Source organism: Ascochyta rabiei, chromosome 1 (genome assembly GCF_004011695.2).
Source record: "Ascochyta rabiei chromosome 1, complete sequence".
Classification (NCBI taxonomy): Eukaryota; Fungi; Ascomycota; class Dothideomycetes; order Pleosporales; family Didymellaceae; genus Ascochyta; species Ascochyta rabiei.
Genome location: NC_082405.1, coordinates 161466 through 424514, shown reverse-complemented (window position 1 = coordinate 424514; position 263049 = coordinate 161466). Strand labels below are relative to the sequence as shown.

The 263049-nt window shown below is 50.5% G+C and overlaps 88 protein-coding genes across 89 annotated transcripts, besides 180 other annotated features; 45 read left to right on the top strand and 43 right to left on the bottom strand.

Moving 5' to 3' along the window:
* Window positions 1-37: 37 nt before the first annotated feature.
* Window positions 38-89: a tandem repeat.
* A 13-nt stretch (window positions 90-102) lies between these two features.
* Window positions 103-199: a tandem repeat.
* Window positions 200-2065: a mobile genetic element.
* Window positions 991-1229: a mobile genetic element.
* Window positions 997-1229: a mobile genetic element.
* Window positions 2066-2068: 3 nt separating the features above from the next.
* Window positions 2069-2122: a tandem repeat.
* A 112-nt stretch (window positions 2123-2234) lies between these two features.
* Window positions 2235-2242: a tandem repeat.
* Window positions 2243-2275: a tandem repeat.
* Window positions 2276-2329: 54 nt separating this feature from the next.
* Window positions 2330-2395: a tandem repeat.
* Window positions 2396-2460: a tandem repeat.
* Window positions 2461-2479: 19 nt separating this feature from the next.
* On the bottom strand, window positions 2480-2710 carry EKO05_0000110 (uncharacterized protein; the record flags this gene model as incomplete). The annotated part of the gene is made up of 1 exon (XM_038944619.1): window positions 2480-2710. One exon carries the CDS (start codon window positions 2708-2710, stop codon window positions 2480-2482), a length of 231 nt encoding a protein of 76 aa, XP_038802646.1.
* Window positions 2711-3167: 457 nt separating this feature from the next.
* Window positions 3168-3250: a tandem repeat.
* Window positions 3251-3295: 45 nt separating this feature from the next.
* Window positions 3296-5071: a dispersed repeat.
* Window positions 3399-4120: a mobile genetic element.
* Window positions 3408-4120: a mobile genetic element.
* Window positions 3426-4120: a mobile genetic element.
* Window positions 3429-3781: a mobile genetic element.
* Window positions 3546-4072: a mobile genetic element.
* Window positions 4146-4567: a mobile genetic element.
* Window positions 4146-4612: a mobile genetic element.
* Window positions 4146-4861: a mobile genetic element.
* Window positions 4149-4513: a mobile genetic element.
* Window positions 4149-4537: a mobile genetic element.
* Window positions 4176-4603: a mobile genetic element.
* Window positions 4191-4324: a mobile genetic element.
* Window positions 4203-4438: a mobile genetic element.
* Window positions 4920-4939: a tandem repeat.
* A 31-nt stretch (window positions 5072-5102) lies between the features above and the next one.
* Window positions 5103-5224: a tandem repeat.
* Window positions 5225-5432: 208 nt separating this feature from the next.
* On the top strand, window positions 5433-7941 carry EKO05_0000109 (Two-component response regulator SSK1p; the record flags this gene model as incomplete). The annotated part of the gene is made up of 2 exons (XM_038937048.1): window positions 5433-7535; window positions 7588-7941. The coding sequence occupies 2 exons, from the start codon at window positions 5433-5435 to the stop codon at window positions 7939-7941; spliced, it is 2457 nt and encodes an 818-aa protein (XP_038802643.1).
* Window positions 5693-5725: a tandem repeat.
* Window positions 5733-5776: a tandem repeat.
* Window positions 5779-5892: a tandem repeat.
* Window positions 6136-6257: a tandem repeat.
* Window positions 7942-9368: 1427 nt separating the features above from the next.
* On the top strand, window positions 9369-10835 carry EKO05_0000108 (uncharacterized protein; the record flags this gene model as incomplete). The annotated part of the gene is made up of 1 exon (XM_038944618.1): window positions 9369-10835. The coding sequence occupies one exon, from the start codon at window positions 9369-9371 to the stop codon at window positions 10833-10835; it is 1467 nt and encodes a 488-aa protein (XP_038802642.1).
* Window positions 10836-10892: 57 nt separating this feature from the next.
* EKO05_0000107 (Mannan endo-1,4-beta-mannosidase) lies at window positions 10893-12139 on the bottom strand (the record flags this gene model as incomplete). Its single annotated transcript, XM_038936654.1, has 2 exons — window positions 10893-11930; window positions 11981-12139. The coding sequence occupies 2 exons, from the start codon at window positions 12137-12139 to the stop codon at window positions 10893-10895; spliced, it is 1197 nt and encodes a 398-aa protein (XP_038802641.1).
* A 1804-nt stretch (window positions 12140-13943) lies between these two features.
* Window positions 13944-13964: a tandem repeat.
* Window positions 13965-14150: 186 nt separating this feature from the next.
* Window positions 14151-16138, top strand: EKO05_0000106 (uncharacterized protein; the record flags this gene model as incomplete). Its single annotated transcript, XM_038936972.1, has 5 exons — window positions 14151-14366; window positions 14421-14721; window positions 14782-14891; window positions 14953-15365; window positions 15418-16138. The coding sequence occupies 5 exons, from the start codon at window positions 14151-14153 to the stop codon at window positions 16136-16138; spliced, it is 1761 nt and encodes a 586-aa protein (XP_038802640.1).
* A 313-nt stretch (window positions 16139-16451) lies between these two features.
* Window positions 16452-17733: a mobile genetic element.
* Window positions 16569-16590: a tandem repeat.
* Window positions 17622-17658: a tandem repeat.
* Window positions 17734-17739: 6 nt separating the features above from the next.
* Window positions 17740-17743: a direct repeat.
* Window positions 17742-17798: a dispersed repeat.
* Window positions 17744-17862: a long terminal repeat.
* Window positions 17744-22892: a mobile genetic element.
* Window positions 17799-22894: a mobile genetic element.
* Window positions 21992-22101: a mobile genetic element.
* Window positions 22395-22449: a tandem repeat.
* Window positions 22765-22892: a long terminal repeat.
* Window positions 22890-24759: a mobile genetic element.
* Window positions 22893-22896: a direct repeat.
* Window positions 23861-24027: a mobile genetic element.
* Window positions 23864-24030: a mobile genetic element.
* Window positions 24197-24390: a mobile genetic element.
* Window positions 24760-24761: 2 nt separating the features above from the next.
* Window positions 24762-24797: a mobile genetic element.
* Window positions 24797-25269: a mobile genetic element.
* Window positions 24798-24812: a dispersed repeat.
* Window positions 25270-25312: 43 nt separating the features above from the next.
* Window positions 25313-25414: a dispersed repeat.
* Window positions 25415-25569: 155 nt separating this feature from the next.
* Window positions 25570-25768: a mobile genetic element.
* An 8-nt stretch (window positions 25769-25776) lies between these two features.
* Window positions 25777-25838: a dispersed repeat.
* Window positions 25839-27706: a mobile genetic element.
* Window positions 26617-26912: a mobile genetic element.
* Window positions 26641-26912: a mobile genetic element.
* Window positions 26644-26906: a mobile genetic element.
* Window positions 27705-27895: a dispersed repeat.
* Window positions 27784-27813: a tandem repeat.
* Window positions 27895-28534: a mobile genetic element.
* Window positions 28061-28101: a tandem repeat.
* A 4-nt stretch (window positions 28535-28538) lies between the features above and the next one.
* Window positions 28539-28682: a dispersed repeat.
* A 16-nt stretch (window positions 28683-28698) lies between these two features.
* Window positions 28699-28780: a mobile genetic element.
* Window positions 28780-28934: a dispersed repeat.
* Window positions 28935-28954: 20 nt separating this feature from the next.
* Window positions 28955-28958: a direct repeat.
* Window positions 28959-29219: a long terminal repeat.
* Window positions 28959-40330: a mobile genetic element.
* Window positions 28963-29217: a mobile genetic element.
* Window positions 29219-31205: a dispersed repeat.
* Window positions 31217-40335: a mobile genetic element.
* Window positions 36116-36153: a tandem repeat.
* Window positions 38258-38296: a tandem repeat.
* Window positions 40081-40330: a long terminal repeat.
* Window positions 40331-40334: a direct repeat.
* Window positions 40336-45585: a mobile genetic element.
* Window positions 40434-40468: a tandem repeat.
* A 13-nt stretch (window positions 45586-45598) lies between the features above and the next one.
* Window positions 45599-46288: a mobile genetic element.
* Window positions 46106-46143: a tandem repeat.
* A 462-nt stretch (window positions 46289-46750) lies between the features above and the next one.
* Window positions 46751-47035: a dispersed repeat.
* Window positions 47036-47221: 186 nt separating this feature from the next.
* Window positions 47222-47414: a dispersed repeat.
* Window positions 47415-47756: 342 nt separating this feature from the next.
* Window positions 47757-47839: a dispersed repeat.
* Window positions 47767-47980: a dispersed repeat.
* A 1097-nt stretch (window positions 47981-49077) lies between these two features.
* Window positions 49078-49789: a mobile genetic element.
* Window positions 49773-50871: a mobile genetic element.
* Window positions 49860-50008: a mobile genetic element.
* A 291-nt stretch (window positions 50872-51162) lies between the features above and the next one.
* EKO05_0000105 (uncharacterized protein) lies at window positions 51163-52216 on the top strand (the record flags this gene model as incomplete). Its single annotated transcript, XM_059635380.1, has 3 exons — window positions 51163-51198; window positions 51251-51661; window positions 51713-52216. The coding sequence occupies 3 exons, from the start codon at window positions 51163-51165 to the stop codon at window positions 52214-52216; spliced, it is 951 nt and encodes a 316-aa protein (XP_059491363.1).
* A 1272-nt stretch (window positions 52217-53488) lies between these two features.
* Window positions 53489-56242, top strand: EKO05_0000104 (uncharacterized protein; the record flags this gene model as incomplete). Its single annotated transcript, XM_038936673.2, has 8 exons — window positions 53489-53567; window positions 53625-54587; window positions 54636-54736; window positions 54792-54941; window positions 55002-55084; window positions 55143-55831; window positions 55915-56109; window positions 56160-56242. 8 exons carry the CDS (start codon window positions 53489-53491, stop codon window positions 56240-56242), a joined length of 2343 nt encoding a protein of 780 aa, XP_038802638.2.
* A 336-nt stretch (window positions 56243-56578) lies between these two features.
* Window positions 56579-57721, top strand: EKO05_0000103 (uncharacterized protein; the record flags this gene model as incomplete). The annotated part of the gene is made up of 1 exon (XM_038944617.1): window positions 56579-57721. One exon carries the CDS (start codon window positions 56579-56581, stop codon window positions 57719-57721), a length of 1143 nt encoding a protein of 380 aa, XP_038802637.1.
* Window positions 57722-58010: 289 nt separating this feature from the next.
* Window positions 58011-58996, top strand: EKO05_0000102 (uncharacterized protein; the record flags this gene model as incomplete). Its single annotated transcript, XM_038936827.1, has 3 exons — window positions 58011-58254; window positions 58325-58409; window positions 58486-58996. 3 exons carry the CDS (start codon window positions 58011-58013, stop codon window positions 58994-58996), a joined length of 840 nt encoding a protein of 279 aa, XP_038802636.1.
* Window positions 58997-59239: 243 nt separating this feature from the next.
* Window positions 59240-59974: a mobile genetic element.
* Window positions 59732-59973: a mobile genetic element.
* Window positions 59973-60195: a mobile genetic element.
* Window positions 60179-60508: a mobile genetic element.
* A 453-nt stretch (window positions 60509-60961) lies between these two features.
* On the bottom strand, window positions 60962-62886 carry EKO05_0000101 (uncharacterized protein; the record flags this gene model as incomplete). The annotated part of the gene is made up of 4 exons (XM_059635379.1): window positions 60962-61072; window positions 61127-62215; window positions 62277-62577; window positions 62642-62886. The coding sequence occupies 4 exons, from the start codon at window positions 62884-62886 to the stop codon at window positions 60962-60964; spliced, it is 1746 nt and encodes a 581-aa protein (XP_059491362.1).
* A 343-nt stretch (window positions 62887-63229) lies between these two features.
* On the top strand, window positions 63230-64741 carry EKO05_0000100 (uncharacterized protein; the record flags this gene model as incomplete). The annotated part of the gene is made up of 1 exon (XM_038944616.1): window positions 63230-64741. The coding sequence occupies one exon, from the start codon at window positions 63230-63232 to the stop codon at window positions 64739-64741; it is 1512 nt and encodes a 503-aa protein (XP_038802634.1).
* Window positions 64742-65309: 568 nt separating this feature from the next.
* On the bottom strand, window positions 65310-67055 carry EKO05_0000099 (uncharacterized protein; the record flags this gene model as incomplete). Its single annotated transcript, XM_038936838.1, has 5 exons — window positions 65310-65530; window positions 65594-65802; window positions 65855-66196; window positions 66248-66784; window positions 66838-67055. The coding sequence occupies 5 exons, from the start codon at window positions 67053-67055 to the stop codon at window positions 65310-65312; spliced, it is 1527 nt and encodes a 508-aa protein (XP_038802633.1).
* A 598-nt stretch (window positions 67056-67653) lies between these two features.
* On the top strand, window positions 67654-68442 carry EKO05_0000098 (uncharacterized protein; the record flags this gene model as incomplete). Its single annotated transcript, XM_038944615.1, has 1 exon — window positions 67654-68442. One exon carries the CDS (start codon window positions 67654-67656, stop codon window positions 68440-68442), a length of 789 nt encoding a protein of 262 aa, XP_038802632.1.
* Window positions 68443-69148: 706 nt separating this feature from the next.
* Window positions 69149-70872, bottom strand: EKO05_0000097 (uncharacterized protein; the record flags this gene model as incomplete). Its single annotated transcript, XM_059635378.1, has 5 exons — window positions 69149-69334; window positions 69386-69520; window positions 69577-70182; window positions 70231-70586; window positions 70644-70872. The coding sequence occupies 5 exons, from the start codon at window positions 70870-70872 to the stop codon at window positions 69149-69151; spliced, it is 1512 nt and encodes a 503-aa protein (XP_059491361.1).
* Window positions 70873-71303: 431 nt separating this feature from the next.
* Window positions 71304-71343: a tandem repeat.
* A 22-nt stretch (window positions 71344-71365) lies between these two features.
* Window positions 71366-71375: an inverted repeat.
* Window positions 71366-71473: a mobile genetic element.
* Window positions 71464-71473: an inverted repeat.
* A 258-nt stretch (window positions 71474-71731) lies between these two features.
* Window positions 71732-71987: a dispersed repeat.
* Window positions 71988-72319: 332 nt separating this feature from the next.
* Window positions 72320-72458: a dispersed repeat.
* Window positions 72459-72732: 274 nt separating this feature from the next.
* EKO05_0000096 (Salicylate 1-monooxygenase) lies at window positions 72733-74409 on the bottom strand (the record flags this gene model as incomplete). The annotated part of the gene is made up of 8 exons (XM_059635377.1): window positions 72733-72807; window positions 72872-72923; window positions 72972-73072; window positions 73126-73364; window positions 73423-73478; window positions 73524-73830; window positions 73880-74237; window positions 74287-74409. The coding sequence occupies 8 exons, from the start codon at window positions 74407-74409 to the stop codon at window positions 72733-72735; spliced, it is 1311 nt and encodes a 436-aa protein (XP_059491360.1).
* A 193-nt stretch (window positions 74410-74602) lies between these two features.
* On the top strand, window positions 74603-75667 carry EKO05_0000095 (uncharacterized protein; the record flags this gene model as incomplete). Its single annotated transcript, XM_038936924.1, has 3 exons — window positions 74603-75243; window positions 75297-75345; window positions 75398-75667. 3 exons carry the CDS (start codon window positions 74603-74605, stop codon window positions 75665-75667), a joined length of 960 nt encoding a protein of 319 aa, XP_038802629.1.
* Window positions 75668-76893: 1226 nt separating this feature from the next.
* On the top strand, window positions 76894-77889 carry EKO05_0000094 (uncharacterized protein; the record flags this gene model as incomplete). The annotated part of the gene is made up of 1 exon (XM_038944614.1): window positions 76894-77889. One exon carries the CDS (start codon window positions 76894-76896, stop codon window positions 77887-77889), a length of 996 nt encoding a protein of 331 aa, XP_038802628.1.
* Window positions 77890-78290: 401 nt separating this feature from the next.
* EKO05_0000093 (uncharacterized protein) lies at window positions 78291-79412 on the top strand (the record flags this gene model as incomplete). Its single annotated transcript, XM_038944613.1, has 1 exon — window positions 78291-79412. The coding sequence occupies one exon, from the start codon at window positions 78291-78293 to the stop codon at window positions 79410-79412; it is 1122 nt and encodes a 373-aa protein (XP_038802627.1).
* Window positions 79413-81361: 1949 nt separating this feature from the next.
* Window positions 81362-82161, bottom strand: EKO05_0000092 (uncharacterized protein; the record flags this gene model as incomplete). Its single annotated transcript, XM_038936731.1, has 2 exons — window positions 81362-81811; window positions 81868-82161. The coding sequence occupies 2 exons, from the start codon at window positions 82159-82161 to the stop codon at window positions 81362-81364; spliced, it is 744 nt and encodes a 247-aa protein (XP_038802626.1).
* Window positions 82162-85510: 3349 nt separating this feature from the next.
* EKO05_0000091 (uncharacterized protein) lies at window positions 85511-86087 on the bottom strand (the record flags this gene model as incomplete). Its single annotated transcript, XM_038936881.1, has 2 exons — window positions 85511-85689; window positions 85733-86087. The coding sequence occupies 2 exons, from the start codon at window positions 86085-86087 to the stop codon at window positions 85511-85513; spliced, it is 534 nt and encodes a 177-aa protein (XP_038802625.1).
* A 506-nt stretch (window positions 86088-86593) lies between these two features.
* On the bottom strand, window positions 86594-88471 carry EKO05_0000090 (uncharacterized protein; the record flags this gene model as incomplete). Its single annotated transcript, XM_038936732.2, has 2 exons — window positions 86594-87626; window positions 87678-88471. The coding sequence occupies 2 exons, from the start codon at window positions 88469-88471 to the stop codon at window positions 86594-86596; spliced, it is 1827 nt and encodes a 608-aa protein (XP_038802624.2).
* Window positions 88472-89172: 701 nt separating this feature from the next.
* On the top strand, window positions 89173-90932 carry EKO05_0000089 (Triacylglycerol lipase; the record flags this gene model as incomplete). The annotated part of the gene is made up of 2 exons (XM_059635376.1): window positions 89173-90687; window positions 90738-90932. The coding sequence occupies 2 exons, from the start codon at window positions 89173-89175 to the stop codon at window positions 90930-90932; spliced, it is 1710 nt and encodes a 569-aa protein (XP_059491359.1).
* A 356-nt stretch (window positions 90933-91288) lies between these two features.
* EKO05_0000088 (uncharacterized protein) lies at window positions 91289-91809 on the top strand (the record flags this gene model as incomplete). Its single annotated transcript, XM_059635375.1, has 2 exons — window positions 91289-91713; window positions 91767-91809. The coding sequence occupies 2 exons, from the start codon at window positions 91289-91291 to the stop codon at window positions 91807-91809; spliced, it is 468 nt and encodes a 155-aa protein (XP_059491358.1).
* Window positions 91810-92228: 419 nt separating this feature from the next.
* Window positions 92229-92485, bottom strand: EKO05_0000087 (uncharacterized protein; the record flags this gene model as incomplete). Its single annotated transcript, XM_038936514.1, has 2 exons — window positions 92229-92273; window positions 92330-92485. The coding sequence occupies 2 exons, from the start codon at window positions 92483-92485 to the stop codon at window positions 92229-92231; spliced, it is 201 nt and encodes a 66-aa protein (XP_038802621.1).
* Window positions 92486-92837: 352 nt separating this feature from the next.
* EKO05_0000086 (uncharacterized protein) lies at window positions 92838-93977 on the bottom strand (the record flags this gene model as incomplete). The annotated part of the gene is made up of 3 exons (XM_038936856.1): window positions 92838-92999; window positions 93050-93717; window positions 93779-93977. 3 exons carry the CDS (start codon window positions 93975-93977, stop codon window positions 92838-92840), a joined length of 1029 nt encoding a protein of 342 aa, XP_038802620.1.
* A 436-nt stretch (window positions 93978-94413) lies between these two features.
* EKO05_0000085 (40s ribosomal protein L44e) lies at window positions 94414-95355 on the bottom strand (the record flags this gene model as incomplete). Its single annotated transcript, XM_038936577.2, has 4 exons — window positions 94414-94488; window positions 94537-94703; window positions 94755-94830; window positions 95353-95355. The coding sequence occupies 4 exons, from the start codon at window positions 95353-95355 to the stop codon at window positions 94414-94416; spliced, it is 321 nt and encodes a 106-aa protein (XP_038802619.2).
* A 344-nt stretch (window positions 95356-95699) lies between these two features.
* Window positions 95700-96110, bottom strand: EKO05_0000084 (inner nuclear membrane protein enriched at telomere/subtelomere region; the record flags this gene model as incomplete). The annotated part of the gene is made up of 1 exon (XM_059635374.1): window positions 95700-96110. The coding sequence occupies one exon, from the start codon at window positions 96108-96110 to the stop codon at window positions 95700-95702; it is 411 nt and encodes a 136-aa protein (XP_059491357.1).
* A 62-nt stretch (window positions 96111-96172) lies between these two features.
* EKO05_0000083 (inner nuclear membrane protein enriched at telomere/subtelomere region) lies at window positions 96173-97826 on the bottom strand (the record flags this gene model as incomplete). Its single annotated transcript, XM_059635373.1, has 2 exons — window positions 96173-96305; window positions 96373-97826. The coding sequence occupies 2 exons, from the start codon at window positions 97824-97826 to the stop codon at window positions 96173-96175; spliced, it is 1587 nt and encodes a 528-aa protein (XP_059491356.1).
* An 848-nt stretch (window positions 97827-98674) lies between these two features.
* On the bottom strand, window positions 98675-100329 carry EKO05_0000082 (3-oxoacid CoA-transferase; the record flags this gene model as incomplete). Its single annotated transcript, XM_038936952.1, has 3 exons — window positions 98675-98806; window positions 98859-100220; window positions 100270-100329. 3 exons carry the CDS (start codon window positions 100327-100329, stop codon window positions 98675-98677), a joined length of 1554 nt encoding a protein of 517 aa, XP_038802618.1.
* Window positions 100330-103976: 3647 nt separating this feature from the next.
* EKO05_0000081 (uncharacterized protein) lies at window positions 103977-105905 on the bottom strand (the record flags this gene model as incomplete). Its single annotated transcript, XM_038944610.1, has 1 exon — window positions 103977-105905. The coding sequence occupies one exon, from the start codon at window positions 105903-105905 to the stop codon at window positions 103977-103979; it is 1929 nt and encodes a 642-aa protein (XP_038802617.1).
* A 579-nt stretch (window positions 105906-106484) lies between these two features.
* Window positions 106485-106535: a tandem repeat.
* Window positions 106536-106546: 11 nt separating this feature from the next.
* Window positions 106547-106565: a tandem repeat.
* Window positions 106566-106808: 243 nt separating this feature from the next.
* Window positions 106809-106860: a tandem repeat.
* Window positions 106861-107062: 202 nt separating this feature from the next.
* Window positions 107063-107131: a tandem repeat.
* A 2271-nt stretch (window positions 107132-109402) lies between these two features.
* On the top strand, window positions 109403-110752 carry EKO05_0000080 (uncharacterized protein; the record flags this gene model as incomplete). The annotated part of the gene is made up of 1 exon (XM_038944609.2): window positions 109403-110752. One exon carries the CDS (start codon window positions 109403-109405, stop codon window positions 110750-110752), a length of 1350 nt encoding a protein of 449 aa, XP_038802615.2.
* An 814-nt stretch (window positions 110753-111566) lies between these two features.
* Window positions 111567-112503, top strand: EKO05_0000079 (uncharacterized protein; the record flags this gene model as incomplete). Its single annotated transcript, XM_038936618.1, has 3 exons — window positions 111567-111618; window positions 111674-112176; window positions 112273-112503. 3 exons carry the CDS (start codon window positions 111567-111569, stop codon window positions 112501-112503), a joined length of 786 nt encoding a protein of 261 aa, XP_038802614.1.
* A 53-nt stretch (window positions 112504-112556) lies between these two features.
* Window positions 112557-112583: a tandem repeat.
* A 113-nt stretch (window positions 112584-112696) lies between these two features.
* Window positions 112697-112996, bottom strand: EKO05_0000078 (uncharacterized protein; the record flags this gene model as incomplete). Its single annotated transcript, XM_038944608.1, has 1 exon — window positions 112697-112996. The coding sequence occupies one exon, from the start codon at window positions 112994-112996 to the stop codon at window positions 112697-112699; it is 300 nt and encodes a 99-aa protein (XP_038802613.1).
* Window positions 112997-113262: 266 nt separating this feature from the next.
* On the bottom strand, window positions 113263-114179 carry EKO05_0000077 (uncharacterized protein; the record flags this gene model as incomplete). Its single annotated transcript, XM_038937039.1, has 4 exons — window positions 113263-113793; window positions 113845-113907; window positions 113963-113997; window positions 114047-114179. 4 exons carry the CDS (start codon window positions 114177-114179, stop codon window positions 113263-113265), a joined length of 762 nt encoding a protein of 253 aa, XP_038802612.1.
* Window positions 114180-114965: 786 nt separating this feature from the next.
* EKO05_0000076 (RNA polymerase I enhancer binding protein) lies at window positions 114966-117875 on the top strand (the record flags this gene model as incomplete). The annotated part of the gene is made up of 2 exons (XM_038936745.1): window positions 114966-115077; window positions 115177-117875. The coding sequence occupies 2 exons, from the start codon at window positions 114966-114968 to the stop codon at window positions 117873-117875; spliced, it is 2811 nt and encodes a 936-aa protein (XP_038802611.1).
* Window positions 117876-118139: 264 nt separating this feature from the next.
* Window positions 118140-118174: a tandem repeat.
* A 36-nt stretch (window positions 118175-118210) lies between these two features.
* Window positions 118211-118450: a dispersed repeat.
* On the bottom strand, window positions 118358-118858 carry EKO05_0000075 (uncharacterized protein; the record flags this gene model as incomplete). Its single annotated transcript, XM_059635372.1, has 1 exon — window positions 118358-118858. One exon carries the CDS (start codon window positions 118856-118858, stop codon window positions 118358-118360), a length of 501 nt encoding a protein of 166 aa, XP_059491355.1.
* A 671-nt stretch (window positions 118859-119529) lies between these two features.
* Window positions 119530-119596: a tandem repeat.
* Window positions 119597-119696: 100 nt separating this feature from the next.
* Window positions 119697-119718: a tandem repeat.
* A 142-nt stretch (window positions 119719-119860) lies between these two features.
* Window positions 119861-119897: a tandem repeat.
* Window positions 119898-120061: 164 nt separating this feature from the next.
* On the top strand, window positions 120062-121522 carry EKO05_0000074 (uncharacterized protein; the record flags this gene model as incomplete). Its single annotated transcript, XM_038936823.1, has 3 exons — window positions 120062-120091; window positions 120167-120785; window positions 120837-121522. 3 exons carry the CDS (start codon window positions 120062-120064, stop codon window positions 121520-121522), a joined length of 1335 nt encoding a protein of 444 aa, XP_038802610.1.
* A 476-nt stretch (window positions 121523-121998) lies between these two features.
* Window positions 121999-122028: a tandem repeat.
* Window positions 122029-122434: 406 nt separating this feature from the next.
* Window positions 122435-122480: a tandem repeat.
* A 122-nt stretch (window positions 122481-122602) lies between these two features.
* Window positions 122603-122627: a tandem repeat.
* Window positions 122628-123550: 923 nt separating this feature from the next.
* EKO05_0000073 (uncharacterized protein) lies at window positions 123551-124611 on the bottom strand (the record flags this gene model as incomplete). The annotated part of the gene is made up of 2 exons (XM_038937089.1): window positions 123551-124378; window positions 124426-124611. The coding sequence occupies 2 exons, from the start codon at window positions 124609-124611 to the stop codon at window positions 123551-123553; spliced, it is 1014 nt and encodes a 337-aa protein (XP_038802609.1).
* Window positions 124612-127652: 3041 nt separating this feature from the next.
* Window positions 127653-128585, bottom strand: EKO05_0000072 (uncharacterized protein; the record flags this gene model as incomplete). Its single annotated transcript, XM_038944607.2, has 1 exon — window positions 127653-128585. One exon carries the CDS (start codon window positions 128583-128585, stop codon window positions 127653-127655), a length of 933 nt encoding a protein of 310 aa, XP_038802608.2.
* Window positions 128586-128904: 319 nt separating this feature from the next.
* On the top strand, window positions 128905-130041 carry EKO05_0000071 (uncharacterized protein; the record flags this gene model as incomplete). Its single annotated transcript, XM_038944606.1, has 1 exon — window positions 128905-130041. The coding sequence occupies one exon, from the start codon at window positions 128905-128907 to the stop codon at window positions 130039-130041; it is 1137 nt and encodes a 378-aa protein (XP_038802607.1).
* Window positions 129810-129849: a tandem repeat.
* An 899-nt stretch (window positions 130042-130940) lies between the features above and the next one.
* EKO05_0000070 (uncharacterized protein) lies at window positions 130941-132917 on the bottom strand (the record flags this gene model as incomplete). The annotated part of the gene is made up of 1 exon (XM_038936631.2): window positions 130941-132917. The coding sequence occupies one exon, from the start codon at window positions 132915-132917 to the stop codon at window positions 130941-130943; it is 1977 nt and encodes a 658-aa protein (XP_038802606.2).
* Window positions 132456-132487: a tandem repeat.
* Window positions 132918-133098: 181 nt separating the features above from the next.
* Window positions 133099-133129: a tandem repeat.
* A 547-nt stretch (window positions 133130-133676) lies between these two features.
* Window positions 133677-133767: a tandem repeat.
* Window positions 133768-134406: 639 nt separating this feature from the next.
* Window positions 134407-134522: a tandem repeat.
* Window positions 134523-135147: 625 nt separating this feature from the next.
* EKO05_0000069 (Bacterial ABC-type protein transporter) lies at window positions 135148-137550 on the top strand (the record flags this gene model as incomplete). The annotated part of the gene is made up of 2 exons (XM_038937000.1): window positions 135148-137034; window positions 137083-137550. 2 exons carry the CDS (start codon window positions 135148-135150, stop codon window positions 137548-137550), a joined length of 2355 nt encoding a protein of 784 aa, XP_038802605.1.
* An 881-nt stretch (window positions 137551-138431) lies between these two features.
* Window positions 138432-139147, top strand: EKO05_0000068 (Bacterial ABC-type protein transporter; the record flags this gene model as incomplete). Its single annotated transcript, XM_038936634.2, has 2 exons — window positions 138432-138755; window positions 138824-139147. 2 exons carry the CDS (start codon window positions 138432-138434, stop codon window positions 139145-139147), a joined length of 648 nt encoding a protein of 215 aa, XP_038802604.2.
* Window positions 139148-139999: 852 nt separating this feature from the next.
* Window positions 140000-141005, top strand: EKO05_0000067 (uncharacterized protein; the record flags this gene model as incomplete). The annotated part of the gene is made up of 2 exons (XM_038936682.1): window positions 140000-140256; window positions 140306-141005. The coding sequence occupies 2 exons, from the start codon at window positions 140000-140002 to the stop codon at window positions 141003-141005; spliced, it is 957 nt and encodes a 318-aa protein (XP_038802603.1).
* Window positions 141006-141568: 563 nt separating this feature from the next.
* EKO05_0000066 (uncharacterized protein) lies at window positions 141569-143147 on the top strand (the record flags this gene model as incomplete). The annotated part of the gene is made up of 2 exons (XM_038936460.1): window positions 141569-141763; window positions 141816-143147. The coding sequence occupies 2 exons, from the start codon at window positions 141569-141571 to the stop codon at window positions 143145-143147; spliced, it is 1527 nt and encodes a 508-aa protein (XP_038802602.1).
* Window positions 143148-143600: 453 nt separating this feature from the next.
* On the bottom strand, window positions 143601-144530 carry EKO05_0000065 (Clathrin light chain; the record flags this gene model as incomplete). Its single annotated transcript, XM_038936917.1, has 3 exons — window positions 143601-144065; window positions 144177-144433; window positions 144491-144530. The coding sequence occupies 3 exons, from the start codon at window positions 144528-144530 to the stop codon at window positions 143601-143603; spliced, it is 762 nt and encodes a 253-aa protein (XP_038802601.1).
* Window positions 144531-144909: 379 nt separating this feature from the next.
* Window positions 144910-146421, top strand: EKO05_0000064 (uncharacterized protein; the record flags this gene model as incomplete). The annotated part of the gene is made up of 3 exons (XM_038936630.1): window positions 144910-145007; window positions 145148-145239; window positions 145298-146421. 3 exons carry the CDS (start codon window positions 144910-144912, stop codon window positions 146419-146421), a joined length of 1314 nt encoding a protein of 437 aa, XP_038802600.1.
* A 246-nt stretch (window positions 146422-146667) lies between these two features.
* On the bottom strand, window positions 146668-148234 carry EKO05_0000063 (hsp90 co-chaperone Cdc37; the record flags this gene model as incomplete). Its single annotated transcript, XM_038936781.1, has 2 exons — window positions 146668-148158; window positions 148211-148234. The coding sequence occupies 2 exons, from the start codon at window positions 148232-148234 to the stop codon at window positions 146668-146670; spliced, it is 1515 nt and encodes a 504-aa protein (XP_038802599.1).
* Window positions 147398-147428: a tandem repeat.
* Window positions 148235-149451: 1217 nt separating the features above from the next.
* EKO05_0000062 (uncharacterized protein) lies at window positions 149452-149586 on the bottom strand (the record flags this gene model as incomplete). Its single annotated transcript, XM_059635371.1, has 1 exon — window positions 149452-149586. One exon carries the CDS (start codon window positions 149584-149586, stop codon window positions 149452-149454), a length of 135 nt encoding a protein of 44 aa, XP_059491354.1.
* A 256-nt stretch (window positions 149587-149842) lies between these two features.
* EKO05_0000061 (uncharacterized protein) lies at window positions 149843-150635 on the top strand (the record flags this gene model as incomplete). The annotated part of the gene is made up of 2 exons (XM_038937050.1): window positions 149843-150228; window positions 150281-150635. 2 exons carry the CDS (start codon window positions 149843-149845, stop codon window positions 150633-150635), a joined length of 741 nt encoding a protein of 246 aa, XP_038802598.1.
* A 607-nt stretch (window positions 150636-151242) lies between these two features.
* On the bottom strand, window positions 151243-152301 carry EKO05_0000060 (uncharacterized protein; the record flags this gene model as incomplete). The annotated part of the gene is made up of 1 exon (XM_038944605.1): window positions 151243-152301. One exon carries the CDS (start codon window positions 152299-152301, stop codon window positions 151243-151245), a length of 1059 nt encoding a protein of 352 aa, XP_038802597.1.
* Window positions 152302-153315: 1014 nt separating this feature from the next.
* Window positions 153316-154836, bottom strand: EKO05_0000059 (Non-reducing end alpha-L-arabinofuranosidase; the record flags this gene model as incomplete). The annotated part of the gene is made up of 1 exon (XM_038944604.1): window positions 153316-154836. One exon carries the CDS (start codon window positions 154834-154836, stop codon window positions 153316-153318), a length of 1521 nt encoding a protein of 506 aa, XP_038802596.1.
* Window positions 154837-155643: 807 nt separating this feature from the next.
* Window positions 155644-155680: a tandem repeat.
* Window positions 155674-156919, bottom strand: EKO05_0000058 (uncharacterized protein; the record flags this gene model as incomplete). Its single annotated transcript, XM_038936501.1, has 2 exons — window positions 155674-156776; window positions 156829-156919. 2 exons carry the CDS (start codon window positions 156917-156919, stop codon window positions 155674-155676), a joined length of 1194 nt encoding a protein of 397 aa, XP_038802595.1.
* A 759-nt stretch (window positions 156920-157678) lies between these two features.
* Window positions 157679-158030: a mobile genetic element.
* Window positions 157808-157890: a tandem repeat.
* Window positions 158031-158440: 410 nt separating the features above from the next.
* Window positions 158441-160084, top strand: EKO05_0000057 (uncharacterized protein; the record flags this gene model as incomplete). The annotated part of the gene is made up of 1 exon (XM_038944603.1): window positions 158441-160084. One exon carries the CDS (start codon window positions 158441-158443, stop codon window positions 160082-160084), a length of 1644 nt encoding a protein of 547 aa, XP_038802594.1.
* An 85-nt stretch (window positions 160085-160169) lies between these two features.
* Window positions 160170-160401: a mobile genetic element.
* Window positions 160386-160410: a tandem repeat.
* Window positions 160411-161755: 1345 nt separating this feature from the next.
* On the top strand, window positions 161756-162106 carry EKO05_0000056 (uncharacterized protein; the record flags this gene model as incomplete). Its single annotated transcript, XM_059635370.1, has 2 exons — window positions 161756-161939; window positions 161994-162106. The coding sequence occupies 2 exons, from the start codon at window positions 161756-161758 to the stop codon at window positions 162104-162106; spliced, it is 297 nt and encodes a 98-aa protein (XP_059491353.1).
* Window positions 162107-162918: 812 nt separating this feature from the next.
* On the top strand, window positions 162919-164553 carry EKO05_0000055 (Non-specific serine/threonine protein kinase; the record flags this gene model as incomplete). Its single annotated transcript, XM_038944601.1, has 1 exon — window positions 162919-164553. The coding sequence occupies one exon, from the start codon at window positions 162919-162921 to the stop codon at window positions 164551-164553; it is 1635 nt and encodes a 544-aa protein (XP_038802592.1).
* Window positions 163005-163055: a tandem repeat.
* A 12-nt stretch (window positions 164554-164565) lies between the features above and the next one.
* Window positions 164566-164666: a tandem repeat.
* A 730-nt stretch (window positions 164667-165396) lies between these two features.
* On the bottom strand, window positions 165397-166341 carry EKO05_0000054 (NuA4 histone H4 acetyltransferase complex and the SWR1 complex subunit; the record flags this gene model as incomplete). Its single annotated transcript, XM_038936858.2, has 3 exons — window positions 165397-166175; window positions 166223-166247; window positions 166309-166341. The coding sequence occupies 3 exons, from the start codon at window positions 166339-166341 to the stop codon at window positions 165397-165399; spliced, it is 837 nt and encodes a 278-aa protein (XP_038802591.2).
* Window positions 166342-166690: 349 nt separating this feature from the next.
* On the top strand, window positions 166691-167735 carry EKO05_0000053 (uncharacterized protein; the record flags this gene model as incomplete). Its single annotated transcript, XM_038936556.1, has 2 exons — window positions 166691-166745; window positions 166915-167735. The coding sequence occupies 2 exons, from the start codon at window positions 166691-166693 to the stop codon at window positions 167733-167735; spliced, it is 876 nt and encodes a 291-aa protein (XP_038802590.1).
* Window positions 166784-166879: a tandem repeat.
* Window positions 167736-168038: 303 nt separating the features above from the next.
* Window positions 168039-168078: a tandem repeat.
* Window positions 168079-168333: 255 nt separating this feature from the next.
* On the bottom strand, window positions 168334-169880 carry EKO05_0000052 (uncharacterized protein; the record flags this gene model as incomplete). Its single annotated transcript, XM_038936462.1, has 2 exons — window positions 168334-169409; window positions 169466-169880. The coding sequence occupies 2 exons, from the start codon at window positions 169878-169880 to the stop codon at window positions 168334-168336; spliced, it is 1491 nt and encodes a 496-aa protein (XP_038802589.1).
* Window positions 169881-170822: 942 nt separating this feature from the next.
* Window positions 170823-171098, top strand: EKO05_0000051 (uncharacterized protein; the record flags this gene model as incomplete). Its single annotated transcript, XM_059635369.1, has 1 exon — window positions 170823-171098. One exon carries the CDS (start codon window positions 170823-170825, stop codon window positions 171096-171098), a length of 276 nt encoding a protein of 91 aa, XP_059491352.1.
* A 1572-nt stretch (window positions 171099-172670) lies between these two features.
* On the top strand, window positions 172671-173911 carry EKO05_0000050 (uncharacterized protein; the record flags this gene model as incomplete). The annotated part of the gene is made up of 2 exons (XM_038936727.1): window positions 172671-173077; window positions 173128-173911. 2 exons carry the CDS (start codon window positions 172671-172673, stop codon window positions 173909-173911), a joined length of 1191 nt encoding a protein of 396 aa, XP_038802588.1.
* A 637-nt stretch (window positions 173912-174548) lies between these two features.
* Window positions 174549-174570: a tandem repeat.
* Window positions 174571-174590: 20 nt separating this feature from the next.
* EKO05_0000049 (1-acylglycerol-3-phosphate O-acyltransferase) lies at window positions 174591-175607 on the top strand (the record flags this gene model as incomplete). Its single annotated transcript, XM_038936859.1, has 2 exons — window positions 174591-174955; window positions 175028-175607. 2 exons carry the CDS (start codon window positions 174591-174593, stop codon window positions 175605-175607), a joined length of 945 nt encoding a protein of 314 aa, XP_038802587.1.
* Window positions 175608-177676: 2069 nt separating this feature from the next.
* EKO05_0000048 (uncharacterized protein) lies at window positions 177677-178579 on the top strand (the record flags this gene model as incomplete). The annotated part of the gene is made up of 1 exon (XM_038936874.2): window positions 177677-178579. One exon carries the CDS (start codon window positions 177677-177679, stop codon window positions 178577-178579), a length of 903 nt encoding a protein of 300 aa, XP_038802586.2.
* Window positions 178580-179677: 1098 nt separating this feature from the next.
* Window positions 179678-179718: a tandem repeat.
* A 5-nt stretch (window positions 179719-179723) lies between these two features.
* Window positions 179724-179776: a tandem repeat.
* A 6-nt stretch (window positions 179777-179782) lies between these two features.
* On the top strand, window positions 179783-180943 carry EKO05_0000047 (Transaldolase; the record flags this gene model as incomplete). The annotated part of the gene is made up of 4 exons (XM_038936474.1): window positions 179783-179821; window positions 179906-180220; window positions 180274-180657; window positions 180707-180943. 4 exons carry the CDS (start codon window positions 179783-179785, stop codon window positions 180941-180943), a joined length of 975 nt encoding a protein of 324 aa, XP_038802585.1.
* A 727-nt stretch (window positions 180944-181670) lies between these two features.
* EKO05_0000046 (Superoxide dismutase) lies at window positions 181671-182642 on the top strand (the record flags this gene model as incomplete). The annotated part of the gene is made up of 4 exons (XM_038936646.1): window positions 181671-181683; window positions 182021-182200; window positions 182280-182431; window positions 182523-182642. The coding sequence occupies 4 exons, from the start codon at window positions 181671-181673 to the stop codon at window positions 182640-182642; spliced, it is 465 nt and encodes a 154-aa protein (XP_038802584.1).
* Window positions 182643-183198: 556 nt separating this feature from the next.
* Window positions 183199-183232: a tandem repeat.
* Window positions 183233-183267: a tandem repeat.
* Window positions 183268-183395: 128 nt separating this feature from the next.
* Window positions 183396-183453: a tandem repeat.
* Window positions 183454-183518: a tandem repeat.
* Window positions 183519-183676: 158 nt separating this feature from the next.
* Window positions 183677-183705: a tandem repeat.
* A 34-nt stretch (window positions 183706-183739) lies between these two features.
* Window positions 183740-183768: a tandem repeat.
* A 60-nt stretch (window positions 183769-183828) lies between these two features.
* Window positions 183829-183934: a tandem repeat.
* A 21-nt stretch (window positions 183935-183955) lies between these two features.
* Window positions 183956-191881, bottom strand: EKO05_0000045 (class II myosin; the record flags this gene model as incomplete). Its single annotated transcript, XM_038936439.1, has 5 exons — window positions 183956-184409; window positions 184472-184968; window positions 185022-191007; window positions 191057-191241; window positions 191291-191881. The coding sequence occupies 5 exons, from the start codon at window positions 191879-191881 to the stop codon at window positions 183956-183958; spliced, it is 7713 nt and encodes a 2570-aa protein (XP_038802583.1).
* Window positions 191882-191907: 26 nt separating this feature from the next.
* Window positions 191908-191944: a tandem repeat.
* Window positions 191945-192521: 577 nt separating this feature from the next.
* Window positions 192522-192621: a tandem repeat.
* Window positions 192622-192697: 76 nt separating this feature from the next.
* On the top strand, window positions 192698-196590 carry EKO05_0000044 (uncharacterized protein; the record flags this gene model as incomplete). Of its 2 annotated transcripts, XM_038936789.1 has the most annotated exons (4): window positions 192698-192962; window positions 193018-196028; window positions 196072-196315; window positions 196391-196590. In XM_038936789.1, the coding sequence occupies 4 exons, from the start codon at window positions 192698-192700 to the stop codon at window positions 196588-196590; spliced, it is 3720 nt and encodes a 1239-aa protein (XP_038802582.1). The 2 variants fall into 2 exon arrangements, with proteins under 2 accessions (XP_038802582.1, XP_059491351.1); XM_059635368.1 differs by having other exon boundaries at window positions 196072-196590.
* An 849-nt stretch (window positions 196591-197439) lies between these two features.
* Window positions 197440-197492: a tandem repeat.
* Window positions 197493-197606: 114 nt separating this feature from the next.
* Window positions 197607-197632: a tandem repeat.
* Window positions 197633-199421: 1789 nt separating this feature from the next.
* Window positions 199422-200961, top strand: EKO05_0000043 (Aquaporin-1; the record flags this gene model as incomplete). The annotated part of the gene is made up of 3 exons (XM_038936527.1): window positions 199422-199433; window positions 199540-200161; window positions 200213-200961. The coding sequence occupies 3 exons, from the start codon at window positions 199422-199424 to the stop codon at window positions 200959-200961; spliced, it is 1383 nt and encodes a 460-aa protein (XP_038802581.1).
* Window positions 200962-202136: 1175 nt separating this feature from the next.
* On the bottom strand, window positions 202137-202870 carry EKO05_0000042 (uncharacterized protein; the record flags this gene model as incomplete). The annotated part of the gene is made up of 2 exons (XM_038936991.1): window positions 202137-202172; window positions 202235-202870. The coding sequence occupies 2 exons, from the start codon at window positions 202868-202870 to the stop codon at window positions 202137-202139; spliced, it is 672 nt and encodes a 223-aa protein (XP_038802580.1).
* Window positions 202871-203562: 692 nt separating this feature from the next.
* On the top strand, window positions 203563-205619 carry EKO05_0000041 (U3 snoRNP protein; the record flags this gene model as incomplete). The annotated part of the gene is made up of 2 exons (XM_038936560.1): window positions 203563-204537; window positions 204591-205619. The coding sequence occupies 2 exons, from the start codon at window positions 203563-203565 to the stop codon at window positions 205617-205619; spliced, it is 2004 nt and encodes a 667-aa protein (XP_038802579.1).
* Window positions 204370-204393: a tandem repeat.
* Window positions 205620-206055: 436 nt separating the features above from the next.
* Window positions 206056-207164, top strand: EKO05_0000040 (uncharacterized protein; the record flags this gene model as incomplete). The annotated part of the gene is made up of 2 exons (XM_059635367.1): window positions 206056-207005; window positions 207077-207164. 2 exons carry the CDS (start codon window positions 206056-206058, stop codon window positions 207162-207164), a joined length of 1038 nt encoding a protein of 345 aa, XP_059491350.1.
* Window positions 207165-208451: 1287 nt separating this feature from the next.
* EKO05_0000039 (uncharacterized protein) lies at window positions 208452-209066 on the bottom strand (the record flags this gene model as incomplete). Its single annotated transcript, XM_038944600.1, has 1 exon — window positions 208452-209066. The coding sequence occupies one exon, from the start codon at window positions 209064-209066 to the stop codon at window positions 208452-208454; it is 615 nt and encodes a 204-aa protein (XP_038802577.1).
* A 160-nt stretch (window positions 209067-209226) lies between these two features.
* Window positions 209227-210186, top strand: EKO05_0000038 (uncharacterized protein; the record flags this gene model as incomplete). Its single annotated transcript, XM_038944599.1, has 1 exon — window positions 209227-210186. The coding sequence occupies one exon, from the start codon at window positions 209227-209229 to the stop codon at window positions 210184-210186; it is 960 nt and encodes a 319-aa protein (XP_038802576.1).
* A 363-nt stretch (window positions 210187-210549) lies between these two features.
* Window positions 210550-210553: a direct repeat.
* Window positions 210551-215830: a mobile genetic element.
* Window positions 210554-210722: a long terminal repeat.
* Window positions 210554-215827: a mobile genetic element.
* Window positions 212036-212087: a tandem repeat.
* Window positions 215656-215706: a tandem repeat.
* Window positions 215664-215827: a long terminal repeat.
* Window positions 215828-215831: a direct repeat.
* Window positions 215832-216087: 256 nt separating this feature from the next.
* Window positions 216088-217966: a mobile genetic element.
* Window positions 216892-217004: a mobile genetic element.
* Window positions 217483-217514: a tandem repeat.
* Window positions 217967-217987: a mobile genetic element.
* A 56-nt stretch (window positions 217988-218043) lies between these two features.
* Window positions 218044-218529, bottom strand: EKO05_0000037 (uncharacterized protein; the record flags this gene model as incomplete). Its single annotated transcript, XM_059635366.1, has 1 exon — window positions 218044-218529. The coding sequence occupies one exon, from the start codon at window positions 218527-218529 to the stop codon at window positions 218044-218046; it is 486 nt and encodes a 161-aa protein (XP_059491349.1).
* Window positions 218197-218262: a tandem repeat.
* A 271-nt stretch (window positions 218530-218800) lies between the features above and the next one.
* Window positions 218801-218838: a tandem repeat.
* Window positions 218839-218915: 77 nt separating this feature from the next.
* Window positions 218916-218978: a tandem repeat.
* Window positions 218979-219011: a tandem repeat.
* Window positions 219012-219139: 128 nt separating this feature from the next.
* EKO05_0000036 (uncharacterized protein) lies at window positions 219140-221287 on the top strand (the record flags this gene model as incomplete). The annotated part of the gene is made up of 3 exons (XM_038936959.2): window positions 219140-219323; window positions 219398-219519; window positions 219746-221287. The coding sequence occupies 3 exons, from the start codon at window positions 219140-219142 to the stop codon at window positions 221285-221287; spliced, it is 1848 nt and encodes a 615-aa protein (XP_038802575.2).
* Window positions 219223-219260: a tandem repeat.
* Window positions 219344-219378: a tandem repeat.
* Window positions 219379-219402: a tandem repeat.
* Window positions 220900-220955: a tandem repeat.
* Window positions 221288-221722: 435 nt separating the features above from the next.
* Window positions 221723-221789: a tandem repeat.
* A 309-nt stretch (window positions 221790-222098) lies between these two features.
* Window positions 222099-222142: a tandem repeat.
* Window positions 222143-223264: 1122 nt separating this feature from the next.
* EKO05_0000035 (uncharacterized protein) lies at window positions 223265-224734 on the top strand (the record flags this gene model as incomplete). Its single annotated transcript, XM_038944598.1, has 1 exon — window positions 223265-224734. One exon carries the CDS (start codon window positions 223265-223267, stop codon window positions 224732-224734), a length of 1470 nt encoding a protein of 489 aa, XP_038802574.1.
* A 183-nt stretch (window positions 224735-224917) lies between these two features.
* On the bottom strand, window positions 224918-225721 carry EKO05_0000034 (uncharacterized protein; the record flags this gene model as incomplete). Its single annotated transcript, XM_038944597.1, has 1 exon — window positions 224918-225721. The coding sequence occupies one exon, from the start codon at window positions 225719-225721 to the stop codon at window positions 224918-224920; it is 804 nt and encodes a 267-aa protein (XP_038802573.1).
* Window positions 225722-225893: 172 nt separating this feature from the next.
* Window positions 225894-227137: a mobile genetic element.
* A 33-nt stretch (window positions 227138-227170) lies between these two features.
* Window positions 227171-227725: a mobile genetic element.
* Window positions 227726-229031: 1306 nt separating this feature from the next.
* Window positions 229032-230205, bottom strand: EKO05_0000033 (uncharacterized protein; the record flags this gene model as incomplete). Its single annotated transcript, XM_059635365.1, has 2 exons — window positions 229032-229143; window positions 229205-230205. The coding sequence occupies 2 exons, from the start codon at window positions 230203-230205 to the stop codon at window positions 229032-229034; spliced, it is 1113 nt and encodes a 370-aa protein (XP_059491348.1).
* Window positions 230206-231829: 1624 nt separating this feature from the next.
* On the top strand, window positions 231830-233290 carry EKO05_0000032 (uncharacterized protein; the record flags this gene model as incomplete). The annotated part of the gene is made up of 2 exons (XM_059635364.1): window positions 231830-233216; window positions 233277-233290. The coding sequence occupies 2 exons, from the start codon at window positions 231830-231832 to the stop codon at window positions 233288-233290; spliced, it is 1401 nt and encodes a 466-aa protein (XP_059491347.1).
* Window positions 233291-233675: 385 nt separating this feature from the next.
* Window positions 233676-233697: a tandem repeat.
* Window positions 233698-234429: 732 nt separating this feature from the next.
* Window positions 234430-234572: a dispersed repeat.
* A 332-nt stretch (window positions 234573-234904) lies between these two features.
* Window positions 234905-236845: a mobile genetic element.
* Window positions 235271-235280: an inverted repeat.
* Window positions 235271-235320: a mobile genetic element.
* Window positions 235311-235320: an inverted repeat.
* A 194-nt stretch (window positions 236846-237039) lies between the features above and the next one.
* EKO05_0000031 (Sedoheptulose-bisphosphatase) lies at window positions 237040-238020 on the bottom strand (the record flags this gene model as incomplete). Its single annotated transcript, XM_038944595.1, has 1 exon — window positions 237040-238020. The coding sequence occupies one exon, from the start codon at window positions 238018-238020 to the stop codon at window positions 237040-237042; it is 981 nt and encodes a 326-aa protein (XP_038802570.1).
* Window positions 238021-238833: 813 nt separating this feature from the next.
* Window positions 238834-243470, bottom strand: EKO05_0000030 (uncharacterized protein; the record flags this gene model as incomplete). Its single annotated transcript, XM_038936755.1, has 2 exons — window positions 238834-243327; window positions 243435-243470. The coding sequence occupies 2 exons, from the start codon at window positions 243468-243470 to the stop codon at window positions 238834-238836; spliced, it is 4530 nt and encodes a 1509-aa protein (XP_038802569.1).
* Window positions 242870-242936: a tandem repeat.
* Window positions 243214-243232: a tandem repeat.
* Window positions 243470-243491: a tandem repeat.
* A 61-nt stretch (window positions 243492-243552) lies between these two features.
* Window positions 243553-243598: a tandem repeat.
* Window positions 243599-244888: 1290 nt separating this feature from the next.
* On the top strand, window positions 244889-246130 carry EKO05_0000029 (Microsomal epoxide hydrolase; the record flags this gene model as incomplete). Its single annotated transcript, XM_038944594.1, has 1 exon — window positions 244889-246130. The coding sequence occupies one exon, from the start codon at window positions 244889-244891 to the stop codon at window positions 246128-246130; it is 1242 nt and encodes a 413-aa protein (XP_038802568.1).
* Window positions 246131-249347: 3217 nt separating this feature from the next.
* Window positions 249348-250117, bottom strand: EKO05_0000028 (uncharacterized protein; the record flags this gene model as incomplete). The annotated part of the gene is made up of 2 exons (XM_038936367.1): window positions 249348-249966; window positions 250065-250117. The coding sequence occupies 2 exons, from the start codon at window positions 250115-250117 to the stop codon at window positions 249348-249350; spliced, it is 672 nt and encodes a 223-aa protein (XP_038802567.1).
* Window positions 249490-249588: a tandem repeat.
* A 1038-nt stretch (window positions 250118-251155) lies between the features above and the next one.
* On the top strand, window positions 251156-252037 carry EKO05_0000027 (uncharacterized protein; the record flags this gene model as incomplete). Its single annotated transcript, XM_038944593.1, has 1 exon — window positions 251156-252037. One exon carries the CDS (start codon window positions 251156-251158, stop codon window positions 252035-252037), a length of 882 nt encoding a protein of 293 aa, XP_038802566.1.
* A 45-nt stretch (window positions 252038-252082) lies between these two features.
* Window positions 252083-252108: a tandem repeat.
* Window positions 252109-253152: 1044 nt separating this feature from the next.
* EKO05_0000026 (Glucan 1,3-beta-glucosidase) lies at window positions 253153-255847 on the bottom strand (the record flags this gene model as incomplete). The annotated part of the gene is made up of 2 exons (XM_059635363.1): window positions 253153-253306; window positions 253359-255847. 2 exons carry the CDS (start codon window positions 255845-255847, stop codon window positions 253153-253155), a joined length of 2643 nt encoding a protein of 880 aa, XP_059491346.1.
* Window positions 254469-254542: a tandem repeat.
* Window positions 255255-255279: a tandem repeat.
* Window positions 255447-255490: a tandem repeat.
* Window positions 255545-255590: a tandem repeat.
* Window positions 255702-255736: a tandem repeat.
* A 1367-nt stretch (window positions 255848-257214) lies between the features above and the next one.
* Window positions 257215-259104, bottom strand: EKO05_0000025 (L-ascorbate oxidase; the record flags this gene model as incomplete). The annotated part of the gene is made up of 3 exons (XM_059635362.1): window positions 257215-257421; window positions 257475-258776; window positions 258829-259104. The coding sequence occupies 3 exons, from the start codon at window positions 259102-259104 to the stop codon at window positions 257215-257217; spliced, it is 1785 nt and encodes a 594-aa protein (XP_059491345.1).
* Window positions 259105-259882: 778 nt separating this feature from the next.
* On the bottom strand, window positions 259883-260818 carry EKO05_0000024 (uncharacterized protein; the record flags this gene model as incomplete). Its single annotated transcript, XM_038944592.1, has 1 exon — window positions 259883-260818. One exon carries the CDS (start codon window positions 260816-260818, stop codon window positions 259883-259885), a length of 936 nt encoding a protein of 311 aa, XP_038802565.1.
* A 433-nt stretch (window positions 260819-261251) lies between these two features.
* On the bottom strand, window positions 261252-262373 carry EKO05_0000023 (Tannase; the record flags this gene model as incomplete). Its single annotated transcript, XM_038936965.2, has 1 exon — window positions 261252-262373. One exon carries the CDS (start codon window positions 262371-262373, stop codon window positions 261252-261254), a length of 1122 nt encoding a protein of 373 aa, XP_038802564.2.
* Window positions 262374-263049: the final 676 nt, after the last annotated feature.

Here is a 263049-nt window from a genome sequence, read left to right as displayed (position 1 = left end):
TCACGCCCAGAACTGGGTTCAAGGGGTTTCTAACATGTAGAATTTAGAGTTTAGCATTTGTAGTTTAGAGTTTAGAGTTTAGCATTTAGCGAGAATTTTGGATTAGGATTTAGGATTTAGGATTTAGAATTAGGATTTAGCGTTTAGAGTTTAGCATTTAGCATTTAGCATTTAGGATTAGGATTAGGATTAGGATTTAACGTACCCCACGGGCGAGCCGCTCAACGGGCGAGCCGCTCACTTTTGCCAAGCCCCCACCAAACTCCACCCTATTATGGCCCAAAATAACCCAGTTTGGTGCTGTAAAGTGCAGTATGGCCTGTAATACTATTTAGAAACTACTTCTACCTCTTTCTGACACGTTTGCGCGTTGTGTCCTGTCTGATTGCACTGTCTACAGCGTCTTTAGGAGGGCTTACCTCCTTTAGCGCGTACCTGCTTCTTTGCCTTCTTCCTATTACTACGCGCCCTAAACTCCTTTAGAGTTGTTAATTACAGGCTATCCTTAACTATTAGGGTCCCTTCTGCCTAAACTTACTTTCTTTTGTGTAATTTTTGTTATATAGCTGCCTTATTAGCAGCTTAAAGCTAAGTAATCTCCTGTTGCGCCAACACTAGCTTACGCGCAATTATTGCTGCCCCTTTTGCTACCTTCTTAAACGCCTTAACTATAGAGGTAGGCGAACTATCTATATACCTCTAAATCCTTGTCTTTACAAGTATTAATTGCAACCTAAGTTTAAGGGTGTTACTTAGGGTTTGCGACTGCCAGAGCTTGTTGTTAACAGGTAGTAGTGGTGATAGAGTGCGCAACTTCACATTAAGGGCCATTATAACCTGGTCTAGGTTAAATAGGACTAATCTAGCACCTCAGAACCCTCCCTAGATGTTCTTAGAAGTAATTGCAGCATTATAGGCGCGTATAAAGCATAGCAGGAACTCTATCTTTATAATATAGTTAATCTAGTTATATATAAGTATTTTAGCTTAGCGCCTATACGCCTTCTTTAAAGCAGTAAAATAACCTATATTAAGGGGCTGTGTAAGGTGTGATAAGTAAGAAGGCAAACAGAGAGCAATAATCTTGTTATTCTTACAGTATTGCTGGAATTTAAGAGAGTTGTGGCTCTTATAACTATTAATAATAAGCAAATAGTAGGTGCTAATAGTACGCTCCTTTGTATGCCTGTTAAAGTGCTTTAACCAGTTAAGACCAAGCTTGTTAGTAGTCTAGCCGTTATTAGAGACTCTAATAACCCAGTTGTAAGGCAGATCCTCTTCTTTGTACTAGGCAGAGAGGTAGTGGTAGGCTTTAAAGATAAGGAAGGCCAGAATAGCCTATCCTTTAGCATTAATGCTTACTATAGCTGTAGCCTACTCTTAGTTGCCTGGCTGGATAGCCTTTGGCCGACCCTGTTGTTCTAAAGCTGTAACAACTGCTCCTAGGGAGATCTGGCCTATTATAAAGCCTGTCTTGTTAAAGTTGTACATGTCTTTATCCTAGATACTATACTTAGCTTTAATATTAGCTACTAGGCTAAACTAGCCCTATAGAACCTCAGAATCCTTATAGAGGGCTCTCTTATAGTTGTACTTGCAATTAAACTTGACTTTAAGCTCTAGGTGTTGCTTAACAAACGTACTAGGCCAGTTTACGCTAATAGGGCCTAGATTGCGCTTAGCGTGCAAAGAATTAGCTATAGTAGCTACATCTAAGAGCTAAGAGGAAAATCCTTGCGCATCTAGCTTAAGAACATGCTTAATAATTACCTCCTCCTTATTGTTGTTTAGCTTCTGTAAGTTAGCTATAGAATCTGCGCGTAAAGGTTGTCCTGTGTGTTAGTTGCTTAGTGTCTTTTAAGGGACCCTGTAGATAGCTGCAGCGCGTTACTAAGAGAGATTCGCGTCTTGTTTAAGAGCCTGGAGCGTAAGCTGTATCTAAGCTTCCTTTAACGCATCTAAATGGTGTTGTTAAGAAGACATTGGTGTAGGAGGAGAAGTTTGGTAGGGGCTTGGCAAAAGTGAGCGGCTCGCCTGTTGAGCGGCTCGCCTGTGGGGTACGTTAGTGTTTAGAATTTAGAATTTAGAATTTAGTGTTTGGAATTTAGCATTTAGAATTTAGCGTTTAGCGTTTGGAGCTTAGCGTTTGGAGTTTAGCGTTTGGAGTTTAGCGATTGGAGTTTAGCGATTAAAGTGTAGCGTTTAGCGATTTAAGTGTAGAGAAGCAGAAGGTGTGTTTTGCTGTCGTCGTCGTCGTCGTTGTCGTTGTTGTTGTTGGCGTGGGGTGCACTGTTTTCGGTTCGTGTGGGGGTTGCAGGTAGCTGCATGCGGTGGATCGTGGGTGGATTGTGGTGGGTGGATTATGGTAAGTCGTGGTAAGTTGTGGTAAGTCGTGGTAAATCATGTAAATCATGTAAATCATGTAAATCATGATACATTATGTAAATCATGCAAATCATGGTGGGGAGTTGATGCAGTTTCACAAGTGCAATTGGACGTAGGCGTGGACAAAGCCAAGAGCGGTGATGAGGTTGCCTTTGACAGACGTGAAGGAGATGCGGACGACGTCTTCGTTGGCACGCGCTTGGCCGTGCCCAAAGAAGGACGGTGGGTCAGACGCTGCCCCGGTCGGCGAGCCGCATACCGTTGATTTGGTGGTCGTCGAGAGGCATGGCGGTCGTCGAGAGGCATGGCGGTCGTCGAGAGGCATGGCGGTAGGGTGTGCCGCAGGTTGGGTTGATATGCTTTCAGGTTTCGACCAAGGTGCAGCAAGCAGCCTGTGCAGTGTGGCCGTGTCAAGGACCAGGCAGCACGACGGCGTGGGGAGCGGAAGGAAAGGGGCCGTCCGCACCAGACACTCCAACGTGAGCAGGCGGCATGGTGGACACGAGCGCAGGGAACGTGCAAAGGCGCGTGAGCTGTCCGGTCCGGTGGCAGGGTTAGCCTTGGGTGGAAAGCAGCTGGCGGAGAGTGCAACGCGTTTGCTGCAGGCTGTCTTGGGCTGCAGTGTCGCAGAGCGTAGGTGCGTCTGCCGTGGGCGTGGCCATAGGCGGTAGTGAGAGCAGTGAAGCGCTGCCGGTGGGCTGCAAGTGGTGCAGCGAATGCGAGCGTGAACAGGGCAGGCCAGGCTCGTTAGAGGGACTCAGTGGCCGCACGGCCAAGCTTGGGGACATGGACATGGACGTGGACGTGGACTTGGACGTGGACGTGGACGTGGACGTAGACATGGACATGGACATGGACATGGACGACAATAACAACCAGTACGATAGCGCGCTCCTTTCCTGCGTGCTGTAAGATCGGCCCCCTAGTGTTCGGCCACCCCTAGTGTTCGGCCACCCAACACAACGCGTTACTCTGTTTTTGACGCTCTATACTCTCAACGCCACGCCATCAAAATGGATCCCCGTGAAGTGGCTATACAATCTGCTATCGCTGATCTTAATTCTGGTGTTTTTACAAGCCAACGGCAGGCTGCCAAGGCCTATGGCGTCCCCCGATCAACGATCCAAGAGCGCCTCAGCGGTCGCCAACCCAACGCGATAGCTCATCATCAACAGCAGCGATTGACTCCAGAACAAGAGCAATTTCTAGTAAATTGGATACTTGAAGAGGACTCACGCGCACAGCCACCCTCCCATCCACGCGTACGAGAAATGGCTACCCTTATCCTCCACATGAACGGCGACTACGAGCCACTCGGGCATAAATGGGTAACCCATTTCATCACGCGTAACCCACGCGTCGCCTCTATAGTTGGCCGAAAGATTGAGAGCGCAAGGACTACAGCAGCCAACTATGAGACTATACGCGCGTTTCTAGAGTTGTTTGAGCGTACGCGGATTGAGCTGGGTATACAATATGAGGACATATGGAACATGGATGAGACTGGGGTAGGCCTTGGGGTATGTAGCAACTCCCGTGTGGTTGCTAGCTTGTCAAAGAAGAAGGCTTACGTCAAATCCCCAGAGGATCGTGAGTGGGTGTCTATTATTGAGTCCATCTCAGCCGTTGGCAAGAAGCTTCAATGCCTAGTCATCTTTAAAGGCAAGCATCTACAATCCACGTGGTTCCTAGCACAAGGGGTACCTGATTGGCTCTATACAACGTCAGAGAATGGATAGACGTTAAATGCTATTAGATCTGAGTGGCTGAAGCGGATTTTTCTGCCTCAAACTACACCTCAACCCGGTCGCTGGCGGTTACTTATACTGGATGGCCACGGCTCTTATATCCCGATAGACTTCATGTGGCTCTGTAAGCAGAGCAAGGTCTATCTCCTATACCTCCCGCCTCACGCGTCACACGTCCTCCAGCCGCTAGATCTGGCTCCATTCTTAGTACTCAAATCTCGTTACCGTAGCGGGATCCGAGCCCTCTCAGCACTTGATGACGCAGCACCTATCAAGAAGGAGCGCTTTGTCACATCATACAATAAGGCGAGAGATGAGGGACTATCTGAGAGAGTCATACGAGCCGGGTGGAAGGCTGCTGGCCTCTGCCCATACAACCCAGACCTTGTACTGCTCTCATCTCAAGTATCAGGCCGGCCTATCACTCCTCCACCATCTACTCAAGCCTTAGATGACGTGTTTGCTACGCCTCAGAGCTCACAGGCCTTGTACAAGGCTCAGCAGCTTATTCTATCAGAATCTCATTCACGGAGCACACGCCTGATGCTTGGCAAGGCAGGCAAGGCTATTGCCAGAGCCAACACCCGCGCAGCTCGGCTAGAATTTGAAAATCAACGCCTCAAGTATCAATTAGATAGTGCTACTATTACTTACTCAAGAAAGCGAGTTCAAGTTAATCCAAATGAGCGCTATAGCAACGTTGAGGCGATTAAGGCTGCTATAGATCGGGCAGCAGCATTACAAGCTGAGCAGGCATCACGGCAAGGAGAAGACGAAGCTAAAAAGGCGGCAGCAGCAGCAGCAGCTCTTACGCTTCAGTCTATGTGTACAGAGTGGCAATTGTAATCGTTGTTGTTGAAAAATCACAACTCAAAATAGTGAAGCTTACTTGGGTGAGGTGGCCGAACACTAGGGGTGGCCGAACACTAGGGGGCCGATCTTACTGCTGTTGACCCAGCCTGCACACCGTCTTCTGCTCCTTCTCTTCTTCCTCTTCTTCTTCTTCTTCTTCTTCTTCTTCTTCTTCTTCTTCTTCTTCTTCTTCTTCTTCGTCATCTTCGTCTTCGTCCTCTTCGGCTTCTTTTTGCTTCAGCAGCGTCCCTGCTGGAGGTTGCAGGCGTTGTTGTGGCGGCTTCAGGCAGATGCCACCACGGTCTGCCAACTGAGGGCAGACAGCATAGCTCGGCGCTCGAGCTGCGCGGCTGGTGTTGGCCTCACAACAGACACGTCAGCCTCACCACGGCGTTTGAAGCCCACTTCCCACAACTGCATGCCCGCGGCCACGGCTTCTTTGCTGGCATGAGCAGCGTCAAGTCACGGCGGTTCCTGCCGCGCTTCCTGCGGCGGAGCAGCGCAACCAGCACGGCGACGCGGTCCAACGCCTCGGGCGGCAACGACGCCTCGCCCCGGACGCCCAGCACGCTGCGCAAGAGTCTGTCGCTGTCCAAGCTGGCGGCGCACTCGGCGACGGAGCTGCGAGGCGAGGCGCTGCACGCAGACGCAGAGCGCGACCCCCGGCTGGCCAGGTCGGAGGTGCAGAAGCCGGAGGGGCGCGCCGAGCACTTGCACTCGCACCCGCACCCGCGCTCGCAGCCCTCGCACCACACCAACACCAACACCAACACCACCACCAACACCAACACGGCCACGAACACGGCCACGGCCACAACCACGATCACAACCGCGACCACGACCGCGACCAGCTCCAGCAGCCCCTCGCCCGCCCGCACGCGCACCTCGACCACGGCCTCGACCGACGCCGCCCTGCCCACGGCCTGTCCGCAGGTGACGCTCGAGGCGCCCACGCCCATCCACCCGCCGCCCGTCGCTGCTGCTGTCGTGGCCGACGACGCGTCTGCTCTGTCTGCATTGGCAAGCAACGCCGCGCCCACGGCCTGTCCGCAGGTGACGCTCGAGGCGCCCACGCCCACCCACCCGCCGCCCGTCGCTGCTGCTGCTCCCGTGGCCGACGACGCGTCTGCTCTGTCTGCATCGGCGAGCACCGCCGCGCCGCCTCCCGCCAGCCCTCTGCGCCGCCAGTCTCTCGTCGCACCCCCGCCGCCCGCCGACCACGCTGCCGCCGCCCAGCCCGCCCTCCCCGCCCTCTCCGCCCTCTCCGCCGCCATGCTGCACCGCAAGATCTGGGTCAAGCGCCCCAACGCCTCGGCCACGCTGGTGCAGATCGGCGAGGACGACCTGGTCGACGACGTGCGCGACATGATCCTCCGCAAGTACGCAAACTCGCTCGGCCGCAGCTTCGACTCGCCAGACGTCACCCTCGGCATCGTCCCGCGCGACGCCGGCCCGGGCCACGAGCGCACCCTGGGCCCCGAGGAGCACATGTGCCGCACCCTGGACGCCTACTTCCCCGGCGGCCAGAGCGTCGCCGAGGCCCTCATCATCGACGTCCCCGTACGCCGCACCCCCAAGCCTTCACCGCGAGTGCCCCTCTACTACGCACACCACGACGACGCTCAACATGCCCAGACCGAGTACTTCCCGCCCATGCCCGCCGTCCAGCCCTCGCCCGCCGCCGCCGCATACGGCCCACCTCAGCCTCCCCACTCGATAGCCGTCCTCACCAACGGCGGCCAGCTGCCGCCCCTGCCCTCGCCCGGCGCCGCCGCAGCACGCCGCACCCACCTCGCCCGCCCCAAGTATGGCCCGCGCCAGAACACGGCCTCGCCCACCACCCTGGCCGGCGGCATCCCCTCCGCCGCCACCCTCGCCCGCCCTCTCAACCGCGATCGCCACAACTCCTCGGCCTCCAACGACAAGCACTCGCAGGCCTCCAACGCCCCCATACCCACCCCGCCCGCCCCCATCGACCCCCCCGCCCGCACACAACACGACACCCCGCCCACCCTGCGCGTCGCCTCGCCTCGCCCAGAGAAGAAGAGGCGGAGAAAGCCAGCGCCCGCCGAGACGCCCAGTCTGCCAGCAGGCCTGCTCGATGGCTCCGTCCCACCCATCAACGTCTTGATCGTCGAAGACAACATCATCAACCTGCGCGTCCTGGGCGCCTTTATGCAAAGACTCAAGGTCCGATGGGAGCGAGCCATGAACGGCAGAGAAGCCGTAACCAAGTGGAAGGCGGGCGGCTTCCACCTGGTCCTCATGGACATCCAGCTGCCCGTCATGAACGGTCTGGAGGCCACAAAGGAAATCAGGAGACTAGAGCGTGTCAACAGCATCGGCGTCTTCAGCAGTGGGAGCAGCGAAACACCCCACAACGGCTTAGACAAGCAGGGTGCTTCCCACACCGAACTGGCAGAAGACGACAAGCTGGGCGATAGGAGCCTCTTCAAGAGCCCCGTCATCATTGTCGCGCTTACAGCCAGTTCCCTGCAGAGCGACAGGCATGAGGCCCTGGCTGCTGGCTGCAACGACTTCCTGACCAAGGTAAGCAATTCACACGCAAACAACGTCCTTGCACGCTAACGCATTCATTCAGCCCGTCAACTTTGTCTGGCTGGAGCGAAAAGTCAAGGAGTGGGGCTGCATGCAAGCCCTCATCGACTTCGACGGGTGGCGAAAATGGAAGGACTTTGCAAAGGACTCGGACAGTACCAACAACAAGGATACGTCCAAGATGTCCACCAGCATGGCAACCATTGCCCCGACGAAGAAGTCCACCAACGCCAAGTCCGCAGCTCCGGCACCGGCAGCGAACACACCAGAGACGAACGGATCCTCATCAGCAGAGAAGGAGGACAAGAAGGGCAAGCGGAGAAGTCTTGTTCAGGCTCCACCCACCCTGCCGGAGGACGAGAGCGAGACACCGACGCCAGACGCTGACGACACATGATGATCGAAACTTTGAACACCATCGACAACCACCACCCCACGCCCATCTGTCCTGCGTCCCGGATTCCTGACATCCAGGAGCTGCACAACCTACCAAAAGTACCGCGGTTCTAGACTGTACAAACCCTTCTGCCTTTTGTTTGCTTCTGCGGTTGATTCGCATGACGCGACGTCGGTTTCCTATGTCAGTGCTCTGCTTTAGCGTTTTATTCCTTTCAAGGCGGCTTGGTTTGAACACTTCGCGCACTGTGTGCGTGTTGGGGGAGTTTTGACTGTTGTTGAGCACGTGGTGCTTGTGTAAGAGTCGGTGGTTTGAGCTGGAGAAGGTGATGAGGGAGACATCACAGTGCTTTTTGGAGGTTCTGGGGAGAGAGGCAACACCCGAGACGATGGTACATATGAGGGTGCACGTAATTGTAATCAAAGCGCGAGACAACCAAGCTCTACCACTCGTCATCTGTCCTCGGTCGCTCGACCTTCTCTGCCGAGTCTTCTCGCCGGCAGGTGTCGTGATTCGGAGCTTTGACGCCTCCCCCGCACTTCTCCACACACCGATTCTCCACTACCCCACATTCGTAGTCGCCTTCGACCGGAGCGACGTCGGTCCTTTGCAATTCATGCACCGTGGCCCAGACGCATCACGCGGGTACAAGCAAGTAAGTAAATCACACCACTAGATCGTGATACCAGCAAAGTTACGAACAAGCGAGAGAATCGCAGCAAATAACGAAACTTCGCCATAGCATCCACGGGCTAGGATTGACTCTAATGACCTGGACGCTGGATCGCTGTACCTAAACATATGAGTTTCCGGACCTGTCCTCACCACGTCTACAGACTAGTAGGCCGTCGCAAACTAGAACACAGATCAGCACCTGGTGGACTGAATTTATGCCATACCAGCTTCGATTTTAGATCCTGCTCGGAATTCGCCTTGCCTGCTCACTTCCGTCGTGAGACGTTCAAAGTGTAGACTTGGGAAGACAGTGTGTTGAGAAGCTCTAGCGATGGCTGTTTATTGGGGTCGATGCATGGAGACGGGATAGGATATCACTATTTGAGAGAGCCAGCTACTCCCATTCGATCACTCTCCAGACACGTCTTCTCTTGAATTGCTTGTCTATTAATCACTCCTCGCTCGGCCTGATCAAACTTCGAGAGCATAGTGTTGCATGGCATCAAGCTTTGTTGGCACTCAAACAATAGGTTTGCTTTGTCTCTTGCCAACAACGTTGTGCACAGCGGGCGGTCTCGCATTGTGCGCATCAAGTTGTGTTTTCAACAAGCTTGTCTCTGCATCCATTGATGCTGACTATATCAACCCCCTCCACCGCACACACTACTCGCGAGTTCAGTGACACCAAAAGCCATCCACGTTGAACTCTGATCAGAATCCGCTACATCCAAGCTGGCTCGAAAGCACCAACAATGTGCCGATACACACGCATCGTCTGGAACAGCTGCGATCACTCTGTACTTTCTTCCTCGCCCGAGCACACTCTCCTCTGTCCCCAAGCCACACAGTTCAAGCTGAAACAGGGTGTCCACCGCGCACCCGCATCGTGCTTTCCACTCGGCGACGACCTTGAGAACCTCACTGGGGGGGATTGCAACGGTGCGGTCGTGCACACGAACGCAGTCTTTGACTTTTGCGACACTTGCAAGGAAAATCTCGACTTGGATGCTGCACTGCCCGACTCCACCGCCTCTCTTGTAGAGGAAGTTGGGGAGTACGCAGAAGACGACTTGCAGCAACTCGCCATCCAACGTGACTGCCTCCTAGCATGCGAGCAAGAATCCCTAACCGCAATGGCAGCATTCGACACTCTATCTACACATCGATCATCGCACCTCAAGAGCGCCCTGGGCGCGATTCGCAACTCGTACATTCGCACCCTCCTCCTCAGCCACGGCACCACCAAATACTCCACCTTCTTCATCCGCGCCTTCAGCGCCTGCGCACAGCTCCTGCACACGCTAGATCTATACATCGCCCTCCGCGTCCCAACACCACTCTTCTCGGAGCTGTTCGGCCTGGTGGGAACCAAGCTCCAACAGGCAGCCAAACGCCTACGTACCTTTACCAAACTCACCAATTGTCTAGATAAATACGAACCCGCGACAAACGCATACGAAGCAGCTGTTAACAAGTACGCGGATAAGCTCGCCGTGAGATTGGGACAGCCTGCCGTACCGGATGTGTGCGCTTTCGCGCATCTGGTGCGTGATGTGCCGGTGTATGTGCAGCGGGCGCTGCAGACGAGGGAATGTGTCGGGAGACACGTCATCCGGGAGCTTGAGGCCAGGGCTGATCGCGTGTGTACGCCCAAGGCTTTTTCTGCCAGGGAGAGGAATACGAAAGGGCTTCGCGTGAATATTGAGATCGCGGAGAATCCTCAGCCGGACACGAAGGATGTGCCGCGTCTTAGGAACGCGGGGGATACGCTGGAGGTAATGTATATGCCGGGGCTGGAGACGCGGGGGAGGCTGAGTCCGCTGGGTGTCGGGCGGGGGCCTTGGTGGGTTCGAGGTGTGCTCGAGCAGCACGGAGATGGAGAGATTGCGCGTGAGGAAGTAACTGTTTTGTCCCGCGGACAGACAGCGCAAGAGCCACACATTTCCAAGCTCGGTGGCCAGTCCAATCTGGCTACTAGGAAGGTTAGTGTCGGTCCGTTCGAGAAGCTGGGTCCCATGCTGCCGGAGGATACGGCGTTCTTCGGACAGACGTTGTCTGGTTCCGATGGTGAGGTCAGTGGCTACATCGCTGATGATGCGGGGGTGATATCTAATGCAAATGAAGACCAGGGGAAAGACTCGGCTCTAACAACTAAGGAGAAAAAAGGTTGGAAACGGGATGGTGATGGTAGAATGGTGAAGAGGAAGTGCTCTGCATGAGAGCGTTAAAGAGGCGAAGTCTATATTCGCACCAGCAATCCATAAGCTCCAGGTCTACTAGTTCAGCGCGTTGACCTTCTTCGCATGCTCATAGACCAACGACGTAGCCTCCGCATCCTCGAGGAATATCGTAAACCCGTCGTCGTGGTTCCGTCCGTAGGAGAACCCGCTATATCCAAACTGCCAGTACATATCGCTCATCTTCTCCTTCAAGCTCGTCTTCTGCCAGAGACCGAGGACGTCTGCGCGCGTCTGGTTATCGCTCTTGCCGAGGTACTCCAGCCTCTTGTCGTCGGTCAGCCAGCCGTACTCTTCGTGCACGACGGGCTTCTTCGCCCTGCGGCCCGCGGCCGCGTGGTCCTTGATCCACTGCACCGTCCAGGGGACCGTCTTGCTCCACCAGTCCGGGTAGCTGTGGAAGACGCCGAAGTCGATGTTGCCAAGCGCGAGTTCGCGGTCGAAGTCGCCGCCGTCGGCGCCGTTGTACGCCCAGTCGTCACTCGCGACGTGGAAGCCCCCCTCGCCGCCCCATGTCACGAGGTGCTCTCTGTCCACGCTCTTGATGTACGTGCTCATCTCGTCGATCCACGCTGTGATGGTCGCGGGCGTGCAGCTCTCAGACCGCGGGAGGTTGCGCACGCCGTCGGCGCCGCAGCGGGGCTCGTTGGCGAGTTCCCATGCCATGATGGCGTTGGAGCTCTTGAAGCGCTGCACAATGGCTTTGACGTACTTTTTGAACGCGGCCTTGATCTTGGGATCCCGGTAGAAGTCGTCGTGGTACCTGCCGCCCAGGTTGGTCGTGTAGACGTCCATGCCGCCGTAATCGGCCCAGTTGTTTGTGAGGGCGATGATGAGTTTCATTCCTGTCTTCTCCGCAGCGGTGATGACTTTGTCAAAGGGAGCAAGGTTGATCTCTGCGGTGCCGTTGTTCCACCACTGGAGCACGTTGGGCGAAGGGCCAGCGCCCTCGCCACCGTACTGGGGGAGACCACCGGCAACGGTCGTACGGTTACGGTCGTTGAAGCCCCAGGTGCGGAATACGTTCAGACCAGCCTTCTTGCCTGCTGCCATGCCCTTCTCGACATCGGCGGCGAGCTGGATACTGTTAGAACGAGAGGATTGGGACTTGTGCGCAGAAGACTCACGTCGTTGAAAGGGAAATAGTAGGCATTTGCTCCAGCGAAGTAGAAGTCCTTGCCATCAAGCTTGAAGGCAGTACCCTTGGTAGTAACAAATCCTTTCTTCACAGCTGCGGCAGTGGCGCCGGAAGCCAGAAACGCCGTAATGGCAACGTCGCAGCGCATCTTATTCCTTGGATCTGACGTCAAGATCTGAGAGAGCGAGCAGCCTCGATACAGTCCAAGTGCATTTGGTCGACTTTACATATATACTTTGTGAAATCGTAGGCCAAGACGACGCTTGCCCGTATTGAGCGCGGAGCACTATACAGCTAGATCGCTCCTTTCCAAGGCTCCATTTACCCCAGTATTTTATATTAGGCCCCCATGAGCTAGGAAACAGTACTGCAAGACCATTGGCGCGTTCTGCCCGATAGTGATCCCCGGGACTTGGTATGATGGACGGCGGGAAGAAACCCGTTCAGCGAACCTGGCGGCACCAACTGTCGAGCCAGTTGTGGTGGGTCCTGGAACTGCGGACCTGCATCCACTGAGAAATGCGTGTGTCGATTCCTGAAGGCGACACTACGGGAGCCGCGACTAGACTGAGCGAAAGACGGATCCCATGCTGCTTTGAGTCCGGAGAGCGCTTGGCCAAATTCAACCCCGTGTCGCTGAGGGTAACCGGCTTGGCCTTGGTACTCGCCCTTCGTACGAGCTAATGCGTGATACCACGTGGCTGATATCGTGAGGGATATGGGATTGCTGGGTTGGTATAGTGAAAGATTTGTTCGACGAAGTAGGAGCTTGAGATGCGATGGCCAGATTCTGGAAACCAAGATCAAGAAAATCGGATGACTTGACTAACAAAGCCCTCATGGATACTAAAACCTTACATGAGGTGAGTGTCAGCTCTCCATGATCTGGCAAGACTGGCCAGTAAAGAACGAACCTGTTCTTCGACGAATCCAGGTACCGTCCACAATGAGATCTTTGATCGCTTGCAAGTGCCGCATACTCCTGCTCTTCTAGAGTCACTTCGTCGTCATGACAACAGAGTGTTGTCCCCATTTTGTAAAGACTGCATGTGCCAGAAGTCTGCTTGGTGAACAGGCAAAGTATGTCTGAATCGAACCTATAGGTAGATAGCTGCGGCAGGTTCAAGTTTCACTAGAGACTGTCGATTGAAATGGGACAGAAGGTGTGAATCTTATGCCTCGCCAGATACTTGAACGTTAGGGTACACATGTTTGAATAGTGTAACAACTAACCTGTAGAGACTTACACCAAATTAAGAATACGATAGTAAATTGTCTGATTGGTGCATGGCGATATGCACGCACCCACCCCAGATTCGTGTCAGGACAATTGGAAACATGTCCTACTCAAGCGAAAGCTTCCAACTGGCTACTTGCGGCTGGTTGACAGCTAACTAACAGCTAACTAACAGCTCGTTGACAGCTTATGTGACAGTTTAGATGATAGAATGCAGGCCAATACATGAGAACCATACCTGTGGTAGTTGCTGACCAATCACCTGCTTGTCGGCACATCTAATACATCATTGTCCCGGGTGTTATTAGGTAAAAAAACCCTATGCGAACTCTTGGGTGGGTACGCACATGTCGCCTGGCATTATAAATTTTTATTAGTATATCAGTTACACGCCTAGGATTTCCTGCCAATACCGGTATGAGGACCTTCTTCACTGTTGATAAGGTTAATGCCAGGCCCCCTGGGAATTTCAGGGTGGCAACGAACTGGTGGGTCAGTAGGGTGGCACATTCGTACCCCGCGTACTTACCTAAGTGCTCGGACGTGGAAGCGAGCCGGTCTGTTTCTGTACAGACTCATCTTCGTATGCTTGTCATTTCTGAGCCAACACCCATACAAGCGGCCATTTCTTTGGTCCCAGATTCTACATGTCTCACCCCTAAGCTCTCGCTTCTCATGATGTTTGTCTGTCTGGCAAGTAGTACCCTTTTGTGGAGCCGCCGCCGCCGCCGCCGCCATCCGAATACCCGATGAAATGCCTATCACAATATCGATTCGTGTGTCCCCACCCTGTTGTATGATATATAGCCACGAAATCATTATATAAGATCGTACAAATGTCCATCACACCACCAGGAGATGAGAATCGGAGCACAATATCAATCGTAATAGATTTTGGCTAATCGAATGCTGTCTAGTGATCATGTCGTCCCATTCAGTTGTCCAGGCTATCTCCCCCTCTGAAGAGAACAAAAAGGGTATGACAGACCACAACGAGTGCGATACCAGCTCTCATGAGCACGGATATGAGGACGCAGAACTCGAACCCGAAATTCATTGGCGGACCTATGTTGCGCTCTTGGCCATGGGCCTCATCAACTATGTTGCTGTCGTTTCTCTCCAAGCCCCTCCAGCAGTGGTGAGTTCACTTCTCCTCGACGCTGAACACAAGCTAATGCCATACAACAACTAGTTAAGTTTTATTGGGAACTCTCTGAACGCACCAGACACCCAGACATGGATTCCCAATGCTCCCAACCTGGTATGTGGTGCCATAGGCCCTATCCTGTCATCCGCCTCGGACATATTCCAGGCTCGAAAGAACATACTGCTCATTGGCTGTATGATGGGTGTCATCGGATGCGCTATCGTTCCTGGTTCATCCAGTATCTCGAGGGTCATCGTCGGCCAGACGATCAAGGGATTTGGCTATGCCACTACGCCGTTGTTGTACGCCATCCCAAGTGAAATACTGCCGAATAAGTGGAGGCCCAGTAAGTTTCGCATCGGGGTTCTGACCCCCACGATTGTGTCACACTAACGTACAGTAATAGTGGCTCAAGGTATCGTCAACATGGCTGCATCATGCGCCTCTGTATCTGGCCCGCTTATCATAGGTGCTTTGGTCGAGGCTGACCCGGTGCGTGGGTGGCGCAAGTACTGGGTAAGCAACGAGGTCAATCAACGTACAGCAAGATTTTCAGAGCTGACATAGCACCATGTAGTGGATCGAAATGGCCTTATGGGCAGCCAGTCTTATCAGCATCTTTTTCGGCTACAACCCGCCCAAACGGAAGACGCAAGACGACTCATTAAGCTGGGTGCAAAAATTAAGAAAACTCGACATTTTAGGCAGCTTGTTATTGACTGCTGCCGTTACACTTATCCTTGTTGGACTTAATCTGGGCGGTGGCCAGTACAGCTGGGATAATTCAAGAGTCATTGCTACCATAGTCGTTGGCGGGGTGCTCGTTATTGCTTTCGGCGTATATGAGTGGAAGGGCACAAACAGCGGCATTCTTCATCACGACTTGTTCCTACCCGGAAAGCCCAACGGTCGCACTTTCGCTATTTGTACAGGTCTGTTTGCTGTTGAAGCCATTATTTTCATCTCGTTCACCATCTTTTATCCCATTCTGTAAGTGCTTTGCCCTCGGGCGATTCTGATGTACGTGCTAAGAAGCTCTCAGGACCCAAGCATTGTATGAATCGGACCCTCTCAAAATAGTTGCACGAGGCACGCCATATTGGGTCGCTATGGTTATATGTACACCGATCTGGGCTGCTTTGTCCTCCTACTACCGAGATGTACGGTGGCCTATGTTTGGCGGCTTCATGATATGGACCGCAGGCGTTGTTGGATTCGCAACATTACAACCCAGCACAGACTTCAATGCCGTGGCGTTCGCGGGTCTGTCGGGAATTGGGTTCGCATCACCTGTGGTCATGATCATGACCGGCGTGCAACTATCCGTGCCGCACAGTCTGATCGCCACTGCAACTTCTGTTGCAACATCTTCTCGAGCACTTACCAACTCGATCACAACCTCCATCTATACCGCAATCTATAAAGCGCGCTTGAGCTCGGCTATTCCAGCCAGGATCCCGAAAGCAGTCATCGCTGCTGGACTTCCTGTGTCCTCGCTACCAGAATTCATCCAGGCATTAACTTCCAATAATCCTTCCGCCTTGTCGGCAGTGGCTGGAGCGACGCCCAGCATCATTGCTATCGGTGCGGCAACTTATAAACAAGCACTGGCAGATTCCATCCGCCTCATCTTTATCATCAGCGCAGTGATTGGCACGCTTGGCACAATCTGTGTCTTGCTCATCGACAACATGAAACAGCGGATGAACGGCCAGATCGATGCGCCAGTAGAGAAGCTACATGAGAAAGGCATCAAAGAATGAGATGGATTCTGTCATCTTTATGTACCCAAACCCTACATTGCGCAGGTCAATGGCCAGTTCACGATCTCATGGCACTTTCAACGTGCGTCGATGCGCAAGGTAAATGACGGGTATAACAATCGATAGTATTTAGGACGCTTAAATACTACTAAGTTGATCATTACGGTTGTTATACACTTGGTTTTTAAACATAGTTCTAACTCTAGAGATTGATTCTCTATACGCATACGTAATAGTAAGAAAAGTCTTTAACAGTAGAAATACAGATTTAAAGGACAAGGAGCTCCTTTATTTTAAGCTAGTCCATATACTTTTCAGCCACATATAGTTTTTAGCCACCTAACTAAAGTAAGCCTTACTATTTAGAGTTGTAATTGTTTAATAATAACGCTTATAATTGCTACTCTGTACACATAGACTAAAGCGTAAGTACTACTACTACTACTACTACTTTTTAAGCTTCTTATTTAGTTAAACATAATACCTGCTTAGCTTTTAATGCTGCTGCCTAATTAATAGCAGCCTTAATAGCTTTAACGTTACTATAGCGCTTATTTAGGTTAACTTAAACACGCTTTCTTAAGCAGGTAACCCTAGTACTATCTAGTTAATATTTAAGTTATTAATTCTTAGATTTAAACTAAGCTGCATAAGTGTTAGCGCTAGCAATAGCCTTACCTACCTTGCTAAAGCACCACACAGGTGCTTTAAGAGAGAGATTCTAATAAAAGAAGCTGTTAATAAGCCCTATAAAGGGCCTGTAAGCTCTAAGGCATAGTAAATATGTTATCTATAGGTTAAGTAGATAGAGGAGGCGTAACAGGTTAGCCTAATATCTAAGATAAGAGTAGTACTAGGTCTAGGTTGTATAGGCATAAGCTAGCAGCCTTCTACCTAGCTTATATAACCTTTTTAGATAGTCCTTCCTCTCTTACTTTATTATATAAGGTAACAAACCTCTCCTTCTTAATAAGTACTGCGTTATTAAGTGCTAAGAGTGCTTAGATTTAACTACAGTAGTAGGTTTTAACAATAGAGAATAGAGCTAGATCTAGCGGCTGGAGGATGTGTAAGGCGTAAGGTAGAAGGTACAGAAGATAGATCTAATACTGCTAGCAAGTCTATATAAAGTTAATAGGAGTGTAGGAGCTATAGCTATCTAATAGTAGTAGCCGCTACCTACCTTATAAAGGTGTAGTATTTAGTATAAATATCTATTATAGCCACTTAAATCTAATTAAATTTAACGTCTATCTATTCTCTAACGTTATGTAGAGCTAATTAGGTACCCCTTATACTAGAAACCACGTAGTTTGTAGATGCTTGCCTTTAAAGATAAGTAGGCATTAGAGCTTAGTGCTAGTAGCAGAGATAGTCTCTAGGATTAATACCTACTTACAATTCTCTAGTAATTTAATATAAGCCTTCTTCTTTAATAAATTAGCAATTACTCTAGTATTAGTGTATACCCTAAGACTAATACTAGTCTTATCTATATTCTATATGTCTTTATACTATATACCTAGCTTAATCTAAGTATGCTTAAATAACTCTAGAAACGCACAAATTGTCTTATAGTTAGCTGCTGTAGTCCTGTTAGATAACCGACCTTGCCGAGCCAAGTTAGGGTTTTAGGGTTAACCTCGGTTAACTTAGGGGCTAGCGGCACACACACATAAAATGAGCCATTAAGACAGATAATTATTAATTAATTACCTTTATTATTATCTTTGCACATTAAGCATATTATCTAACAATTAAGAGTCTTACTAACACTACTAAAAATACCCTTTTAATATGTTGCTATTAACTATGCGCAATTTAACAATAATTCTTATAGATTACACAACCTACACACCTTAGTTGCATTAACTACAGACCTGCTGCGCCTCTCTCGACGTATAGGAGAAGATAGACCTAAATCAGACTATTCCTCTAAGGACTAAGCTATAAGTGCCTAACGCCCTAGACATTACTAACTATAAGAGGAGGCCAGCCCTTAGCAATAATAAACAAGGAAACCCTTAGCTTCCTAAAATCCTATCTAAACTATTAGCTAACAGCCTAAAGGCATAGAAGGAAGATAATAACTATTAGAAGAGCTGCCTTAAATCCTACAAGATAGCGGATAGAGACTACTACAAGGAACAAGCTAACCTAGACAAGGTGGTCATGTTTATCTAAAGCTTAGTATTACCTTACCTTATAAAGAACTGCTGCTAACTAGGTAAATTAATTTAAATATAGCTTATTAGCCTTAAATATATAGTTAGCATTAATACTAAAGAAGAACAATTACGCGTACGCCACTAATACCTAGCAGCCCTTAAACTAATAAGACAACCTAGGAGCTGGGATACCTAGCTCCTTAAGTATAATTATGCTGCAACTAACGCTAAAATAGAGGGTGTTGCTAAAATATATAATATACAAGACACTGTCTAAGACTTCTTAGATTTAGTAATAAAGATAGCGCTAACCTAGGCAATAACATTCTAGGACTATAGCAGATAAGAACAAAATATAACTTATAAAGAAATAATAAAACGCTTCTAAGAGCATATAAGCAAGTACTACCCTAAGGGGAGATAGTAAAGGGGCGCCTTTGCTGCAGGGAACAACTTAACTCTTGCTGCTAGTAGTGAATCCACCCTAGACACTGACAGGGACGCCTCTTATGTTGTTAAAGACGCATTATCTACTCCTACTACACAGGGGAGTTAGGGAAGACCTTGTTAAAAACAGAACTTTGGTTAAATAACTATATCTAAGCAGTCCCTAAGAGGGGATACAGCAGCAGCTAGAGGAGCAAAATGCCCTGCTTATAGACAACGCTATAGACTAGAAGATTGCTACTATGTCTACAAAGATAAAGCACTAGAATAGTTTACCCTACGTAATAGAATTGCTAAGATGGTACAATTCAGGATGGAACAAAATGCTGACCTTTAAGATTAGGTTAGATCTGCAAAACGAGCTTGCACTAAGACACTAGCTATTAAAACATCCTAAACACTAGAGGCACCTCTAGGATAACTATAGGGACAGAAGATATTAATAATTAATATAAGTCTAGTTAAAGAATTATACAATATAGAGCTACTAAGCTACCCTCTTAGAAACTCCTTTATCCTTAACTTAGGATTAACTATCTATATTATAAACAACAAGGACTGGATATAAGACCTTACTCTACCTGCATTAAACAACTACCTATAGGTAGGAAACTCCTAGGTATAGATACAGGGATATGGCACCCTCTATCTCTATCTATTAAACACAAACTAACTAACCACTCTTAAACTACACAACGTAGCATGGTGCCTAGACATACTTTGCAATCTTGTCTCTTTCTAACAACTACGTTAACAGGGCATCTGGTGGGACACAAAAGGAGATCTAACTCAGCTTAGACGAGTAGACAACATAGCTATCACATCCTTAGATAAACAACATAGACAATAGGTACTTAGGGAACAGCTACAGACAGCATTTGCAATAAAATTAACATAAAGCTAAACACCTAAGACTGCTACTGCTCTGCTATAGCACAAGCGAATAGGGCACCCTAGAGCTGCTACTATCAAGCACCTTATCTAACAATCTTAGGGGGTAAGAGTTAGGGGTATTACTACAGTCTAATATAATGCTTACAGACAAGCTAAGACTAAGAGGCAAATTAGTTAAATACCACAAACAAGCAATAAAGGACTAGGAGAATGCATAGCAATTAACTTCCACTTATATAAAGAGGGAAGCTTTACTAAGGAAAAGAGCTAATTACTTGCTGTTAACAGGCAATCTAGCTTCCTCTAGGACTTCTATTTTAAAGATAATTGACTAGGAAAGATAATTATCTACTTCCTAGACACTCTTACACAATTCCTGCTAAAACAATATAAGATCTAGGTTAAGGTAATTAAGTGTGATAGTGAAATTACTACAACAAAACTAGAAGTATTAAGATAGTGCGCTGCATAATTAATTAGGCTTAAGCCTTCTGCACTAGATACCTAAGTACAGAACAGAGGTGCTAAACGCTTAGGGGGTGTAATAAAAGATAAGGCACGCACTATAAGATTAGACGCAAACCTACTATAGGAAATGTAGCTAGAGATTGTAAGGGCAGCAGTGTACCTACACAACTAAACACTAAGGTTATTAAATAACTAGAAAACACCCTATAATGTGTTCTTCACCTATACAGCTTAACTAGCTAGCCTAAACATATAAAGTAGGAAACTAAACTAGGTAAATCTAAAAGTATATAGATGTAAAGCCTTTGCTCTTACAAGTAACACCCTTTAAGGAAAGTCACAACTCTAGCAACTAGACCTAAGAGCATAGGTAGGATACCTAGTAGGATACTAATCCTTAAACATATATTAGATATAGATTCTAACCTTAGTAAAAGTTATTAGCATAAGAGATGTGATCTTTAATAAGGATACTGTCTTTAGTGGCTAGACTTAGGACCTAATAGACAATCTTATGCACAGCACTCTTAAAGAAATAGCAATATAGACAAGAAGCGTAGAGCTTCTACCTCTACCCTAAAATAAGGCTAAAATCTAGTTATTCTATAAGGACAACACTATTACACACTTAACTACTACAGAAGATTAACTAGGTTATAATAATAGACAGAAAGCTGGACATATATATCTAACCCCTCCTCTAACTCTACTACTAGTTACGTTATTAATAAACACGCTGTTGTTATTCTAGTTAGCAAGAGGTGACAGCCAATCAGGAGTTGGCAGGTGGCACTGGTTAACTGCTGATTAGTTGGAATTAACGCTAGCGCAATCTTAAGGAACTTTACAAACTATCTAGTAGAAGGCTGCATTTATAGCTAGCACATAAGGCAGATACATAGGCACATACTAGGGCAACAATATTAATAAGGCTAGGTTAAAACAAATGCTAATAAAAGGGCTTAAGCCTTATTAAAGCCAACTTCTACCAGAGCTAACGGCACAATTAAACCTAGAGGACTACCTGCTTCACTAATGGTTTAAAGAAGCTAAGCAAGAGCACCTTAGCAGCTATTAGACTATAAAGTTATAGTCTAAAGTACCCCTAATAAAGACTAAGGCAGTAGGATACTAGATACTTAACTGTATGTAGGTATACACGTATAAGCTTAATAAGAACTACTACCTACTTAAATATAAGGCGCGACTAGTAGTCTAAGGTAACTAGCAATAAAACATTACTTCTAAAGATACCTACGCAGCGACACTAGCTAGCAGGTCCTTTAGAATGCTTATAGCAATTTCGGCAGCACATAACCTAGAACTTAAGTAGTTTAATGTTGTAAACGCCTTTATTTATGTATTAATTAACAGAGAGGTCTATATAAGGATGCCACGTAGGCATTAGAAACTAGGCATAGTCCTACAGCTACACAAGGCACTATATAGACTAAGAATCTCTCTACTCCTCTAGTAGAAGGAATTTACATCTACTCTAACAAGCTATAGATTCGCAGTTATTCCCTATAAACCCTGCTGCTTACTTAAGAATAGAGTTACTATCTTCTTCTATATAGACGATATTATTATAGCTTATTACCTAACTAGAAGACATAAGGCAGAGAAGGCCCTTAGCTATATTACTAACAAATACTCTGTTATAGGGGGAAACGATCTGCAATAGTTCCTAGGAGTGGAGATAACCTAAGATTAAGACAACCTAAGGATCCTTCTCTTACAGGCGTTATATATTAATAAAATTGTCTCCCTAGCAGATAAGACAGACATACGACACAACACACTAATATTAAGCGTTAAGCTTCTACTAAATAAAGGGGAAGCTGCAGCATTAGAAATTAACAAATACTAGAGAAAGATTAGATCTCTCCTCTTTACTGCGGTTACTACTAGGCCTAACATTGCCTTTGCTACATCTAGGCTAGCACAATTTCTAACTAACCCTAGACAGCAGCACTATAACGCAGTAGATTAAGTACTATTATACCTACAAGGGACACAAGACCTATCCCTTACCTTTAGACGTAACAAGCACCTAGTAGTTGCTAGTAATGCATTATTTGCTGATAATACTCTTAATAGGAAGAGCTTCTAAGGATATACTATTAAACTATATAGAGGACTTATTACCTAGAGAGCTAATAAACAAGACACAGTTACTATATTAACAACTAAAGCAGAGCTACTTGCCCTAGCACAGGTAGCTAAGGAAGCTATCTTTATCTTACAACTATTGTTAGAACTTAGCATACACCTCTTACAATTAACAATTACTATTTAATATAATAATACCTAGACTATCTAATTAATTAATAAGGAAGTCTTAAAACTCTAAACTAAACTACGATATGTGGACATTTATAACCACTAGCTGTAACAAGAGGCAAATAAAGGTACTATAACAGTAACATATATCCTATCTACTAAGATGTTAGCTAACAGACTTATAAAGGCTCTGCCTGTAAGCAAGTAGTTAACCTTTCTAAGGCAGCTAGGACTAAAGAAACATACTGAACAAAGAAAGCCAGCTAACACCTAGATAGAATTACTTAACTAAAAGCTCGCTGACCTAGAGGTATAATAAGAGCTAATTGTGTCTAGCTTTAATAAGGCCTTAAAGCTAAGGGGGTGTGTTAGATAACTAACCTTGCCGAGCCAAGTTGGGGTTTTAAGGTTAACCTTGGTTAACTTAGGGGCTAGCGGCACACACACATAAAATGAGCCATTAAGACAGATAATTATCAATTAATCACCTTTATTAACGTACTCCACGGGTGAGCGGATCAAACGGGTGAGCGGATCACTCTGCCAAGACCACACCAAATCTCTACCCTATTATAGCTTGCATTAGCCCACTTTGGCCTTATATACAGTAGTGCAGTACATAATATTATTTAGAAACATCTTCTACAGCCTTCTTACATGTACGTAAGTTATGTCTAACGTTATAGCACTTTATACAGCGTCTTTAGGTTACTTCCCCTCCTTTAGCGCGCACTTGCTTCTTTGCCTTCTTACTATTACTACACGCCCCAAACTCAGTTAGAGTAGTTAATTAAAGGCCTTCCTTAGCTGTTAGGACTCCCTCCTGCTGTAATTGCTTTCTTTTATGCGATTTACGTCGCGTAGCAGCCTTATTTGCTGCTTAAAGCCTAGTAATCTCCCTTTAAGCCAACACTAGCTTATGCGCTACTATAGCTGCGCCTTTAGCAAGCTTTTTAAAGGCCTTAACTATTAAAGTTAGTAAGCTGCTTGCATGCCTTTAAATCCTCTCTTAAACCAGCGTTAATTGCGACCCTAATTGCAGGGTAGTGCTTAGGGTTTGGGACTGCTAGGGCTCATCTTCTATAGTAGGTAGCGGTAGGGTACGTAGGCGGACATTAAGACCTATTATGACCCGTTCTGGGTCAAGGGGGACTATTCCAGCGCCTTAGAAGCCTCCTTAGATATTGCTAGAAGTAAATGTCTCCTTATAGGCGTCTATAAAGCATAGTAGGAACTTAGTTTTAGTAATATAAGTAATATAGTTGCGTATAAGATTCTTAGCTTAGCGCCTATATACCTTCTTTAGAGGGGCAAAATAACCCACATTTAGTGGTTGTAAGAGGTAAGATAAGTATAGAGGCATACATAGTGTAACAATCTTTGCTTCCTTACAGTATTGTTAGAAGTTGAGGGAGTTGTGGCTCTTGTGGCTGTTAATAAGGAGCAGCTAGTGCACTCCTTAGGTGCGCGTCTTTGTATAGGCATCAAAGTGCTTTAACCAGTCTAGACCAAGCTTGTTAGTAGTCCATCCGTTCTTAGAGACTCTAATAACCCAGTCATGGGGCAGATTGTCCTCTTTGTACCAGGCAGAGAGGTGGTTGCAGCCTTTAAAGATGATAAAGGGTAGAATAGCCTACCCTGTGCCATTAATGCCCTGTATAACCGTTGTCCACTCTTAATTGCCCTGCTGCACTGCCTTTAGCCGTCCTTGACGCTCTAAGCCTGTAACAACTGCTCCTGTTAATATCTGGCCTATTATAAAGCCTGTCTTATTAAAGTTGTACGTGTTATTGTCCTAGATACTATACTTAGCTTTAACATTCGCTACAAGCCTAAACCAGCCCCTAATAATCTCTAGATCCTTACAGAGGGCTCTCTTGTAGTCGTACTTGCGATTAAACCTTACTTTAAGGTCAGGGCGGCGCTTAATAAACGTGTTAGGCCAGTTTATGCTAACATGGCCTATATTACGCTTAGCACGCAAAGAATTAGCTATATCAGCTACAGCAGCCAGCTAAGGGGCAAATCCTTGTGCATCTAGCTTAAGGATGTACTTAGTAATCATGTCCTCCTTAGTCTGGTCTATAATCCGTTAAACTGGCGTATAATCAGCTTATGCAGGTTGTCCTGTGTATTAAGCGTGTAGTGTGCTGTAAGGCGCGTTATATATAGCTGCAGCGCGTTACAGGGTAAGCGTTGCGTCTTGTTTAATTACCTGGAGCGCAAGCTGTATTGCAGCTTCTCTTAAGGGCGTAGATTGATGTTGTTGTTGAGGCATTGCGTGGTAAGGTGGAGGTTTGGTGTGGTCTTGGCAGAGTGATCCGCTCACCCGTTTGATCCGCTCACCCGTGGAGTACGTTACGTTATTATCTTTGCACATTAAGCATATTATCTGACAAGTCCTTACACTCTTAATTATTTAGCTAATAATAGAGGTAATATATAGGTTTTATATAATAAAATTAGGTACCTATAGATGCCTAAGTAGCTTACAGTTACTATTTATATAGAGGATTTAGCTAGCTATCTCTTATATATATAGATAAGATAGTAGCTATACATATAAGTTCTCTTTAAGTATCTACTCTACTAAAAACTTCTCTTACTCTAGCGTTAAATGTTGTTAATTTAAGTAAGCTATTGCGTGTGGTTAATAGCCTTAAAGACAGCTCTAGAGAGACAACCTTAGGATCCTGTACGCGCGCGCAGCCTGTTGCTAGCTCTTAAAAACACTAGCGTTAAGATCAGCAATAGCAGATTGTATAGCAACCTTACAGGTATCTATTTTAAGTAGGTAGTGCTAGTAATAGAATGTGTTAAATGGTAGGTAACGCGTTGTGGTGGGGTGGCTAAAAACTATATGTGGCTGAAAAGTATATGGACTAGCTTACTAAAACTAAATCTAACTTTTTGTCACGGGTATCTACTGTATGAATCCCAGTGCCTCCATCTGTTGAAGCACTGTACCTTTTTGGTCAGTGTGGCTGAGGTAGATTTCCAGTTCGAGCCGAGCCCTTTCACTTTTCTAAGATGCTCTGTAGAAAATCGCCCTGCCTCGCGCTGATTGACCTGCTCAATAGTGGAGCGTCCGAAAATGAAATAACCGCCTGAAGCGTGTCGTTATCTGCGGCAACTGATGTTAATTGCCAAATTTCCGAGATGCTTCCTTTTTACGGAGGAGCATTTCAAAAGTCTTTCCCCCCCCCCTGGTCAACGCACGGGGCAGTCAGGGGTAGTGTCAGGGGTAGTAGGCCCGATAGATTTAATATACTGTGTACAGATAATAAGTTAATTAGTCCTATGTATATCTCTGCCCTCCTTATACTTATTACCTTTATCTAACTTAATAATCTTCTAGACATAGATTAGGTGTAACTTTAAGGCAGACTTCACAAGCATAAAAGTAGCGATCTGGTAAACTGATAGATTCGAAAGAGGAGTAACGTACCCCACGGGCGAGCCGCTCAACGGGCGAGCCGCTCACTTTTGCCAAGCCCCCACCAAACTTCTCCTCCTACACCAATGTCTTCTTAACAACACCATTTAGATGCGTTAAAGGAAGCTCAGATACAGCTTGCGCTCCAGGCTCTTAAACAAGACGCGAATCTCTCTCAGCGACGCGCTGCAGCTATCTACAGGGTCCCTTAAAAGACACTAAGCAACTAACACACAGGACAACCTTCACGCGCAGATTCTATAGCTAACTTACAGAAGCTAGACAATAATAAGAAGGAGGTAATTATTAAGTATGTTCTTGAGCTAGATGCGCGAGGATTTTCCCCTTAGCTCTTAGATGTAGCTACTATAGCCAATTCTTTGCGCACTAAGCACAATCTAGGCCCTATTAGCGTAAACTGGCCTAGTACGTTTGTTAAGCAACACCTAGAGCTTAAAGTCAAGTTTAATTGCAAGTACGACTACAAGAGAGCCCTCTGTAAGGATTCTAAGGTTCTACAGGGCTGGTTTAGCCTAGTAGCTAATATTAAAGCTAAGTATAGCATCTAGGATGAAGACACGTACAACTTCGACAAGACAGGCTTTATAATAGGCCAGATCTCCCCAGGAGCAGTTGTTACAGCTTTAGAACGACGGGGTCGGCCAAAGGCTATCCAGCCAGGCAACTAAGAGTGGGCTACGGCTATAGTGAGCATCAATGCCAAAGGATAGGCTATTCCAGCCTTCCTTATCTTTAAAGCCTACCACTACCTCTCTGCCTAGTACAAAGAAGAGGATCTGCCTTATAACTGGGTTATTAGAGTCTCTAATAACGGCTGGACTACTAACAAGCTTGGTCTTGACTGGTTAAAGCACTTTGACAGGCATACAAAGGAGCGTACTATTAGCACCTACTATTTGCTTATTATTAATAGTTATAAGAGCTACAACTCTCTTAAATTCCAGCAATACTGTAAGGATAACAAGATTATTACTCTCTGTTTGCCTTCTTACTTATCACACCTTACACAGCCCCTTAATGTAGGTTATTTTGCTACTTTAAAGAAGGCGTATAGGCGCTAAGCTAAAATACTTATATATAACTAGATTAACTATATTATAAAGACAGAGTTCCTGCCATGCTTTATACGCGCCTATAATGCTGCAATTACTTCTAAGAATATCTAGGGAGGGTTCTAAGGTGCTGGATTAGTCCTATTTGACCCAGACTGGGTTATAATAGCCCTTAATGTGAAGTTGCGCACTCTATCACCACCACTACCTGTTAACAACAAGCTCTGGCAGTCGCAAACCCTAAGCAACACCCTTAAACTTAGGTTGCAATTAACGCTTGTAAAGACAAGGATTCAGAGGCATATAGATAGTTCGCCTACCTCTATAGTTAAGGCGTTTAAGAAGGTAGCAAAAGGGGCAGCAATAATTGCGCATAAGCTAGTGTTGGCGCAACAGGAGATTACTTAGCTTTAAGCTACTAATAAGGCAGCCATACAACAAAAATCATATAAAAGAAAGCAAGTTTAGGCAGAAGGGACCCTAATAGTTAAGGATAGCCTGCAATTAACAACTTTAAAGGAGTTTAGGGCGCGTAGTGATAGGAAGAAGGCAAAGAAGCAGGTGCGCGCTGAAGGAGGTAAGCCCTCCCAAAGACGCTGTGGACAGTGCAATTAGACAGGACACAACGCGCAAATATGTCAGAAAGAGGTAGAAGTAGTTTCTAAATAGTATTACAGGCCATACTGCACTTTGCAGCACTAAACTAGGTTGTTTTGGGCCATAATAGGGTGGAGTTTGGTGGGGGCTTGGCAAAAGTGAGCGGCTCGCCCGTTGAGCGGCTCGCCCGTGGGGTACGTTAAACAAAATAGCAGACCGCGAGCTACAAGAGGGCAGAGAGAGAGACCTACTTATAGTAGTAAGGCCTGTGCTCTCTATAAGTAAAAGTAAAGGCAAGTAAAGGAAGGTTCTACTAAGGTTGATAGAATCTACTAGTAGGTTGTAACACATACTAGTAGGTTACCATCTTACCTTAGCAGAAGTCCTAACATTAGGATACGCTTAATCTAGCTCTTAATCTTCTCTTAATGTAGCTTATCCTAACACTGTTTCTATGCCTAAATAGACTAAGCTCTACTCTTTAGTGCTCCTTTCTTTATTATATATCTCTTTACCTAGAACTAATAAGGCTTAATAGCATTTAGATCTAGTAAATTACTATACTAAAGTAGCTATACTATATACTTCTAGCTATACACTATACGTTGTATATAGTAGTTATAAGTAGGTGCTTTATCCTCCTAAACTAGTGTACTAGGTCTCTCTTTTATACACTTCTTTATAAAAGGAATTAGCTTTAGCCTTATAATAGTTAACTAGTAGCGCTACTAGTCTATACCTAAGTCTTTGCCTTATAATAGCTTACTATTCTTTTAATTCTATCTCTATTAAGGTTTCTTGCTAGGCTTTATATGTAGACTAAGCCTCTCTAGACCTGTTATAAGCTCCTACTTCTCTTTTATTAAAGGCTCTATCTCTTAGTTTAACTTATTAATCTTCCTTATAGCCTCTTTCTTCTCTTGTTCTATCTTAGGTGTCTAGTAGTAATAAGGACCTTTCTTCTTATATGTAAAGCAACCCTAGAACATAAAATTAGAGTATCCTTTCTATCTCTCCTAAATACAGCTCTGTCAAGGCCACGGCTCTGCCCACCGTGCTAAGCATGCCAAAAAGGTAACAATGCTCACTTTGATAGTGAGACAGCGGCCAGAACAGTACTTATTTGCTATTACAGGTCAGAGGTGGACGCATCCACATGCCTGAGGCTGAGAGTCTGAGGCTAAGAGCCTAAAAAGCTCTTAATAACAGCCTTATCTACCTTTCTCTAGACTCTGTATCCTCTACGTCGATGAAGCAGTACTACAGCAGTCTTATTGTGGTGGAGCAAAGCATGGAGTTGAGTGACAAGGGCTCAGAGGGCCATTGGGGATTGGATGCATGTGATTATTGGGGGGTATATCAGATAATCTTAGCGAGCCATTAGGGCTTCGTATCTAATACAACCACCTTCTTGCATTAAGCAATACTCTTGTCAAATGAAAGGTATTAGAGAAATGGTGTGCCGGTGCACACGGTGACTTCCTTAGTAAGAACCAGGATGCTTAGCTAGTGTACGTAATCTGGCCGGCAGAGGGGTATAAGAGACCTTAACAGGAACTGTTAAGGAGAGACAACCTACAACAACAACTAGTAACACTTACTTATAGAATTTAACTACTGTATCACTTGTCTCTTTAACCCTTAACAATAATAATAATAAGTATCCTTCCTAATGTGCCTACTAACAAGATGCTTTAATACTTATACTAGAACAAAATAGTAACCTAACTAGGGGGCACAGTATAGCAGGCAACATTGAAATTCTGCTACTCTAAAGGCTAGGGTATGGTTTAGGAATTATCCTGTTAACTCTAGACTAGGACGTTATTATCTGAATATCTGCCACTCTGAAGGCTGGGGCACGGCCTAGGAATTATCCTGTTAATTCTGGACCAGGACGTTACTATCAGACCTATTATTTAGAAAATGAGAAAAACAAGTTTAAAACAATGCGGGCATCTAGTTAACCTAGAAAGGCCTTAGCTAAGGGACTATCTTAGTCTAATTTCTAATACTTATTATATACATTATCTGCACAGTTCTGCTTAGCCCTATTCCTTAGGATCTGCTTGGCCCTATTCCTTAGGACTTAGGACAAGAGGAACATAAAAGATAGGGACTAAGCTGCTCTAACAGACAGAGCAATTAAGATTACTTTATTTATAAGCAAACTATTATCTTCTTAATATAATAGACTACTAAGGATTAATGTACACTACTATAGACAACCCTTTAGACTCTATAGAGACACTGTCTTCCCTAACAGGAAACAGCTGTTAGGTTGTTGTTCTAATAAAGGGAAGGTCTATCTAACTATCCTTTAATAGAAAGGAGGTTACAGAGTTCCTTAATAACTATAACTACATAGCAGAAAACAGAGGGCTAAGTAACAAGCCGAAGGTTAGGGTCCTCCCTAACTACTGCTATAATTACTGTAGGAGGTTTATTAAACGCCTTAAACTATACGCTTTAGACAATTAGGTTAAGCTTTAGATTGCTATAAAGGATTACTAGAAAGGCTAGGACACTGCTTAAAGTATAGGCAATTAAGCGTTCTTTAAAGCCTATATTAAAGAAACCTCTTAAGCCTTCCCTAGACTATTATATTACTATACTAACTTTATAGTGTATAGTAATACATGTTAGAAGAATAATTAAATTCTAACCTTAGAGGAAGGATACTACTTCTTCTTAGGACTGCTAAAGGTTAACAAGGACCTTGTCCTCTTTAACATGCAAAACAGACTAGACATAAAGGATTAATCTTTATTTATACTTAATAACATCTATAATTTTATAAAAAGGGTGCATAAGCAGCGCTAAGGCTTAGAGGAATTAGCACTTAGAAGGAATAATACACATACTAAGGAAACCCAGCACCTTATAAACAGCACTAAGGAGCTAATTAACGCTAAGTCTATTGTTACCTAGGCTAAGGATTAACTAGCTGGTTAGGGTAGTAAGAGCAAAACACCTCTACCTCCTAGTGTTAATAAAGACGTTAAAGAGCTTGTCTAGGCAATAGGCGGATAGAAGCTATCCCTAGTAGAGGTTAGTACCCTTATAAACTCTAACAATTAGATAAGAGAGATCCTTTAGTCTCCCACTAATTACGCTTACTTTATTTCCTAAGCAACTAGAGCTAGTGCTACCTAGGAAAGGAACGATAGCTCTTACATCACTAACGCACCTAGAAACGTTAACCTAAGATAAGGGGTAAACTACTCCTAAGGAAGAGAGTACAGTAACTCCTGCAACATATGTAGAGAGCTAAACTACTAAGCCTGTAAGTATAAATTGTACAGAGCACTTACCCGTATAGAGTAGTGTAGTTTTTAACTTAACTAAGACAGTTAACGCAGATACTACTTTAGTCCTACTTACTATTAAATTAAACCTATCTAAGGATCTGTCCTACCTACTTATTAACTTAATTAGTTAAAACAGAAGATTTAAGAGTACTTTGAAGTTTTACAGGATGTCCTAGACTAGCCAGCCTCTGCAGTTAAGCCTAATCTATTTAAAGGTGTAGACTCTAGGCCTAGAGGGGTAATGTATAGATCTAGGCCAGGCCTAGACGTACAGAGAAAGGTTATTAGGAGTGTTAGCGCACTAACTACAATAGATAATTATAAGCCAGACTATAAGTTATTACACTCTTTTTAGAACTTCTAAATCCTTAATAAGGACTATTACGAAGTTTATAGTCTTAATTATATTAATAACAGGGACATTGTACTAGGGGCATATAACGTTAAAGATAGCTCCTCCTTAAACGCAGCAACTAGGTCAGACAAGGCACGCGACCGCCAAGTTAATACTGTCCTAGAAAGAGCTTAGAGAGCTGTAGTTAGGAAAGAAAGACCTTTAATATTTTAATAAGCTACAGTTAAGCAAGTATACAATAATGCTAGAGATAGGTTAGCAGTAGATATTAAAGACTTGTTAGGGTTAAGCCCTTTGCTAATAGAGAGCAAGTAAATAATACCTTTTACTAGTTAGCCTTACAGTTAGCTGTATGCTATCATTAAACTACTATTATAAGAGAGGGTATTAGAAACTATTCTACTATTAAATTAGTAAAAGAGGAAGCATTTAATAACTAGCTCGGACAATAGAATAGCAGACTTACTTAAACCATCTAAAAACAAGATTCTAACTGCAATTCTTTGTTAAGAAGTACAAGGGATTACTATTAGAGACTTAGTCTCCTAGGGTTATATCTAAGCAATGTTCCAGAAGCTTATAAAGGAGTTAGACTCTAACCTAGTAGTCAGCAGGAGCGTTAACGTGGCGATCCTAGGGGCTAGGGGTTCAAGCCAATCAGGAGTTAACAGGTCTTACTAGTTAACTGCTAATTAGCCAGAAATTATAAGGGTCTGCACTAGAGCCAAGTTTAGCGAAAATTACCCCACAATTAAGAACAGCAGGGCTTAATACTTTAACGTTGGATTAGAGAGGAATGCTTACAGGAGCTACTAAGTAGAAGCACACGGCGATACATAGGACAATAAAGATCCTCTAAATAAGCTAGCTAAAACTATAGAAACTACCAGGTTAGAGAAGCTAGTGCACTAAGATTTACTAATATATTAGGCTTGCATTAGGTTACATACAGTTAGCTGCTTAATTAACACTAAAGCTTAGATAAATTTAATAAGGTTTAGTGCCTCTTAAGCGCTAGGAATAGTGTACAAAGAAATGACACACCTAATAGGAAAAGAGCAGGGCGTTATTACGGCTAATAGTAGCATAGATCTATTTGTCAGAACGTTGTGGAATGTCCTAGTCCAGATTAGAGAAGTTACAACCTTAACGCACTTCAGACTTGTAAGGAACCTAATAAGATTAGTTATCCTTAGAACGCTATAGTGCTTGTTAGCAAGACTAGCTATACAGTACAACGTTTTTAGAAGGGCTACGTGCCGCATTATATCTAATAACAGAAGGAGGAACACTACTTTCATCGCATCAGACCTATCTCCTCACCACTCCACCCTAGTTAAGCATAACCAGGATAAGGGAAAAGTTAGGGGAACTCCTTAATTAGGCTGGGATGTTCTAATACTAGTAAAGACCTAACAACACTAAAGTTCTGTTACTTAGCAGAAGTAAACTACTACTTCCTACGTACGACTATAGATTTAGGAATCTTAAAAGGCCTAAGTGGTTTTATCTTCACACAGAATGATGCCAGCAGTCTCTAGTAGATCTTTAAGGGAGGGGACCCTAGGCAAGTACATGCGGATAAGGACTTCCTTATCTTACTGTCCTAAATAAACTTACAATTATTAAGGGTAAGAGGTTAGCATAACATAGTTAAAAATTAAGAAGTTAACACACTCTATAAATAAGTAGGGGTAAAGGTTTAACCTGTTAATAATCTACAACCTAATAAACCTATAGAACTTAGTTAGGAAGATTAGAAAAGAGTTGCATATAAACAACAGCAGCTAATACTTAGTTTAAGGCTATACAATATTAGGCCTTTTAATTACTTATTTAAAAGGCAATATGCCCTGTTCCTAAGAGGGAAAAGGCTTACTCCCTAGAGAATAAAAGATTAGAAGTTTAGTAATACTCTGTTCCTAGCAGATATAGCACTCTTTAAGGAAATAATCCTAAACAGAGAAGTAGCTATAGCTTTTACTTTTTCTAAATCTAGGTGGATTTAGAAGGAGGTTTCTCCTCTATACTAGATTAGGACAATCCTACACAAAGCCTAGTAGGTTAAGCCCTTCCCTGTTATAAGAAGTCTAAAAGGGAAACTTATTAAGATGTTAAACGAAAGATTAGAACAAGGAACACTTAAGCAATGCGACAGCTAATACAGGAACCTATAGCATTTAGTGTCTAAGAAAGATAGTAGATTTTAGTTTATTAACAACGCTTAACACATAAACAAGGTCTCTGTTTAAGATGCAGAAACCCCTCTAACTACAGACAAGTTCTCTAAGAGGTTTGTAAGCTGTAAGAATATGTTACTTATAGACTTCTTCTCTAGTTAAAACTAGATAATACTGCATAAAGACAGCAGAGATATAACAGCAGTTATAACGCTAATTAGCCTTTTATAATTATGTACCCTAGTTTAAGGGGCTACTAACTTAGTAGCTGTCTTCTAAAGAATTATAACACTGATTCTTAAGGATCACTAGCTAGATACACTTCCTTTCCTTAACAATGTTACTAGTAGTAGCCTAAAGACAGATTATAATAGCAAGGAGGCTTTACCTAGTGTTAGGCAATATGTACTTAAGCACATCTAGCAACTAGACAGGGTCCTTACAGACGTAGAAAGAGCTAGGGGCACAGTATTAGGACTTAAATGCTACTAGGGACACAATTAATTAGGGGTAGTTAGCTATAAAGTTTTAGTAGAAGGACAATATCTAGCACAAAAGAAAGTTAACAAAATTGCAAATTGGCTAGAGTGTCAGAACCTAAAAGAGGTCTAGATGTTTGTAGGAATTGTAGTTTACTACTACATCTAGATACCCTTGTTCGCCTTAAAAGCAAAGCCACTATTCTAGTTATTAAAGAATGACGCAGTATAGCAATAGGGCGACGCAGAACAGAGCTTAATGTTACTCCTAAAGGAGCACATTATTAACGCACCTGCGCTTATAACAATATCTTACAAAAATCCTAGTTTAGTGTTCCTCTTAGTTAATGCAAGCAATAAAAGCGCAGGAGCATGCCTTAAACAAATAGGCCTAGACAGAAAACAACACCTATGCAGATTTAAAAGCACTATCTAGTCTAAGGCAGAAAGTAGGTAGCACTTAACAAAGCTTAAATGCAAGGCAGTTGTTTAGGCACTTAAGAAGTTTAGGATGTAGCTATATAGTATACACTTTATTATTAAGACTAATACTTAAACATTAATTACCTAGCTAAACAGGTTGTTGTTAGACCTTCTAGGCTTAGTTATAAATAGGTAGCTTGCTGCAATTCTACTCTAGGACTTTAAAATACGCTATGTACTAGGAAAGAAGAATATGGTTACAGACGCACTATTAAGATACCTAAAGCCAGAGAGGTAGGAGAACCTAGACAAACCTAAATCTGACGTTAAAGAGTTTGTTAAAAACCTAATAGCAAACGTGGAGTTAGGTAACCAGGTTAACACAGGGACTACCCAGATTCTAAGACAGGAATACTCCTAGGAATTAGAGGACATTGCTGTTTTTCTACACTCCCTAAAGACCCTAGTTAGGTTAAGCAGGAAAGAGTGTAGGGCTTAGAAGAAGAGAGCTATAAACTTCTTTAAGAGGGACAGCTACTTATTCTAAAAAACATTAAGGAATATTGCTATTAGGCGTGTAGTTAATAATGTAGATATCTAAACTGTAGTTATATAGGACATCTACTGAACCATTAGTTATAGGGGTATAAACGCAGTGTTCTCTATAGTCTCTTAATAATACTACTAGCTTAACATGTATAGGAGTGTTAAGAGAAAAATCTCCACGTATAAGGAGTGCTAACTTAGAGTAACTAAGATTATAAAGGATATGCTAACTAGCACCTACTCCTATATACTGTAAGAGTTAGTTACTGTTAACGTTGTGCATATGCTAATAAGCAGAGGCTTCTAGTACCTAGTTGCAGCTAGAGAATACTTAATTAGGTGGATAGAGGCAAGGGCGCTTTACAATAACAAGTTATTAACAGTAGTAAAGTTCCTATACAAAGACATTGTCTGTAGGTAGAGTACTATAAGAAGACTTATAGTTAACAGCAGACTAGACTTTACTAAAGTGGTTAAGAGGCTTACTTTAATCTATAGGATTAAGAGGGTACAGGCATCTGCACACAACCCTTAAGTAATAGGAAAAGTAGAGGGTAGACATAAACCTATTATTAACGCACTTACAAAGCTTAAGGGGTTATAGGTAGACAACCTCCTAACAGTGCTCTTAGCTAACAGGATCTCTATACAATCTATAGGATACTTAGCATATTAACTTATTACTAGCTAGAACCTAGTTCTTCTAATTGAACTGTTACTACTAACATGGCAAACACTACTATTCCAGAAGGTTAAGAACAGGGCTTAACTACTCGCAATTAGGGCTATGTAGTTAGATCTCTAGGATTAGTTCCTAAAAGATGCGGTTAGTACAACTAATTAACTAAGAGCGTTAAAAAAGGAATATTAGGACGATAACAACGAAGTTTAGCATAAGCAGATTAACCCTAGAGACCTAGTTCTACTGTAGGACTTAGTAGGACAAATTAACATGTCTAGAGATAAGAAGTTAAGAAAGAAGTGGCTTAGGCTATACTAAGTGTTACTTAACAGAATGCAGCTAGACAGGGGCACCTATTTGCTTAAAGACCTTAACAGGACCAGCATGCTACATACAGTACTAGGGTAGAGAATAAAGAAGTTCTGTAAGCGTTTACTAGAGGATATTTAGTTAAAAGAGAGGGGATTTATAAAGGTATAGAGAGAAGATACCTAGAATTAAAACTATAAGGACATGTTTCTACAGAGCAGACAAAACAAGGCTGCTAAGAGTTTAAGCACCCCTAATCCAGCAGGCAAGGGCAGAATACCTACTGGTTGCAATTTACTAAGCATTAAAATCTACCCTTAACCTCTTATACAGTACAAAAGACAGTAATATAAAATATATAATAACTTATCTAATTTAGACCCTAATAATAAGGAATAGCAGTGTAGTCTATAGGACGGACTGCTAAAGATAGGGGGGTAACGTCCTAACTGCCGAAGCTACAAGCTAATCAGCAGTTGCTAGGTCTTACTAGTTAACTCCTAATTAGCTAAAACTTAACGCTAGTAAAAGTAACTTAGCCTAGGCACTTACTAAGTATAGAGAAGGGTGCAAGCTAACAGCTTACAACTAAAACAACTGTTTACAAACAATTAACAATTATAGCAAGTAAAAGTAAGTAAGTAAAACTACAAATAGTAAGTAAAAAAAATAAACAGTAAGTGAAAGCGCAGAAGAGAAGCGGGCCTACAGCTGCCTGGGACACTCTTAAAGCAGAGCTACCCTATTACTTCTAACTCTCTCCCTTACAACATTAGCTTATAACTTCTTTACATCTACTTAACTACATACAAAGTTTACAATATTACAGTAAAGGGTAATTGCATAGAAAGAGCTAGAACTAGGAGAAGGGGTAGTGCGGTAGTTATTAGTCTTAAAGGCTATTAAGAGTAAGAACATTACTAAGGTTGCTAATATCCTAATGCTATACATAGAGGGATCTACAGTTAGCTAGTTTGTAATAGAGATTACTTAAGGAGAGCTACAGGCGCAAAGGGAAAGGCTTAACTTCTAGATAAGTACAGCAGTTACTAAGTTTAACAAATTAGCAGCTATAATACACTTAATATTAGATATTATCTAGTAAACCCTAAACCTGGTTGCACAATACAGAGGCATAAGCAACTTTTATAGTTAATACCTAGTAATCTAATCAGCAACAGACTATAACTAGAGGAAGATAATAGAAATAGCACAAGCTATAAAGTACATCTACAAAAATAAGAATAGTAAAAACATTCTAGTAAACGTAGTAACACTATACTGTCTACAGTCTGCTATAGAGCATACAATACCTAACTTACTTACATACTATATCTGCTAAGTTAACGCTAACAACCTTACTAAGTTTATTAACTTAGCAATTTACTAACGCCTATCTATGCTACAAAAGAGGAGGGATAAGTTCTATAACTTAAGTAACTAGAATACGGTCTACTAAGCCCTTACTATACTCTAGCAGGAAACAATAAACTTTGTTACACACCTAAACAACAAGACCTACCTACTTATAGTAAAAGCAAAAGCACTAGGCAAAGGCGTACCTAAGCTAAAAGCAACAGAGTAGGACGTATGCCTAACTAGGGACCTAACTTTAAAAACATACTAATAGTAGATGCAAGCACTTACACTGTAGAAGACCTTACTACTAGTACTAATCTTTAACCTAAAAGGTGTTAGGACACCCTACTTGCTAAAAGAAAAGATTACTTAGGAGTAGGCAGCATTAAATGCTATAAGGTTTAGCTCTAAGAACTTCCTTACACTAATACAAGCGGCGCTAGAGTACATTCTTAACAGAGTTTAGACACTAGCCCCTTTAGCATCACTATCTAGGTTATAGTTACTTACTAAGCCAGCAACAAGCATAAGGACCGCAGGCCAATTAAGTGTTTCCCCAGGAGGATTATCCCTTACTCTAACGAGGCCATAGACTAATACAAAGCTATTCCTAACAGGTAACAAATTCCCTAAGGATGTTATTAAAAGTATTAAACAAGAACACTAAAGGGACCTGTTGTCTGCTACACCTAACAACCTTAACTAGATAGCCTTTAAGTTAGGTGTTAATAAAACAGGAAAGCAGCGCCGCATAATAGATGCAATTTAGAAGTACTAACAGTCTAGGGGAACGCAATTCAGCTCCGTTACTTTAGTGCCAGAGGACTATTAGACTAGGGAACAATCGTTAATCAGGCTATTAGAATTTAGATTATTTTAAGACGTTACAAGCCCTAAAGTTAACTACCTATTAACATTAGACGTTTAGTCTATGCAGGAAGACGCAGAGATTAGTAAAGACGTAATAAACAATATCTAGGATAGCGCTAAGTGCAAATACACTAACAGCTAATCTGCCTTTATTCTCCTCTGCACAAAGATTAGTTAGAAGCTCCTTAAGGATCTAGAGCGTGTAAAGCTCCTAGATGCATAGGTCTAAGAACGCTGTAAGAAAGGAGAAACTTAAAAGGAGGAAGGTGCTAGTAGAAGAACAATTACCTACTACACAGTTAACCTATTACAAGTTTACTTTCCCTATTCCTAGTACACTGCTAGTAAACTTAGCTTACTAGTCTGCACTCTTAACACTACTATAATATCTAACCTGCTTATGCTAATGTATAAGAATAAGACTAGCTAGGGAAAGTAGAGGAGTAACCTAAAAACTAGGATCCTGTTTTAAGAACAGCTCTGTGCACTAAACACAATGGATAGTCTACAGTCCTATTAATTCTGTCCAGTTCCTACAGTACTTAACCTTAACTAGAGTGACTTTATCTCTAAGCACCTATCTTAACATTTTTAAGCTAAGGCGGACAGTCTAAACCAGAAGGGCACTATTATAGTCTCTGTGTTTGCCTCTATGTTTTAAAACAATCTAGAACTCTAGAAAATAGTAGATAAATACTTTAATATATATAACTATTATACTTATAACGTTATAAAGTATAGTAAAAGCAACCTAGGGTAGTATAGGATTATGTACCACTCTATTATCTAACAGCTAGTAAGGGGCGATCGGCAGTACTGGCTTCACTATGCATTACTCTGTTAACAAACCAACTTAATCTCCTACCTATACTACACTAAATACACTAAGCCTAGGGATTAGACGTTCTTTAAGCACGTAGATTGCAACCTCTACAACGCTATAGAGTTAGGTAAAGGAATAGACATAATACAGGGCTTAGTATCCTTTAACAATAAAGATACAGACAACTACACTATTACTCTAGAAGGCTTCTACAATTTAGTTCTAGAATACTTAGCTTAGAGGAAAGATAATAGAATTAAACAACGTAATAGTTACATTAAGGGGTAGGTAGATACAGTTAACTACCCTAAGTTAGCACAAGACACAGTAGGTGCTAAGTAGAAGAAGTATCCTTGCAAGTATAGGGACGTTAGGATCTCCTACCCAGCACTGCCACATAGGTCCACTAGACCATCTACAATAAGGCGCTAAACCATACTCCCTTAGTACGTGTTAGTTACAGAGGATAGAGAAACTATAGAGATTCTAGAGATGGGATTATATAAGGACATTGCTAGCTTTTATTAGATGCTTATGCTAGGACCCTTAATACTGTTAGGTTATTTAAATAAGTATAGTAGTGCTCCTTATGCTTTCCTAGCAGACATAGCGCCAACTTTCTCTTCCTAGATTTCTAAAGCCATCTATTGCTAGGCTTAGTACAACTCTTACCTAGTCCAGCAAGAGATACTCCGCATTTTCAGTCTTAATAACAAGGAGCTTGTAAAGTTTCTTTAGAAGAGCAGGGATAACAACGTTGCTATAGTAAAGAGGCATTAGCAGTAGGTAAAGATGTCTAAGAAGCATTGCTTTAGGGCTGATAAAGAGTTAGGTATCTCTAATTAATCCTTCTTTACTAATAAAGGAGTGGTACTAGAACATAAGAAAGAATAGGAGTTATAGGACAGACAGCATACATAGAGGGGTGCTCTTAATAAGTTGTTTAACAGTCTAACTGTTAAAGCAACAGAGGCTACTACCTAGATAACATACGAATTAGGCAGTGCCTTAGACCAGGGTTTATTAAGACACGTACTAGACTCTTCTACCCCTAAGCTATTAGGAGACTCAAGTCAACAACCCACTCAGGAAACTAGGGCCTCGACAAGATTGCAGAAACAGGGAGGTAGCAAGGGAAAGGAACAAGCGGAGTAATAAGGGGGGTTAGTAATTAGTTTAGAGTTTAGTTTTAACTTAATTTATTTGCTTAATAGGGCTAAGCTCTTAGGGGGGGAGGTTTGTGCCAGTGCACACAGTAACTTCCTTAGTAAGAACTAGGATGCTTAGCTAGTGTACGTAATCTGGCCGGCAGAGGGGTATAAGAGACCTTAACAGGAACTGTTAAGAAGAGACAACCTACAACAACAACTAGTAACACTTACTTATAGAATTCAACTACCGTATTACTCGTCTCTTTAACCCTTAACAATAATAATGATAAGTATCCTTCCTAATGTGCCTGCTAACGAGATGCTTCGATACTTATACTAGAACAATAGGTTAGGCAATATACCTGCTAAGAAACCGTGCAGGGGCCCCTACTAGAACCTAGATAAGACAAAAATCACCCTTACATAGAACAAGAACAGAACATTAATATATTATTATTAACTTATTACTATTACTACCTAATCTAACAATTAAGAGTCTTACTGCTGCTATAATAAGCGCTAACAACAAGCAAAATAGCAACTAGCTAAAACTAGAGGGACGCAACAGTTATTCTCACTAACTTAAGCAACTAGGTCTCCTAGTACTACTAACTTAAGATTAAGTGCTAGTTGTAAGATATATAGCTGCTAGCAGACCCTAAAGGGGTGCAACTCTAACGCATATAACTAGAGGCGCTACTACCTTTAGAAATTACGTAATATAAACTAGTAATAAGCATAAGCAACACCTTAACTATGTTATTACAGACTATCTAAGCAGGTTAAAGCAGAACACGCAGAATAACATATAAAGTAATAGATATATTAATAACTATGCTGTAAACACCTATAATCCTAATACAGGTATTAGACCTCTTAGAAAAGGGATAAGAGGTATATAAAGAAGATTATAAAGACTATAAGCTTTACCTTAGTTATATAAGATACTTAAGAAAGACTATTAAGATAAGAAAAGTAAAATATTAAGAACAGTTAAGTATATTCTTATAATAGTAATACTATATCTGCAGCTAAGCTGCTGTATAGAAAATAGAACGCTACGCAAATAAATAACTGCCCTCTAAGACACTATTAGAGTAGATGTAGATAAAGAACAGGCATAAGTATAAGAAAGATACTACGCTGCACTTAGACTAATATAAATAACTGCAAATTAGAAGATATAGCTAAGTAAATACAATTAGGTAGCAACTTAAGCTAAGGCCCTTAAGGTAGCTAAGGTTATGCAAACACAAGCTGTTATTAATAATTTTCTAGGCTCTATATCTAAGATAGCATTAACCTAGACTGCAGCGTTCTAAGGGCTAGGATACAATAAGAAAGCTATAAATAGGAAAAGGATAATAAAACTCTTCTATAATTATATAAGCTTTTAACATCTACTAAGAGGGAGGCCTAAGAGTGCCTTTATAGTAGGAGAGGCATTATATATAGTAAGTAGTAAATTCAACTTAAACCTATAAAGAGACGCCTTTAGTAGAGAACTAAGAGCGCTATCTAACAACAATTATTAAGGCTAGAGAAACCCTAAGCAAAGCAAAAGAAAGATAGATAGCTAAAGTGCCAGAACTAAGCAGTTCCTAGAGAGGAATACAGCAAGAGCTAAAGACATATGTTCTGCCTGTAAACAGCATTATAATATATCTAACTGCTACTACATAAATACAGCTAAGGCACCTAAGTAGTTTAAGCTAAATAGAGGTGTTGTAAAACTAGTATAGTATAAGCTTAAACATAATAGTAACTTATAAAAGAGAATATAGGTAATGTCTTAAGGGACTAAGTAACTGCAAATAATAACAGCGTCTTAATTAATTACTCTATATATTAAGACGTCTTAAACACTAGACAAGATTATTAAGTAACTAGATAGCTAAAAAATTATATAGGTTAATAAAGGTAGTATAAAAGCAGTATATAGCGTAAGTAATTAAGGATATCTATTAAAGGAGGTATTTCTCCTAGATTCTGGCTTAACTACGAATATCTATAATAACCTCTTAAGACTTAGAGACGTATGCCAGCTAGTAATAGGAGATTATATCTAGACTAGGAACTCTAAGGTCTAGATATAAGGATATAGTACTGTTAATATATTAGCAGAGGGATCTTAAGGCAAATAAGTACTACGCTTAGATAATATTGCGTAGTGCCTAGATTTCCTCTATAACCTAGTATTATTTAGGTTACTCTAAAGACAAGGAATATAGTAGGATAACTAAGAAGATCTAACAACGCTATATTAAAGAAACAGCAACATTATAGCTATCCTAACAGAAAGCTTTAGATAGTAGGTTATTAAATAACTAAATATAGCTATAGTAGCACTCTATATGCGTATAAATTATAATAGAAGATTACTATAGAGAGTAACAGCTATAATATAGCATAAGAGGCTTAGATATCTAGGACTATCTGTAATTAAGCACCTTATATATTAATCTAAGGGGGTAAAGATTAAATGTATTATAATAGTGTAATGTAACGCATCTAGATAATTAAAATTAAAGCATTAAATATAAAGCACCCCATAATTAAACAATAAAGGCCTAGGTAAATAAATAGCTATAGACTTCTATAAATATAAAGCAGAAAGCTTTAATAAGGAAAAGAGTTAAATGCTTATTACCTGCTAACACTCTTAGTACATGTGGGACTTCTACTTTAAGGACAACAGGCCTGTAAGATCTATTATCTGTCTACTTAGGATCTTTATCTAGTTCTTAAAGAAACAGCTTAATATTATAGTTAAGGTAATTAAGATAGATAATAAAATTATTATAGTTAAATAAGAGGTTAAGAGATAGTGCACGTCCCTCTTAATAAGACTTAAGCCTTCTGCTCTAGACACATAAGCTTAAAATAGAAGAGCTAAACGCTTAGGGGGTGTAATAAAAGAGAAGGTACACGCGATTTAACTAGACGCAAATCTACTATAGGAACTCTAGCTAGAAATTACTAGAGCAGTAGTATACCTATACAATTAGACACTAAATTATCTAAATAAGTAGAGATTACTATATAAAATATTCTTTACGCGCATAGCTGCTATAAATAGCATAGTTACTAGACCTTAAAAACTAAACTAGGCTTACTTAAGAGTATACAGATGCAAAGCAATTACTATAACTAATAATACTTATTAGAGAAAATTAAGGCTATAAAGACTAGACCTAAAGGTATAGATTAGATACTTAGTAGGATACTAGTCTACTAATATATACTAAATCTAGGTCCTATTAATAGCTAAAGTAATTAGCACCTATAATATAGTGTTTAATAAAGAAATAATATTTAATAGTAAAATAGAGGATATTATAGATTACCTTATGCATAACACGTTAGAAGAAATTACAACTTAGATTAGCATAGTTAAACTCCTAGCTACACAGAGCTATACATCTAAAACTAAAATGTTCTATAAGAATAAGACAACGCAGGAGAACACTCTGCGTGCTAAACAACCCTAATATTACTAAGGCAGGAAGATTGTAGAGGTATACCTAACGCCTCTGCTAACTCCTCTGCTAGCAGTATTCCTAACTAAATAGATAAGCTATAATAAGACAACAGACTAATTTAAATAAGACTAAGGAACGTCTATAATAACGCTGTAGGCAGCTATATTTATAGCAGGCACTAAGGCAGGACACCTTAGTTAATATAAAGGAAAACCTTTTAAAAAAGCTTAATTAAAAAGGATTATAGTAAAGGGAATTAAGCTGTATTAGAATAAACTTCTACTATTACCTACAGTATACTTAAAGCTAGAGAAGCACCCTCTCTATAAGATGTTTAAATAAGCAGAAAATAAACACCTATAAAGCTAAAAACAAATAGAGTTATAGACTAAAGTTCTAGCAGCTCTAGTTTAGAAGTCTAGATAATAAATACTTAACTATATGTAGGTCTATACATATAAGTTTAATAAATACTACTACCTTAATAAGTATAAAGTAAGGCTTATAGTTAGAGGAGACTAATAATATAATATTATGTTATAAGACATATATACAGCAACACTTACAGGCTAATTACTTAGAATACTAATAGTAATTACTGCAAAATATAATCTTAAACTAAAATAATAGGATGTTATAAATATGTTTATTTATATAGCTATTAACTACAAAATATACATAAGGATACTAAGAGGATACTAGAAGACAGGCACCTTACTAAAGGTACAGAAAGCCTTATACAGACTCTGCATCTCCCCTTTACTATAGCAGAAGGAATTTACAGCAATATTAGCTAGAATTAGATTTAAATAAGTACTATAAGAACTATGCTATATAATTAAGGATAGAATAATTATCTTCTTCTATGTAGACAATATTATAATTGCGTACCACCTAAAGCACAAATAAGAGGCAGATAATACTATTAAACAGATATAGGAGTAATACCTATATACTAGAGGAGATAACCTTTAATAGTTCTTTAGTGTAGAAGTCTAACGTAATAGACAGTAATAGACAATTTAATTGTTACAAGCTGTATACGTTAATAAGATTAGTTAATTAGTAACTAGATAGGACGTAAGGCATAATACGCTAATATCTAGAATTAAACTTAAGCCTAGGAACAGTCTAGCTAAACTGCTAGAGATTAATTAATATTAGCAAAAGATTAGATCCCTGTTATTTGTAGTAGTAACTACTTAACCTAATATAGTGTTTGCTACGTCGCAACTTACATGCTTTTTAGTTAACCTAAGTAATAAACACTAAGACGCTGCTAACTAAGTGCTCCTATACCTACAGAAGACAAGGAATCTGTTACTTAACTTTAGATAGGGTAAAGGACTTAAAGTTGCAAGTAACGTATTATTTGCTAACAACACTATAGACTAGAAGAGTTCCTAAGGATACGCTATTAAGCTATTTAGAGGACTTATTGCCTAGAGAGCAAATAAACAAGATACTGTTACAACGTTAACTACTAAGGCTAAGCTCCTAGCACTGTCCTATGTAGCTAAGGAAGCGATATTTACTTCTTAACTATTAAAAGAGCTTTAGGTAACCCTAAGCAATCTAACAATAACAATTAAATGTAACAATTTGCAGACAATACGTCTAGTTACTATAGATATTACTTAGATATAAACTAGATTTTAGTATATTAATATACACAACTACTAGTTGTAATAAGAAGTTAACCACAAAGTAATTAAAGTAGAATATATCCTATCTTACAATATAATTATAGATAGATTTACAAAGTTATTCCTAATTAGCAAATAGGCTAGCTTTCTTAATTAGTTAGGACTTATTAAGGGCTAGAAGGGTATATTAAGAGATATCCTGCTTAAGAAGATGTAAGAGCAACTAGAGGGCCTTATGTTAAAGAGTTAATTAACTAGTTTACGCAGCTTGTAATAGGATTCTAAGCTAAGGGGGTGTGTTAAATAAAAGGTATTAGAGAAATAGGTTAGGCGATATACCTGCTAAGAAACTGTGCAGGGGCCCCTACCAGAACCTAGATAAGATAAAAATCACCCTTATATAGAACAAGAACAGAACATTAATACATCATTATTAACTTATTACTATTACCATCCAATCTGACAACTCTCACCCACATTATTAGTCCAGATAACATTCTTCTAATCCTTAATAGTCCAATCCTTATGCTTAAGATACTAAGCTAAATTCTCCTTCCTTATCTGTTTTGTTAACCTAGGTTTCCTTGTAAGTTTTGTCTTCTTATAGCCTGCTTTTCTGAGTATTCTCCACACTATAGAGGCTAAGATATCTAGGCTATCTTAACTAAGATCACTAGCAATATTAGCACAGGTCTTCTCTCTGCTGTAACAATCCTGTCTTACAAGGTTTACAACCTTCTTAAAGGCCTCTTGCTGTTTTAAAGGCCTCCTAGATCGCACTCTATCTTTAACATGCTTGTTTTCTAGTTAAATAGGTCTAACAGCAGGATTAAAGCCTTTCTTAATTGCTTATGCGTAGATTAAGTTAATTATACGCTTCTTAACACTAGTTAATAGAGTTATCTTTTAATTTGTCTTCCTATTAGCCTTATAGGCTACAATTAGAGCATAAGTTGCAAGATTAGAGACTGGCATAATAAACTGTAGGTACAGAGTAGAGGTAGATAGAGAAGGTAGAGGAGATACAGAGTACAGTCCTAGAGGAAAATAGACTAAGAGAAAGCGGAGAGGACACGTTATAACCCGGGCCGATTCACCCCTGACCCTACCCCTGACTGCCCCGTGCCTTGACAAGGGGGGGGGGAAGACTTTTGAAATGCTCCTCCGTATGAGGCCAGAATTAATGGGGATGCAGCCAATGAACGATATATATCGAAGTACCATCTTACCTAGCGAAAGTGGTGTGGGTGGGGAACAGTTTTCAGGGGTACGGACCGAAAATGCAAGAACTCCCACCACCTATCGAGGCTGATAATTAGTAGCAGTTTCATTTGCTGACTGCTGGTGCTGTCAACCTGTGTGAAGATGGAACAGTTTCAACACGCGAGGCTTTATCATCAGCCACTCCGGATCCACCCACACTACTCTCGCTAAGTACCATAGTATGTCGATCGTTGCTTTGCGAGCCACCGTGCCTATCTCATCGCTGACGATCTTGGCCACCGGCCCCACCGGGTGGAGCGGCTACTGGTCCCCACCCGCTGCAGATCTGACCAAAACGGCCTAGCGCTTTGGCTTGCGTGTCGGATGGAGCAGCTTTTCGTCCGGGCGCTTATGTTGTGGTCGTTTACTGTGGTATCCGGCGAAAGTAGTGTAGGTGGGGACGTTTGACAGGGGTGCTCGGCTGTATTTTTTGGGTGAATTGAATTGATTACTCAGTGCTTTGTGTACCCACCACGGGCATCTATGACTGCCTGGCATCTATCCTTTATGCTCAAGACAGGTCTACAATGTATTATATACAGAAATAGGGGGGATTCAGTGTTATCTGGTCAAAAAGGCCATTTCGGGTGACTCGGATAGTACCCTGGTGATGCCAGACCCACCTACACTACTTTCGCCGGATACCACAGTAGACCTTTCGGCCTTCTACCCCTGGATCGCAGTTGGCGGTTTCGTTTGGTTGTACGTGCGCAAAAGCAAAGCGCTTTTTGTATGACGTATTGCAGTGCATGTCACCCCGGGCAATGAATTCGCGGCTCAACTTTGAGCCTCAGGAGGATCAATCAGTCTAGTGAGATACCATTCCAGCGAGTGTATACTACGGTCTTCGGCGAAAGTAGAGACCCATGGCCAGTGCAATGTGGAGGAAATGCAGAGGTTAGGCATGTCCAACTTCCGAGGGTTTCTTGGCTTTTCACCAGTCAGCGCACATCTTTTCTCTTCGTGATCTGTTTCTGCACAAGACCCACCGCACCAGCCATGGGACTTTACTTTCGCTGGAAACCACAGTATACCGCACTCTTTGGAGAACAAGGACTATGCTAGGCTGTTTTGGGGCAAGCCTCCGAGCCAGCTGGGTAACGATTAGATATTGGTGCGGGGCTCTGCATATGCCAAGATATCAGAATCTTATTAGGGTGCGTTTCTCTAGTAAATTAGTACTATAGTAACATTAATATGCCCTAATATAGCTTAATTTTAATACCTAATAATGTCTAGAGCCCTCTATTAGCTAATGCATAACCTACTAGCAGCCTATAACCTACTAGTATTAGTTAGTTATTAATCCCTTATCTGCCACTGTTACCTAGTACACTATTAAGCTAGCAGCAGGTTAATTATAAACTACTTACTGTGGTAGAGTAAAAGTACAGGGTTGACTGGCAAGGGCTCAGAAGGCCATTGGGGTTTGGGTGCACGTGATTATTAGGGGTGTTAACTGGCGAGGGCTTAAAGGGCCATTAGGGATTAGAGGCACGTGATTGTTGGGAGGGTATATCAGATGATCTCAGCGAGCTATTGGGGCTTGCTATCAAAGACAACCACCTTCTTGCATCGAGCAATATTCTCACCCACATTACGCCTATCTTACTTAATAAGACTTTATAATTGATGTTGCTGTTACTTGTAATAACACCACTACAAAGTCAGCAGCTAGGGAGTACTTAGGGGAGCTAGGGGTTGTTTATAAGCGTTGCGTTTCCTTAATTTAACTAAGAGAATTAATAGAGAATGTTGTTTAAAGACCTATAGGCTTCCTAATTAGGTAATTAAGATATATTAAAACCTACTAGTTATCCTAAACGCTCTTACACAGATAATAACCTTACTACTAAAGCCCCCCTAAGATAACTAAAGATTAGATAGAAAGAGAATAATCTATTAGGTAAGTGCTAATCTCGGCCTCTACTAAAGACTAGTCAGCGTTGTTAGACCTCTAGTAGAGAGTTTAAAATTTACGTTTTAGAGTAGATAATTAATAAGGCAAACTAGCTGCTGGTAACGTCTGAGTGTAACTGCATTTAAGAGGATTAGGAGGTAGAGATTATTAATAGGTTGTTGTAGCAACTACCTAGCAATAGTAAGGTTAGTAAACAATTTTACGTACCTTATAATACAGTTAGCTACTAGTAGAGTAATAGATATACTATTATTACATTACTAAAAGGCAGTAGAAGAGTACTACCCTAAAGGAACCTAGCGTACTAGCTAAAGCTTAAAGAAACTATTAATTGTTAATTTTTAGAGTAGTGTGCTAGCAACATGCTAGTATCTACTAGCTAATCTAAGCGTATAGCAGTAGAGGTGTTTTAGCAGCTCTGTTAATGTTAGTATAATTCCTGTTTACAGTTAGATAGTATTAGGAGTTCCTTAAGAGGTAGGGGATAGTTAGGAGACAGCTTACCAATCAAGCTTAATTAAAGCCTAAGCAGCAGCTAGGCGTAATAAACAGCTTTCTCTGCTTTATCTAGAAGAACTCCTAGGTACTAACAGGTGGTACAAAGTACACCCTATGCGTTATTATTAACCTAGACAAGACTCCTGTCCTATTTTAGTTTCTAGATAGCAACACATATAACGTTGTTAGCAGCTACATAGTAGCTAGCTGTAGCATTAAAAGTAGCTAAGGAAAGTGTTAGGCAACATTAATACTGTACATATTTAATAATAGTAAAGGGCGTACTTTCTTATTGCGGTGTTTAGCCTTATAGTAGGAGGGGCCAGTGCTGCCTCTACCTCTTAGGGTATTATAGGTAAGGTTTAGAAGGTGCCTAAGATTTTCCTAAGTGCTAGGTTCTGTAGTCCTTGTAGTTGTTTTGCTATTCTAGTTTGTTGCTTCTAGAAGACCTAGCATCTATAGTCTGCTATGCTAGTAATATAGGCTAGGTATATTTATTAGAGGGCAGTAGGTGTAAGGCCTTTGCTGCTGTTTGCTAGTCTATATATTTTATAGAAGGTGTTTTTTACTTAGCTAATCCTTATAGCAGTATGCTCCTTAAAAGAGAGCCTGTTGTTAAAGTAGATTCCTAGCTATTTAACAATCTTTTTTAGAGTTATTATAGACATGTCTAGCAGAGTAAGAGCATAGGTTTCTGCTTTTTAGCTTATAGTGAAGTAGATAAATTTAGTTTTTAGCGCATTAAACTAAATTGCACAGCTAGATCCTTTTGCAAATAGGCTAGCTATATCTCTTTCTAGTAGGTAGATGTTTTTCTTTAGGCTAGTAGATAATACTGTAATAGCTAGGTTGTCTAGGTAGGATAGCAAGTAGTTTATAATTAACTAGAATAGAGGTCTAATATATATTAGGAACAGAATAGGTAAGATAGGGCTTCCTTATAGGATTCTAGCGTTTATGTTACTAAACTCTTTAATTTCCTTTATTCTTATATATAGTTTAGTAGCAGTATAGAAGCATCTATAGCTGATTTTTATACTCTTCTACCTAGTTATAAAGGGTAGAGTAGGGTAGTTATTTCTGCTAGTATACTAAGCCGTTTAGCTACTAGTCTTTCTGCTACTTTACTTAGGTAGCTTAGAAGAGCAATTACCCTATAGGCTTTAGGGGCTGCGTAGTCTAGTTTATTTAGCTTTTTTAGGATAATCCCTGTTACTCTTTTCTAGATTTAAGGGTAGTACTTATAGTTAAATAGGGTAGAGAACATATAGAAGAATATGTCTATTTCTGCTTTATATACTGTAGTAATAATCTTCTAGTTTATTATATCTAGTCCTAGGGAGCTACTATAGATTCGTAAGGAGCAGGCGTGTTCTAGCTCTTCTTTAGTAAGAGGTAGCTATTTCTAGCTACCTTCCTGGTAGGTTCTCTACTCTATAGGCTGAGAGGTAGGTAGGCTAGAGAAGAGAGTGTCTCTTAGTGCTAAGCATTTGCCTTAAAAGGAGTTCTCTATTCCCCTAGGGCCTTATATAGTAGGTATGCTTTAGTTACCTATAGACCTAGTATAAGATATTACTTTAAAGATTAATTTTATATCCTCCTTTTCTAGGAATTAATTCTAGTAGTTATACTTTACTGCTTTTACTATTTACAGGCAGCTATTTCTAGTAATTAGGTAGTTCCTTTTCTATATGTAGGTGTTTATAGAGCTAGTTACTTATTCTCTCTATAGGTAGTGTTATTTGCTTAGCATATTTATCCTAAGTATTTTTTGGTCTAGGTTCTACTAAGGCTTGCTTCTTATACTAGTAGAGCTTTGTAGGATTATAGTTTTAGCTGCGTTTATTATTGCTATAGTAAGCTCCTTCCCTATTGCTTTAAGCTACTTCTCTAGCTTTCTGTCCTCTCCTTAGATAAGAAGTAGGGTTTTGCTAGTAGAGTGTCTAAGGCATATAGTATTAAGAGCAGGGCTTTTTACTAACTCCTTTGCTAGCTCCTTCTAAAATAGGTCCTAGTCTGCCTTCTTAGTGTTAAATCAAGGAGTAGGGTTATTTAGAAGCTGTGTTCTAATCTACTCCACCTTGGCCCTACTAAACTACCCGCTGTTAGCTTGCGGCCAGAGAATTGAGTTTCTACAGTAGGTATCCACCTTACCGAGGAGTAGTCATGAGCTATTTGTCTGAGTGTACTCGCGTGCCGCCCCTTGTAGATGCTGCCAGTTGTCAAGCCCATAAGTCCCTAGGTGTTGGCAGTATATATTCTGCATCAAATCGCTGCTTGAACAGCAGCGATTCGTCTCTACCAACAGTGCAACAACAATTCACCTACAATCCCGATACACTCCCACTCTCTGATTCAACATGTCGAATCCGGTACGCAACGTGATCCTAATTGGTGTAAGTATTGCTTGCTTCTGAAGATGCTGATATGTGCACTAAATATGTTTAGGCAAGTGGCAACATTGGTGTGTGGGTTTTGAAGCAGCTGCTCGCTCATCCGAACCACCCAGAAGTGACGGTACTGACCCGGGAGAATTCCACTGCGGAATTTCCAGAGGGGGTGAAAGTGTTTCGGTCAGATTATAGTCCAGCCTCTCTGGAACAGGGTTTCAAAGGTCAGGATGTGGCGCTGTCCTTCCTCAATTACGACATTCCCTTCGAACAGATCAAGGTTATCATCGACGCAGCCGTCAAGGCAGGCGTAGATCGATTCATTCCATCAGATTATGGAATCAGGACATACCACAAGCGGTACGAGGTCAGCATATCTGCCTACAAACGGGGTATCGTACAGTATCTGGAGGCGAAGTGCGGCTTGATCAGCTGGACCTCTATTATCTGTAACCCTTGGATCGAATATGTATGTCCAACATCCCACGAACTAAATTGCAAGTCGCTTACTTCATACAAGTGCCTGCTTGACGGGCTTCTTGGTTTCGATCTTGGCAAACATGAAGCCACTATCGTTGATGATGGGAACAGCCCTATATCTGGAAGCACTAGATCCTACGTGGCGCAGGGCGTTGCTGCGCTTCTCTCGGACCCGGCAGCATATCACGACTCAAAGAACCAATACGTCCATATTGCGGGTCATAGCTATACGCCGAACAAGATCCTATCTATCTTGGAGAAGCTGTCTGGCGAGCAATGGAAGACTGAGTATGTCAAAGCAGAGGATATGAAGGCCGAAGGACGCAAGCTAATAGCCGCTGGAAATCCTTGGGGCATGGCTTTGTTTGTGCGGGCTGTGACCTGTAGCCGCTCACCCGACGGCGAAATAGTGGGGGATCTCCGATCGCTGAGCCCTTGGGACGAGCGGCTGGGCTTGAAGCTCCATGATCTGGAAGATGATATAAAGGGTACTCTCGCGGGACAATTTCCGATGATTCACCAGCCGCCGGTCATCATCCCTTGAGGTGTATCAAAGTAATTAGTAGCAGGTCCATATTTACCATGCTTTCGAATTTGCCTCTACCCATATGTCTGTGCAGCCATTACACTTCGTGGCGTCCTTGTGAGACGCGCCGTTTAAGGGGCGTGACTGACAATCGGGTCCGTGTCACTGAATGGGTGGCTCTCTCAAGCAAGCTGATGGGTAGCTGTGCTCTACTCGCATAAGGTGGCAGTCGATGGCTACATGCATTACTTTGACATATCCGGTTTGCAGACGCACTTATCTTCTTCTGCCACCCTCATTACCCAAAGTTTTACTTCAAATACTGATCAGCTGAGCAGTTCTCGCTGTATTTTCATGTCATCCACTGGCGAATGGCTCACACCTAATTTGAGAGACTATGAAGAAGTACGGTTCCGAATCTTTAATACTCGCCTCCTGGCCTTGAACCTGCTGTAACCTACCAGCCCACCACAACAGCTCAAGTCGCCGCAATCACAAGAGCTGCAAGTACTGCAGATTTCAAAATCAGAGTTCGATCTGGTGGACTTCTCTTCGTTTGCGCCTCGCTCGTCGAGGACGGTTTACCTATCATTACTAGCAGACTGAACAAAAGCGTTGTCTATGACTCGGCCACCAATGTTGTAGCTCTCAGCCCAGGCTACAGGATACAAGATCTTGCAACGCTGCTCAGGTGCCTAGAGCGTTTTCTCTCTTGGGGCCACAATCAAGACGTAGGCGCCGGAGCCTTTTTGCTCGCCGGGGGACCAGGAGTGAGGTCGTCACGGCAAGGGGCTGAGGTGTCATGTGACGACCTCGTTGATACCATCGCCCCAGCTCTATACGAGCTGCCTACGCGGCTAACGACAGGGAATATCCGCCCCCTCGACTGCTATCCGGGCGAAGCCGACCAGGCTCTGGGCCTTCCACAGAAGTGCTATGTGTCGGTAACGAAGTGGTGGGAAGGCCCGAAGCATGACGCGAGAAACGTCGCATGGATGCGGCGTATCTTTGGTAGAGCTGCAAGGTTTAGTTGCGGTGTATGAAGAACGGATGTGGAAGAGAAAGCGCGTGAGGCTGCGGTTATGACGCCTTCGACGTTCGAGAAATGGCCAGCTGAAGGACGTCCAAGCGCATTAGGCACCTGACTGGAACAGTGCCAAGCATTTCCCCGCATTTGCCACACTAGCGCCGCCGCATCCGCAATTGCTACTTGCTTGTGCCGTCTCCAGATCGTGTCGTGCCTCGCTCATTCTCTGACCCAGTAAGTCACTTTATTAGCAAAAACTGCTCATGCCAGCTTTGCTTTCTTGTTCTCAGTGTGAGGCAACTTTTAGCCGCTCCGCACACCTACGCCGACACCAGAAGACCCGTAAGTGTTGCTAGCATCGATGAGACAAGGGTGTAGCTGACTAAAGCCCCGGTTCAGATCGCGCTGAGAAGCCGTTTGTTTGTCAATTTTGCCCTGTTGTATCATCCCGCAGAGACGTTATTGTACGCCATACAAGAAACTTTCACCCAGATGCCGTTCCCAATGCGCGTCGGCAGACTCGCACAGCGGCGAAGACAGACGATACGCATCGCCCATCTGCCGCGTCGAGTCTTTCTAGCGAGAGGTCTGTAGGATCTGTCCCGGCTAGACAGCCTATGCACCAGTCTCAAGGCCACACTTTGCGACAAAGCTACAGCCCGGAGCGATCGCCTGCTCGAAGTCAAGCCGAGCTGCGGACAACAGACGTACATGAGCAGCTGACCATTGCCTTGAGTCAAAGCGAGACTGCTGTACTAGATCAGATTGAAGGTCCACCTCAGGAAGTAAGCCTACACATAGAACCGGAGCAGTGTGAGTTGCTAGTCCAGGATCAAGCCGCCGACCCAGATCGAAGTCAGCACGACGGGCTAGAGTGTCACCAAGAGCAGCCCGAGAAACTCCCTTCAATACCCTACGAGATGCTGCAGGCTTCGCTCGATTATGCTTTCGATTTTGATCTTTTGGAATTTCCGGCCACGAACTATACGGAATCGGCTCTAGCTCCACTCGCAGACTTCCCAGCTCTATCACCTAGCGATATGTCGAATCACCTCGCACCAAGTCCAGGTATAAATTCGCAAATACCCCTTGATGCTCTGTATCTGGAGGCTCAGAATTGTTCCCCACCAATTGCTAATTCTGCTCAAACATCTTGCCCAAGCGCGGCTGATCATTCAGAGGATGCTTCTTATGCAGGCGCGCTTGCCAATCTAGGTATCTATGATCTAGATCATGCCAAAACAACCTTCAGTTTCCCGTCTAAACGCGTCGTCTACCGATTCGTGGATGCTTACTTTAGGCATATGGCACCGCACATGCCACTACTACACCAGCCTACTTTCACCATCGCATCCACTCCCTGTACGTACACATTTTCGGCTATGATAAGAATTACTAATCCTTTGATAGCGCCCTTACTTATCGAAATTATGGCCTGTGGAGCGTTGTATCTGTGCGAGCGCACCACTGCAGTAGAACTGCATGCTGTAGCGCGAAGATTTATGTGTAATGTAATCGAAGCGCTGTCTCTATGCGGCTGTAATCATATGCTTACTTTGTACCTAGTTGGAACGCCAGAACGATGTACAGGAAAGCGATGGGAAGTTCGAAGTGTGGACGTTGCAAACCTATCTGCTGATGAGCCATTTCGGCGCCTACGTTGGAACATTTGCTATGCACGAGCGAGCGACAAGCATGTTCCCACAAACAATCAAGGTAATGGTCCTGGAAGTCGTTGTTTTGAGATGTAATCATGCTAACCCGTCATCTCACAAGCTGGCACAAGATGCATTACAAGAACTGAACTCATGTCAGACGCTCTCCTATATGGATTGGGTCTATCAAGAAACACTCATACGGTGATACGACACTATTTACGTCTGTCCCCATGACATCTTTTGGTCTAACACGATCCAGATGCATTGTGCACACCATTGAACTTGGCGCCGCACTGGCTTCTACGACAAAGGAACAGTGTTTCACTGCGCCATTCTTCGATACGCCTTTCCCGCTCCCATCTTCCAATACAATTTGGCAACAAACCGAAAAAGAGTGGCAAGGCTTTTTTCAACAACCTGACAGTGGGCACGTGCAGGATTGCATCTTCGCTGGGCAGAACCCAGCCTCGCCAATCAGCGATCTAGGTCTCGTAACACTTATATCTCTAATACTGTGGCGAACATGTTCTTTCGAGGCTTTCGCCGGCTCCTATCGCCTGGATTTGAGCGCCGATCTCGTGAACAGAACTGGTAGAGCGGTCCGTGTTTTGGACACCCTTTTCGAAGAGCGTGTTAAGAGGGATGAGGCCAGCCAAACCAATCCACTGTTGAGAATAGCAAGGGCATTGCTGAACTCCGTTTTCTACCACCTCTACGCAAGCGAAACGTTGACCGGGATGAAGAGATTGCTGGATTATCCCAGGAAACGAAAGCTTTCGGACACAAGTGCGCGTATGATCGATTTAGAGCATTCATCTCACCTGAGTATCGCGCTGTGTCGTGCTGCAGAATCGCTGCAGTATGATTGCCAAATGGGCATTCACTATGTACAACGAATGGCACCTCATCGGTTTGGACCGGTCATAAGTACCGCTTGCTACGAAGGAGGTGCGTACCTGCCTAAAATTGTCCAACCTATTCGCCAAGCGTAGGGATACTTTGCAATGTAGTACACTGACTGAGTCATATAGGTTTGCTTCTTAGCTGGTATCTTAAGAATAGGTCAACGCTTTTTTCGAACCCCGAAATTACGGCGAAGCTGGATCAAGTCATTCATGAGCTGTCTACCGAGCTGACGACCTTGCGCGAGACAAGCAATGACCGGTTGCTAGACTTGCCTCTTATGGTTGTAGCGGAACTCCTATCGGATCGTTCTGTCTGGCAGTGTATGAGTATAAATCTCTCTGTTACAAACCCCGCTGACGTTGTGGCGCAGTTCCAAGTGATGTGTCCGAGAAATTGAAGGTCTTGACCCAGTTTTCACATGGTGTCTCTTTTCATACTATGTTGCCAGCTTGAAGATGATGTTTGAAGATGAGACATCCATCGGAATACATGGCAGTTGTGTCGTTGATTTTCATCATCTACCTCTTTCCACATTGTTTTCGAAATGTCCACCTGTGTATTGAGATAAATGAGGCCAATGAAGCTTCGGCTCGTTATCCCCGGCTCGGTAACCCCGGATTGGTAACCCCGGCTTGGTACCCACCTGGGCGGGTGGCTAAAATAAGGTGGATAACGGCGCGTTTTGAGATAAATGTTCCTGCCAGGACCCCAAGCTGGTTGACTTTGGAGCAAAGCGATCCATTCCAAAGCTGTCCTCAACTACTCATCAGGATTACGCCAAAAGTCATAATGACTGACCGAACACCCACGACGAATCGCGCGCTCTGGCTACATTCTTTCTCATCACCTCTGAAGATGGTAGACCTACCTGTTCCCCACGCAACAGCCGGATCGGCGGTGATCAAGGTCCTCAACACTGTGATTGTACCATACACCGAAGAGATCCACAGTGGCCGTCTGCCCATTTTCAATCTTTCGCTACCTCTCGTCCCGCATCCGAGTCACATTGGCCGTGTGCATGCGGTTGGACCCGATGCTGTCTCGCTCCGACCAGGCGATCTGGTCTATTTCTCTCCATTCATCACTGCACGAGACGACGAAGATCTTTTTGTGATACAAGGGCACCACGGGGGAGAAGACCCGATGGCAAAACAACTTATGGACGGCGAGTGGAGGAATGGATCCTTGCAACAGTTCCAGAAGATTCCACTGGAGAATGCATTTGTGCTGAACACAGAACGATTATGCGACTTCTTGGGCTACACGCCTGCGGACCTCCACGAGATCTCGTTCTACGCTATGGGTGTAGGCGCAATCTCCGAAGCTGCACGCGTTTGTGCCAGCGAGACGGTGCTCATTGGCCCTGCTACTGGAACGTTTGGAGGTGTATCGAGTGAGGTTGCGCTCGCTCTGGGCGCCAATGTCATCGCCATTGGCCGCAGCGAAAGCAAGCTCGAGCGTTTGCGCAATCAGCTTGGGAACCATGAACGACTTCGAACCATCGTTATGACAGGCAATGCTGAAGCCGATACAGCAGCGATACGTGCCGCTACACCTGGAGGTCGAGGCGTGGACGTATATAACGATTGGGCGAGCGGCGGGTTAGAGGGAAGTCCATTCTTTGCCGCTGCGATTCGTGCAGTGAAGCGCAGAGGCAGAGTGGTCTTGAGTGGCGGTCCCGCCGGAACAATCAACGTACCGTATGCATTTGTCATGCATCAGGACATTTCCATCTCTGGGAAGTTGGGTGTCGGTCGGATCGGGATCAAATTGACAATATCGATGGTCGAGTCAAAATTGCTACTATTGGGTACACGAGGTGGTGCAACGCATAATCTATATAGTCTCGACGACCACAAAGCAGCAATCCATGCAGCGAAGGAGTCGGGCGGTTTCAAGGTCTACCACGATGTTATGCCAAACTCTTGGTAGATCGTATATGATCTACTCTATGCACTTTGACTGCTCCCCAACACTTCTACCGTATCATCTTTTGACATGCTTGTGCAGAGGACGCCATACTGTGGGTTCTAATGCAAGTGCGGGGTATGTGATGGCCAGACTGGGTGGGTTCGGATGTCCGGTAAACACGTAGCCACCTGAGTACCTCTTCCAGGGACCACCTTGTTCAGCTCTGCAATTCTGCATCTATATTAGTTTCCTAATTTCCAGACTTCTACGTTTCAAACATTTCATTTCCTAAGCCAACACATCTACCACAATGTCGTGTTCAGCCTGTTACAGTGGGCACGATCATGCAGGACCAACTACTGGGTCCGAGGCCACTATGTTCGAACTCGATGTTTATATCACAGAACCACCTGAATCCTCAGCCGAACGTTCTCAGAATGTTATCGTCCTGTTCTCCGACGCATTCGGCTGGAGCACGACCAACTTGCGACGACTTGCAGATTCGTACGCACGTCGAACCGGCTGCCGTGTTTACCTGCCCGACTTCATGTATGGTGAGTACGTATGCCAGTCAGTCTATGGAACGCACCTTTTTGAGAACAAACAATAACGAGCGATCCTCAGGTGGTGCGCTTCCTGCTTGGGTCAAATCCCACATGGATCGCATCACCGGTAAGAGTTCAGGTATCCGGGACTACATGATGAAGCCGTACGTTTGAAGAATCGGTCTTCGGTGCAAGACACTGTCGCAGATTTAGACTGATTCAGTGCTGATTGACACATAGTATACTCATGATACAAGCTGCTTACTACATTATTCCCTTCTTCATCCGCAATCCGGCCCATAAGAGGTACGGCCTCGCGGTGGATTTCGTGTCCAGATTACGGGCTCAGTTGCCCACAGGGGCAAAGATCGGTGCTGCTGGGTTCTGCTGGGGTGCTTATGCGACGACGCACTTGGCCAGATGCGATAATATCTCGAATGGCAATCTGCCGCTCATTGACGCAGCATTCACAGCTCACCCAAGCGAAGTTAAGGTTGATGACTTTTCTGGCATCAAGGTTCCTTATAGCTTGATCATCGGAGATATCGATTTCGCGATGAAAATCGAGGATGTGAAGAAGGTGTCGGAAATTCTGGCTTCGGACACGACCTTAGCGAGTGAGGTCGTGGTGTTGCCCGGTGCACGACATGGGTTCGCTGTAAGGGGCAATCCGAATGATGCAAGTGAGAGGGAGATGGCCGATCAGGCAGAAGATCAACTGGTCAGGTGGTTTAGCAAACATTTACATTGATCGTGGGTCTACTGTGGTATGTCCCATAAGTTTTGTTAGTACGACAGGGGTTGTTCCAAAGGTTGCCAAATGGCTCTGTTATCTATATAACATTGAATCCCACCTAATTTTGTATATAACACAATGCTGATTAATTATCCCACGTAACGTATCTTTATTAAAATGTCATCTTAGCTATCTACCCCTCCCTACTATAGTGAGCACCTTACTCGTAACGTACTTGCTAGGCATAACTACTTAGAGATTGCTATCCTACTTAGAATTACTAAGAGACAGGTTACCCATGCAGTTACTAGTTAACAAGTTACACCTTAACAGCGTACAGGTCAGCCGACTCTCCTTACTGATGCCTAAGTAGACGAGCTTGAGGCCTACGTCTGATTACTACAACCTTCACGTTAGATGAGTTACTAAGAGCTTGCCTCTGGCCCCTTTGAGGCCTAGGGTGTATCACACAAGGTTATCTAACGAGCTCTACAACGTTGTGGTTTCTTACGCCGAGTAGCCCTACGTGAACCAGCTCTCTTAGCAGATATAAGAGATCTTCGCCTTAAATAGGCTAAGATCTATGTTAACTGGGAGCCTTAGTAGCAGTGGATGATACTGTGGAGTAAAGAGACCTAGGTAACTGGAGAGAGACACCGCAGGAAGTGGATTACTCAACGGGTTAGAGAGGAGCTAGATCCTACCTGTGTAGTAGATAAGGTATTAAAGAAGCCTAGGTAGATGTTCTAGGCCTGCTTTTCTGGTGAAACAAAAGGTCCTTGTCTCTTCTGGGAGAAGGAGTGGAAACTTATTAATAAGGAGAGGTACTGTAAAAGGATAGTCCCACTTGTTTATAGGTGGTTAACCCTTTACACTAAACTTAAGTTTATGCAGGATTCTGCCCTAGGTTACTTAGCAGAACTTACTCTTAGTAAGTTCCAGGAGCGTGGGATAACACCTATCTACTGGCCTCTGTACTTACTGGACCTAAATTGTCAGGCGCTGGGCCCGGAGGTACCTCTGCCAGTCTTGGCGAGCTACCATGGGGCTAGTCGGCCCGGACTATATAAAGGTGTCGAAGGTTATCGCTGATACACCAGCGATTAGTCTCGTTACTATATACTACGTACCTCAATACACCTGCTATCCTCTTCAACCCTATCCTCCCTCGTGACCGCCTTGTACACCCTTTACATAAATCCTATTAAGTATATTTAGAATTAGATTAAAAACTATGTAGAGGAGCACCATCTAGACCTACCTAGTAGCAGGCAGTGATAGTATAACTATAATAATCTTAGGGGTATAGTTTGTAAGGTGTAGCACTTAATTACTCCTAAGTTGCTTGCTAAGGTAGTAGGTACAAATTACAATAAAGGATTTTGCTAGGCAGTAGTTGACGCTTAGGGTGGTTATATAAAGTACTGGAATTTGTACGTAAAGTATAACAATATTAAGCTTAATAATACAGCCAAACATCCCTGTTCTAGCGCTATACTAATAAAACTTATGGGACATACCACAGTATGCGTTCAATCTGGAGGACACTCAGCAGTTTGATAGCCAAGATGAAGTATTAGAAAAAGTGTCAAGCGTCTTCTACATTCACACATTACCATTAGCTTAGGAAAAATTGGTATGGAATAAAGGCTCTGCAATCCAAGTGCACTTATTGGACATATTTGAGTAAAATTTTTGTGAACTTCACAGGAACGTCACTTTGAATCAGACCTTAACTGAGCTACAGCGTGCAATGGTGATAGTCTAGAGTATATTTTCACTCGATACTGTTGACAATGATTGGATCAAACCATAAGATTCAACTCTGTAAAGCTAGCATTTTAGAATAAGTTGCTTGAGCAACAAGAGATACCACTACATCTGTCTCAGTACATGCACGAAGCGACCATACAGCGATCACTGCAGCAAGCAAGACAGCCGTATCCCGATTCGATAGAGAAACCAACACACGATCTACACTCACGGAGTGCTGGGTTTCTCGGGCTCTCCTCTGGCCGCCTTCCCGAGAGTCCGTTGTGGCCAGATACCTTGCTTGCCCGGAGCGACTATACCCTTTGGATCGATTGCTTGCTGTGAGATAGTCTTAGTCTAGTCACAGCGTTAAGAGCAAATGTAGTAACTTACTTTCAAAGTCTCGACAAAGCGACGATATGCATGGTCATTGTAACTATATAAGTCTTGTATGCCATCTGGTAGCGTCAGCACAAAGCTTACAATAACAGCACCATCGTACTGACCCATATTCTGAACGTGTGATCTGTAATTGGCAAACCCAGCTGCTTTTGCAGCAGAAAGAAGGGATTTGACAACTCTAAGGCCTCGCTCACGGTGAGTGGCTTGTGTCTTGTCAAAGACATACTCCTGCACAAACAGAATATAGTGACGGAAGACATGGCAGCCGATGAACGGATCAACGCCCTCGTCCTCCATAATCTTCTTCGCCTGGGCAAACCAATCAACTACAGTCTTACCGTCGGCTGGCAAGATCAAGGTTGTGTCGATATGACCACCAGCACCAGAGTTATCAGCAGGCAGGTTGTAGTCGGCTAATTTCACCGGCACCATTGTCGGCACACCAGCACTGAGAGTGCCAACGTCCAAAGCATCGACAGGACCTCCATCTTTACCTTCGAAGAAAGTAGTTTCAAGGTCTAGGTCCGGGGTATGGGTGGCAAATACGGCCTTGACTCTTGCAAGCCGAGCATTGATTATTTCTGGTGTACCGTAGAGATCGAAGGAAGCCCTCCAGTAGCCGGTGCGATATTTCTCCTTCAGTTTGGTAATGGTATCTGGCAACAAGGGACCCTCCTCTTTCTGGTGCGCATGTTTTGGCAAGTCGTGCGATGCGAAATGGTTGATGTTCGTGATCATACCATGGTTTTGTAAAACGCCCTCGAGCCACAGCTGCTGCATAGAGTCGACGATAGGACCCAGATCCTCGACTTGGGGTCCATGTAATTTGATATTCATGAAGGCTGGTGGGGCAAGATCTACGCCGACGGCCAACTTTGTAACGATGCCGAGATTTGTTTGTAGGAAAAGGCCATCGATTTGGGGTCCGAAATTGTTATTGCAGACGTGTGCGCTTGGTGAATTATTCACCGCCCACTGCCCGGTGCGCAGTATCTCGCCCGAAGGAAGTACAGCCTCGAGGCTGCGAATATCACGATGGCGGTCTCCTGATATGGTATACCCAATTCCACGGTCGACGGTCTTTAAGAACAAATAATATCAGCATATTTGCATTCTGGGTATACAACGAGGGGTGCCATACGTTACCAAGTACACTACCCCAACCAAGAGCAGGTGCACCAACCCATAATGGAATCTTTCGGGCTTTCAAATAACCGTGAAGCTCGAAGAAGGTCACCCCAGGCTCTACGAGCACATAGGCAAACTTTTCATTGACCTCGAGGATGCGATTCATGCGATGCAGCGATACCACGAGCGAGCCTGACTGCCTGGGCGCTGGGCCACCATACCCGAAATTCTTACCTTGTGAACACACCCATATCGGAACACTAAAATCATTTGCAATCCGAAGAATGCCTTGAATTTGCTCGACAGATATCGGGCTGTTGTTCTGGTGAATTAGGATAGGTGCAAAGGATATGCTTTTGACAAGTGTGGGAGGCTTACCACGCGGCTGCCGAGGGCTGATTTTCGTCAACCTGCAGGGGATACGGGTCGCGAAAGTCGCGCAGCCCCTCACCCACTGCCACATTGTCATCGCCTACAACCTCGCGCAACTTCACGAGGACTCGCTCAAATGTTTTCGTGTCCAGTCCTGGGGGAAGAACAGTATCCTGGTTAGTTATCGGTACTGTCTGGAAGGCATGATTGTGGTGCTTCTGCAATGTGGAATCGGCGTAAAACTGAACCATGATTCGCAAGGAGCCTTCGTGATGCTCTCGATAAAGATTACATGGTATGGTGGCACGACTAAATATCTTTCTGTATTTGCTGATTAATTCGAAGACCCCACCTGTCTTGGAAGTCTTTCTCTCCGCATTGTGCGATACCCACCTGACCCACTGAGCGCCACCCGGAAACCGCGGCGTCCTCAAAGCTTACACAGTGCTTCCGCATTAAGCCGAAGTCATGAGCTGCGAAATGAAGTCCACATATTAGTTGGTCTTCAGTACTACAGTCAACCCCAATCTTGACGGCTTCTTCACACTTCATCCATCCCGTGCTCACCACTTTACCATTACTTCAATCTTCATTATGCATATCACTCCCAGTACTTTGTTCCCTAGGAACTACCAAATGAGTGCCTGGAACTACGACCACACTCGTTTCGAAGCTGAAGTGTTCGAGCTTGAGGTCTTGGGTCAGGTGCCAGCTGACCTCCACGGCGCGTACTACCGTGTGCAACCAGACCACGCCTTCCCACCTATGTTCGGCGAAGACGAGGTCCCACTGAATGGCGATGGTAACGTCTGTGTATTCAATTTCCAAAATGGCCACGTCGACTTCAAAAACCGTTACGTGCGGACTCCAAAATTCGAGGCTGAGCGCGCTGCTCGGCGAGCTCTCTTTGGCCGTTACCGCAATAAATACACAGACGACCCGCGTGTCCGCGACGTCCTTACCCGCACCACCGCCAATACTCATGTGATCTACCACGCAAATAAGATCATGGCACTTAAAGAGGATGCTCCGCCTTTTGAGATCGATGCCGCTACACTCGAGACCATTGGCATGGTCAACTACAATGGGACCTTCAAGTGCCCTACGCATACTGCCCATCCCAAGGCAGACTCCACAACCGGCGAGTTGGTTGGATTCGGTTACGAGGCTAAGGGTGATGCCTCGCCAGATATCTGCTCTTTCACAGTGGACAAGTCCGGCTATCTGACAGAAGAGGTCTGGTTCAAGGCACCATGGGCCTGCATGATCCATGACTTCTGGGTGACAGAAAACTACGTAGTATTCCCTATCAATGGTCTGAAAGCCAGCCTTGAACAGATGCAACAAGGTGGCGAGCATTTCTTCTGGGACGAGAATCTTGATCACCAGCTCTTGGGCGTACTACCTCGTCGAGGTGCAAAACCCGAGGATGTAAAATGGTTCAAGACCGCTAAAGGTTGCTATTCGCACACTATCAATAGCTACGAGGAAGATGGCAAGCTTGTATTGGATGCCAACGTGTGGACCGACTGCGTTTTCCCTTTTTTCCCAAACAGTAAGGGTAAAAAGTTCCACTACGATCCGAGAAACGTTCGGTCTCCGATATTGCGATATCGCTTTGATCCAAAGGGAAGCAGCGAGGAAATGGTCCATCCAGAGAACGTGATAGTTGAGGGCGTCAACGAGTTTGGACGCGTCGACGACCGCCTGCTCGGAAAGAAGTACAATCGCTACTGGATTCTAACCATCGATCCCACCAAGCAGGTGTATACGAATGGTACAGCTGCGCAGGCTGGTTTCAATACCCTTGTCTGCCATAATTTTGAGACCGGTAAAAGTCAGTCTTATTATCATGGTGATAATATCACATTCCAAGAGCCTTGCTTTGTGCCTCGCTCTGAGAATGCTGCCCCAGAGGACGGATACATTGTCCTGCTTGCGGATCTTTACAGCGAGAGTCGTAGCCACCTCCTCCTTTTCGATGCGCAAGAAATTGAGAAGGGTCCATTAGCCGAAATAAAGCTCCCATTGAAGCTGCTGGATGGCCTACACGGCAGTTGGGTAGATGGCAAGGACATAGAGTTGGCCACCCGAGGCAAGCGCTGAGCTGGCTAGACTTCAAACCACCGCATTATCTCTCTATACTGTTGTGAATTTTTCAACAATCACGATAGGCTTATGTAGATTTATGTTTTGATGTTGAATGCGACGTTTAGCCTGAAATTCAAATAATTATATGATTCTAAATGCGTCACAGGCATAGAATGTGAAGACAGTGCTCTTGAAAATGGCACCCGTTTGATCAAACGCAATATTTTAAGCCTTATTTTATTTGCAGACAGCATCTATGCCTCTATTGGCTATTAGCGCAAGCCACGCATATATATCGATGTGGAGTTTTAGTAGAGCTACAGAAACACTTACATTAGTGAATTAGCTATCATACCAAAGCAATGCCCCAGCAATAAGTGTTCATTCTATGATGGGGCTACGAACCAAATACATTGACTACACGCCTTATGATAGACGAACAACTAATACATGACAACAAGTATAGTAACCAAGACTCTTGTTTCAGTACAACGCTGCTAACTTATACTTGAGTCAGAGCTACCAACACAAAGGAGTGATCTGCTTTTTGGGCGGCACTAGTTGAACCTAGTGTTAAACCTTGCTAAACTGCCGAGGCACATTCCCTTTTGATCAACTCAGCATGCGCTGGGCTCCTGACTACGACCTTGACCTGGTATGGTTTACTCATCCCTATGGAGAACGGCTTCCCAACAGGAATAGGCTCTCCTGGAACGGTCTGAAAGTCGAAACAATACACAATGCGTGCAATACCAAGGAAAAGGCTATTACTAGCCACGTGCCATCCAGGACACACTCGGCGGCCTGTGCAGCCAGTTATTATTAATCAACGAAATTTAACGGAAAGACCAGGCAAGGATAACATACCTGTGCCAAAACCTAAATGACCTTTAATTGGCTTATCAATGTCTTTGTTGAGGAATCGGTCCGGCCAAAATCTTTCGGGCTCTGGATATTCACTGGGGTCATTGTGGATCCCCCAATGATTCCACGAGAATGTTGTGCCTGCGGGGAATCGATAGCCTTCGAACTCATCATCTTTGGTTAGTGAGTGCGCGATTTCACCGAACGATGGACTTCATTGCTGTCAGTCATGTAGCATCAAAATAGAGATCGTCAAATACTCACTTCCACCGTACAGTTTCCTTGGCTGCTGCTTTGATATACGGTAAGTCGGGGGCGTCATCAGCATTAGGCAGCCGCTCGGCATTCGAGCCGCAAATCTTGTCCAAGTCCTCTCGCGCGCGCGCGACCCAGTCCGGGAATAGTGCTGCGGCAGCAGCAAGCTGATTTAATGACACGCGTGTTGTATCCGAGCCGGCTTCTATCAGAGAGCCAAAGAGGAATACCATGTCTTCATGGCTGACGTTTTTGTCTCTACCCAGCCTCAAAAACTCGGAAGCGAAACACTTTGGAACTTTTCCGCTCTTCTGTCGCTCCACAAGGTGGTCAAATTCACTGTTGAAATTTCTATAGTAGGCTGTCAGCATTTGGTCGAAGAATGTTTGCGCAAATGATTACCTCAAAGCCGTTTTGTATAAGTTATCGCCCCACCACCTCCACGGCTGCAAGCTTTTTGCAAATGGTATTTGCCCGAGTATTGGAAAGGCGTCAATGAGGTTAGATCCAGGTTCGAAAGCCTTTGTTAACTCATCGTTAACGGCGACGATTCTACTCGTAGTCTCATCGTTCAGAGTAGTCCGCCGGCCAAAAACCATGCTCATGATGACGGAACTGCTGTATTGTGCATTGCTGAGATGCCAGTCGTCGGGCTGGGTAAGATACCCATGAAGAAGTGCCCGAGATTCGACGTCTTGGAACGGACCATATACGGATTTCTCTGCAGGGCCCAATATCTCATGAATGACTTTTCTTTGCCATTTCCAGGTCTCACCGTATGGTAGGAAGACCACTCGTTTGCCGCCGGAAGCGACATCCCCAACCATTGGCAAACTTGGCCGTGAAACATAAAGGGCGCCTCGCTTGTCGAGAAGCTCTCCTACAACTCGGTGCGAGTTGAGGAAAACCCAGTACTGAGATCCCAGTTTAAGCGTAAACCTCAAAGCGCTATTAGCAATCGGTGTGCGCGCACATTGCCCGTGGATACTCACATCTCTCCATACTTCCTTGCCAAACTAGCAAAATAAGGACGTTGGTCAGAGGGATGTTTAGGTATCTGTAGCATGTTACCAAGGAGTGGGAGCCGACCGGATACATGGTTTGGAAAGCGATATTTTGAGTGGAACTGAATGTAACAGAAGATGCGATAGAGTGTGTAGAGTAAAATAGCACCAAACGCGAATGGTAACGATAGTATTTCTGAAGCCATCTTGTTAATGAAATGGTGGAGAAAGACTTGGAGTTGATATGCAGGCGTGCTGAGTATGTGAACGGAGATGGTGAGAGGGTGATGAGCACGGGCCGCGTGTCGCGTCGGGTGGGGTGAGGTGGTACGCCCCCGAGATAGAGAATACTCCGGCTTGATCCCAGTTTCCAAATATTCTGCGGACGATTCTCGGAGCGGTCTATGAGTGAAAACTGGGTGGCTCTTTGTCCACCAAGGCGTGTTTCGCTGAAGCGGGGTAGGGTGGCGCCACTGTGGAGGTGGCAATGCGCGGCAGCTTGAGGGAAAAGCGCCACTGAGGGAGCAGATCACGAAAATAACCACAGCACTGTCAAAGAGAGATGTTCGTGTGAGCACGGTCACATATGCTGTTCAAAACTGTCCTGTGGATCACCGGTAGCTAATCGCATAGAAGTTGAAATTCGTAGTGCATGGTCCGCTTTGATAAAGGCTATCTCAGTAACCACTCGAAATCTCATCAACAACAGGACTCAGTTTCACTCATCTGTAGGTTTTAGTTGGAAAGATTTTGTTTTATACAAACTGATTGTAACATAGAGAATTGCCCCCTCTTCTTCACGACATGACCACACCCAGCAAAAGCCTGACAGGCAAGGTTGCAGTAGTCAGTGGATCCTCAGCTGGATTGGGAGCAGCCATTGTTCATGAACTGGCTCAGCGCGGAGCATCTGTTGCTATCAACTACCCTTATCCAAGCGAGAAGACAAATGCCGAAAATGTCGCCAAACGACTTGGCCGGGATACCAAAGCCATCATAGTCGAGGCAGATATGTCAACCATGGAGGGGCCACGTATCTTAGCCGATAAAACAGCAGAAGCGTTCGGGAAAATCGACATACTGATAAACTGTGCTGGTATTAATCGACCGATGAGCTTAGATCATCCTGACGAGGCGAGCATCGAAGCATCCTGGCACGAGGTTGTGCATACGAATGGGAGAGGAACCTTTTTATTGACGAGGGCTGCTCTAAAACACCTTTCTTATGGCGAGTCCCGTATCATCAATATTGGAAGCGGTGTGTCGAGAGCGCCAGGATCCGATAGCAGCATTTACGCCGGTTCAAAAGGTATGACGGAAAGTTATACTCAATGCTGGGCTGTAGAACTACCCAGGAAATATGGATGCACTGTAAACGGTGTCGCTCCAGGTATTGTTGGAACGGACGCCTTTTATGCTGCGCCACAGTCCTTGAGAGACTTTTTGCAGCCAATTATTGATGCAACACCGGTCGCTCCGCGCATAGCTACACCTGCTGAAGTCGCGTGGACGGTGGCAATGCTTTGCGAGAAGGAGGCAGCTTGGCTGAATGGTCTTTATATTCCTGTTGCTGGTGGAGCTTTGATTTTTTAGATTGAACAACGCGCATCATAACGAATGAGAAACAAGGTCATGTCACGTCCGATAGTCCTGCTTCTGCTCTGAAATCGATACGTTCAAACTGTCAAACATACGACTGGGCAGTTTGAAGTCTATCATCTACTCTGCCAGGATGTAATAAATTGTATGTCACCCACTTACATGTCCGGCAATGACAGGTTGCCACCTGGGCAGTAAATTGGGAGGCCACCGCTCTACACTGTTGCTAGTTTCCTGATCTGTCTAGACCTGATTTGCTTGAAAGTTCATAACGCAGCTTGTTCATAAGCAAGCATAGGGCTATACTTGTAGCATAATGCTACATGCCTGAGGGTTGGTAGCATGAATGAAGATTTCAAACCAACTCAACCTTCCGTGGCTTTTGCTTGAGGGTCAGACACCTCATCACCACTATAGTACCAAGATCTGAGACATGAATTGCTTGGGTTTCACAGGAGCAAGATTGCAGGCTTTGGGTTTGTGGAGATAACCAAGTAGCTCTCTTTTCTGCCCTGTCATTGCTGAAAGCTATGGAAGAGAGTATTTCTACTTGTACATGGCTTGGTAAGGAGAAAAATGACATGAGCTGCGAACGGTTTACGCATACTCCGCAGTATACTCGAGAATGCTAGATCTGTTCAGACACACCGTAGTGTATGTTCTTATTCTCTTCCACTTGTTGAGGGCTCTCTCGAGTTCTTTAGGATATTGCCCTAACCTTGACCTGCACATTGTATTTCAGGTATACAAACCAGGCGCAATACGTTTCAGGAGGACTGGAATTGTCGAAAACAAAATCGAATTTGCGAACAATCTGAGGCAGAAGCTTTGTCATCTCCAAGAGGCTTATGTTCTTCCCGATACATGCTCGTGATCCTGCACCGAACTAGAAATTGAGTCAGCAGTAGACGTTTCCGTTTGAACCGTTTAAACTCACTGCGAACATCATGGTTTCACGTAAATCATTGGTTCCCTTAGGTTCCAGCCATCTCTCAGGCTTGTAACTCGCAGCATCATCGCCATAGATGTCCTTGCTGTAGTGCAGCACCCATGCATTTGCTCCAACGTCGGTCTACATCAAGCTTGTCAGTACAAAACAAGTCCTTAAAACTTTTGGGTTCGACGTACCCCTTCTGGGAAAAAGGTTCCAGCTAGTGTTGCACCTCCTTCAGGAACTTTGCGAGGGAGTATAGTTCCAACAGCTGGATGGAGACGGAGACTCTCTTTGATAACCGCTTGTAGATACGGCATCGATTGAGCTTCCTGGAAGGTTATTGGATCCGATATGAGTCCTTGCTGCGCCATTTTATCGATCTCCTCTCTAAGCTTGGCTAATACATCGGCATTGTTGTAAAGGTAGTAGATGATCGAGCTAAGGCCGATTGCAGTGGTATCTGAACCGGCCCCGATGTTACTGCCACAAGCGTCCAGGATATTAGACATACTCACCTTGCCCTCTTTCTGTAAGTAGATGAGCTTTCCAAGGAAACTATCAGATCCGACCGTTACTGTGTCCTTTGTATTCGATGCACGGTACTTGTTGATCTGGCGAAACGTAAAATCGAGGAACATCGCGGCTCCTTTGTTTCCAATCAAACTCTGAAGGCGCATGACCCATGGATGCACGTCAGGGATGATTCCAGCATGAGCCAGGTAATTGTTGGCCATATGTACACCGCTGATCATTCCGGTAACATCCCCTTCGTTTTCCATCATTCGAAACGACTCATTGAACTGATCTGGTAAGTCTTGTAGATAAGCAGCGTGAATATCGGAACCTACCGTAATATCACCAATCACATCAAATGCATACCACTGCAAAAAGTCGGGCAGAGAAAGCTCGCGGTCTTCAATCGCATACTTCTTGAGTTTGTCCATGCAGATTTTGTTCATCCGGTCGACCGCGCCCTCGTAAGAAACGATCGTGGACATGCTGTACAAATTGGCAATTTTCCTGCGCCGCATTTTATGGAAAGCTGGATCTCTTATTGCGAAGATGTTTTGATCGTCTGGGTTGGGCGCCAGTAATGGATGGTAATACTCTGTCTTGGTGAATTTGGAACCCAGCTCGTATATAATCTTCACATCACTGGGATCGCTGAAGCTATAGCGATTTGGACCAATGCGTAACACAGCTCCTGTGACATTCTGTTTAGCCGGACTTCGTCAAGCGGCAAGCTGAAGGGCTTACGTACCAAATTTGTCGTGTAACTGCATGTATTCGACATGGGATTTCCCGCGTAAGAGGGCAAAATATTCGTACCATCGCGTGAATCTGGCCAGAAACGGTCCAGGAACATTCCTTGTAGAAGAAATCGTAAGACCGTGGAGGAAGGGAATAATCCAGTATGAGGTCAAACAAATACCGAGGAATGCAGCTCCTTGACCGAAGCCCAGAAGTCCTGATGGGAGAAGATGAAGCATGATGTGTGTTGGTGAGTTGTGCCTCTATTTGCAGATAAGATAATTGTCTTGCATATGATAGCAGACATGCCGGGAATTATACAAGAGTTTCTGGGGTAGCCACCGAGGCTTGCAGTGTGCCACCTTGAGGGCGGATCTTGGCACCCCAGCCTCTTGTAGGTCCCCATCCAAAGAACAATGGCAGAGAGGCCCGAACGCTCTCAAAACAAACCAAAATCTCCCTTACTACGTTCGTGACAAATGGCCTGCTACAAGTGGTGTAAGCTTCCAAGCGCATTACAGAATTGTCACAAATGACACCATATACAAACTTTGAGGATGTGCTTGACTACCATACCCTGAGGAGATTGGCCGGTGTCCAGAGCCAAGCACAAATTACCTATTCCAGATCAATTTGGGGTAAATGCGGGGTAAATGCGGGGCCACCCCTGCCTCATTCCTGCTCTATCCCTACCTCATCCTCTTCCTCATGGATGGGGGAAATAGTAAAATAGTAATTACTATATAGTAAAAATAAATGGTAAAGTAACACTTTAGAAATAGTAATTATTATTTAGTAATTACTATTTCTTGGCAAAATAGTGATTACTTAGTGATTACTTAGTAAAATAAAGAAAGTTATATTCTTATATAGAGATTAAAAGGTTTATTAATATACTATAGCTACTATTTCTAATAAATAAAGAAAAGTTAATAATTCCTTCTTATAAAAATAGTAATTACTTAGTAAACCTCCATCCATGCTCTTCCTCACCCTCTGCACGCCCTCCACTACATAGCAGAATTATCTATGCGTGGGTAAATTATGGCTCAATTGCGTGAATCTAGTATAGTTAAGGCTGTAGTGTAGGTAGTCAGAGTGTCAGGACTTCTGCTAAGGTAAGATGGTAACCTACTAGTATGTGTTACAACCTACTAGCAGATTCTATCAACCCTAGTAGAACCTTCCTTCACTTGCCTTCACTTTCACTTGCAGAGAGCACAGGCCTTACTACTATAAGTAGGTCTCTCTCTCCGCCCTCCTGTAGCTCGCGGTCTGCTATTTTGTTCACTCTACTTTCGAATCTATCAGTTCACCAGATCGCTACTTTTATGCTTGTGAAGTCTGCCTTACACAGAGGTTGAAAGGGTACCTGTTAAGTGCCAAGAGTGAAGGAGTATTCTCTAGGTGGCTAGCACACTATAATTACATCTTATAAGCAGATAGAAGCAGAAAAATCCAGTCTTAAGCTGTACTGAACATGTTCGGTGTCTAGAGCACCAAAAAATGCCTGTCTAGTATCCTGGAAACCACAGGGATAGGCAATCGCTTGATTTGATGATGACTAATTTGGGTGGCTACTTACATGCATACAATTGCGAAAAAGGATGCAAGTCCGGATATAAAGCGCATGGCGATAGGTCTAAAGTAGCATACGTATTTAGGTTTCTGTCAGGCTCTGGCAATGACTCTCAGTCATCGGCATGTGGCAGTGTCCACCTCTGACCTGGTATGGCAATAAGTACTGTTCTGGCCATGTGCTTACCATCTAAGTGAGCATTGATACTTTTTTTCATACTTGGCACGGGGGGCAGAGCCGTGTCCTGACAGTTTCTAGGTAGGTATGAATGTGCGACACTGATATCGTGCTGTTGTATTTGCATGCTGAGACACACAAGAGCACGTAAATTGACAGATCTCATCAGTCAATGCATGCTTTGCTTTCTGATTCATTTATTGTGTTTTCGCAAAGTGTCTACGATATTACGATGTCTTTGCTAAAACTATACGGCAATATGGCTGAATCTTCGTGCCCCATCCTTCGTACACATTCGAAGCTGTTTGAGTACTTTGCTGCAAGAAACAAACAGAAAGTCTATCTATACCTTGGAGTGCTTTCGCGTAGCTCTATCATTGTGATTGTGGCTAGTAGCAGCGATTTTCAACTTGTCAAGCTATCGTAGGTTAGCAATGCCATTCTCTACCGCATCGTGAATCAAGCATGCAGGTGAGGTTTACTTCTTCATACACATCATATCCATACACGATACTCTGCTGTGTGGGATCTAGCCTTGGATGAATTAGCCGACTGTTTTTTATTCTTCACAATGATCCTCACCAATAAAATGGGTAACCGGGCAAGGGCTCCTCTAGCTGTTGATTCAGTAAATCGTCCCTTGCTCGTTGTTCAGGCCCGTCAGGCAGGTGATTGATGTGCCTCTTCTCTCTATTAGTGGACGGACGGCACATCGTAACGGACAAAAGCTGAATACCTGGATCATACTCCGTTTCTGAAGTGCAGAGCTGCGGGGCTTCCTCAACTGTTCATACAGTTTAAGAATCTCAGGCAGGTCTTGACGATGATCGGCCCTTGACAACAATACACCCAGCGCTGCCCCATCTTCCAATGATGAACCAGCACCTTGGGCAAGGTATGGCAACATTGGATGACAAGCATCGCCGAGGAATGCTATAGTCGCTTCTGCGTTGGACCAATGCTGCAATTCGTCGACTAAGGTTCACAGTATCAGTAAACAAAACGCTTTGTTGTTGGGTTTCCAGAGTCTCACGGTGCATTAGTTTCCACTTTTCAACTTTAGGAACCATGGTGAGTAAGGATTTGAGCCTGGCCATGTTAGTAATCTAGATATCTGAAGTTGGCATGTCATACCGTGGATCCCAGTCTTGGAAGATTTCAAGCATTTCGTCGAGGCCGCCTGCTGCCCTGGCCACACCTTCTGGAAGGGTATCGGGAACCAGGAGTACAATGTTGATTAGCGAGCCCCCCTTCAGTGGATAGCAGATGGCATGACAATCCGGCCCAGCCCATAACACGACTCTTGGTGTCTCAAAGTAACGACGCAGTTCGTCATTTTCAATTTCCTCTACACGGAGGATGACGCGGTATGCGAGGTCTCCAGTGGGAATAGGAGGCGAAGGGCACCCTAAAAAGGCACTGCGACACTGCGACCAGAGGCATGTTTAAATCAGCGCAAAGTCCATCTACGACCATGGATACTAGCTTACCATCAGCTGCAATAATTATATCACCCTCGACGCAGTCTCCGTTTGAAAGCGTAACAGAAGGAGTCTCCAACTCGGTTGATTTAACCAGTGCGCCAAATCTGAACTCCACCCCAAGCTCTCTTGCACGTTCGTACATTCCGATCTGGAGATCTGCTCGATGCATATCCCAGAATGGACTTTTATATTTTGCCAGCATTTCTTCGCCGAAGTTGTCTCGTTTTCCAATCAGAGCACCATCGCTGTAGCGGTGTATGGTGAATTCTTGTGGACTCGAAGCCAGCTTCTCCAGGCTACGCATAAGGCCCCATCTTTTCAGCAATCTAGTAGCATTCGGGGTGACCTGAAGACCCGCTCCAACCTGGGAAATGAATCAGCATCTATTTTTGCGCCCTATTGGGTAAAATTACCTCCGCTAATGCTGGTGCAGACTCTATAACCTGCACCCGGTGGTCAGGCTTTTCCTGCTTCACGGAAATTGCGGCGGCCAAGCCACCCAGCCCTGCGCCAACAATTATAATGTTTAAGGGCATTTTATCAAGTTCAAAACGTAGGTTGTATAGACCCCAGGAAGACAGCTAAGAGCTTGTTATACGTACTTGCTTAGTCATCGCATGATGAGCCACCGTGAAAGAGATGGGGCAAGGGCTGCAGCATAGGGATTGTTGTCAGCCCCACCCACACTAAGCCCGTTTAGTACACCAGGAATAATGGCGAGCGTTTATCATGTGGAATGCTACGTACGCTGAGTCGCATCAATACTACACCTTGCCTGAGCTTGTTCCCATTGTTCTCAAGGTCTTGTCCCTCCAGCATACTTCAAAGGTTTCTCTCGCAAAAGAGTCGACAAACTCCTCTGCGGCGTTCGACGGGAAGTCCACTATACCTATCTGGCTGGACGGTAAAGAGGTTGTCACAGCTGACACTTTTGACGTTTACTCTCCACTTAACCAATCGAAGTTATACTCATGTTCTTCCGCAAACGAGGACGATGTCTCTCTTGAAATACAGTCGGCGCAGAAGGCCTTTTTGACATGGTCGCAAACTAAGCCGCATATCAGAAGAGACATATTCCTGAGAGCTGCCGATGAGTACAAGAGAAGGAAGGACGAATTGCGGAATTACAGCCTTACCGAGACAAGAGCATCAGACGCCATGTTCAACGTTGAACATGAAGCAGCGTATCAAGCGTGTAAAGATGTAGCAGGTCTGATCCAGATTGCTAGCACAGGCAAAATGCCCATAGTTTCGGCTGAGGGAGGCAGTAGTGCAGTCTTGAACGAGCCATTCGGCGTCGTTCTAGGCATAGCACCATGGAACACACCAAATATACTGGGCATCCGCGCCTGTTTGCAGCCACTTGCAATGTAAATTCATGTCCTGTTTAAAGTCTTCTGTCCATGGATCTAACACAAAACAGGGGCAACACACTCATCCTAAAAGGACCCGAAGCTGCACCGGCGACCTATGTAAGCTCACGCGTTGTTCAACTCTGGAGGAAAGCTAACAGGAATCTGCAAGTGGGGTATTGCCTCACTACTTCATGCTGCTGGCTTGCCTGCCGGCTGTCTGAATACGCTTTATCATCGTACGCAAGATGCTTCCAAAATCACCAATGCTCTGATCTCAAACCCAATGATTAAGAAGATCAACTTCACAGGATTAACAGCTGTTGGCTCAATCATCGCTTCACTTGCGGGAAAGCATCTCAAACCATTGGTTCTGGAACTCGGCGGCAAAGCATCGGCAATTATTTGTGAAGATGCAGACCTTGGTCTTGCTGCAGTTTAATGCTGTCTCGGCGCATTTCTGCATGCAGGCCAGGTGTGTATGGTCACGGAGCGTAGCTTAGTGCACGCTTCCGTCATCGACGATTTTCGTGTAGCTTTGCGAGCTGCTGTGAACAGAATCTTCGGTGAGAGCAACATACCGCAACTGTTCAACCAGGCCGCTGTTGAGAAATATCGCAAGCTTGTTGATGATGCATTGTCGAAGGGCGCGCGACTAGTGCTTGGGGACAACAATGGGGAAGTACTCTCGAAAACAAAAATGCGTCCTGTGGTTGTCGAAAATGTCCAGCGCGGGATGGAAGTGTTTTTGACGGAATTGTTTGGTCCTACAGCAGCGCTTTACTCGGTGGATTCTGACGATGCGGCAATCGAGCTTTCGAACGACACAGGGTATGGGCTGACTAGTGCAGTGTTCACTCGAGATCTTCGCAGGGCGTTCAAGATAGCCAAGCGTATCGAAGCTGGAGCTGTCCACATCAATGCCATGACGATTCATGACCAAAAACAGCTTTGCCACACGGAGGCTTCAAGAGTAGCGGTTTCGGTCGTTTCAACGGATTGCCAGGGCTGCAAGAGTGGGCCAGGACCAAGACAATCACATGGCAAGATTAGAGGCCTATGTGTTCGATAGTCCGACAGTAGTGCAGCAATATACTTTTGTTTCCATGGCATCATACTCAAATTTTGATGGTCGTCGGTCGGCCTGTTTGCGCATGTCCTCTTTCTAGGTATGATGGTGCAAGGGAGTATCTAGGTACCTAGGTAATCTACGTAGGTATTTGGCGGATTCCTGCAAAATCACCATGGTACCTAAGCGCACCAGCATTCAGATGCATCTCAGGTCTGCCAGAAAGTTTTCATATCATGTTCACATGATGGTGGACATACGTCAGTGGCGATTAATCTGATCTGGTGTATTGAGGTGGCATACTAGTCGATAGGTGTGTACCCACCCATGCCTTATTCGCGCCGGTGGGGCGGAGTGGGTAACTTTAGCCAACCATATCGTCTGCTAGTGTAAACTGCTTCAGAAGGTACTTTGTTGTGGCTCCAGAGAAGAGTGTGGGGACTCGGCCGCACAAATGATGACATGCGAAGTGTAGTGAAGAGAACCTTGTGCCATCATGTAACAAGCACAAATCGTAAGAGCCTCATTCTCTGACTGCTCGCTACAATTGAACACTGCCTGCTCGAACAAATCTGCCATCTGCTACCCGACCATCCACAATGGGTTCGAAAAACCCAGCGACCAGTGTGCCCCAGCCATCACTCAAGGATCTGAACACAGACAATATCACGGCGAATGTCAATCTGGTGAATTCATCAAATCCTTCCCCACGATTCAGGTTCCTTTTGGAACGCCTTGTTGTTCACCTTCACGATTTCGCCCGCGAAACACGCTTATCACAAGACGAATGGCTCAAAGCGATACAGTTCCTTACAGCCACTGGACAAATATGCTCTGATGTGCGGCAAGAATTCGTCTTATTGAGCGACATCCTCGGACTAAGCCTGCTGGTAGACAGTATCGACCATCCCAAACCAGCAGGTTCGACTGAAGGAACGGTACTGGGACCTTTCCACACACACGATGCCGAGCATATGGAGCACGGTGATAATATGTCGCATGACCAAAACGGCGAGCCTCTGCTGGTGGTGTGTACAGTGAAGGACAAGGAGGGCAATCCAATCTCTGATGTCAAGATTGACATATGGGAGACAGATTCGAGTGGCATGTACGATGTGCAGCATGCGGGACGAGATCGCCCAGATGGTCGGTGCATCATTACAAGTGACCAGGATGGAGAATTTTGGTTCAAAGGCATTGTTCCCGTCCCCTATCCCATTCCACACGACGGGCCGGTGGGAAAGTTACTTGATGTACTGAAGAGGCACCCGATGAGGCCAAGCCACATGCACTTCATGTTCGAGAAGCCAGGGTGGGACAAGCTCATCACCGCTTTGTATCTCAGGGGCGATCCTTACGAAACATCGGATGCGGTCTTTGGTGTTAAAGAATCTCTCGTGGTTGATCTGGGAGAGGTAGATGAGACTACTGCACAGCACTATTCGGGGACCCACAAAGGCATGAAGATGCTGACGTATCATTTTGTGCTTGTCACTGAAGAAGAGGCTGCACAACTTCGATTGGAAAAGACTCGCGAAGCGACTCATAAGTTGAACCCAACGGCTGAAGTAGAAAACGGATTCATTGGTTTTTGAAGCCTTTTAGGATATTACAAACAGCTTGTCTGGAAAACCATTCTTTCTGATGCTCATGCAAGTATGAGAGATGTTTATCTACTTTGCTCTCAAAAGTTTCGATTTTCAGTGAAAAACTTTTATGCTATGCTGACATTTCCATCACGTCTCCACAGTGAATTCAAGAGTTAGAAAAAAGGACTGCCCACTAAATTGTGATTTTCAGGATGATGCAATTATCTACCATATGAGGTGCAGCCCTAGTGACTAACGTACATTTTCTTGATCGTCTCTCGGGTCAAACTCTGCCTGGGTGGGATTCCTGCGGACCCCACCCTTGCGCCAAGGCAGTGTGGTAGTAGCCGCCAGCTTACGAAGCTACCCAGGTACCTAGGTATATAAGACATCAGTCGCGTCCGTACATGGATAAGCTGGATATCTCACACTCAAATCTCGCTTGGACACCAGACATGTTTTCTTTTATTTATAATTCGAATCCAGGCCGTGTCGTCTTCAAACCTGGCGCTCTTTCGGATATCTCAGCGGAACTTGACCGCCTGGGTTGCAAAGCCGCACTCATTCTATCTACACCTCAACAAGTGAATGCAGCCGAACAAGTTACGACTCTCCTAGGTTCGTCCGCTGTCGGTATCTTCTCAAATGCTACAATGCACACGCCCATCGCGATCACGCTCCAAGCTCTCGCGCAAGCCGAAGACAAGCACGCTGACTGCGTCATTTCTGTTGGTGGAGGAAGTACCACAGGCTTAGGGAAAGCTATTAGTGTCCGCACTGGTCTTCCACACATCAGTGTCCCAACGACGTACGCAGGCAGCGAAATGACACCCGTCCTTGGCGAAACAGTCGACGGCGTGAAAACCACGCGAACCGATCCGAAAATTCTCCCAAATACCGTCATATATGATGTGAACCTCACACTTAGCTTGCCGCAGAATTTGAGCGCAACCAGCGGCATTAATGCTATCGCGCATGCAGTAGAAGCGCTGTACGCACCCGACACCAATCCAGTTATTCGCCTACTAGCTAAAGAAGGCATCCATGCGTTAGCAAAATCTTTACCTGTCATTGTCGCTGATGGTGCCAATCTATCCGCCCGAAGCACAGCACTCTACGGCGCATGGTTGTGCGGCCAGTGCCTGGGAAGCACAACCATGTCTCTACATCACAAGCTCTGTCATGTCCTCGGTGGATTATTCAATCTTCCACATGCAGAGACGCATACTATCATGCTGCCTCACACTGTAGCATATAATGCCCCAGCTATTCCAGAAGCCAGCAGGGATATGATTGATGTACTGCCAGGTGCGGATGGAGACTGTGTTCGGGGACTTAATAAGCTTATTGATGGACTTGGTATGGGCAAGGCTTTGAGGGACTATGGTATGAAGGAGGAAGACGTTGAAAAGGCGGCAGACTATGCATTACGGAACCCGTACGCAAACCCAAGACCAATCGTGCTAGAGAAAATTCGGGAATTGATACGGAGGGCCTGGGCAGGTGAGGAAGCAAGGTCGGATCTGTAATGGAGCTTCAGCGCCCATCTATATAAGCATTGAAAAACATCTATCATATACTCCTGATAACCCGTTTTTCGATTAAAGCTGCAAACCCTTCAGGAGCAGAGCGACTCCGTGTTCTGTGACAGTGTGCTACTCCATAGACTGTTCTTGCAGGCAGTATAACTATTGTGTATATAATGCACGGCGATATGTATGCACTCTCCACAGATTTGGACGAGTACAATCATAAATACGTCATAAAAATTCAAGAGGTCCTGACTGGCTAACTACATCTGGTTGACAGTGAAAGTGACAGATTGGGTGACAGCATGCAGGGCAAAACGTGACAACCACAAAAACATAGCCAATCATTCATCTGCCTGTATTCATAGTTTTTGTTGATGCGTTCATAGTTTGTGTTAATGAGTTAACGTTCCAAATATGGGGGGGGGGGGGTGCGTACATATCGCCGTGCACCAGATAGATTATAAGACTAAGCGAGTGGGGCTGGCCCTATTTTGGTGGCTAGTGCAAGCGGAGGTCAGATTCGACAGTCGATCCTGTGTAAGAGAGCAAGCGACATTAATCTTTAATAATACAACGTTACGTACATTCGTCTAATCGTTGAGGTTCCCAGGAATGCGGTGCAGAATGCCTCTGGTGCCAGTGCCAGTGCCATAGCCTGCCGAGTTACCATGGACAGAACTCCTGGTCTGCACGCGAATAGCCTATCATACCCCAGCTCAAATGAGATTCATAAAACGCTGGCTATGAACCTCAAGACGGAGTGGAAAGAACAAACGTGGTTCCTTCATTTGAGGACTTCTTGACCCTGGAGACAGGTTGAGATCGCTACGAAGGTAAGTCACAACCGCACTAATCAGAAAATGTGAAAAGCACTCAGATCCTGTCGAAAATTGTACTCCCATCATAGGCGAGACAACCCGCTCTCTTTTCCTCGAACTTCCAGCAGAACTTCGCCTGTGCATCCATCGCTGCTTCTTAGACTCCCTGGCAATGCCATTCTGTATGCCTCGTGAAAAATGCTCAGATTTGCTCGTACTGCACGTCTGGGTTTTTGGTCTGAAAGATAAATTGCTACATATAAATTCTGCGAAGACGAGAGCTTTGCCAAATGAAAGAAGCCTTTCGATCTGCTGTGGTTTTGTCCTCTTATGTAATCAGGTATACGCCGAAATGGAGCATGAGCTTCTCCAGCTACACTCAAAGTTGTTCGACGAGCCTACGCGGAGCGTGCGACTTGACTCTCAAATTCTCGCCTTTGTCGAGTCTGAAAGACACAAACGAGATTATGATTGGCGTGCCATGCTCGCGTGTTGTATGTAATTTGGACAGCTTAAGCGGCGCCATGTAGGTTGCCATGCACCAGATTTCACTCGGAGATCTAGCAGTAATGCCCGATTTTGGAATCGATCCCGCCTTCGAGGATCTTATTACCCGCCTGTTTAACACCTCTCCCTCCTTCAGCTTGTATCTTACCAGCACAGGAACAGAAATATGCGGGTTCGAAACAGAGCACAATCTTCACCAACTCATGTTTGCTAATTCTGTCGAGCGCCTGACCGGACGAGGCCAAACATACTTGGGCGACCCTATCGTTAATGGGCAATAAGTTACACCTAAGGGCACCGGCTTCCAAACTGGCCCTAACTGCTTGAATATGAGTATAGGGTCTCAGAATGTCGAACGGGCTTCATTGCACGAGACGATTTGTCACCATTCAACCAGCTACCCTGAGTGATACCAAAACAGACTGGCCTCAGCACTTTGGAAAAAGGTCCCGAATGCTGGAGCGGAAAGCCCTTGATATGCAGAGAAATGGGCTTACAGCATCTTCTGAGACCGTTCCAGTATTGCAGTGCTCAATATATTGTACGAGATTGGCAATTAACACTGGGTACCTTAAAGCTTTCGAAGGCGGGTCTATCTCTGTTACCCAGAATGTAGGATAGCTATGCAACTGTACCCGCAGCGATCAACGCAGTCAATGTCTCGTTCTTCTTTGTCACACTTTCGAACTCTTCTGGGTACTTTCCAACCAACAGATCGCTCATGATTCGTGCAAAGACAACTCCTCCCCACTCGTTGACATGTGTGCGGTCCCCTGAAGCCAAGTTGTATTTGTCTGCCGCCGCCGACCCGATTGCATTGACATACTTGGTGGAGGCCTCGTTCAGATTGATCCAGTGCAAGGAATTCGCTTCAGCGACCTCGATGACGGCTGCTGTCTCGTTGACGAGATTCTCGACGACTTTTCCACCGCTGAATGTGCGGCGAGTCAAAGGAGTGACGAGGATAGGCGTTGCACCTGCTGAGCTGGCTTCGGAGGCGAATGTGGCCAGATTAGTCTTGTAATCGGTAATAGTGACGCCACTTGTAGGCTTTTGATCATTATGCCCCCACTTTAGATGTAAGCATGATGTATACGTAGGCAGCATCGAGCTAGTAGAGCACGTACCTGCAAAGTCACATAGACGCGGTAGTCTTCCTTGTTCGAGCCAATTTCGTTAATGACCTTGTCCCAGTCGCCACCAGCGCGGAAAGACTTCGTGGTTGAGCCGCTGTGTCCATAGTTTACACCAGATGAACCTTCTGCGACAGTAGTAGCGAGGAAAGCATCACCCCAGCCTCCATTTGTCGCTGTAGTAGAGTCACCAGCGAGTAGCCAGTAAACAGGCTCGTCAGCACGAGACTGAAGGATTGCCGGCAACGCAAGAGTGGCTGGAAGGAAGCTCAAAAGAGTCAAACGCATAATGGTTGACCGTAAAATGGGTGTGTTGAGCTGGTTCCGAATGACTCAAGCTTAGCTCGAGATCACGACGCAGAAACATTTATACTTAGTTGTGAACAGGAAAATCATTGCTACATCTCAAAATTACACGTGGTCGTACGGCGGACGGGATCCCAAGATCCTCCATGGCGCAGTTGTAATACCCCGTGAAGGCAAAGACGCAATGAGTATTTGACGCACGTCATTGGCTTCGATTTTTCATCTTCCCAGAACTTGGTACCGGCCCGACAGACAGTGGACGGTTCACTCCCAGATCGGGGAATACTTGCCGTGTTCATTTCGGGACGTGCATAGTTTGTGGGGTGACACATGCGGGGTGGACGACGATCGACAACTATTCGCGACATCTCAACCCGAGACGTGATAGTGTGTAACGCGAACACTATTACAGTCTTTTCTAAATTTTCTCAACTGCGCCGGACAGATGGAGAGTTAAATGGAGAAATGGAGGTATTAATTTCCAGAAGCACATGCTTCCACCGCCAAAGCTCATTCATCACCCCATAATCACATATCGAGAAACTGTTCCACATCAAGATTTGCAGACTTCATAGAAGCAAAAGGGTCATTTTCTTCCCCTTGGCCTGCCTCTAAACCTGCTTCCGCATTGCTAATGTCCATATTTGCAAGATCAGCGAATTGGTTCCGCGTACGACCGTCCGGAGGCGTTGGCAATGCCAGGAAATGATTTGCGGTGTTTTCGCATGATGTGGCTTGATTAGAGGCATGTGTTCGCCTTTGTGGATTGATCTTTCGAACGTACCAATCTCGCGTCAAATAGGTCACATATCGCATAGCCCGCCAGAAGTTATAATGCGGCTGCCTGACCTTGTCATATGTCGTCTGATTCTGGAACCGATAGCACAGAGCTTCGAGGGAGGTCTCCAGGCGCACAAACTCTCCTGCTGGCTTGACGTCCCAGCCCGCTGCAAAAAAACGCATTGGTAGGAATGCATAGTTTAGTTACAATCATCATGGCGGATGGTAGTCGTGTCCACTCTGAAAAGGAGATGAGATGATATTTGGAACCTGGGAACGACAGTAAAGCATCGAAGAATCGCTTGTCTGCCTTCAACGCCGAGAACAAAGTTTTGAGATGAGTATCATCTGTCATGACTGGCTGCGCAGATTTAGGCAGCGGACAGAAGGCGATTGTATGAAGTGATATATCGGTGTAATGATACGAGAGCGAAAGCACTGTCAACAAGTTAGATGTAGTTCACCCGAGCTGAACGTTAGCTTACTTTATTGACACTCCACTTCTTCGCAATCTCGTTACTAAGTATCAAGTTGAGACTCCATAAACCTTACATGCATGGCCACGCAGGCGTCAGCAAGTGATGCGTCTGCCGCAGCACCAGCGAATAGAGTATCCTGGATCTGGTCATCCAGTTGACGTAAAGAAATAAGAGATCCTATGGTTCTATCAGTGTCAAATTCTCCGTAGCGTTTCAAGTCCCATGCCCATTCAATCATCTCAGAACTATGTTTTAGTAGATTGGGCTTTTGCAATGCTGTCGAGATCCTAGTTATAGTCAGTGTCATCAACCATCATGATCCGATTCTACGTACATCGAGGCGAGATAGTAACAGTCAAGAAATGTTCGTTGACGCTCACGCTTCTCTTGTGGACAGATCTGTTGAATGGTCTGGCGATTGATGAAACTTGCGGGTTGGAAATAGCGGTGAAGTCCAATGTCGAGGGCAAGTTCAACGACAAGGTGGTGAAGGAAGAATATTTGTTGCGATTTGTGTGAAAGAACAAACTGGTACGTGGTGAGGGGTAAGCATGGCAGGGTTGAGTAAAAAAAAGGCAAATGCACTAGGAAAGATACACGAGTACGCTTTGTACAAGACTCGGATTCTTTGGGGGCCGTACGATGGTACGATTTGCGAGCTCTTGTCTATAGATGATGTCTAGCACAAGCTGGCGTTGATGCTCTTTCTAAGATGCGGCAGTAATCATCGCAAGGAATAACATGGGTGCGTTCCGATAAAGCTGTCGAACAGAGAGATGGACGAAAGGGAACTAGTTTGATAACTTCTGGTATCCATTCAATAAAGAGTCCGCCTCGCGTATTGTCAGATGATTCTGGATGACAGGATCCTCGATAAGATCCTCGCGTCGCTTTGAAGGTTTGAAGAGACCATCTGCATTCTGATCAAGACAACTGCGATTAGCAAAGCTACATATCCTACGGGTCTGCTCGACATGTTGGCGGTCGGTCACATCTTCATCCTCAACTACATGCTCTGAATGCTTCTCTGGAGATTGTGGACGCTGCTCGAACGATAATGTGAACGGTAACCAGTTACCAGGCACTACTGGTCTACTTCCTTGGTCTGTCTGGGGTGCAAAGCCCCTGCCTAAGACCTAGGGCTGTTCATGTTATGCAGCCGCTCGCATTGTGCTCGCTATCAGAACTGGGCTGACAAGGCTCGCAACAAGTCCATCTATCTTTTGCTCCACTTGCGCAATACTTCCGCGGTATGTCCGTATCTGGTTCATGAATTTGAAGGGGTTATGCTCACGATGGTGCTCGCAGCTTCCTGGCCCTTCAAGGAGCCTCAGCCCATGCACACTCACGTCCAGCAGCGAAGCACCTGCGCATTTGATCAGCTCACTCTTGTATCAAGAACAAATGTTAAAGGGCGTACAGTGCTGACACATCACACGTACCGCTGACACGTCCCTGGTTGGCTGCTTGGCAAACAGCGGGTCTTAAGGCTTCTGCAACGTTGACATGCTTGCGACGTGCGCGAGATAGCCGCTCTTGTCGCAACGAACTGCTGGTCTTCACTCATCCGACGATCGGCTGCAAATTATAAACAGCCGTGCCGTGCTCACCACAGGGCGCCTAAAATTTTGGCGTCATATATTGAATAGCAGAAGGTCATGAGTAGCTTACGATCCTATCTAACAGAGCTGCTGAAAGTGCCCCAAGCAAGGTTGTCAACAATCAAATTGTTTCAATGATATTGATTTGATTTTGTTTAGTTATTCTAAATTAAATAACCAAAACTGCAGGAGGTCTCAGAATCAAACAAAATCTAATGTTATAATAGAGAACATTGAATCTGGTTGATATTGTTTGAGTAGAGAGAGGAGGCCTTCTGACCGCCCCAGCCACCTCCCAGGTTTTTTTTCAATGTACAATCAAATAATCAAACAAAACAGGCCAGTCGCAGCTTAATAATCAATCAAACAATAGTCTGTGGCTGAAAATCTTCCAACGACTCAAATAAAGGCTCAAAATATTGTTTGTTCTGCTTTGTCTGTTGACAAGTCTGGCTACTACCCGGTTTGTCTTCAAGCGGCCTCAAAGCTCAGTTTCGAAGACAGTCGCCAACCATAACACAACGTCGCGATAATGGAAATTAGATTCAAGTGGATGCTCATGGCATGTGCTTTGGAGAACAAGCGATTGAGTCGCTTCATCTCAACGCTGATTTCCTTCGAATCTGTCAAAGGCTTTGAATCGCGGGTTGCTGGATTACGTCAGTCGAGGTGGTATGCAAGATTGAAACGTACTTTGATGAACCCTCTCAACCATGAATCTTAGAGTCCTCGGCCCATAAACAGATAAATTCAAAGCGGCGGTACCTCCAGCTATGACAAGTGGAACCCAGTCGCTCTTATTGTGGACCACAGATGCTGGCCCGTATGGCGGTAGGGTCAGGGCGACCAAAATCAGAAGCAGACTCTGACTCTTAAAATATATGGGGAAAACACGCTTTTGTAAGCTTGTGAAAGCTGAGCGTGGCAAAGCTTGGAAGGCGACCTTTGTCATGATGAAGCTTTGATACAGCTCAGTTCCGAGCAATGCAGAATAAGTGAGAAGATGTATTGGTGCCATGACCATGGCGACGACTGGTGTGGTAGGCATCTTGATGGCGACAGAATGAGTAGCGAACTTCAAGGAATTGTTTTGGCAAGCAAAGACAACTACAGTGATCATGCCCAGACCGATACCTTATTTGTCTGAAGCTGCAGCCTAGCACGTCGGATAGAACCGGATGTCGTCGAAAGTTCTCGAAACTTGTCTTCCGGGCCGATACCAGGGACAATGATCAGAGAGACGAATCTATACCACAATAATAACTTGTGGCGGGAGAGTAAGAGTACTACAGAGTGGTTACGAGATGCTCCAGATGGGAGCATCTGACCGGTGCGGGAGCACATGACGAGTATCTGGCACGCGCAGCCGGAGCAGGATAAACCTGTCTCCGGAGCTCCGAGTATATAGAGTGGTTTTCGGTTTTCTATCCCATCTAATACAAGACAGTGGTCCATCATCGATCACCTGAACATACTCTCAAACGCTCCTCATTTCCTCCACATAACTCAAAACTCATATATTGAGGGCTTGAACCCTAAAACTATGCTATTTCTTCATCGTTCATGTGCTTTCCTAATTCTCAGCCTCGCCCAGGTAACCGCTACAGGGCCAGCGTTCGATAGGGAGATCAAGCCAGCAGTTGCACCGCAAACAACTGTGATGATGTGACTAGTCTTGCATCCGTCTAGGTAACTTCCTAGTACCTGTTCGAGTTCTCTACCCCCGAACAAACTTCTGATCTGCGTCGCACCAGCGTCCAGTACGTTCTTTGAATCAACATCTGGAAGGTTGCGCGCTAGGCTTGATAGCAGTCCGTTCGTGAAAGCTGCTTCGCTCGACGCAACGAAGAGTGCTGTTCCACAGTTCTCCATGAACAACGTGAGCGATGTAACAGCCGCCATATTGTCTGCTGGGACCAGGGCTTGGTTGGATATCATCGGGATCTGAAGTGCGATGCCAATACCGATAGCCGAGAGGATCTCGTAGCCCACCCACTCGCTCGTGAGTGTGCTCGCATTGGATGTGTAAATCCTTGCATTACCAGCGATGGCAAAGATAGCGCCGACTAAAAGGAAGGGTTTGTAGTGACGCCAGAACGTGAGAAGGCCGTTTGCGATCATCGTAAAAGCAGAAATGCCAAGTACAAGTGGAATCAACCGAACACCGCTTTGTGAGGCAGTGACGTTGTTGACCGACTGAAACTGGATAGGCAATGTATACAGTAGTGGGAAGTAAGCCCCTGCCAAGAAGAAAATGTAGCAGGCGTTCGCAAGCACCATCTTGTTCTTTAGAAGATGGGACTGGATCATGGCTTTATCACCCATCATCCACTCGTTGATGACAAAGCAGACGAGGAGCGAAGCAAATCCAATGAAGCTGCCTATGACACGCGGGCTGTTGGACGAGTGTATCCCTAGCCAATGCATGGCGAGTACAAAACACGAGAGAGAGGTTGATACAAGCACACCACCGTTGAGGTCGAGTTGGACAAGTTTCTCTCGCAGTGAGGCTTCTCTGGGGCGGAGAGGAGATGTGAAGCAGATGAACATAGTTGAAGCTGCTGCAAATCCGATTGGCAAGCTGATCCTTCACACCTTTTAGCTCGACTGGAGTATCTGTCCGTGGAGCTCAACTTACCAGAAGCAAAACCTCCAGCCTGGGCCATCAGTCAGTGCCCCTCCCATGAGCGGCCCTACAACGCTTGCACAACCGAACGTTACGCCCAGAACACCCATGTACGCAGCACGATACTCTGGTCCAGCTGTGAGTGCAATGATAATGAAGGCTCCAGTCATGATCCCGCCACCGCCACAGCCAGCGATAACACGACCAAAGATTAGTACTACGCTGCTGGGTGCCAGCGCACAGATGACGTTGCCAGCTTCAAAGACCAAGATGGACAGCAGGAAAGTGGTCTTAAGAGGGAAGTAGTTGTAGGCCTTCCCCCAACACGACTGAAGCGCTGCATTGGTGATGATGTACGCACTACCATACCATGCGATGTTGCTGATGCTTCCAAATTCCGTCGTAATGCTGGGAATGGCCGTTGCGATGATAGTCGAATCAAGCGCTGAGAGGAAAATGCTAAGCACAAGACCCACAGTGATCAGAATTAATCGAATCCCACGAGGATATTGTGATGTTGGCGTTTCGCTTTCAGGCTGCAGCGTAGACGCCCTGTCTGGCGCGTCGTTGGGACTAAAGACGTCAAGCTCTGTAGAGCGACGACCACCAGAGTGATATCCTGCATGCCTTGTTGCCGACATGCTGCGAGAAGAAGGCGGAGACGAAAGGTTGGTCGCTAGATTATGGAAATTTTCCTCTTCTAATCCTGGCATCCTCGGGATCACGTGATGAAGGCCCTGTTGAGCGTTGTCAAGAACGAGGTGAGTGAACAGATGATGAGTTTTAAGTTGGGAGGCTCTAGCCATTAGCGAGCCATGAAAGACACAGCGCGAGGGATCCCTGCTTTCGTTAATCTTCCATGTCTATTAGCCAACAATATGCAGTCGACTTAATCATCACTAGAAAACAGCATAACAAACAAAGAACCCAAGGGCGCTGATGAGGTCTTCTCCCAACGTGCAATAGAACTGACAGACAGTAGCTGCCATTTCCTAGTCTTAATTCACGCTCGCTGGAAGTTTTCAGTAAATGTGGGTTAGGTTGTCTAACGTACGTAAATCATGTTGTGCCCTTGTCGGCCTAGAAACCAACAGGGCTATTGCCGACCTGTTGCGGACACCTCCTAAAAACATGGGAACTGCGTGCTTGTGTTTCGCATTCTAGGAACATGAGAGATCATCTAGCATCCAGAAGTGTCACTAGAGTCTTGCTATCGACTCTCAAAGGGTTGAGAACGGATTGGTGAGCGGGCGGCGAATCTTGTCCCCATATCCAGCATGCAAAACGCGTGCTGACTATTTGTTTCATGCGTCGACCTAATATGTGAAACCTCTGCATGACCAGAAAAGAAGGGGGCGTGACGGAGATGATGGTTGTGAATGTGACTGGGTGACGTAACCCGAAGCGGGCTAGGTGGCTCACGTGCGCATGCCCGGCGCTCGTCCGGCTCGCCTTATCTACCAAGCCAGCCTCCTCTCCTTCGACATTACTACAATGCCTACATAACATGCGCTCGCCTGAAGGATCTCGCCAAACTTGGGCTGCAATCTGGAAATCTCTCTTTGCCGTTGGTATCTTCGCGCAGGTCACGATACTTCTGGCGTTTTTAGGCTCCTATTTGGGTTTCTACACTCATGAGACCTTGCCATCCTCGATCCGTGCCTTTACCAGCACTTCCAACAACGATGGTTTGACCTTGCGACACATTATTCATCATGGTGCGGGCCAGCCGGGACCGCGTGCGAGGAGGTTGGACGTGACGTCCGATAGGATGGTCCAAGCTGAAGCTGTCGGCGAATTCGGACCCTTTGTTGTCAAAAAGGCCTCGATCACCATCGAGAAGCCCTCAAAGATTTACAAGTATGATGGCCAGAGGCCAATGTGGTCCACGATGTCGCCATTGTGGGTCGCCGAAGATGTTGCTGGTCCGGATGTTGAAGATAAGGATACAGTAATCAGTCTGGCTTCGATGTCAGAGGACGCCTATAAGCCTGGCCCAGAGGATCCGGAATGGATGGACGTCGACGAGAACTACAACTCGTCTGTGCCGTTCGGCTGGGATGACAGCGGCATTAGAGGCCATGTCTTCACCGACGACACGAACTCCACCATCATTCTATCGGTTAAGGGTACCACGGTCGCCATGTTCGAGGGAAACGGAACCTCTGGTCATGACAAAGAAAACGATAACTTGTTCGGCTCCTGCTGCTGTGGTCAGGGTGGCTCGTATTGGTGGAAACAGAGTTGTGACTGCATGACCGGCACTTATTCTTGTGATGACAAGTGCGTTAGGGAAGAGCTGAGGAAACCGAATAGGTATTACCTCGCGACAGTCGAACTGTATGAAGAGGTACTGCGCATATATCCCGATGCGAACATCATCACGACCGGACACAGCTTGGGTGGCGTGCTGGCCTCGCTGATTGGATTGCAGCATGGCATCCCGGCAGTCTCGTTTGAAGCATATCCACAAGCCATGGCAGCAAAGCGACTTGGACTACCTGTAGCTGGGGATGTCGCTCCACTTCGGAAGAACACGGGAGGCTTCCACTTCGGACATACAGCTGACCCAGTCTACATGGGTACCTGCAACGGCTTCTCAAGCTTCTGCTCCATCGGCGGCTATGCGTTCGAAACGATATGTCACACTGGAAAGCGCTGTGCCTACGACGTTGTGAAAGACTGGGGGTGGAGGCAAAGCACGACAACGCACCGCCTCAGGTACGCAATTGACAACGTGTATAAGAAGTATGACAAGGCAGCAACGTGTGTCGATGAAGACGTCACATGCGTAGACTGTTTCCTCTGGAAATTTGAAGATGGGACGCACACCAAGCCTGCAACAACATCGACAGCTACGCCCACATCGCGTACCAGAACGAGGACCGAGACCTGCAAAACGCCCGGTTGGTGGGGATGCCGTGATGAGACCTCGACAATCGCAACCGCAACCGCAACCGCGACGTTGACAAATCCTGTTATAACATCGCCCCCGGAATCAAGCATCAGCACATGCAAGACGGTAGGTGATTGGCATTTTGAGCATTGGTATGCAGTGACTGACGACAGTAGCCTGGCTGGTTTGGCTGTAAAGACAAAACCACCTCCATAACGCCCAGCTCTTCAGCAGAAACAACGACTACAACATGTACGAGCAAGGGCTGGTTTGGTCGATGTGCTGACGAAACGCCCGTTACGACGACACCAGCAGTAGAAGGACATGCCTACTATCGCACAGCACCAACAGTGACTCAGACAGCACCATAGTGACATTCTCAAGATAATAGATACCACATAGTGCAACCTCTCTAGTAAACCGTGAGTAGGTTCTGCGTGAAGTATCTGACTCTGGCGGATTATATAGCACTATACCGCTCATAATAGCTTCCATAACTCAGAAGAATGTGCTACTATTCAGCTTACAGTTTCACATTCCTGTTTTCCTCTAGTGCTTACACCTCAATCAAGCGATAAGAAGCATGTGTATCCCGCACGCATGAGTCACCATAGGGATCGAGGTATACAAGCACCAACAAGCAACAACAAGCAAAGAACCCAAGACATTCAACACCCTAGCACAACAACCACCTTCCAAGTACCCAAACACAGATTTGCAACTCAACATGCTCGACCCCACCTTCCACATCACGACCCCACGCCTCCACCTCTCCTACCTCGACCCCTCCAACGACGCGCACATGGAGTACATAGCGCGACTAAAAAACAGCCCCGAAATGCGCGCCATGGAAGCGCAAACCCCCGCACGCTTCAATCCACAACCACTAACCCTGTCCACCGCGCGCGCGGCCCAAGCCGCCGGCGCCGAACGCCTCGAGCGAACAGGGACCGGCCGCTACATCATCTCGCTCCGCGACCCGGACCGCGCCTTCACGGAGCAGCAAGAGCGCGAGTACGTTGGCACCGTGTCCATGCAGCTCCAGCGCTTCCCTGATGCTGTTTGTCCCGCTGTTCCAGACGTGGGGTTCGCGCTCCTCGCCGCGTACCAGGGAAGGGGGTTTGCTCGTGAGGCTTGTACGGCGCTCATGCGGTATTTTAGTGAGGTGAAGGGACATGTGCGGTTTGCGGGGTTTACGCATCCAGAGAACTTGGCGAGCCAGAAGCTTTTTACGAGGTTGGGGTTTGAGAATCGAGGGGTTAGGCTTGTCGATGGTGTTGTGGTGAGTGATGGGGTGGGAGTGGAGGTAGCGGTTTGGGTCAAGGGGGTGCCTGAGGACGTGGATCTGGCGAGTTTAAATATTGGGTCGCGGCGTGCTGTGGGCTTGGTGGCAGGTTGTAGGGGTGAGGAAGCTGACGATCTAGCTGTTGCTGGTCTATAATGCTTGGGTGACCTCTACTCTTCTGTTACCCTGTTGCGGATACGGCCACTGGGACAAAAAAATGTTTGCTGGTGGTAGCCAGGTACAAACGAGCTCAAATAGATATAATAATTACACCACACACTGCTGTTCAACTGACACACGCACATCCACCCAGACCCCGCACAACCAGGAAGCAAACACACAGCCAGCCTGCATGCAATCGTCTCCAACAACACACCCCATTCTACTTTTTACAGCACGACCAACATTTGCCCTGCTGCTTGGTGTACTACGAATCGTCAGTAGCCACCCATTTTCCACAATCCCGAACTCAACTCCACTTACCCCTCCACGCCCGCAGTCCTGAATCGGACGGAAAGCACAGATCTTGGTACACATCTCAACTCGCTCAGTAGGCGTCGACACTGGGGCTTTGGAAGTGCAGGGCTCGGCTACTGCGGCGGCGGCGAAGACCGTGATGAGGAAGGTGGAGAGCTTCATAATGATGGGTCGATTGATGAGTGATAGATCGGAGGAAGATTCGTGGTAGCGAGATGCTGTGTTGTGCTGTGGAGGGAAGTATCGTGAACTTAAGTACCGGTGTTCGTATCCCTCGGAACGATGGCAAGAGGTTTGTGTGACCTGAGAGCTGAGGTATGTAATGCACGGGACAGCTTTTACTCGAAATACTCGAGCCTAGCTGGAAGTAGTAGTCACTCTGCGCGTGTATGTGACCTATTTTTGGTAGTAGGACTGGGCGGTTGAGCCAAGACTCTTGAGTAAGATACTGTGGCCATCCAACGACATCTCAACTTAGCTTTACTTCCGAGATATCTTATTGACGGGTTACAGTCTACTGGCCTGGTAGTTTTACAAGTCCTTTCCTCTCTTTTGTGCGCCACTGAATCGCTCTCGCAACTTGATATAGCACCTCAAGCGTCGGCATCGGCACACCGGCTTTCTTGCCCTCGCGCAGGGGCTCACCAAGCAGGTTTTCGAGTTCAATGAAGTTGCCCTGCATAGCGTCAGCACTTCTACAGCAGCTCCTGAGGTCGCTACACATACCTTCTCAAGATCCTGCTGCATACTCGGCTTCGCCCAGCTCTCCATAGGATCCGTATCGATCACCTTGTCAATCACGTCCTCTTCCAACTCAACATTTGCTACAGCCTTGGCAGCAGCGACAATCTCTCCCATTGCGGGTCTGACTAATCCTTCCAGTCCCCCGTCTGCCAACCTGATTCTCCCCGAATCCACTCCTGTAATCGCACATATGGGATTGAGGCAAGCATTGTAGACTAGCTTGCGCCAGCGATCATGCAACACATCTGGTGAATACTTGCAATCCGTCTTTCCTCCTGCAGAATACATAGCGACAAATCCCTGCGCTTTCTTCGATGCGTTATCAATGCAGATGGATGGGTGCGGGAAAGCGCCGATGAGGAGCCGGTCGGGTTCATTCTGTACTATGTGGCCAGAGGTTGGTTCGGCGCTGCCGATGAGAGACACGCCGGAAATTACAATGGTCTTGGGGTGCGATTCCAAGAATGGCTTTTCGATGTTGAGGCCGTTCTGCAGGAGGATAAGCGCCGTGTGTGTATTGTTCCTTAGCAGTGCAGGAGCGATCAGGTCCACGGAGGTTGGCCCGACATCTGGCACGCTCTTGGTGCAGAGGACAATATAATCGTATGGTGGAAGGTTTTCGGCGACGATATCTGGGATGGTGTTGCGAACTACAAGTGGTGGTCAGAGGTCTCCATTGATTTACTACTTAGAATGCTTGGATTAGCACACCAACACTCGGTTTGAATCCCTTCAGTGACCCATGATCACAACTCTCGATGGTGTACCCTTGCTCTTTCACCGCGTTGTAGTTCGATCTGAGGGCTACTGTAACCAAGGCAAGGCCGCCGACCTGGAGGTTTAGTGCGGCGATGGCACCAACAGAGCCTGCGCCGACAACAAGGACGCTTTTCTTCTTGGTGTCAGTCATCAAGTTGTAGGTGGAAGGTAAGAGCAAGCCAGACTCACACGTCAGAGGTGTTTTCGAGGTTTAATAATGCACGCGTTAGACGCGTTGGTGGGGGTAGAGGGGCAGCTGAACAGGAATGAGCCCGGTTTCCGATGGAAAGAGCATCCTTGTAAGAGCGCCGTGCCATGAATTTTACAATGCATCACACTAGAAAACACTCATTTGCACGTACACGCACGGGAACCATGTCCTTTCAATCGAGCTCGATTTGATGCAAATGTTGGTTACAATCCGTTGAATTCGTGGGTAGCAACCTGTTCATCCTCAGATGCTCCCTATCACTCCGCTTTCATTTCGTTGCATTGATGCATAGCATGAGTCGATTGGGAAAGCCGTCCATCCTGTCCGCCTGAAGACTACGCCGAGGGCCCAGCAAAAGAGAGAGAAAGAGACACGCTTAGAAGACAAGGGCGGCACCCTTGGTCTTCTTGTCACCACCGAGCTCGAAGTGCTTGCATCGCTTGAGGGCGAGCTGTCGTGCGGTTAGCGATTTTCGTTTCGTTGAATCGAAGAACCGTACCTGTGCCTTGGTCTTGCAGGCAGTGCACTCTAATCGGAGCACGACCTTCTTGGTGGTCTTGGCCCTCTTGTGGAAGACGGGCTTGGTCTGACCTCCGTAACCGGACTGCTTACGGTCGTAACGACGCTTACCCTGAGCGAACAGAGAAGCCTTTCCAGCCTTGTACTCTGCGCGGATTCAGCATGTGCGTAATGTGGCCTCGATTGCGGGTTACTAACGGGTGACCTTGTGCTGGGTGTGCTTCTTGCAGTCCTTGCCCTTGCAGTAGGTACGGCGGGTCTTGGGAACGTTGACCTGAGCAGTGCTTGTCAGCGCATGTCCGTTGCCATTGTTTGTCCGGAACACAATCCATCAGAGAAGCCTCGATTCGCAACAAGAGTGAACGGGGCGCGGTGGCGAACAGGGCGGCCTGCGTTCGGTAATGCGCGTTGTGCGATATGCGTAGGCTCGAGTTCGCGACGTCCGAAGTAGCTTGGTTATGTGCTCGCTGGCCTCGATATTGGTGGCCGAAGAAGTTGTGGTGCGCGTTGGGAGCATCGAAGTTGTGTGCGGACAGCAGCTGTCACTCAGAGACCTGCTGGCTGGACTGACTGTCCCACTATCCAATCCTACTCCCAGCCATGCATGCGACATTCCTCTCCCCAACGTCGCACCGTCTGTTCTTCGAGGCCGCGTTATGCCTGGCGGGATGGTTCTCTCCCTCTCGAGATGCGCTTCGGTCGTGCTCGTCATCGAAAAGTCGTTCGTGGCGTCGTCGTTCACTCATTGTCCAACCGCGGCTTCTTTGGATGATAATTTGGGCATGGCTGCACTCACCATCTTGACTGATTTTGTCTGTCGGTTAGTGAGGACGACGGGTTGGCGGTTGTGTTGATGTTTCCTCGCTCCTTCCTTCGCAATGTGCGGTGCGAGGCGCTAGTTCGCTTAGCGAAAATGGACCGTGCGTCGCACACGGGCCATCTATGTTGCTCTGGAGCATCATCATCGGCATCAAGTTTGGGTGTTGCACAATCAAGCGTCCAGCATGTTATGGATGCAGCATCTGCTATGTGATTCAAAAGTCCATTACGAGGTGGTATCATGCGAAGCAAAAGCGCATCTCCTTAGCGCCCATTAACTGCAATCTACAGCCCTGGCACGTCTGATGGACAGTGCGACTACATTTAGTAGACAGGAAGTCCTTCGTTCCACGTCCTCTTCTCCGTCATCTCCTTTGATGCAGTTGGTGGTGTGTTCTCGATGTTGAAGCGGCCGCTCTCGCGCTTGCCACTGCTTCGGCCATCCTCGATCAGGTGCATTGGACCAATCCACTCCCACATGCGCGCAACATCGCCACTGTTTGCAGTCCTGACTGCTGCACGTACATTCGAGTTGAATTCAACCTTCTTCTGTACCCGCTCCCACAGCTTCTGTCGGCGCGACGACGAGAACTCGTTACGAAGAACGTCATCTCGTAGCTGCGCCATACTCACTCCACGCTCGGGGTAAGCACCGGGCTCTTGATAGCTGAGCGCAGCGTGGTTGGCGAGCCTGTCAAAGACGTCGCTGGCGAGTTGCTTGGCGCGAGCCTCCATAGCTCGACTCCTTGTGAATGAGTACCTCCCGTAAGTGCCCGAGGCGACAAGCAGGAAGAAGATTACAATTTGGAGAAGATGTCGTTCAAAGGATTGTACAACGGATCTTCGGACGCTACAGGTGAGGGAGAGCTTTGCGAGCGAGGTTGAGGTGAGATGTCGTTTACCGGTAGTTCTGTATCCACAGGAAGGTAACTGATTAGTACAGTCCTACGTCAGAAAGGTTGCACGACTGGTTTGGGCTGGGAAGGAGGGTACTTACGCATTTTTGGTCTCGACGACCTCATCTCGCAGTACTGTCTCGGGGAAGGCTCGATCGAACAGTTCGCTGAACTCCTTGTCTGACATGCCCTTTTGTGTATGGGCGGCTAGCTCTTGCTTCAGCTCCTCTTCAGCGACCTCCGGCGTCTCAACTAGTTTGCCTTCTGCATCGGGCTCGCCGCACTCGTACTGTGCCCTCTTCTCTCGCAGGATCTCGACTGCTTTGTTGGCAACTGCTGTGACTTTGCGCGTTTTGACACTGTCAGGTTCGCAGGTTGGTGGCAAAGGTATCAGACCACCCAGAGACAGGGGGTGATCTTTGCGAATAAAGTCACGATCGCACGTGAGTTCCAGAGCTCTGTAGCACTGTGCATGTGGTGGGCAAGGCTCGCACTGGGGGAGGATATCGCTGGCCCATTCTGGCACCTCCACGCCCGCCAGGCTTGTAGCTTCCCTTCCGATACCGCAGAAGCCCACCTCGACCTTCTCTTGCCTCCAAACACCACCAAAGACGGCAGCAGTCGTGAGAAGCAGTGTTGCTGAGAACGCCTTGAGGGTGCCCGTTGCCTTCGAGGGTTGCTTACGCCTTCGAGGAGGCAGTATGTCGACCTGTCCGCTCTTCGCGCGATCTCGTACAAGTTCTAGCTGCTCCTCTGGTGTAAACTCCTCGCCGGCATCCGTGCTCTCGTGTTCCTCCTCTTTCGCGTGTGGGGCGGCTACGTCGAACGTCTTGCGGGAGGGCACGACGATACCTTCATCGTACTGGTCTGCGCTGGGCTCGACCGTGCGTCTACGATGTGCATCGCTCTTGCGTCTCGTCTTTAGCTCAGACCCCAGCGTTCTCCTCCTGCTCTTGTCGCGTGATGTAGCATCCGGGACTGCTGGCGAGCTGCCGCTTTGAAATGGATTCTCTTGTGTAAAGGGACTCTCAGGGCCTGAGCGATGCCATGCTTCTGGGTCAGGTGTGGGCTCTTTGTAGGCCGGAGTGATGCTCTTGCGAGTGCGTCTAGCTGCCGGGCGCTCGTCGACCTCCGGTTCGAGTGCTCTGCTGTGCTTTGCAGGTACGGCGCGAGATGGCGTCTTTGCGCGCGATGCGGGTGCAGCGTCTTCGGCGTCCTCGGTTGCCCCACGGGTGGTACGGCGCGCGGTTCGCCTCGTCGCAGGCGTTGGGGCCACCAACGTGTCGTCCTCGGCGTCATCGACGGTGCTATTGGAGCTTGATGGCACGTCTACAATGCCCCGCGTAGTGCGCTTCGTGCGCGCATGTGTCCTTTGTACTTGCGCAGCCTGTGGGGCGACAGACTCGTTGAAGAGCGCTACCAGCTGCGGCTTCTTCGCAGACGACGGGTAACCAACGCCGTGTTTGAGCAGGATGCTGCGCAGCTCAGGCACCGTTATCTTCGACGAGTCGACACCAGGCTCAAAGTACCAGTATTCCCCGCGTGCGTCGGCCATGTCTGGTGAGCGGTGTTCGCAATGTGCAGGGTAGAGGGTAATAGGAAGCGACGAATATATGCGCCAGAAGAAAGTCGCTGCAGTGCGACAAGGATCAGGTGGCGATTGGTAAGAGCAGGCAGACGTCGGTGGGAGGGATCGCAGCCAGCTAAGTGTTTGTGACGTAGTTGCACGGGGCAACAACAAAACGCCCACAGCACTGACACAGACCCATACAGGAGGATTTCTTTATTCGCCCTTCACACGACCAACATAGACCGTTACAGCTTTTGTACAATGTCGACAGGGAAAGCATCACAGTCTGAGCAGTCCTGAGTCTACGAGATCCTCGACGTCCACACTTCGCAGCTGCATGACCCCCACACTTCCACTAGCATCAGTAAAGCACCTAAGGCTCTGCAAAAGGTGCTGAAGTACAGCCACATGGGAACAGTGTTGACTGTAAAAACGTGCTCAAGAGCTGTCTTTCCAAAGGTGGTCATAATTTCCCAATATGTCCACACCGCCTTGCTGGCCTCCACCATGATAGCACCACAAGCACCAAGGTCGTGACAGTGATTGAGTAGATGGGCTTACAGTGGCCGTCATAGCTACTGCTGTTCTCACAGTATCGACTTGCGTACACGTGTATCACTCGTATAAGAGCAAGCTGATGTATGGGCGAAAGGAACCATTGGAATCTGAAAGACGGACTGCTGTGTTGGAAGGGACTTGAGGCTTGAGTGACGTGCAGCACAAAGAACAGAAGAACGAGATATTTCCATTTTGAACTCCAGGCCAGTTATCAACATGATGCGACGGAAGCGCATATATACAAGCGAAATGACTCGACGCAAAACGAGTACGCCTCACAGCATCGGCTTGATCTCGGCGGCCTCCTTGAAGTCTGCGCCGGTCTTGGCGCGTACTTCGTCGACTGTGACGCCGTCGGCAAGCTCGATGAGGGTGAGACCTTCTGTGAAGTCGACGTCGAACACGCACTGTACTGCTGTCAGCTTTGTCGCCCCAAGAGCGTGCATTGTTTGAACCTACAAGGTCTGTGATGATCCGGCTCACGCAGGCCTTGCCGGTGAGCGGGAACTCGCACTGCTTCAGAATCTTCGGTCTGCCCTTCTTATCTGTGTGCTCCATTGTGACTACGACCTTTGTCATGCTTGGGTTTGATACCAGATCCATTGCGCCACCGAATCCCTTGACCTTGCCTGGCAACATCCAGTTCGCCAGATCGCCTCTCGCAGACACTTGCATGGCACCGAGGATGGTCAGGTTGATCTTGCCCGCGCGAATCATGCCGAATGACTCTTCAGAGCCGAAGCACGACGCGCCGGGGAGAAGCGTGACGGTTTCCTTGCCCGCGTTGATCAGGTCAGGGTCTTCGAGACCCTTCTTTGGGTAGGGCCCAAGACCGAGGATACCGTTCTCGGACTGCAGTTGTACCTCCACGCTGGCGTCGACGAAGGAGGGAGCCAGCATAGGCATGCCAATTCCCAAGTTCGCGTACATTCCATTCTTGAACTCCTTCGCTGCTCTGCGGACAATGCGCTCACGCTTGTTCGCAGCGTCACCGGAGCCGAGTGCGTTGACGGCGTCGGCGGGATCCTTGGCGTTGACCGTCTTTTCGATCTTCTTCTCGGCGGTCGACTGGATAACGCGGTCGACATAGATGCCGGGGACGTGGACAGCGTTGGGCTCGATGTCGCCAACCTCAACGATGTGCTCCGCTTCGACGATTGTGACTTTGGCGTTGCGTGCCATTGCGCCGTTGAAGTTCTGTGCGCTGAAGCGGAACTGGACGTTGCCTAGGCGGTCGGCCTTGTAGGCTTTGATGAAGGCGTAGTCACCCTTGATAGCTTCCTCCATGACAAACGATTTGCCATCAAAGACCTTGACATCGCGCGGTGTCGAGTATTGGGCGACGGAACCGTCGCTGTTGTGACGGAGAGCGAGTTCACCAGTCTGGACAACGGTACCAAAGGCCGCGGGCGTGTAGAAAGCGGGAATGCCAGCACCGCCGGCGCGACACCTTTCAGCAAGAGTGCCTTGAGGTGTGAGCTCGAGCTCGAGTTCGCCATTCAGGTACATCTGCTCAAGAACCTTGTTCTCGCCGACGTATGAAGCAATCATTTTCTGGACCTGCTTGCTCTCGAGCAAGAGTCCGAGACCTCCGCCTACAACACCAGCATTGTTGGACACGGCGGTGAGACCGGTGATTGAAGAGTTCGACTTGACTGCTTCGATGAGAGTATCAGGCACACCGGACAGACCGAAGCCGCCACACAGGAGAGTGCTGTCAGACTTCATATCCTCGATTGCAGCTTGCGCAGATGGGAAGACCTTGTTGATTTCATTGCGGCGGAGGGAGGAGCTGAAGTTGCGTGCAAGATTCAGGTATGTCTAGAGAAGTCAGTATGAAGTATCCAGAGACTCCAGTGGGAGCGACTACCTTGGTGCTGCTCCGCGAGAAGGTGCGCGCAGTGCGGAGTGTGAGGGCTATCGACGGCATTGTGCAGGAAGCTTGAGAGAAGCTTGAAAGTTCAATTGTGCAGCGGACCAGTATTATCACTCAGTCAAGAGGATGTCTATGCAAACTAACAACGATAGCGAAAGGTGAGGCTGGCCACGAACAAAGTGTAAGCTCGAACACGTTGCGGCTCCTCGGTTGTTCTTGAGCGCGTTGCGTCGGCCGGCATCTAGCCACGGAACGGAACCGCAGGAGGCGGCGGAATGTGGAGGTGGAAAGTCGCGGAGAAGCCAGCCTTGCTCGACGTGCTAACGCCGGCACTGAGCCTCCATTGGCCGTGTATGCCTCGCTCTGGAAAGAAGCGGAAATGATGGTCTCCAGCTTCACTTCATCGTGGGAGTCAATGAAGAAGTGGTATTTGAGCTCATGCTCATTTGCCGATTGAAGCACGGTGAAGTTATCACTAGACGCCTTGATGATGAGGGAACGCTCAGGTGGACTGCGGCTGATGAAGCGATACCAGTGACTCAAGAGAGTAGATACGGTCACAAAAGGGACTCTATTCAGGAATTCTCTTTCATCCTATATGAAGCTTAGAATTGCTGCTTTTCGTAGTCCCCTGGGAACACATCAGGCGTCCAAAGACACCGGAAGCCTACTCCCAGCATGCCGCTTCGCCAAGGAAAGCGAGTAGATCTGCCACCCAGCATCGATGTACAACAGCACACATGTGTCCATGTGAGCTCGGACGAGAGGTCAGCTCCGAATCGAAGGGCATGGATGAAAGCAGAGCAGCTCCGTGATGTAAGCCGTCGTCTCGCAGCGTCCACACAGGACACAGCTACTGCAGTTGGCCAGCGACTGTAGATATGCGCTCTTAGAGGCCTAGGTAGCATTGAAGTCAAATCACGATCACATACACCACACCAAGGACATGCAGCACAGACTCTAGTCATAGCACTAGGCTGTAATGTCATGCAGAATGCGTCCTCCATGCAAACCCAGGTCGAGCAACAGCGAAGCACGACAGCACACAGTACGTATAGCAGTATAGACAGACCGCCCAAGTATCGAGGCTGCATGGAGCAAGGAGCAAGATGCCTCGAAACGTCCAGCAATGTGAGAGCCTCCGCCCTATGCTTCATGGACTCTGCACTTTACAAGCCCTATCGTGATGCCACGGCTCGTCGTTCCAACTGCCATGGATTGTATGACGGCTTATATGTCCCAGTGGTCGAGCGTGTGTCCTGCCGCAGCTTGCTACTAGCGTAATGTACGGGGCGTTCGGTCGAAGGACCACAACGTGCGGTGCTGTCTCGAGAGCAAGTAGTGAAGCCTGGAACTCTGCTCGTTGTGAGGGACGCCGTAAACGCGTAGCCCAAGGATGCTGATACGATACTCCCTTAATCTTGGCCATGGTGTCGATGGCGCCACGTTCGTGTTGCATGTTTCGACAACAGGCAAGCGGCAGCCGTCCTGTCACCCGAGGTGTGACCGCTAGGATAGCGCGGTTCAGCCGTGGATATTGCTGGAATGTGGCATCATCTTATCAACCGACGGTGAGGTGCATGCGGTGTCGGTGTGCACAAGGCAACTCTCGCGTCGATACCGCAGGCGTGTGGCAGGAATTACCTGGGAACCGTCGACCGATATCGATGTCGATATCGACCGACCTTCCTTGCTCGTACGGCGGGCTCCACTTCCCCTCATTCTCAAACAAAAGCGTAAGCTCTATGATGCATGGCGTGTCGTCGAGAAGCGATGGCTTCGGTTTGGGCGGAAGTGCAGAGATAAATGGCGTGAGAAGGCGTAGAAAAGAAACTTGAGCGTGGCATAGTCGCGTTGGCCTGCCCGTCCGAAACAGGCTGAAGGCAAAAAGAGAGCACACAATACGGTTGCAACGACGGTTGCGAAAGGGCAGCCCCCAGCGAACGAAGATGGCAATCTCGCCGCTGCATGTCAGCTCGACGGTCCGCTCTTCAACAAAGAAAGAGGAAGCAGTCGTCGCATGCTTCGATGCATGCACGAACGCGTAACGCCGAGTCGTTGCTCCGGTCCAGAATGCCTATTCCACACGGTAGTCTTAGCAACCCTCCCATATCGCTGCACCGACTCCGTAGCCCGTCGTCCGCACGCAGTGGCTCCGCATAAGCCGCTCGCACGACTCGGCTGTTTGCAGGAGGGGAAGGGCAGCCAAGGAGCAGCCCAGGCCGTATCGAGTCCAACTGTCAGCTCCACCCGGCACGGCGCGACGCGTCTCACGCGTTCGCGCTCCCACATGACTTGCCTGACGCGTCGCCAACTTGCTAGGTCCGGGCCCCGCGGCGGCCAAGTGGAGGCCTGGACGCTGCGTACAACGCTGTGAGTGGCTGGGGAGCTTGGGAGCACCAGTGAGATGCGGTAATGCGGGACGTGCGATCCTCCATCTGAGCAACCATGTAGGTGGGCTGGGCACCCACCACGGCTGCCGCAATTTTCTCCCCTTCTGCATGCAGAGGCTTACGAGTCTGGGGTTGAGGAGGCTGCCCAATGCCCATGTTGGACAGAGGGTTGGGCAAGGGTGGTCACACCGGGCAGGATCCTGTCTTTGATGATTCAGTTGGCCTGGCTCTAACTCGCTACTGGAATGCAGTGATAGTGCCATTGGTACGGCTCAAGAACTATCGATTACCGCCAAACGTCCACGCGTTGCCTGTGGCATCCAGCACGGACACGAATGACGATCGTGCTTACCTCGTTACGAAACAGTTACGGCACGGGGGCGGAGTCAACCGAGCTTAGGGACGCACTTTGTTCATCTGGCTTTTCATTGATAGCTACCAGACCTGCTCGAGTACGCCATTTCATCGTCCATGTACCTTTGCATGTCCCGGCTAACCTGTCAAGTGTGTACGCCTTTTTCGATGCATCATCATCAACGAAGATAAGGGCATCTCGTCCCGCCGGTCGTCCCGTCGGTCGTTCCGCCGGTCGTCCCTCCGGTCGTCCCCCTCAGAACGAAATCCACCAAAGCTACTCGAGCAGACCCACGCACGAGACCAGTGATGAGGTAGTCGTCGACCAAGAGCTGGAGCTGATGGCAACGTTCATTCGGACGCCCAACTCCTGTCAACATGCAAAGCATCCATCGTCCCACCAGAAAAAGAGAAAGCATGAGTAGACGAAGCAGAGAAGGCCTCCCCAAACGGGCGGCTGATTGAATAAAGCACGTATGTGCAACGTGTATCGAATGTACAAAGGAGCAGGCAGGCACAAGACAGCTCCGTCGCCAAAGCTCTCTCCAGACGACAGACCCCGCCGCCGCCGAATTACGGAAGAAGATCGATGATGAACCAAGCCTGTTCATGTATGCATATCGTCATGACCCGTCGTGAGTACCAAGGATCAGACAAAGAAAAGGAAACATAACAAAAAGCAAGGCCATCAACTCCAACATGCAGCCTATCATAAGACACACCATCCAACCCAGGCTATCCACAACGGATAGTATGAGGCGTGTGTGAACATGAACAAACATAAGAGATGCTTTCAGAGGAAGCAAATGGTAGCTCAAATGGCACGCGAGTATCGGCTCGTTGACAGGACAAAGATGGCGGTCGCTGCAAATGCTAAACGCCCATGATGATACGGACCCAGACGCCGTCGCACCCGCTGTGCTTGGTATAGAGGTAAGGCATCTAAAAACGCGACTAATGTTCAGATGGAGCGGGAGCCGCAGCGAACCGTTGCTCAAACGACGCCGGAGGCTCGAAGCCACCATAAGAGGTGGATGCTCGGGGAAACGTGTTACTCGGCCGACCGCCGAACGGTGTTCCTAGGCGAAACGTCCCTTGCCTGTGGGCCTCAGTCATGATAGCAGGCGAGGTGTGGACAGGACTGGGCAGCTGAGGACGAAGGTTGGCAAAGGGGTTGAGCTCGGGTGGTCCACTGGACGACAGAGGCAACCGTCGACTGCCGGCGCCCTCCATCATGTCACCCAAGCTGAAGCCTCGACTCCTCACGCGACGATGACTCGACTCCGCTGGGGCACCAAAGATATCGTCCACGGTGCTGTTGCCCCGGTTCCGCGTCTTGTCTTCAAAGCTGTTGGCAAGGGCCCGTCGCTTGAACACTCGTGACTTGGGGCGTGGGGCGTGCAACTGGAAAGGTGAGCCAAGTCGTGGTGTCGGAAGGCCGGTGTGTGCGTGCCACGTCTGAGCGTTGTGTGAGCTGGAGCCAGCATCGGCCATCTCCACTGTCGATGAGGACTGGAAAGGGGAGCCAAGAACGTTGCTCAGGCCGAGTCCCAACCCAACATGGAGCGACTGCGACTTCTGATGCGCTGACGATCGCGCTCTTGACCAGCTCTTTTGCTCTGGCCGGGGAGTCAGGTCATTGGCTAGCTGTGACAGAGGATTGCCCATTTGCATCGATGCAGCTGTACTCGTGGCCAAGGATACATTCATGTCCCGTGTCGAGAAGGTAAAGGAAGATGTGTCTTGCCCAAACGGAGATGAAAGTGGCTTCTGATGTGGCTGCGGCTGCGGCTCGCAAGGTTCTTCTGACTTGTCCGATGGTGGCGACGATTGCAGTGGTGAGGGCGATCGATGGAGCAGACGCTGATAGTATGCAGATAGGGTTGGCCTTTGCCTGGCCAAATCGCGAAGTCGCTTTCGACACTGCTTCTCAGTCGGGTATCGCAAGTAAGACTTATTTGGTCTTGCAATTGGCGTAGTGCTGCCACTCTTCAAGGCCTTGACAGTGTCTGGAGTCCCGGAATGTGAGCCGAAGTGGACAGCTGCGCGAACACCAGCAGTACGAGACACACTCGGTGCCTTCCACGTCTTGCGAGCCATCCTGGCAACGCGGTGGCAAACCCCGTTCGGTGGTGTTGTAAGGGGTACAGCCTTGAACGGCGTTACTGTAGGATCCTGAAGGTAATTCATGTACGTCCTCCACAGATGAAAGTCCATTTCTTCCGTGAAGGTGGCCCTCAACTTCAGCTTTTTAGCTGATCGAGGTTGCTGGTGTGCTGCTAGCGGAGAGCTGGGTTGATTGTACTTCATCTCCAGAGAATCGAAAGAGAAGGGATCGCACATTTCCTCTTCTGGGCTTGTGCAGCTGCCACCTCGCGACAGGTACGAGTACATACTACCACGAGACGAGATGGATGAGTCGGAGAAGCCAGAAGACGAAGTAGGTCTGCTGGACGTTTCACTTCGGTTTGTTTCCAGGTCATCCCAGTGTTGTGGGCCATCAAAGATGTCAATGGTTCTTACTTGGTGAGCCGGAGTCTTTGGCGGTGACACGAGACGACCGAAACTCGTTGGGGGTGAAAGGTAGGCGTTGTCTAGAGCGGAGGGGGGAGATGGAAGGGCGTTTGATGAACAGAAATGGAAGTCGGTTGCCTCGATGGTGGGGATTGGCTTCTCTTGCATGGACAAATCCAATTCAACCTGATGCTGGACGAGGGTAGCGCGGCGACGGCGTACCTTCAACGTCTGTCGTGGGGGAGGCGGTGGTTGAAGGTCAGCAACCTGTGGCTCTGGCTCTGGCGTTTGAGGAGCCGCCCCATCGCGAAAGTGGAACATGAAGTTCCTGGGGAGGGTGATGGAGAGATGAGGGCGTTCGGAATCCATAGTTTTTGTGGTTGTTGCAAATTGCGCAAAGAACAATGTGGGTTATGTTATTGTGTTGATGTATTCCAAGGCCTGAATATTGGAATCTGCAAGGACGTTGATACGAGGTCACGATATGCCAAAGGGTCAGCGACAAGGCGCGAGACGATCCCGGTCCAATGGGGATGGCAGTGAGATGGCGAGTACGCAGGTTGGTAGATTTGATGGTAAGGGTCGGGTACCAGCAAGCGTCCGGGACGATGCGAACGCGACTGTGCGGCCTGCACAAGCGGTTACACGGGTGGCTAGGGAGATGTGCGCCCTTGGTGAGGCAATTCCAAAGAGGCGCAAAACGTCGCGCACGCTTTGCAGCTGTGTGGATCGCAAGCGAGTCGCAGGCAAGGAGGCTTGTTAGAGATGCTCGTTCAGACGGCGGCGCGTAGCTACCAGGTGCGAGTGGTGACAGCGGCGCACAGCGCGATAGACGCGCAAAGAAAATTGCAGATGGGCGGAGCGAACGGAGTGCGCGGTGCTGGACACGTGAGAGGTGTTGGCAGAGCGCGGCGGGTGTTGTTGGGCGATCTGTGGAGGTTGCTGGTCGCGGCGAGCGGTCCGCGGGCAGAGGCGGCGGCGGGCAGGAGCGAGGCGGCGAGTGGGCTCACGCAGCAGCAGCAGCAGTAGTTGCGTGTAGGGGGGCGTGGGGGCGATTGTATAGGAAAGTCGTGAGAATGCGCAAAGAAACAGTGGTCGTGGTCGCGATCAGGGCATGGCAGCAGTGCGACAAGGAAGCGGGCGCGCCTCGGAGGATTATCGTGAAGCCGTGAGGGCGAGGGATCACGGTGAGGGTGAACAGGTATCGCCTGATGACAAGCGGCTCAGGCGGTGGTCACAGCGGCCTCCCGTCGACTGCCCCAGCCTAGCGCGCTGCGACTCCTGGGACTACTGCGACTACTGCGACTACTGCGACTACTGCGACCAGGCACTGACTAGACTGCACGCGAATCCAAACCACAGGCGCCGCATCCCAATCATCAAGGAAGGCCCTCTGGACCAGCCCTCCGTCAGCGCGCTGCCAGCACTTGGCCGGCGCACTGCCTGTTGTGCGTGCAGTGGCCAGCACATTCTTCTGCGTGGGGCGCCGCCTCGAATCACGTGAGGCTGCACCGCTGCTCTGCTCGGTTGCGGTTGCTGTTGCGTTGCGGTTGCTGTTGCTGTTGCTGTTGCTGTTGCTGTTGCTGTTGTTGTTGTCACTGACGCGTCCACGACGCGAAAGGCGGGCCTAGGCTTCTTTGGAACCACTACCTGGTCCGTGTCCACCCCCTGCAGTGAAAACGCAGTTGACAAGTGTTTGTGCATCTGCTCCAGTGCTCCTCTTTCGCTCCGGCTGCCACCGCCCGCCGTCGAGCGTCGAGCATCGAGCCTCGTTGCTGCCAGGGCCCAGCGCTCTGCATGCTGCATGCTGTAGTCTGTCTAGAGACCTGTCTAGAGACCTGTCTAGAGACCTGTCATGAGACCTGTCATGCGCAAGGGTGCTCACAGCTGCTCCTCTTACACTCCCAGCTCGTCCATCGACCTGCTTGCTGTCTCGATGCCGCGCTTGACCCCGCCTGCGCGGCGAGATCGAGCGGCAGCCCACTATGGAGACACCTGCGCATCGCATTCCGTGAGGGAGCCCAGCGAGCACCTTGATTCGCTGCGCCCCTCAACATGATGGCTCTGCTTGTGGGACGTGCCCTCTCCACTACGGCCCCATTGGACCTGGTCTGCCTTTGTTTACGGCTGTCAACACGCTGCCCGAGCACCGTGAACCCATCACTTGGACCTCTGGTGGGGAGCATCTCGATTCCATGTCGTCACAACCTCATCGATCGAGCCTTTCGAGACCCTGCCATCCACACACCAGCCGTATTTGCTTTTCCCGAACCGCTGCCGTTGCGCCCAATTCGGTCATAGGTACTGTAACACGCCCACCCCACACCTGTTACTGATTGGGCCACTCTCCCACTCCCTTGAGCCCCGCGTCGTATCAGTGTGGTCACTGGTGGCCTCGACTTCGAATGCGATACAGCACGAAGCCTGTAGAAAACAACTCTAGCTGCTATTGGCTTAGTCTCTCGCCCTCGACAGCCTCCGAGAGACGGTTCTTTTTTTTTTCTGATATCCTCACTAGGACAAGCTGAGCTCTGACAACAGTGACATCACCCATCTCACCTTGCCCATAGATGCTGCAAAAGTCCTCAATTGGCCGACGCACAACACATATCTCACCACCTGTCTCAGTACCAGCAGTGAAGTGTCACCACAAGAGCTGCCAGCTTTGAGTTGCGGGTGCCGTGGAGGGCTGGAACTGCCCTCATACTTCTCTCCATTCCATGTATCGCTCTATTGATGCGAGTCACGCTACTGAGCTCCCGTACCATGGTAGCGTGGTATCTCTAGGGCCGATACACAACAACACCTTCGGCAGGGTACTTGATCCCCCGTCACCACTTTCTATATCGGAAACCTCAGCAACGACAACGATACCAATGACAAGTCCCATCCATACAGCCCTTTGCCCTCGAGATCGTACTTGTCGTTGAACTCATCACTTGACCTCAGGGCCATCGGCTTCACAATGACTGGAGCCTTGAGGTTCATCTGTAGAATAGTGATACCAGGACCGAACATCACCTGTACCTATCTATACCTTGAATCTGTCCACAGGCCATGTCCTCCACCACATTGGCCGATAAGCGTTGCATCCTTTGCTCATGCCATGAGCCTTCTGAGGTTTGAGCCTTGATGCCTGACAGCCACTCTAACAACATGCAGCCATAGCGGCAGTGGGCCTGGAGCACGTAGGTACGAGCCTCATCGATCAGGGGACAGTTCATGCAATGCCTTACCAACATGGAGTCGTTCACGAGCTTCGCTCAGGGCGCGGCGTACGCTGTGATTGGCCAAAAGTCACTAGCGCAGTTCACGAGAGGTGAGACGCGCCGGGAATCTCAGAGACGTCTTCTGCTTCATCACGACTTCTGACATCACCGCGACACGGACGTGAAGAAATAGGCTTCTAGTCGCTGCCTGTAAGTGCAGTCATCGTTAACTGTAGGCGCACACCTCCTTGAGCTGGAGGCGGTTACACAGAGGACGGGCAACTGCCTCTCCCGTTTCGCGACATCTACCAAAAAATACTACAGCACCTCCATTATCGCTAATCAAACATGCCACTGTCTGATTTTTTCCACGTTCTGGTGACCGTAGACGTGGTTTGTCGAGGGCTGTCGATCTGTCGGTCTGTCGTGGACTGTCTTTTCAGAGAGGCTGACCGTGGCAACCCTGCTGTGGACACAATCCTGCGAGACAAAGATTTTAAAAGCAGTCGACCACTTGACCCAATGTGGAGGTTCAGTTGAAAGACTGCGACGGGCGCGACTTGCTCGTGGGTAGCCTTGCAGTAATCCGGGGCATCCTACTCGCAATACCCAATCTGATCAACACCGAAGTCCGATTCTGTCCCCGCGAAAGCTGCAATGACCGGGCTGAGGCCACTACATCTATGCTTCTGTTCCCGTTATGCTTTGATCGTCTGGTTCCGAGATATTGACTTTCAGGTTGTTATTGTTATCGTTGCTTTGCTTTCAGTACAGCTGTTCGCTTCCAAACCCAACGTGTCTCAGACAAGCCGACCCAAGACACGTAAATTTTTCACAAACGTTCGGCCACACGGTGAGCTTCAGGTGATGCGCGAGCATTTGTATTGCACATCTCATGCCCCTTGTCCTGACGTACGCAGCGGTGAAAGTCAAGCTGGCCTTGATAGATACTCCGATCGCTGCCGAGTTGTTCACGTACCGTACAGACAAGTACTCATCAAGCCCTATCTTACAACTCAGAAGACGCACTCACAAAACCTTTCATTTCCTTTGAAACATACGATCCAACGGGTCTGCGTCGCCCAACAACCCGGCTATAACGTACAGCTCGCAATGCCTATTTTTGGTTCCCACTCGTGTGCCGTGACTCAGCCAAAGTCAAGGCTGATTTCAGGTCCCATGCACGCTCGCCATGTCGGAGGTGTCAGTATTACTGGCGGCACTGGTGGCAACACATTACTAGATAGCTACTTCGCCCCGTCTTCACTTGAACCCGACGAACTGCCATCACACACATACGCAGCCAGTGGAAGAATCGAGGTACCGCGAAGATCTAACACCTTCACGGATGCAGTGCGGAGGCCCAGTCTATCATTGAAGAGGAGCATATCACGTTTGCGCACTGGATCACATACACGCAGTTCTGAGGGGCATAAGAGAAGCCAGAGCGACCATCACGCAACTACGGCGACGACAAGATCAGACCCGACATCAACACAACTCGTACAACGAAAGCCAAGTCCAATACCCGCACGGCCAAACTTGAGCTTGGACTGGGGCATACAGGACTCTGCATCAAGTTCAGAAAGTCCGGAATTGTTTGTCGCACCCGAGCCACCTCCAAAAGATATTCCTCGCGTCAACCCCAAGATATCAATGTACAGCATGTCAGCAAACTCGGTCGTCACAGACTACGAAACCCCTCCCAGGAAAGAGGTACCGCCACCACTCCCGGGCCGACCTAGACGTGCGGACTCGGTCACAACGATCGGGTTTGACAAAGTACCTGCGGAAGAGCGACCGATGGGGTTCAAAGAAATCGCTGCCGTACAGAACTACAAGGACAGAATGGTGCTGTACGAGAAAACCAGGGACTACTGGGCGAATGCTGAGCATGGGTTGGCGGAGTGGACAGGGAGGACTGGTGGGCCGAGAACTACGCAGTTGAGAAGAGAAGAGAAGCGAACTGGCTATGATTGTTTTCCTATCGTGGAAACTCGTCGTTGAGAGCGCGCGGTTATTGTAGGCGCTGGCCGCTTTGGTTATTGTTTCTGTCATCACGGCTTCTCTGCATTAGATACCCTTCCGTTTTGCATTTCAAACAATCAAGCTCTTCAGCCTAAGAAACAAGAGTCCTTTTCGGCTGTAAGCATCGTGCCTTTGGGCTTCATTGGGCAATAAGCGGGCGCTTTACCCGGCCTATGTTCAGAGTTGTCAAAAAATTGATCGACGTTTTGATTCGTGAACAGACCAAGGGCTGGGACTTGCACAGCTCCACGGACAGCGGTATGCAACGTGCACGCCCAAAATGGTATCAAACAGGCGACCAATTTTGTTTGTTGACAACATAGGCTATGTTGCTTAATCTTGAAAACCTTATTGTACCGATGCATCCCAATCATGGTAAACATGTTCTGTCGACACGTTAGATTCCCTTGTGCAATTACCACTGTCCTTGCATATAATGTGTTTTGTTGTATCTCCCCGCGGCGTTCGGCATCGCTCCCGGACCGCTTCGCCGCCACTACAAGGTCATTCGACTCAAGATGCCGGCGGCTGCATGTATATTGATTGAGGGTCCCTGCGCGCAATCCCGCCGTACTACCTGTACATTGGGTTTTTTCATTAATGGTTTGTTTCGAGTTATTGCGGGTGATGAGGCGTTCTATGGACCTTGACTCCGGCGCCGTAACAGCAGTATTTAATCTCGAAAAGCGCTGTATATAGGAGCTTGACAGCCTCTCCGCTACAAAAGTCACTTGTGGCACTCCATCTCATTCTATTACCCCTTCACATACGGGACATCAAACCACTTCTCAAGATGTTTGGCAAAGCAGCCATTCTCAACGCGCTCGTCAGCGCTGTATCCGCTGGTAAACTCCGTCTCTTCACGATTGAATATCAGGAAAACAAGCTAATAGAACCCAGGAACCATCCTCTGGGACGGTCGCTTCAATGACTTCACCAGCTCGTCCGACCTCAACAAATGGTCGTGGGCAAACCAGGTTGGGCCCTACCAGTACTACATCCACGGCTCCGGGCCAGTGACTTCCTACGTGAATCTATCGCCGTCCTACAAGAACGCGGGCGACACCAACTCCAAGCAAGGCGCGAAAATCACAATCGACAGCACCGCAAAGTGGAACTCGGACATGTGGCGCACCGAGCTGATCCCGCAGACCAAAGCAGCCATCAATTCGGGCACCGTGTATTACCACTTCAGCATCAAGAGGGGCAGCACAAACGTGCCGAGCGCAACCAACGAGCACCAGATCTGCTTCTTCGAGAGCCACTTCACGGAGCTCAAGTACGGCTGGATCAGCGGCGAACAGGGCACGTCAAACACCAACCTGCAGTGGATGGTGGGTGGGCAGAGCAAGTGGAAGGTGGAGCTCAAGGCAGACGAGTGGCACAACGTCGTCTATGAAATTGTAAGCCACACTCTTCCTTCTCCCATCTCTTTCTCTCTCTCTCTCTCTCTCTCTTCTGCGTAGCTGGTGTGTTCCTCCGCACTAACGCGACCCCAGAACTTCTCCTCCCAACAAGTCACCTTCTGGCACTCGACCGGCAACAACACGCTCGTCAAGACCGCTGGACCGTTTTCTGCGAGCACGTCGAGCAACGGCGCGGACTGGCATCTGGGCGTGCTCCGTCTGCCGCGACAGGGCAATGACGGAACCGGGGCCGAGGACTGGTACTTCAGCGGCGTGTACGTCGAGAGCGGATCGCTGACGACTTCAATCGTGAGCCCGAAGTAAACGGCCACGCAGCACGCTGGAAAATCGAACGGTAGCTAGTCTCGAACGATGTGTATATATATATATATATATATATATATTTTATATTTTTTTTTATATCTGGTGGACGTGGATATCCTGCACATGACGTGTATGTTCCCCCCCCCCCCCCCACACACACACATGATCACTCACCGTCCACCATCTTCCCCACCTACATGGGCCGGCAATTTGTTTCTGGCCATTCGCATCGCTCCCTGTCCTTGTGGGCTGCACGTTTCGACTTCTTTTCCTCGCCCATGGCGTGCACGGGACACTTCTCCGCTCTCGTCAGCGTCGCGTGCACGTGGTCGTCGTCCTTGCACATGCCTGATTCGCACCGGAAGTGGTCGGTGTGCTTGCAGTTTCGCTTGACTTCGCGCTGGCAGCGGAGGTAGTTGAATTCGTACGACGTGCACATGTTCGATGGTCGTTGGCTGGGGTTGGGGGTGGGGTTGTGAGTGTAGGTTCGCATGGAGGTCGTTGTAAGGGTTATAGGGATCCAGAGTGTGAATACTGGGGAGTGACTTGAAAAGGGTTGTTGCAAATTGGTCTTGGTATACAAACAGTCAATTTCCAAATTCAAATGCGCCAATGGAATCTGACAAAACGTGGTGACACCTTCAACACCCAGGATATGCAGCGTCATGTGTGATCCTGAGCTTCGAGCATTTCGAATACAAGTTCCTCCATCATCCAATCGTGTAGCGCTTCTCCTTTCTCTTCGCAAAGCCGTGCCGGCTACGACTGCAGCCTGATCTGCCCCTCGTCCTTCTTCAGGCCGAACTTGCTCAACCTGATCCTCGGCACAGTGCCGGCCAGCACGAGCACACTTGCAACAATGACTGCCCAATGCTGCATGTGCGCCAAATTCAGATTGTACGTTGTCCATGTCGCTGCACATATAGTCGCAAGACCTAGCGTCGCAATCACGTAGCCGCTAATCCTGTGATACTTGTAGATGCTCTTCGCCTTGTCGACACCGCCATACAGGCTCGGAGTGTAGTACTGCGTGAACCCAACGATGGCCTGGATGTACACCAGGATGTAAAACGTGAGGCCGAGGATTGCGTGAGGCGACTTGAAATGCTCGTGCCCCGGGCCCGCTTTGTTCAACTCGATGATGACAAGACCGGCGGTCAAGGCGGATGCGCCACCAACGTGGAAGAGGACGTGGGCGAGTGTGCCGGAGCGCTTTTGTTCAGGGGTGTGTGTCGGCTGGAGGACGAGTGCGGCTTGAATGGCCAGGAGGAAGCCGGCCGAATTGAGAAGCTGGAGAATGTGGTCAGTGATGGCCTAGTGAGAAGGTTCGATGGAGCTTACCGGATGAGCAGAGAAGAAGATGAGCTTTTGAGATAGGATACTCCCCCAGACGATGGCTGCGAGCTGTCGTGGTTTAGTAAGACTCAAACTTGATTATGTTGTTCTAGGCAGAACTCACGATCCATATGCCTCCTTGTGCAATAGCTGCAGTGCCTATAGGATGTCAACCAGTTGTCTGAACCACTGAAATTAGTGCACGTACCTGTCCAAAGATTTTGATACAGAGGCTGTCCATCAGGTTGACTCGCATCGCCTCTCCGGCCCAGAAGCGGCTCCTCTTCACTCTGTCCCCGCGCCGCAGCTGCGTTTGGAGGTATCCCAGTCGCTGATGCCATCGTATATCACTCTGCTTCTCGGTATGTTCGCGATGGATAAGAATGATTTCCCCGCGAAAATCGATATGGAAGAACTTATCTCTAGCAACAAGAGGGGTTACACGGACTTAAAACTGTCAGTCGTAGAATGATGTTGCATCCCACCGCAATGACGTTTGAAAACCCCGTACACTACAGCCAATCAGCAGCGAGCAAACGGTAAGCGGGCACCGTGTAGCTTCCTTAACGCGTCTCAAGCGTGTATCTGGCTGACAAACTGGGCGGAAAGTGGAGAGTCGTGATGTCGAGCATCGTCCAAAGTGGTGTGAAGAGCCGCTGTCTGTGGGGTAACGAACATGGGTCAGCTGGAGAGCGGTCTCACACAATAAGGTGTCAATTTGCGGTTTTGGTCGCAGTGCAACGTGGACGGACCAGTCACTGGTGTGTACAGCGTCAGTCCAGTTCTACGGTCGACATGTCCCTTTGAAATGGAACCAGGGTACAGCTCGCAGTAGCACAGTCTTCCTCCTGTACATGCCTGGCGCTCAGCCTAAACAGAGAACTTCATCTACTTTGCATACGACAGTATTAAGCAGGCAGACTCCATAGTTGACGCGCCATCCATCTATTGTGTCTCTGCCTGAGCCATCCCATCATCAGCGTTGGACGCTAGCTTAGCGCGTCATCGTATTCGCGTCTGTGCTCACAAAGTTGAGCTTCACGGTGAATTCAGCATTTGCGCGCGCAAACAACATTTGGCCCACGCAGGAGCACCTCACCACCCGCAATGCTCCCTCCCCGCTAGTGATGGGCGTTTCCTCTTCTCAGCCTTTCCCCAGCTCGCAAGATCCTGTCCTCAGCTCGAACACGGCCAAAAACGTCACAACTCCCAGCCTCGCCGAACGCGTGCCCCGCTGTAGTAAGTGTTAGCGTGTCGACAAGCTGCATGGATGCTTTTGCGCCCAGCTCGGACTGACACTGGCTCTGCGACGCGCTGGCTGACACATTGGACTCTTAGCTCCTACCATGGACGACGAGGCAGCTTCGCAACAGCTCATGAGCGAAGCTCGCGCTCTTCACACGACGGACCACGACGGACCCGCAATCCCACTGTTGCTCGACGGAGCTTCACAAGACACAATCACAAAAACACCTGGGTCCAGCGCAAAAAAAGCCAAGAAGCCAAGGAGGAAGCCACCTACAGCCTCGCATAACAATCTTCAGGACGCTTTTCCTGGCTCGTCGCTCCCGTCCTACTCTCTCAAAGAATTGCAAGCCTTTGTGGGTCCTTCGCCTTCGAAGAAAAAGACCTCCGCGTCCACTATACCTTCTACTCAGATCGAAGTGCCCGCCACACAAACCGAGTCGCAGCTGAACACTGCGCCTTCCACAACTCCTTTGACAACAAGCCAAGCAGCTACTACCAGCTCATCGAAGAAGAAGAAATCGGGGAAAGGCAAGGAGAACACGCAAGCTCAGACCAACCTACACAACGATATGCAGGAGGAGAAAACACAGCCAGACGTAGGCTCGCCGTCCGCAGGCGTGAAGGCGCGAAATCCACGCAGGAAGAGGCAGGCTTTGAATAGCCAGGCTGAGCTTGCAGACACACTGATCGAGCAAGACACCATACCAGCCACTCCGTACGAAAAGACGACCGAAGAACCCATCGCTCCGCCATCAAACCCAATCGAAGGTCAAACGAGCCAGAAGCGGCGCAGAAAAAACAAGCCGCACAGCTCGGTGAACAGTCCTGATTTCGACAGCAATAAAATCGTCGAAACGTCCATAGCCGAACAGGAAGAGGCGCCAGGTGCGACAGCGGAAGGTAGTCGCGACCATGTCGGCGCTTCAAACGCTGAAGAACAACCGTTGATTCCTATGGCATTACTCGACAATTTGAAAGCCGAAAGATTGCAGTCTTCGCCAGCGGGTTCGGCGTTGAGGAAAACTCAAAAGCTACCTGAAAACAAATCAGATGCAGAGGCAGAGGCAGATCTCCCAGATGCTGTGGAAACAACTACTCCAATCAAAACTCCCGGTACCGCACAGAGCACAAAAAAGAGAAAAAGGTCGAGAAAAGACAAGCAGGCTCCTAAAACGCCATTGCTTGACTGGGACCCTCCAGTTCGGAGCCTTGATGACCCCCCCACACAGCCTTTCAATTACGAGGACATGGACGAGCTCGAGCTGCTCCCAGAAAACGACAACCAGAGTGACAGCAAGACGGCATCATGCGGCTCACGCCGCAAGAGGAAGTCGACAAATAGCAAGAAAGCCTCTCGACCCAGTGTTGGGGGTCTTGCTAGGACGCCCAGTCACAGGAGCTCAAGGAGCAGAGCTGACCCCAACCGCAATTACCAGCGTGATCACGATGACGATGGACGAACAGCCGCCGAGATAGCTCTTGATAGCTCGCATGAGCTAGGACAACCGCCTGACAAACGCACGAGCGGAGAGTACACGGCTGACGAGAAGGAGCTTCTCCGCAGAGCCATCAGGGACTACCAAGAGCGAAATGGCCTTGAAGTTGCGGACCTCGTCGAGATTATTCAGTGGACTCATGTCCGTAGGAAGGAGATGGGGTCCAACACGACGGATCAAACCGAGGAGCAATACAAACGGGACAGCTCTGTATTCTGGGATGACGTCGGTAGCGCTGGACTGATGCGCCAAAGTTCAGACATCAAGAGGCATGTTCGTGCGCGGTACCACACTTGTCGACGCGGGCACTGGTCACAGGAGGAGGACGAGATTTTGAGAGAACTTGCCGACAGCCACCCTGGCCAGTGGAAACTCGTCGCAACACAGCTTAATCGGCTCGAGTTGGATGTCTACAATCGCTGGAAGGACTATGTGCGGCACGGTGAGAGCAGGATGACGAAACGTTGGAGCAAGGATGAAGAGGAGAAGTTTGTCAAGGTTCTGTCCACTGTGTGTCAAAGAGTCGAGGATCACCTGGCAGAAACCGGAAAGCCGCCTCTCGACGACTACACGCCCGTCATCAACTGGCACGAAGTCTGTAGGGAGATGGGTGACACTCGCAGTCGCTTGCAATGCCAATCGAAATGGAAGCAGATGAGAGCTCGAGAGCCGCCAGCTACTGTAGGTGTCGAGATCAAGCCGAGAAAGACGCCGGAACCAGGCCAGGTGGGGGTGGAGGAACCGCAGAAGAAGCGTGACAAATCAAGGGCAAAGAAAGAAGGCGAGTCAGCCGGCGCAATTGCAGAAGCAAGTCCACTCGGACCGGAAGACATGCTTTGGGGCGACAAGTTCGATCTCGTGGGCCATGTTGTCGAGCAGGTGGTTGCGGATGGATGCGAAACGGAGAGTCAGATTGTCTGGCAGGATATCGCCGAGCAGATGAAGCAGACATGGTCTGTACGCACCTTGCAAAAGGCTTACAAGGAACTGCGGGAGCTTGTTGACGAACAAGAAGATCTGACGGCATCTCTTGGCGCTCTCCTTGCCTACATGAATGAGAACCACAAGTCTGAGATGGACGACCGATACATCCCTCTGCCCGAGCTAGACGCAGGTGGAGAGGATGCGCCCGTCTCCCACTCTAGCCAGAAGAGAAAGAGAATGAGTGGCGTGGGTTCTGGCAAATCTACAGCGAAGCGGAACAAGAAGGGTACACCGAGTACTACGAAGGCGTACAAGTCGAAGGAGTTGATTACTGACAGTGACAACGCGGAGAGCGAGGTAGAGGGGTGATGCCGCTTCACGCTTCGTTCTGGACGAACGGTGGTCGGTACGGTGTTGTTTCGAAAGGATGGTGCATTGGCGCTGTTTATTATAGAGCAGGTGCGTGCGTGCCATGACCGATGTTGGGGTTGGACGGGTGGGCGTCGGATCGTAGCCGTATTATACCCATAGCAGCATACTGTACACTGACAGCTCTACCTCAACGCCGAGCAAGACGAGGCTTCTCGTAACTGATTCCTCGCATTCACATTGTCTCGTGGACCAGGAAATAGCATGGATGGATGGATGGATGCATGGATGCATGGATGTTGCTGACGTTATCCAAGTCAAGCTTCGTCACCATGTACTGTGGTATCTGGCGAAAGTAGAGTCCCATGGCCAGTGCGGTGGGTCTTGTGCAGAAACGCCTATTCATGTTTATAACGAGCGCGCACGGACACGGACGCTGTTGCAGATGACGAAGAGAAAAGATGTCCGCTAATTGGTGGAAGTCAAGAAAAGCTCGGAAGTCGGACTTGCCAAGCCTCTGCTTTTCCTTCACATTGCACTGGCCATGGGACTCTACTTTCGCCTAGATACCATAGTACAATAATGCTGGGACGCGAGCTTGACCGCTTAACGTGTTCCTGGGGAAGTGGGACGCCCGTCCGAGCGACCTCTTTGTCGATCCTGCGGCCGTGCGAAACGAGGGGAGTGCGTGGCAGATACAGATCTGCTGGTGTCAGATCAACGTGAAACGGCTGTATATGTGAGGCACGGAAGTTGAGATGGCAAGCGGGAGGTGTAGACTTGCACTGGATTGGTGCAGCTTCTTCGGACAATGAATGCACAGTTGTACACGACACCGTTCCAGCAGAGGACCGGACTTTGGTACGGTGCTGACGGTGAGAGGCCTGAAGAAGCGAACGGCGTCCTCTGCACGACTTGCGTCCTTCCACGACGACTGGCCCGCAGTGCCTGCAATGAAGATCAAACACGGCAAACGCGTGCATGGGAGAGCCCGCACTCTAGGCGAAACACTTGTTTGGACAAATGATCAACTTGGATCGGACGTGTCTGTGTCGCAGAGGGCCGGCGACACCCCTGACGCCAGTAGTCGGGATGACAGGGATTAGCCGTCAAGTCAACGTCAGCGCCAAGACGGCGCCGCCAAAATGTGGCCCCAAGGGGAGGTTTAGCAGGCTAACGCGAGCGCTACAGCGCCGTCGAGATGCCATGTCCCGGTGCAGCTGGCCCGAATGCGACAGAGAGTGAAGCTTTGGGGAGAGTTTCTCATTGTTGTCGACGGCAGCACGCTGAGGACAGCAAGACGGCAGTCAGGCGTTACAGTTGCTTCGAGCGGAATTTCTTGGCTGCGTCCACTGCATGGTATTGGTGCCACATGCCAGAGCAGTGAGGAGAGGCATCCGCTGTGACGCGCTCGACGAGAGGGACGCAGTGGACTCGTTGGAAAAGGGTGCTTTTCTCCAGCAGGCACGCGACAGGCTGCGTAGCGCCGTCTTGGATGCGTTGCCGCCTCTCTCGCAGCAGCACCATGCATTCCCCATCGGCGTGGTGGGTGACTCTAGCGGGCACAGGAGACGCCAGGAGCGCCAGGAGTCGCCCGCTGCCGCTGAAGGGAGGTCGAGCTAAGCTCCTGCTTTCTTGGCACCCGGGGCGTCCAGCCCTGCCTGCCCTGCCCTGCCTGCCCTGCCCTGCCTGCCCTGCCCTGCCTGCCCTGCCTGCCCTGCAACTCGCCAGCCGCGTCGCAAGCCTGCGTGTTCCTAAAAAATGCCGGTGGGGACATTTCCTTAAGTGCTCCTGCAAAGACCAAACGCATATCTGGCGCCATCCTCCTCCTGCTCCTCCTCCTGCGTTGACTTTTATTTCCTTCTCTGTTGACTCTTGCACCTGCTTGCCTGTCTTGTCGCACTTTCTTTGTCCCGCCCAGGCCTATCCACAGCAGCGCCTTGTCGCACTTCCTTTGTCCCGCCCGCGCCCTATCTATAGCAGCGCCTCGTACCGCGTTCCGCGTGCCCAGTACTGCGTACCCAGACTCGCACCTAGCGGCCACAGCCACCAGAGACCCTGCAGGAACGGCGATGCAGACAGCTTGAATCGAACTGCTGCTCTCCTCTTGCTCGCTGGACACTCCCTCCCAACCACTACGCTCCTTGTCACCCAACACCCGCATTGCGCGCTCGCACACTGGCACAATGCCTCCCCGCGACGCCAACTGGATAGATGTGCGTAGCCCTGCGTCGCACGCGCGTCCCCATGAACCCCGCCCGTGTCACTGTGGCTAACTCGATCATGTCCAGGGCCTGCGCGGCATCGCATCCTTCATGGTCGTGTGCGGCCACCTGTGCACCGCTCTCGTGCCCTGGCTGCACTCGCCCGCCCCCGACGCAAAGACGGCGCCGCACCTCTTCCAGCTGCCCTTCTTCCGCCTCGCAGTCGGCGGCCGCAGCGCCGTAGCCATCTTCTTCCTCGTCACCGGATACGTCAACTCGATCGGCCCCATCAGCAAGTCGCGTGCCGGCAACCACGATGCCGCCTTCACCGGCATCGCCCGCTCTGCCCTCGCCCGCTCTGGCCGCCTGGTCCTGCCCACCATGGCTGCCACCTTCGTCACCTGGTTCATGGCCAACACGAACGCGTACCACATGACCAAGCATGTCGACTCGACCTGGATTCGCCAGGGCTGGCACAGGCAGGAGCCGACGCTGTGGGCCGCCTTCACGTCGCTGGTCAAGGTCGAGACGGAAACATGGACCGTTGGCTGGAACGAGTACGACGGCACACAGTGGACCCTGCATCTTTTCCTGGAGGGCAGCATGCTGGTCTACACGACCATGTTTGCGACCGTCATGGTCAAGCCCAAGGCCCGCATGCTGATCTACGCCGTCCTGTACATCTACTTTTGGCAGATGGGCGAGGGTGAGCAGAATGTATAAACGAGCCGAGCGACCAACCAGCTAACATGACCAGGTCTCGCAATTGGAGCGCTCAAGGGCCTCAACATTGTCACAGGCATGTTCGTCGCCGAACTCCACAACCACTACAAGGACTCCGCGACCTCTGTCCTGCCCGCACCCATCCCCGCCATGATGATTGTCTTTGGCATGTTCCTGGCCGGCTACCCTCAGGACAGCCCCCAGAACGCGCACTGGTCTCACATCATGCAGAAGATCATGCACAGCATCACGTGCGACAAGGCCGACGTCCGTCGCTACTGGGACCATCTCGGCGCGTCCACCGTGCTTCTCGGCATCTTCTTCTCGGCGCGAGCCCGCAAGGTCCTCACATCTCCAGTTTTCAACTTTCTCGGCCGCGTCAGTTTTCCCGTCTACCTGCTGCACAATACGTTCATCAAGTCGGTCCTCACGTGGATGATCTACCTCCCGTCCGCCATGAACCCACCGCGCAACGAGAAGGGCGAGCAGCTGGACCTCCAGCGCGGATCCACAACGCACATCTTCATCGCCGTGGTCGTCTTCTTCTACCTCCTATACCGATGCGCAGCGTTGTGGATCAAGCACGTCGACCCCATATGCGCCAACATTGTCAACGCCGCAACCAAGTGGGCATACGGCGAGCCCCAGCAACGAGAGCCCCGGCCGATTCTTTCCAACGGGAGCGCATCTCCCAAGCAGACATCCGTGCTACCCTCATGAGACCCATTGGCCATGTCGGCAGTCGCGGTCAAACTCCATTCTTGTGCATCATCAGCGGAGCGAGTTCTCTGCGCTTTCCCAACAGCGTATCACATTTAGTACCACCCATCTCCTATCTTGTATAACGACACTATCATCAGCGAGCGCATAAGCACGCTACAGTAAGCGACCAGCAAGCGACCAGCAAGCGGTCAGCATGCGATTTATTTCCTACCATGTCAAGCGTAAAATTTCAGAGTTGAGGAGCATCTGCAGCAGCCTTTGGTTGGACTGATTTGCATATCGCGCACGCAGCGTCGTTGAACATCTTGTTATCATCTTGGCCAATATGTTGGAGAAAAAGGGCAGATGTAAGATCAGCACGAGGTTGCACGAGAAGAAACAGTAGAGCATCAGTAGATGATTGCGATACACAGATACCACAAAAAAAAAAGAGAAATCCAGATACCATTCACACAACCTGCCACGGTCATCCCTCACTGCACTTCGTATTCGCTTCGCTTCGCCCATGTCCACCCGCGCCAAGCAACCCGCTCCTCCAACCACCCGCTAGCGCATTGTATGTGGGTCGCAATAAAGACTAACCATTACCAATCTGCGTAATCTCGTATACAATGAGTAGCTTTGTGACCTAAGAGCCCTTGCTTCCGAGATCCGAAATACTTTCTTTGTATGGTGGTGTGGGTTGCCTGGCGCGGGTTGCCTGACGCCGGCGCATAACATGATGATGTGGTTTCGTCTTGTCTTGTCTTGTCTTGTTGCTATATATAATGCAGAGTCATGGTACAGCACACTAGGTACGTTGCATGAGACTGCATTACGATACACGCACGTCACGTGCAGTATATCCACCACACTCTACAGAGTCCATGATATGGTTACAAGCGCGCTGAGTGTGTTGCAGTAAGTGTTGATGGATGAGATGAGATGAGATGAGATGAGATGAGATGAGATGAGAGGCGGAAAGTCTGTCGATTAAGTGATCGACTACTATCAGAGAAGAAGAATTCTATCGTTGCCCAGAGTCACATGACAAACAGGGAGGGAGAATCGGATTCCTCGCTTTTGCGCTTCTTTGTTTCTCTCTCTCTCTCTCTCTCTCTCTTTATTTCTTTCTTGCTGGTCGACTGCGTTGGAGAGTGGGACTCGGGTTGTGCATCCTGATCGCGTACTGAAATGTTCAAAGGCCTCGCTGCGGAGTTTGGTGGATGGCTCTCGAGTGCCTGCAAATCTACATCTTGGAACGTTGGTGACTAGTGCGATGACACCTTTTTTTTTCCTCCTCTGTCTTTGTTTCAAAATGGAACTGTAGGCCCATGGTTTGTATGCTTCTTGCGGACTGGACTCCGTATCTATGTCGTGCGAGCTGGATAGTAGGAAGTGTGCGATGTACAATACCAACTCGTGTTGTGCTTTTAGCGACTGCGAATTCATCTGACGCGGCGTGATCGAGAACATTGACCAAAGAGAAAGTATGAACTGAAGCAAACATGCAAGGTTCCGTTTGAATGACAGCTGTCTGTAGCCCCTACTCTTACTATAAGATGTAGACAGTTGGGCCGAACTGTCTTGCCAGCCTCCTGGAATTGTAATATTGGTAAATGGCGCCTTCATCGATGTCGAAGATTGGATATTTGATCTCTATCCAATGTCAACATACAAAGGAGAAATCGAGGAGCAACACAGAAATGTAAGAGAGTCCATCTCTAACGTCATTATTATTAGAACTATACGCATAGCGAGTGACCAATATCGTAGAAGCCAGTAGGGTATCAAGAAAAGCCGATCCGAAGCGCATCGTCCCGGCATCAACACAGCAAACCATAAAGCCACAGAACAAGGACCATGAGCAGCCAGCAGTCCTCCTATTACTCATGCTCCTGAGGCCATTACGGTTCTTGGGCATACGAAAGAGCTCGTTTTGGTTGAGTACTGGGTCAGCGTGCGTGTGAGGTGCGCACGGACCTGAAACCAAAAAGAACCAAAACCCAACCTCTTCACAATTGCCAAATGTCGACATTTTCCTGTCTACATCTCCTCCAAGACACGCGCGTTGACTGTGTGCTGAATTGGATCGGTCTGCTGGCCAGATGGCCCCGCCGCATCCATTGCAGTGGCTAGATCGCCTACACTGGCTGGGCCAGGCATAAAAATCACTTTCGAATTTGCAGATTTTGCCATCGACTGCATCGTTTCGAGGTAACGTATCTGCATTGCCGGTGCTGACGAAAGGACATCAGCTGCTAACCTCATGAGCTTCGCGGCCTCGACCTCAGCGCGGGCGGCAATGACTTTGGCTTCGCCGGTCCTCTTCGACTGGGCGGCCATGGAGAGCGAATCTTGGAGGTCTTGGTTGAAGATCAGATCCTTGATGAGCATGGACTCGACCTCAACACCCCAGCCTGCAGTTGTCTCTTCGATAATTTCGCGGATCGACTGTGCAATCTCCTCACGGCGCTCGATGACATCCTGAAGCACGCGCGCACCGACGACGTGGCGGAGCGTAGTCTGTGTGCGCTCGATGAGTGCTTGGCGGATGTTGGAGATACTGAAGGCGGCCTTGTGAGGTGAGGTGATGCGGTAGTAGATGACCGAGGTAAGCTGCAAAGAGACGTTGTCCTTGGTCATGCAGACCTGCTTGGGGACCTCGACAATCTGGATCTTGACATCGACCTGGAGAAGCTTCTCGGACAGAGGATTGATGTAGACAAGACCTGGATCGACTGCGCGGGCAAATCGACCGAACTTGGTGACCAGACCGACGTTTCCTTGGCTTACGGGCTGGTAAGGGTTGGGGCAGCAGAAGCAGCATGGGATGGCGCCAAGGGTACCAACAATGCCACCAAGAGCGTTGACCTGGGTGGCGTGAGAGGCGTTCGGAAATAGTCAGGTGCTCAACTTACCATTCCACCATACCAGCCGTGGTTATCGGCATCAGCATCATCTGGCTCAATGACTCTTGCGTAGCTAGGCTGCAAGTCCTCACGTCGTGGAGGCTGGACCTTTACGATGGGCTCGTCAACAGCGCGGCGTACGCCGGCACCGTTGGTGCCGATTACGGGCATTGGAGCTTTGCCGTTGTCTTCCATTGTGCCTGCGGTTGTAGAGATACTTTGGCTGTCTAATATAGGCCGCGATGAGGAGGTGGTTGATTCAGCGCTGGTATGTGAATCGTTCATATGAGGTGGCACCATGCTGGGTGATTGCTACTTTATACATCTGACACTTCGATAACAAGCAGCTGCGGGGAAGCTAGTAGCACATGTTGAACCCCTGCACATGCATCTGCAGAGCGCTAAAGCTTGGCCTCTTCTTGAGGCTGTGCTGCAACACCAACGTGGAACGATTTGGCAATCACCACAGGAACGAAAGTCGCACAGCATCTCGCCTAGCATCTCGGATGCTAGATTGAAGACTGGAAATTCACGACTCTCATGGTCCTTACCGCGACCGCCTTCTGCTGCTGAACGCACATCTCAAACTCCCAACGCTTCGACACCGACTTCAATCGATCACACGTCCGAGCGCCACGTGAGATTGGCACAGCACCCTCAAGGCCTCCCATCCGCAGCCCCAAGCAGCCCAAAGTCGGTTAACACGGGTGCTTCATTCCGACCAGACCCAATGTGCGTGGACCGGTGTGCTCGTGACGTAACCAATTCTACCAGAGTCTGCCTTACTGGTTCGAGAAGAATTGCATCTTCCATACAGGACTCGTCTAGCAAACGTTCGCAGCATCTCCGACATCGATACGTCAATAGTCGCGTTTTCGGCATATCGCGCAGCATCACGCGCTGCAGTAGCGCCACCACTCTAGCACCATATTTGACGCGGCTCAGCCTTACTGGTGGCGTCGCGGAAGTTTGGAAGCGTCGAAGAAGTTTGTGAGGCTCATGTCCGTTCGCAGGTCACCAGGCAGGAAATGTTTCTCGGTGGATCACTCCAGGGCTGCGGGGTCGGAAATGGTAAGGACCGAGCACAGTGGGAATAATGGCGCAGTCGTGCTGGAGATCTTCCAACCTTGTTGGCGCGCCTAATATGGAAAGATCCGAGGCTGTACAACGGTGTTGTTCAGGGTCTACCTCGTTATTCCCATGCCGTCTATTCACGCGCAGAACAACTCCATGATCTTTGGAATCTGCCTGGCGAACGCCACGCAGATGTTGCGTGCATATCTCGGAGACGCCCGAGTTCGCAATCTTCGTATTGACCCTTGACCGGTGAGCGTCGACCTACGCATACGAGCATTGTTTAACACAGTTACACTGCCTCTTTGAGGCCTTTTTTCACAATACAGACTTGGCTGCTCACCGAACAGCTTATCCAGGCCACCTTTCGCTCCAAGACCTGCATCTGACAGAGCGGCGTTGTAGCATAGCCTGTGGTATTATGCCCGACACATGTCCAGTCCTCGCCGCACCGCAGTCGCAGGCGCCTAGGCGCGCCGCACGACTTAATTAGAAACCAACTGAAGCCATTCTTCTCGCGCCTCATCTAAGCCTCTGAGTCAAAGAATAGTACCTCTCGCACTCTCAAAGGAGCTGACGCCGGAATTTCAGTGCGGTGCAACATTCGTTCAACAAGGGAGAAGCGTGTTCTCAGACTGGCAAGAGAGAATCGCTGTTCTAACTCATATGGCTTCCTTTGCGCCTGCTGTAGTTTTCGGTTTGCGACCTGTCCAAAGGGGCAGTACAGTTGAAGAGTGTGCGGATCGTGCTATGGCAGGCTCTCCAACCCACAACCTCCTAAACTCTTGCTCTCTTCAACCCTTGTGCGCGCGTACGATGCAGCAACGCCGTAATGGTAATGTTTGAAGCAGGCTATAACATGTCTAGCTATATGGAGGTGTAGGTTAGGATAGGTTGTGTTTCGTCCTCACGTATGAGGTATTGAATCTCATCGAGTTTAACATTTAACATCCAATATTAACATTTGATTAGGGATGATGACATTGGCTAAGGGTGAGGTGGGCAAATTTGCACTTCAAGAAACATCGTCTTCGTCTTGGAAATAACCATGGAAATATCCAGGATAACTGCTGATAACCTTGGCCGATATGCGTACTATGCAGCATTCGAGTGATATGACAGACTTGTGATGATGGGCCCTCAAATCAATGATGCTGGTACGTCGATTGAATTCATGGGGTTGACCAGGGTATCGAATTCTGTTGCTCATTGTACCGACGTAGGATATAGGTGGGCATAGCTTGTCGTCCAGCTTGCGACCTAGCTGGATGTTGTATCGACCTAGCTGGGCCTGAAATGACTCCAATACTGCGCTATCTGGCACTCCAACGGTGAACTCCACTTGTTCATGACAGCCTGAAGGCTCTAGGGACGGAGACGGCAGGTACGCCAATCGAATCCAAAGTTCCTGGGCGTTGTGTAGGGCACAGGCTGAGAAGAAGATAACAGGAAATCCAAATCGAAGGAGAATATGCTGTATCGAGCACACGAGTGACAGTCGAACCAGTTCCCTCGAGTGCCTTCAGCCACTAATCCCAACTATCAAAAGAGCACCCGGCAAGTTGAAGGGGCTTCCGTAAACGATGGCCAGACGAAGAGTAGACGTAGATGCGGTACGCACAACGGCTAATCTTCTCTTATCCTGTGTGTACAGTCAATACCAAATCTATGACGCGGGATCGCCTCACTCACCACTTGTTGAAGCGCACAGCGTACTCCCCTTTCTCAGCCTTATTCTGTCGCGCTCTGCGAACTGTACCCATACACGCTCCCCACGTGAGCACGACCGCGACGTTGCAACCAATAAAGAGTGCTGGGTTCTTTGGGGCGCGTTTGAGGAGGTTGTCCACCATTGTGATATCCAAACGATGACTTGCAGAGGTACTGGCGATGATAGTAACTTGATTGAAACGTGTATAGCGAGGGAAGAGGGTGGATAGAGTGCAGGAGGCGTGGATGTAACGATGTAGCTAGGGCGCGCTAATGCAGGGTCGCTGACCTCATTGTATCCCGTGGACACGGTTCAAGACATTTTCATTTCATCAAGTCTGCGATAATGATTTCAGTCACCAGTCGTTAGGTATGGAAGCTCGAAGCGCTCTGCTTTCATCCAGTCAACAGTCCATGACGTCGGCCAACATCTCAAAACCACATCTGCCTTCTCAAATACCCTCCTCATACCATCTCTTTATCCTGCTACGAAGCTCAGGCCTACTTTTATTAGTCGGCCAGTCATCGCACTGAAACTGCCCGACAGGAAAGAGCCTCAAATTCTCCGGCAGAGGCGGCTTGTCCTTTGCATACCCGCCCCAGACGCTACTCATCCTCTCCACAGCATCCTCCACCGCCCTCGCCTCCCCAGAAGTACAGCCGTAAGCAGCGCAGCAATCTTCCTTCCGCACGGCCATGGACACAATGTAGCCGATGAGCGACCTCCTGCAAAACCCCTTCAGCTGCTTGTCGAACCGGGCTAGGTAAATCTTGACCTGGATGTGAGGACTAGACGAGCAGAAACGGGCGAGATGCTCGACAGCGTTGAGGTCGAATATGCCACTGCAGGCCGCAAAGTCATGGTCTGCTACTCCCCACGGTATTCCCTCGTGTATGGTGATTGTTCGCAGCGCGTCGATGTGGCTTCTCGCAAGTGTGTCCAGCCAGCGACTGCACGTCACAGATGCGGTCTTGATCGAGTGTTTATCTGATCGTCGCAGGAAGACTATGTGGCTGCTGGGAACGAAAGACGAGGTTTCGCGCCGCAGGAGTCGGCATACATGTTGCAACTGGTTGCTCTCTACGGTCGCCTTGCTATTGTGTGGGCTCGCACCGATGCCGCTCGTTCTGACCTGCACACCCTTTTCGTAGTACTTGTGGGCATGATCCTCTTCGATCTCAAACTGGGCGCAAATGATGCGCTTGGAGGCCGCCAGCACGTACCCGTATATCACATTACGCAACTCGGCAGGCAGTGCGAGGAGTGGTGAAGATCTCGGAGTATGGTGTGTAGCACTCATAGCTGCTAGTAGAAGGGCCAGTACAAATTCGACCACTCGTGCAAAGGAACCTATCAAGATGATTCCATCTCGGAAGAAGCACATGGATGCAGCGTTTGTTGATGCAACAACATGTAACGCTGAATTTGTGAGACCTAGGTCAAAGTGTGAAAACTTGGACTGTGCAGTGTTTCACCATCGCAATTGCTCGACTTGAGATCTTCTTTGTTGCTGTGTGAGAGATCTGGTGTGTTGCGAGGACGTCTTTCACTTGTTTCAGCATGTCTGCTTTGTTGTGGATAACCAGAGCAAACAGCTTGCTCGACACCGGCTCCCACTCCTCCCAACCTAAGACAACGGCTGAGCTGTCTCTGTCCACAGTACTCCCCATCGGACGCCACAGGGTGTACTGAAGCTCTCTAGCATGGTTCATCAGCGTGGTTTACTAGATCTTCCTGCCGAGCTGCAAGTACATATCGCCGCATACCTTGTGGCCGGCGTCGAGTACGCTGAATCTGCACCGAATCTACTCCATCTAGCACTCACCTGTCGTCGATTGGCACCAGTCGTGCGGGAAGTGCTTTGTTTAGCTCCAGTCTTGCAGTCCAGCAAAGCCCACCTACTGCTCTACTTCTTGTTCAAGTATCCCAACTTGGCAAAGACGATCAAAAGCCTAACAATCGAAACCAGGGAAACGTGGGAAGCAAAGACATATCCGGTACCTATTCCTCGTCTTGAGCCAGACGTACTGGACCACTGCAAGCGACACCTCAGAACCCTGCCCATCCGCAAGTGGACCCAGGACACCATAATCGCCTCGCTGGACGCAGCTCATTTCAAAGACCATGGGCTCCTACTCAGTCTTATCCTGACACTGGTCCCAGGGCTCAAAAAGCTATACCTTGGCGGTTCCATACTCCTCAACTTCCCCATCTTCCACGCCATGATCTTCAGCGAGCCCGAGGCTCCAACAAAGCCCGACTGGACCGAAGGTCCAGATTTGAGCTGGGTCGTGGCACTAATCGGACCCAAGCTCACCGCGCTGGAACTCCCCATAGACTTCCGTCGCACGGTGGAAGACAGCATATGGTGGCCGTCGAGCATATCGCAGATACCCGAGTTCTTCCCCAATCTGCGCTGGCTAAGTCTTCCGCACATGGCAGCCACCAAGAGAGCGAGGGGGTCATGTTGCGACATGATTCCGCGCAGTCTCGAGGCCTTAGTTCTGACAGACGCCCGATGCACCTGTTTCGAGCCGTGGTCCACAAGGCTTGTGGACGAGGCGACGGCGACATCGCTGTTTCCCGCTCTCGCGAGAATTTCACTATACCACCGCTACGCCACCGCGCCCACGCACGACACCGTCACCACATCACTCGCACACGCGGGTATCGAGGTACGCGAGTACGTCCCAGACTGCTGTCTGCGATCCGGCGCCGAGTTCCACCACCCGTGGAAGTACACGCCAGCCGAACTCGATGCGCTGTCGGATGCTCGCCACGCCGGCTACGCGGTTGAGCGGGATCGAGCCGCATTACAATGCGGCAGTGATGAAGAGTAGACGCGGGGTGGGGTGAGGGTGAGGGGCGTGAGAGGTCTTCGGCAACGGTGTGCGGATGGTGGATGGTGAAGGGTGGAAGTAAGAGGGGTGAGCTCTTACCCGCCGGCAGCTGCTCGACGGCAAACAAGAGCACAGCAAGAACGTACACAGTCCTCGCTAAAACCTTCCAAGTGCGATGGTGACTCGGAATACCTCATCTACCGTACTATTGCTACTCCTGTCAATTCCAGTATTCCAGCTTCCCGCCCCTACAAAGCTCCCTCCCAGATAACCTCGCACAAACAGTCCGTACAAGCTTTCCCTATTCCCAGTCCGCCAGCGGTTTCGTAGCAAGGTACTTCGTAGGCAGCAATTCTAGATCGCGACAAGCCCACGACATCTTACCGAGTCGTTACAGCGCTTGCGAAGTGGAGTGCAGCGGAAAGTGGGGCTGGGGAGGTGCTTAACAGGGTGCTTTGACATGTGACGTCTGCGTGTATTTCTGTTCAGTCTTGCTCGCGACTGAATAGCTCATGCATGTGTGAGCTTGTACAGTGCGTACACTTGATGCCATGTATGCGTTAAGAATAGAATTCGATTCTGCTATCTACACAAGTGCAAGCCCAATAACAGGCAAGCTCGACTACGCGTACTCCGACCTATCTGCAAGTAGATCGAGTAGATGCAAGTTTGCCGCCTTTTAACGCCAAGCTCTACATGCCTCTCAAAGGATGGCATGGAACCAAACCCAATCCCAATGATTGTAAGTCCTTCAGATGTATGCGCGTGCAGATTTTGTCTAAATGGCGCCTTTTGACAACGCCCATACCATATGATAACGACAATCGAAGAAAAAAAGGAACGCGAGGTATGCACAGCGGTGAATGGTGGTGATCATTTACCAGGTTTCCTGAGTCATGTCAGCAACTTGAGCTTTGGTTTACCTCTCGAGGGAATACGCTTACGGCAATGTACTGGCCATCGTTCTTCTTGTTGGCCCAGAACTCGTGAGCTTCCTCCCTGCTGAGGTTGCCCTTCTGCATGGTAATGTCGATGAGTGCCTCCTCAACACCCTCACCCATACCCTTGCTGCTTCCGCAAACGAAGATGCGGCCGTCTAGTGCGTTGATGACGAACCACACAATGTCGGCTTGCATGCGAACCTCGTCCTGGACGTACTTGGCCTCGGTCTGACCACTGACGCGCGTCTTACGGCTCTGAACGACCTTCTTGATCTCGCGCTCGTGATCACCCAGCTCGCCAGAGTACAGCTCATCCAACATGGAGTCGCGGACGCCCTGGATGAGCCAGATCTTGTTGGCGCAGTTGGCATTCTTAAGCCTGTTCAGGATAAATCCTCGGAAGGGTGCCATGCCAACACCGGCGCCGATGAGAACCATTGGACCCTCGCCGCCAAACTGCTTGGACAGTGGGTTGGCCATCAGGCCACGGAACATGGGGACACGGATGTCGAGGATGCTGCGGGGATCAACACCTTCACTCTCGGCGGTGATGAACTGGTGGGCAATGCGCTCCATGAAGCCGCTGCCAACACCGGTTCGCGTAGCGCCGGGCGCGTGCCAGTCAGGCGCTTCGTGGATCGTCACAGCCATCTCGATCAAACGGCGCGTGCCGGGCAGACCAGGGCGGGCGGATGAGATGTGCGGGTCGTTGGAGAGCGAGTAGAAGCGTGGCATGAGTTGGGTGAGGACGGAGAGGAGGCTCGGTAGCGGAGGCTTCGAGGACGGGAAGGCGCTGAGGATCTGGGGAACAGTGAGGTGGGACGTGGTGCGAAGGTCGCAGAAGGCTGCTTGACCCTGTGCCGAGCAGAGATATTCCAGGATCTTCTTCTCGTTGGGTGCGTCGGCGTACTCGGCCATCACACGGAGGAGGTTCTTGGTCGGTGGGTTGGACTGAATGTCCACGCACCAGGTAAGCAGCTCGCGGCGCGTAGTGAGTAGCTCGCGTGGCTGGTCTTCTCCCCAGATGGTAGGCCATCGTCCGGTCTTGGTCTTGAGTGTGACGGGCTTGTCGCGGAGGAACTTGGGGACACCGAGCAGGTCAAACATGTCGTCGACCATGTGCGGTGCGTTGGGTGGGCAGATGCCGACGGCACCGCCGACCTTGAAATCGACCCCGCCCTCGTCAGGGTAGTCCGTTACGTCGATGTCGAAGTGGATCGTCCTCTTCTCGGCGCCGGGCTTGGTCAACTCGCGGGCGTGGTACAGTGGGGCCGAGTAGACGTCGTACGGCGGGTGTGGCTGGACGAACTTGGGCGGTGTCTTGTGGACCTCGGACACGTGCTTGATGTCCTTGGAGGGGAGGGGCTCGAAGGACATGGTGAGGGGCGGTAGCGGTGTTGTGTCGGTGAGCTCGCTGTCGAGAGCAAGCGGGCCGAGCTTGAGGTGGAGGCTGCTGAAGGCGACATTGTCGGGGACGACGACAGGGACAGACGACGAAGACGACGTGTCTGGCTGCAGGGTCTTGAGCAGACAGCAGCCGCCGCCGCAGCACTGGCTGATGAGCTTGGTGGCCGTCTCGCCGTCGCCGAGGATGCGTCTGATGTCGGTCGGGCTGTCTGAGATGAGCGTGGTGGAGGCGCGTCTAGGGCGTGTCTGGCCGTTGAAGTTGACGGCGGCGGCGGGCAGGTCCTGCAGCTTGTCGACCAGCTCCTCGACGGCGTGGTCGGGCTCGGTGTTGGGCGTCATGGGCGCCTCGGAGTCGTCGCTGCTGTTCTGGCTCCATAGCATCGACTCGCCCGACGACTTGGGGGACGGGTGCTCGGGTTGGGCGGAAGGGGGCGCCGGCTTGAGGGCGAGCTGGGGCAGCTCGCGCGGCTCCCGGGGAATGGGGTCGTTGGGGTGGGAGGTGGCTGTGTGGGGGAGTTTGTGCTGCATTGCGGCGGTCGAGGTCGAGGAAGAGGAAGCCATGGAGGGATGTGGTGGTGACGGTGGGCGGAGGCAGGCGGCGGATGGGCGTGTCGAGGACGCGACACAGGGGGCTGTCCGAGGTCGTCATGGTCAGCACGGTCTTGGGCAGAAATCGGAAGCCATCATTGAGCGGAGGGCAGCGCGCTGCATTTCCAATTTCCAATTTCCAATTTCCAATTGCTGCCGTAAGCCCTCGGTGCGCGGGGTTGTGCGTCGAGGGCTTATCTGATCCAAGTCGCCAGATTATCAGATCGTAGCATGACATGTGCATACATACCTCCTCGCTGTGGCTGCACGCGCCCAAGTGGCACGCGGACTCGAGAGAGGGACAGCCGCCTTGTCGTCTGCAATGCGTGAAGGGGCGACACGGTGAACAGAGGGTGCGTGGCTGGCAGGCAGTGGCAAGTGCAGGTGTTTGCAATGGCAGGAAAAGAGGCAAAGACTCAAGGGTGGGTGCAGGGTGGTGACGGACGGCACCGTGGGCATTGCGCTGCTAAAACCGTGCCGATCCAACCCTCCGCTCTGCGAGCCTGAACGACCATCACCTCTGCATCGGGCAAAGCAGGAAGGGTGGAGAGCGGGCGCGCCCTCCGCCCTGCACTGCCGAGCCGTCCAGGTCGAAGGCCACCATCACCCGCCGGGCGAACCCAACCTGGCCTTTCCCACCCTACTTCCACCCGTTGCCTGACCTCAGCCGTCCTGCACAACGGCGTGTTCTTGGACCTACCTGACCCTGACCCTGACCCTGACCCTGACCCTGACCCTGACCCTGACCCTGACCTTGACCCTGACCTTGACCCTGACCTTGACCCTGACCGCTCCAGCCGGCCGCTAGCCGCTATTTCGAGAAGCTGAAGGTCCTCTGCGGCAGCGTCAAGCAAATCCATCAACACGGACACGACGCCGCAGCCCATGACGTCGTCAGAGCACGCCGCCTAGTCCAGGGATCTGGCTGGCCCTTCCAGATCTGGCTCTCTACTGCAAACAGATGTCCAGCGTACCACGGTAGCTCTTCGCATTACCTGAATCCAGCTTTGCTGTACTCTACACTTCTGCTGTAGTGCCGCAGACGAATAGACGCACGCATCACACATCTATACCGTTGTACACAATATCCAGTAAAGCCCAACATCTTCCACCCCATCAACCCACCCTGCACAGCTACCCCCAGCATAGCTACCTCCCCACCCACAATACCTACGCCCGATACCAAACAACACCATTCGCCGTGACTAGCGCCAACGCTTCGTGAGATCATCGAAACGCCCTCCCCTGTCTCGCAGCTTTGCCTTTGACCCCACAATCCGTGACTGCCATCTCCGATGTCGCTCTTATCAGATGGGCTGCCCATCTGATAAAATCTGCTAGCGTCCTTGGACGGTATTGCCTCTTGGTTGGCCCGCCCCTTGACCTACGGTCTCTTATCTGATCGTTCTTGGCTAGTTGTGTCGTAGTTGAAAAGAAAAAGAAAAGAAAAGAAAAGAAAAGAAAAGAAAAGAAAAGAAAAGAAAAGAAAAGAAAAGAAAAGAAAAGAAAAGAAAAGAAAAGAAAAGAAAAGAAAAGAAAAGAAAAAGAGCATTTGTACGCACATGTACCTGTTTTCTTCGCCACGTTATATAGGCCTTTTTCTGCCGTGTGACTGGTTGGAATGAATAAATTCTCTCCGGCCTGTATTCAATCAGAACTGGTGGAAGATTCAAAAGAGACATGCCTTTCCAGCCTTTCCAGCCTGTATCAACCAGACAGTCCATGTAAGCATGCGCCGCTGATGCGCGCATTGCTGGCTGTGTAGGCACCGTGATCACTAGGTCTGAATCAAAACAGTGTATGAAGGATAGAAAGTCGTGCACTTTGTCTGCATTGCACAATCGTTTTGGCCTCTTCCTACGCGTGAGTCGATATGAGCAAGGAGCCACGAAGCTTGACTACGATTCATGAGTGACACTACAATACTCCAAGTAACTCGCTTGGAGAGTAGTGTTGACGTGTTGAAGTTGGTCATCTCGCGCCATCGGTCTACCAATCGGAGATTCACGTGGCCCGCGCTTCCATCTCCCGAGTCCCTTCGTCACCACCGAGGTGGAACTTTTCGAGCTGTCATCGTCCTTACAGCCAACCTACCGCCATGTCGAATGCTTCCATAGTGTGCCAATTCACGTTCAGATTTAGGTAGACAGCCCGTCTACCCCGCGACACGATGCGCGGAACAGCGGCTTTCGTGGCCAAGGCCTGGCATGGCCCTGGACCTTTGTTCTCCTCGCTACAGCCGCCACGCATAACGACGACTTCGCCCATATCGGTGCTGTCGAGAGCATTGAATACGAAGCCGACGCCCGCACACATCGCCACTCCACAAGCACGATGCGCGAGCAGATGTGCGTCATCACTATTCCCCTCTTCGGCCGCCTTGCGATTCGCGCCAGTAGGCGCCACGCGTCGCAATGTCTTCCAGCAGCCTATGCGCATGCTTACAGCCTCGAGGACCCTGGCCGAAGCTCAGGTCAAGACGCCAACAAGACAGCGCAAGTCGTACAAGAAGGAGATGGAGGAGAAAGGCGCAGTAGACCTGGAAGAGAACGACGGAGAGCCTGAGGAGTCCCAGGGTTTCGTCAAGTCGGAGAAAGCAACGGCAGCGCGACAAGTCAACCTAAGCGCAAAGCTGAGCAAAGAGGGTAGCTCAAAGGCAAGCGGCGGTATGGGGGAGATATGGCGGTTGATCAAGATCGCCAGGCCAGAGATGGGCACCCTCTCATGGGCGTTTGTCTTCCTCCTGTTCTCTTCCGCCATCTCCATGTCAATTCCCTTCTCTATTGGACGAATCCTGGACGCTGCTACCCAAGCCGAGAAGACTGATGGTCTGCTCTTCGGTATGGACATGACGACATTCTACATTGCGCTGGCCTCAGTGCTGTGCGCAGGTGCGGCGGCAAACTTTGGCCGTATCGTCATTCTGCGAATCGTCGGTGAACGCATCGTCGCTCGCCTGCGATCCCAGCTGTACCGCAAGACCTTTGTCCAGAACGCCGAATTCTTTGACGCCAACCGTGTTGGTGATCTCATCTCCCGCCTCGGCTCGGACACGATCATCGTCGGAAAGAGCATTACGCAAAACTTGTCTGACGGCCTTCGCTCGCTTGTAAGCGGTGCTGCCGGTTTTGTCATGATGGGCTACGTGAGTCTCAAGCTTACCGGTATTCTAGCTTTGATTGGTCCTCCCGTTGCTGTAGTTGCCTTCCTCTCCGGTCGATCTCTGCGAACTCTGAGTCGTAAGATTCAAAAGAACCTTGGTACCCTTACCAAGATCGCTGAAGAGCGCCTTGGCAATGTCAGGACCAGTCAGGCTTTCGTCGGAGAAGTCCAAGAAGCTGCACGCTACAACCGCCAAATCAAGAGAATATTCCAGCTCGGAAAGAAGGAAGCTGTGGTGGCTGCAGGTTTCTACGGTAGTACTGGACTCATGGGTAACCTGACGATCATTGCTATCTTGTACGTTGGAGCCGGCATGGTCAAGAGCGGAGTCATCTCTATCGGTGAACTCTCGTCCTTCCTCATGTATACTGCATACGCTGGGTCTAGCATGGTTGGTCTGTCGGGCTTCTATGGCGAGATGATGAAGGGTGTAGGTGCCGCCAGTCGTCTCTTCGAGCTCCAGGATCGCCAGCCTACAATCTCGCCAACCAAAGGCGAGGCTGTCAGGTCTGCGCGCGGGCCGATCGAGTTCAAGAACGTATCATTTGCCTACCCAACGAGACCAGCAGTCGGCATCTTCAAGGACATCAGCTTCAAGATTGACCAGGGCACCAACGTCGCAATTGTTGCGCCAAGTGGAGCTGGGAAGTCAACCGTTGCAAGCCTGCTGCTCCGCTTCTACGTACCCACAGCTGGGACCATCACCATTGATGGCCGCGACATCACTGCACTGAACGCCAAACAATTGAGGCGGAAGATTGGTTTCGTTGGGCAAGAGCCAGTACTGTTCTCAGGTACCATTGCAGAGAACATTGCGTACGGCGCGCCTCAGGCGACCCGCGCTGAGATCGTGGCAGCAGCCCGAAAGGCCAACTGCCAATTTATCAGCGATTTTGTAAGTGCAGCGATTCCCTTTCCAAGTATCACAGCTAACGTAGAGTAGCCTGACGGCCTTGAAACACACGTTGGTGCACGCGGCACACAACTTTCTGGTGGTCAGAAGCAGCGTATCGCCATTGCACGTGCGCTGATCAAAAAGCCCGATATTCTCATTCTTGACGAAGCTACGAGTGCCTTGGACGCTGAGTCGGAAACGCTTGTCAACCAAGCTCTTGGAAAGCTGCTGGCTGAAAACAACACTACAATCAGCATTGCGCATCGTTTATCGACCATCAAGCGCTCCGACCGCATCATCTGCATCAACGCCGATGGTCAGGTTGCCGAAGAGGGATCCTACAAGGAGCTTTCTTCCAACCCTGAGGGTGCATTCAGCAAACTCATGGAGTGGCAGATGAGTGGAGGTGAGGGCGACACTCAAAGTGTCAAGAACCCCAGGCCTACTGAAGAAGGCGAGATTGAGAGGGAGCTGGAGAACGAGACCGAAGAGGAGGCTAGCCAGAACAGGGTCTAGATGAAGACTACACAACGCTTTGGATCAGGCATCACGCCATGAGTCTCAGGCTCCGCCGTGCACACCCAGCAAGCGTGTGCTGCGACGCAATAGCACCACCACAAACTCTTGAAGTAGATGGAATGGTCATTTTGGAGACCTGTCGAGCGTCGTCATTCAGACGCAACATTGGAAACTAGATCTGAAATGGGAGCCTCGGCGGGTGGCTGCATGACCTGGTATGACACGGGCGTGGTGTGACTTTTTGTCGCCGTCACGCGATGCTGAACGAACATCAGAACACCAAATGGTGATGGTGACGGCGCTCTGAGGTAGCGCCACATCACATTGTAGCACAAACTTGCCTTGCAAGAAACAGATATATGTACATTAAGCTTCAAATAATCTCCAGCATTTATTCAGATCTATCAAGCGACCGAAACTATCAGCTTCTCTTAAAACACTCACGCCTAGCATCATGTCTTCGTGCGGCTCCTTCGCAATGAACAGTTCTTACGGAAGCAACTCCTCTCTCTTGCAACAAACGACCTGCTGCGCAACCTCCAGATACCACTCGCAGCGTCTGCATCTTTCAGACTTTCTGCACTCGATCCACCTGCCGAAACGTCCTTCGACTTCGAGGTCTGGCAGCTCGTCAACATCATCCAGCAACACTAGCGCACACTAGCTCGCTGCACTGTAGCGACATCAAGGTACGGTGTCTCCCCCAATTACAAGCATCTCGTACGCCAGCCTGATTGAGACGTTGGACAATACTGGAACAACGCGGATCCCATCTCGACTGCATTGAATGTATCGTGTACTGACGTCATGCACCTAGACCGCGTCGCGTTGCGTGATGACGATGATGCATCACCAGATGCCATTAAGACCGCGGCAGCATGCACATATACTCCATCCTTTTCTACAATTCTCACATATACTCAATGTTCAATACTGTACGACTTACGACCTCGCTGCTTCGATCTTTACGACCAGCTACACTCAACTCGACAAAGTACTTCTCTACCACCACACGCACAATGGACGCCTACAAGAAGGCCGGGAACCGCAAGGACGAGCCGCCACAGCACGAGATGGTCCATTTCGCAGGACTGCTGAGCAGCAAGCGCGAATTTGGAGACTTCAGGACGGTGCTGCACACGGGACTTTTCAGCCAGATCGTGGCTATGGAAGTCCCTGTTGGCGGTGACATTGGCGACGAGGTACGTGTTTTTGTCTTCTCTCCGCTCTTCTAGAGCGTATGTGAGTGCTGAGCTGACTGTTGTTTTAGGTACACACTGTCGATCAGATCCTCATGTTCACATCCGGCCGCGGTCTGGCCACTGTTAATGGCAAGGACCAAGAAGTCAAGGCTGGCGATGTTGTCGTTGTCCCTGCAGGCACACAGCACCAGTTCGTCACCAAGGGCGACACACCGCTTGAGTTGATCACTGTATATGCGCCGGGCGAGCATCTGCCGACGAGCGTGCACAAGACTAAGGAGATCGGCGACAAGGAGGAGGAGGATGGTATCGATGAAGCGCCCGAGTGGAGCCAAAAGAGCAAGAAGGAGAATGTGGATAAGGGACTAGTCAATGAGAGTGGGAAGTACTGAGTGGCGTGTACGTAAGGGACTAATGAAATATGACTTTGACCGTCGATGTCGCGCGATGCAATTTCTTGGCGCTCACAGAAAACACATAGAAGTCGGATCCACTCAGGACCACTTTGAAGGGCTACGATAATCCAAGCCGACTACACCAACGGTGCTCCACCCCTCTCTGTTGTAGATGTTGAGCGTACAGTCGTCGATGAAACTACAAAGCAGGATGGCAAAGCATTCAACTGCCATCGAAAGTCGACTGTTTCTTATGCATCCGTCCGTCTTTGTCAGGCAGAGAGTATGATGTGAGCTTTCTCTGAGTTGTAACTGGATCAACTCTGTATGCTCACAAGGTGCTTGGGCAGCGCACAAGCTAGTAAATAGTAGAGAGACAGCGTCCTTGCAATCACTGAGAAATTTGGAAATTATCACTGTATGACGAGAATCTCAGAGCAACCACTGTATTCAATTATCTATCTCAAGACTGAATGCGATGGAGGTTGGCTTTCACGCTAATGAAGGCCTAGTGGGCGTTTCAAGATACCCCTCGAAAGGGTCCCTTGCGACATTTCATCTTGCAGCGCAAACCGCTTTTACGACTTCACGACCTGTAACGACTCTCTCGCCTTTTTCGTTCTCTGTTGTCTTGTCCTGTAACCGCTTGGCTTGCTGTTGGCGTAGTGTTGCAGTACGAGCACCCCACCAGCGCATCACCACGATTTCTCGCGATAGATCACACGCCCTCCTTCTCTATTCTCACCGCCCACCGGACTCGATAACACAGCCCCTCGTCTTCTTCGCCGGACCTCACTGCATACATCGACTTCCCTTTGTATACGCTACCGACACTCATTTGCTGCAACCATGCCTGAGACTACCAAAGTCGTGCCCCTCACCTGCCACGGGCATTCTCGACCTGTTCCCCATATACACTTTTCCTCCATTGTGGACGAGGACCAGTTCTACATCATCTCAGCATGCAAGGATGGCAATCCTATGTTGCGCGATGGTGTGACTGGCGACTGGATTGGAACCTTCTTGGGTCACAAGGGCGCAGTCTGGCAAGCGAGGCTTTCTTCAGATGCTTCGCTCGCAGCGACTGCCTCTGCAGACTTCTCTGCGTAAGTTGTTGCGTGTGAGACCACGGAGCCATTGCCTGACCATCCGCAGAAAAGTATGGGATACGCACACCGGCGAAGCCCTCCACACTCTTTCGCACAACCACATCGTTCGCGCTGTCGCATTCCCCAATCAACCAAACCCGCAAATCCTGGCGACAGGAGGCATGGAGAAGAAATTGCGCATTTTCGACCTGTCTCAGGGTGATTCAGCTCCAAGCTATGAGATTGGCGCTGGCGTACACACCGGTACCATCAAGTCGATTGTCTGGACATCGGACCCGAACATCTTGATCACGGCTGCAGAGGACAAGAAGATCAGGTGGTGGGATCTGCGGACACAGTCGATGATTGGCGAGTACGCTGTTGAGGGCGTAGTAGGCACGTGCGAGTTGGATAACACCTCTCCGGACGGCATACTGAGTGTAGCCGCTGGAAACAGCGTTTATTTCTTCAACAGCCTCCAGCCAGGGTCGCTGATCAAGACCATCAAGACACCCTATGAGATTGCTAGCGTGGCTCTGCACAGCGGAGCACGAAGGTTCATTACTGGTGGTAGCAACCAGAATGACACGTGGGTCAGGCTTTGGGATTTCGACGAGGAGAAAGAGCTGGAGACGAACAAAGGTCACCACGGTCCTGTCTGGTCGGCAAGCTTTTCGCCTGACGGCAAGCTGTATGCGACAGGCAGTGAAGACGGTACCGTCAAGCTTTGGAAGTACACTGCCGGCGCGTACGGTCTTTGGCGATGATTTGTCGAGGTCAAGCACCAAAGACTCTAACTAGTCGCATCGTCACAATACTCAATGCAAGCAGTTATGTGCACAACTGATCGTGCATTCGTCCGTGTACCGACGACTGTCGGTATGCATCCTGTTGAGGAGTCGCAGATAAAGCGATTGAAGAGTTCAAAACTGCGGCTGACGGTACCCTTACTTAGACGCCCATTACGCCAGCCAGGGCATGTGCAGCCGGGAGTTACTCGATTCGACCACCGGGAGGATCGACGTCACTATGCCACTTGCATGCATTCTGCAACTACGAATGGCGATGATAGGTCAAGCTTGGCGAATCGCGATAAGCACCCCTCAACACGATACGATGATAGCCGTATGCATAACCGTTGATACGTTGGTACTGACACACCATGCTAAGAGTGGGCAGATTCGTAGTGTGATTAGTATAAGATGGCGAGGATCCCACGATACATTGCTTGTGCTTAGCATCGTGTTATAGCAGGTGCCGTTTCAACACCAACTTGACCCTCGGTGACCTACATTGTACCATTTCGAGCCAGACAAAGATCAAGGCAAGAATGTCGGAGAAGAAAGATGACATGTCGCCGGTTGTGCTAGCACCGAGCGTAGACGAAGGTCAAATGGCTGTTGAGAAGCAGATGCACGACATCGGTGCTGATCTGTATCTCGAGGTCAGGCAGTACACAAGAGAAGAGCTCGACGCGGAAAGGAAAATCGTACTGCGGAAGATCGACTGGGTTATCATGCCGATGGTATGGCATCTTTCCGCAGAACCATCTAAGCTCCATTACTGACCATGGCCAGATCTGCATGACATACATGATCCAATTCCTTGATAAGCTTTCCCTCAACTACGCGTCCGCCTACACTCTGATCCCCGACCTCGGACTCGAAGGCCAGCGCTACTCCTGGGTAGCCGCCATCTTCAACTTTGGCTATCTTTTCTGGGCACTCCCAGCAAACTACCTCATCCAGCGCCTCCCCGTGTCGAAATACACCGGCAGCATGATCCTCCTCTGGTCGATCCTGCTCTGCTGCCACGTCGCGGCCAAAAACTACGCCGGCATGCTCGTCCTCCGCTTCCTGCTCGGCATGTTCGAGGCGTCCATCTCGCCCGCCATCATGAACATCGTGTCCATGTTCTACACGCGCTCTGAGCAGCCGCTGCGGATGTGTGTATTCCTTGCCTTCAACGGCATGGCGACCATGGTTGGCGCCCTTCTCGGGTACGGACTAGGCCACGTTCACAGTCCGCACATCACGACATGGCAGCTTATCTTTCTGGTCATTGGGCTGGTGAATTTCGTGTGGGCGTGGGTGTTTCTCTGGATGATGCCGGATAGCCCTGCGACGGCCAAGTTCCTCACGCACAAGCAGCGCATCGTGGCGATTGATCGGATCGCGGGTAACATGATTGGCGTCAAGACGAAGCAGTTCCACAAGAGCCAGGCGCTCGAGGCGTTTATGGATTTCAAGGTGCACTGCCTTGTGCTCATCGGCCTGGGGTGTGGAGTCATCAACGGCGGAGTGAGCAACTTCGCGTCCAGTCTGATTCGCGGCTTCGGATTCAGCGGCATCTACGCGACGCTGCTCCAGCTCCCCACCGGCGCCATCGAGTTCCTCGTCGTGCCAGTCTGCGGACTGGCCGCGGGATACTTCAAAGACTCGCGTTGCCTGATCCTGGCCCTCATCTGCCTGCCACCACTCGGCGGCCTTCTCGGAATCCGCCTCGCGCCCCTCTCACAACGCTGGAGCCTTGTCGGATGCACCTGGCTGCAATACATAGTCGGCGCGCCCGTCATCCTGTCCTGGAACCTCCTGACCAGCAACATCGCTGGCCACACGAAGCGCAGCACAGCGAACGGGCTGTGGTTCGTATTCTACGCCGCGGGCAACATCGCCGGCGCGAACATCTTCTTCGCAAAGGAGAAGCCGAGATACTTCTCCGCGCTGACTGGGCTGATCGTGTGCTACTGTGGCATGTTTGCCGTTGCCGTCTTCTTGAGGCAGTACATGTGGTGGGAGAATAAGAGGCGGGACAAGAAGTTTGGCGTAGGTGAGGACGAGCAGGCGATTCGAGATGGGTTCAACGACCAAACCGATCTCCAGGCAAGGCACTTTAGATATGCACTGTAGTAGCCTTTTTCGCTAGATGAATTGTGAGGCAGCAAGTCAATGGAAGATGCTGTGATATGGAAGAGAACGGCGTAAAGTGATGGTTCGAGCGACCGTCTAGCCAGCTCAGGACTCCGTGCAAGCTTTGTCCTCCGTGTCTGCACGTCTGATCGACATGATGTTCAAAATACTGAGCCTTCAGAGGTACTAAATCGAGCTTTTTTTTTTCTGATCAGTGATGGACAAGGTAACATAGTTGATCGATGGTCACAATTTGTCGGCAACGTGACAAGTCACTGTGCAACGTCTAGGATCGGGTATTAACACAGTTGCGTAAGGTAGTCTGCAACCTATCCATGAACTCCAAGCCGCATCCAGGTATTCCGGACTTGCCAAAAGTCATGCTTAAACCAGCCGCCGGAAATGATCATCATGTACCGTCTCTTTTCGCACTCTCCATCTTCGTTGGCCCGGCTAGTACCCGGTCGAGCCAGGCGCCTTGTCGTCCTTCCTCAGGCTAAGCAGAAGCTCCCTGAATCGCGCCTTCTCGCTTCCTGACGCTCCACCCTTGGTGCCCTTGCCGCTCAGGTCGACCAGCTTGGCAATGCGCTCCCAACTAGTACCGCCAGCTGTTGTGTCGTCCCGGTTGGCAAGGAACTCCTCAGCTTCTTTCCGTGTCTTGGCGATCTCCTTGTCCTTCTTGTTGTTGTAGTTCTCGTAGAAGTCGTCGATGTTCTGCTGCGCCTCCTGGATGGTCTTGCTCTTGCGCTCGGCAGAAACCTCGTCACGGTGCTGGATCTGGAGCTCGCGGCGCTCACGCCATTCACGGATCACATCAGGCTCAGGGGAATCTGATCGCTGGGGGGTGAACGAGGGTGCAGGCTGGCCAGGAAGAAACGGGAGGGTGGGCCCTGTGATTGTGCCGCCAGGGGCCATGTGCTGCTTCTGTCAGATACGACCACGAGATGAGGCTACCGTGGTGCATGTCCTCCCGCCAGCTGTCTTCACACGTCTGGCGCATCGAGCCCAGGGCTAGCAGCACATGCTTACCTCGTTGGTAGTGTCGATTGCAGGGAAAGAGCTCTCGAAGCCGCCGATCTCCTGCGCGCCAACATTGGCCTGGCCGCCAAAGTCTCCGCCGAGCAGGTCATCGTCCCCGTCTTCGACAGTTGCCAGCTTGTCGTTTTCCGAGGCAAACTGGTCCGCATCGTCGCCGAGGATCGCACGCTCACGTGAGAGGAAGTCGTCGTTGGCATCATCGCCGAGGGCGTCAAAGTTGGTAGCATCGCCGCGGGCTTCGCTCTGACCTGGGGTAGTTCAGCATCCAGCTGGCGCTCGTTCGGGGGTTCAATAGTGGAGCCTACCAGCGTCGAACTCATCTAATGAGGGAAATCGATCCGCCATGTTGGTGTAGTCTGTGCAGGAGATTGGAGGGAGGGAGAGATGGAGGAGAAATCGGCAATTGATTGTTCACGTCGCTGGTCTCGACACTTGCGCTCACTGACCGCATGGCATCTGGCAATCGCGGAGGCCCGGACACGTATCGCCGACTCTAGCTTGCCCCTAGCGCCCGCAGCTTCACCTCCAGCTTCCTCACATCTAATCCATCACCCCCCACGTCATCAGGGCATTTGAGCAGCAGACACGGGCAGTGGTTGCGGGCTAGAAAGGTGCACTTAGACTTGTACACGACGCGTCCACCATCAAGGCGGTCTGTTCGTGAAGGTGCACGCGTGAGCCCTGTCTTCAGTAGTGATAGTTATCGACGCGTGATACCATCAGCATGGCCTTTACGGAGGACAGCCTGAAGGCAAAGCTTTCGTCGCTCAATGAGACGCAAGACTCCATCTCCACAGTCGGCCAGTGGATCCTCTTTCACAGGTAAACCATCCCATCAACACAGCGCGTCCTTGGCCGCAAACATGGCGTGAACAAGCAGCTTGTCTATCTTGATGGCTTGAACAACGAGGCCTCAGGTACTCGGGCGCTCGAGAACAATTGCTGACCTGAGGACTGTACAGACGACATGCCGAGCGCATTGCAGCAGTATGGCTGCAGCGGATGAAGGAGTCACCACCCAACAAGAAGCTTGTGCTGATCTATCTTGCCAATGGTATGTTCGGACATCATGCCCAGTACAATTTAGTCCATCGAGCTTACGTTTGATGCAGAAATCGCCCAGACGTCCAAGATGCGCAAGAAGGAGGAGTTCCTTCGAGCATACGAGCCCATCATCACCGAAGCCGCGACGGTAGCCTACAAGGGCTCGCCCCACGATATTCAGAACAAGATTCGACGCGTCGTGGAAGTCTGGCGACAGCGCCAAATCTTCAACCAGGCCGTCCAGCAGAGTATCGAGAAGTCCATGAACGATCTTGACTCGTCGCGGTCCGTCGGTCGTAAACCTGCCCTCGGTGGCAGCCTCTTCTCGAGCTCTACAATACCGGCTGAGCTCGCACCCGTGGCTCCTTTGGCAACATCGGTCAACAAGGCGGACCTTGCAGCAAAGCCAGCTGTGGCAACAGCGAACCAGGAGTACGAGAAGGTCACCAACCCCAACTACACCATTCCTTCCGCGCCCGTACACGCCGCCGGGCTCTCTACACTCGTCAAGAAGCTTGCCGTGGCTGAGGGAGCAGCTGCAGAAAGCATCAAAGCCCGCCAAGCGCTCATCGCAGGACTCGAACAGCTTCTCGCAACGAACAAATCGAAGCTCGAACAAGACCAGACCCAAGTCGACGACCTCAAGACTCGCAAGGACGCAATCGAGAGCCGCAAACGCCAGGTCGAAGACGCCATTCTTCAAGGCCTCTCGGCCATCGAGACGAACCGTATTTCTGCTGCACCCCTTCCCGCCGTAACAACCTCGCCGACCGGACAGGACCGCCCGCGGGTCGAAGAACTCACGCCGCCGCCCATGGAGTCCTTCACGCCCGTGGGCTCGCCGCAGCAAGGACCCGCCCAAGTCGTCGAGCCCGTGCCCGACATTGGCGACGATGTCATGCCAGAGCCCGTCTCGAATCCCGTCATCCCGGAAACCGCTCCTGCCCCACAGGGTCACACCACGATGCCTGGTTTCGCAACAAGCATGGGCGACACAAATGTACCCCACGACCTGCTGAAGAGTTTGCAGCACGCTCGGCCGGGCCACGAGGGCGGCGTGTACGGCCAGCACTCGTACGAAACGGCTGCTAAGAAGCGGAAGATGAGCAACCATGCCGAGGACGAGTACGCTGCATTCGCGGGCGATGGAGATATGGAGGGAATTGACAGCAACCTGGGTGAGCTCATCTGAGGCGTCAAAATGGCTGCACTTTGTACGGTTATACCACACCGTGGTGTTGTTGCGGGGATCAAAGGCGTCGCTGGAAAGTGAGCATTGGCAACACGACAGGCTTGTTGTTGGAGCAAGTGCGGTGTCGTAACATGTTTGGTTCGTAGCTACCGTTAGCTTGATATTGTACAATGATCATCATATGTAGATGCTATGAGTCGTGTCATGATTGATTACTCCCCGTCGTTTTTGGGCATGCAGGTTCTCTTACTCCTGCCCGGGCATCTTCCTACTCCTCTCAATCTCCTCAAACGTCTTCTGGCCCTCCTCAGTCGTCGCGTCGATGACGCCCTGCTCGACACTCAACATGCCGCCTTCACCCAGCTTCTCCACCACCTCCTCTGCCTCCTCGACACTCATCTTGGCCAGCACCTTGTTGATTTCATCCAATTTGCCCGTCTCGAGCGCCCGCTGCAGACCCGGTGGGAATGTCTCGAAGATGCCGCGCGCCATGATTTCCATCTCGCGCTCCTGCGGGTCTTCGGCCGTCGACTTCTCCGGCGGCACCTGAATGTTGATCGTGGTACCTGGGTCGACGGCGTGAAGCTGGATCTGCTCGACGCCCTCGGCGCCCGCGGGGTTCTCGGCGCGCTCTTTCAGTATCTCTGCAGCGCGCGTGCGGATGCGGTGGTACGTGCTGTCTACGTCGTCGTTGAACATCTTGCTTGCCTGGTGGTCTTTGCTCTGTATCCGCTTGAAGAAGAGCTCCACGCCTTGTCGCCCGCCGAGTTGCCTGCAGTATTGCAGCAGGAGACCTTGGTGGACACACTGTCTTGCGTGCTTGGGCTTGCCATCGAGTTCCGAGTTGAAGGCTTCGACGAGGAGGCCGTCGGTTTCGGATTCTTTGAGGATCTCGGAGTGCTGCATCAAGAACTGGAGACACGCGTACCAGTCGCCGGCTTTTATGGCGGCAAACTTCTTGGCGAGAGGCGATGCCTCGACGTCGTCGTCGTTGTCGTCGTCGTCGTGGGCAGCGGTGCCCTCTTCAATGTCTGCGTCTGCGCCCGAGTCGCCTGTGTCGGTGCGTGTGGCTTCGGGGCGTTTGGGGGCGTTCAAGAGCTCGACGGTCTCTGTTCTTGATGTGGAGGAGGACGGTGTCGAGGCGGGTTTCTTCTGGTCGGCCTTCATAACGGATGAGTGACTGAAGCCGTCCTTGATGTCGTCGCTTGTGATGTGGCGTTTGTCCTCCTTCTCGAGCTCTGCCAGCTTGGCAAGCAGTTGCTTCTGTAGGTCCTCCACCCGCTCCTTCTCCTTGTGCAGGCCTGCGATAAACTGGTCGTACCTCGAGTCTGTGCTCTTGCTTGCGTCGATCTCCTTCTTCACAATGTCGACCATGCTGGCCATCATCTGCGGATATGTGGGCTTGTCCTTGATGTGCTCATGTACGCCCTCTGGTGGCGGCGGCGGTGCGTTCTCCTTCATGTCCAGCATGCTCTCCATCATCGCCTGGAAGACCAGCTGGTCTTCATTTGCGCCGTCTGCTAGCTTCGACTTGTGCGACTTCAAGGCTGTGAGCAGGCGGTCGATGCGTTCGGTGAGGCCGTCGTTGATGATGCGCTCGTACTTGAGTGTCTTGATCTGGTGTCGGCGGTGGTCGCGCTCCTGGTGTATCTGTGCCTGCTTTGCGCGAATGAAGGACTTCTTGTCGACGTTTGGGTGCACTTCGATGTCGCTGTCGTCGGAGAGCTCGAGGGCGTCCTACACATGTCAGTGTGCTGCTGTGAAGGGGCGAAGGTGTCAGCATACGCACCCACTTGCTGTAGTTGATCACCATCTTGCTTGAACGCTACGCTGTGCCGTGTGTGATTGCTTTGTGGAGCTGTTCGGGGCTGCACAATGTTTGGACGACTTCGCGCCGCGCGGGGTGTGGTGGCATGTCCACCAGCCAAGTGGGGCACTTCCGCGAGAAGCTTCGAGCCGCTTCATCACTCCTCCACCATCAGACCAGCCCGCCAGCTTCTCCATTCAACTCCTCCGCCCAGGAAAGAGAGGGTCTTAGCAACCTCAGCTTGGTTCAATCACGTAACAGCGTGCCGGTGAATGGTAAATCTATCTTGCGCCTACGGCCTCGTGAGCTTCACGATGCCTCTTAAAAGCTCTAACACTGCACTGCCTTGATAATCGCAGACAGGCAGCAAGCGCATTTGGCACCTCCAGTGCGCTCCCAAAGCTCGTGTCTTTCTCGCCTCGAATGCCAATGCGATAGCGGACGAAAGCAACGATGCTTCTTTTGTAAGAGCCGCAGCACGCATAGGCGCAGAAAGGGCTGAGGCAGAGTCCCTCGACTCGTTCTCTGCAAATGAGACAATCACAACAGCCAAGAACCACAAGGAAAGCATTTCGAGTAGCGCCAGTCTTCTCTGGGACGCTGAAACGCAGGTTCGCCATCTTTGCGCGCAAGATTGAGCGAGCTTGCGCACTTTTGCTCCCACTGGCGACACTGGAAGCAAGATATATCATTCCTTTCTCTCACCCTCATATTGCCTCAGTCGCTTTCATCATTCTTCCTCTTCTTGCCTCTATGCAGACCTTGACTTCTCGACTCACGACGGTTCTCCCCAGCCAAGACCAGCTCTCCAGGTGCAATCAAATGGACCCTGCACTCACTGACCACACCGGAAATACTATTCTCAAATTCCAGGTATCAACCCGTAGGATTCTGCTCTTGTGATCAGTCCCATTGCTTTTGTCATCACGAGCATTACACCAAAACAATATGGGGGCGGTGCCCGATATGAACTCAATCTATTCTCCGGCTGCACGCTCCAGACAAAGTCACGTGGGATCTACAGGCTGAGACGTCTGCCAAGCGTGAGGAGTGAACCGCTAATCAGAGCTGGTTAAAGACCTTCCCGCCTGGATACTACGCGCTGTTTCACGACTCCACCATGTTTTGTTGACAGCCGCTGTCAGGAACTTACGCGCAGTCCGTCAACTCCACAAGCACTGTTTGCACCTGTCAGAGCCGATCTTACTATTGGAATCCAGATTTCACCATGCTAGAACTGAATGTGTCTTACAACCTCGTTCGTCACGGAGTTTGTAGGAACGCGTTGACGAGCTGTGTGGATACCAAGAAGCATCTGCCGTTAGTGTGTTTCGCTCAATCCATACGCTGCCCTTCATGATCACCACCAGGCATTACCACCAAGGAAGTTTCAAACATTGTTGTACATGGCGTCGACTTGGCTCCTGGAATAAATAGATGAACACTATAAAGATGACAGTTTCGCGCAATCTATCTCGGCTCTCCAGGTCATCCAGCACCGACGCTTTACATTCATTCCTTTCTTCTTAAGCCTCCCCAGCTTATATTCATTTGCTTCTTCACTCGCTACCAGTTTTTCATACGCAGGATCGTACATTTTCCCTCACTTTCACAATGAAGTACATTGCCGTCGCTCTCGCTTTGGCCACGGCCGTCGCCGGTCACGGCTATGTCAACAACGCCACTATTGGCAACAAGCCCTACACCTTCTACCAGCCTTACCAGGACCCGTACACGAGCCCTGCTCCCCAGCGTATCTCTCGTGAGGTTCAGGGTAACGGCCCAATCACGGATGTGACCTCTGCCGATCTCCAGTGCGGTGGCTACACTGAGGGTGGCATTGTTGGCTCGAAGCCCGCTGCGCTTCACGCTGAGGTGGCTGCTGGCTCGGCAGTCGACCTCTACTGGACCCTCTGGCCTGACAGCCACGTTGGTCCTACCGTCACCTACATGGCTAAGTGCCCTGACGCGGGCTGCAACAACTGGATGCCCAGCGCGACGTATGTTTTTCTAGCACCACACTATCGCTCCATTATACTGACATCGACGTAGCGCCGTCTGGTTCAAGGTCCAGCAAACTGGCCGCACCGGCACCAGCAACACCTGGGGCGCCACTCCCCTAATGAAGGCTGGTGGCGTCGTCACCTACACCGTTCCCAAGTGCATCCCCTCTGGCAACTACCTCGTTCGCCACGAGATCATCGCGCTGCACTCCGCCTACTCGTACCCCGGTGCTCAGTTCTACCCCGGCTGCCATCAGCTCAAGGTCACCGGCGGCGGCAGCAAGTCTCCATCTGGTCTCGTTGCTTTCCCCGGTGCATACAAGGGATCTGACGCCGGCATCACCTACGACTCCTACAAGGCCCAGGCTTACACTGTTCCTGGACCTGCTCTGTTCACTTGCTAGATACAGCTTGTTGGAGTGATGAAGTAGGAGGGAAGGAAAGGACTTCATTGTAGATATTCGCTTCGTACAAACCTATCAATCTGAATGCGACGCGTGCGTCTGCCACTAAACATGCACCTCTGTTTTGCACATGTCTTGCTTGAATCTTCTTCCACACAAGTGATCAAATACCTGCACTCAGCCAAGCTGTAAAACGTCATCTCTGTACTCTGAAAGCGGATGCAGTCCTCTCCTTCAGAGAACTCACATACAGGAATCAAGGACCACTCTGCTGGAGGGTATGAGGTAGCGATTTGATCTGGAGGAGACATTGGCCTTTCTGTCAAAGCGCATGTGTTCCTTCCAGACTTGCAATCGATTTGGAAAGTGAACCAGGAGCAAGTAGCAGGCTTAATAAGAACGTCAATGGTTTCCAGCCAAGTCGCGGAAGAGCAAGAGCGTGGTTGGAATTGGAGAGCGCTGAGGATGTAATCTGGGAATTGAGGAAAGAGTATCTCACGCGCTTCCGACCCAGATGAGGTGAATGCTATATATCGGAAAAAGACATCCAAGGCATACTGAACTGGCTCTGTTGCAAGTTTTATCATTGTTGTTCTAGAGTTGTCTTTCAGATAAACTTGTACTTGGCCTGAATCGTTTCATACTGCTGCTGGTTGAGGGGAAACACCCAACCGTGCTTAGTGTTCTTGGTGAAACTTGTTGTATCGGACAACTGCCAGGCAGCCATATCGTCAAGAGTGCGGGCTTGCGCAGGAATATATGTCTCTGTTGAGCTTTGATCGATCCACAAATGGAACAGTCCGGGGTCCTGATTGTCCCTGAAACACAGTTGCCCTTCGTTGTTGGAGTAGCGGTCTGCAAACGTGACTCGTGTTCCGTCAGGCGCATCGCCAACGTTGCTCCATGTGCCCAAGATGCCGTCCGAAGAGCGCTGTTGCCAGATTCTGTAGTCTACCTCGCTCTTCACCCAGCGATACCACACGTTCTCGCCCTGTTCAGGGACGGGGATGAGGGAACAGTCTATGACTGGGTAGCCGGGGTCGAAATAGACTTGCTCTTTGGAGAACGTCTCGAAATCTTTCGTCGTCACGTACATGAGCTTATTTGGAGGTGAAGGCCCTGTGCGCTCGACATCCGCAGGATCCCAGTAACGCGACGAGAAAATGACAATGTACTCGTTGCGAGTGTGGTCCCAGTACGACTCCGGGGCCCAAACATTGCCAGCAGAGACATTCGCTAGAGGTGCGGATAGTCGAGGTTCACTCCAGGTTGCGAGGTCTGTGGACTCCCAGACGACTATGCTTCTGCTACCAAAGCGAGTTGCGTTGATAAAGTCCCCGCCGAGAGCATTGACCTTCAAATCTGTAGCATGAAGCCAGTACTTGCTGCTGTCCTGTGCGTTGATGATAAAGTGGTCGCGCACGCCTGTCGTTCCAATGGTAGATTCTAAGATCCGTGCCGTCTCTAGAGTACCATCGTAGGACAATTGTCTGTAAGAAAGTGCATCGTTATCAACTGATAGATGCATGTAGACTTGCTCATCGTTGACAGGGAAATTGGTAAAGAGATAGCCGACCTTCTGGTCCGCTTGATAGGTGAGTAGTGGAGAAGCAAGCGAGACCGTTGTCGCCGCTGCAAGCGAAAGAAGTGAGCTTTGGAGTCGCATACTTATTGAATAATAGAGCGCGGTGACTATAGAAGCAATTTACAGCCTCCATCCTGCTAGCTACACTTATAGTCATCTCGGTGGCTATTGCCGAGCCCATCCAAGATGGTCAAGAATCCTACATTCGCTCTACCCGAGATTTTCAACATTTCACCTGTCGCCAAGAGCGTGCGTGAGGTCATAGTAGAGTTGTGGGGGAAGAACACGAAGTAAAAGTCTTGGTGTTGTGCTCTTGTCGTGTCGATATTCGGCCGAGGCGGGGAAGCTACATGTCGGGGAAACCTCCGAGTTGTGGGGAACACTGGAACAGAAGCTGGGGTATGACGATCCACCGCATGGCTTACTACCTTCTCACTTGGGACAGGCGAATCGCAAAGGTCGTCAAGTCTGATGCTGAATTTCAGAAACAGCCTATAGCCATTGTTCCGATTCATCTTGGAGGTTTACACAATAGCGCTCAAGCTGAAGCATCCGGCGGTCGCTGTTCAAGCACGAGGAAGGTTTCTAGCCGTACGTGTAATCAACGCTCAGACCCCGCTTAGGCTACTTCCTTGGAAGGATCTCTACCAGTGTGGTGGGCCAGGGTGAGAAGAATCTTCAAGACAAAGAAACATGGGAGATCAACGACGAGGAATTACATTACCTCCAATGCGAACGTTGAGGATTTCGATCCTTTTACGACAGGATGATGCAGCAAGCTGTGACAAAAGATCGGGACGGAGATAAAGCACTGGCCGCCAGTGCAACGTCGCCGTCGTTATAGTCTCCCGGAGATATGACAACTGCTTATTGAGACGAGAAGATCGCACAGCATGCAAGGGATCAACGCTAAGCTTTACAAAGGAACGTTTCTTGGAAAGTGCTGGTTGAATTTGTTAAGACGCTAAGAGAACTGAGCTAGGGTGTGCGGGAAGTCCTTTGACAACGTTGTTCAACATCTGAAACTTACACTACATCATCCACTCCGGTTGAACTCCCGGTTCACCTCCTGTCACAGATTGCATAACGATGTGCCTAAGCAAGTCCAGTGCTGGTGGCCCATGTCGCATCGGCGTTGAATGAGGCAGCCGCGTCGAAGCCATGAACACCACCGTTGCTTGCAATGTACCCACTGTTGAGGTAATGGCGAATCCATCGTGTAGGATATCCCCAAGCACGTAGCGACGAACCGCTGCCACTGAGGCCACTCTGCGGACAGAAAGTGGCATCTTCCTTGAAAGCCTTGGAGCCGTCGTTGGCGGCAACATGCAGCGCAAAATTGAAGTGTCGGATGAAGCTTCCGGCAGTGTCTTTAGATTCGAACGAGTAACAGCCACTGTTGCCAAGACCAGCACGAATAATCCAGCTGGCAGCTTGCTTCAGGGTGGTGGTGCTAGACGATGAGACAACTTGGATGTTGACTGTTGCTCCGGTATGGGCAAGATAGCGGTTTGTGTATCCAGCTGTGGTAGCCTTGAAGGATACAGAATCACCTACGGTGTACGCTGGGCCACTGACCAAGGAGGTGGTAGCGTACTTGGCTGCTACAATATTGGCTTGTACCGAGTTCTCAGTGGCATCGGTCGGGTAGCCGCTGGTCATCACACCCTCGTAAAAGGTACCTTGAGCGCCGTTGCTGTTGTCACCGCCAATACCAAGAACGATGGCACCTTCCTTATGCATGGGGTTGTAGCCGGAGCCGCTTGGGCGTGCGCCACTGTAGAATGTCGACAATGCTCCGGTTGCGCCGTTACCACCACGAATAGCCCACTTGCCCGGTCCTCCTTTGATGACAGCAGTGACGAAGCGGGAGGTGATGGATGGATTACCAGTGTTCTTCTTCGCGCCTTGGCCAGAGAACAGGCCATTCTCAAGGTCAGCCATGATCCACGGACCGCTGCCAGCACCACTACCCCAGCCGGTACTATCGCCGTAATAGATAGCCTCCATATGGCCATCACCGGTGTCGAGGTTGTTGGTTTCGGCATTGCCGTAGTCGAAGCAGCAAGCGCCATTGTAGTGAGTGCCGTCGAGGACAGCGTACATACCCTGCGCTGCGTCTCCAGTGGCAGAGCCACTTACTTTATTGTTGCGGTAGCCTGTGCCGGGCGAGACAAAAACACCGTACGCTTTCTGTCCGTTCAAAGTAACAGGCGCACCTATCGCTCCAGCGAGGTTGTCGTAACCTTTGGATTCTGGGCCGTTAAAGCCGCCAGGTGGAGCTTGGGTGAGGTGGTTCTCGCGGCCAGATTGGTCATAGACAATCGTAATGAGGCAAGTTGTACCGGAGCAGAAGGTGTCTTGAGCGGCAGCATTGGCAACACTACCAGCAGACTTCGGCGCGATATTAATCGTTGTGTTGTCAGAACCACGCTTGACTTGATAAAGTGCTCCAGTGTAGGCACTGTACAAGGCGCGGGTGGTACTGTGTGCGGCAATGCAGGGTGTATTACCAGAGGCATAGATGTCGCATGGTGCGGCAGCGACGAACGAGCTGGTAGCAGCCAACCCAAGGGCAAGGACGCCAGGACGTAGGTAGCTTGATTGTGAAGGCATGGCTCGGTGTAGCAGTGATGGCATCGGCTGTCACCTTTTCGGATTGTCTGCACAAGGCTTGCTGGCTGTGCGAAAGGTAACGAGCATTTCCCTTTATAGTTTTCTCATCCGATCTTCGAATACGTCTAGGACTCTAGGTCCGCCAGAAGGAGGCTACGCCTCGATGTACGAGCAATATTCCCTTCCAACTAACACGAGCGTCGCGCCCCTGTGACCAAGGAATTCGAGTACGAGGCCCAAGATTCCACGTCGGTGAGTCTCGGAACTGTGAATTGCGGGGACCATGAGGACCAATCTCGTACTGGCGGAAATGGTACCATGTACGAACACTTTCCTCCTGCTCATGTGAGCAAGATGGTCTAAATCGCGAGTGACTTTTGCGGGGTGCGCTCGGCGGAAGACCGACAAGGTGCTTGGGCTGGATTGAACGCGGACAAATTTTACGAAGCTTAGTGCTGGTATCCCGGTATGATGCTCCGCAACCATCTTTCACCAGGGATATAAGCTTTGCCAAGGCGAGCTTATTGAAGACAAGGGCCTGGCGATCGCGGCTTGCCGTTAAATGATCACGATAAGATGACCCCTCCCTTTCTCGGCTAGGTAGTACCTTGGTATCCACCAGTCAAAGGCGCCCATTATTTATAGTGCCTCTGCTGTAATCTTTAAATGTAGTTTGTCCGAGACTAGAGCAAATTTACGAGTTTTGTCAAGAGCGCGAACATCCCGTGTATGCACAGGATGGATTATTGCGGATCGATCGAGTTGCAGTACACGTCTGGAATACTAAAACACCTTTTCCATTCCACGTGCTATGTATGCCTCCATTGCTATGATATCCTATGCTGAAAGATTTCTCCAGGTCGCTGTTTCAAATCTAGCGATGACATCCCAAGTCTTGCGGTCCGCCCAGGGTGCGACTTGCGTTGCGAAGAAAGTCGCCAGGCCACGCTCGCGATTGACACTCCAAGCCAAGTTTGGCAACCCAGACCACGACAACGTCTCTGCTGGTCTGAAGTAGTTTTCTCTGTTCACGTCTTTCTTCACTAGAAGCCCACCGAGCCCTTGGTTAGCGAAAACGCCCTCCATGGAGTCATCGAGTGTACATTGGTAAACCGCACCGTTAGCGTGTAGGTCCCGGAGAGCTGAGCTTCCAGGCGTGAATTGTGGGGTGAACATCTCATCAACTGAGGACTTCTTGAGAAGCACCGGTGAATCTTTCAAGAGATCTGCTAAGACCCTCGTAAAGTCATGTACGTTGGAGTACATGCCCGCGCCACCGCCCTCCTTTACTGGCTCAGGCCAGAACGGGTTTGGCCCATCTTCCAATGTGCCATCCACCTTGCGTGTTGAAACGCGCATGCGTTTCTCTGCGACATACAATTTGTGCGACAGATGCCAGGTGAATGTCTGAATACAAAGCGGCTTAGCGATATTTTCCTCGACGTATGCTTCGAACGTTGTGCCTGTGAGACGCTCAACGAGCAGACTAGTCCAGTCAAGCCCACCGCTGTAGTTCCAGCTAGTACCTGACTCAAATGTTCGAGGAACAGCGTAGCCTTTTGCAACGTCGCCATCGACAACCAAGGCTGGGGCTTCTCCTCGGGATGCGCGCCATGCATGCAACGTAGGATCAAGCCACTCGTAAGTCGTCCCACTAGAATGAGTGATGAGATGTCGTAGAGTGATTGGAACAGTGGCCTGGTGATACTCGAGCTGGCCATGCTGCGTCCGTGTAACGATGGGCTGAGATGCGAGCTCGGGCAGATGGCGGTCCAGGGGCTCTTCTAACGTGACGAGGCCGCTTTCCACCAGCTGCAGTGCTGCAATTGTAGTCACAAGTTTCGTGCAAGATGCAATGAAATAAGTCTGATCGAACTCGAGAGGTTGAGCATCCTTGTGAACACCGTTGGCTCCTGAGACCTTTTTGTAGATGTAGTTCCCTGCGCAGATCAGTCTTGGTCAACTCAATCAGCGATGTTACTGGTAACGTACCGTTTTTGTCTACAACGGCTAGCACTGCACCTGGTATAACATTGGATGCTTTTGAGGTTGCATTTTCCAGGAACGCCTCGAAATTCTCCATGATGGCCTGAAATATCGGCAACTTCGGTATAGTGATGTGCTGACAGATTCTTGCTTGAAGTCGGTGGTCAAGAGACGGCACTTATAGAAATCTGCCCATCACACTACGGCATTTATACATGGTGGTGAGCGTGGCTGAGCATGATTGGAACATTGCTGGTTTCGGGGCTTTCTCTGTATCCGGCTGACATATCAGTATACGATTCATAATCGATGGGCACAAAATGATGGAATCTTACACTGCTTTTTGCACTCGATTGTTCGAACCGTGCACATGCGCAGTCGATTCGCGAATTCGCAAGTAACAGGCACCGACGCGGACGAATGCATTCGTACTAGGCAGCTTTGACAGTGTATCCTGCTATTTTCCTCGACTCACAAATCTCAGCGCGCAACCTTCCGATCAGGAGACGTTGTGAAAGAATCCGGGCTAAGAAGTAGGGCTGGGGCAGATTGTGGATACCGAGCGCCTTCTTCCGTAGCCGGACTGGACGCCTCTCCCACACCCAATATCAACCTCATCTGGACAGGCAGCGACCTTGACGTCCAGCCTGTTTGCCCACAATGACTTTGATTGCATCCTTCTCAATACGTAAAACCCCTTTGGGTTTCCGTATGCACTAACGGAGCCTCGCAGAGTGTGCTTACTGTGTAGAGATGGGTAGCCGAGAGAGCGACGTTGTCAGTGAACGAAATACCGAGAGATCCCCGATAGCGGGGCGGGAAAGCGCGGCTCAGGACAACCCCAACTACCAGCAGGACACGCTTGAGCTGACCAACGCTAAGAGCTCCACCTTACCTTAGCAGCTCCACCTAACCAACTCTAGGCACTATCTTCTAAACCTATTTAGAAGATAACATAAACAGGATTTATATTTATAACAAAATCTTAGGGTTAGAGTTAGTTGAAGGTTAGAGTTAGCTTAAGGTCAGAGTTAGCTTAAGGTTAGGGTTATTTTTAGGTTAGGGTTATCTAGAATTTATTATATTTTATTATTATAGAGTGTAGTAGCTGCAGGGATTTTAATTTTAGTGTTCTTGCGTGTTGCTTGGACTAAGTCAGTGAGTCGGTGGTCAGGTCAGCTTTAGCGTTGGTCAGCTCAAGTGTATCCTCAACTACCAGCCGCATCCGTGCTTCGCATCGTCGTCAGGTCTGCCATATCGTCAAAACCATCGGCGAACGCGCGCAGTTGTCACGGAGACTGACCGAGCATCGTCATGCACGTAGCGGTGCCAAGTTCTACCCCTCGCGATGACTTGTGACCGGAGAAATTGTTGCGTTACTGCGCCAATCAAGGGCTGCGGACCTGCGGCGAATTGAGTAAGCATGTCGATCAACCCCAGCTTCGCCATACGAAGTCATGTGTTGGGGTTCGTGGTGTAAAAGCTACTATGCAGAAACGGCTGTAGAACCGGAATAGCTGACGCGAATAGCTTCACAACCAAGTATCTTCAATGTTTCATTCCGTTCGCAATTTCTCCACCAAGTTGTAATTGCAGCAAACCAGAACGAACAGGCAAAATGCACCTCAATTTACGCACGATAGGAGCAGGCCTTGCTTTGTTGATGGCTGTTGTCTCAGGTAGCAGCCCCTTTGGATCACTAAGGTCGCGTGCAGAGACATTCGAAAACCCTGTGATTTGGCAAGACTACCCAGACCTGGATGTTTTCCGCGTTGGTGACGTGTTCTATTACTCCTCCTCGACCTTCGCCTTTTCGCCAGGCGCGCCAGTGCTAAAGTCATACGATCTAGTTAACTGGGCACCAGTTTCTCACAGCGTGCCACGCCTGAACTTCGGGCCCAGATACGATCTGAACAATGCCACGGACAGAGCTTATGTACAAGGCATCTGGGCAAGCACACTTCAGTATCGAGAGTCCACTGATACCTTCTATTGGATGGGATGTATCGCAGATGGTCCAACGTACGTATGGACGGCGAGCGGCACGAACGCGGCGGCAAACAACGGCGAGGTCGAGCACTGGAACTGGACCTCCCAAGGCACTCTTCCTCGATGCTATTATGACAATGGCCTACTGATAGACGACGATGACACCATGTACATGGCGTATGGTAAGACGACCATCAACGTCGCACAACTCAACGCGGACGGAACGGCAGAAGTCAAGACCGAGCCAGTGTATACTAGTCCCGACGAAGTATACATTGAAGGGTCACGGATGTACAAGATTAATGGAACGTACTACATTTGGGTGACCAAGCCTGCAGATGATGAGTATGTTCTCAAATCTGACAATGTCTGGGGCCCGTACGAACGCCGGGTTTTGGTCGACAGCATCGAGGGCCCGCTCTCAAGCGCTGGTAACGCGCACCAAGGCGGCATCGTCAGCACGAAAGATGGTCAGTGGTACTATGTTGCGTTTTTGGATGCTTACCCCGGAGGCCGCATTCCTGTAGTCGCTCCTCTGACCTGGACGGAAGATGGCTGGCCGCAGGTAGTCCGTGTGAACAATGAGTGGGGCAAGACGTACCCCATCCCTGTGCATACCAACAAGACTGTACCGGCAACAACGGGAGTGGACTCCTTCCATGGCTCTTCGCTGAGCCATGAGTGGGAGTGGAATCACAATCCCGACGATAGTGCCTGGTCTCTCGACAAAGGTCTGCAACTGCAGACGGCTACTGTTACCGATGATTTATTTACAGCACGTAATACGTTGACCAGACGTATACCTGGGCCGAAGTCTGCCGGCACATTCAGAATCGATGTGAGTGGACTCAGGGATGGAGACCGCACAGGTGCAGTGTTATTCCGAGACATTGCGGCTTACATTGGGATCCTTAAATCCGGCAACACATCCTCGCTCGTCATGGTCGATGAGCTGACCTTGGGCACGAATTGGGTGACGAATTCCACCGGCACCATTTCTGCAACTGGCCCAGTGCTTGCTCCCAACGTGACTGAAGTCTGGCTGCGTATCGAAGCTGACATAACACCAGCTTTCTCTAGCACAACAGCTGTAAGAGAAGCTACGTTCTGGTACAGCACAGACGGTGAATCCTTCACTCAGCTTGGCGGACCATTCTCAATGGCCAATACGTGGCAGTTCTTTACTGGGTATCGTTTTGGGGTATTCAACTTTGCGACCAAAGCTCTGGGTGGGAAGGTTACGGTGAAAAGCTTCGATCTAGAGCAGCTGTAAGCGATGGTACACACTTGTACATGTTCTGTGCATCACTGTCATTCACGCGAAAAGTATGTTTCGCAGGACAAATTCATCAATAGAGTTATTTCAAAGACAAAAGTAGGCACACGCAAGTGGTACCTACAACAAACAACAGACACCTAAAATCCTCTGTTTATTTCTTAGAGCATAGGCTCTCACTATAGGACTTTGAACACACATTTACTATCCCCTTTCACAAACACGCTCCTTAAATTACTAGAGTAGCTTAACTACTCTCGTCTTATATAGTCTTAGACTCACACAGGACGTTAAACTTATCAATCAATCAATCATTCATCAATAGAAGCCCATGTTTTCCACTCAATTTCTGACAAAACTGACTCTTCTTTGTACACTACTAGAGACCAAATCAAGCTCTTCTTCTGAACAGGGTAGTTGTCTTCTGAGTACAAAAACACATGACGATCAGCATCTGTCACAAGGCCCCAGTGCCTAAAACCTCTCAGCCCACCTCAATGTTTGAATTCATTTCGACACCATAGCATGTTTTGTACCAATTCTCGCAGGGTAAATAAATACCTTGACACGTCAGCGACACAATGTCGACTTCAGCTTCGAAAATTAAAGAAACTGGCAAAGCACAACTCTGTCAAGCAGAAGTCATGAACAAAGACAAGGTCGCCATCGGAGGGTACAACAGTCTATCACCTGTATGATCCATGGTTATTTACCAATTGCACGTGTCAAGGCTTCTCCCTATATTTTCAAGCATAATGATGCATCTGTTATTATTCTCAACAATGCCGGAACCGTACTAAGCCTAAGATTTGATCGAAGCCAGTCCCAACATGCAACTCAAAGGCAGCTTTATGAGTCTAGCTACCGCCGCTCTTCTTCCACCACTGCTGCTTTGAAGTATCTGTTGTGAGCATTGTTTCAGTCCTGAAGAGGTCGCAGCTCTCGCTAGTGTTCACTACTTGAGCGATTTGCGGACAAAATTGTGCAAGTGACATAAGACTATGCGATATGCTACCTAGTGCGTTGCATGCGATCGAAGAAAGCTCATGTCTATCCAGTTTCCAGATTGATAGCCGCAGTCGTAACTATTTGAGAGAGAACACCATGCAAGTCCGATTGTAATATCAATATTCATTCAAATGTACACTGATATGATCTGACTATTCCTTCAACACTGCCGTCAACACTGCCTTGTCGTCCTGTACTACAACGCACTATATGCCTATTTAGCTCTTCTCCGCCCCGTACGATCCGAACAATGTTTCAGACCGTCGAATTATGTCGCAGCATAACATTTTCGCCATAGCGAAGGATATTAGCCGACGGTTCATATCGGACTCCACTGCTGTGTTTCAGACTATCTGGATGCCTGAAGACGCCTTCGCTTGCAGTCATGCGAATGTAACCTGAGGCAGGCTGAGACAGCCTGAGGGGATATGGCAAAAGGTACGATTTCTAGCTGGACATGTGATTATAATGCCTACAGTGAGGAACGTGTGTATATATAAAGCGCCAGTGCTACCGTAGGTCTGCCGTAACTGCGCTCAACAACATCTTCTCTCCAATCACTTCTTACGCCTTCGACACCGCCGGCCGGATACGTTGATTATCATAATCAATTCTACCCCCAAAACAGAATCGCAGCACACCCACAAATCAACCGCCAAAATGAAGTTTTCCATATTGACCATCGTTCCTCTCGCCGCTCTCGCCGCTGCATTCCCCAGTCCCCAAAATGCCGACCGCCCTGTCGCAACAGGGTCTTGTTGTGTGGCAAACACGAGCTTGAAGCAGGACGTGTGCAATGTCAATGGCCAGAGTGGGCGCTGCGTGCCCTCTGCAGCCAACAACTGTTTGTTTCCCTATTTGGACATGGCTGGTGTTCGGCGACTGACAAACCTGACAGGCGGCGGACAGTTGACTTGTATCGAGGACAATCGCTTGCAATGCGATGCGAATACCCTGAAGCGTGGCAGGCCCCTTTGCAGACTGGCTAGCGAGTTTGGGAAGATCAATTAGTACGGAGATGATGTGGCTTTGTACCTGTGAAAAGAATACTTGGGGTTAAGAGAATGTTCTCGGGCTACTGAGAATGCATATTGACATAAAAAACATCCACTCTATCTTAGACTTCCATCTTATTCCTCGCTGACACATAGAATTCCTGTGAGAAACCACAGCGCTATGCATGTCCTGCAGCTGTGGCGACATCTCGAGAAGAGAAGTGGGCGACAGCTGCCAAAACGCTAGATAAAATCGCCACAAGGAAATTCGTCTTACAAGTATGAGTAGATCTTGGAAACGCCTGTTTTACCAAGAAAGACGAACGTCGTGCTATGCGGAAGCTCTACGCGTGGCAATCGTAAAACAAATCACTGGCTGCTCGATATCAGTTTGAGCCATTGGTCAAAAAAAAGGTATGCATGAAGCTCTATTTGTGGAACGATTTGCTGCCAGCTCTGCCACTGTTCCAAGATCATCACTGATTTTAGGAAAAAATCACTCTTCACAAGATCAGAACCCCTCTTGAGCCTAAAGACCACGAAGCTTTCATTGGCGCACCCTCTTATTCTGCTGTCGTGAAGCGTCACTATCTTAGGAGCGGCGCTTAGCCTAATTAGGTAAGACAAGTGAATTGGCTGATCTGGATCCTCAGAGTGGTCTGTGCACATCTGATAAGCCGATAAGGATACTTTTTTGTTTTACCCCTCCGCCGCAATTCACCCCTCTGTGGCAACACGAAGTACATTTTCTGCCCGCAAAACGCGTAGTACGCTCACTGAGTGCTGCAACAACGCTCGTTCCGAACCAGCGCACTCGAGTTACCCAACATGGCCAACACACAGGAAGATGCGCAGCCGCAGCATCAGTCTGAAGAGATTCAGGTGCCTCAGATACCGCAAACCGACGAACCTGCCGACGAGAACGACGATGACATCGACGACCTCTTCGACTCGGACGACGAGGATGCACCCGAGCTCATCGAATCCAACAACCCGAGCGATTTTACAAAAACCTACAACAGACAGCGCAAACTGAACGACCCCTCGGTGCCCGCCGATTACAAACCCAAGAACAACCCACAAAAGCCCTCTGCAAACACGAACCTCTCTCTTGACGACCAAGTCGCCTCTCTTTCTAAGCATGCCAGCAAAATCCGCCTCGACTCGAGGTTCAGTGGAGCAACAGGCGGCGGTGCACGCGACAAGGATAAGGCGGATCGCGCCACCACTGAGCAAGTGTTGGACAGGAGAACACAGATGATCCTCCTCCAGCTCATCAACCGTGACACAATCAGCGAACTGCACGGCGTCATTTCCACCGGTAAGGAAGCCAATGTGTACCACGCCATCAGCGAATCCCCCGAGGACGGCGAGCAGACGCACCGCGCAGTGAAAGTCTACAAGACATCGATCCTGGTGTTCAAAGACCGCGCAAAGTACGTCGAGGGCGAGTTCCGTTTCCGCCAGGGGTATAGCAAGAGCAACAACCGGGCCATGGTCAAGCTCTGGGCGGACAAAGAGCGCCGCAACCTTGCGCGCATCCACGATGCGGGGATTCCCTCGCCCGAGCCCATCGCTCTGCGCACACACGTACTCGTCATGGGCTTTGTGGGTGACCGCAAGGGCAAGCCAGCGCCGCGACTGAAGGACGTGCGATTTGATGGCTTGACAAGCGAGGAGGAGGATGCGAAATGGACAGATCTGTACATTGAGATGCTGGCCTACATGCGCATCCTGTATCATACATGTCGCCTCGTGCACGCCGATTTGAGCGAGTACAACGTCCTCTTCCATGAGGGGCGGCAGTGGATGATCGACGTGTCGCAAGCCGTGGAACACGACCACCCACGATCCCTGGAATTCCTGCGTATGGACGTGAAGAACGTATCGGACTTCTACCGCAGCCGGAATGTCGAGGTGCTCAGCGAGCGAAGGGCGTTTGCTTTCATCACCGGCGAAAAGGGAGAAAAAGAGGTCAAGGACATGGAGGCCATCTCCAACACGGTCCGAGAAGTGATGAAGAGGGAGCCACAGACGGAAGAAGAAAAGAAGCGGGACGAGGAAAACGACGACGTGTTCCGCAACCAATACATTCCTCAAACTCTCGATCAAGTGTACGACATCGAGCGCGACGCGGCGCTCGTCAACGCCGGCGAAGCCTCCTCGCTCCCCTACCAAGACCTGCTCGCGAACAAAGTCGTCCGAGAGGATAACGACGGCGCGGAAGCAGGCGATTCGGGCTCGGGAGGCGTGGATCTCTCGTCATCCGACGAATCTGACGGGAGCGAAGTAGACCAGAGCATATTCGACAAGGGCCCCTCGCGGGGGAAGAAGAACATGGACAAGGAAGAAAAGGCAGCGCACAAAAAGGCCATCAAGGCCGAGAAGCAGGAGAAGCGCAAGGAGAAGATGCCCAAGCACCTCAAGAAGAAAATGGTTAGCTCCAGCTCGAGGAGGAAGTAGCGTGGAGTAGTTGAAGAAAAAGAAGGAGAAGATGACGAAGAAGTTGAAGGAGAAGACGAAGAATTTGAAGGAGAAGATGAAGAAGAAGAAGTAGAAATAGAAGTAGAAGGAGAGCAGCATTTGATACCACAAGCATAGCAGCAATGACTCGATGCGTGCGTCATTTTCTCTCACGTCTTTATGCACAGTGCGTTCGAATTGATCTGGTGGTACGCCAGACAAAGGCACTGAGGAAGGGGACGAAGCAAAACGGGGATAGATGCCGATGAAGAGGTTGAGTTTGGATTCAATGGGAGTGAGATAGATACGGGAGGAGTCGATGTGTGTGTGTTTCTGAGGTTGTGCTGACGACAGCTGTGAGTGTCAGAGATCCAGTCAGTTATTGCAGGGTCACGACGAGGCGATGGTCGAGATGATGGTGGTCTCAACGCTGCCTTTTACACTACTCTTGGCCGACGTCCCTTGGGCTGTTCGAATAGAGTGGTAGTGGCTGTTCGGTCTTGTGTACGTTGCCTTTCCTGCTTGCAGCTAATTGCAGCTGTGGGATAATCGCCCGTTCGTAGATGCCTCTTCTATGTCTACGAGCGCCGGGTTTTCCGAGATCATGGGGTGGATGTGTCCTTCGTCTTGGTGGGTCGCAATAGCAGGCGAGCAACCGATTGCTGGGGAGTCTTTTCGGTGAAAAGGTATGACTCTTCAATGAAGCTGTTGTGTACTTGTGAGAACACGGGTTTTGCTTGCGTAGTAGTGTTACGCTTCCTATGCATATCGCCGTGAGCATTGTGCAGTCGTAGAAAGAGACAACCGAGGCTCGGTGTACAGGCTGTGGATGTTGTCTGCATCTCACCGCCTGCGACTCCGATCTCCCGAGGCTTGCTGTGCTGCCTGTTGCGCGGCTTCGTGGCCCAGCTCTTCTCTCAGCGCCTTGAGCGTATTCTCCGTCTTCTCCCTGCGGGCTGTCTCCTTCTCCAGCTCCCGATCCACCTGGGCAATCTTGTCCATCAAGCTGTCAATCAGGCCCTGCTCGTGCTCCTGGCTGAAAGGTACGTCGTCGCCGCCTTTCTCTGGCAGCTGGGCGCTGCGCTCACCGTTTGGTAGTCCGCGCTTCAAGCGGCCATTGGCGCCGAGACTGGCCTTCTTACTCCCACTCGAGGACTTGCTGGGGACGAGGTGCGCCCACTGATCCTCGGCGGTCAAGGCGTCGAACAGGGCCTCGGTCGGTTCGTTGAAGTGCACGACCTCAAGAAACTCGCTCCGCACGCAGCCCGTCCGTTCTTGCTGGGCTTGCTGCTCCTCGGAGCCGTACTTTTCAAGCTGCAAGAAGTGCTGTCTGTACTGCGCCTTCTCGCCGCTGATGGGCACGAAATGCAGGCGAATATCGATGCTGAATCCGCCCCATCCCGTCTCGGTGACCTCAAAGGGCGGGTTGTCGCAGGTTCGCAGCGGGTTCTCGTACGTGTTGAAGATCTTGAACTGGACTTTGTTGAGCCAGGTGCTGAGAGAGGGGTCGCCGTCTGGTTGGCGCACGTAGACGGTCCAGCGCTTGGTGTGGTCGTCAGGAATGCCTTTTGGGCGGTCGGGGTGGCCCAGTGGGGGGAGCGCCCAGGCCTCGGAGCCGATTACTGTGGGTGTGAGTGGGCGACGGGGTCGTGCTGAGGGAGCGCAGTACTTATGTTGCGCGAGATGCGCTTGTTCTGCGCATGGTAAGCATGTGTTGAGACTGTGGACGGGCTGCGACGAGGGACGCAGACGCACCTTGACGCGCTTGTTGGGTGCCGGCGCAGGCATTGTGGAGTGAGTGTGCACGGGCTGGCTGGGTAGAGTTGGGCAGCAGAGGATTGTAGTGGAGGTGTAGAGAAGTGGAAGTGTAGAGTAGTGGGGGTGTAGAGTAGTGGGGGTGTAGAGTAGTGGGGGTGTAGAGTAGTGGGGGTGTAGAGTAGTGGAGGTGTAAAGTAGTGGAGGTGTAGCTGATGCAGAGGCAGGGCGGACGGAGCTCGGTGGTGCCCAGTAGCGCCCGCGCACCCCTGTCAGCCCTGTGCCTGTGGTGTGGAGCTTTCTCGCGTCGAATGATATCACCACTCGCGCTCTGCGTCCCAACTTGCTCACTTTCTCGCTTTGCCCACACCACACCGCAGCAATGGCGTCCGCAGCACAGAAGAAGCTGGTAGTGTGTGGAGGGAACGGATTTCTGGGTACGTACACTTTTACTGCGCCATTTCAACGAGCATAGCAACACCACCACCACCACCACCACCATCATCACCACTACCACCACACCACTACATCACTACCACCACCACTACACCACTACCACCACCACCACACCGTCTCTACGCGTCCACTCTGACCGAACCCCTCCAGGAAGCCGCATCTGCCGCGCCGCCGCCCACCGCGGCTGGTCCGTCGTCTCCGTCTCGCGCTCAGGCACACCGCACTGGTCCTCGGTCACCTCCTCCGCCGACGCTCCGCCATGGTCCACAAAGGTGACCTGGGCCAAAGGCGACATCCTCGACCCGTCCTCGTACAACGCGCACCTCGAGTCCGCCGACGCCGTGATCCACACCATGGGCATCCTGCTCGAGGCAGACTACAAAGGCGTCGTCAGTGGCCGCGAATCGCCCTTGTCCGGGCTGAAGAGAGCCTTCTCGGCGACAAAAGCAGGCACCCAGAACCCCCTCGACCGCAAGGACGGCGAGACGCTCCGCCCCATGGAGTCTGACGGACAGCTCACCTACGAAGTCATGAACCGCGACACAGCCGTCAGTCTTGCCCAGGAAGCTTCCAAGCAAAACGTCCCCACCTTTCTCTACATCTCCGCCGCAGCCGGCACGCCTATCCTACCCAAACGCTACATCACCACAAAACGCGAAGCCGAGTCCATCATCTCCACAACCTTCCCCACTATGCGATCCATCTTCATCCGTGCCCCTTTCATGTACGATTCCAGCCGCACCTTCACACTGCCCATTGCCGCGGGGGGCGCCGTTGCGAGCATGATCAATAGCGCCGTCGGTGGGAGACTGACGTGGCTGATGGGCGCTGGGGGCATCAAGCCATTGAAGGCCGATCTGGTCGGTGAGGCCGTTGTAGAAGCGCTCGAAGACGACCAAGTCAGAGGGCCGGTTGAAGTGCCCGAAATCGAACGTTTGGGGACGCGCGCGTGGAGAAAAAACATGCTGTGAGCGCTGACCGGTATGCCTCAACATTTATCATGTTGTAAAGGGGGAGATTGAGCGTAAGAATATCAAATAATAATTCACAACAAAAGGCCTTTCTCATCTACCACAAGCTCTCCTTCCGTCAACACGTCCTGTATGCTTGACCACGTCGTTTGCCGTCCACAAGCCAACCACACCACTACCAGCACAACGACAGCGCCACATGCCAGCCGGCCTCCCACGCCGAAGAGCCTCATTCACAAAACAACAAAATTGTCCGCGACAGCCACCGCAGTGAAATAAGAAGACTCAAATTTGCCTCGTTCTTCTTCATCTTCATCTTCATCATCATCATCATCTTCTTCTTGATATGAATTCGTCCATGTACCAGCCCACTGGACTCCAACATCCCCAACGAAGCGCGAGTAGCACAGCGAAGCATCCTCGTCCAACTCAAGACGCCTAGTAAATGTACACAGACACAGCACCCTAACCAAGGCGTTGTGCTTGACAGAAAATCTACACCCAGAATCCTCAAGGTCCTCTACATACCATAGCATGCAATACCATACACGGCTGAGCCGTCGCCGAGCGACTGGATTGCCCACGCAGAGGTGCGTGTCTAGAGAGCGAAGAGCAGAGCGCAGCCCACAACGGCCATAGCAGCGACACCGGCCTTGTTGGCGCTCGCGGCGCCGGTGAACTCGGCGGGCGCGGAGGGCGAAGGTACGGTTGCGTTGCCGCTGCTTGGGGGCAGGACACCGGATGGCGTTGAGGGTGCCGAGGGGAGGGTCGCGGGCACAGACGGGGCGGGGAGCGTGTCCATGATGAGACCGGTAGTTGCGTAAGGAGGCGGCGAGACGACGGATGTCAGGGTCGCGGGGGGCTGGTTGGGGAGCCCCGAGCTGACGATGGCGGTGCTGGTGGGGGGAGTTGCTGTGCCGCCCTCGACGGGTGAGGAAGCAGGGGCGGATGGGGTCTCGGTCGCTGGGGGCGCGTCGCCTGAGGGAGGTGTGCCGGTTACAGTGACGGTGGCGACGCCGCATGAGCAGGGAGTCTCGTCGCCGGTGCCGGCAGATCCAGTGGGAACGGGGTAGTTGAAGTCCGAGTTGCCACCCGAGGCAGGAGCGGGTGTAGCTTGTTGCTGACCCTCAGTGCAGGTGGTGCTTGAGTTGTTGGAACCGCTGTTGCCGCTGCCGACGCTGCCGGTAGCAGAGGGTGCAGCAAAGCCGGATTCGAGAGGTATGCCGGAGCCAGTGGCCGATGCGGAGGACTCGAGGACAGCGTTGTTCTGAGGAGCACCATCCTTGTTGCCTGCACCGACAACCTCAATCGACTCGAAAGAGCCAGACTTGTCCTTCCAGTGGTATTCAGTGCCGGGCGAGTAGTTGATGACCTTGATGTTGGCAACGGTCATCTTGAAGGGCGCTTTGCTGTAATCCACCTCGCCACCAGCCCACTGGCGGGTACCCTCGTTCTCAGAATCACCGCCAGGCCAGTTACCAAGACGGACGTTGCAGGGAGTCTGAGGGAAGTTCTTGCCGCCGTTGGCATCAGCGTAGTTAAGGGTGCGCATCGGCTTGTTGTCAATGATCCAGGTAAGCGACTCCGAAGTCCAGTTGAGAGCGTACGTGTGAAACTCGTTCTGAGTGCTGGAAACGTCGGCCTCAATCATGCGATCGTAAGTTGTCGTATTTCCTACAACCACAAGTCAGAATTGTCCCCCGTTCCCACGTGAATAGCAAATATCTCACCCTTTCCGAAGTAGTTCATTTGCGTCTTGCTATCGACGCCGCCGATCCATTCCCAGTCGACCTCGTCCAAGTCGTCGGATTGAAGAACAATTGAGGAGATGATGCCCTGGCCTGGAGCGGCCTTCATCTTGACCTCGATATAGCCGAAGTGTAGGTAAGCTTCAGAGCCGATTGTAGGAGCGTCGCCCTTCTTTGCAACACTGAACTCGGCACCCTCAGCACTGTATGTGAGGCTTCCGGCAGTCTGCTTCCAGCCCTTGATGGCATCCTTGCCGGCTGTGAAGTCCGTCTCCCAGGTCTGAGGCATGGCTGGGTTGTTCGGGCACGCTTTCTCCATGGGGTTGCAGTCGGTGAATGTCTGGGCGCTGGCTAGAGCAGCCAGGGCGCTCGCAGTGGCGTAGGATGTGAAACGCATTTTGTTATTTGTTTTTGTCGAAACCTAGATTGAAAGACAAGTGTCTGGCTTTGTAGAAAGTACTCTTCACGGAAGATCTAATGGTACGTTGTCGCAAGTGGTTGAATTGTAGATCAATCGCAAGTGGCAGCGCGAATGAATGGAATGCTCAAGATAGAGCTTCGTCGTGGCAGATGTAATGAGTGAGGTCGACCAGCGTCCACAAAGCGATTGAAGGGAGCGTGGTATAAGATGACGCGAAAATGCACAAAAGTTGAAGGTTGGGACAAGAATGAGGTCTGAGTGCTGGAGGAGCACCGAGTATTAAAAGCCGGCATCCGTTGTCCACGCAATCTCCGCTGGATCCTATAGTCAAAGTCATGCCGTCTCCTGTTTGAAGGCTGAGCACGGCCAACTGGTCAATCGTTGTGCTCCTTCGCTTTCGTCTGGAGTTCCATGAAACAACTGTGGAGACTAGGGTGTGTCAGATACGCAGACACCGACTATAGCCAATCACAGCGCGCAAGTGCCTGGGCCCAACTATGCAGAAAACACCTGCGGCAGCCACACAGACCCTGCATTTCGCCGCACTGCTCTCCCTTGATGGTGATGCACCGGGCCCGTGAGGCGGTGCTGTGAAGGACCGAAGGGCTGACGATGCGAGCTGCAGTGCTGTGCCCCAAACAAGCGTCGTGGTCTGTGTTGTTGATACTGGATCAATCCTAAATCTGGAGTAGGTAGACAGCGCTCGGAGTAAGTACTGTTCTCAACTATTGCTACAGGCTCGGCGATGACGTTGACGTTTGCTTCAGTCAGTCTCCTTATTGCGATGCGCATTGTTACGCACTCTCTATAGGATTACTTCTGTGTTGCGCGTTGATCTCAGATACCATCCCGGCCGATGATGAAATGATCTGCCAGCTGTGAAGATCCCGTGGTGATGCAGAAGCTCCTGAAACCTCGATGCTGGCGGTGGGTTGCGCTCGCAGACGCCGAACGCTCGCACTCAAGATCCTAATGGTAAGCGAACATTGGTCAATCATGGAGACAAGCATGATCGTGAGTCAGGTAGAGAGACTCCTTGTGAGACATGGCGTTGGCTGTGTTACGGCTGTGCTTGGACGCATCGAGCTGGGCCGTGCCCGCTGTTCGTTTCCCCAGATTTGGCACCACAGCACTCAACACCAACATCAGCCATCTCCAGCTCTAATACCGGTACTTCTCGATCGCCTTCGCTAGACCTAAGCTGAAAAAAACGTCTTTTCTGTCTCAACAAGAAGTGCTCTGTGATGTCCGTCTGAGCCTTCACTACGGACTTCGGTAGCGTTGTCTTATTTCTTCACGTTGCATACGGTCTCTCATCCATATCGATTCTCAGCCGGCAGCGCCCCAGACGCTGTGCAATTATGTGGCTACGTGTACTTCTCTCCCTGCTGCATTAGGATTCCAATCCAAAACCTTCGCTTCTTCGCGTCTTTCAATCTATTGCCTGCACAGGTTCAGTGGCGATGCGAACTGGCTTATCTGGTCAGACATGATTCTGTTGGAACAGTGTATTTGGACTTCGTCACTCTATGATTCAGGTCCGGAGACTTTTGTCATTCGCAAAACTACTGCTCTTGTCTCGCACTCCCCTCGCGCACCGATCTGTAGTCTCTCCCGCCATAAGAGGGTATGTGTAGATTGCTTCAAACTCTAGCGAGGACTTGCTTATCTCCCCCTAAGCTACTAGGTTTTCATCACGACAATACTCGGGGCTCGAGGCTGGGGGTGTCAAATTTTCTCCCTGTAGTTGTGCCTGGACCAGGGCCAATTTCTGCACGTTTTCTGTTCAAAGGTCAGAAGGTGCACAGCACAACGCACGCCATCTGCCAGATCAATACACGACGAATATTATAACACCTTGAAAAGCGATGGATCCATGGTACACCATTCACGTCAATAGTAGTTGCAGTGGATGAGACTTACCTAAGCTCCCACTAGCGTCACTCTTGACTTGACTGCACCGCTCCTACTATCCCAGATCACATCCTATCCTTTCACCTTAGTTTCGAAACTCACCGGTAGGCTCACATGAAATATGAATAAATTTACAGTCTACACTGTGACTGATTTGTTTGACTCCACATCTATACTCCAACCTCCCAGTGTTTCGAAACCCCCAAAGCGACCTATCGATCGCGGTTAGACACGCATTAGCAAACGCGACTCGACGTGTCGGCTTCGTGCTATCAACAGTCATGCTATATACGGTATCTTTCAAATACATGCCCCGGATTGGAAGAGCAAAAGTCGATGTCATCTAAGATGTGACGACCTCTCTGTAGACCAGCGTCAAGCGCTTAATGCACGGACCACTTCACTCGCAGTGGTGAACGTACAGCCAGCGGTTTGCGCCACCCAATACTTCCTTTCTGGGCTTTTGACCGCTTTCGATTGCTTTGTTAATGCGACGAAACAGAGCCTTTTTGTACGGGATGCAATGATTGTCAGCATAATTTCCACAAGCAGGTACATTGGTAGTCTGAGTGGCCAGCAAGCTCCAGCAGCATTGCGGCGCAGCCGGTAGGATCACCTTGTCCGTGTGGAGACCTCGGTAGAGCTTGGCTTGTTGAGATGCTATGGAAGCTTATAGCTGCCAGCCGCCGATGCTCCATCGAGCATGCGCTGGCTGCTCCTACGGTTCTACATGTCCCTTTCTGTCGTTCGCTGACCCACACAACAACTGGCTGGTCCAGTATTGGTTCTCTTCACACTTTTCGTAAACTACACCGAATATTATAATACCTAGTACATCCTCTCACTGCAGCCATGCAGCTCCCACGCAGATCGGTCAGGAGCATCCAGGAGCTCCCCAGTATCTACACAGTGTTTCCACCGCACTACAAGCCCGTCCGTACTCACAGCGCCTCAACATTCTCAGACTCAGCAAGGTCGCCAGATATCGAAGATGGCCTCGAGGTGGTCCCATTGGAACTATGCACTGACTACAGCGCGCTCTCAGTCAGTGCGTGCCTGGACGAGAAGGAGGTTTTTATCATGGAGCAAAGAGAAGGGCTTGAGAAGCCTCTGCCAAGTGTTCCAAAATCAGCATGGGGTCGAACCTGGGGTCGGATGTCTGTGAAGTACCGCGTGCTAGCAGTACTGGGTTTGCAAGCCCTTCTGCTACTGACAGTGGGGATTGCCTTGTTAGCGGCCGGTCCTAAACGTTCAGAAGAGTATGACCTTCATGTGATGCCGCAGGAAAAGAGGCTAACACGTGTATCAGCAATCACTCTGAGATTCGGGAGACTGGAAGCAACGAGACGAATACAGCTACCACCTCGACCCTTGAGCGAGGTACCTTCATGGTACCCATCCAGTTCCCTCAGCAGCAGAGCTCGAAGTGTCTAGCGCGAGCGAATGAGTCACGCGCATGGCAGTGCGCCTTTGACACCATGTTACAGCTTAGCATCCTGCCATCACAGGGCGAAGACGCCGACGAGCCTATTATGATCACCCTCGGACTTCCTTCGACTTCTAATCGCAGCGTTCACTGCGGCCAGCAAGCTCCAGAAATCGGTCCGACAGCATTGGTGGCTCTTGATGGTTCCGGCGATGAAGCGCAGTATCGATTCTCTGCAATCTATAGCCGGACTGTGATACTTCGAGAAGACCAACTCGGGCAAGAAAAGACCAATTCGTCGCCAATGCAGGGCCAACCGAGACACACAATATTTCAGCCTGGGCTGTCGCTCTGGCGGTGCAGATTCAACGACACGCGGCTGGAGGGCTCCATCTACGCAGAGAAGGGTGGGGGCTCGGTGTCCAATGTGACAGATGCAGCGCCTGAAGCCAGTCGTCGGCTTCCGTACAAGCTGCAGCTCTTGGAGCAAAGGGTGCCGGCTACTGGTAGTGTGCCTTACTGCGAGAGGGTTGTGGTCGGTGTCGACGGAGGCCTGGAAGAGAGGAATGAGAAGGTAAGCTTGGAGGTATCTGATGCGCAATCTGAAGCTGGCTCGGATGAAGATCAAGCAGACACTTCCTGTCAATGTCAATGGCTCATCGAGTAATCAAGGAGATGAATGTATGCACATGCTCTAGTGCTCTGCGGCGTCAGACTCGACGCTGCAAGAGGGTGCAGCAGTCTGCATGTGATGATACATGTGATGCCCCGAGTGGTTGGCACCAGACCGGCGCTGATGATGCACAAGTCACGCGTGCAGCCACAGGAAAGGAAGGTGTTGTGCGGATAGACTCAGCTCATGCTCGCAATGAGCGCACAGAGACGTGTCATTTCGTCTCAGATTTCTCCTGGGCTTGACGTTGGAAACCCAAGACGGCGGCGCAGCAGACGTCACACTGCACAGGAGAGGAGAGCTTAGCGAGATCGGCGGCAACGGACCTCGGCGCCTATCACGGCGGCGCAAAAAAAGTAAATGGCCCCGCTGCCTCGTGCGGCATCCGCCTGACATGAATCGATATTAGGTCTAGGGTGGAGGCACGATAGATGCCATTATCGAGGCCTCGCCGCTGCTGCTACCGCTTCTACAGTCACGCTCAATTTCACGTCGCGGCGTCTTGCCCTGTGCGATACGCAGCCAACAAACGCAGACGCAGACTCGGGCTCGACTCGACTTGACCTGCCCAGCGCGCACCCCTCGAAGTTGAACCACGCCAGCCCGCCAATCGCATGCCGACACGGTCATAGCCCGCCCGCCCGCCCGCCGCCGACCCCAAACTCACTCCAGCATGAGCTGGCTCGCGTACCTCTCCGCCGCGCCCATTGCGCTCATCATGCTGCTCCGCGCACTCTCCCTGGTGCTGCCCGCGCGACTGGCCCGGCAAGCCACCTTTGTCGCCTTCAGCATCACCGCGTTCCTGTTCCTGATCCTCTGTGCCAGCTATGGCGTCTTCGCGAGCGTCTTCCTGCGGGCCATTGGCTACGGTGGACTGAGCCAGTGGACGGTCGGGCGCGCGTTCAAGTGGACCATGTGGCTGAGCACGGGAATCACCTTCCGAGTGGACGAAGCTGGGGGTAGGGAAGAAGGTGGGAGGAGAGGGGGCAAGGAGGCCTTGGACACGAGGCCTGCAGTGTTTGTGGGCAACCACCAGACGTGAGTGCTCGCCCTCGACTTGACGAGACGCGTCCTGCGAGGGACCGGGAAACTGACTTGTGTTGCCTCCAGCGAACTCGATGTCCTGATGCTTGGCTGCATGTTCCCCCCTTACTGCTCCGTGACAGCAAAGTCCAGCCTCAAATACACGCCCTTCCTCGGCCAGTTCATGGCTCTCTCCAAGACCGTCTTCATCGACCGCGCCAACCGTGCCACGGCCCGCGCGGCCTTTGACAGCGCCGCAAACACGATGCGCAACGACCGCCAATCCGTCTTCATATTCCCCGAGGGCACACGCAGCTATGCGTCCGAGCCCACATTGCTGCCGTTCAAGAAGGGCGCATTCCATCTTGCTGTGCAGGCGCAGGTACCCATTGTTCCCGTCGTGGCGGCGAACTACAGCCACGTGCTGGATATGAAGAGCAAGATCGTCCGGCCGGGCGTCGTGGACGTCACTGTCCTGCCAGCGATCCCGACAACAGGCATGACCGCAGCGGACGTGGATGGTCTCGTTGAGCGGACAAGGAACGCAATGATGGATGAGTTGGTCAGACTCAGCCACGTCAGTGGGAGCAAACAAGGCAATGGTGTGCCGCTGCCGAGAGCAAGTGGCGTCGAGCAGTTCCGAAAAGAGCTGAGGCAGAGGAGTTGATGCGCAGTGCTTGGACAGGTATCGGCAGGCGGTTGAAGTCAACGAGATGAAGTCGAGCAGAGCATGAATAGACCAGTGGTGGTGGTCCGCAGGCATGAACACTGGAAGCAAGCCTGACCTATCCATCCCCCAAAACATGAGTAGATTTGAAATACAACCATCAAACCATACCCATTCACAACCACGCAAGTCACTGCATACGCAAGCCCATTTGGCGCCTACCGCAAGGCTCAGATTTACACGCGTCTACTCCGACTACAGCCTTTCATGTTTCCGAATAAACCGGATGTAAGCCCGTGCGCCGCCCGGCATCAACACCACGAAATTAATGAATCCACAAGGCCTCTACAGGCCTAAATCAACGCGTTTTGTTCCTAATTTTCTTGCCCTAAATGCCTGAGATAGTTAAGAGGGCTGGGAGACGTTTTTATTAGCACTTTAACACCCCGCCGCCGGTGTACGTGTCTGATGAGGCGTCCCAACAGCACCTCCACACACCTCAGCGCAGTGCAATCCTGGGTATTCTACACTTCTGCGACGTACACCACATACCTTGCTCTTTTAAAGATATTAAAGCTGCCCTTAATATCCCTTACTTAACTGCTTATAAGGTTGCTTAGTCTAAGGAGCCACGTACACTCTATCACAGCAACCACTCAGATGTACAGGGTGCACTACAACAGCTCACTAGAGCTGACGCACACGCAATAGTCAACTATCTAGATTACTGCTAGTTTAAAAAGAAAGCAGAGACTTGGCAGGACATACAGGTTAAGGCTGGGGTTATTCCACAAGGTAGGAAAGAGGCCTATTCATGCATCACAATATGGCGTAGAGTGCAGGAGATTGCTCCTATTACTAAGCATATTGCAGCTTAGGAGGATGATTATCCTCCTTATCGTTAGCGTAAGCGTCGTAAGTGGTGTAATACCCAGCTTTAAGTGCGTCCTTGTGGTAAACACTAGAAGAGTGTCTTATGGTGTGATAAGTTACATTAGAAAACTGGCCCACAATACAAGCGTAAGATCAAGAGGAGAAGAGGCAAGGGTGAAAGAAATAAGCTAGAGAACGTGCAGTATAATAAGCACCGGAAGCAAGAGCCAGAAGAGGTAGCAAAGGAGAGAAAGTTCTATCTCTTCTGTGTACTTAGATATAACTTTGCATAGTGTATGCTATATAAGACGTCTTACAGCAATAGCAAAATAACAAGCAAGGTGTTTATTAAGAAGATTTTACTAGCGTTACACACTAAGTTACTTTACTGTAGTAGAGAGTGGTTATTGTACATGGACTTAGATAGTGCTTATACATCTAAAAAGACACTCAATTACATGTACCAGCATGGCTGGGACTACATTTTAGGATGCTTAAAGTCTCTAGATCTATTAATTATAGAGACTTAGGTATCTCTACTGAAGGAGAGGTTTTATAGGCGTACTTGTCGCTTAAAAACTGAAGGGATTTCACGTTTCTACCAGGTGTGGGCGGGTCTTGACCCTAAAAAGATCAACAAAACCATCACAGGCTACCCTAGCAGGCTGATAGAATGTCAAGATGTTGTTCAAGGACGTGCTACGAAATTCTAGCATTTTTTCTGATCAATCTGGCTCCAAAATTGAGTGATTTGGTGATAATTCGGCGTGGTGTTGATGCTGGGCGGCGCACGGGCTTACATCCGGTTTATTCTGAAACATGAAAGTACGGCTTCGGTCGATATTCCGCCGGCCAAGCTTACCCCACGATACCTACCCCTCACTGCACACTGTCCGTCCCCCAGAAATGTCCGAATCGGGTATGCCGCAGCGGCAGCTGTGCTCGTGCAGAGACGTGCAATGTGCGCGTGTACGCTCGTCAGGTGCAGCTGTAGCGGTACGGGATCATGTATGAATAAAGTCGTGTGTTGCCGTGACGGCTTCGCGCATACATAGCACACTCGTCTCTTACCATTCGTGCACTCGCCAACATCCAGACGGCCATGGCGACGACGCAGGAAGCGTTCCGTGTGCAGGGCAAGACTGCGATAGTCACGGGCGCGGGATCGGGTGAGTGCACGTGCAGCTGAAAGTCTGATGCGAGGCAAGGTTGAGATTGGGTTTGTAGGTATCAACTACTGCTTCGCCAAGCTGTTGCTGGACAAGGGATGCAGCGTCCTGATGGCGGACCTTGCACTTCGCCCTGAGGCACAACAACTGCTGTCTCGATTCGAGACGGGCGCGCCTCGAGCCGTGTTCCAGAAGACCGACGTCACCGAGTGGAAAGAGTTGGAACGCATGTTCGCTGTTGCGACTGCAGCGTTTGGAGACGTCGATATCGTCTGCCCCGGCGCAGGCGTCTACGACCCCCCGTGGAGCAACTTCTGGCACCCACCGGACACGACGGTCTCTCGTGACGCTGCCGGAGGCGGGCGGTACGCGACGCTGGACATCAACGTGACGCACCCGATCAGGACGACGCAGCTCGCCATCGCCGCCTTCCTCGATTCGCAGGCGCGGACGGGGGGGAAGAAGAAAAAAAAGCGCAAGCGCGTCTTGATTGTGAGTTCCATCGCAGGGCAGAATGCGAACCTGCACACGCCCATCTACGTCGCGGCCAAACACGCCATGAACGGCTTTGTCCGCTCGCTCGCCGCCCTCGATACGCGCTTCGGCATCCGCGTCAACGGCGTGGCGCCTGGTGTGATCAAGACACCGCTGTGGACCGAGCACCCGGAGAAACTGCAGTTTATATCCTCGGATGCAGATGAGTGGGCGACGCCGGAAGAGGTTGCGGAGGCCATGTTGAGGTGTTTGGTCGACGAGGCGTTGCCTGGTGGTTCTATTCTTGAAGTTGGGAAAGAGCAGACGAGGAAGGTTGAGGCGTTGAATGATCCTGGGCCCAGTGGGGCGGGACACACGGTCAGTCATCTGGAGGGTAAGTATGAGGAGGTTTATGGTTTGCTGGAGAGGCGTGGCTGGGGCAAGAGCAAACTGTAGATGACGCCTGGAAACCAGACCTGGGATCCTATAAACAGAAACAACGCTCCATGTCCATGAGTTACACGCCAAGGCTGTGCAGATGCTGGCTGGCTTGTGAAGTTCACCCAGAGCTGAAATGGTTGGAATCATTTATTCACTGCTGTCACTGTTTCTCACGATACCTTCTCACCACGGTCAGCGAGTGCGTGTCAGCGTTGCTGCTGCGTTGAGGCACCGAGGACATGGCGGTGAGCTGTTCGCCGAGAAGTGGGCGTGGGCGGTCGACAAAGCAACCACGGTTCGTGAGGCACGCGCCTGAAGGGCGTTGGGACGTCCACATCTAGAAGCGTCTTCACGATAAGCTGCAGTGTGCAGAAAGCGAGCCAAAGGTTTGCCATGGCGAGCTCGCATCGACGCGGCGATTTCTCCGGCCGCCACGGAAACGTGCAGGCCGCAGCAGCCGGCGACTGGCTCGGGCGACAGTAGTCCGACGCGTTACTTTTCCCATGTTGAGCCGGTGGAAATGGAAATGGATAGAACGTGGAACACACATGGCAGCAGGTTCTGGCAGAAGAGGAAAGGGGGGCACGGCGGACCGCAGTGGAGGCTCGAGGCCGGCGTGTGTCGCCCATCTGAGCCGCGAGCCAACAAGGGCCGCCAGCGGAGCGCTCGGACATTGCATCATATCGACAAAACAGAAGATTCTGAGCAGCGCTGCGACAGGCCCAACGACCGTGGAACGGCGAGTGTGCGACAGCAGTGGCCAGGACTCAGCCGTGAGCCGTGAGCGGTGGGCAGCGTGGACAGCGTGGACACTGGACAGCCCTACGCTGCCAGGGTCCGCTTACCGCAGGCAAGTGGCAGGCTGATTGATGCAAAACGCCCCGGGTGGGTCCATGGGCCAGCTGTTGACCAGCGGTTGACCTGCTGTCGACCTGCTGCTAGCCTGCTGTTCTTCCGGCCGCCGTCGCAGTGGCCACGCTTGTGACGCAGCAGCTATTTTTTGTAGCGGGGCTCGCTGGAGGCCGACTGATTGAAAGCTGATCGACCGACGCAGCTGCTCCCAGCAGACAACAACCATCTTTCCCCCTCTTCCCACTGCGATACCCAAGAATCCTACTCTCTACCCTCTACCCTCTACCCTCTGCCCTCCACCCCATTCCACATCCACATCACATCCACATTACATTCACATCACATCCACATCACATCACAACCACAATGACTTCTTCCCTCGACCAATTGAAGGCCACTGGCACCGTAGGTAGCCCCGCTGCCGCTCGCTGCCCCACCACCACAGCTGCAGCGCCATTGTGAGTGTGGAAGCTAACAACCCCTTCACAGACCGTCGTCTGCGACTCTGGTGACTTTGCGACCATCGACAAGTACAAGCCCCAGGATGCCACCACCAACCCCTCCCTGATTCTCGCGGCCTCCAAGAAGCCCGAGTACGAGAAGCTGATCGATGCCGCCGTTGCGTGGGGCAAGAAGCACGGCGACAACATCGAGGACCAGGTCGATGCCACACTCGACAACCTCCTCGTCCAGTTCGGCAAGGAGATCCTGAACGTGGTCCCCGGCAAGGTTTCCACCGAGGTGGACGCCCGCTTCTCCTTCGACACAAAGGCCTCCGTCAACAAGGCCCTGCGCATCATCGACGTACGTGACTGTGGGCTCAACTCGTAAAAACATCAAAAACTAACTCTCTCCAGCTGTACAAGGAGCAGGGCATCGGCAAGGAGCGCGTTCTGATCAAGATTGCCTCCACATGGGAGGGCATCAAGGCCGCCGAGATCCTCCAGAGGGACCACGGTATCAACACCAACCTGACCCTCATGTTCTCTCTCGTCCAGGCCATCGCCGCTGCTGAGGCAAACGCCTTCCTCATCTCCCCCTTCGTTGGCCGCATCCTTGACTGGTACAAGGCTTCCACCAAGAAGGAGTACACCAAGGAGGAGGACCCCGGTGTCCAGTCCGTCGGCAGCATCTTCAACTACTACAAGAAGTACGGCTACAAGACCATTGTCATGGGTGCTTCTTTCCGATCCGTCGGCGAGGTCACCGAGCTTGCTGGCTGCGACTACCTCACCATTGCTGTATGTTGATTTGTACTCGATCGCGCGCCTCGTTACTGACGATTCCCAGCCCAACCTCCTCGAGCAGCTCTACAACTCCACCGAGCCGGTCCCCAAGAAGCTCGACGCCTCCAACGCCAGCTCGCTTGACATTGAGAAGAAGAGCTACATCAACGACGAGGCTGCCTTCCGCTTCTACTTCAACGAGGACCAGATGGCCGTTGAGAAGCTCCGCGAGGGTATCTCGAAATTCGCTGCTGATGCCGTCACCCTCAAGGACATCCTCCGCAAGAAGATCGAGGCATAGATGGGTAGTCCGACATGGGTCGTTTTCTTTGATGGTTATGAAGGCATGAATTTTACGTTTTGAGGTCAGCTTGCACCACCACATTCACATAGCTGCTTGGTACTGCGATATCACAATACAAAGAGATGAAACTGCCATGCCACTGTTCCCTTGTGCACGCAACGTACCCCAGTCCCCTCGGTACCCGGCATACGTTTTGTGAGTGAGATATGCAGGAGCCCGTACAGAGTGGCTCTATTGAGTAGATTACACACTAATCCTGTATATCATACCGTGCGGTTCTGTTCTTCCCTGTATCCATTGCTCTGTAGCACTAGAGCATATGCATAAGACACAGCAAAGCTAGACGCAACTAGTGTAAGAGCTACGGCCAAGCATCTCTGGCTACCTCTACGCCCACAGGACTTTTGCCGGGTACCACGGTCTGACGTCTGTCATGATGCTGTAAGATCATCGACAGTCGCAATGCTGACAGGCTGGGCTACGGCCAGCAGCATGCAGATGGATTTATCATTTATTGGTCCAGAAGTCGGCACTCGGCCGAAATGGCGAGCTACTGTGGGTCCTGTGCGTTGCGTCACCCCGAGCCCCGCAGAGGGACAGCCGTGAAAGCTCCCAGCGTTCCGCAGCTTGCACCGCTCCTCCCACACTCACAACGTACACCTCAGACGTCAAGTCAAGCTTCAATCCATCCAAAACTCATCTCCAACCACTCCATACCGCCAAAATGGTCAAAGCCGGTACGTCCAACTCCCTGTGCAGCGCAGGCTTGCCCCGTTGTGGGAAGGTGGGGTAGCGGCTGCGCTTGATTGAGCACATTGTGTCTTCGAGGGACCTTTTCTGGGCCTGAGCACGCTGTGAATGGCTCGATCACGTCCTCAGAGAGCTGCCTGGGTACCTTGTTAAGCACCGTACCGCCTGGCTCGCCGTACGTGTGCTCCAATCAGCACAGCGCCCCCCACACACCCTGATGGCCCGCTCCTTTACCTCTCGTACACACCCAAACACGGGTAGGGCTGAGACGGCGAGCCACTGTACATCTAGACAAAGGACGATCTGCTGACGTGTGCTCTCTAGTCGCTGTCCTCCGTGGAGACTCCAACATCAAGGGAACCGTCACTTTCGAGCAGGCCGACGAGAACTCGCAGACCACCGTCTCATGGGACATCACTGGCCACGACGCCAACGCTGAGCGTGGCATGCACGTCCACGCCTTCGGCGACAACACCAATGGCTGCACTTCTGCCGGACCTCACTGTGAGTGCTTTACCAACTCTACACGACTTCGCCCTCCTCGAGGTGCTTGAGAAATGCAAGAGACGCTAACGAGAGCCAGTCAACCCTCACAACAAGACCCACGGTGCCCCCAGCGACGAGGAGCGCCACGTTGGTGACCTCGGTAACTTCAAGACCGACGGCCAGGGCAACGCAAAGGGCAGCGTCCAGGACAAGCTGATCAAGCTCATTGGCGCTGAGAGCGTCATTGGCGTAGGTTCCCCTGCTTGTTTCGTCTGCCCAGATGGCATTCTACGCCTCTCAAGCAAATACATCATTACAAAACTCGGCTAACATGTCGCAGCGCACCATTGTCGTCCACGCCGGCACAGACGACCTCGGCAAGGGCGGACACGAGGAGTCCAAGAAGACCGGTAACGCTGGTGCCCGCCCCGCTTGCGGTGTCATCGGTATCTCCAACTAGATATCAGATTGAGATACAAAGAAAAGCCCAAGGCTGCTACGCACAGCACAGTAGTCTAGAATCTGCAGCTACGTGATCTAACAACAAGATTACAGCAACGCATGTCCAACATTCTCGTTCCCCTTGCTTTCACGCCATGCCCAGTTCTCCATTTTCTCCCACACGAACGTCTCATGCAACTATATCTGTATGAACAGCCGGACCTAGCCTGTCCACAATCTATTTAGACACAAGCCCTCTGCAAACCCGACACCAACCCACTCCTCCACCCTCTAGTCCACCGACACCCACACACAGCAAGGCATCTCATCCACCCTCCCTCCCCCTCCACCTCAACGCGCCCATCCAAAATGCGCCCCATCCCAAACCCCCGTACCCAGCACCCATCGCATCCAACCCCCCAGCGGCCCGGCCCGTCTCCGCCACATCCCGATACAGCAGTGGACGAGAAATCCTGCACGACCCAAACACGGAACCTCCGCAGGTGCGTGCGTGCATGAGCGCAAAAGTAAACAGACTGTGTGTATGTGGTATGCCAATCTCCTTTATTTGAGGGGTGTGTGAGAGAGTGTGAGTGTGAGTGTGTGTGTGAGAGAGAGAGAGAGAGAGAGAGAGAGAGAGAGAGTAAGCGGCTACAGATCTGACGAAGAACAGCAGTAGAACAGCACGCACGGTATACACGACTTCAATCCGCGGTAGGGCGGAAGCTCAATAACAGGGGAATGGCGCACGGTTGGTTTGTCTGTTTGATTGTCTACCTACCTATCTATCCATCTATCTATCCGTCCGTCTATCCGTCCGTCTATCCGTTCATCCATCCATCCATCCATCCGTCCATCTATCCGTCCATCCATCCATCCATCCCTCCGTCCATCCCTCCGTGCAACGCTCGAGAAGCAGCGCACCGTCAACGTCGCAAGACAGCAGGGGCAAGACGCGACAGACATGGCACGTGGCTGATGAAGGGGTAATGAAATATCAATTGCCCGTCTGCAAGTGGGAAAATGCAATTCCAAGCAGCGAGGTGAAGTAAAGCAGTACAGTACAGTGCAGTGCAGTGCAGCAAACGATGATATATCGCTACAACGCCATGCGAGAAAAACAACAACAACAACAACAAAAAAAAACCCAAAACCTCCGACCAGTTCAAAGTGAAGGAACCGAGTCTCCGATTCCCATGGGGAGGGAAAAGAAAAGAAAAGAAAAGAAAAGAAAAGAAAAGAAAAGAAAAGAAAAGAAAAGAAAAGAAAAGAAAAGAAAAGAAAAGAAAAGAAAAGAAAAGAAAAGAAAAGTCGACAACTAACCACGCTTATTTATATAAACGCCCTCGACCGAATGACAACACGAATCGTCCTCTTGCGCTTGACACCACACCCGTCCTCCTGGGGTTCGGCAAGCGACTCGTTGTCAGTCTCAGGCTCAGAGTCCGTGACGTCAATCTCGACTTGTTTCTCCTTGTACAGCTCGCCGTCGACTTCGACCAGCGTCTCGTCTTCTCCTTGCTCCTCCTCGTTTTCCTCGTAGTCTTCCCCTAGGAAAGCTTGATTCAGCACCGAATCTTTCTCCAGCACAGACTCCACCTCCTCGATGTCTTCCAGCAGGCCGACGCCTGTGTCGTAGCTGTGTTTCCTCCTCATGCCCGCGCCGGCAATAACCAGCGCTCTGGGTTTGACAGCTGCGACGGTGCCTTCTTGCTTCTTCATCTCTTCTTTCAATGTAGTGACAGGACCGCCCACATCCTCTTCAACTTCTCTGCGGAAATATGGGCTAGAAATGGTGAACTGGGACCTCTTCAACGACCCCTCCCCCTTGGAGGTCCCATCAACTACAAAAAACCCTTCTGGCCGGAGACGCGTCGTAGTCCGCTTCGGAAACTACCGAATTTCTTCTCGCCAGGCGCAGCCTCGCCCATTTCGCCCCCCATCAAAAGGCCGATCGAGGAGCCACGGCGTGATCGCGCATCGCCGGCGTCGCTCGCTGCGATGCCAGGAACGCCAAGCTGGCTCCTTCGCTCGACGCGCAAATTCTTATGGTTCTCGAGTTCGCGCTCCAGTTTGACACTCTTCTCGCGTTCTTCACGGAGTTCGCGCTCGGCGCGCTTAGCAGCGAGCTGGTTCCCTGAATCTGACGACTGCAGCTCGTCGATGGTGGAGAGCAGGCTGGAAATTTTGTCGCGAGCTTTGTTGAGGTCTTCAGTGACAGAGGCGTTCTGTTTCTCGCGACGCTCGATCTGTGACTGCAAGTCCTTGACTGTGCGATCGACATTGCGAACGGCGCGGGAGTCGGAGAGGCGTGTCGATTCCGAGTCCTCAAGCGCTTTCTCAAGCTGTATCGTATCGTCAGTCAGAGTCACTATGGAAACGGCAATCAGTAGCTTACCTCTTGGATACGTCCGTGGAGGAAGCGGACATCTTTTCCAGCTGAGCCGCTGTAGCCCTTCGTTTCAAGATCCACCAGACGAAGCTGGAGGTCCTTGAGGTTTTTGCCGACAAGACCCTTCTCCTTATGCAGCTGTACGTTCGCCTCGCGTTCGGCAATGATGTCCTTCTGTAGCTCCTGTGCCAGTGCTTCCGCACGGCGCATCTTACCGACGGCTGCCGCAGCTATATCCTCTTGCTGGGCCAGGCCGGACTTCAATTCGAGCAGCTCGCGGTCATAGGCAGCTGCATTGCGCATCGCCGGTGACTCGGATCGCGATAGGTCGTCCAGTCGGTCCGCGGCCTCCTGCAAACGTGTTTCAAGGCGCTTCTTCTCCTCGATGGCAGAGTCGCGCTCAGCAGCGAGATCATCGACATTGGTGCGAAGGTTTCGAACTTGAGACAAGAGGTTCACAATCTTAGACTGAGCCTCATTGTGGGCATTGGCTGCCTCGTCACGAGAGTTGGACACTACGTGGAGCGTCATCTCGAGGCGGTTCTTCTCCTTGGCCCAGGTGGACGAGTTTAGGACTTCATCGTCCCACTTGCTTCTCATTTCTTCAATCTCCTCACGTAAGCGTCCGTTCTCCTCGCGTATGTAGATGATTGTCTCGCGCTCCTGGTCCAGCTCGTTTGTCAACGTCGACAGTTCGGTTTGGTACTTCTTGCGCGTTTGTTCCAGTGAGGTTTCTCCGTCTTCAATGTCGTGGGCATGCTGGCTTCTGTAATCCTCGAGCTCGTTCTGGAGACGCTTCTTTGCCTGCAGCGCCGCTTGTAGATCGGTGGAAAGATCCTCTACACGCTCCTCATACTGTTGGACTTGTCGCTGAAAGCCCTCGACCATGCCATCCATCTCCTTGCGTTCCGCCATGAATGTGGCACAGGTCTCTTCAGCCTCACGTGCTTGTGTCCTGGCGAACTGTTCGGCACGGGATGCCTTGAGCACAGCGATTTCTGCCTGCTCGAGTTTGTTGAAGTATTCGTCAGCGCGGCTCTTGTACAGGCTCAAGCTGGACTGCACGTCGAGTAGAGTAGAAGTCTCGTCATCAAGTCGAATCTGGAGATCTGCAAATTCCTGCAGCAGCTGATTGTGGTTGGCTTGCTCTTGCTCACGCTCGGAGGCATATTCGTCCAACTCAGCCGACACCTCACGAAGCTCAGCTTCCAAGGCTGTCTTCATCTGCTTGATGTCGTCGAAGGCCGTCTTTGCGTCAGCCAGCTCATTGATGGCGTTGTTGTGGGCTTGTACAATGGACTTGCGCGACTGTTCTTGCGAGTTGAGCAACTCGAACAGCTCCTCGTGTGACTTTGTCTGTACTTCCTGGTAGGATAGTTGTCCTGAGCGCAGATTGTATTCGAGTGAGGAAACCTTCTTTGCGGAGTCGTCGAGCATGTCATGCAGACGGAAGTTCTCGCGTTCCAGTTTCTGCACACGTCTCATCGACGGGCTTTCTTCTTGCCAGCTGTTGTTCCGAGCAGGAGACTGGTCGAGCTGGCCCTGCAGATGTGCGTTTCGCATTTCCGACATCTGCAACTGGTTCTGTGCGAGTTCGAGCTCGGCAGCCATGTCCATGCGGTTGTTGAAAGCGACAGTGTCGACTGTACGGTCAGAGCGGGCAGAGTCGTTCGTTGCGTTACTGATGTGGCGTTGGTTAGTCGGCGTACTCGTCGAAAATGGCTTGCGGTTCTCGCTGTCTAACCTTCTGTGTGTTGGCGATCGATTCGCGTTCGCTTGGTTTACCTGGCTGCTGTTCATCTCTTCGAGCAGAGCACGCTTCGAGTTGGCATGGCGTGTATCCAAGTCGTTGATCTCACCCTCGTGCCTCTCCCGAAGGTCGTCCAGCTGAGCTTCGGCGCGATTGTACCGCTCCGTGGCAACACGCAATGCCTGGTTAGCAGCCTCTAGGCGCTCTGCAACATCCACGGCCTTTGAGATTTGTGGTTTCGCAGCATCATAGCTGATGGCAACCTCGGCAGACTCAGGGTCGAAGACCTTACGGAGTAGCATGAGTTGGTTGTGACATTCCTCCAATTCACGATTGTTGTTGTCCAATGCGGCTTGTACTGCACGCGTGTTGGCTTGAGCTTGGGTACGTAATTGCCTCTCCGTCTCGAGCTTGCGATTCACGTCTGCAAGCTGTAGATTGACGGTGGAAGAAGCCTTTTCTGCGGTCCGGTTGCTCTTCGCTTCACGGTTGATCTCGTGGTTCAGATCCTCGAGGGTTAGCTCAAGTTTCTCCTTCTGCTTCTCCATCGACGCAATGCTGACTTGAGCGTCCTCGAGCTGACGATAGAGTCGCTTGTTGTCCTCTTCGAACTTTGACTTCTCGTTTGTCAGTTGCATGATCTTCGAGCGCTGAGTCTCGCCAGCACGAGAGTTTGTTCGGGCAATGTCGAGGTTCTTTTGTTGAACCTTGTTGAGCAGTGCGCGGTTGTCGTTCTCGGAAGCTGTCAGCCGGCCCTTGACGGTAACTAGCTCACGCTCGAGGCGTTCCTTCTGTTGGTCGTTTCGCTCTCTGAAGCCCTCCGCATCAGCCAGCATCTGAGTCAGGCTATGCACTTGCTCAGCAAGATCGTCCCGCTCTGCCTCCAGTTGGTCAAGTTGTTGGTCCTTGAAGTTCAGTTCTTCTTGCCGTGCGGCTTGCTTCTCCAGGGCTAGACGTGACTGAGTGCGCTCGGCTTCGGCATCGGCGTCCATCTTGTCTTCCTGCAGTTTGAGATATTGCTCACGCAGGTTCCGCAGCTCAGCTTGGTATTCCTTGCGTTCTTGCTCGTGCGCAGTGCGAGTCTCGGTTGCGCGCCGCAGAACGTCTTGCTGTGCATACATCTCCTTCTCAATGGTAATCTTGGAGTCGTTCAACGCGTCAAAGTCACGCTTCAATGTGTCGTATTTGTGTTCACCGAGCATTTCCACGTCGTCGCGCGATTGCCGTTCGCGGCTCAACTCCTTCTGGACCTCGAACATCTCAGACTTGAGAAGTTCGATCTGTTCCTGAAGCAGCTTCGACTGTGCATCTTCAGTTTCGCGGTCCTCGAGGAGACGCTTTGCATCGGCGGCTTCACGGTCCGATTGCTGCTTCTGAGATCGCATGGCTTCAAGCTCAGCATTGGCCTCGCGCAGGCGGCTCTGAAGATCATCATGTTTCGAAGCAAGTGTCTGCTTCTCTGCATCGAAAGTTTGTCGGTCGGACTCGTATTTCTTCAGATCAGCCTTCAGAATGGCCAGTTCGCTTTCTTTGCGGCGAACAAGGTCTTCGTAGCTGGTGGAAGTCGAGGAAAGGTCGGAGATCTGTTGTCGCACCTGTCGGTTGTCTTCGAGAAGCTCTTTGATTTGCTTCTTGCTCGCTTGCACCTCCTTGTCCGATGCTGCAAGTTTGATGTCGAGATCCTGTTCTGTCGTGAGGAGCTTCGACTCCAGCTCTTGGAGTTTTCGCTCTTTCAGACTCAGATGGCTCTGCAACATCTTCACTTCCTGACTCATGGACTCCTCCGCTAGGCTGCGCTTTGATTGAGCGGCTTCAAGTTCTTGCAACTGCTGGTCGAGTCGTGCAAGTTGCTCCTCGAGATCTTGCTTCTCGGTTTCCAGGTTTCCAATGATTTGGCCGGCTTGCTCCAACTCTTTTCGCCATATCTCTGCTTGCTCTTCGGTCTTCTTTTTGGCCTCCATCAAGGCATCCAGTTGGTCTTCCAGTTGGTCTTGGTCCTCGATCGCGCCCTGAAGCTTCTCAGCGAGCTCAGCCTCGCGGAACTGCAGCCGCTTGAAGATCTCTTCCTTGTCAAGAGCCAAAGCACGTTCGCTCTCGAGTGTCTTCTGAATCTTCTGCATGTCCGACTCGGCTCTTCGTCGATCATCTTCTACGCGCTGCCGTTCAGCCGCCTCCTGCTGCATCTTGTCTTCGAGCTGGAGGATCATCTCATCGCGCTTCTTCACCTCGGCAGCTTGGCGAGTGGCTCCGAGCATCGGCCTCATGCGGACGAAGAGCCGCCACCAGGGGTTCGATTGGAGATCCAGGTAGACTTGGAAATTCTTCTGTACGATGCGAGTGGCTTCGGCACGATAGAGGCGTTTGTGAGCGATACGTCGCTGCGTGAATCCACGCGCTGCGGACTGGAACTGGATCATGATGTCACGGATAAGGGCATCTCTTTGGTCTTCTAGCTCCGCGAGGACTCCAGCCCGGAAGAAGACTTTGGTGATGCCAACACGGTAGAGAGCCTTGTCCATGCCCAGCTTCTCCAGGATCATTTTCGCAACAAGTTGACCCTCAAGATAGCCTTTGGGTATATCTTTGCACAAGACCTCGTATCGTTGTCTAAACTCAACAAAGGTCAGTCGGTTGGGGAATCCGGTACGAGCGATTCGAATGCCTTCGAGCACACCGTTGCATCGTAGCTGATCCAGGACAAGCGGAGCACTGAACTGCTTTGGCCGTTTCTTGTGATTTGGGAGAATGCAACGAACGAAGTGAGGATGTGTTGAATGCAGCTGGTTCATGAGCGTTGAAAGCTGCTCCTTGTGGCGCTGAGCCACAGTGCGGAAGAGTCCTTTCTTTACGCGGCTGCGGGTGCCACCAACCTCGTCGTCCGGATCTGCACAGTCTGCAAACAGATTCGCGATCTGCTTGTCCGACGACGCTGCTAGAAGACGAGTGACGTTGTCGTTCAGAGGGTCTTTGTTCTTCTCCAGCCATCCTTCTGTCGAGTATTCGACCTCCGCAGCGTAGTGAGTAAGCACAAAACCCTGAGTCAGGAGGGAACGCTTGTACTTGTTGCTCTTACGATCCCAGAGCGAATGCAGCTTCTCTGTAAAGCTGACATCGGTGGCTTTAGGCATGACACTGTCCTCGTCTAGACATGAGAAGATACCAATTGGATTGGGCAGCTCGATGAGGTCGATGGTGGGCTGTAGATCACGACCGAAATCGATGAATTTCCATTCGATCTGCTCCCGAGCGTATTCTTCCTGTTCCAAAACGAACATGTGGTGGTTGAAGAACTGCTGCAACTTCTCGTTTGTGTAGTTGATGCAAAGCTGCTCGAAGCTGTTCTCGTCGAAGATTTCGAAACCAGCAATGTCCAGAACACCGATAAAGTGAGAGTCGTCGCCACCGGATCCTGTCTGGTCCAGCTGTCGGTTGATGCGGTCGACAAGATCACCGAAACCACGCTCGTAGATACCCTTTGCGAGAGCATCTAGCGCCAGGTTGACTTGCTCGGGCGTCTGAACCTTCTCGACCCACTCGCGTCCAGCCTTGACCCGAGGATGAAGTAGTGCTTTCAGGAAGTCGTCTGCAGACACACCAAGCAGCTGACACACTTTTCGAGCTTGGGCTTCGGCATTGGAGTCCAACGTGGCCTGGTCTGCTCGTCGACTCTCCTTGGTTGCTTTGATGTTACCCAGGTGGAGAACAGCTGCAACGGTCCGAAGAATGCCGGCTTGCTCCTTTTCTGTAAACTTCATGACATGGAACGCCTCTATCAGCGTGTTCCACTCATCACGGTCCGAAACGCCGGAGATTGCGTCGTTGCCGTGCTTGGTGTAGTCGAAGTCTTCCGTGTCTTTCGAGTCCAACAAGAAGTCCTGCTTCATCGTTGGGTCCGCTCCACGCAGAAGTTGGTAGAAGATATGGTAGTTGCGCTCATTGGGGTTGAGCTTTACCACTCTGGACTTCTCGAGAAGATACCAATCAATATAAGCACCAGCAATCTGGCCTGCGCGGCTGAACTCGATTCGAATGAACTTTCCGAAACGCGACGAGTTGTTGTTCCTGACTGTTTGGGCGTTTCCAAACGCTTCGAGGATAGGGTTCGCTCGTAGGATCTGCTCGGAGAGGTTCGTGAGGTTTTTGGCGCCAGACTTTGCTCGGGGCGTGTCCGAGTTGGCGACGGCGGCTAGATACTGGATGACCTTTTTGGTGTTCTCCGTCTTTCCAGCACCGGACTCTCCCCTAAGTGATGTCAGTTGGCGCCAGCTGGAGGGGTGAAGTCAGGCCTTACGTGACAAGGATACTCTGGTTGGTGCCCTCATCCACGAGATTCCGAAAGGCCTCATCGGCCATTGCGAAGATATGTGGCTTTGTCTCCTCTCGCCCCCGCCCTCTGTACATGTTGATGTACTCTCGCGTGTAGATGGGCAGAGGACAGTAGGGGTTGACCGTGACCAAGAACAGGCCTGAGTATGTCTGGCAGCGGTCAGTGTGCGCGCGCGGGGCAAGCGGTATGCCCACTTACGTAGATCAGGTCTGCCTGGTAGCGCATGTGCAGGTTGTGGATGACCGAGGGCTCGTTCAGGTGCGTCAACTCGGCCATGTCGCCCGCCTTGTCGAACTTGGCTGGGTTGACTTTGTCGACGGCATCCTCGTCGACGTCCTGCTGTGTGCCGTCGTCGCATTGCACCAGCAGCCTCCCGCCAGCGAGATGCTCGACCACCCAACCTCGGACGAAGGCGGTCTTGGGGTCGCGCAGCCAGACGTAGCGCTTGCCAGAGAAGTCGTTCTCGCCCTCGACGATGCCGCCGGGCCTGGCCATGTCGGGCGAGTCTTCGGAGATGAACTGCGGTGCGAATGTGCCGATGGGGACGCTGCTGCGGTTCGAGTCGGAGCGCAGGCGCGAGTCGCTGCGGCCGAGCGGCGGGCTGCTCAGATGGGTGAGGGACTGATGCCGTGCGTGCGCCATCTTGGCCTCTGTGTGCGGGTGCGGTTGGTGGCCGATGGAGAGTGGACGAGGGGTCGGGCCGGGCGACGGGGCTGCTGCGCTCCCGCTCCCTCTGGCGAAAGGACTGTTGCGCACGTGAGCCGGGCCATTGTGCGCAGGCGCGCTCATGGTCGTGTTGTGGTGGTGTTGACGTGGATGGCGATGGCGATGGCGATGGCGATGGCGATGGCGGCAGGTGCGGCGGGTCACTTGCCCATGTCGGCGCGTCTGGCTGCCGGGGACTGGACTTGTGCAGCGGCGGGATGGGAGAGGGCTGCGAAAGAAGACAATCGCCGGCTATTAGAAACCATGTACAATGATGCAGCAAAGCGCGGTGCAGGCCGCAGGGTGAGTCGAGTCGCAGGTAATACAACGCAGCTTTGCGGAGAGACGTGCATGCGCGCGCGCGGGCGGCTCGCTGTTGATCGCCTTGTTTACCCGGGCAACGCGAGCCGCCCCCCCAGCGCGGCCAACGCAGAAAGTCGGGCTGGCGAGAGAGGGCAGATCGTCCAGACTCCAGACCGCCGAACGCCGCACGTAGCGCGGAACGCACAGGGAGGAGGGCTGCACGTACAATGTAGAACGCCGGGCGCACACCGGAGAACGCGCGCACGTGACTCGCAGGCCGCGGCGCATGGACAGTGCCGTGATCTTGGCCATGACCAACCGCAGCAGCAGCGCCCTGCCACCGCGAAGCCCAACCCCCACGACGCGAAGTGAAGGCGCACACGTCAGACTCGCTGTAGCCCATACCGTCGCACCTGACCGGCACCCAACTCACCCAACTCACCCAACTCACCCAACTCACCCAACTCACCCAACTCACCCAACTCACCCAACTCACCCAACTCACCCAACTCACCCAACTCTTCCGCGACCTGATGCGCTGAGGTGCGCGCGACCCTGAATAGCTCCTGCCTCGACACGCGCTGCGCTCCTGCCGCCATGGCGAACAACCACCATGGGCCGCCCTTTCCTTTCCCGTACCCGCAGATGCAGCAAATGCAGCAGCCGCCCAGCAACGCGCACCATGATGGCCAACAACACCCTCCACACCCTCCACACCCCCAACACCCCCAACACCCGCCGCCGCCACCGCCTGGCTGGAACCTCCCTGGCCTCCACCAGCAGTATCCTCCCCCCCAGCCGTATATGCCCCAGCCAGGACATGCCGAGAACCAGAACAATCTGCCGCAGTTTCCTTCTGCTGGTGAGTGCATGTCCATGTCACCAATCACGTTTCGCACCAACTGACACGCACAAAGCCCTCTGGCCGCCGCAGATCCCGCCCGAGTGGCTCCAGCTGATGCAGAGCGGCATGCAGAGCGGCATGGCCCCACCGCCAATGCCTGGCCTCAATTTTCCTCCCCCTTCACTATCCCAGACGCCGCAAGCTCCCACCACACCAATGGCATTTCCACCGCACTTTCCCCCACGACCTGCAGCTGCGCCACTCGAACGCGTGCAGGAGGTCACGGGCACCGATAGAGAGGACCGAGAAGTCAGTGACGCCGAGGGCGCCTTGCGAACAACAGCAGCCATTGCCGTACGCCAGAGATACCCTGAGCCTCCGAGGTCCGCGCCTCAGCCAATGGCCACGCCCTCACGCACGGGTGACGTCTACAACCCAGAGAAGCCCTCCGCTGGTCAGACGACATCACATACTTCCACGCCAAAGAGCGTGCAGCAAGCGAGTGCGGTCGTGAACGAGATGGACCTGGTGCAGCAGCAGCGTGAAGAGGCGAAGCAGTTCATTCGCCTCCTGAACAGCAACAACATTGGCTACCATGCTCTTGCCAAGGAGAACATCGATATCGAGCTTCTACGCGCCATGTATCGAAGCATGAACTTGCCCTCCGAACCGGAGCCTATCCCACCGCCAAAGGCGAACGGCACAGCTGCGCCAAAGTCCTCGAGTCAAGTCCTTGAGAGTCCGGCCACGGCATCAGCCCCAAGCACGTCACAGAAGACTATACCCGCTGTGTCCACCAACGTGGCTGCTGCATCAGTTGCGAGTGCTGCCGCTTCGCCAGTGGACCGAAAGGACTATCTCGCACGCCTGCAGGCAGCCAAGTTGGCTAGACAGTCTGGTCCAGCCAAGGTCAGTCCTCCACACACGTCACCTCCCGTGACCGCTGCGTCTTCCGCCACTGCAATCAGTACACCCCAGGCTACAACGACACCGACAAGGAAGCAGCCCGTTACGGATGAGCAAAAGGCACGACAGACAGAACTGATCAAGCAGCGGTTGGAAGCACTCAAGGCACAGAGCAAGCAGTCGGCTACAGCCCCCTCTACACAGAATCTTGCGCCACAACAATCCCTCACCAAACCACCTCATACGCCCGCTACAAACGTGCCTACACAGCAAACCTCAGCCCCAGGCTTCCCGGGCATACCTGGCCTGTTCATGAATTCGGCACCGAATTCAAGCAATGGGACAACAACGCCATCGAGGCTGCCACAGTCTGCTCCACAAAAGCGCCATGCGCCTTCGGATACTGAGGCCTCCACGCCACGAGGCTCAGTGACGCCCTACAATCGTCCATTCGGTCACTCGTCCTATGTGCAACAGGAGGATTCCATGATCATCGAAGTCAGCGACGACGAGTCCAATGGCAGTGACATGGACATTGATGATGATCAGCTCTCGACAGGCCCACCTGTCATCCGCCAGGCTCCTGTATCTATACCTGGGTTCCCGCCTCGCCAGGCTCCTGCTCCAGTCTCACAATCTGCCGTCAGCACGCCTGGTCCGCAAACACCTGCCACTATTGCAAGAACGGGAGAGCTCAACACCAAAGAGCAGGAACTTGCTGCACTGAAGCTAACTCTGAAGAAGAAGCTTGCGGAACAGAAGCGGATCAAAGAGGCGGCAGAGGCGGCAGCTGCTGCAGCGTCAACATCGTCCCACGGGACACTATCAAACCAACATCAAGCCCAGTCGTCATCGGCCACTCCTGCTCAAAAATCGCAATCTGCGAGTCATGCGCGTACCCCAGTCGCGCATGCTACGGTCCAGGCTGACGCGTCAGCGGTTGATTCGTCACGAGACAAGAAACGCCGTCGGAGGACAGAAATCCAAGAACAGCTGCCTTCACTCGACGATGAAATTGCCAGCAATGAGGCCGAGATGGCGAGACTTGCGAGAGATCTCGAGACGCTAAAGGCGAACAACGAGCGCATTGTGCGAGATAAGGAACGATTGACGAATGAGTTGGAAAACCTTGGGATCGATACTGGAGGCATGTCGCACGCAGACATGCGGGCGACAAAGAACGAAATCGAGCGTGCCATGTCGCCTGAAACTGATACCGTGCCCCGGACCGCAAGCGTGCTTTCACGGTCAATTTTGCCGAATGGCGAATCAAAAGCTTTTGCGTCAGCTTCAGCTGACAGAGTAGACGACATGGGACATGCTTTCGCTTCTCGCGCACAACCGCTTGTCGGTAGCCAGGCCAACCCACGATATGGTTTCCTTCCCGGAATTGGACAAGCTGCACCTCAAACGTCTGCGCCAGCGGTCTCTCATCCTCCATCGCACCTCGTTCAAGAGCCAGCTAGGAGTGCACCTGGCGACCTACAGGCGGGGACTGATGTCAACGATCTGGCTGATACCGCAGTCAACGCTCAAGCGCCAAATGACCGCGCGTCAGCTACTCCTATGGACGATGAAGAAGACTTTTACTCCCCGCCACCGCTGGCGGAGGTGAGTGTCGGTGCTGAACCCAGCGTTACCGAGCTGCCTGAAGCGCAGGTGGAATCGAGCGTCGCCAACGCCCCGTCGCCATCTGAAGAAGGAGAAGTTGAGATGTCCGAGTCATCTGAAGAAGAGGAAGAGTACGAACCAGACGAATCGATCGTTGACGAGTCCGTTTTGGAGCCTCCAACAGAGCAAGCTCAGCCCCTCGAGCCGCGGGTCATACAGTCGCAGTCTGTCGGCCAATCGCAGGTGTCAACAGAGGACGAGGAGGCTTATGAACCACCTGATATTGAGGAAGAGATGACCGATGTCGCACCCGCGACCGATGCGCTCCAGGTCGAGGCTTCGTCTCCGGGTGATGCAGACGATGGTGCTATGGACATTGCCACATCTTCGTCCGAGTCAGATGACTCCGAATCGGATTCTGACGGGGAAACGCATTCGGAGCTCGGCGAGTCGGGCTCGGAGACGCATGCAACACAACAGGATACTCTTATTGCTGACGGTTTAGCTCCCGAGCTGCAGGCAGAAACTGTAGCAATGACGGCCCCAGTGGTTGTTCAATCAGATGAGGTATGTCTGCCTCCGACCCGGGAGACTCTGCTGACAAAACAAGATGCCTGTCATCGAAGAAGAGCCTGAAATACCTCGCTTCACTCCTTATGAGAGTCCCCTTCGAATGTTCAAGTCCTATCGTTATCACCCCAACTTCTCGCAAGACGTCGACGGCGGTTTCCTGTCGATGACTTTCAGTCACCAGATTGATCCTGAAACGCCTTTGTGTCCTTTCGAGTCTGCGGGCGGTTCCTGCAATGACCCCGAATGCCCCAACCAGCATTTCCGGGGCATGGGCATTAATGGTGCGTGTCATGGAAGGTTTCCTACTCACGTTTGTCCCCCCGCCCCTGTACGCAGACTGACTTCTGTTTTTTTAGGTGAGAAGCTCCTTGTTCAACTCGGGACCGCCAATCCTGGCAAGACACAGGACGAGAGGCAGCAGTGGAACAATGGCCTACGAAGTGTTCTGCAAGATCTTCGCCAGAAGAACATCAAGGACCCCAACGGTATCGCGCGAGAGATCGCCAACTACCGTCGACAATTCCTCAAAGACGAGACACGGGTTGTCAACCTTTGAGATTGTAGACCTCCGTGTGCGGTGTGCGGGCACTTGTGGAGCATTGCTGCCCTTGTCTTGCCGTTGACTCTAACTGTACAGTACAGAACCTCTTTGTTCACTTCTTTGATTTGCCCCATCCGCGAGCCACAGACTTCATCGAGTCTGTGGCTCGAACTTGGTAATACTCCCAAATGTGTTTTGGACTGTAAGCATCGATACCCCTATGCATTGGGACGGAGTTTGGTCTAGCGTGAGGTCCAAGGGCTTTGCAAGGTTTCCTATGTGAATTTGAGAAATTGCAAGAGCCGTCGGCACTGCCGCTGCCGTCAACTTTGGCGCCTCGACACAGCTATCTTGATCATCAAGTCCAGCAATCTAGCCGGAGAGATTTGGTCGTCTCTACGCAAGATGTGCTACTAGTCAAGGAAGACGGCAGCTGTTGCGATGGCTTTGAGCTAGGCAGATACAAAAAATGTATTCAATGTATAACATGCATAAATCCTCGTCTCAGGTTGTGACTGAACCCCTTGGACTAATCGCACTGGTTTGAATCCCTTGCAGCAGCAACACGGCTAGAGCAACACAAATACGTCCTCGCAGCAAGGACTCCTAAAGTCGCACACTGTCCATGCCGAGGCGGTGACGATGTGTCTCGAGTTAACATCCGCCTCTTTTCCTTTGATTTTCCACAAGCCATCAACATCCAGTGTTTAAGAACCCACCACCTACCAACAGAGGACGTGTACGTACATTTCGCGCACGCAACGAACGTGCAACAGACCGATTCCGTCGACCTCTCTTGCTACCATGCACCAGGAGATTCGGGGGATTCTTTCATCTTGATGTGTCTTCGACTCGCTGTGTACAGGTTGAGTGTGGTTGTGGGTGTGGGTGTGGGTGTGGGTGCGGGTATGGGTATGTAGGTTATAAAGTAGATGTAAAGTAGATATAAAGTAGATACAGATATTTTAAGCACAAGCGGAGATGGTTGCGTTTAGCTACTTTGAGCTGGCGCTGTTCGCTTGGGTGAAGACGGGAGGGGAGGGGGGGGGGGGGGGGGTCGATGGGGGTAAAGGTCTTGGTGGGTGGATGGAAGTCTGGTTTCGTACTTTGCTTTCTCAGCGTGTCTTGGATCTGGGTTTAGGTCTCTTTTGGTCGTGGGAGGCGCGGGGGGCGGGAAGTGGGTAGTGTCAGGCCTCGCTGCGTTGATGGTGGTGTCTGTTTGATTGTGCTGCTGCTGTGGTGGTGTGGAAGATTGCTCTTTCTCTTTGGATCGCCGCGTGGGTAGGGACGCGGCGCGCGGATACCTGAGAGTGGGAGTGTGGGTTGGGGCACTGTTGGAGGTTGGGGAGAACTGGGTGTTGTAGATGCCTGATTGGGGGTATTGGAGTGGGATGGGGAGTGGAAGGTGTTTAGAGTGAGGTTGTACTTTAAGGGCATGTGGAGCGTGGGAGGGCTGTGAGAGGGGAGATAAGTCAATCAGCTGATGAGTCCGACGCAACTAATGTACAACATGACTAGCTTTTGGGCTGCTGCGGTGTACGCAGGTTATATAATACACTGATGCTCCTTTTGCGCTCCGACTCCTTCGGCCATGAATAACTTCACGTATGTGGCGGTCGTTCATTTTCCCGATTGTCAATTTTATTAGCAGTACGCTACGAGAGTTTTCGGTCTAGGGAGCAGTCGCCGCGTCGAGTCTAGACACCAGCCGTTGGATAATATTCGAAGTGAATCCTATTCCAACGTTAGATCGGGACATAGCTGTGGCACGAGATTGCAAGGCTCTATGTAGCCGCTATGTTAGGGTGTTAGGACACTTGTCATTTCATCGCGAGGCTGGTTGGTATGTGGAGGTTGTTGTAGTCATGACGTCAGGTGGTGAGGCGTCTAGCTATCGGAAACCAGACCCCGAGGAGTCGTTGGAAGAATGCAGTAGAGGAAGCGCTTTGTGTTTGACATGGAGAAGCGTTTAATCATGAGATCGTTGTGGCTGTCGTTGAGGAAAGTGCAAGGGTCTTGTGTGAGTGGTTGCAAGAACGGGAAGGATTTAGCCATAACTACGTAATGCCTGTCTCTTGTCCCAATTCGGCCAAGCAGGGTCCTCTTTTCGTCAACGACGACTGCTAGTTCGACCACATCGAGTTTCAAAACCCTGTTTACAGCACAGGCGTTCAGCTAGGCACTAGGTGCAGCAGTACGCTCGAAGACTCCATCCGCATTGCATTGCAGTCTGCGGTTTTGCGGACCTTCATCACAGCTGCTTGGAATCCTCACGAGCAGAACCATTCTTCCAAATCCTCACCTGTCAATCATTCCAGACCCTCCGGAGACTGAAAGAAGCAGCGCATCAAAAAGCCGTTTAGTCTTGCCTCAGCATGCGCTTAGCCTCGCGGGCTGCTCTAGATCTGCACTCACCGTGCGCTAGCCTCCGTGCCTCTTCCCAACTGGGTGGCATCGATCCTAGCTCTCTTTCCATGTGCCTGTCTAGAAGATCTACGTCAGGCATGCCTTACCGTTTCTGGTCAAAGGCTAACGGTGGCGGATCAAACTCTACGCTCCAAGGTCTGGGACCACCTTTGTGAACGCGTCGGGACAGCGGGTAGAGCATCTAGACGACAGTCGGCCTGTTCTGCGTCAAAGGCTGATCTATGACGACAGTCTCCTTTTGGCGTTTGAGCACCCATTTTAGGTGCCAACTGCCTGCTCACGGAGTTCTTGGTCTCTTGTGTGCTTAACAACTGAAACTTTCGCCCTGAAGTCACTCTGGGTCTGTCCTTCGCATCTCCCTTCCGCTCGATTGTGTCTTCATTCAGTCATTCTTGGCCTAGGGGGCTCTAGACGACATCATGAACATCAATGTAAGCCATGCGAAAAAAATCTCAATCAGTTGGATGAGTACCGTTGTCAGACCACAGCTACTCGCCCCCAACACCTGAAGACCAAATCGCTGATGTTTTACTACAGCAACCAGTGCAGGGAAGAGCCTTTGCCATACCATTCACCAGGGCAGCCGACCCAAATGCCGAATTAACTGACCAAGAACTTCGCCTACCATTTTTGAAAAAGCTTCCTGATAGCATGCGCAACCATTTCGTTGCCATGTGTGGAGAATATGTTGGCACAGTTCTCTTTCTCTGGTTTGCTTTGTCTGGCACCCAAGTGGCCAACAGTATCCCATCAACAGGTGGTCAAACTGTCGCCGAAGCGGGCGCGAACCCCCAGCAGTTGCAGTACATTGCTCTTTGCTTTGGCTTCTCCTTGGCTGTGAACGCTTGGGTTTTCTTCCGTATCTCCGGTGGACTCTTTAACCCTGCCGTTACTCTCGGCATGTGCTTGATTGGCGCCCTGCCGTGGGTACGCGGACTTCTCCTATTCTTTGTGCAGATTCTTGGTGGTATTACTGCGGCTGCACTCGTCACTTGCATGTTCCCTCACCAGGGTAAGATCAACGTACGCACTTCTCTAGGTGGCGGCACTTCTGTCACCCAGGGTCTCTTCATTGAGATGTTCTTGACAGCTCAACTTGTCTTCACCATCTTCATGTTGGCAGCTGAGAAACACAAGGGCACTTTCATCGCCCCAGTCGGTACGTCTTGCCAGCTCAGCGTCAATCGTCACTGCTAATGCATCTACCCAGGCATCGGCCTTGCGCTCTTAATCGCTGAACTGACTGGAGTATACTACACGGGTGGCTCCCTCAATCCTGCACGTTCGTTCGGTCCTGCTGTTGTCAACCATACCTTCAACCAATACCATTGGATCTATTGGCTCGGACCGATACTTGGTGCAATCCTTGCGGCTGGATTCTACAAGTTCATCAAGATCCTTGAATACGAGACTGCCAATCCAGGTCAAGACAGCGATCACGCAGCTAATGTAGAGAGAAGGAAGAACTTGCTGCTCGCCGCCGGTATCAACGAATACGATGCCAGCAAGGTCGCTGAGGAGCTCACTGAGAAGACAGCTGTCGCTCAAGCTGGCGGCCCAGATGGTACACTTGTCGCGAATGGTCAAGGGCGTCGAAGCCAAGAGGTCGATCGCCAGGGAATATACGGTACACAGTTCCGCCACAACTCGACCCACAGCAAGCACGGCTCTGACGGGTCGGACCTAACATACCCACCGCCCCAGCGCCCACTAGCCACCACTACAGGAAGCCAGATCGGGCGGTTCAGCTATCTTGGCGAACGTGGTGTGGCGCCTGGAAACCCAGCTCATGTTAACGCTCTCGCGGCAGAGACGAGGATGGATAGCCCCGCCATGACGACCAACGATCAGCTTTATGCTCCTCTTGCCTATGGTGCCGATGTGCCTCTTGGTGGCTCAGTACACCCCGACAATGAACCCAGGCAACGCTTTGGACGAACATCATCCAGTTATGCTTGAAATGAGACGATGTCACGGCCGTTAAGATTACATTAGTCACAATTGCTTCGACGCATTCTTGTTCGGCGTTGGTGGATCATGTACATATACACGACTTTTGATGATGTGCAATGCCAAATATTTGTTGCTACCTGGCACCTTGAACTTGCTGGGCTTCGTGTGTGAGATCGTCGACGAGATAGCTGGACGTCAAGCCAAGTGAGATCGTAAGAGCCGAATTTTGAATAACGATCAAGTCGCCGAGGCTTCAAGTCCAGATAAGTAAAGGAAATCGAATTGGAAGACTCCTTATGGTCGATACAGGACTTGGATGAACCGCTTCTTTTAGTCTATATGGAGAACCGCTAAGCGAAGTTACAACGGCAATCGAAGAAATGGGTGGAAAGTGGACATGCCGTGCATTGGCTATTCACTGTCGGCTCAAACGGTTGGGATGGTCAGCGCCGACTTTGCTTCGCTGAAACTAGAAGGTGACAGGTGGAAGATGTACCAAATGATGTGTATCCGATGCCGTTGCCAAGATCTTCAGAGTACGCCTGAGCGGACAGCGCGAGAGGCCGCGAGAGCGAGATGAACTCGATAGCGTGGAGACTGGCAGGAACAAGATTGCACGATATGACCGTGTGGACTGGGCGCAAAATAGAGTAGGAGTATAGATGAGGCTACTGTTGGGACGGTCCAAATGGGTTTGGGGACCCTGCTTAATACGTGCATAGCGCTACCAACTCCTCTGCACCGCTCATGCCGGGTAACAGAAGCCTTCTAAACGCCTGGATCCTGCATACCAGAGCGGGCAAATCAACTCAGCTTCTCGCGCAGGATGTGTTTAAGAACAAAGGACGATATGTTCGAGTTTGTGTGTTTGAGTTGAGCATGCTTTCTCTGGTCACAATCTACTAGGATTTTGCGATTCGCACGATGAGTACTGAAAGGAGGGTATTTACTCAAAGACCACGCGTTCCACTAAGAGATCGCCTGAGCCTAGAATCGATGGAGTTAGAAGCGGTGATTCAGCCTGCCTATTCTCGGGCCTCTACTGGCGCTTGTTCAGTCTTGGTTGGGAACAGATGACAGGAATGCTCGGCTCCAGCACTCAATACCAACTCCCTGTAACGGCCGTTCACAACAGATACACGAAAAAGAAAGCCAATACAGAAGCACGCTTAAAACTGGTTTCAAGGAGTTCCCACCTTTGCAGGCCGTTTCATAAGCTGCAGGAAACGTCAGTCAAGGCGTTCAATCGAAATCCATCAGAACCGAGGAAGAGACTTACAATAAACTCCATAACCTCCTTGCCGCCATATTTTCTCAGATCCAACTCCACCTTCTTGACCGGCTCGAAGCCATGTCTCGCATACATTGGCGCCCCCATCGGACTCGCCTCGAGATACGCCTCAACACCCTCTTCATCAGCTCTCTCAGTACCCCAACGCACGAGCATACTTCCCGCTCCCCTTCTCTCGTGGTTTGGCAATGTGACTAGTGTATCGAGAGCGTAGTGCGGCCTCGTCTCCAGGATGCTGCGCTTATTGCTGCTGAACAGATCGTGCAGCGCATAGAACAGGTCCGGGTCGCTTTCATCGTACGGCTCCGTCCGCTTGAATTCCTCATCCACCTCTTCCCACGTCCGTTCGCTCGCGTTTGGATCCTTTGGCTTCACATCCCGCCAGCGTGCTCCAGCAATGATTTCGCCGGTTTTGGTGTCGACGCACTTGAGATAGAGAATTCCCTTGTTCACGACTCCATCTCGAATTTCTTCTGTTACTCTCTTGAGGGTTTCTTGGGAGGGTTCGCCGCGGGAATAAAGGACCTTGTTTACCGAGGGGCGGAAGACCTCGTGGCGGATGTGCATGTACTGTTCGGCCTCCTCTGGCTTGAGAAGTGAGACATGAAGATCTGAGTTCGGCATCTTGGAGATGTGGTGCGGTGAGACGGTGGTGCAATTGGGATAAGATCTGCGGGAAGCTCGTGGTATTGTAGCGATGGGTGGAGGTCAATACAAGGGTGCAAGACAGAGGAGCCGTGGTCACAATAGAAAGTCAGTCGCCTTTCAGGCAGGAGTCATGGTCTTAAGGGTTTCTGACACCCTCCATGCTCGGAACCACAGGCTCGGAGTCGGAATAGCGGACCAATCGAATCCGAATATCTTACACCATGGTCATCTGCTGGTTTCGGTGTGCTCGAGGAAGATGCCTTTTGTGAGAGGAGACAGGTCATGTGATGCCGGCCTAGCGATTATGGCGTTTGAGGGGCGTTTGAAGCGCGGCTTCCGACGGTCGATCCTGGGCACGGTGAGAATAGACGCCGGGTGTACGCGCGCACATACAGTGTGTGCAGTGATGACGCCAAGCCACAGCCATGAACACGGGACGAGCACGAAAAAGATAACGGCTTATCATAGCAGCATAGCTACAGTGTACCTGCAGTACGCATTCGTTGTTGGAGATGCTCAGCAGCATGTCGCTGTAGCTCGACCCGCCCGCGGCGGAGGTGCAGGCTTCCCGTCGGTTAAACCTCGGCGACGCATCCCTGCAATAATTTTCGTTCCAACCAACTTCTTCGCGAACGCGCGCAGAGGCTCCTCACTCGCGCATCGCCGCCATGGCTCCCTCCAAGACGAAGACTAAGACGCCTCCGCACAAGTCGAACGACCACAAGCGATACCTGGCAGACCATGTGAACGAAGCCGCAGGATCCACGCTCGACCTGAATGGCAGCGATGCGGACGGCAAGGCGCTGCAGAAGATGGAGCAGTCCAACGACAGCGATCTCGAGGGTTTCGGTAGCGAGCATGGCGAGAAAAACGACCAAGAAGAGAGCGGCGAAGAGGAGGACAGCGATGCAGAGAGCGTGAAAATCGACATGGAGGAAAAGAAAGCAGAAAAGGTCGTTCTGCCCAAGGATGCGGAAGAAGAGGAGCTTGAGCGTTTGATCTTCGGCGACTCAGCCGGGTTCAAGCAAGGGCTCGACAACTTCTCGCTCAGCCGCACAGCTGGCATGTATGGCGATGCCTCGGACGAAGAGCAAGCCGATGAAGCAGACCTGGAGAATGTCGCCGACGACAATCTCTTCTTCTTTGACACTGGCCCAGAAGCTGCCCCTGCTGGCTCCGTCGCTGCCGCCAAAGCAGAAGAATCAGAGGACGAGGAAGACAAGCCAGCATGGGACGACAGTGACGACGAGCGTCTGGTGGTCAGCTTGGCATCCATACCGCAGCTGAGGAAGCTCAGGGAGACAGCAGAAGATGACATGGTCAACGGGAAAGAGTACGCACGCAGGCTGAGGAAGCAGTACGTGCGACTCTATCCAGCGCCCGAGTGGGCAGCCCACGCGACCGGCAAGGCGAAGAAGCGTAGACGGACAACAGACGAGGATGAAGAAAGCGGAGAAGAGTCGGGAAGTGACATGGACGTTGACGACGACGACGACGACTTGTCTACACAGCCACTGGCAAGGCTTCTGAAGGATGCAGACATTCTGTCGCGCAATGTAGCAAGAGGACCTGCAAAGAGGAGGAAGTTGCAAGCTGGCACCGTCGACATTCAACGGCTAAAGGACGTCTCCAAAGCAGGGCCGGTACGTTCTTGTCACCGCACCAGCGCACGCACAGTGCTAACACACAATCACAGTCTGCAATCACCTCTCTCTCCTTCCACCCTACATACCCGCTGCTTCTTTCTTCTGGGCCTAGCTCAACACTCTCGCTTCACCACGTCAACCCGAACCCGCCGAATCCCAACCCTCTTCTTACCTCGCTGCACATCAAACGCACACCGCTTACCACAACCGCCTTCCACCCTTCAGCCTCGGATTCGCGAATCTTTCTTAGCGCTCGCCGACGTTATTTCCATGTTTGGAACATCGCGACCGGGCAGGTGGAGAAAGTCACTCGTGTCTATGGCCACCAGCACGAGCAGCGTAGCATGGAGCACTTTTCGCTGTCGCCCAATGGGAAATACATGGCATTACGCGGTTCCTCGAGAAAGGGCGGAGGTGTGATCAACATCCTTGATACAAGAACACTACAATGGGCCACTCAAGTGCGCATTGAGTCCCGAGGCGGAGTGGCCGATTTTGCATGGTGGGGCAATGGCAGCGGTATGAGCATTGCAGGCAAGAACGGCGAGATCACGGAATGGAGTGTACAAGAGGGCGTTGTTGGGCGATGGAACGACGAGGGCGCTGTTGGCACAACCGTCATCGCTCTCGGCGGCAACAGTGGGCGAAACGACTGGATAGGCGGAGATCGATGGGTTGCTATCGGAAGCTCAAGCGGTGTTGTGAACATCTATGATCGAAGAGCTTGGAGCGAAGACGCAGAGGACGTCAAGCTGAGCTCGAACGGTGGCATCCCCAAGGCGCCGAAACCACTACGTGCCCTTGGAAACCTCACCACACCCACGTCGCACCTTACGTTTTCGCCAGATGGGCAGATACTAGCCATGGCGAGTAGGTGGAAGAACAACGCTATGAGGCTGGTACATCTCCCGTCCGCCACAATCTTCAAGAACTGGCCTACAGAGAAGACTCCGCTAGGCAGGATCACCGCCGTGGCTTGGGGCCGGCCCACAGAAGAAGAGGAGCGTGAAGGAAGCCTGGCGCAAGTGGCTGTTGCCAACGAATCGGGTCACATCAGGCTATGGGAGGTAAGAGCTTAAGGATCGAAGAATGGCGAGAAGACGTCGGTCGTATCAAAGTACGACTTGCGAAAATGTAATTCAGCGTCCGCAAACGCCATCGCAAACACCACTGTTGCCCAGATATAAGCACTTGACGAGTTCGTAGGTGCTCCTCGGCGCTTTCCTGCATGTGTAGAGCTGCAACAGCCCAAGGAGCAGAAAACACCCACTGCAACTCACTTATACATGCGAAGTTCAATTGTGCAGACAGCTCCCCCCCTCGCCCGCAACGTACCGCCTGCTTGATTGCACAAACTGCAATCATGGAAGGTAAGCGTGTCAATCGTAAACATGCGCAGCGCAGCCTTCTTACCCGCTACACTACGCTACCAGAGACAACATACGTTCACTGCACAACAGTCTATCAGCATATTCTCGGTTCTGCATCTTATTCGCAGCATATTCACTGCGCACCATGAGAGGAAACAAGAACAAATCGGCTGCCCACCGTCGACGCCAGAGCCAGACACCCGTCAAGGATCGGTTGACAGAAGTCGTCGCTGCACGTCGCAAAGCTGGTTCAAAGTCAGTTGACACTGCTCCGGCTATGCCTCCTTTAGCTACTATCTTTGACGCCATTGGCAACTGGTTCATCGGCAAGAATTCAGACGACAATATCGCCGATGAAGCGTCGCCGTTCGGTTCCACCGTCGACAGTGGCGCCTCTCCGAGCCATACTCCGCTGTCGAAGAAGGCCAAGAAGAGGATCCAAAAAAGACACAATCAAAGTATTGAGATTGAAACGTTCACTCCTAGCAAGGAGAGTACCTCTGTTGGGCTCGATCACGCTGCTAGTTTACGACAGCATCCGAGCGCATCGCACATTACATCTTCCCAGTTGATCAACGGCAGTATGGACTATTCCCCGAGAACAGCTTTGTATGAGCGTAATGATGCAAAGAGGCCCTCCGATACAGCTCTGAAACGCGATTCGGTGATCTCCAACAATTGGGAGGACGTGAATCTTGGAAGATCTCCTCGAACCACAAAGAAGCCAGGCCCTAGCAAGCAGAACTGGCGACGACTCATCAAACGCCCATCTTGGTGTCCATGCCGTCTGTATCTTTGGCTTGGAGAGTTCCTCTCTGCACTTGCTCGAGGCTTTCAAGGTCCTCGTAGGGCAGACTTCTTCCTTTCTCTTGGTCTTTTCCTTGTGTGTAGCTACGTGACCTACGTTGCTTTGGACTTTGTCCTTTTCGGATTGATCAAGGGTGTCAAAGCACAGAACGTCGTCGATGCCGCCAACTGTAGCGTCGTCTATGTCACCATACCCGGCCCCATCATCACAATTTCACTCATCGCCGCTACGCCGTCAGACCCAGCTCGAGGCACATACTACTACTCAGTCATCAACGGAACTACTGGGTGGTTGAACAGCGTCACGCCACCGAGCCGCTCCCATATCATAAGCGCACCCATTCTGAACCCAACACCAGGCCCCTCGTCGCTGGTTTTGTCCGGATCCAGCGTCTTGACACCATCCAGCAGTTCGAGCCCAGGATTGTCGGCATCACTGGAACCTAGTGTTGGAATCACTGTTACCACTACCATCACTGCCGGTAATACAGTAATACTGTCGACTTTTACACTGTTTGCTTCCCTGGTACCATCTACGCCTACTCCACCAATCTTACCAACACCGCCAACGACATCTTCGTTCGATTCGACTACTCTTACCGAGCAGCCATCTCGACCGTATCCTTCTCCTGTCGTCTCGACAGATATGATGAGTTGGAGCTCTGGAATCACGAGTATGGCCTTGACCACATCAGGAGTTGGTGCATCTTCGCCAGCCTCAGATAGACCAGATCTTTCATCCAACTTCGTTGGGTTGCCCGGTATAGGAACCAGTGCATCGCTTGTAGCTTCGCCTTCGACTCCAGGCGTATTTCCTACTGGCGATCTCTCTGCAGCATCGAACCCTACCGTTGTGACGTCTAGCGTCATATCTAGCGGAGAAACAACAGTGTCTGCCAGTACATCATCAACCTCGATTGATATCACACCGCCAAACACTGCATCCATTTCGCTCCTCCCGTCAACGTCGACCAACCTAGCTCCCTCCACAACTACCTTACCCGATGGTCGGACAACATTTGTCACTACCCCGACTATATCTTCTAACATGCTGCCGTTGCTTGGTTCGCCTAGCACGACAGTTTCCACCACCTCGACGATGCTCACTACGTTCACGAGTACTGCACTGGACGGACGAACCACAACAGTGACGCTAGTCTCTACAAGCACGCCACTCGTAACGTCCACATCAATCGGCATGACCACGGCAGCCCCAGTTACCCTCACGTCGACTCTGCCTGGAGGACAAACCACGACCTTGAGTACTATGACAACGATGATCGGCGGTGCTACTTCCTTCCCAGTCCCACCACTGTCATCAACCGCTGCAAGTCAAGATCTGTCAATTTCTTCGGGTCTCGTACCATCATCAAGCGACGACTTCACAGTATCTCTTCCGGGACTCGTCAGTAGTGTTAGTCTGAGCGCGTCCGGGACTGCACTTTCACGTGTCAGCTCTAGCCAGGTGACCGATACCGAAGCAACGTTGTCTTCTACTACTCCAGTGTCAGGTAGCTCTTCGTCGTCCTTCCAGTCTACATTGTCGTCATCGTTTGATAGTGTGGTCTTTTCTTCAGTGCCGCTATCCCTGTCGAGCGTCACGCCACCTGGGCTGGCTCCTTCGTCCTTGAGCATACTCCCCGCAATATCACCGACGCCCTCGAGCACTCTAATCACATCACCCGAACCCCTCACAACAGGCGCCCTTTCATTCTACCCAGCTCCCTCTTCCTTCTACTTTTCTTCGCCTGGAAGTCCGTCTTCAACAAGCTTGACTGCGACAGGTCCGAGTGAAATGTCATCGAGCCTTCTGATCAGCTCGCTCACTAGTACTGCATCTAGCTCTGCGGGTGTCACACCCCCAACGGCCAGCTCTACTGTACCAGCAGCTGATTTGAGCACAACTCTTGGTGCTCCAATGACACCGGGATCCAATTTTACGTGGAGTTCTTCTACGGGTATGGTATCAGCTATTGCACCGACTGCATCTCTCTTTCCGATTTTCAACTCTTCTATAAGCTCAAGCAGCAGTGGTACATCCTCGGCATTATCTAGCTCAACAGGTGTTGTCGCCACTATCCCACCTTCCAGTACATCTACCTTTACCTTGAACACTACCTTGCTGTCTTCTGCAGTCTTGGCAAATACCACTTTCAGCAGCACAAGCGTCGTTGCTTCATCGAGCTTGTCAAGCTCGATAGTTCCAAACTTTTCGAGTGTCTCGAGACTCTCGTCCTCTTCAGTTCTCAGCAGCAGCCTCACGTTGGCTGTGGGGCCTTCATCTAACGGGGTCAGCACGAGACCGAGTAGTCCGTCAAGCAGCTCTCTGAGCTCTTCGACCTCTGGCATAAGTCTGGTGGTTGGCTCGTCGGCGACGCCTACCTCTTCTGCTGGACTGGATGCTGCGACAGGTACGCCTACGGTCGTACGTTCCTCAACGATACTCCTCAGCACGCTGACGTCAACGGTGACTTTGACCACTGCGTCTGTTGTGGTGACATCAGCTCCTATGGCTCTATCGAACGGAACATCAGCTCTCCAAGTTCGCGCTCTGATGACGAGGGTTGTCTCCTACGGAGACACATCTGTCGTATTTGTCTTCCCCACGCCCTCGATCTCGACCAGCGTCACGTACTGGACAGGAAGCTACCCTACGGTGACTGGACCCGAGGCTTTGGATCTGCAGACGGCCCCTTTGACGACGAGGTCAATCCGGCAGACTCCGCTTTCGGAGCTCCCCTCGTTGGAGCTGTTCGCATCGACATGGAGTAGCTTCAGGACGATGGTGACGACGGTCCTTGACGAGGCAGCGACGCCAACGCAGGTGCCGGCAATAGAGCCCGTCTATTGCGGAGAATCAGGCAACTTTACGCTCTCTTTTGACGACACGACGGTGGGGCCCAATGAGAGCACTTTGCTGGTGGTCAATGGCATGAAGAACCCTTACCACCACCTCTTCTACGCAAACGGCTTCACGTACGTGCCGGACAAATGGGAGCCGTACCCTGCCATCTCACAGCCCAACATTGCCATGTTCCTACCCCTCACGGGACGTCTCCTCCCCAACACAGCCTTCACTGGGTCTCTGCTGCCCGGCGAGATTGGGGCAGGTCCTCGAGCTTCGGTGCCAGCCTACTGGTTCAATGCACACTCTGGATTCTTTGGCTGCGCCCTGAGCGGGCTGACGGCCTGCACGCTGCGCATCTCGGGGTACAGATACGACGGCGTGCTGAAGCAGGAGGTGCTTGTTGCAGAGCAGAACGCCACGCTGCCGGCGTGCTGGGGGTACATGAACTGCCGCCTCACGGAGGTGGCTTTTACGGAGCAGTTCCGAGCGCTGTCGGGCATCCAGTTCAATGCGTTTACGTCCGGCTTGGGCATTCCGCAGGTGCACATGATGGATGATTTGCAGCTGGAGTGGTATGATAAGACGTGCGCGGCGGGGATTCTGAGGATTGGGCATTTGTGAAGGGTGTCGGCGTGGCAGTGCCAGATGGTTGTTCGCGCAAGTGTGTATAGATGGACTTTGATACAATAGCAAGTAAAACAGGACGCTGAGGGTGTTGGCGTAGCAGTACTAGATGGTTGTTTGCGCAAGTGTGTATAGGTGGACTTTAATACAATAGCCAGTAAAACAGGATGCTAAGGGTGTTGGCGTAGCAGTACTAGATAGTTGTTAGCGCAAGTGTGTATAGATGGACTTTGATATAATAGCTAGTAAAACAGGACGCTAAGGGTGTTGGCGTAGCAGTACTAGATGGTTGTTAGTATAAGTGTGTATAGATAGGCTTTAATATAATAGCTAGTAAAACAGGACGCTAAGGGTGTTAGTGTAGCTGTCAGATTGGATGGTAATAGTAATGAGTTGATGATGATGTATTAATGTTCTGTTGTTGTTCTATATAAGGGTGATTTTTGTCTTATCTAGGTTCTAGTAGGGGCCCCTACACAGTTTCTTAGCAGGTATATTGCCTAACCTATTTCTCTAATACCTTTTATTTAACACACCCCCTTAGCTTAGAATCTTATTATAAGCTGCGTAAACTAGTTAATTAACTCTTTAATATAAGGTCCTCTAGTTACTCTTATATCTTCTTAAGCAGGATATCCCTTAATATACCCTTCTAGCCCTTCACAAGTCCTAACTAATTAAGAAAGCTAGCCTATTTGCTAATTAGCAATAACTTTGTAAATCTATCTGCAATTATATTATTAGATAGGATATATTCTACTTTAATTATTTTATAGTTAACTTCTTATTATAACTAGTAGTTGTATATATTAATATGCTAAAGTTTAGTTTATATCTTAGCAATATCTACAGTAACTAGATATATTATCTATATATTATTACATTTAATTATTATTATTAGATTGCTTAGGGTTACCTAAAGTTCTTTTAATAGTTAAGAAGTAAATATTGCTTCCTTAGCTACTTAAGACAATGCTAGGAGCTTAGCCTTAGTAGTTAACGTTGTAACAGTATCTTATTTATTTGCTTTCTAGGCAATAAGTCCTCTAAATAGCTTAATAGCGTATCCTTAGGAACTCTTTTAGTCTATAGTATTATTAGTAAATAATGCATTACTTGTAACTTTAAGTCCTTTACTCTGTCTAAAGTTAAGTAACAGATTTCTTATCTTCTATAGGTATAGGAGCACTTAGTTAGCAGCGTCTTAGTGTTTATTACTTAGGTTAACTAGAAAGCGTGTAAGTTGCAACATAGTAAACGCTATATTAGGTTAAGTAGTTACTACTGTAAGTAACAGAAATCTAATCTTTTACTAATATTAATTAATCTCTAGTAGTTTAGCTAGACTATTCCTAGGCTTAAGTTTAATTCTAGATATTAGTATATTATGCCTTACGTCCTGTCTAGTTACTAATTAACTAATCTTACTAACGTATACAGCTTGTAACAATTAAATTGTCTATTACTATCTATTATGTTAGACTTCTATACTAAGGAACTATTAAAGGTTATCTCCTCTAGTGCATAGGTATTGCTCCTATATCTGTTTAATAGCATTATCTGCCTCTTATTTATACTTTAGGTAGTACGTAATTATAATATTATTTATATAAAAGAAGATAATTATTCTATTCTTAATTATACAGTATAGCTCTTATAGTACTTATTTAAATCTAATTCTAGCTAATATTACTATAAATTCCTTCTGCTATAGTAGAGGGGAGATGCAGAGTCTATATAAGGCTTTCTATACCTTTAGTAAGGTGCCTATCTTCTAGTATCCTCTTAGCATCCTTATATATATTTTACAGTTAATAGCTATATAGACAAACACATTTATAACATCCTATTATTTTAGTTTAAGATTATATTTTATAGCAATTACTATTAGTATTCTAAGTAATTAGCCTATAAGTGTTGCTGTATATGTGTCTTATAACATAATATTATATTATTAGTCTCCTCTAACTATAAGCCTTGCTTTATACTTATTAAGGTAGTAGTATTTATTAAACTTATATATATAGACCTACATATAGTTAAGTATTTATTATCTAGACTTCTAAACTAAAGCTGCTAGAACTTTAGTCTACAACTCTATTTATTTGTAGCTTTATAGGTATTTATTTTCTGCTTATTTAAACATCTTATAGAGAAGGTGCTCCTCTAGCTTTAAGTATGCTGTAGGTAATAGCAGAAGTTTGTTTAAATACAGCTTAATTCCCTTTACTATAATCCTCTTTAATTAAGCTTTATTAAAAGGTTTTCCTTTATATTAACTAAGGTGTTCTGCCTTAGTGCCTGCTATAAATGCAGCTGCCTATAGCGTTATTACAGACGTTCCTTAGTCTTATTTAATTTAGTCTGTTGTCTTATTATAGCTTATCTATTTAGTTAGGAATACTGCTAGCAGAGGAGTTAGTAGAGGCGTTAGGTATGCCTCTATAATCTTCCTACCTTGGTAATATTAGGGTTGTTTAGCACACAGAGTGTTCTCTTATATTGTCTTATTCTTATAGAATGTTTTAGTTTTAGATATATAGCTCTATATAGCTAAGAGTTTAACTATACTAATCTAAGTTGTAATTTCCTCTAATATGTTATGTATAAGGTTATCGATAATATCCTCTATTTTACTGTTAAATATTATTTCTTTATTAAACACTACATTACAGGTACTAATTACTTTAGCTATTAATAGGACCTAGATTTAGTATATGTTAGTAGACTAGTATCCTACTAAGTATCTAATCTATACCTTTAGGTCTAGTCTTTATAGCCTTAATTTTCTTTAATAAGTGTTATTAGTTATAGTAAATGCTTTGTATCTGTATACTCTTAAGTAAGCCTAGTTTAGTTTTTAAGGTCTAGTAACTATACTATTTATAGCAGCTATACGCGTAAAGAATATTTTATACAGTAATCTCTACTTATTTAGATAATTTAGTATCTAATTATATAGGTATACTGCTGTTTTAGTAATTTCTAGCCAGAGTTCCTATAGTAGATTTGCGTCTAGTTAAATTACGCATACCTTCTCTTTTATTACACCCCCTAAGTATTTAGCTCCTCTATTCTAAGCTTATGTGTCTAGAGCAGAAGGCTTAAGTCTTATTAAGAGGGACGTGCACTATCTTTTAACCTCTTTTTTAACTATAACAATTTTATTATCTATCTTAATTACCTTAACTATAATATTAAACTGTTTCTTTAAGAACTAGACAAAGATCCTAAGTAGACAGATAATAGATCTTACAGGCCTGTTGTCCTTAAAGTAGAAGTCCTACACGTACCAAGAGTGTTAGCAGGTAATAAGCATTTAACTCTTTTCCTTATTAAAGCTTCCTACTTTATATTTATAGAAGTCTATAGCTATTTATTTACCTGGGCCTTTATTATTTAATTATAGGGTTCTTTATATTTAATGCTTTAATATTAATTATCTATATATATTATATTACACTATTATAATACCTTTAATCTTTACCCCTTAGATTAATACATAAGGTACTTAATTATAGATAGTTCTAGATATCTAAGCCTCTTATGCTATATTATAGCTATTACTCTCTATAGTAATCTTCTATTATAATTTATACACATATAGAGTGCTACTATAGCTATATTTAGTTATTTAATAACCTACTATCTAAAGCTTTCTATTAGGATAGCTATAATATTGCCGTTTCTTTAATATAGCGTTGTTAGATCTTCTTAGTTATCCTACTATATTCCTTATCTTTAGAGTAACCTAAATAATACTAGGTTGCAGAGGAAATCTAGGCACTACGTAATATTGTCTAAACGTAGTACTTATTTACCTTAAGATTCCTCTACTAATATATTAATAGTACTATATCCTTATATCTAGACCTTAGAGTTCCTAGTCTAGATATAATCTTCTATTACTGGCTAGCGTACGTCTCTAAGTCTTAAGAGGTTATTACAAATATGCGTAGTTAAGCTAGAATCTAGGAGAAATACCTCCTTTAATAGATATCCTTAATTACTTACGCTACATACTGCTTTTATACTACCTTTATTAACCTAAGCAATTCTTTAGCTATCTAGTTACTTAATAATCTTGTCTAGTGTTTAAGACGTCTTAATGTATAGAGTAATTAATTAAGACACTATTATTATTTACAGTTACTTAGTCCCTTAAGATATTGCCTATATTTTCTTTTATAAGTTACTGTTATATTTAAGCTTATACTATACTAGTTTTACAACACCTCTATTTAGATTAAACTACTTAGGTGCCTTAGCTATATTTATGTAGTAGCAGTTAGATATATTATAACGCTGTTTATAGGTAGGACATATGTCTTTAGCTCTTACTATATTCCTCTCTAGGAACTGCTTAGTTCTGGCACTTTAGCTATCTATCTTTCTTTTACTTTGCCTAGGGTTTCCCTAGCCTTAATAATTATTATTAGATAGTACTCTTAGTTCTCTACTAAAGGCGTCCCTTTATAGGTTTAAGTTAGATTTACTACTTACTACGTATAATGCCTCTCCTACTGCAAAGGCACTCTTAGGCTTCCCTCTTAGTAGATATTAAAGGCTTAAATAATTATAGAAGAGTTTTATTATCCTTTTCCTATTTATAGCTTTCTTATTATATCCTAGCCCTTAGAACGCTATAGTCTAGGTTAATGCTATCTTAGATATAGAGCCTAGAAAATTATTAATAACAGCTTACGTTTATATAACCTTAGCTACCTTAAAGGTCTTAGCTTAAGTTACTGCTTAATTATATTTACTTAGCTATATCTCCTAATTTGCAGTTATTTACATTAGTCTAAGTGCAGCGTAGTGTCTTTCTTGTACTTATACCTGTTCTTTGTCTACGTCCACTCTAACAGTGTCTTAGAAGGTAGTTATCTATTTGTGCAGCATTCTGTTTTCTATACAGCAGCTTAGCTACAGATATAGTGTTACTGTTATAAGAATATACTTAACTATTCTTAATATTTTACTTTTCTTATCTTAATAGTCTTTCTTAAGTATCTTATATAACTTAAGGTAAAGCTTATAGTCTTTACAATCTTCTTTATATACCTCTTGTCTCTTTTCTAAGAGGTCTAATACCTATATTAGGATTATAGGTGTTTGTAGTATAGTTATTAATATGTCTATTACTTTGTGTGTTGTTCTGCGCATTCTGCTTTAACCTGCTTAGATAGTCTGTAATAATATAGTTAAGGTGTTACTTATACTTATTACTAGTTTATATTATATAATTTCTAGAGGTAGTAGCGCCTCTAGTTGTATGTGTTAGAGTTGCACCCCTTTAGGGTCTGCTAGCAGCTATATATCTTACAACTAGCACTTAATCTTAAGTTAGCAGTACTAGGAGACCTAGTTGCTTAAGTTAGTAAGAATAACTGTTGCGTCCCTCTAGCTTTAGCTAGTTGCTATTTTGCTTATTATTAGCGCTTATTGTAGCAGCAGTAAGACTCTTAATTATTAGATTAGATAGTAATAGTAATAAGTTAATAATAATGTATTAATGTTCTGTTGTTGTTCTATATAAGGGTAATTTTTATCTTATCTAGGTTCTAGTAGAGGCCTCTATACGGTTTCTTAGCAGGTATATTACCTAACTTATTTCTTTAATACCTTTTATTTAACAGTAGTAGTACTAGATGGTTGTTAGTATAAGTGTGTATAGATAGGCTTTGATATAATAGCTAGTAAACAGAACGCTAAGGGTGTTTACGCTATGTAGGTAATACACTAATACGTGTTTAGTTAGTAATGCTGCTACTGTATATGTAAAGTTTGTAGCATACCTATAGTTTTAGAAAGTTAGTAGAAGTAAGTAGACTTGGCACTTAACTCTATAGCTATTAAAGAGTAATAAATTTACACTGTTGTAATAGAGATATTAGCGTAAATACAAGTAACATACCCCACGGGCGAGTCGGACAACGGGCAAGTCGGACACTTTTGCCAAGCCCCCACCAAACACCACCCTATTATGGCCTAAAACAACCTAGTTTAGTGCTGTAACGTGCAGTATAGTCTGTAATACTATTTAGAAACTACTTCTACCTCTTTCTTACACGTTTGTGCGTTATGTCCTGTCTAATTACACTGTCTACAGCGCCTTTAGGAGGGCTCACCTCCTTTAGCGCGCACCTGCTTCTTTGCCTTCTTCCTATCACCACACGCCCTAAACTCCTTAAGAGCTGTTAATTGCTAGCCCTCTTTAACTGTTAGGGTCCCTTCTGCCTAAACTTACTTTCTTTTATGTGATTTTTGTTATATAGCTGCCTTATTAGCAGCTTAAAGCTAAGTAATCTCCTATTACGCTAACACTAGCTTATACGCAATTATTGCTGCCTCCTTTACTACCTTCTTAAACGCCTTAACTATAGAGGTAGGCGAACTATCTATATACTTCTAAATCCTTATCTTTATAAGCGTTAATTACAACCTAAGTTTAAGGCTATTGCTTAGGGTTTGCGACTGCCAGAGCTTGTTGTTAACAGGTAGTAGTAGTGATAGAGTGTGCAACTTTACATTAAGGGCTATTATAACCTAGTCTAGGTTAAATAGGACTAATCTAGCACCTTAGAACCCTCCCTAGATATTCTTAGAAGTAATTGCAGCGTTATAGGCGCGTATAAAGCATGGCAGGAACTCTGTCTTTATAATATAGTTAATCTAGTTCTATATAAGTACTTTAGCTTAGCGCCTATACACCTTCTTTAAAGTAGCAAAACAACCTATATTAAGGGGCTGTATAAGGTGTAATAAGTAAAGAGGTAAATAGAGAGTAATAATCTTATTATCCTTGCAGTATTGCTAGAATTTAAGAGAGTTGTAGCTCTTATAACTATTAATAATAAGCAAATAGTAGGTGCTAATAGTACGCTTCTTTATATGCCTATTAAAGTGGTTTATCTAGTCTATACCAAGCTTGTTAGTAGTCCAGCCGTTATTAGAGACTCTAATAACCTAGTCTTAAGGCAGTTCTTCCTCCTTGTACCAGGCAGAGAGGTGGTGGTAGGCCTTAAAGATAAGGAAGGCTAGAATGGCCTATCCTTTAGCATTAATGCTTACTATAGCTGTAGCCTACTCCTAGTCGCCTAGCTAGATAGCTTTTAGCCGACCTTGTTGTTCTAAAGCTGTAACAACTGCTTCTAGGGAGATCTAGCCTATTATAAAGCCTGTCTTGTTAAAGTTATATGTGTCTTTATCCTAGATGCTATACTTAGCTTTAGTATTAGCTACCAGGCTAAACTAGCCCTGTAGAACCTTAGGATCCTTATAGAGAGATTTCTTATAGTTGTACTTGTAATTAAACTTAACTTTAAGTTCTAGGTGTTGCTTAATAAACATACTAGGCCAGTTTACGCTAATAGGGCCTAGATTATGCTTAGCGCGCAAAGAATTAGCTATAGTAGCTACATCTAAGAGCTAAAGGGAAAATCCTTACGTATCTAGCTTAAGAACATGTTTAATAATTACCTCCTCCTTATTATTGTCTAGCTTCTATAAGTTAGCTATAGAATCAGCGTGTAAAGGTTGTCTAGTGCGCTGGTTGCTTAGTGTGCTTTGAGGGACCTTGTAGATAGCAGCAGCGCGTTGCAGAGATAGAGTTGCGTCTTGTTTAAGAGCCTGGAGCGCAAGCTGTATCTGCGCTTCCTTTGACGCGTTTAAATAGTGTTGTTGAGAAGACATTAGTGTAGGAGGAGGTGTTTGGTGGGGGCTTGGCAAAAGTGTCTGACTCGCCCGTTGTCTGACTCGCCTGTGGGGTACGTTATACAGACTTTACTATAATAGGAAGTAGAATAGAATGTTACTAAGAGTGTTGATACTATAGTTATAAGTAATACATGTCTAGTTAGTACTAGATACTACCTTTACAGTACATGGTTTGTGTACACTGCTTAGGGGATGTGCGGCTGGCATCTGGATGGTGCTTGCATTGCTGATGGTGCGTTTGCGAGTCGGGGTCTGGAAGTGCAGGGTTTGAGGGGATTGGATCTGCGGGGTGGGCAGGGTAGTTGATTGGCTGGTTCGCTGGTTCGCTGGTTGGTGGTTGGTGGGTTGGCTTGGGAGAGCGAGTACAAGTGTCCCTGTTCCTGTGGGTAGATGATGGCACAGTGGTGTTGGCGGCTGCGGCGTGATGTTGTCGGCCCGCGTGATGATGTCGGCCCGCGTGACGGGCGCGTGGGACCCTGGGGCGGTGGTAATGTCGGTGGTGACGGCGGTGACGTTGGTGGGGACTTGCAGGTTGAGACTTGGTTTGGTCTGTAGCGTAGTGTAGTGTACTCTGTTTTTTTTTTGTATATTGTCACCTACTAAATACCAGGATGTTATCATACGAGAATACTAGAATACCAAATACGGATCAGTAGGTAGTGGTGGGTGGATCTGGGATTCTTCTTGTGCCATGTATGTTATCGGTATCTTGTACCGTTCTTGAGATGGAGAAAAACAGGGGAAATAGAAGGGACTATGTTCTTGTTCTTTGCCCCAGCGAAGAAAAACTGGCGTGGGTGGCGTGTGAGCATGTCGAGTACGGCGTTTGCGCACACCTCCAACCAGTCCCGTTCGATCGCAGAGCGCCGGCGATGCAGTCCAAGTGCCCCACCACGAGCACGAGCACCGAGCACGAGCACCGAGCACGAGTTCGAGTTGGAGTTGGAGTTCGGCGTCGAGTCTCCCCCACCTTGGCCGTCGCGTCTCCAGAACGGAGGCTCTGCCCACCCGCACCAGCGCCAGCACCAGGTCCAACTTCAGGTCCAGCTTCAGGTCCAGCTTCCGTTCCAGCACCCGCACCCGCACCCGCACCCGCACCCGCATCCACACACGCCCCCCTCGAGCTCGGCCCAGACACGGCCCAGACACGGCCCAGTACGCGACGAGCCCCCCGCAGCCCGCACACCAGCCTGCACGCGCTCTGCGACCACAGCCCTCCTCTCACGGCGCCATGGCGAGCGCGAACGGCAACGGGCAGCCCATGCCGGTGCGCATCAACGGCCAGACACACGGGCAACCACCCACGCAAGCACCCGCCCACGCCCACGCCCACGCCCACGCCCACGGCCACGGACAGGCCGCCAACCTGCGCGAAATGGGCTTTGCGGGCGCCCGCAGTCCGCCCAGCAACAAGAGTAGGCACTGGCCCTGAGCACCACCACCGCCGCCGCCACCGCCGCCGCCGCCGCCAGCTGCTGACTGCCACCAGGCACCTCACACGTCCCCTGCAAATTCTACAGACAGGGCGCATGCCAGGCCGGCAAGGCTTGTCCCTTTCTGCACTCGGACGAGCCCGTCACCGAGCGCGCGCCTTGCAAGTACTTTACAAAGGTACGCCCTTGTCACCTTGATTTTGACTTAGACCCTCACCCAGACTTCACCCAGACCTCACCCAGACCTCACCCAGACCTCACCCAGACCTCACCTACACCTCACCTACACCTCACCTACACCTCACCTACACCTCACCTACACCTCACCTACACCTCACCTACACCTCACCTACACCTCACCTACACCTCACCTACACTGACCTCACCCCCACTAACACACCCAGGGCAACTGCAAGTTTGGCCACAAATGCGCCCTCGCCCACATCCTCCCCAACGGCCACGTCGTCAACGGCAACATGGGCAGAGGCCACTTTGGCCGCGTCAACATCCACAGCCAGGACCCGCCCCTCAACAGCTCGCTGCTGACCATGCAAGCACACATGGCCCCCATGCAGCCCGGCTACCCGTACCCCGCCCAGGACGACCCCTACGCCATGCCCAAGGCCCACTACGACATGATACCCACCATCGACACCACCTTCTCCTCCCACCCGGGCTCCAACTACGGCTCTCCGCCAAACGACAACCAACGCCTCGCCCTGTCGCCCGTTCAGAAAGGCCTCGGCGTCATGGACGTCCCCTTGCCCGCCTCCTTTGACAGCCAGGGCATCTCCCACATGGCACGCTACGGCCCCATCGCCTCCTCGGTGCCCGCCAAGTTCCTCGCCGCCTCCCCGCCTTCCTCGTACCACGCCGACTCGTCTGCCCTGCGCAACCTCCACGACTCGGCTTTCGGCGACGGCGCAAGACGGAGGGCAGCTGTGTTGGGTTCCTCGCCGCCAGACTCGGTCGATCCGCCCGTGGGGCGGCGGATGCTGCACTCTGAGCTGGCCGCAAACCGCTCGAGGAACCTCATGTCCTCGAGCGTCGGCGCGCGCCCGGCCTACAAGGACGAGGACTGGGACGACACAGACATGATCGGCAAGTTCGAGGAGGACCTGCTGCCGCACTCGCTCAGCGACCTCCTCACCCCGCAGGAGAAGATGCGCCGCTTCTCGCGCGACCAGGGCGACAGCGAGAGCAACTCGTTCTCGCACCAAGCCTCCCTGTCGAGGTTTGGCGCTTCCCCCACGCCATCCGACACGCGATACGGCTCCCCCTCCGCAGCCACCGCCTCGCCCTCGCGCTTCCAATCCCTCTGGGGCAAGTCACGCCCCATGAACGACAACTTCGAGTCTGGCTCCCTCCCAGGCGCCTCGGCGTTTGGCCACGTCGGCTCACCCCTCCGCAACTCGAGCCTCCACGCCGGCGCATCTCCGTCCCTCCGTGCCATGGCCCGCCCTCCCTCTGTCGACACGAGTCCCTTTGTCTCCTCCCCGCCCCGCCAAGCCTCCATGAGCATGATCAGCCAGCAATTCCAACGCACACGTCTGTCCTCCCGCGACGAAGCAGCAGCCGCAGCCTTGGCCAGCACCCCGACCTCGAACCCGCAGCACCCGGGCATCAACCGCCTGACCTCTGGCTCGAGCATAGGCAGCTCCAGCGGCCGGCTGGGGAACCTAGACCGCGCCGTCAGCAGCAGCAGCATCAATCGCGAGAGGATCGAGGAAGAGCAGGGCCTGTTCAGCATGGAGGAGGAAGAGGACTTGAAGAAGAGCCAGGACGGCGCGAGCACGACGAGCAGCACAAGCAACAAGCGTCTGAGCGGGCTGAGCTGGGGCAGTGGAGGCAAGGGGAGTCCCAACCTGCAGCCCGTCGGCGCGCAGAAGAGCTCCGTCCTGAGCGGGCTGGGCAAAGAGACGGGGGGTGGTGCTTGGGGGCGGTGAATGGACGAAAACACCTCCGCATCCGCGATACAAAAGTCGCCTTTCCCTTCCTTTCTTTTTGCACCTCGTCTCAACAAAAAGTTCAACAAAAAGTTCAAGACACGGCTGCAACCCGCTTGCATAGGCATGCACATACTTCTGCATCACCCCACGGATTACAAAAAAGCTCTCTTTGGCCTTGGCTTCCACTTGTACTTCCCCGGCCCCCTCTGTTACCCCCTTTTTTTTTGCCAGCTCATACTACACTTGCTCTGCTCTGCTTGGAACTGCATACTCTCTTCTCTTTTTCAAGGGTTTTCTTCTTTGACGCTTTACTTATAGACGGTGCGACTCCGAATGCACCTGCACCTGCACCTGCATCCATCTACACATTCCAGTGTATCGTATTGTGGTGTGGTGTGGAAGGAGACGAATGCGATGGCACAGTTGGCATACGACGATGGAGATGAACATCGTGACGCTGATGAATATGGTGACGACGAATGATGACGAAGATGATGATAGGGGCAATGGGGATAGGGGATCTATGTACATGTATCTCGTAGACACTTGAAACACACACACACACGTCAATTATATACATACATACACTCTGTCCTTGTCCGCGCGTGAAATACACCGTGTTGGTGAGGCTGTCGAATTTCGCATAATGAGATTTCCCTACTTCTTCACCCCCGTCTCGTTTCCTCCCTAGACACCCCAACCCACCCAATGACCAACCCTACGCGCACCCAATCCCCCGCAGCACCCCAAATCCAACATCGACCCTTCCCACCTCCTACCTCTCCACGACCCGCGTCCTACCCCCTCCAGAAGAAGAAGAAGAAGAAGACGACGAAGAAGAAGAAGAAGAAGTACACACGTCAAAACCACACGGACTAGAGCACTTGCTACAGCGTCCTGCCCAGCCCACCACCGCGTCAACAAAGCCCTGCTAGACGCCGAACTAAGCGCAGAGTTGATCTCCGCAGTTGCGTCTACGTGGAACTTGCACACTGTCGTGCAGAGATAGATATCTTAAATCTGTAATCCTTGTGCGTATTGAGTTCGTTGTTTCTCGCTCGTGGTGGAGGCAAGAGGGTATGCGCTCCTGGCTAAGCTGGTATGTACTTGGGTTGGAGCTCAGATGGTGCAGGGAGATGTTGGGGTGGGGAGGTTGCGCATCGTTGGGTGGAAAGAGAGTGTTTGCACGACACTCGTTACTGGTCTACGGTACTTGAATCTTTTTAATTGCTTTTGATTAGTCGACTCCGTTTCCTTCTGTTTTGTTCAATGCACTTCGCACTCCACCGGATAGACGGTGAGAGCGGGTCGGAACATGCAGTCGGACGAAATGCATGGGGTTGCTGTCGAGCGTGAGCAGCGCGACAGGACTGGAAGCAGTATTTGATCGCTGACACAGAGCCATAATATCCTCCCCAATCACTGAGAATACGGTGTCCTGCTCGCAAAACGGTGCCCCCTCGCACCGGCGCTGTCAAGTTTCAGAAGCTTCCATTGCAAATTCCTCTCGAACATGCAACACCACTACTCCACCGCATAAACCCTCAAGACACCCCATCCCCGCCATCGACACGGGTTGCGCGCTCGATGATCCCGTGCGCATGAAGTCGCAATCCCGGCTGTAACGCCGCGCCACGAGGCTGTGACGACGCGCTTCCCAGCAGCTCCGCGTTTCAGAACGCACCCACCAATGGCAGCCCGGCATGCGACTACTGCGCAGCAAGAGTATCTCAGCCGATCAGACGCGAGCTGCGCGGGCCGGCAATGAAGAGGAAACGGTCATGCGGCTGCTGGGCAGGTAGGTAGATGCCAGGAGCCGCTGTGTCGGGCGCCACGGAAAGGAGCAGCGTCTTGGTTCCTTATGAGGAGCAGAGGCCTCGGGACCTTGGGTGCAAAGCTGGCTGTCGTTCTTTTTTCCCGTTCAACGCGGAGTCGTTCTTTTTTTGGTCTTGTATTGACTAACACTCCTTCAAAATGCCCTCGTTTGCTTTCTGGAAAAGCTCCAAGCCGGATGAGGCCAAGGCGCCGCTACTGAGTGATGCCGCTGTGGCTGCTGAGTTGAGTGCCATCGTGCCGGGCGCCTCGAGGGGGGTCGACCTCAATCCGGGCAATCAAGACTCCGGAGTTTTTCTGTTTGACGACGACGCACAGGAGATCTCGGAAGATCACGCCCTGGACGCCGAACCGATACCACTGCCGATGACTGAGGTTTTACTGGAAGAGCATGAACAAACGACAACTGAAACACTGGTTACGGATGAGTCACTACTGGACAGTGATGAGCCGTCTCCGCATCCAGAAACACCATCTCTTGTTCCCGAGCAGCCACTGCAGACTGGCGCCAGCAACGTCAGCGAGCATTCGGCAGCAGAGGAGACTGCACAGAAGCCAGAGGAATCTCAAATAGACTCACTTCAGCTGGAGCAACATGAGACTGCTGTCGAGTCGAGTAAGGACGAAGAGTCTCATTCTCCGTCATCATCACCACCTGTGTCCCTCGTACCCAAAGAGCTAGGCCCCAACTTGTCGGTCGAGAAACGACTGTCTCCCACGGCATTGGTGAAGGTCGAAACACGCATGCGTGATCGAGACTCCGGCGTGTACATGTCCGACAGCGAAAGCTCTCCAGCCCGCTCACGACCATCGTCTATCGCTTCGAACGACAACGTCCTTGCACGATCCCGAGTATCGTCCCTCTCAAAGCCCACCGCCGCGTCGCCGCAGCGCACGAATTCGATTGCCCGACTGCAACGTCCCGCCGAGCTAAACCTTGGCTTCAACAGTGCACCAGACGCAGCGAAGCCACGTTCCGAGCTTGATTTGCGATACGACCTTATTCGAAACTCCAAAACTCAATCCAAGGCCGCGTTGCGGTCACCCACACAGCTCTTACAAGACCGACTGAACATGTCGCCGAGGAAGAAAGACGTAGAGGAGAAGGTTCGCGTCTTCACGCCACCGCGTGCAACGGCCAATGGCTGCATGTTGCCTGGACCAGGCGCCCAAACAGAGGCGTTCACTAGCACATCTGTCCGCGCACGGACAGAGGCAGGAGGACGGCCGGCTTGGTGGTGCAAGTTCGACAAGCTTGTTGTCTTCGACGGTCTCGAACAGCAAGGTAGTGGCGAGCTGGGGCTGAAAACGCGCACAAGCAAGGGCCTGAGCATCGCAAGAAGGCTGGGCGATCTAGAGACTGTTGTCATTCCACTGGATTGTCCTCACTGTCATGAGATGCTCAATCGACACGAGTGGAAATATGACATGCGAGTATGCAAGCGCAGCGTCTGCTGGGACTGTAAAGAGAGGTGCAAGTGGGAGTTGGAACAGGAGAAGACTGCGAGTGTGTATACACCACACACAGAAGCTAACAGAGAGAGAGCAGACAGTATGCTCCAAGACGAGCAAAGTAGGCATTACGGCATGGCAAAAGGAGTGGCAGTTTAGCCGCGGCCTGATGAATCTCAGTAAATGCGCGATACCACGGCAGTACGGAGATTGTTCCTACTTCATAGTTTAGATACCAATTTGTACATGAACATCAAGCATTCTTACATTTGCAGCTCGTGTCCCACCAGCGTCGAGTTTCTTAGTGCCGTGTGCATTGGTGGAGGGCGTGCGTAGCTACGCTCAGTCAAGCTCCATAGCATCGTCCATGTACTCAAGCGGGACATCTCCCATATCCATGGTATCGTGGATGTACGTTGGAGGTTCAAAGTCATGACTAGAGAGGCCACTGCCAATCACGTCAGCTCCTTCGAATGCCTGCACAACATCGTGAGCGTGGCCACAGCCAACAATGACTGTTCTTAGCATTGCATCGAGTGCGAGCTCTGGCAGCTTTACGTTTCTGGGCGAAGCTCCATCCTGGCTGTCCCAATTACTGGTGACTTCCTTCTCATCGGCGTCTTTCCAGGCATTGCGGTAGTCTTTCGCTAGACCTAGCTGTATTCGGACATCTTGGACGCCAAGCGAGCCGTGTAGAGGACAGGTCTCGTCATCGAGCGCCTCCAAGAGATTGGCATGGAAAGCGTGCGAAGCTAGCGGTCTTGTGCGATGCAGATCTGGATTTGTAATGTACCGTAGAGCGTTGATGTTGTTCCGTGGCGCGGCTGCAGATACACTGACGCCTAGAGTAGTGAGGCAGAAGGTGATGTAGCGCTCTAGGAAAGCGTAGAACTCGAAAAAGTCAATCTTGAACATCGACTCTGCTTGTCTCGCCAGAGCTTTCTGCGATTCGTAGTGCCCGTTTCGCTGATCGCCGGCCTGCAGCAATTCCATAGCTTTGAAATACGAAACCATGAGCAATTCGGCTTTCCATCGCAAGCGGCCAAGCAGTCGCGTGGTCTTATCCTTGTCTTGCTTGAGCTTATCAACTCTCGACTGTGTGAGCTGCTCCAATGGAGTTTTCGGCGCGTATTTGCTGGTCTTCATTACGCGTCACAGCTTATGCGATGATAGCTGGTGTGATCTGTTCGAGGCACAGTCATGTGGGAGTTTGACTCGCAATATAAGATCTCGAAAAGACGGTATAGTGGAGCATTTTGTGAAAGTGCATTGTGATGAAAGTGAACAAAGGCGTGTTTGGTGATCTCGCGCCGCGGCTAACGTGTTTCACCAGTAAGCGGCCAACACCAGTATCCGGCCAACCCCACCAAAACGCGTCAAACTTCTTTCATCCCAACTGTGATGGCTCAACCACAACGTACTTAAGCCTCCCTTACAGAGGGTAGATGCCTTCTTGCTACCTCTGCTGTTAAATTAGGACACGTTTAGTTAAAAAATAGGGCTGCTTTGCTCTACCAGGTGCCTTGTACAACGCTCCGCCGCCACCTCTAGGGCATTAAGTTAAAAGACGCAACAACGTCTGTCAACCTTAAGCTTAGCCCTATTAAAAAGCAGTCCCTTATTTAGTAGATCTTAGACCTTAATTGTTGTGGATTTCTACCCTAGATTATTGATGTGCAACAAATAGCAGACACTCTCCTCGCTGCCTGCGGCCAAAATCCTCCTCCTCCTTCGCTAGGCAAGAACTAGGTAGCACGCTTTATTAAGCGCCAGCCAGAACTCTAGACAAAGTGGAATAGGAAATTCCATTCACAAAGGGCACGCTATAAAGATCCTGTTAGGATTAGTGCGTAGTTTAGGCTGGTAGAGGAGACACGCCTTATATATAGGATACCTAATAAGGACATCTACAACTTTAATAAGACTGGGTTTATAATAGGTGTTGCCTTAACGTCTAAGGTTGTTACTAGCTCTAACACAGTTAGACGTGCTACTGTTGTTCAGCCAGGCAATTGCAAGTAGGTAACAACAATTAAGTGTGTTAACGCGTTAGGTTGGTCTATCCTACCCTTCCTTATACTAGCAGGGAAGCTCTACCAGGCCAGCTGGTATTAAGACCTCCCACCTGACTGGACTGTTGCTGTTAGTGACAACGGCTGGACAACAGATGAGCTAGGCCTTGACTGGGTGAAGCACTTTAACAGGCACACACAGACTCGCTTATTAGGTGCTTGTTAGCTACTTATCCTTAACGGTTACAGCAGCCATGCTACACCTAAGTTTAATTAGTACTATAAGGACAACATAATCATTACCCTCTGTATGCCTCCTCACACCTCACACCTTCTCTAGCCACTAGACGTTGGCTGCTACTCTCCTCTTAAGGTGGTGTATGGACATGAGGTGTCTAAGCTTGCCTGCTAAAGCATCTTCTATGTTAACAAGCTTGACTTCCTATAGATGTACCTGAGGATTAGACTAACTACTCTATTAGAGAGCAATATTAAGGCTGGATTTTAAGCAACAGGGCTTATTCTATTTAATCTAGAGCGTGTCCTGTTATGCCTCACTGTTATCAGAACACTATTACCACCAGGGACAGCAGCAGGACCAGCAGGGCCGTAGACAGCAGAGACACCACGTACAGTTAACCAGCTTTAGCAGCAAGCTCGCCTTATATAAGATCTCCTTAAGCGTTAGTTATAGAGTCTAACTAGTCAAGCTATATCCTAGCTTGTTAAGGGTTGTTAGCTTATAATACAGTTAGCAACAATCTTAACTTAGGAGAACGCTAAGCTATATGCTTTAAATTAACGCTAGTAATATAAGTGTTAAAAGTATAGACAGTATATAGCACGTAGGGGAGCTCTACAGGTTAAGGAAGCTTAATTACTAGTCTTACAGGCTAATAATGTGGTTAAGGAGGAGGCCTAGGTTAACGCTGCCCTACAGCGTCAGCAAGCACTACTAACGTGTAGCAAATGCCACGTGCAAGGCCATAACAGGACTTAATGTAGAGCTATCTAATCTATCATGCTTTAAAACCTTACTTAATTCGACTGCGTGGTTGTGGAGTAATTGCACGCCAAGTTAGGCTGGTTTTGGTGGGGTTGGCCGGATACTGGTGTTGGCCGCTTACTGGTGAAACACGTTACCCCACACGGAGTCGCTGACATCAGCACGCGTCTCCACTCTGGCAGTTGCTGTATTGATGAGATTGCAATTTCATGCCCCGTCGACTCAGACACACACTGTTCTCCAAAATCTAGTCATAAGCGTGTCACAATTTGTCAAAGCATTGGTGAGCGCCTATCATACAGCGCAGATGAAAATACTTTGTGGTTATTCTTTTGGATTTTGACACTTACAGTTATCACCAAGCGTACATAGTGCATACAGCCACAGGTGAATGGACCCAACTAAGCGTGGTAGTATGTGACAACTCTAGTATATCTCTAACCCTGACAGACTAAGATTTTTTCCACCTTTGGGGGCGCAAAGACCACATATGCTACCAATGAAAACGAACTCTAGTATCTCTTCAAATATGCTAAAATACACGAAAGGTCCCGCGTACCCAAATCCACTGGTGCGCGCACTCTCGAAGTACTACCATCATCCACTTCGTCATTGATACCTGCAATTCGCTCAATCTCTTTCTGAACGAGTCTTCTAAGAAATATGTTCTCGCGCCACATCCCACTAGCTTCCCATCCCAGCAGTTTCGTGATGGATCAGGAGATACACTACGCCTGCCCATGATCTCAAGCCACTGGTGCCCGTATCCTGGTCTCTTTGTGTTGTATCTCTCCACAGGGCCTTGTATTAGCGCTTCGATGCCCGATTGCGAGGGTCTGAACGTCAAGCTTTGATAGTACTTCAGCCATACAAAGCGAGGCTGGTCATCGTCCTTCGGGAAGAAAATGACGCGGTAATACAAGTCATGGTCAGGGTATCCAGCCGGGTGCTGCTCTTAAGCTTTGAACGCAGTGCAGATGGTTTCGTGCTCTAGTCTATGTAGGTCGCAACGATCGTGGAGCAGTATCGCATGACTCCGCAGTGCGAACTACAGTCGATTGTTGCAGGTTGTTGCATCTGCCGTAGATAGTTCCAAGGAGGGAAGAATCTGACATTGTGATCTTTGTTCGGCACTCCAGTAAGGGCATCTATCTTTTTAAGTCCTGAGTGTGCTTGCTGCATGCACAACACTTGCTCACATGCGCATAGAAAGAACACGCAGAAGCAATCGTAACAACTAATGATCAGTCAAAGAGGAAGTTTATTGAAAGGTGTGTCATGGAACGGTATACAGACTGGAAGAACGGAAGGCTTGATGGTATCTAACAACTATACATGAGTGGACATTCCCTGGGAATACTGTTCGCCTCTCCGAGTCTATCGCTTGAAAGTGTGTTAGGCGTAGTGCAGTCGGTTTTGTTTGCCGAATTTGTTCCACTCAGTCTGATTCTGAGCTCACACGTCTCTTGCCGTGACGGAAGGCAGCAAATGGAGGGAAAAAGAAGCCGGGATGGAACACCGTAAGGGCTACGCATGCAATTCCAATCATCCTATAATCCATTAACATAAGTCTTCAACGTGTATGCAAATACTGACATTCCATCAAGCAACAAGAATTCCTTTTCGTTGCGCATCAGTGGGTTACCCCAGCCACCAGCCATCTCTGGCAGACGGTAAATGCAACGAATGAGTACCGTAACGTATGCCAGGGTGACAACAGCACCAAAGATCTTGACCTTGGCGAGTGAGATATTGCCTTGCTCTTTGCTGAGTCGGTAGTTGCTCTTCTCGTTCAGCTGACCCTTCATGGGAGCATCCTTACGGTAACGCCAGACAAACAACAGCACAAGCAGGCCACATGCGGCCATGGTTGCAACCTGAAATGCGATGCCTGCAATAATCAGGTTGTTTCCAGCGTTGAGAAGCTTGATATTGTTGGCTCCTGATGCAGCAACACCTCCTCCGCAAGCTTGCAGAACGATAGATCCAATGTCACAGCCGATGAACACCCACGGGTACAGACGCGGTTTGAGAGGTGAGTACTGCGGTCCGCAGTATAAGACAAAATGTTTGAGCGTGAGGTAGATGGCGGCGGCGACCAGAGATGGGCCGAGAACGAGGCATACGATCTGCAGGCGAAAACCTGAATCACTCCATGGGTTGCCATTCATGATGATGCGTCCTGCGTAGCCGCCAGTCTCAAGAAGTGATCCAATACCGAGTGCGACCGTATACGTCCATGTTTTTGTCCAGATACCGATGATGAGGGAGGCAAGACAGCACAACCCAAACAGAGCAAGGAAGAAGGCGTTAACGCCTAGTACTGGGTAGTAGCCGTATGTCGTTGCGATAGCGGGGCACTGTGGTGTGACTTCGGTGCACAGTCTGAAGTTTCCGCGTGGTCGGCCTTCTTCTGCGATTGCTAGGGAGGCAAGACTGGATATCACAGCCATAGTTGCAAGGCGTCTGCAGACCATGATGGACGATCGATGGCGATGGATCTGCCACAAGATCTGGCGGAAGATCTGGGGTGAGATCTGAAGATTGATGGATCTTAGGTTTCGCAAAACGTGTAAGGCCTTTTGGAGGGTCGCACTGCTTTTAAACGCCATGATGATTCGCAGTAACGATTCGGTCGCTTAAATTAGGAGTTGCCGTGTTGGCCGTATTGGTTAGGGATATGCTCGTTCTCGCTCCCAGCTCTTCTTAATTGGTGCGCAATTCTATCTGACATGTCGCTTACACAGTACCACGGCAGACACGCTTGGCTCATCACAAAGTACTTGGCTCCGACGATAGCGGCATCTCGGAGACGCATTCTTGCGATATTTGCAAGGCTGGACGCCTTCGACCGACATGTTGCCGTAAGAGAGATGTCAAATCTTGAGAGAGCTGAGTGGTGCTGGCCAATGGATCAGCGGTGACGTATCGAGATATGGCGACTTCAGTTGCCCGGCTGCTCCTGCCTCCGGCTAGCTCGTCATTCAACTGAGTATCCAAAAAACACTGTTTAACGGCTCAACCTTCTCCGCTAACGTGCAGCGCAGCCTTTGTGTAACAGTCCAGACAAGCTCTGGCAAAGCGCTGCCGTTAGCGTGTAGTTGCGAGCCTAACCCCTGATTGGGTCTGCAGCGCATAACGTGAAATCCCACCAAAACACGTAACGATTGCTCACAGGTACTACCTCTGCCTATCAGCTTGATCAATGATGTTTGTCGAGAGCACGTGATGCTCATGTATGAATGTAAAGCATCACGTGGGTCTGGTTTGGTTTGCCGTTCTTGGATGCGGGGGTGGATCAGCTAGCATATGGAGATAGCCCCAAGATAGCACACTGCAGTCCTTAACCTCCTCCACAGCGGTGGCCTCGGAAAGCCCTTCCATTTCGCTATAGACTTCGCATCTGCTTCCTAAGTGTAGTTATGGCACACTCACCTACTGAGGTCGATTTTGAGCAACAGCCGCCTCGGGAATTACCACCGAGGGTATCGGACCGTGCTGAAGACTCGAAGCATAGGTTCTCAAAGAGTCGCAATGGCATGTTCGTCTTCATCTGTTCTTTAAGGCCAATGTTGTGCTTTGTTTTGCTACGTGTTGGGCCTCGACTGACTCTCTGAGCTCACAGGATACGTAACATGCAAGTTGCGGAGAGTTAAGTGCGACGAGACAAAGCCGACCTGCAATCAATGCGCCCGTCGCCGCATAGAGTGCGGCGGCTACAGGATAGACGTCAGGTTCAAGACAGCGAGGGAACCAAAGAAGAATAGCGCCATCGTCAAAAGTCCGGGGCAATTAACTTTCCAGGCAAATGGGCCAACGACAGCTCGTAGAGAATCGCGGCATTCTCGAGGGGGCAGCATAGCTGCTGCACCTGCTATTGATCCTGGAGGAACAAACAAGTTTTCCCAGGACACGACAGCTGATTGTTCGCGTTCTGAAGATATGACGAATCTGACCTTCTTCGAGTCTGATGTCTTGACCTCTCGCAGCCTACCAACGCTACAGACTTTCGAGCTGCTGAACATGCCAGATGTTGGTCTCCAGATATCGCCATAATTTTCTCAAAACAACGATCTGCTCGACGCTGATTTCACATCACAAGGGCTCGGCCAGCTCTCTGCTGAAGCCAATGCGCAGTCCTATGCACAAGACTACGGGCCTCCGTTCTGGAATATCAACTACTTCCTTGAAGACTACGTGAACTCGCTTCCTAGCACTCAGATCATGCCAGCAGATATGGGTTTCTCCCTGGGCACATCTGTCGAAGAAGATCCTGCGAACCCCAAGGTTGAGGAGGACGAGAGGGAAAAAATAACTATGCTTTTCCTCAAAACAACGTGCCATAATCTATCAATCGAGGAAGACTCTGATCAAAATCCATGGAAAACTGTCATTTGGCCCATGACCCAACAGTACCCGGCACTATACCACGCTCTGGCTGCCTTGACCTGCTTCCACACCAGCAAGGCACAGCCGCACCTGCGCTTTGACGGTGAGCGACATTTACACACTAGCGCGCGTTTGCTCTCGCAAGGCATCACCAAAAGCGAGATACCCTTGGATACAGCATTGGCAGCAACCCTAGCGCTAGGCTTTGCTGAGACCTGGGACAGTAAATCGGCCACAACTGGCATGACACACATTCGCAGCGCGGGGATGTTGCTACAGCAAATGCTGTCGAACCAGGCTACCATGGCTTACACGCCAGAAGAAGAGGCTCGGCTGGAGTTCCTCTTCAACACATGGACGTATATGGACGTAATCGCAAGAATCACATGTCTTGACCTCTGCCCACCTGTCCCTGAGAGTTTTGTGGCAGCTACCGTCGGCCGCTTGAACTTCAGCACCTCGAAACTCGATCCCCTCATGGGCTACGCAACCTCATTCTTCCCAATCATGAGACGTGTCGCGGACCTGATTTGCAAGGTCCGAATGAGAGACGCACCTCGGAACTCGCCGGTCATCATCTCCCAAGCACTCGAGCTGAAGCGCAACATCGAGGACTGGTTGCCACCTATCGACCTGGAGACGATCGAAGACCACTCCCAGCTCATGACTGATGCCATCCAGACCGCCGAGGCCTACCGATGGTCAACCCTCAGCCTCCTGTACCAAGCCGTACCGGAGCTCCCAAACCTAACCTCGTACGGCGAACTCGCGCAGAAAATCCTTGTCTACCTCGCCACCATCCCGCTCTCCTCACCCACACTCATCGTGCACATCCTCCCACTAATGATCGCCGGCAACGACGCCGTGGACGCCGAAGATCGCGCCTTCGTCCGCGACAGATGGACCGCCATGTCGCATCGCCTGGTGACGGGCATCGTGGAGCGCGCGCTCGAAATCACAGAAGAAGTATGGAAGCGGCGCGACGACTTCCTACTGGCGCGCAGCCGTCTCGTCGACCTGGAGTCCACGCATTGCGCTGCGAACTACGGCCCGAGTTCCGGCGCCGGCAGCTCGCCCAGCTCGGCACGGCCGTCTAGTCGGCGGGTCAGTTCCTTCCCGATGTCCGCTGCATTTAAAAAGGGTGTTGACACCATGACACGGTCTGGGTGTATCGAGTATACGGTCCGTGGCAGTCTGCACTGGCTGGGCGTTATGAAGGATTGGCAGTGGCAGGGTAAGGCATCCCCGCCCCTTGTTTTGTGCTGGGATCAAGACGTGCTGACAAGCTGGGTAGTGCTCCTGGGCTGATGGGGTTGAAGGGCGCGGTTGGGGAAGTAGTGTAAATCACGAGGTATACATGTATTCGTGGCTGCGTGTAGAGTGAGTGCACTACACAGCAGGCTCACGCGCAAAGCCCCGATTCACGTCTCCGGCAGTGTCCCACCGCATCGTCCATCTAAGCCACGCAAGCAGTCTGCAACCAAGGCAATCAAAACATCCATGACAACAGTCTACCAGAGTATCTAAAACCAACCCATCTCGCACTCCACACGCTATTCTTAACCCCCCGCACCTTCACAGAACCAGAACATCCCATCACGCAGCACGCCAGCCCCTCGTCACAAACTCACAAGCAGAGACGCACAGCAGCGCGCCGTGCTACCTAAAGACGCCATCAAAAGCCCTACAATTACCCCCCCCCCCCCCCCCCCCCCAGTTTAGAAAACTGCCTACCTGGAGAAGAGGTCGTGGTCATTATCCTTTTCCCCCGCTGATTCCCATTTACGCAGCTGATAGTTCCCTCTCGATGATTTCTGTATCCCGTGTTGCTACACAACACTCTGCGTAGTTGGTGTTGTGCGAGGGAGTGTGTGTTGTGAACAGCGAAGTGTAGTATTCCGCTGTGCTGACTAGGAAGTAGGTAAAAGTACGCGAGATGGGAGGGTGTGTAGTATTCTCTGAAAGCCTTTACCATGGTATTCTCTAGAGGGCTTATAATATATTTTTGCCATCTCTACTAGTGTCTTACTAGAACCACACTTCTTATATTAATAGAGAGCTAATAGCTAATTAATTCTATGCAGGCTTCTTCATCCTTAGCGTAGACATAGCAGAGTAGATTCTAGGTTAAAAAATAACAAAAAAAAACAGCGCGCTGCTAGCTCTAGCTAAAACTATAGTAGATTGTTTTCTATAGACTATTGAGACAGTAATAGCCTATTGCGTTAAATACTATATTTAAGCATCTAGAGTAGTGCAAAAGTAATCTCCATCTATAAAACCGTCTACTTTAAAATCATACAAAGCTATTATTCTAATCTTTACCAAACCCTCCCTATCCACGTATCTAATGTGCCGGTGCATAGAGCGACTACTAAGGTGGTCACCTAGAATGCTTAGAAACCACTAGCACTAGTATAAAAGGAGAGGATAGAGGTTAACTGTTCGGACACAGCTCTGCCCACCGCACCAAGGCATACCAAAAAGGTATCAATACTCACTTGGATGGTAAGCACGTGGCCAGAACAGTACTTATTGCTATACCTGGTTAGAGGTGGACGCTGCTACATGCCGATGGCTAAGAGGCTAACATTAACATTACAATCCTTAGGGCAATCAGATACTGAGTATTATAAGTTTATTTTAATTATACTGTTTAATTCCTTAACTTCTTACGTCTATTAATTAATAATACTCTGCTAGCTTCTTCTCTCTTATACTGACGGGAAGCATACCTACGCTTACATACTAACAGCCTTATTCTTTTAAACTTAACATCCTCTGCGTTCCTACACATAAGGCTGCCCTACTCTTCTGTATTGCAGATAGGTGTATCTAGCACAATTAACCTGTTCTACGCATCTAGCGCAACACTGTCTATACACCCTACTAGATAGTATAGTATAGAGTAATAAAAAAGTATAAAAGTAACGTACTCCACAGGTAAGCGGATTAAACAGGTGAGTGGATCACTCTGCCAAGACCACACTAAACCTCCACCTTACTACGCAATGCCTTAATAACAACATTAATCTACGCCCTTAAGAGAAGCTGTAATACAGCTTGCGCTCTAGGTAATTAAATAAGACGTAATGCTTACCCTATAACGCACTATAGCTATATATAACACGCCTTATAGTATACTATATACTTAATATATAGAATAACCTATATAAGCTAATTATACGCTAGTTTAACAGATTATAGACTAGACTAAGAAGGACGTAATTACTAAGTATATCCTTAAGCTAGATACACAAGGATTTGCCTCTTAGGTAGCTGCTATAGCTAATATAGCTAATTCTTTGTATACTAAGTATAATATAGGCTATGTTAGCATAAACTAGCCTAACATGTTTATTAAGTGCTGCCCTAACCTTAAAGTAAGGTTTAATTGCAAGTATAACTATAAGAGAGCCCTCTATAAGGATCTAGAGATTATTAGGGGCTAGTTTAGGCTTATAGCAAATGTTAAAGCTAAGTATAGTATCTAAGATAATAATATATATAACTTTAATAAGACAGGCTTTATAATAGGCTAGATATTAACAGGAGTAGTTATTACAGGCTTAGAGCGTTAAAGATAGCTAAAGGTAGTATAGTAGAGTAACTATAAGTAGATAATAGTTATATAGGGCATTAATAGCATAGGGTAGGCTATTCTACCCTTTATTATCTTTAAAGGCTGTAACTACCTCTCTGCCTAGTATAAAGAGGACAATCTACCCTATAATTAGGTTATTAGAGTCTCTAAGAACAGATAGACTACTAATAAGCTTAGTCTAGACTAGTTAAAGCACTTTAATGCCTATATAAAGACGCGCACCTAAGGAGTATACTAGCTGCTCCTTATTAATAGCTATAAGAGCTATAACTCCCTTAACTTCTAATAATACTATAAGAAAGTAAAGATTATTACACTATATATACCTCTATACTTATTACACCTCTTACAGCTACTAGATATAGGCTGTTTTGCCCCTTTAAAGAAGGTGTATAGGCGCTAAGCTAAGGATCTTATATATAACTATATTACTTATATTACTAAAACTAAGTTTCTACTATACTTTATAGGCGCCTATAAGGAGATATTTACTTCTAGCAATATCTAAGAAGGCTTTTAAGGCGCTAGAATAGTCCCCTTTAACCTAGAATAGGTTATAATAGGTCTTAATGTCTGCCTATATACCTTACTGCTACCTTCTATAGAAGATGCTCTCTAGCAGTTCTAAACCCTAAGTAATACCCTGCAATTTGGATCGCAATTAACGCTAGTTTAAGAGAGGATTTAAAGGCATATAAGCAGCTTACTAACTTTAATAGTTAAGGCCTTTAAAAAGCTTACTAAAGGTATAGCTATTATTGCGTATAAGCTAGTGTTAGCTAAAAAGAAGATTACTAGGCTTTAAATAGCAAATAAGGCTGCTATGCAACGTAAATTAAATAAAAGAAAGCAGTTGTAGAAGGAGGGGGTCCTAACAGCTAAGGAAGGCCTTTAATTAACTACTCTAACTAAGTTTAGGGCGCGTAGTAATAGTAAGAAGGCAAAAAAGCAAGTACGTGCTAAAGGAGGGGAAGTAACCTAAAGATGCTGTATAAAGTGCTATAATATTAGATATAACTTATATATATATAAGAAGGCTATAGAAGATATTTCTAAATAATATTATATCCTGCACTACTGTATATAAGGCTAAAGTGGGCTAATGCAAGCTATAATAGGGTAGAGGTTTAGTGTGGTCTTAGCAGAGTAATCCGCTTACCTGTTTAATCTGCTCACCTGTGGAGTACGTTATATTTATATAACTATCTTGCTAATCCTTATCTACCTACGCATCTAACAAGCTTATTCTTTTAAACTTAATATCCTTTACGTTCCTACACACAAGGCCACCCTGCTCTTTAGTATTGCTGATAGGCGTATCTAGCATAATTAACCTGTCCTACATATCTAGCGCAACGCTGTCTATACACCCTACTAGACAGCATAGTATAGAGTATAGAAAGAGGTATAAAAGTAGTCTATTTATATAACTATCTTGCTAATGCCTATCTACCTACGCATCTAACAACCTAGTCCTTACAAACTCAACATCCCCTGCGTTCCCACACACAAGGCCACCCCGCTCTTCCGTATCGCGGATGGGCGTATCCAGCACAGGCGATCCGTCCCGCGCATCCAGCGCAACGCCGCCTGCGCACTCGACCAGCAGCGCGATAGGCGCCAGCTCGTACAGCCTGCGCAGCTTGGCGGGACTCTGGTCTGTGACCGGGCTGGTGTAGATGCCGTGGCCCTTGACGAGGGCGTGGAAGATGTCCGGCACCAGGCCGCCGCTGTAGCGGAGCGTGTACTTGGAGGAGACGAAGTGGGTGATGAGGGCTAGGTAGTTTGTGTTTTCGGATGCGGCGCGCAGGTTGGCCGGCGCGAAGTACTTTGTTTTGGGCGCCGTGGCGAGCTGCACGCTGGGTCGCGTCATGCTGATTGCGCCGTCTGCTAGGCTGGCTTCGAAACACGTCCCTGGGGTTCCGGGGAGGCGGAGGGCGACGACGGCAGTCGTGCGGGGACCGAGAACGCCGAGGATGGACGCGATTTGCTTCTTGCGAGGCGCCTCGGTGGTGGAGAGGGCGGAGGTGCCGTCCCAGATGCCGATTATGGTGCCGACGGTCCAGTTGGGGCCGATGATGGAGCTGCCGTCTAGCGGGTCGAAGGCGATGGTATACTGCTCTTCGGAAGTGGGTTGGGTTTTGTGCACGGGTTTTTCAATCGGGTCTTCTTCGCTGCTTGCTGTGGCTATCGAGGGGACTTTGGCGATTGCTTTGCGGATGAGGTTCTCGGCCAGCACGTCGACGTTGAGTTGATCGTCGCCGAAGGAGTTTGCACTACCGGCCTGCGAGACTGATGTTGTTCGGAGGGCTTGGGCAATGTCGGGTAATGTGCGGAGCAGTGCTGGAATGACTTCTTGAATCAACGCTGTCCGATTCGAATGGCCAGCGACAAGGGACTGCAGGTGGGCGTCCAGAGTAGTGGATTGTGACATGGTCGGACTTCTTGGAGGAACCCTGATCTTATTCTAGAGTGATTCTGACTTCAAGGTTCATGTTTGTTGCGTGAGACGAAGGACGTCGACTTTTACCAGAAGGCTGGCGTCATAGTGGGGCTGTATCGATAAGGGCTTTGACTAGCGCGACGGTGGAGACGCTCCGTTCAGCCTCATCAGCCTCGTTGGCTTCATTGGCGTATCTAATGCTGGCGCTGTTGTTTTGTCGAAATCGCATCTCTAAAGCGTGCAAGGACGTAACCCACTACGAAACATCTGCAGTACCACGCGATGGCACGCTGTCACCTTGCCCCCACGACGAAGGAGTACGGTGTGGTGTGGTTGGTAGTCATATCCAAGCGTGTCGATTATAAATTATGTATCTCTCTTCCACCCCCACGTGCACTCGAGAGCATTTTCCAACTCTACTCAAACAAATCTCAAACAATCCAAGCGAAGGTGGCGCGTCAGAGCGCGTGCGTCTACCCGCCAATAGCATCCGCCCAGTGGTATCTTTTGCAATCCAAGACGGAATCCGCTCCGTGCGCGAGAAAGGGAAAAGGGAAATGTACATGTGTGTAGACGGCGAAGGCAAAGCCGTGTGTGGGTTTGTGCGACCTAATGCTTGTGGTCTTGACCGTGCTCCTCGTTTGGAGACGACAGACGATAGCATCCACCAAAGATTGCAGAGACGCGGACGTACGGATCACTTGATCGGCTGGACGTAGTAGAGGATGACGACCGCTTGTGTAGCCGGGCGCGAAGGTGATGCCGCTGCGGAACACTACACTCCTGTTAGCCACGTCTCACCACCTAATCGTTGATTCCAAAGACCCGCCTAAGGCCCTGGAACTTCTTCTTCTTCCCCGTCCGTCCGAAGCTCACGGACCGGCCTTGAGCATCAAGAACAGGCGAGGTGGCAGTGGAAATCTGGCTTGATTGTCGCTTGCCAAAGCGGGGTCTTTGGGCGACACCGTCTGAGCTCATCGGACGCTGTTCGCCAGTGATAGGCGGCGGTGGTGCGAGCGGCCACTCGGGGGTTGACCGGCGCTGAAGCTTGGGTGCTCTAGGTGATTGCTTGGCTTGTGGGGAAGCAGTGATTGCTGGTGGCGAGGCGCCAAGCTCCTTGTCTTCGTCTTCGCCGATCGGTGTCAGGGGACCGCCGATTTCACGGTTACGTGGTTGAGGTGGTAAAGGGATATCTGAGGTTGGTGGCCGGGCGGTCTGCGCGGCGGCTGGAGGTGGTGCAGGGGCGGTTTTCTTCTTGCCCATACCGAAGAAGCCACGCTTCGTTTTTGTTTCAGGTGACGAGGGAGCGTGTTTGCTGTCGCGCAAGGATCCCGCGGCCAGGGCAGTCCCCTGTGCAGTCGATGCGTCGTTGCCATGTCCGTTGGTGACAGCCGCATTGGCAGGAGCTGACGCGGAAGGTTTGGGCGCTTCGGCCTCCTCTTCGAGATCTGTAGAATCGCCGTCTTCCTCGCCAGCCTTGCGTGGGATGCCTCGCACGGGAGTCAGATCGGGAGGCAGCTCGTATGGTTCAGGTTCGGAGTCAGAGTCCTCAAATCGACTTGTGAAGCGACTTGGTCGGGCTTCGTCCTCATCGCTAGAATCGACAAAGCGGCTCTTAAAGGCGCTGGATCTGGCTGGAGCTGGCGTCTTCCCCTTGGGCTGCCTGCTGACTGTAGCTGGCTTTGGCACCGACCGAGGAAGCGCAGGCATGGGCGGCTCGTCCTTGGGCTTCTTGCGGAAACGTCCTCCGGGTGACAAGGATCTGATGCTGAATCTCGACGACTTCGCGGGCTCTGGTGTTGGTGAGGACGGCCGCATGGAAGGTCGGTTGGTGGATTGAGAGACTCTGGATGGCGAGATAGATCGAACCTGGGCAGGGGCGGGCGCAGCAGCTCTCATGGTAGGACCTGAAGGTCCACCTCTCATGGATGTCCTAGCAAAGCCACCCGCGTTATTTCGACGGGCTCGACTGCGTTGGAAACTGCTTGCTGATGCATCGGAATCGCTGTCGTATGTCGGCGCTGGGGCCGTGGCTTTCCTAGGCGCAGGGGCTGGAAGACTCTGTGGTCGAGCTTGCGAGGCAGCTACACCGGCTGGGATGTGCTTCTTCTGCAGTGCGCCTCTTGGTGGCTTCGGGTCAACAGGCACGCTCTGGCGAGATGCAGCCAGAGCCATGTTAGTGGTAGGTGCGGGACCATTGCCACGCATGCTGGTGCGCATCTGTGGTGCGGCTCTCGGTCCAGGGCTTGCATTCCCTCGCATGGTGGATCTCATCTGTGTTTGCCCAGAGGATGCATCTCTAGGAGAAGCGCCCCGCATGCTGGTTCTCATTTGGGGCACACCGGAAGCCTTCTGCGCAGGTGCAGGTGATGGTGTAGACTTCTTGAGAGCAGACTTGAGAGGCCTGTCCGGTGTCTGTGTGGGCTGAGCAGACACGGATGATTTGGGTGGTGCTTGTGACATGGATACACGTGGTCTAGTCTCGGCAACGGCCCTCGTAGCTGGCTGCACAGTAGGCTTGTGCTGTGCTCGGAGTTGCTCTTCCTGCACAGGGGCTTGCAGTACACGAGCAGCAACGCTCTCGACATGAGCGGGACTCTGTGTGGCATGCGCGTCATCGTGATCTCTCGGTCGGTTTACGCCACTCCAGTGCGCTCTTGCAGCTTCCCAGTCACGAGTCACTTGGTCTACAGGCTCGTTTCTGGCAAGGCTCGGGGTGTCGCTCTTGGACTGCGGGGTCGGACTCTCGGTGACGCTCTTGTCCGCGTACTTTGAGTTCATCAAGCCGGGACTTGGAGTTGAGCCAATCACGGGGCTTTCGACAATGGCGTTGATGCTGCCAAAGCCGCCCTCCATGTCAGAAACATCTTCATAGGCATCGCTGTACACGCTGCTGTCGTCATCAGAGGTATCGCCATCGTGACCTGGGCTGCTTGGTGGTTCGCTCAGCTGCTGCTGGAAAGAAGCGGGGGTCTGGATCGGTGCGAACTGCACAGGTGCATATGCGGATGCAACAGGCTGCTGCTCCTCTTCGTCGTTCCAGCCGCCAGGCGCGGACATGCTCTGAAACCTCGGCTCGGCGTGCTCGTAAGGGCTGGGTGTCGCCGGCAGAACCGCGATGTTAGGCACTTGGACAACCTGTTCGGAGATGATTGGTAGGGTGGAAGGCTGTGCTGCGGCCGGCTTTGTCAGAGATTTAGGCTCAGGAACAGGCAGTGTTTGTGGAGCCGTTGCCGGATCAGCGTGCTTGCGCATGCTCGACTCGCCATCGGTGGAGTAATTCGAGTCCGATGCATAGCCACTGCCCTCGACCGAAGCCAGCTGTGGCGGTAGAGGATCGCCGGTAGCCGTCTTCTGGGAAGCAAAGTCCTGAGCTACGATGTGTGCCAAGCCGAGGTCGGTAGAGGCCTCCATTGGCTCTCCCACAGACGCCACAGATGCCGACATGGGTGTGGACACGGTCTCGGTAACCTTCTGCGGCACATCGTCTTCGTCGCGGGGGCGGGTCTTGTCTCGCACGCTTCCAAAAGACGGCAACGCGGGTCGTGGTTTCATGAAGTCCTCGAACTCGTCTTCGGTCTGGGCAGCTGCGATCGGCTGGTAAGGTGTGGGTCCTGCGGGAGAGCTTGGGGCATCCATGTCGCCATATGCGGAGTGGCCAGCAAGCACAGGCTCCTGCTCGAAGCTGACTCGCACTGTCTTCTTCTTCTTGTTCCCGTAACCGCTTTCAGATGCAGTGTCGGATGCACCGCTCACAGAGGCGGCCTTGGCGAATCCAAGTCCGTTCGGCGCAAGAGGCGAATTGCTGCGCCTGGAGACGGAAGGAGAGGATTTCAGAGCCGACTTGGCAGGGGACACGGAGCGCGGTAGGGGCTCATGCTTCAGACCAGCAAACTCGATTGTGGTGGGCGCGAAGGTAGCGTGGCGGGCTGGGCTCAGAGACGCCGGTCGCTCTGTGCGGACATGGCCGCGAACCTGCTCCACGCGTGGGTTGGATGCTGTGTCTGGTGGTGAGCCGATGCGAGGGTAGGCGCTATCCTTGTTGGGTGTGAAGCGGGGGGAGAGATCGCTCTCTGGCTCTTGGTGCGTGTTGGCCTGGCCCAAGTCTATGGGGACAAGGTCGACTGGCTTGATGTCGGTGTTGGTGTAGTCCTCTGGGCGTTGCCGTGCCAGGGCAGGGGCAGGGGCAGGTCTCGGGTGTGATGGAGGGGGGCTGATTGGGCGCTCCTCGTATCGTGGGGTGTCGGCAGCGGTGTGCGGCTCGGGCAGCAGAGGCTGAGCCACGGACGGGGGAGGCGACTGCTCTGGCTGCACGGTGTAGCGGAGAGGGCTTGGCGTGCGAGCGCGGGCGGCGTGCATGGGCGCAGCGGAGTGGAGGTGCTGTGCGACGTAGCGGTGGGCAGGGTCGTCGGGCTGCTGGTGCTGCTCGCGGTGTATGTGCATGGCGTCTTGCTTGTGGATGAAGGTGCGGGTCGAGGGATCGTAGACGGCGTCGGGCGACTTTGGGTCGACGGGTCGCGGTGACGGCGATGTTGCTGGCAGAAAGGAGCGCGACTGCGCGGCCGTGCCAGCGGGCTTCAGCTGGTGGGTGCTCGCTGGACGGGTGGTAGCGGCAGCCTTCTTGGGCTGCGAGGTCGATGCCATGCGCTGGACGGCCTCGTGGTCGACGACGGGCCCGGTGAACCAGGCGTGGGTGGCCGAGGGCCCGCCAGCCGTGACGCTGAGGGCTGGCGACATGGGGCGCGAGAAGTTGATCGACTGGCGCTGGTCCTGACCCTCCTCGGAGACCTGGGCGAGCGGGCTCCCCACGCGCTGTGTGCTGCCGGCGTTCGCTGACGGGCCGGCGCCGCTGTCGCCTCTGCCTCCTCCTCCTCCTCCTCCTCCGCCTCCGCCTGCGCCTCCCCCTCGTTGCGTCGGTGAGGCTCCGCGGCGGTGGACGGGCTCGAGGCTGGCTGCGCGTCCATGCAGGATCCGAGGCACGGCAGGAACGGGCGGGACGGCGACGGGGCTGCCTCTGCCAGGCGAGGCGTTGCGAAAGGAGCGCTCCGTCATGGAGCCGGCGCTCGACTGGCGACGCAGCCCCTGGGGGCGCTGGCTGCCTTGCGATGAGGTCGAGCCGCGGCGCACCATGCGCTTCGTCACCACGTCGCCGACAGGGATGGGGCTCGACGTGTGGGAGCGCAGGGCGGCGGCGGCGGCGGCGTTGGAGAGATTGGCATCCGAGGCCTGGTTTCGGACAAAGGCCGTTGTGGCTGCGAGCGCTGCGGATGCGCTCGGCGGCGGCGCTGCTCGCTGGGGCTGCAGAGCGGGCGGTTAGCATCGCGTCGCGGCGGTGTGGTGGCCGTGACAGCATCACAGCATCACAGCATCACGGCGTCACGGCGTCACGACGTCACGGCACTCACCGGATTGGAGGCAGCGCGCCTTCGCTTGGAGAACATGGCGGTGGTGTGGTGGTGGTGAAGGATTAGAAATTAACAGCAGGCGCGGCTGCTCTGCATCGCCGGTCGATGGAATGCTGCCGTGTCGATGAGGGCGTCGGTGTCGATGTGGGCGTCGGTGTTGATGTTGCGCGTTGTGCGCGAGGTGATGTCATGCGTCGTCGAGAACAACAAGAGAGCGTTGGGCCAGCGCACAAACACAGGCTGGTGGTGACACGGCGGCAGGGCGTGCTGGACGACGGACGATCGGTGCAGGCCTCGCGGGGGATGCGCTGAGGTTGCCGGGGGCCAGATGTTGATTTAGTTGGCACCGCACCATCCTGCCGTGAGGTGCTTGGATCGTCACCATCCGTGTCCGTGTCGGCTAACTGTCTAGACTCTAGAGCAGAGGGCCGTGAGCCTGGCTCCCCGGCGACGCAACATCCGTCCAACTGCTGCAGCACAGGCATTCGCTGCGCGCGTGGAAACACGCTCAAACCGCGCTTCGTCTCATCGAGCACAGCGTGTTCGCGATTCACTGGCTCACCAGCTCACCAGCTCACCAGCTCACCACACCAAGGTCGAGCGTACCGTGGCTGCTGCCAGACGTGGTAGAAAGAAGTGGCCTGCCTCCCAGACACCAGCAGCCTCTTGTTTGGCCGCATTGGTTCCCTCTCACCACCCACGCTCTCCACCTACCCAACCCTCACGCCTCCTCTCCGCACGCCTGCACTGGCTGCACCCACTTCACCAGCGCCCTGCTTTCTTCCCCTTCCTCCCTGAGCCTGCCAACGTGAACTTGAAGTAGGCGTCGGCGACACACAGACCGTGATTTCCCATGCAGCGAACCACGGCGCCCCGCTTGGATCGGCCAGAGCCGCCGACGCCCACCAGCTAGTGCATCGTGACGTAGCCCCTTCCCACTGTCCCACTTCCCAGATCCAGTCTTCAGGCACGCGCTGACAGTTCTTGGCCGTCCTTCGATGTCGCTGCCTGTGGCTGACATGGTGTGCACTCGTCCAGCGCCTCACCAGACAGACGAATCGCACGTCGACGAAGAGCAGGCGACTCGGCTGGCACTGGTTGTAATCATCTCTCCTAGGCAGCTCTGCTACAGAATAGAATGCCCCTCAACACCCCACAGTGCGCAGTCTGCCTTCACTTGAGCTTTTGCTGCAGAATATCCGTCGACACACCACAGTATACTGCCTCCACCTAAGCCAGAATACCCTTCAACACCCCACAGTATACTGCCTCCACCTAAGCTTTTGCTGCAGAATACCCCTCAACACCCCACATTGCCCTGCCTCCACCTAAGCTTTCCGCGGCTGCGCGGGAGAATAGCCGATGCACATCATGTCCCCGCACCGGCAGCCCTCCAGCTGCCGTGGCCTGTTGCAAAGGGAAAGCACAACACCTCAATAGCAACGATCCCAGCCATGACCTCTCCATCCAACCTCCCAGCCATGACCTCTCCATCCAACCTCCCAGCCATGACCTCTCCATCCAACCTCCCAGCCATGACCTCTCCATCCAACCTCCCACCCCTGCCCCTGCCCTCGGGCGTAACTGAGAACTACCTCCACTGTCCGTCAAACGGCCTCAACTTCCACATCCTCGAGGCTGGATACACACCCGCACGCGACAAACCCCTGATCATCCTGACCCATGGATTCCCCGAGCTCGCCTTCTCGTGGAGGAAAATCATGGCCCCGCTGGCCGAGGCAGGCTACTACGTCGTTGCCTTTGACCAACGCGGATACGGCCGCACCACGGGCTGGGACACTTCGCCTTTCGACAAAACCGACATGTCGCACTTCACACTGACCACCATCGTCCGTGATGTAGTCGCACTGGTTCACGCCCTGGGGTACCGCCAAGTGCAGTGCATCACTGGGCACGACTTCGGCGCCGTCACAGCAAGCTTGAGTGCTCTCATCCGCCCAGATCTTTTCAGAAGCTGCATCATGATGAGCCATCCCTTCAAGGCACCGGCAGCCCTGCCTTTTAATCTCCGTGGTGGAGAGGAGCCACCAGCAGCGCCTGTCGACATCCAGGCGGAGCTCGCCAAGCTACCAGAGCCGAGGAAGCACTACAAGTGGTACAACAGCACCAGCGAGGCCGCGCCTCAGTGGAACAACCCACCCCAAGGCATGCACGCGTATCTGCGAGGGTACCTGCACGTAAAGTCCGCCGACGGGAGCAACAACAGTCCTGCACCGCTGAACGAGTGGTCCGCAGAAGAGTTGGCCAAGATGCCGCACTACTACATCATGCCGCTCAACAAGTCCATGCCAGACACCATCGCCGACATGATGAAGACCGAAGACGCATCCGCAACGAAGCGCTGGATCTCCGACGCCGACCTCGACGTCTACGTGCAGGAGTGGTCGAGGACTGGCTTCCAGGGCGGACTGAACTTCTACCGCACCACCACCGACCCAGCCAAGCAGAAAGACGTCGAGCTTTTCGCCGGCAAGAAGATAGAGTGCCCCAGTACCTTCATCTCTGGGAAGCACGACTGGGGCAACTATCAGCAGCCCGGCGCCGTGGAGGCCTATCCAAACTCATGTTCCGACTTCCGCGGCACCCGCTTCATTGACGGCGCAGGCCATTGGCCGCAGCAGGAGCAGCCTGAGAAGGTCGTCCAAGAGATGTTGCGGTTCCTGGGGAGTCTTTGACCTCCCTACGGTTTGGGAGTCCGGCCATTGCATCGAGCTCCCCTTCCGTTTGCCTACCTGAAACCCACTTTGGCTCCCTCCACCACCACTCGCAGCGGCCATTACCGTGGAGCTATATCATCTCCATCATTTGTCCTTTTTGGCGTGCACCCGCCTCGACTGTGTTTACGTCACTGACTCAACCGTGACTCCAACCGTGACTCTCAACCGTGACTCTCAACCGTAACTCTCCCTTCGCCCCGGTCAACTATCCTCGTGACATCACTCGCACCAACGACCCCACGCCACCCCTCTTCCCCGCACCAGAAGCGACGCAATTCCCTCCCGCCCAGTTGCACGTCGTCGTATCTCCCCCTGCTACCCTGCGCCAAGACCGCACCGCCCTATACCATCGCACTGGAACATTGCTTATACAATCCCACTAAATCGTGGTATTGCTGTACTAGAATAACTACTATATACCTGTACCCAACATCCAACGCAACCCACCAATCTACCCCGCCAGTATCAAGAACTGTCCTTGTGTGGGATTGTCACTGCTATTTTAGCTTCTGTTACTTCTAGTCTATATCCTAGGAGGTGGTAGGTAATAAGCTGTTACTCTGCTTTTAATGCTCTTTTGGTGTAAACTAGCTTATCTGTTATTTCATCTACACTGCATAAACTCTGTTATCGCTGCTGTAGTAATCTAACTTCTACACCTCCTCTCTATCTCTATCTTACACAGTAGTAACTGTACACCTAATATCTAATATAAATTACTTATCTACTAATTCACTCTACTAGTATTAAGAACTGTCCTTAACTTCTTATATGGGATTATTACTGCTGTTTTAGCTTCTGTTACTTCTAGTCTATATCCTAGGTGGTAGGTATGTAATATTAAATAAGCTGTTACTCTGCTTTTAATGCTCTTTTGGTGTGAACTAGCTTGTCTGTTGTTTCATCTACACTGCCTGAATGCTGAACGCTGTTATTGCTGCTGTTGTAATATAACTTCTACACCTCCTCTCTATCTCTATCTTACAACTAACATCTAGTATAAATTACTAATATACACATATTTACTCTACTAGTATTAAGAACTGTCCTTAACTTCTTATATAGGATTGTTACTGCTGTTTTAGCTTCTGTTACTTCTAGTCTATATCCTAGGTGGTAGGTATGTAATATTAAATAAGCTGTTACTCTGCTTTTAATGCTCTTTTAGTGTAAACTAGCTTGTCTGTTGTTTTTATCTACACTGCATAAACTCTGTTATCACTACTGTAGTAATCTAACTTCTACACCTCCTCTCCATCGACCTCCCATCCCCTCAGTGTGCGCCGCACTGCATGTGAGATCTGCTAGCCTCGTTGCGCAACTGGCATTGGAGTGTTGTTCAGTCATCAGCGTACGCAAATAAAGACGAGACCGGCCGCAATCTTAAGGTAAATGCGCGACGTGCTGTATGTACTACGTCGGGCCTGACATGGCACTAAACAACAGCATCTTCACGTGCAGATAGATGACCTGTCTCGCAGGCTATTGTGCTGGTGTCTCCTGCTTTGTCGTTTGGTGGCTGCAATTCACACCGCAGAGCTGGGTTGTGGAGGCGTGAAGACGTGGCGCGGCTGATTGTTTTAACTTGAGGTTTGTATTTCGCTGGTCTGTCGTGTTAGATGCTTCTCCAGTGTGTACATGCGCGGGTTCAGCAAACATGACGTAAACCGTGGTCCTCTTGTGCACGCATCTTGTCTATCGTGCTCTCCATGAGCTCTCAGTTGCCAGCGATGATTAGCGCAAAGGGCGTATTTGTAGAGTGTGTCACAGTTAGAATACGGTAGCAGCCTCAGGCGCGGTGTATGAAGAAAACCTCCTCCGTGCAAATATTAAAACAGCTGTTTCTCCCCTCCCTCATAAAAACATACGACAGCAGTCAGGTATGCCCAGGCACCCTCGAGCAGACCGTTCGTATTCCACCGCACAGCAGAAAACTCCTCCGCAGCCAGCGTGTCCAACCGTACGTAGTACGGCCCGTAACGGTTACAGGTTACGGCCGTAAATATAGTAAGTAATGGTAATTATATAAGCCATAGCTGTATACGTACTGTAGCTATATATAAAGCTATAATATAGTTGTAGTACAGCTAACCTTAGTGTTAATAATAGGGGGATAGGGGGGGGGGGGGGCTGCACAGGCCACTATTGTTAAAACTTAACACCACGCCTAACGCAAGGCCTTAACAGTATTACTACCTCCTCCCCTACGCTATAACGCAATTATTGCGTTTTTTTTTATATTATCACGCATAAAGGCAGATAAAGCCTATAGAACATATTTCTAAGCACAGAGGCGTTACAGGATAGGCCTCCTTTACAGTTATTAACTACGCTAGACTAAAAATAGTAACTGTACACCTGTAGCTACGTCTCTACGCTGTAAAGTAGGCCTACGCCGTAATTTTAGGACGTAACAGCCAACGATAATTGCCGTTACTTACGGCAATCAACCTTTGCCGTAGCCGTTTACTTACGGTTGGACACGCTGTCCGCAGCGTACAAACGCAGCAGATTCTACCTACCCAGCCCCCAACTCCCCCACCTCACGGCCCAGCACAGGCGGCCAGCAAGCAGAACCAGCAGACGTAAAGACCACAACACCCGGCTACCCACAGGCGACAAGGAAAAACCCCTCGTCCCGTGCGTCTGCGCAGCCGGCTATCGACACACTACCGCGCCAGCTGGAGCAAAGGAGATGAGGGCTGTTTGCGTGCTAGCAAGCGTGCGCGTGCGCAGTGCCAGGGGACTGCGGACTCGTCGTTCTAGGCTGGTGATGGCAGTCTAGCAAGTCCATAGCGACCGGCAGTCTAGTGAGCGCAGTCTAGCGACCGCGGTCTGGTGTCTGTGTGCTAGTTGATGTGCGCTGATAGGGCCCGTGCCCTTTTTCGACAGTCGCGAGAGAATGTGTGTAGATGGAGCGAGAGGGATGTGGGGACGGCACGTCTAGATTGGGGACAAGTTGATTTCGAAGCGGTTTCGGTGTTTTCGACGGGATTTTTGTCGTCTTCGCTGAACACGCCACCAGTCAATCGACTAGGCAACCAGGGAATATATATACACAGCGCCTAGAAAGGGGTATCTACATCCAACCACGCACCATCCATTACTTCGGCCCCCTTGTCCGTTTTCACGCCTCGTCTGTCCTGCTGACTCACACTGGTAGTCAAAGGCGGCTCTAGAGCAGGTAGGCAGCGACACCAGCCAGCACGACGAGCGCGCCAGATGCCATGTTGCGGCCAGCGGCGCCGGTGAACTCGGGGAGATTGCTGCTTGAGGTGCTGGTGGATTTGGTGCCGTTTCCGCTGCTGCCATAGCTGGAGCCATAGCCAGAGCCGGAACCAGAGCCAGAGCCAGAACCAGAGCCAGAGCCAGAACCAGAGCCAGAGCCAGAGCCAGAGCCAGAGCCAGAGCCAGAGTTGGAACCGCTTCCACTCCCGCTGCCGGAGCCAGCAGACGGTGCAGGGGGACCGTACCCAGGCATGCTCATAATGGAAGGCTTGGTGGCGTTTTTGCCGGCCTCGCACGACGGCACGGGAGCGTTGGAGCGCGTGACGATGACATCAGGTGCAGGGCCGGTAGGACACCCAGCCTTCGCTGTGATGGTCGTGGTGATGGAGCCCGAGGCAGGCGGCGCAGACGAGGCCTTGCTGGACGCGGGCTTGCTAGAGGCGGGCTTGCTGACCGATACCTGACTTGCGCTGTACGGCGTGGGGCATGAGCCTGGGTGCGCTGGGTTGCAGCCGCCGGGGATCGAAGTCGGCACAGGTGTTGAGACAGAGCCGGCTGAGTACTGGCTGCGGAGTGTTAGATGGATGGCGAGATGGTTTCGGGAAGGGCTGGAAGGGATAGAAGCACGAGTACGTGAAGCAGATGGGGACTGAGTAAAACGTACGCAGAGACACCAGCAGCGAGCACAGCGGCGGCGACGAGGGTGAAGGACTTCATCTTGGAGTATCTGGGATTGAGAGTGCGATGCAAAAAGCGATGGATGGGACGGTTGCAAAGAACGAGTGACTGTGAAAGATGTTGATGCAAGAAAAAGTCCAGAGTCTACACTCTGAATCTTTATACCGATCGACGCCACTTGGAAAAACGCTAATCTCCCCCAGACTCACGGCAGCAGAATGCATGCTCAAGTCTGAACCCGTCCACTTCGCCGCTTCGACGCCGCGAGTATCGACCCTCAGTCAGGCGTCGTCGCCGCTTCCAGCCAGGGCAGGGCGCAGCCAATGGCGAGGCAGTTCATTTCCGGCAATCCAAGGTACCGTTCACAACGCCGCGTACGACTACAAATAACTTATCCAAATCAGCAAGATGAGCGGTACGTGCCGGCGCGTGGTGTCGTTGGCAGGCTGTTGGTAGTCTGGTGGTACAACGCCGCGTCCGGAAGCCTCAGGTTCCAGCCAGCCCACTAGACGTTTTCAGGGCTAGCATTCCGCGCCAGCCCCGGTGTTCAAAACACACGGCCAATCAGAGATCGGTTTCTCCTGGCCCTACAGCCTGGTGCCCGACGTCACTACAATTCTCTCACCCGGGACTGAGCGTTCCGTGGTAATGATCGAGTCCATCTTTTGCGGGGAATGGGCGAGGTAGCCCACCTCCAGAGTCTATCTTTGAGGGTCTTTGCAGTGACCCTTTCCGCATCGAGGTGCCTGGTGGCGGGAACGTACGCACCGATTGCAGTAGTCTGGCGCTCGTAATTTCTTCAGAGGTCGCCGGATGCGCAGGGTACCGTACTACCGCCGCTCGTTGCCAGAGGCAGTAAGAGTGATGGTGGATGTGGACTGGTGAACGAAAGCTTGGAAGGGAACAAGGCCGTCTGCTCCAAGGACCATGGATCGGTGGAGGTGATATAAGTAAAGACCATTTCTCCTTGTTTATTGTCATCATCAGACAGCTCAACAACAGTCTTTCAGCTTCACTCACCTTCCCAGCCTCGTATCTTTCTTCAAGGTTCAATACCTCACACTTCCATCCATCAACATGAAGTCTGTCATCGCTGTCGCCGCCCTGGCTGCTGTTGCCTCTGCCGCTCCCACCAAGCGTGCCACTGGCCCTACCGATGCTGCTATCCTCAACTACGCTCTGACTCTCGAGCACCTTGAGGACACCTTCTACCGCGAGGGCCTTGCCAACTTCACCGAGGCCGACTTCAAGGCCGCTGGCTTTGCCTCGGACGTCTACGGCCGCATCAAGACCATCAGCGGCGACGAGACCACCCACGTCAGCTTCCTGACTGGCGCCCTCACCGCCGCCGGCGCAAAGCCCGTCAAGGAGTGCACCTACGACTTCGGTGTCACCAGCGTGCAGTCGTTCCTCGCCACCGCCTCGATCCTTGAGGGTGTCGGTGTCAGCGCCTACCTCGGTGCCGCTGCCGACATCATGTCCAAGACCTACCTGACCGCTGCTGGCTCCATCCTGACCGTCGAGGCCCGCCACAGCGCCTACATCCGCAACGTCAACAAGCAGAGCCCCTTCCCCCAGCCCTTCGACGCTCCTCTCTCTTACGATGAGGTCTACACCCTCGCTGCTGGCTTCATCAAGAGCTGCCCCTCTGACAACCCTGCTCTTCCCGTCAAGGCGTTCCCCAGCCTGTCTGCTTCCAGCAAGGACATGCCCATCAAGACCGGCTCGACAGTGCTGCTCGGCACCAGCGGCTACAAGATCGAGGGCACCGTGTACGCGGCCTTCATCGCCGTCACAGGCCCTACCTTTGTCGAGGCCAAGGCGGTCAACGGCGGCTACGAGGTCGTTATCCCCGAGGGCTTCGCTGGCCAGAGCTACGTCGTGCTGACCAGCTGCAACACCGCCGCCACCGACGACACCATCCTCGCCGGCCCTGCCGTCGTCGAGATCTCCGCTTAGAGGCGATGCGGCATCGATGACTGCATTGCATTGCATGTAGCACGACTTCTTTTTTCTTCTTCTTCTTCTTCCTGCGACGGTGTATATACCTATGATACTTAACTTATAATATTTGAAACCAAAACCAAAAGCGCATCTTCCATCTCTTCCTCGAACCGAATGCGCCTGGTGACCTATGGCGAAACGATCGAGAGCATCAACGCATGCATGTTGTTATACCGCGCTCTGGCTACGTATCCGGGCGCACGGTGACACGGGCGAGGGAGGGAGGGGAGGGGAGGCTGTTGGTTCCCTTGGAGGCTGCAGCACCCGCGACATCTCCAAATGCAGGACTCACCCTATCCATCTTGCACAACTCATCCTTCAGAGCCCCGCCTATTGTGTTGCGTGCATGTACTCGAACACGACAGGATGCGGGGTCGCGACGTTGTGAGATTTTGGCACCGAGACGGTGGGTGGTGCGGAGCAGTCGAAGCCCTGCATGCCGACCGTAGCGCAGCGACGTTTGGACTAGCTGACTGGACCTCACCGCACTTGCGAGTCGAGTCGAGGTGGAGAGAGTAGGATTGCGCGATGAGCGCGGGTCGTGGAGTTGTTGGTGGGGAGGGTGGTTGCGAGAGCGTCGTTTCGAGAGCGCCGTGGGCTGTGGGTCCGTGAGGTATGCGTCACGGTCGAAGAGGTACGCGGCCGGGCTGAAGAGGGATATATGGTTGCATTCGTATCCATGCGCTCTATGCACTTCTGGTCCGTATCTATCTATCTACACATTCCTCCGCTCCAATACGTGCATTGTAGTATACCTGATCATCGAATCCATGCCGATGCGCATCTTCCCACGAGAAGGCGGCCCTTTCTACCCTATACACAGCCCAATCCTCCACTTGCCGCCTATCGTGTCAAACGAACCGCCAATGCTGAAACGCCATAACGCAAAAAACCAGCCATGCTTGTGTATCCCTGAAAAAAAAAACCGCCAAGATGGAAACGTGCGGGTAACTTGGCCGCCAACATGTCAAGAACTTTCGTACCCATGCGCCGCCGAACGCCGAGCTGTCATGCAGAGTCGAGTGCTCAATCAATGTAATTGCTGGAAAATATCGAACGTCGAAGCGAAGTTAGTCAAAGGTTGGCAGCGCTGCGCCGCCGCAGTCGGGGATCTTGAGGCCGGCCTTGAGGTTGCGGTCCACGTCCATGAGGCCCCACTTGTCTTCCCACTCTTTGCCGGCCTCGTTGTAGCGGATCTTCCATGGTTCGTCGAATGCGGAGAACCTTTGAAGAGTCAGCATCTACAGGTCAACGTCTGCTGCACCATGGCACTTACCAGAAATACTCGGTCGAGTTCTTGAGACTGGGACACACCCAGTCTTCCATGAACTGGTTCATCTCGTCAATGCCCGCGACAGATCCTGTAGTGCAAGAGGTGGCACCACCGCAGTTGGTTCCACCGCCAGAAGGCCAGCCGACTTCGGCAATGACTTGCTTGATTTTCTGGTTGTTGGCTGTCAATGCGACGTCGTTGTTTTGCCAGAAGCTCCATGTCCAGTCTGCGGCGTTGGAGACTTGGGTACCGGAGAAGAAGGGATGGACGTTGGACATGACAATGTCTACCTTGGTAGCCATGTCGGCGGTCCAGTTGTCACCAAGGTCCGCCATGGCGACTGGCAGATCGCACTTGTGGTTGGTGATGTTCTGCCTGAAGACGGTGATTTGGTCGATCAGCTCGGTGGCTGTGAGATCCTTGCGGTAGAGCACCTCGTTGCCGATGATGATGCCCTTGAAGTAGTCGCAGCCGTAGTCGTCGAGAATGTCCCATGTCTGGCTAATCTGCCGCTGATTGGTCGAATTGTTGTTGTCGAGCCATACGCCGAGCCAGATCTTCATGTCGGTCAGCCCCAGGCGCTCAATGGCGTGAATGACCATCTGGGTCTGGTTGCAGTCGGTTCCGTAGAGACGGACAGAGTTGGTCAGCTGCGACATGACGGCCATGTCGCGGGTGATGTTGTTTTGCGAAGGGGGTACCTTTGCGCAGTCGGGCATCTGTGCGTTGAGAGGCGTGTAGTCCATGCCGGGGAAAACCTTGTGCAGGTTGGTGTTGTTCAGGAGCGCCTTGATCTCGCTCGAGTCCTTGTCGAGGTCGTCCTTGTTGTCTGATGAAACATCGCCGGCACTGACGCCGTTCTGCTGCGCGTCGTGGCTGCCACCCTTGTTAAGCAATGCACCGAGGACACCTCCGAGGATGGCACCGAGCAGCAGGACGGCGATGATGGAGATGGCGATCCACATCCTCTTCTTGCGCTTCGCATGGTCGCGCTTCAGCCATTCGGATTTTTCGGCGAGCAGCTCAGGGTGGCTTCCCACGTGGCTTCCGCTGCCGTTGGCGCTTCCAGCACCGTTGACGTTGGAGACTGCGTTGTACTTGCCGCTCCCATCACGGCTCACAGCGTAGGCGCCGGCAGCAGCAGCACCGGCGGCAGCGCCTGCGCCGGCTCCTGCGACGCCGCCCGCAATGGAGGAGCCTGGTGAGCCGTTTCTGCTGCCGTCACGCGAGGCGCCAAAGGGCACAAAGGAGCGGCGCTTGTTCTGGGGAGTCTCTGGGCCCATGCCCCAGTCGTCGTCGTCGGCGAGCTCGTCGGGGTCGATCTGGCCCATGGCCTGGGCGTTGGTCATGGGGGCGGACGAGTAGCGGCTGTAGGGGCTGTCGGAGAAGGGAGCGCTGTGGGGCGGCGAGTTCATGCTGTGCAGCGAGTGGTTGCTCGCGTAGAGGCCGGCGCCGGCGAGGGGGACCTGGGAGCCGTAGGAGCGGTTCGAGTACATGGAGCGCGGCGGCATGCCCCCGTCGTAGGCGTCACTGAAGGGGGTTGCGTTGGGGCTGCGGCTGGGGACGCCGAGGGGGGCGCCTCTGGGCTCGCTGGCGGGGGTGGAGAGGTCCGAGTAGTTGTTGGGGTCCTGCTGGAACGAGGGCGGCTGTGGCTGCAAGGGCTGCGTGTCTGGGTGCATGCCAACGGGCACGCGGTGGGCGGGCGGCGGCGGGGGGAAGTCGCTGTCCGGGCCTTGGACGGGCGAGGCGTCGGGAGGGTGGCCCAGGAAGGGCTGCTCGGACTGCGAGTGTGCCATGGCAGCGGTGGGTGATGTGCGCCGTGAGTCGAGTGCGCGGCGGCCGCAGAGCTGGGTGGCGACGGCGGTGGTGTCTGGCTCTGGGGCGGAGAGGGAAGGAGCGAGGACAGGCGGGCAGGCGGGCAGGCGAGACCACGGCGGCGCGCCGCTCGAGGGTGGGTGGACCGCGCTCAAGCGAGCTCTGGGCGGGCTTAGTGTTTGCGGAAGCGTTTGCGCAGCGCTCGGTGCTCGTTGGCCGGGTCGGTCGTGGTGCTGGCGCAGCGCAGTGCTCGGGCAAGCGAGGCGATGGATGGGTGGAGGGGACTGGGGGGAGGGGAGCAAGTGAGAGGGGACTGGAGGAAGTTCGGGGACTGGAGAGTGAGAAGCGTTGTCGATGTGGAGGGTGGAGATGGGGACGGAGACGGAGACGCAGACGCAGACGCAGACGGGGACGCAGACGGGGACGGCGAGCACCGCAGAAACTGCGTATCCAAAGTTGGCAGCAACACACAGTAGCAGCAAAACAGGCCGTGCTAGCTGGTGGCTGGCCACGGGCAAGGCGGCTGGTGCACCAACACCCAACACCCAACACCCAACACCCAACACAGCAAGAGGCTGACACGCCTGTACGCCCGCAGCCGACTGGCTCGGCGGCGGCGTTGACAAGGAACCCACGCTAGAGCCAGTATGGCCGCTGTGGAGCCATCCCTGCCCCATCTCCCAGCGTCCTTGGTCGTCCTTGCCCGTTGCGTCCTCGCGTCTGCGTCATTGCCCAGCCTGGCGATAGCCAACCTCCCTCAACAAGACCGCGCACCCACACACGGTAGCAACACATGTAGCAACACTCATGTCTCCTCCATGGCCCTGCAAACACACCCTCCTTCACACACACCTGCACCCTTCTTCCCCCCCCACCCCCCTACCCCCCTCCCTGTCCATCACTCCAGTCAGCCTGCGTCGCCCTGTCCACGCCACTCCGGTTCAAGCGGCACCCTGGCTTGCACCCGGCTTGCACCCCAGCGGGCGATTCGTATCAGGCAACGCTATGCAGGTTCGCTACATCCTCCGGTTGCTAGGCCCAACCGCTGCCCTGAGGCCTAATTTCTGCCATCTATCGATTCGCTACCTGCCATGTCTGCCGCACCATGCCTTCCATCTCGTTTGCACATCTTCAACTGTCCAGCTGCCGTTGCACTGCGTGCACTGCGTGCACTGCTTGCGAGACGACACGAGACTCTTGCTTTTGCACCCCTCGCCGCCGAGTGTGCCCCGTTGATGAACATGTCTGCAACCTGGCACGCCTGTCGCTATCCTACCTGCCAGACAGCTCCCAACACGAACCATTCCGAGCGCCGCTCGCCATAGCCCCCTTAGACTCGTAACCACGCAGCCATCGTGCCTCTATGCCTCTGCTGCACGCTTTGTCTCGTGCTACCATGTCACTCTCTCAGGGTCCTTGGTTCAACCTTGCCGAGAGATCTGCTCACCATGGTGAAACACGACAGCACCGATCGTCGTAGCACCGGCTGCCTGGGACATGCTGTGCGCCTTGCCCGTCAACAAACGCCCTGCAGCCAGGGTCGAGTCGAAGCCTCTGCTCTACCCAATCAACTGGATGCCTATACGATCCGAGCTGCTTTTCTGCCTCGTCGCAGCCTGTGATGTTTTACACAAAGTCTACTCCCTATAGCCTTCACAAACATTCGCTGCCAAGTTGCGGCCTTTTCCCAGGCTCAGAGGTCCACAGCGCTTCTGGTCCTGCACCGAATAGGCCTAGCTTAGCATTGCCTTCAGTGCATCACCAAATAGGCTTAGCTTAGCATTGCCTTTAGTGCATCACCAAATAATAGGTACCAGCTCCTTTGTAGTCCAACACCAACAATACCGCACGACGCAAACATCCACGCTCCACTTTCAGCGTCATTGGTAGCCTGCTCCTTGGCACGTTGAACAGTCATCATCGATTCTACTCCCGCACTTCAGCATGACGACGAGTCGTGAGAACAACAAACTTCACTTCCACACCATGCTTGCTCCTGCCTACACAAAAGGGCGTGCCAATCCTCACTGAGACAGTACGCTCACTATTCACCACCATCTGCATCATCGTCCCAGTTATGCCACGCAACAGGCGAATTATCATCCCCACCGTACGCTGTTCCCCCAAACTCGAGATACCCCTGCGCGCCCGAATACGGAATCCGCGCAATGTCCTCATACTCGCCCATAACCCACACGCTCTGCATTCCCATAATCATATGCTGCAAAACATGGCAATGCAGCATCCAGCACTACCACGAGTTAGCCAAGCCCGGATTGAACAAGAGTCGCACGCTAAACTCACCCCAGCATCCTGCACCTTCAGCCGCCAGCACCGCCAACCAGCCGGCTGCGCCGGCGTCCCCTGCGCTCCGTACCGGTACAAGTTCGTGGTATCTCTCAACACAGGGTGGTAATCCTTCAACCGCTCCTCGTTCGCAGCGGCGTCGAACGACCCGTTCCCGCTACCACAGTCGTAGAAGTGTCCGCCATGTAGGTGGAAAGGGTGGTAGTCGACGCCACCATTACCATTGACCAGACTCCCCGTGTTCTCGAGGATAATCTCCAGCACCTCGCCGATCTTGGCGGGCCAGGCGAGCGTCGTGGGATCCCACCCGCCGTTGGCCAGCGCGGCGGTGTAGTTTGGCATGGCAGCAGCTCCGTTCCTATAGATGTCGACCAGATAGGGCGGCGCGTTGTACGCTTTGTCTTCGGTCCAGTTGAGCCCGTCGAGCTGCCAGATGATCGTGGATTTTGTCAGTTGCTGGTTCGTGATGTGCACGCGCCGTGTTACTTGCTCCGCAGTAGGAAACCCGTTGGGTCTGAGCGGCTGCAGTGCGTATTCGAGAAACTCGTACGTGGCGTTGGGTAGCTGCAATGGCGCGATGCTGGGCGCGCTGGTAATCCTCGGTTTTGCGTTCGAGTACCGCAGCACCCCGAAGCCCCTATACACGCTCGGTCGATCTTTCGTCTCGAATTGAACCATCCAATCCGTCTTCCCTCCCAACTCCTCCACCGTCTTCGTTCGCAGAAGCACATCAAAGCGCTGTCCGGATGTTATCTGCATGTGTCCCACTCTGTGTGGCTGTGTGTATTGACCATCAGCAGCAACGACATCCAATTCCGAATGCCCCTCGATTCCAAACGAAACCATGCTGATGGCCAGCGCACCTACAAACCTCACCCGGTACGTCTTGCCCGCCTCGACATGAATGACAGGCATCTTGCATCCGGCCCTGCCAGCCGTCTCGCCAACCGCAACTCCCACCCCATTGACCAGCACGGCATTTACCTCGCCACTCCACACAAACGGCGTCGCTGTAAGGCCATGCTCAATCGCATCGTCAGTCTTATTGTAGTAATCCTGCAAAAACACCACACGCTCCTCGTCATACTCGTACGGCGGCAACGCGAAATCCTCAACGATAAGAGGACCAGCGGCCGAGATGGCCTGGAACCCGATGTGCGAGTGGTAAAAGTACGTCCCCGCATCCCCAATCTCCGGATGCACTTCGTAGTCGAAGCACTGGTGCGGTGCAATCGGCCACTGCGAGACGGGCGAGCCATCGCTGAAGGGCGCGGTGCGCTGCGAGAGGCCATGCCAGTGCTGTGTGTCACATTAGCAGGTACACACAACCAGCACATCAGTGTGTAGAGACCATTGTGGTGTTGTACGCGTCCATGTCGTTGCACACGCGCACCCAGCTCGTCTTGCCCGGCGGGAGACGCAGCGGCGGGCCCGGCGACGTGCCGTTCACCAGCACCGACATGCGGTGTTGGCATGCTACCGTGTGGTTTTCGTACGTGACGCGCAGGTAGTGGTCTGGCGTAAAGGACGCATCGTGCTGGTGCAGATGCGAGCTGTTGGCCGCCGCAGCCACCACTTGCACGAGCGCCAGCAACGCCAAAGGAGAAAGTGAAAAGTACAACTGCATCTTCAACCGGACTGCCCAAGTAAAGAGAAATGACGTTCTGGTGGGCCGCCGAGTACAAATACAACTATCTAATGCGTTCCCCCCTGAATTTCTTTTCATAGAATTTCCCATCGGTCCTTTCCTTGTCCACGCTCAACAGGTTCAAGATGCGCCGATTCGAATCCGAAGATGCCGTCTTACCCTGGCTTTCAGTCCCTGCAACGTAGGTGTACCTACGAGATGAGGCGGCTGGGGGGTGCTAGATCTGCACAGTCGATGTCGTTGCGGATGGTGTTTTTGTTTCGTTTTTGCGCTGCGGGGGAGTGGGGGTGATGCTCGTGAGACATGTGTGACGGCGCTTGGGCTGCTTGCGCTGGTCGTGGTTGGGTGGTTGGTCTGCATGCTTGATTTGGATCGGCGGCGGTCGAATAGAGGTCGTGCTTACGTTGGTGTCAAGGCTTTGTTCGGCTTGTGGATGCGTTGGCTTGCGCTCATGGTGGCGCTGCTTGGAGTTGGAGATGAGGCTTCATAGATCGCGGTCCGAATAGGTAGCGTGTGTTGGGATCTGGGGTTGTGTGGCAGCCGGAGCGTAGGTAGCGTTTCAGCAATTGCCTGTCGATTAAGCTCGAGGCGGGGTTCGTTCCTGGCGTCGTTCAGAGCGCAGTGTGGGTTTGGGCCGCTGCATCGAATGGGCTGTGCTCGTGTAGGCCTCGAACTCGCCCTCCCTTGTTCTCTTCTCAACACCAACGTGACACACATCCAGTGCATAATGGAAACTCTGGGTGTAGTTGAGTATCTCTCATTCCTCTCTCGTCCGTCTCGATTGTACAGTTTCGAAGAACGGATTATCGCTCGCCACCTCTTCTCCCTTTGCAGCCATCGTCCTTGCGGTATCCCATTTGTACAGCCCGCTTTTCTCGGAAATCTTGATGGCCTGGCCCCGATCCTCCATGCTCATTGTGCAAACCCACTTGTGCACCCTCCAGTCTTCTTTCTGGCACACGCTCGAGCAGTATGCGGCCGTACCACACCGTCCGCAACGGTTCAGCGGCTTTGCTGCAGATCCCTCGGTGTTACATGTCGTGCATTTGCTGAGGTCGAGAGCGTTGTAGAGCCAATGCGGACTCATTGGTATGCCATCGCCAAAAATATCCATTGGCGCATACTCGACATGGAAACTGTGCTTCACGCCCTTCGCCGCGTCCCATCTCTTATTCGCAAGCACATCTCCGACCCATCGAGCACCAACCTCTTCCACCTCTTCCCCGCTCTTCATATCCGCCTCGCCCAGCATACTCTCTCTAACGTTAGGAACCCATTCTCCCCTTCTCCTCTCCACTCCAGCTGCAGTCTCAGACGCAAGAGCAATGTTGAAGGTGCACATGATCTCGAAGTTGTCGCCGCTGGCATCCAGCGTGCCGAACGTGACCTGGTTCCCTACGCGTCCAATCTCCAGCTGTTTCGCAGACTCGCCGCACGCCTTGTTTTCTGGCAGTGCGACCGTCCACGTTAAGCTGAACCAGGCATCTGTGTCCAGGAAGGCAGCGAGAGCTGCGGGGCTCCATCGATACAGAATCGTGGCGATGCCGGTTGGCACTGCTGAGGGTTCCTGCTCTTGGTTTGTGAGGGAAGAATTTTCATCGTAGATGCTGAGGGATTTGCCGTTCAGAGTTAGAGATGCAGCGGGGTAGTCAGGCAGCCTGAACTCTGCAAGATGTGTGAGAGTCGGTGACATGCTGATAGTTGTGTGTGGCAGTGGCAGTCTAGAGCAGGAGCGTTTCTCCTAGGCATTTTGTGGGTGGGGCGGGTTGACGGCTTTCGATTGGTGGAGCGTGTCTGGTTGCCACACAATCAAGGCGGCTGTCGAATTCTTGTCACTATACATAACTTCTTCAGATAGCATATCAAAGGATGCTTGCGTATGTATTGGCTGTCTGGGATTTTCCAAGTCCTCTCATCGTATTCCACAAGTCTACCAGCCGCTCTTCCAAAACATTTGCGCTGCGAACACACTTCCAGGTCGACTCTAGGATCTAGTATACAGGCATATGAAAAGCGTCTAGATTATAGTCCCACTTGTCAATGCTCTCCTGATCATACACACACTCCGGTGCCGTCGACTTGTCACCATGCACCGGTCTCAGCGGCCACAGACAGATCTGCTGGTTTTATCCCTTGTTAGCACCCAACAGCACTGTGGCGTCCAGCATGTCCGGCGCCTTTTCATTCTCAACACAGTCAACCAACGGCCTCATGACGGTCTGTGGCCACTCGCCGTTTGGCTGGTACCCGTTCGCGCTGCAATGAGCCGCTCCGGGCACTAAGAAGAAGCGGTAGAAGTCCTGCAGTTTGGTAGTGGACTCGTTGTAGCTTGGTCTCGGATACATGATTGATCGCACAGACTCCCAGTACCGTACGCTGCTCGCCGGTGGAATTGAATTATCGCTCTCGCCATGGACGTGCAGGATTTTGCCGCCGCTGGCTTCGAAGCGGCTCAGGTCAGGCCACGTCGTCTGGAAACTGTCTTCGTAGGTCTGCCAGAGATTGTACATCTCTTCTTTGAGTGTGTCATATGTTATACCCTCGAGCGACGCGAGGGTTGAGGTATTTTGGAGCCAGAGATAGCGGGTTACGAATTCACCGCCTAAGCCGCTAATGTTGAGTTCCCACTCCTGAGTTGTGCTGTTGTACTTGGTCTGCGCATCTTCGAAAGTGGCAGCAGGTTGGTAGGAGAAGTAGGCTTGTCGGCCTCGAGTGTCGTGGAGGCCATCAATGACAGTCTGGGCGACTGCTGCAGCCTGGCCTGAGACTGTGCCGTTTTGGACGGGCGTTGACGCGCCACCACCTGGACCAAATGGGTTTCTCCCACCAGACTTCGCGGGACAGTAGTAGGGAAGTCCGATAGTCGAGTTGATGTTGAAGTGCAGTTTGCATAGGTCCGAACGCGCGACGACCCCGTCGGTCTTTCTGTCCAGTGGGTCGCAGAACTTGATTATGGCGTTTGCGATAGCATCTAGTTTACACGGCGATGGAAAATATCTTAGCGTCTTCTCCACAACGTTGCTATACAGATGTTGGGTCTGTTGGTGCGCATACCTGAACGCAGGAGCACTCACACTTGCACCATCTAGCTCTTCAAAGCCTTGTATTTGACTCCAACCCTCGCGACCACCCTCGGAGCAGCCTTGGTAGTAAGCATACAGCTTTGTGTTGTAGTAAAAAGCCTTAAGATTCTTTGTTAGCTGCTTTTCAAGTACGTTCGTCTCATGTATGGCTTGGTAGCCAAACATGTACGCATTCTCCCAGTTGACGGTGCCATTGGCCAAGAAGAAATGTACATCTCCCTGGGTAGTAAAGCTGCCAAATCCACCACCGGTCAAACCTCCTACAGCGCCAATGCTGACGCCTCCAGTCACCGATGTGGATCCAGAGTTGATCGCTAGACCTCCGCCGCCGGTAGCAAGTAAGCGATTCTTGAAGGTGCTTGAATCGGGAGCGTAGTAGGAAACGTGAACGAGATCATCGCGACCGTCGTGCCTATAGGAAAATGTGATGTTGCAGTAGGCTACGTTAGCATCCGGATAGAAGGATTAGTTGCTGAGAGTGTAATTCGATACAAGGGTAGTGGTGACAGACGCTGCGTTGACTGTAATCCCTTGGTAGGCACCAGACGCAGGCGGCTTGGAAGCAGCGTAAGAAGGAGTGCAAAGCTCTTTCAAAGATAGTGAAGTGACGGAAGACACTAGTGATCCCACGAACAACTGAGTCCGCATTGCGAAGATCTTGAGCAGCTTGGAGAAGTGGAGTGGCAGGGCGCGTTGAGCTCGTGGTCAAACCCAAGAATTTGTCGATGTCCTCTTTTATAGAACTTATTATTGACCCGGTGACGTCGTCTAGAAGAGTCATAATTACCGTAGAGGAGGTAGATTACGACGTCTTGTGTGAGGGAACAGCATTTGTCACTTC